The 245955-nt window shown below is 34.9% G+C and overlaps 31 protein-coding genes, 2 long non-coding RNA genes and 1 other non-coding gene across 41 annotated transcripts; 17 read left to right on the top strand and 17 right to left on the bottom strand.

The window, feature by feature from the left end:
* Window positions 1-18627: 18627 nt before the first annotated feature.
* Window positions 18628-22815, top strand: LOC106409261 (cytochrome P450 71B23). Its single transcript, XM_013849917.3, has 2 exons — window positions 18628-19999; window positions 22025-22815. Exons 1-2 carry the CDS (start codon window positions 19106-19108, stop codon window positions 22634-22636), a joined length of 1506 nt encoding a protein of 501 aa, XP_013705371.1. The 5' UTR covers window positions 18628-19105; the 3' UTR covers window positions 22637-22815.
* An 8167-nt stretch (window positions 22816-30982) lies between these two features.
* Window positions 30983-33159, bottom strand: LOC106410731 (cytochrome P450 71B22). Its single transcript, XM_013851315.3, has 2 exons — window positions 32196-33159; window positions 30983-31809 (listed from the first exon to the last, which is right to left on the bottom strand). Exons 1-2 carry the CDS (start codon window positions 33081-33083, stop codon window positions 31195-31197), a joined length of 1503 nt encoding a protein of 500 aa, XP_013706769.1. The 5' UTR covers window positions 33084-33159; the 3' UTR covers window positions 30983-31194.
* A 4502-nt stretch (window positions 33160-37661) lies between these two features.
* LOC125589725 (cytochrome P450 71B21) lies at window positions 37662-43729 on the top strand. The gene is made up of 2 exons (XM_048762057.1): window positions 37662-39927; window positions 40026-43729. Exons 1-2 carry the CDS (start codon window positions 39040-39042, stop codon window positions 40635-40637), a joined length of 1500 nt encoding a protein of 499 aa, XP_048618014.1. The 5' UTR covers window positions 37662-39039; the 3' UTR covers window positions 40638-43729.
* A 4071-nt stretch (window positions 43730-47800) lies between these two features.
* Window positions 47801-48562, bottom strand: LOC106408148. The gene is made up of 2 exons (XR_007325889.1): window positions 48324-48562; window positions 47801-48235 (listed from the first exon to the last, which is right to left on the bottom strand). It is a non-coding gene; the product is annotated as an uncharacterized LOC106408148 (long non-coding RNA).
* Window positions 48563-55739: 7177 nt separating this feature from the next.
* LOC106407674 (cytochrome P450 71B20-like) lies at window positions 55740-59844 on the top strand. The gene is made up of 2 exons (XM_013848543.3): window positions 55740-56728; window positions 56817-59844. Exons 1-2 carry the CDS (start codon window positions 55769-55771, stop codon window positions 57426-57428), a joined length of 1572 nt encoding a protein of 523 aa, XP_013703997.3. The 5' UTR covers window positions 55740-55768; the 3' UTR covers window positions 57429-59844.
* A 1705-nt stretch (window positions 59845-61549) lies between these two features.
* On the top strand, window positions 61550-63127 carry LOC106408149 (cytochrome P450 71B19-like). The gene is made up of 2 exons (XM_048764238.1): window positions 61550-61558; window positions 62229-63127. The coding sequence occupies exons 1-2, from the start codon at window positions 61550-61552 to the stop codon at window positions 62697-62699; spliced, it is 480 nt and encodes a 159-aa protein (XP_048620195.1). The 3' UTR covers window positions 62700-63127.
* A 1362-nt stretch (window positions 63128-64489) lies between these two features.
* LOC125589724 lies at window positions 64490-139489 on the bottom strand. Its single transcript, XM_048762056.1, has 2 exons — window positions 138871-139489; window positions 64490-65096 (listed from the first exon to the last, which is right to left on the bottom strand). The coding sequence occupies exon 2, from the start codon at window positions 65051-65053 to the stop codon at window positions 64643-64645; it is 411 nt and encodes a 136-aa protein (XP_048618013.1). The 5' UTR covers window positions 65054-65096; window positions 138871-139489; the 3' UTR covers window positions 64490-64642.
* LOC106408521 (cytochrome P450 71B20-like) lies at window positions 68770-71186 on the top strand. The gene has a single exon (XM_048762055.1). It carries the CDS (start codon window positions 68841-68843, stop codon window positions 69327-69329), a length of 489 nt encoding a protein of 162 aa, XP_048618012.1. The 5' UTR covers window positions 68770-68840; the 3' UTR covers window positions 69330-71186.
* On the top strand, window positions 72645-74629 carry LOC106410055 (cytochrome P450 71B17-like). Of its 2 annotated transcripts, none has more exons than XM_048762053.1 (2): window positions 72645-73707; window positions 73812-74629. In XM_048762053.1, the coding sequence occupies exons 1-2, from the start codon at window positions 73021-73023 to the stop codon at window positions 73833-73835; spliced, it is 711 nt and encodes a 236-aa protein (XP_048618010.1). In that variant the 5' UTR covers window positions 72645-73020; the 3' UTR covers window positions 73836-74629. The 2 variants fall into 2 exon arrangements, with proteins under 2 accessions (XP_048618010.1, XP_048618011.1); XM_048762054.1 differs by having other exon boundaries at window positions 72665-73707; window positions 73782-74629.
* On the top strand, window positions 88610-89557 carry LOC106370733. Its single transcript, XR_001274360.3, has 2 exons — window positions 88610-88875; window positions 88939-89557. It is a non-coding gene; the product is annotated as an uncharacterized LOC106370733 (long non-coding RNA).
* LOC106410123 (glycosyl hydrolase 5 family protein-like) lies at window positions 97589-102250 on the top strand. The gene is made up of 4 exons (XM_013850614.3): window positions 97589-98058; window positions 98417-98664; window positions 99513-100030; window positions 101663-102250. Exons 1-4 carry the CDS (start codon window positions 97648-97650, stop codon window positions 102100-102102), a joined length of 1617 nt encoding a protein of 538 aa, XP_013706068.3. The 5' UTR covers window positions 97589-97647; the 3' UTR covers window positions 102103-102250.
* Window positions 102543-105361, top strand: LOC106408150 (glycosyl hydrolase 5 family protein). Its single transcript, XM_048762052.1, has 3 exons — window positions 102543-103010; window positions 103353-104115; window positions 104554-105361. The coding sequence occupies exons 1-3, from the start codon at window positions 102561-102563 to the stop codon at window positions 105054-105056; spliced, it is 1716 nt and encodes a 571-aa protein (XP_048618009.1). The 5' UTR covers window positions 102543-102560; the 3' UTR covers window positions 105057-105361.
* LOC125591024 lies at window positions 105557-105700 on the bottom strand. Its single transcript, XR_007327011.1, has one exon. It is a non-coding gene; the product is annotated as a small nucleolar RNA snoR137 (small nucleolar RNA).
* LOC106407065 (protein terminal ear1 homolog) lies at window positions 107283-112228 on the bottom strand. Its single transcript, XM_013847849.3, has 5 exons — window positions 109258-112228; window positions 108524-109031; window positions 108025-108168; window positions 107798-107939; window positions 107283-107675 (listed from the first exon to the last, which is right to left on the bottom strand). Exons 1-5 carry the CDS (start codon window positions 109976-109978, stop codon window positions 107370-107372), a joined length of 1821 nt encoding a protein of 606 aa, XP_013703303.2. The 5' UTR covers window positions 109979-112228; the 3' UTR covers window positions 107283-107369.
* On the bottom strand, window positions 113518-115553 carry LOC106409048 (D-cysteine desulfhydrase 2, mitochondrial-like). Of its 2 annotated transcripts, none has more exons than XM_013849736.3 (7): window positions 115370-115553; window positions 114989-115279; window positions 114859-114910; window positions 114480-114785; window positions 114277-114406; window positions 114031-114192; window positions 113518-113956 (listed from the first exon to the last, which is right to left on the bottom strand). In XM_013849736.3, exons 1-7 carry the CDS (start codon window positions 115439-115441, stop codon window positions 113731-113733), a joined length of 1239 nt encoding a protein of 412 aa, XP_013705190.2. In that variant the 5' UTR covers window positions 115442-115553; the 3' UTR covers window positions 113518-113730. The 2 variants fall into 2 exon arrangements, with proteins under 2 accessions (XP_013705190.2, XP_013705191.2); XM_013849737.3 differs by having other exon boundaries at window positions 114868-114910.
* Window positions 117705-118101, bottom strand: LOC106408151. The gene is made up of 2 exons (XM_048764237.1): window positions 117778-118101; window positions 117705-117710 (listed from the first exon to the last, which is right to left on the bottom strand). The coding sequence occupies exons 1-2, from the start codon at window positions 118099-118101 to the stop codon at window positions 117705-117707; spliced, it is 330 nt and encodes a 109-aa protein (XP_048620194.1).
* Window positions 118576-122050, bottom strand: LOC111207891 (ultraviolet-B receptor UVR8-like). 3 transcript variants are annotated; one of them, XM_022706411.2, is made up of 6 exons: window positions 121724-122050; window positions 120932-121190; window positions 120496-120845; window positions 119638-120042; window positions 119173-119557; window positions 118576-119095 (listed from the first exon to the last, which is right to left on the bottom strand). In XM_022706411.2, exons 2-6 carry the CDS (start codon window positions 121136-121138, stop codon window positions 118853-118855), a joined length of 1590 nt encoding a protein of 529 aa, XP_022562132.2. In that variant the 5' UTR covers window positions 121139-121190; window positions 121724-122050; the 3' UTR covers window positions 118576-118852. The 3 variants fall into 3 exon arrangements, with proteins under 3 accessions (XP_022562132.2, XP_022562133.2, XP_022562134.2); XM_022706412.2 differs by having other exon boundaries at window positions 121677-121912; XM_022706413.2 differs by having other exon boundaries at window positions 121692-121912.
* LOC106365728 lies at window positions 122164-125885 on the top strand. Its single transcript, XM_022695410.2, has 9 exons — window positions 122164-122803; window positions 123631-123904; window positions 124072-124186; window positions 124268-124392; window positions 124518-124599; window positions 124692-124803; window positions 124881-125044; window positions 125127-125247; window positions 125312-125885. The coding sequence occupies exons 1-9, from the start codon at window positions 122615-122617 to the stop codon at window positions 125651-125653; spliced, it is 1524 nt and encodes a 507-aa protein (XP_022551131.2). The 5' UTR covers window positions 122164-122614; the 3' UTR covers window positions 125654-125885.
* On the bottom strand, window positions 135143-138872 carry LOC106381988 (regulator of G-protein signaling 1). Of its 2 annotated transcripts, none has more exons than XM_013821933.3 (10): window positions 137752-138872; window positions 137293-137413; window positions 137143-137206; window positions 136976-137060; window positions 136831-136904; window positions 136458-136738; window positions 136143-136381; window positions 135924-136048; window positions 135732-135853; window positions 135143-135655 (listed from the first exon to the last, which is right to left on the bottom strand). In XM_013821933.3, exons 1-10 carry the CDS (start codon window positions 137829-137831, stop codon window positions 135470-135472), a joined length of 1377 nt encoding a protein of 458 aa, XP_013677387.2. In that variant the 5' UTR covers window positions 137832-138872; the 3' UTR covers window positions 135143-135469. The 2 variants fall into 2 exon arrangements, with proteins under 2 accessions (XP_013677387.2, XP_022551699.2); XM_022695978.2 differs by having other exon boundaries at window positions 137296-137413.
* Window positions 138983-139437, top strand: LOC125590611 (epoxide hydrolase B-like). Its single transcript, XM_048764236.1, has 2 exons — window positions 138983-139085; window positions 139127-139437. The coding sequence occupies exons 1-2, from the start codon at window positions 138983-138985 to the stop codon at window positions 139435-139437; spliced, it is 414 nt and encodes a 137-aa protein (XP_048620193.1).
* Window positions 139490-139691: 202 nt separating the features above from the next.
* LOC106381989 lies at window positions 139692-141301 on the bottom strand. The gene is made up of 7 exons (XM_013821935.3): window positions 141105-141301; window positions 140729-141021; window positions 140601-140661; window positions 140404-140528; window positions 140281-140343; window positions 140087-140211; window positions 139692-139977 (listed from the first exon to the last, which is right to left on the bottom strand). The coding sequence occupies exons 1-7, from the start codon at window positions 141172-141174 to the stop codon at window positions 139830-139832; spliced, it is 885 nt and encodes a 294-aa protein (XP_013677389.2). The 5' UTR covers window positions 141175-141301; the 3' UTR covers window positions 139692-139829.
* Window positions 141302-141447: 146 nt separating this feature from the next.
* Window positions 141448-143316, bottom strand: LOC106381991 (probable plastid-lipid-associated protein 4, chloroplastic). The gene is made up of 7 exons (XM_013821938.3): window positions 143093-143316; window positions 142639-143011; window positions 142437-142550; window positions 142252-142347; window positions 141936-142010; window positions 141749-141816; window positions 141448-141671 (listed from the first exon to the last, which is right to left on the bottom strand). Exons 2-7 carry the CDS (start codon window positions 142942-142944, stop codon window positions 141599-141601), a joined length of 732 nt encoding a protein of 243 aa, XP_013677392.2. The 5' UTR covers window positions 142945-143011; window positions 143093-143316; the 3' UTR covers window positions 141448-141598.
* A 1436-nt stretch (window positions 143317-144752) lies between these two features.
* Window positions 144753-146891, bottom strand: LOC106381993 (serine/threonine protein phosphatase 2A 55 kDa regulatory subunit B' delta isoform-like). Its single transcript, XM_013821943.3, has 2 exons — window positions 145357-146891; window positions 144753-145273 (listed from the first exon to the last, which is right to left on the bottom strand). Exons 1-2 carry the CDS (start codon window positions 146476-146478, stop codon window positions 144968-144970), a joined length of 1428 nt encoding a protein of 475 aa, XP_013677397.2. The 5' UTR covers window positions 146479-146891; the 3' UTR covers window positions 144753-144967.
* Window positions 146892-147045: 154 nt separating this feature from the next.
* On the bottom strand, window positions 147046-150125 carry LOC106381992 (serine/threonine protein phosphatase 2A 59 kDa regulatory subunit B' eta isoform). 2 transcript variants are annotated; one of them, XM_013821942.3, is made up of 5 exons: window positions 149811-150125; window positions 149626-149727; window positions 149267-149550; window positions 148260-149233; window positions 147046-147750 (listed from the first exon to the last, which is right to left on the bottom strand). In XM_013821942.3, exons 3-5 carry the CDS (start codon window positions 149487-149489, stop codon window positions 147445-147447), a joined length of 1503 nt encoding a protein of 500 aa, XP_013677396.2. In that variant the 5' UTR covers window positions 149490-149550; window positions 149626-149727; window positions 149811-150125; the 3' UTR covers window positions 147046-147444. The 2 variants fall into 2 exon arrangements, with proteins under 2 accessions (XP_013677396.2, XP_013677393.2); XM_013821939.3 differs by having other exon boundaries at window positions 148260-149550; window positions 149811-150123.
* Window positions 150126-162815: 12690 nt separating this feature from the next.
* On the top strand, window positions 162816-165842 carry LOC106381994 (F-box protein SKIP14-like). Its single transcript, XM_013821944.3, has 3 exons — window positions 162816-164421; window positions 164522-165545; window positions 165666-165842. Exons 1-2 carry the CDS (start codon window positions 163600-163602, stop codon window positions 164987-164989), a joined length of 1290 nt encoding a protein of 429 aa, XP_013677398.2. The 5' UTR covers window positions 162816-163599; the 3' UTR covers window positions 164990-165545; window positions 165666-165842.
* Window positions 165843-168012: 2170 nt separating this feature from the next.
* Window positions 168013-171736, top strand: LOC106378588 (zinc finger BED domain-containing protein RICESLEEPER 2-like). Its single transcript, XM_048764235.1, has 6 exons — window positions 168013-168060; window positions 168837-169033; window positions 169117-169213; window positions 169598-171169; window positions 171259-171577; window positions 171648-171736. Exons 1-6 carry the CDS (start codon window positions 168013-168015, stop codon window positions 171734-171736), a joined length of 2322 nt encoding a protein of 773 aa, XP_048620192.1.
* A 5363-nt stretch (window positions 171737-177099) lies between these two features.
* BNAC07G23150D (TLC domain-containing protein At5g14285) lies at window positions 177100-178029 on the bottom strand. Its single transcript, XM_013819646.3, has one exon. The coding sequence runs from the start codon at window positions 177984-177986 to the stop codon at window positions 177249-177251; it is 738 nt and encodes a 245-aa protein (XP_013675100.1). The 5' UTR covers window positions 177987-178029; the 3' UTR covers window positions 177100-177248.
* Window positions 178030-183730: 5701 nt separating this feature from the next.
* Window positions 183731-184725, top strand: BNAC07G23140D. Its single transcript, XM_013819647.3, has 4 exons — window positions 183731-183978; window positions 184068-184159; window positions 184278-184396; window positions 184516-184725. The coding sequence occupies exons 1-4, from the start codon at window positions 183783-183785 to the stop codon at window positions 184574-184576; spliced, it is 468 nt and encodes a 155-aa protein (XP_013675101.1). The 5' UTR covers window positions 183731-183782; the 3' UTR covers window positions 184577-184725.
* Window positions 184726-186837: 2112 nt separating this feature from the next.
* On the top strand, window positions 186838-188137 carry LOC106381999 (50S ribosomal protein L15, chloroplastic-like). The gene is made up of 3 exons (XM_013821948.3): window positions 186838-187380; window positions 187579-187730; window positions 187817-188137. The coding sequence occupies exons 1-3, from the start codon at window positions 186930-186932 to the stop codon at window positions 188048-188050; spliced, it is 837 nt and encodes a 278-aa protein (XP_013677402.2). The 5' UTR covers window positions 186838-186929; the 3' UTR covers window positions 188051-188137.
* Window positions 188072-189689, bottom strand: LOC106381997. Of its 2 annotated transcripts, none has more exons than XM_013821946.3 (2): window positions 189446-189689; window positions 188072-189250 (listed from the first exon to the last, which is right to left on the bottom strand). In XM_013821946.3, the coding sequence occupies exon 2, from the start codon at window positions 189206-189208 to the stop codon at window positions 188210-188212; it is 999 nt and encodes a 332-aa protein (XP_013677400.2). In that variant the 5' UTR covers window positions 189209-189250; window positions 189446-189689; the 3' UTR covers window positions 188072-188209. The 2 variants fall into 2 exon arrangements, with proteins under 2 accessions (XP_013677400.2, XP_013677401.2); XM_013821947.3 differs by having other exon boundaries at window positions 188072-189214; window positions 189446-189680.
* A 7381-nt stretch (window positions 189690-197070) lies between these two features.
* LOC111202555 (CLAVATA3/ESR (CLE)-related protein 27-like) lies at window positions 197071-199277 on the top strand. Its single transcript, XM_048761854.1, has one exon. It carries the CDS (start codon window positions 198568-198570, stop codon window positions 198847-198849), a length of 282 nt encoding a protein of 93 aa, XP_048617811.1. The 5' UTR covers window positions 197071-198567; the 3' UTR covers window positions 198850-199277.
* Window positions 199278-203729: 4452 nt separating this feature from the next.
* On the bottom strand, window positions 203730-206017 carry LOC106382000 (homocysteine S-methyltransferase 1). Its single transcript, XM_013821949.3, has 6 exons — window positions 205693-206017; window positions 205445-205501; window positions 204744-204949; window positions 204327-204660; window positions 204171-204242; window positions 203730-204069 (listed from the first exon to the last, which is right to left on the bottom strand). Exons 1-6 carry the CDS (start codon window positions 205861-205863, stop codon window positions 203929-203931), a joined length of 981 nt encoding a protein of 326 aa, XP_013677403.2. The 5' UTR covers window positions 205864-206017; the 3' UTR covers window positions 203730-203928.
* Window positions 206018-216898: 10881 nt separating this feature from the next.
* Window positions 216899-218691, bottom strand: LOC106382001 (ethylene-responsive transcription factor ERF119). The gene is made up of 2 exons (XM_013821950.3): window positions 218388-218691; window positions 216899-218295 (listed from the first exon to the last, which is right to left on the bottom strand). Exon 2 carries the CDS (start codon window positions 218169-218171, stop codon window positions 217230-217232), a length of 942 nt encoding a protein of 313 aa, XP_013677404.2. The 5' UTR covers window positions 218172-218295; window positions 218388-218691; the 3' UTR covers window positions 216899-217229.
* Window positions 218692-238267: 19576 nt separating this feature from the next.
* On the top strand, window positions 238268-238766 carry LOC106379771 (protein NIM1-INTERACTING 2-like). The gene has a single exon (XM_013819648.3). It carries the CDS (start codon window positions 238342-238344, stop codon window positions 238693-238695), a length of 354 nt encoding a protein of 117 aa, XP_013675102.2. The 5' UTR covers window positions 238268-238341; the 3' UTR covers window positions 238696-238766.
* The last annotated feature ends 7189 nt before the right edge of the window (window positions 238767-245955 follow it).

The raw sequence follows: 245955 nt of genomic DNA, 5'->3' as shown, positions 1-245955 counted from the left end.
CTTTCATGCACTAGATCGACCGATCCTGTCTATGTGGATCGACCGATCTCAGGCTCTACGGGCTCCACACGCACAAACGAGCTTTTCACTCCTTTTTACCCACTCCCCTCAAGAATTCAGAAAGGAACTCGACCTTTGAGACTCAGAAAAGACCAGGGGCGACCAAGGAGGAGATTTACAAGTTCTAGAGAGAAGATTTGAGTGTTTTGTACTTGTTTGGTGTGATTTGTGAAGATTTGTAAAGGAGTTCATCTCAAAACCATTTGGAGAAGATCTTCTGAACCTTTACTCTGTTTTAATACAATCTTATCATGTTTTCTTCATCAAAATCGTTTTGTTCTTGCTTAGTTATGTGTGAGTAGTCATCTAGTTGGGTTTAGGGGTTCTCATAGGGGATTTCTTGATGTTTTGATCCATAAAACGTGTGTAGACTAAGGGATTACGTTTTGGTTCTTCATCTAATGGATTTCTTACTGCTTGAACTGAATTGATCACTTAGTTCATGATTTCAGATTGTTTGATGCACCGAAAGTGATTGTTTGAACTTCCGAAAATACTTTAGATGAGCAAAGTGTCCTTAACCCTCGGAAGTTGATGTTATTGCGCTTTGTGAACATATTGAACCTGTTCTTAATGCTTGTTTAGAAATTGAAACTCAGCGGAAGTTAGTGTGGAGATTTCTATAACATAGAGAATTAGCGCTACGGAAGTAGGTTAATTCTAATATCGTGTTTGAGTTCTAGACGGTTCTTAATATATCCCTGTGTCTGCCATTAATTGTATCTTAATAAAAAGAAATCCCTGAGAATTCCCAATGCCCAACGTTTGTTTTAAAATAGTTTTCAAATCGTTTAAATCATCTTTTTACAGCTTGTTTATGTTTTGTGACACCTAAGAAAATTAAATAAAAACCATCAAAAATATATCTTGATTCGCTGTAGCTATTAACTTGTCTGCAACTCTACGTGTGATCATCGGTCCCTGTGGATTCGATCCCGCATTACTACTGCGTACTTTACTGTGCACTTGCAGTTAGATAATCGGGTTAAAACTCGAGACATCACGTCGTTCTGTCCTCTCGAGTCGACAGTGGCTCCGAATGGTGACTCTGCTGATTCTTGTGTTTGATGGTTTGTTGGGTTGGATGAGATCTCGGTTTTTGTTGATTGATACTCTCCGATGTACTGAAATTAGGAGATGAAGGTGTAGATGATGGAATTCTAGTCTTCGTGTGTGGTTGCTTTGTGTTTTGGATGAGATCTCGAGTATGCTCGATGGATGCTCTCCAGTGAAAAAAACTAAGATGATGAAGTTGTTTGCGTCATAGTTCCTGTTCCCGGTGTGGTCCGGTGAAACGTCGATCAGTTCCCCGGCGTTGCTTCTCTCAGCGGTGGAGATGGAGTTTTCGTGACGCGTGTTTTTCCCTCGTTGTCTGAGGTTTTGACACGTGCCCCATCTTCGGTCGTCTCTTTGACGCGTGTTGTCGTTGAACGTCATTTCTTTTGTTTTGGTTTATCCCTTTGGTTTGGGCTTCGGCCTTTTAATAAAAAATAGATGGCCAAAAAAAAAGTTTCCCGCACCAAAACGTTTCAAGGTCTTCTGACACAAAACTCTTTTCAAAATCATCCGTACACGTGTTTGGGTCGTAATTAGTTTACTTATATGGATGTTTTTAAAATAAACACTATTTATACTGAATTTTTTTATGCATTGGAGAAGTGAGAGGTTTTTAGTGAGAGGTTTTTCTCTCTAGCGACCCCTAGTGGGCTTCAGGTTTTTATCCAAGAGTTTAAGTAACGTTTCACATCGGGGTTAACAGAAAAGTGGTTAAAACACGTTTCTTATTAAAAAAATTAAGGATAACATTGGGTTTGGAGTCATTAGTTGCTTGCTTTACTGAAAATCTTATTTGTTTGTTCTTACTGTTCTTCACGCATTTAAGAAAAAGAAAGTGGTTGGGAGTTAGAAGTTGGTGGTTTTTGAAGAATTTTGTGAAGCTTTACACTAAAAAGGCTTTAACGGCCTTGGGAGATATCATCGGAGAAGTCATTGTAGTAGCTTTTGACCCATCAAAGCCTATTACCTAGGATTTTGTTAGGGTGAAGGTGAAGTTTAATGTAGCTAAACCGCCGAGGACGTCTAAGGTCATCGACCTAGGAGGGGGAAAATCTATCGTGGTTCTTTTCCGCTACGAAAACGTTCAAAAAAGATGTTTCACTTGTCAAAGGTTGAATCACGAGAAAATAATTTGTCCGTTGGAAGTCCGGAAGAGACAGGAGGAAGCGAGGGTGAGAAGGGCTAAAATCCAGGAACAGCTGACTCTGAAAAAACCGGTGCTCCAGGAACAAGACCCTCTCTTTGGTGTACTGCATGAGAACCAAGTTGATATCAATCCAATGACAGGTCGACCGCGAATCACTGAAGAAGTCTTAGAAGAAATGAGGAGGTACCTTATGGCAAACACATGGAAGGACCTAGTTATTAAGGTGGATAAATTGATCAAGTCTGTCACAGAAGCTGAAGAGGATCCGGAAGTGCAAAGATCTTGTCTTCATTTGGAGGCACCTTTCGTTAACAAAGATAAAGGGATAGTATTCGACTACGGGAAGAAGATTGCAGAACAAGAGCATCAAATTATCAACTTCAAACCTGAAAAGCTGATGGCGTCTGCATTTCAAGCCTACCAAGGTCTAAGCTTGCCAGTGAAGGCTGTTGCGGAGGTCTCTGAGGGCAGTGGAACTAACTCTTGTTTTGTTTTTTTCTGACTATCCAACGGTGTTTCGGCCAGGTTCTTTGGAATCAGGTTCATCCGGGATGGTCAGAAAAAAAGAACAGACCTCGCAGAAGACCTTCCAAATCAGCGAGGAAGCCGAGAAAAGAAAGTGTTGCGAAGGAGATACTGCATGAGTTAATGGAACAAAGGGAAGGAGAACAGATTGCAGAATCCAAGAAAAGAAAATTTGAGGGACATGAGGATAGCCAGAGATCAACAACCAAGGCGTGCTGCCTTAAGGCGATACCACGTGAGGGATCGCCCAACGTCCAATGAGCATTATGAGCTGGAATCGTCAAGGCTTGGGGCGGCCTCAAGACTTGACAATTCAACGATTACGGAAATGCGTCAATACCATTTTTCGGATCTTTTATTTTTAGTGGAAACAAAAAATTGTTGGAATGTTTTAGTTGATCTTCAAGAATGGTTGGATTATGAGAAAGTGTTTACTGTAAACTCAATTGGTGTTAGTGGTGGGTTAGCTCTTTTTTGGAAGAAAAGTGTAAGGGTGAATGTTATAATGTCGGATAAAAACATGATTGATTGTCTTGTGAATTTTGGAGAGTTTTCTTTTTTCTTGTCGTGTATTTATGGAGAACATGCAACTGATGGTGGAAGTGTGGTATGGGAAAAACTAAGCCGTCTAGGCTGCGGTAGGAAAGAGCCTTGGTGTATGGTGGGGGATTTCAACGAACTCCGTAATAACGGGGAAAAATATGGAGGTCCGACTAGGCCGCTTTCTTTGTTCCAACCCTTTGCTGATATGTTAAAAACTTATAGCATGGAAGAGTTGGGCAGCAGAGGAAAGAAATTCACTTGGGGAGGCATGAGATGGAAGAAATGGATTCAATGCTGTCTAGACAGAGGTTTTGCGAATGAATCTTGGTCCAAGATATTCCCGGGCTCAAATCAAAGATTCCTTGAGAAAAGGGGCTCCGATCACGGACCGGTTTTCGTGAGTCTACGAGCCTCGAGTGAATCTTTCAAAGGTCGCTTCTGCTTTGACAAGAGGTATCTACTCCACACTGAGGTGAAACCCGAAGTTAAGCTTGCGTGGAGAAGAAGACAACACAACAGTGGGATCTCAGACAAAATCAAAGATTGTAGAAGAGTTTTGAGTCAATGGAAGAAGAAAAGGATCTTTAATGCAAAAGATAAAATTCACATCCTTCAGGACAGACTTGAATGGTTTCAATCAAAACCATATCCTTGTCTCTTCGCGATCAATAACACCAAGAAATAGTTGTTGCAAGCTTATAGAGAAGAAGAAATCTTATGGCGTCAAAAAAGCAAGGATAAATGGCTTACTCTGGGGGATAGAAATTCTAAATTCTTTCACTTCTCGGTCCAACAGATCACGGAAAAACATCACAAAGCTGCGAGGTGATGATGGAAATGTGCAATGGTCGGATGCATCAAAGGCTGAGGTAGCGACAGCCTACTTCTCGAAACTTTTCTCATGATCAAACCCTAGATCATACGAGCCTGTTTTTATAAGCATGGCTCCTAAGGTTACGTCAAGAATGAATGAGGTTCTGACGAGAAACATTTCGAAAGAAGAAGTGAAAGAAGCCATTTTCGATCAAAGCAGAGAGTGCGCCTGGTCCGGATGGTATGTCGGGTCTTTACTTCCAGAAATATTGGGATGTGGTTGGAGATGATATAACAAAAGAGATTCAAGGTGTCTTTGAAACAGGGTCACTCCCTGCGGATTGGAATTATACCTATCTCTGTTTCTTACCAAAAATTCCAGACCCAGAGCTCATGACTGACCTCAGACCGATCAGTCTATGCTCTGTCCTCTATAAAACAGTGTCCAAGATTCTGGTTCATAGACTGGAACCCTTCCTCCAGGAGATTGTTGCGGTCAATCAATCAGCGTTTGTGAGCGACAGACTGATCTCCGATAACATTATAATTGCTCATGAAGCGGTCCATGCTCTTAAAGTTCATCCAGCAGTGTCAGATGAGTACATGGCAGTGAAAACTGACATGTCCAAAGTATACGATAGAGTGGAATGGAGCTACTTGGAATCTCTGTTGAGGGCTCTCGGGTTCCATGAGAAGTTGGTTAGATGGATCATGATGTGTGTATCGACAGTGACCTTCTCTGTGCTTATAAACGATCAACCCTTCGGTTTAATCTTCCCGCAAAAAGGTATTAGACATGGCAATCCTCTGTCCCCCTTTCTCTTTGTGTTCTGTACGGAAGGTCTTTCCCACCTCTTGGATGTGGCAGAACGGAATGGTTTACTTCATGGCATGCAGTTCTCCGTCTCAGGGCCCTCAATACATCATTTATTCTTCGCAGATGATAGCTTGTTCCTTGTCAAAGCACATGCTGAGCAATGTCAAAACCTAAACCGTATTTTGCAATTCTATGGAGAAGCCACATGCCAAACGATCAATTACCAAAAATCTGCTATCTCCTTTGGTGCTCTAGTGGAGGAAGGGGAGAAAGCTGCCATAAAGGACATTCTCAAGATTTACAACGAAGAGGGCACCAACAAATATCTTGGCTTGCCTGAGTGTTTCTCGGGTTCCAAAGTGGAAATGTTGTCATATTTGAAAGAGAGGACTCAAGGCAGGCTTGATGGATGGTACATGCGGAAACTGTCACAAGGAGGTAAAGAGATCCTCTTAAAAGTCAACAGCCTCAGCGCTTCCGGTATTTGCGATGTCTTGTTTCAGACTTCCTAAGACGATGCTCTCTCAACTCGCGAGTCTTATGGCAAATTTTTGGTGGGGTTCGGACATGGGACAAAGAAAGATTCATTTGGTTGCTTGGGAGATCACGTGTCTACCAAAACACCTTGGTGGAATGGGGTTCAAGGATCTGAAAAGTTTCAACCAAGCTCTCCTTGCCAAACAAGGATGAAGACTGGTAAATCAACCTGATTGTCTGATGGCAAGGTTCTTAACAAGAGATATTACCCACAAGGGGACTTCCTGTCTGCAGCTTTGAAAACTAGACCGTCTTATGCGTGGAGGAGTCTTTTGTTTGGAAGGGAATTGTTGACAAAAGGTCTGAGACAGGAGATAGGGAATGGGCTCAACACAAGTGTATGGTTACACAAGTGGGTGGAGGATCCAGTTGAAGGAATGAGAGATCCCTGGATTAAAAACTACAGTTTTGATGTGCAACTAAGGGTATCGTCTCTGATTAACCCAGTCACTAGAAGATGGAACGTACATGCGCTGCAGGAGATTTTCGTCCCATAAGACGTTGAGCTGATAAACCGAAGACAGCCAGTGATGAGTCGAAAAGATTTTTATTCATGGAGATTCAACAAGAGTGGTAAACTCTCTGTTAAATCGGCGTACTGGCTGGCTTGTGATTTGAAAACTAAACTTCACCACCCTGAAGTCTTAGCGCTCCCTTCCCTCAACCCTCTGAAGGAGAGAATATGGAAGGTAATGACGCTGCCAAAGATCAAAATCTTTCTCTGGAAGACCCTAAATGAAGCGCTGCCTGTAGCATCTCTAATCATAAGGAGAGGAATGAAGGCTGACGAAAGATGTCAAATGTATGGATATGAAGGTGAAAATATCAACCATGTTCTCTTCACTTGTCATGTTGCACGACAAGCTTCGGCGCTCTGACATCCCTTCACCAATCTTCGGGTTTCATCCCACTTCTGTTTTTAAAACCCATAACTACCTATTGGGTGTGATGAAGATTAGAGAGGGATCAAAGGAAAACAAAAGAGCTTGGCCGTGGGTCTTGTAGTGTCTTTGGAAAAGTAGAAATAAATTCATGTTCAAGGGACAAGGAGAAACGCCGGTGACATTGTGATGAAGGCAAAATCAGACTCAGAGGAGTGGTTTTTGGCGCAGATTGTCGACACATAGATGGAAGTGAAGCAGAGAAATGAGATAGAATGTGTGAAACCCAAATGGGTTCCTCCTCCGTCTGATTGGTTGATGTGTAATATTGCCTTTGATTGGAATAAAAGAGATAGTTCTCTAGGAACAACATGGGTAGTGAGGAATCACAGAGGAGTTGTTCTGTATCATAGCAGATGAGCCTTTGCAGAGATAAAGACAAAGGAAGAGGCGAAACTGAGTACGCTTCTGTGGACAGCTGAGAGCATGACTAGTCTCAGGCTTAACAAAGTAATCAGGGCGGGTGAGTTTGCTGAGATTTTTGGTGCAGTGCTAAAACCGCAAGCTTGGCCTTCGTTCATCTTCCAACGAGATGAGGTTCTTAGAGGTCTGGAAGGGATTTTGGAATGGAAAGTTCTGGTGATTAAAAAGGAGGCAAACAGAGGAGCGTCTTTCATTGCGGATAGTGTTAATGAACGGAGGTTAGTGCAGTCGTATGTTGCCAGTGGACATTCTGCATGGCTCGAAGAATTATTCCATAGTGAAAGTCAATCCCTCTAATCTGCCTTCTTTGATCTTGTGGGTCTTGTTTTGGGGGTTTATATTTTGGGCGAGGGTTGAGGCTCTAATTCATTTTCAACTTGGTCTCGAATTCATCTTTTGTAACTGTCTTCCCTATGCATTTAAATGAAATTCAGAAGGGAAAAAATTACTGCATTTTTTTTATTTTACACAATACAAATAGTTTCTTTAAATAACAGAGCTAGAATTTCCATACCATAACCCTATTTTGATCCGATGCAGATCCCTACCATTTCTTAGGTAGTAGATATTTATTACTTTATAGAATTGAGTGACATCCAGACGTAATTTTGCCCTAGATACATCCCCTCATATATGGGTTATTTTGCCAATAACTGAGTTTTTTTTCTTCTAGTAAACCTACGGAATCAACACAATAATAGAGGAAGGTTCTCTCCAGCAGTTGACACAAGCTTTTAAAATCATTGTGGGATTGCCATGTCAATTAATGAAAAAAGTTGTATTACCAATCTAAACATTTCTTATTTACGCATCATCTAAATTTACACGTCAACTTGTTAGCTATTCTCAAAAATTTATTTCTTAATTTGATTACAAATCTTACGTCTCGGTCAGATTCCTCCATCTTCAAAAAAAATTGTTCCATATTCATGTAACACTGTGGCTCAATGAAGACTAATACATTCCGAGTCTTTAGGATCAAGTTAAAAATAAGTTTGTTGAGATAAGTATGGAGTCTTTAGGATTAAGTTAAATAAGGTTTTAGATAAGTATGAATCTGCTGATTAGTAGGGAGAAGACATTTTTTTTATTTCGATCATAAGGTCTATATAAGACCATCGTTGTATTACTCTGTTTCTCAACACAGAGCGTTTGGTTCAAGTCAATAAAGGCAGTATTCAGAAACGTTGTTCTCTCTTGATCCATCTTTAACAAGTGGTATCAGAGCCAACAATCTAAACCTGTGGTGAGAAGAAGAGATGAGTGAAAAAGAGTTAAGAATACTAAAGTTCGACGGAGACTACGAGCATTGGGCTATGCTCATGGAGAATCTGTTGAGGTCCAAAGAGTGGTGGGAGCTTGTAGAAACAGGCATGGTGCAGTTCGACAGAGATACCGTCCTGACCGAAGCACAGCAGACGGAGCTTTCTGAACAGAAGCTTAAAGATCTGAAGGTGAAGAATTATCTCTTTGCGTCTATCGACAAGACGATACTGAAAACAATTGTGAAGAAGGAGACGTCTAAAGACATATGGGACTCTATGAAGAACAAGTACCAGGGGAACAAGAGAGTTCAAAGTTCGCAACTTCAGAGGTTGAGGAGAAACTTTGAAGTATTGGAGATGAAGGATGGAGACTCTATTACTGAATACTTCTCAAGAGTTATGATGGTATCAAACGACATGAGAAACCTAGGAGAGGACATACCTGATGCCAAGGTGGTTGAGAAGATACTTCGGACTCTGGTGGAGAAGTACACGTATGTGGTATGTGCTATTGAAGAGTCGAAAGACATCACTGAGATGACTGTGGATGAGCTGCAGAGCTCGCTGCTCGTACACGAGCAAAACCTGAGCAAACATTCGAGTGAAGAACAAGTGCTCAAGATGGAAGGAGGAAGAGGTCGTGGTGGATACTCTCAAGGAAGGAACTCCTACCGTGGTGGTAGAGGAGGAAGAGGCAGAGGCAGCACCAGCTTCAACAAAGACAACATCGAATGCTATAAATGCCACAAGATGGGTCACTTCAAAAATGAATGTCCCACATGGGAAAGGAATGCAAACTACGCAGAGTTGGAAGAGGACCTGCTTCTAATGGCACAAAGTGATGTAATGAAACCAGAAGAAAGACACATTTGGTATCTTGACTCTGGATGCAGCAACCATATGTGCGGCATGAAGGAGTGGTTCATGGACTTTGATGGGAGCTATCAACATCAAGTCAAGCTTGGAGATGACAGGAAGATGCTAGTCGAGGGAAGAGGGAACGTGAGACTAGAGATTGATGGTATCTTCCAAGTCATAACCTCGGTATACTATGTACCAGGGCTCAAAAACAACCTGATGAGTGTCGGCCAGCTGCAGCAAAAGGGACTGAGAATTGTGATCGATGATGATGTGTGTGAAGTATGGCACAAGCAACAAAGGAGAATGATCATGAAGTCGACGATGTCCAGGAACAGAATGTTCATCATACGCGCGAAAGAAGCAAGAGATGGCGTTGGAGAAGCACAAAATCTGATGACTGTCATCGGAGATGCAGAGGAGATTTGGCACTGCAGATTTGGACATCTCAGCCACGACAACCTGACAACAATGGCGGACAAAGACATGGTGCTGGGCTTACCAAAGCTTACGAGCAAAGGAAAAGTCTGTGAGGTGTGTATGAAAGGGAAGCAAATTCGATCAAACATTCCCAAGCAGAGCAAGTGGAGAGCGAGTAGATGTCTGGAGCTGGTTCACACTGACATTTGCGGCCCTATAGCACCTACTTCAGCAAGCGGAAAGAGGTACATAATCAACTTTATAGATGATTATAGTCGCAAGTGTTGGACGTCTTTCTTAACAGAAAAATCAGAGGCTTTTAAGTCATTCAAGGAGTTCAGAACAGCTGCTGAGAGAGAAAGTGGTGAGCTGCTGGTGTGTCTCAGGTCTGACAGAGGTGGTGAGTACAACTCAAGGGCGTTTCAGCAATATTGTGTAGACAATGGGATCAAGCGACAGCTTACAACTGCGTACACACCCCACCAGAACGGGGTGGCCGAAAGGAAAAATAGGAGCCTGATGAACATGGTGCGATGCATGTTATTTGGTATGAAAGTACCTATCAGATTCTGGACTGAAGCAACGCAGTACGCAGTACACATACTGAACCGGAGCCCCACGGTCATACTCGGAAACATCACACCATCTGAGAAGTGGAGCAGTATGAAGCCATCAGTGGATCATTTACGCGTCTTTGGGTGCATTGCATATGCACATGTTCCATATGAAAGACGCGTGAAGTTAGATGAGAAGAGCATCAAGTGTGTCATGTTTGGGGTTAGCAAAGAATCAAAGGGCTACCGCTTATATGATCCTAAGGAGAAGAAGATTCTGATCAGTAAAGACGTAAGATTTGATGAGGGAGAACGATGGGACTGGGAAGAGAACGAAGAAGATGAACAATTCATCGATGAAGGGGAGGAAACAACTCCAACAGAGATAGTAGGAAACAATGGAGGAGAAAATGAGAATGGAGCTGAGGAAGGAGAAGGTAATCCACCAACACCACCAGCACCACCTCAAGATGAGAACGAAGATAACAATCCAGTGCAAGAAGAAGCAGAAGGGTCTGAGAGAACAAGAACTGGTAGAAGCAAGACAAGACCTGTGTGGATGAGAGACTATGAGATGGGTCTGTTCATGGAAGAAGAAGAAGACTTGATGGCGCTAGTAACTGAGATGGGAGATCCGGAGAAATTTGAAGAAGCCGTGCATCACGAGAAGTGGAAGCAAGCGATGGAAGCTGAGATGAACTCGATAGAAGAAAATAATACTTGGGAGCTAGTGGAGTTACCAGAAGGTTCCAAGGTCATTGGTGTTAAATGGATATTTAAGACCAAGTTGAATGAAAAAGGAGAAGTTGACAAACACAAAGCGAGATTGGTGGCCAAGGGATTTCATCAAACTCAAGGTGTTGATTTCTATGAAGTGTTCGCCCCTGTTGCTAGATGGGATACAATCCGACTACTACTCAGTATTGCAGCTCAGAGAGGTTGGTGTGTGCATCAACTAGACGTGAAGAGTGCATTCCTACACGGTGAGCTCAAGGAAGATGTGTACGTTGAGCAACCTAAAGGTTTCGAGGTCAAGAATGAAGAAAGAAAGGTGTATAAGCTGAACAAGGCTCTGTATGGGCTAAGACAAGCTCCAAGGGCGTGGTACAGTAAGATCGAGGGATATTTTGAGAAGGAGGGGTTCAAGAAGTGTTACTGTGAACACACTCTCTTTGTGAAGGCTGAAGGAGACAACGTATTGATTGTAAGTGTGTATGTTGACGACGTGATTTACACAAGCAGTTCTATGATCATGCGAGAAGCGTTCAAGGCATCAATGAAGAAGGAGTTTGCAATGTCTGATCTAGGTAAGATGAAGTACTTTCTTGGCGTTGAAGTAACACAAGACAAGAAAGGGATCTTCATAAACCAAAGGAAGTATGCGAGCGAAGTGATGAAGAGGTTCGGCATGAAACAGTGTAACTCTGTCAGGAATCCAACAGTACAAGGCTGCAAGCTTACCAAAGAAGGAGCAGGTTCACAAGTTGATGCAACGCTGTACAAGCAGATAGTTGGGAGCCTGAGATATCTCACTGCTACACGACCTGACCTCATATATTCAGTCAATCTTGTGAGCAGGTACATGGAGAAACCAACCGAGCAACATCTTCTTGCTGTGAAGAGGATTCTGAGGTATGTTCAAGGAACAATGGAGTATGGAATACAGTATCAGTCCGACAACAAGGAGGAACTGATGGGCTTTGTTGATAGTGATTACGTTGGAGATGAAGATGATAGAAAAAGCACTTCAGGGTATGTTTTCATGAACGGAGGAGGAGCAATCTCGTGGGCATCAAGGAAGCAACCTATAGTTACTCTATCAACAACTGAAGCCGAGTACGTTTCAGCTGCTGCAGGTGCGTGTCAAGCCGTATGGTTGAGAAATGTGTTGGAAGAGATTGGGTGTAAACAAGGGGAGAGGACAGTTCTATTTTGCGACAACAGTTCTACTATCAAGTTGTCTAAAAACCCTGTTTTTCATGGGAGAAGCAAACATATTCAAGTAAGGTTTCACTTCCTGCGTGAGCTGGTAAGTGATGAGATAATTGAGTTGGAGTATTGCTCTACGCAAGATCAGTTGGCAGACGTAATGACCAAAGCTGTGAAGTTGGATGTGTTCGAGAAGTTGAGAGGATACATGGGAGTTGAAGTGAAGAGCAGTTAAACTGGAAGACAAGAGTGTTTTCAGTTTAGGGGAGGAATTGAAGACTAATACATTCCGAGTCTTTAGGATCAAGTTAAAAATAAGTTTGTTGAGATAAGTATGGAGTCTTTAGGATTAAGTTAAATAAGGTTTTAGATAAGTATGAATCTGCTGATTAGTAGGGAGAAGTCATTTTTTTTATTTCGATCATAAGGTCTATATAAGACCATCGTTGTATTACTCTGTTTCTCAACACAGAGCGTTTGGTTCAAGTCAATAAAGGCAGTATTCAGAAACGTTGTTCTCTCTTGATCCATCTTTAACACTCAAGACAAGTGGTAGTGATAAGAGATCCAATAAAAATGGGAAGGAAAATGCTTGGGGCGCAAGTCTCTTGCTAGGATCTCGACGTTGGTGGCTTCGTACGGGTTGGATGGTAACTGTGTAAATCTCTGGTGGGTTGTGAAGATTCCAGCATCGAGGGATGTTGAAGAGAGTCAGCTCCAACATCGCTCGTCTATCCTCCATGTCTCGGTTCTGTTACACAACACCAACAAGAGCAAAGATGATTCTATGGACAGCAGATACGATGGATCATGTGGTGATCGGTTCGCAAGAGGCAGTGGTGGTGACGATCTAAGACGAACGCAAAGTCTTTTCCAATAACGGAGAGGAAGATATAAAGGAAGAACCAAGAACAATACGAGAACTGGAGGAGGAGGAGAAGAAGAGAAGATAAGACAAGGAAGGTGGTGAGAAGCAAGGAAGATGACGGCTTGGCTTAGTTTAGGTAGAAGGAGATAGATATGCTTATACATGTTATACACGGGTTAAGTTAAAGTGAACAAGAAAAATTGAGTTTTGGTTAGTAAAAAAAATAATTAGACAAATCAAAGCGATTAGATTATCTCAAATCTGATATGAATGATAATTGTAATAATACCAGACGAGAACCTCTTTTTCTAATTGGAAGGAACCTGTTTATATATATGATTTGTTTTTGGATACAAAAAGAAAAATTAATTTGGAAACAGATAGTGTTAGATTTCATCATTGGGCATCCTAAATATGCTTGATAGTGTCAGGACCGGCCCATTTCTCTAATAGGCCCTACTCAGATTTTAAATAATGGATCATTTTCTTACTATATTTTTTTTTTCTTTAAAAAATTTTCAGCCGAAAAAACCCAAAAAAATATTATGGGCCTAAGCCATGGCTTACTTTGCCTGTGTTCCGGGCCGGACTTGGATAGTGTTGTTAAATGAACTTTTCTCTTCTCTTGTACATTGAAATAGACTTTTCAAGGGTCCTAATTCAAATCATGTAGTATTTAAGATGTTAATCCATTTCTAAATATTTTGATGCAAAAAGAATGCGGGTTCAAACTTAATCTAATTGTATTCAGTTTAATGAAGTGGTTTGATTAAGCTAACAGGGTTCTAACACAACTAACTAGCAACTTTCAATCAAATGGATAAAGACGGAATCATGGGCACATGATTTTGATTTCAGATGACTAAGATTTAATCTAAAATGGCAAGGTTTCAATCAACACATTCTCCTAAGTCTAGATAGCAATTCTAAGCAAGTTCTTTTCCAAGACAAAAGCTCATTTACTCTCATTGATCAAACATCAAATTCCTTTGGTTTGTGTCAATCAAGCAATCATTAAGAACAGATCATTCAACTTTCTAAACTCCCCTAACATCAAATCCCTTTGGTAGGGTAAGTTAAGAGCATGTTGAGTTGGCTCAGACATTTCATCGAACACCTTCCGGGCAATGAAATGTCTAGAGTTCTAATCTAAAATGGCCAACTCTAGATTAGCGTTAAGATCACTCAATCAAGCAAGGAAACATATTAATCTACTCTAAAACATTCTAGATCTTCACTTTATCATCCTAATCATCATAGCCCATGAATCCAAAGATGACTACTCACTCATTATCATGGTAGACACTAAATCATTAGTTGATGTAAGTCTAAACATGATTAATGATCAAAGCAATCAAGCAATCACAAAAGATAATGATCAAGACTAGATCTTTCACTCCAAAGTTGTCTTTTATTTGATAGATAACAAGATAAGTCCTAATTTTAGGTTTAAAGAGTATTTATAGGACTCCTAAAAACCTAGTGGGCCTCAAAAACAAGTCTGAGAAGGTCCAGCAAAACATGAAAAATCGACCAAATATAAATCTTGCGCGCGGGTTCGTGACCCCGCTTTGGTGGGTCGCTCCAGCTTCACAGCGGGTTCGCCACCTCGCTCCGGGACGTCGCTATGGCTTCCTTTGCACTTCATGGATTTGACGCGCGATGTACCCACCTCGCTCCGTCTTGGTCGCTCCGGTTCTCGAAAGTTGTCGACGGGATGTTGGGCCCAGAGCAGGTATGCTACCTCGCTGCGAGAGGTCGCTCTGGTACAGAGCGGGTGTCATACCTCGCTCCAGTGGGTCGCTCTACACTCCAATCGTCTAGAGCGGATGCATCAGGTCGCTTCAGAACCTCGCTCCAATTCCCATTTCGCTAAGATAAACATTTTCTACTCCTTAAGAGCCCAAATGTCTCCAAATACCTCCAAAAACTCCAAAGGATGCTCCAACACCTAATAAAGACTTATGTATGCAATATGGAACCTAATGATGCTTAAATATTAATCTAAATGATTCAACATGTGCAAGAATGAATGACTAAAACAATGGAAATATGTAAGATATCATACATCTGAATATCAAGTTTGGTGGAAAATAACAATGACACCAGTGAGTTGTTAGATTTTATCATTTCAACAAGTGTAGGAATAATGATCACGATATTGAGAAAAAGCTGGAAAGTTTTTGATACCAAAATTTGTTAACTGAGATCCATCCAATTAGATTACACTCAGAGATTTTTGAAGAAAATATTTTGCACTTTTACTGAGAAACTGTTTTTTTTTTTGTTTCTTTGGGGTATCATAGGCTAAGTTTGAGAAAATGCCTATGTCTTTGAGAACATGTGTTTTTTTTTTGTCACGATGAGAAGCTGTGTCTAGGAGAAGGAAAATCTGTGTTATTCTCTAGAATCTACAAAGAAAAGACGCAGTGACACATCAAGGAGGTCTCTATTCTCAAGGGAAAGTAGAGGAGAAAAGATGTAGAGAGAGAATTCTCTCTGCAAATCTTAGATCTAGATTCAAAATTTGAATCTTTCCGGTTTGAATCTTTCCGGTGGTGCGCCTTCCCCAGCCTCTTCCTCCGCTCCGCTTCTCCATGAGGTCCCACTTTGTAGCTGTGCCAATGTCTATTCTCCAGCCCGTTTACTCCGCAGTGACAAGTCGGAGCAGTCGGCTCAAGACTCACACCAACCTCCATCTCCGTCGGTTGACTTCTCTGGTGCTCCCTCCACCAGATCCACCAGACCCACCGGATCCACCAAACTTACCGTCCTCGTTGAACGGTTCTCCACGACGCTCCCTTACGTCAATCTCTAATCCGCCGTCTCCAAACTCTTCACAAATTCCAAGCTTTCCTCGAAGCTCCTCCATCATCTCAATCCCGACAGGTTCTTGTCGTGCCGTTCATTGTTGTTCCTCCGGCGAGTGCTCTGTTTCTGCATTAACCTGTCTCGCCAGTCATTCCTGCTGCTTTGGCCATGTCATGGTTGAAGCCCAAGTGGTTCCTTTGGAGCCGCCTGACCCTTCTCCACCTGATGTGTCTCTGCTTCTTCAGATGCAACCTTTGGCACGAGCTTTAACTTTCAGTGCGGTCTGTACTTTCTCTGACACAAGCATATCTTCTCTGCCTTGGCCACTACTCCATTTTGAAGCCAATTCGATTGCAGTTTCTTTTCCGGATTCCTTCCGGTCCTTTCAAGTGCTATCATATCTGCTACATGTGTTTTGAAAGACTTACGACAAGTCCATATGATTTGGGAATATTTGTTAGCTGATTTGGTTAAGCGAGTTGGGTGGGATAAAAAATATATTTTAACATTGATAGTTGCCCATGTTATTGTGTTCCGTGGTGATGTGCTAATGGACTTAGCTTCCTTTGGTTCCACCTTTGTGTCCTCTAGTGACATTTATGTCGCCCTGGTGCGATCTCTTACTGCAGTTTGCAGTCCTCTTATAATATCCATTCCGGCTGTTGGTGTTGTGTTTTGTTTTTTCTCTCCTTGGTGGCAGGTGGATGAGAAACCCATTGTTATCTTCAGCCCGATGAATATGATTGTAGCGAGTTCTGATGTCCCATTTGTCTCATATTTGGAGCAGTCTCATTTCCCAATATTTCCTCTTATATGGAGTGAATTGGATGAACAAGCGTCGTTGGTATTGCAAGGATCTTCCTCCCATCAAATGCTTTTTTCTGCGTCTGATGCAGTGTGTGTAGTCCTATGGGTTACACTAGATGCGATCTTTCGAGAAGCTTATGAAGCCGTTTTTGATACGATTTCTTATGGTTCTTCTTGTGATCTGTATCGCCATTCTATCTATCGTTTTGATACGATTTCTTATGGTCTCTTCTTTTGTTTGGCTCGCAGTAGCTTTTATGTATCCTCCTTTGATAGAGTTTAAACTTTTCTAAGATAAATGCAAGTATGGTTTGACCAAAAAAAAAAAGGAGGTCTCTATTCTCCAATGGGTAATTATATTTTGAGCTCACTTTTTCTTTACCGTGTAACATGTGAAATCAATCTTGGCCTTTCAAGCACTGTGACATCTCTGAATAAAGTAATTAATCTTTCAAGCACCTGTAGAATCATACAGTTAGACGTAAGTTCCATTTCTGTATAACAAAGAAATATATCTATATATATATTCTCATACATGTTCTATGCTTGATGCACGAATATGTCTTCTCTGACATTCTGAGCAAGCTAAGGCAACTACAATATGAACGATTTATTTGGTCACATGAACAATTGCATAGAACCAAGAGGTGTGCGATTATCCAGGTAGAAAAACAACTCTGTATATTTATTTATGGTTTTTGGAGTCATATATCCTTGGTGTCCCGTAACCAACAAAAACATCACTTATTTGAAATTTGTTGCCAGACCTGTCCTCAAGGACGAATGACAGAGCGGAGAAAAGTAACTATAGAAAATCGTAAGAAGAAAACATTAGTTAGTAATTAAGTTTGATAAGCCAAACCATGTGGAGAGGAATCAACTTTCCGAATCGCTAGATGATATAACTCGGGGAAAAAATGATATAGCTAAGCTCTCATTGTTTGGGCGATTTTCAAATAAAGGCCATTACGTGGTTATTGAGACCGATCACCGATGAATGAAGTTGACGTACTCATTTGAAAATATATTAGTAGATTAATAGAAGGTTCATCAAAGTTACAAAGCTCAAGAACCTAAGACAAAGCCAAAATATTCAAATGACTAAAAATATCACCAAATAAATTACTAAAATACAGTATGGATTCATCATAATCTTCTTAAATTTATATAGAAGCAGTCAAGTTTTAAGAACCTAAAATATAAAAACAAAATATAAACATTAACTTGGAAAGAGTGGACATGTTTTCTAAAACCCGTTCTTATGTGCTTACATAAGGTTTGATAAATTTTATCGACCTTTTATTTATCAAAGATAATTATAGTTTCATTAGTATTATATTATATATTGAAAAATGTGAAATTCAGTAATATATTGTATTAATATGACAAATATAGTACTAACAAAAATTACATTTACTTCTAACCACATTTGTAAAGTTGAGGACAAGCCAATTTTTTTTTATAATTTTCCAATAAACTGTCTCACGGTAAATAGCAAAAAAAAGTACAATACATAAAATTTATTTCGTGTTATGATAGTCCGAGCGCGGGTTTTGACTAGTATAGCAATAAACCTAAGGAATACAGCATTTCTATTCTCGAAATTCAGTGTATGACATTTGTGTTATAAACCTGTAAGTTTTACCTCCCCATGAAGCTGGTTAACGGTATGATAAATTAAGTGATATATGCGCCATTTTAAAGGTCGACACTACTTAAAATTTTAAAATAGACTAACACATATAAAGTTAGTATAGATAAATAATTTAAAACAAAATAATAAAATACATATTTGATATAAGTAGTATATATATATTAGTGTTTATCATTTTTCAGCGTTTTGTAGTGATTATGCAAAAGAAAAATAGTATGACAAATGAAATTAAAACAACATCAACAATACTTAACTATATTGTATAGATGTGTATAATAGTATAGACATATGAATTAGAAACAAAATACAGTGAAACCTCTATAAATTAATAATGTTGGGACTACACCAAAACTATATTTTTTTATTAATTTATAGAGATTATTAATTTATCGATATAATAATTGAACCAAAAACTCAATTTAGGACTATAAAATTATATTATTTTTATAGAGATTTTTAGTGCATATTAATTTATAGAGTATCAATTTAAAGAAGTTATACTGTATACATAAATTGTGTTATATTTTATTTTTATTTTTTAAACAAATATATAATATAAATTATTGTTATTCTAGTCAAAACAACTAATCTACCTTAAAAATATATTTGTCTTTTCTAAAAGTACTAGTGATGAAAGGTATTATATTTTAGTATATTTGAGAGATTAAATATATGATTTTTATAAGGTTGAAATACAAAAAAATATAAGATACAAAAATACTTTGAATATTTTGGTCAACTTTTTATAGTTTTTTTTTGTCAATTATTAATGTTTTCTTATTCATTCAGCCTTATTTCAGGTGTATGTCCACCACTTAGATATAAAAAAAAAGTCCTCGGAGTTGAATTATGTTTTCAACATCATCATTTACGGTTCGACTATTATCGAAAACGACCCGTGAATTCAGAGTAGCCGCGCAGAGGTCATCCTCCTAGTTCCTAAGTCTGAACTCTTAAGTGTTTTCTTTATTCCAATGTTGAAAATTCTAATTTCATTTCTCTTTAAATTCAAATTCACATTCACTCGGAAAAATAGTAAAAAAAAAAAAAAAAAGAGTGAACACATAAATCAAAAACATGTCAACTTTCCTCTGCTTCCTCTGGCTTACGCTACTTCTCTTAGTAACACTAATCTTCAGGAAAAAGTTCAAAACCTCAAAACTAAACCATCCTCCAGGCCCAAGAAAACTTCCTATCATCGGAAACTTACACAACCTCGAAGGATTACCACACAAATGTCTCCAAAAACTCTCGAAAATCCACGGACCAGTGATGAAACTCCACTTCGGTTTTGTCCCTATCGTCATAATCTCTTCTAAACAAGCAGCGGAAGAAGTTCTCAAAACCCATGACCTAGATTGTTGCAGCCGACCAGAAACCGTAGCAACCAAGAAAATCTCTTACAACTTCAAAGACATTGGATTCGCTCCGTACGGGGAAGAATGGAGATCTTTGAGGAAGCTTGCTGTGATGGAGCTACTCAATTTGAAAAAACTTAACTCTTTTAGGTATATAAGAGAAGAAGAGAATGACTTGTTCGTCAAGAAACTCTCTGAAGCTTCTAAGAAACATTCTCCTGTGAATCTGACAAAAGCCCTTTTCACTTTAATCGCTAGTATCGTGTGTAGACTCGCGTTCGGTCAAAATCTTCACGAGTCGGAGTTTATCGATGAAGATGGTATGGAGGAATTAGCGTCTAGGTCAGAGAAACTTCAGGGGGAGTTCGCTTTCTCTAATTACTTTCCAGGAGGTTGGATTGTTGATATAATTACGGGTCAAAGCAAGAGCTTAGAAGGACTATTCTCAGAGCTCGACGGTTTCTTCAACCAAGTGCTTGATGAGCATCTAAAGCCAGGGAGAAGAGTGTTAGAGAGTCCAGATGTGGTGGATGTGATGATAGATATGATGAATAAACAAGGCGAAGATGGTCATTTTCAGCTCACTACTGATCATATCAAAGGAGTCATCTCTGTAAGCCATTTAAATAATCTCTCTTTCAGTGTTTTCTTAACTTTCTTGCTTAATTTAAAGGATTTTAGTTGTGGTATACGATTATATGATTCGGTTAATAGTTTGTACTTTCCATTAGTATTCCATGGTGTCAGTTCAGATTCTGGATTTGGGTGCTATGTAGTTTACTAGTGTGTGTGTGCATGTTGGTATGTGCTCAAATTTAGATGAGCTTTATTTAGATAAATGTCTGGAAAATGAAGATTTTAACTTCAAATAGATCCAAAACAAACATCGTATATTAGAATAAATTATTTTATGATATTCTAAAAAAATTGTTTCCATAACATCATATATATATAGGGGTTATTATATGTGATACTGATAGTAATACGAGGTTAAGTTGAATGCATAGTGACAATTAGTGTGGTGGTGACTTGAGAATATTGAAGTAAGAATTTATTTTTCGTAAAGGAAAAATGATTGCTGACGGTATATATTTTGCATGATAACATCCCTCAACTTTATGATGTTATGTAGTTAACATCACGAGTATAATTTCATTAATAAAAAATGATGTGTAAGTTAGAGACGGTTTAAATCTCTCGTTTCATCAATTAAAATGTTACGAATCTGACGGTGATTTACCTAAATTAAAATTTTACCTGTGTTTTAAAAACGTAAGAATATTTTTTAACAAAATATAATTTACAAAATCAATATGTTCTATAAATTTTGATAAGTAGTGTTTTAACATTTTTATTTTAGTGTATTTGAAAACAATATAATTATATTATTTTTATTTATATTAAATATAAAAATTATATAAAATATTATTTAATATAGTTTTTTAATTCCTTTAATCTGTTTTGGTATGAACTTTTAATAAAATTTCTGAAATCTATTTGATTAACTGTGTGATATATACTTATTGGATAAAAAAATATTATAAAACTTCTTTAATGTCAATTTATTGATTCTAACATTTTATTTGCTTAATATGAAATTATTAAGTTAATGAATTATTTTATATATTTTCGTAAAAAAAATTCCATTCATTTAAACTTAGTAAAACTTTCACATTAGATTTTTATTCTTTGATTATTTTTATGCTTAAAAGTATATAATTTATAATTATACACGCAAGATTATGTTTGGTTTAAGTTGACATCACATAAGTTTTACGCAAATAAAATGTTATAGTTAATAAATTGACAGAAAATAAGTTCTATAACTAAAAAATATATATCACACAATTGATCAAACGAATTACAATTTTTTTATCAAAAAACAAATTATATAGTTTAAAATACACAAAAATAAAAATGTTAAAACACTACTTATTAAAAGTTCATAACAAAACAGATTAATATAAATAAAAATAATACAATTATATAGTTTTAAAATACACTAAAATAAAAATGTTAAAACACTACTTATTAAAAGTTCATAACAAAACAGATTAATATAAATAAAATAATACAATTATATAGTTTTAAAATACACTAAAATAAAAATGTTAAAACACTACTTATAAAAAAATGTTAAAAATATTGATTTTGTAAATTAGATTTTGTTAAAAATATTCTTACGCTTTTAAAAATGTGGGTCAAAATCTAATTTTAGTTAAATTATAGTCAGGTCAGTCATATTTTAATGTCGGGTCGGTCATACTTTAATTGTTGAAACAAGATATTTGAACGATCTCTAACATCCACGTGGATGAATGAAATTAAACTCGGAATGTTAACTACATAACATCATAAAGTTTAGGAATGTTGTCATGCATAACATATACTTTGTGTGGTTAGGTATACATTAGTTTAGTTTGCATGGTTAGTCATGTGATGGCCAATTCTTCGTGTAGTCATCAATCATTTTAATAGTTTATTTCTTCCATGTCCAATTATCAGGAAGAATAAAAAATTTTTGTAAATTTCCTAAAGTTATCTGTAAACAGTTCTCTTAAATATATTCCGTGTTTTTCCCTAATGATATATTATGGTCTTAAACTAGTAAACATTTTTTTCACGATTGGATATATAGGATATATTTCTTGCCGGAGTAAACACAAGTGCTACGACCATACTTTGGGCAATGACTGAGCTAATAAAAAATCCAACTGTGATGAAGAAAGTGCAAGAGGAGGTTAGGACAGTAATTGGAGAAAAGAAAGAGAAAATCACAGAACAAGATCTTAATCAACTTAGCTACTTCAAGCTAGTGATCAAAGAGACATTCAGATTACACCCAACAGCTCCACTATTAGTACTAAGAGAGACAATGTCACCATTCAAGATTCAAGGCTACGACATTCTCAAAAAGAACCAGATCATGATCAACGTGTATGCGATAGCACGCGACCCGAAAATTTGGGAGAATCCGGATGAGTTTAAACCGGAAAGATTTGTTGATAGTTGTATTGATTACAGAGGACTTAACTTCGAGCTTCTGCCCTTCGGTTCTGGTCGGAGGATTTGTCCCGGTATGACGATGGGGATCGCGATGGTCGAATTAGGATTGTTGAACTTGATTTACTTCTTTGATTGGGTACTGCCTGAGGGAACAACAGTGAAAGATATCGATATGGATGAAGAAGGTGCCCTTATTATTGGCAAGAAAGTTCCTCTTGAACTTGTGCCAATGCGCCAACATTAACAAACTGAAAAGAAAACTTATCTTAAAATAAGAGAAAACACTTTCTTTCTCTCTATACTAGTTATGTTGTATTTCTAGGATCCGTAAGTGCATACATCTTAATTTTTATTGCCGGGGTATTATATATATATTTCATACCATATATAATTAATAAATGTATGAAGGTTTGATGTTGAAAACGGAGGGAATCAACTAGCTATTTCTCCATAAAAAGTATCGTATAACATCAAATGTCTCCCAAACTATGACTCCATTCTATATATCTCTGAACTAAAAGTTCGAAACCAATTTTCCCATAAAGCAAAAGTTAAATATGTATTTCTTCATAAACTTTAAATTCAAAACCTCCAAACCCATACAAATTGATTGTCCTGGTATACTGTATACTGTACCTAAACTAAACCGGAAATTTTATAAACCCCACTTTAAACCAATAGAAAACCTGATTAAAATCCAGTTACATCTATTAAACCATGAATTAATAACACATAAACAAGAAAATAATTCTCCTCTATTTGAATCCAACAATTCCATCATTCTCATCGGACTAGCTGGATTTCATATGATATCCAATCAGGTGCTTCAGCCAATGACAAGCTCTAGCTCCTCTCTTTTTTTCGTCGAATGCGTTAGAGCCATTTTCATCTGTCTCCATCAACAACGTTGTAGATTTTATAACGTTCTGTTGTATTTCAATTTTAGATTTGTGTTATAAAAATGTCCTTTTCGGAAAGATGAAATGAAAAAAGAAGTATTCAGAAAAAATGAGTGGGTTATGGTTTCGTTAATTATGTATTGTTGATTTATTTTTGGTCTGTTTAAAAAATAAACCAAACTTACATCATAAAACCGTTTAAATCAAAATTTGTGGGGAAATGCGTTTTGAACTTTTAATTCGAAGATATATAAAATGAGATCATAGTTTGAGAGACATTCGATGCTATATGATACTTCTCGTGGGGAAATAGCTAGTCAACCCAAAACGGAGACTATCTGGAAGTTTAGTTTATTCTTTAAGTATTTTTTTGAACACCGTTTATTCTTTAATACTTATATGCTTTCGATTTATTTCTATAAGTTTAGATTGACTGGCTCATTTGAAAGCATTAACGAGAATACATGTGTGCTACTATAATTGTTTGTTTTGGCGCGTTCAGTTTATAGTATTCACTAGGAAATAGGAAAATCCTAAAGGCAAGTGGATATGCGGAAGTGCACATTCCTATAATTACCTCAAATCAAATCTAAATGTCACTTTAAATAAAAGCGCCAAAAATGATTATACCCTAAGCCTCATATTTACGTCTATGTTGGGATAACAATGCTCTTCACTCTTACCATTAGTCTCTTAGCTTTCTATACCGGTCTGACTGAAAATGTTTTGATGCCAAACTGTTTATAAATTACAAATCTAAGCGATTATCTAAAAGCAACTCTCTACGTTTAAGGGTGCGATCATACCATCACTAATGTACCAGATCTTATCAAAACTCCTCAGTTAAACATGGTTGCCGAAAGTAGTAATAGAATAGGTGACCTTCTGAAAAATGCTCGTCTTGCACCCTTTTACATTTAAAAAAAAAATATTCAAAAATAAAAGAAAAACCTCGAAATATTTCTAAAAGAACATGTTGTAAATCCCAAAACTTTTTTGTGATAGAATATTTAGTGGTCGTAGTGAAGCTTAAGGTCAATTCCAATGGGACACCAAAACACCAAATTTCGTGTGATTTCATCCTCAATGAGACATCAAAAATAACATCATCCTACCAAATTTGGTGTAGGGTGAATAGTATTACACCAAATTTGGTGTAACACTATTCATCACACCAAATATTAAATATTCATATTTTATTATGTTTCATTTAATGATATTGTTCATTATTATTATTAATCAGTTCAAGTTTGTAACTAAACATAAATATATTGCATTATTTGTATTTTAAATTATTTTTACACTAATATATTTTTATTTTATTTTCAAATAAGAAATCACAAAGTGATTATTATTTTTTTCTCTATATTGTAAAAAATAAAATATCATAGAATTTTTATATTTTATTTTATTTTCAAATAAAAAATAATTAAATGATTAGTATCATTTACTTTATCTTATAATGTATTTTAATTTAAAATATCGATTATAATCTTTATTCAAGTTATATTTAATCAGTAATGAAAAATTAATAATATTACATTATTTTAATGTTAGATTTAATAGTAAATTAAAACTTTATGTAATCCTATTAAATTCACAAAACAATAAAATAACATTCTTATTTTTTTATTTTATAACATAGTTATACTTGTATTACTAACTAATACAATTTTTATTAAAATAAATATATAATTTTGTCATGTGCTTTTCATAATTAATAGTTTGTAATTTTTAATAGAATATTATATATAAAATAAATACACAAAATGTATAATATTGTTAAACCAAAAATATAGATGTAAATAAATTTGATAAACATATAATTAAAAAAATTAACAAACATAATATCTAAGTGTGATAAATCAACTATTTATCAATTTCAAATAATAAAAATATAAAAATTTTTAAAACTGAAAACATCAAATAATATATAATATTATTTTTGGTGTAATATTTGGTATCATGGTTAGAGATGATAAAAAGAATTTGACACCAAAATACAAAATTTGATGTAATTTTAATACTAAATTTGGTGTCATAGTCGAAGATGCCCTGAAAACCAAAATGTCTTTTTTCTTGACCAAAACCAACTGAAAGGTCTTTTACTTTGTCAAGTACGAGATATAGGTTCTCTTAGCAAAAAAAAAAACTACATTTTGCTAAGAGAGTTTGATTATTGTAAAATAATATTTTATATTTGGATTTACAACTTCAGCGGAAAGTCCACCAACCTGATTGTTACACTACCTTAGACTTTTTTTTTTGACTGATTATACTCTAGACTCTGTGAGAATAATACTAATTAGTTTAAAATATAAATAACTTTTTTGATGTTACTAAAAAATTGTATCAAACATATTTTGAATATTTTAAATAAATACTCTACTAAATCATTACTATTAAAACATAACCATAACTTGGACAGTATATTGTATGATACTACCAAATCTGTATCTTTATACTAACTATACACCTTAATATGTCATCTAATAACTTAATTATTTAATTAATTTCAACTACCTAATTGATAATTCATTCTAATAAAATATTATTATATTTTAAATATATATATAATTTTATAATTTTAAAAATCTTTAAAGAAAATAATAAATAAAATTTATACATTAATATCAATTTAAATTCGACTTATATACAAAACATGAATTTATAAATTTAGTTAAATAACTTAATATATTAAGGGAGAATTTGATGTGCGCCACTTTCTTGATACCATTATTCATCTTTACCACCAATAAAAGGAAATTCAAAAATACATTTTTCATTAAGTGGAAAAGACTTTTATACATTTGTTCTCTATATATATAATAAATAAATATTTAAATAAATAAACAAATAAACAAATAAAAATAAATAAATATTTTTTTTTTGTTTTCGAAATATACTTTTTCTAATCAAACATATTTATAATTTTTTTGTTGAACTTTTTTTTCAAAATTTCTTTCTGAAAATCAAAAATTATGTTGAAACTATTTTTTAATATTTTTATATATTTTTTAAGTATTTATTTATATATTTATTAGATCCCTAAATTTCACATTCCAAAAACCCTACCTCATCCCTCAACTCTAAATCCTAAGTCTAGATTAGTAAATCCTAGAGGTATAAATATCTTTTATCCTTCATTAAAAGTGAAGGTAAAATTAATTAGGGGGAGTTATTGGGAGATGAATTTGTGTAGAGTTTGTGAATTTTAAGAGTTGATAGATTTTAAAAGTTATATGGATTGTGAAAACTTATATACATTGACTTATGAAATTTGATCATAACTTTTTTGGATTAGTATAGATTTTAATGAATTTGTATTACCTATTTTCTATCATTCTTTTTGTAAAGTAAATATATAATTTATTTATTTTCTAAATCATATAGCATTATTATTAATTTTTTCTTTCAAATTAAAAAGAAATTAATAGTGATACATACAAAATTGAAAGATCTTTCTTAAATAGTCATTTTAAATTTTTTTTGTCACAAAAAGAGCATTCAAAAAATAAAAATGACCAAAAAAAATTTCATCAAAAAAATAAAAGACGATTTTACCCCTTGCTTTATATATATAAAAGTAATAAAATAATACAAATTAAGAATAAATAAGTTTATTTTATAATTTCGAATTATATGTTTTCAAATTTGAACTTTTAATAAATTTTATAATTTTAGATTTTTAAAAAAATATTTTCTAAATTCCGGTTTGTTCGCGTAACCCAGGATTTGGTTCTCAAATTTTTTTTTGAAACTATTTAAAAAATATTTAAAATTATAAATATTTATAAATGTAACTATTAATATTTATATTCAAAATGATACTTATTCAAAAAATAGTTATATATTCTAAAATGTAAAAGTATATAAATGTAATGAATTCTAGTTTTGGACATATAATTTGGATTTAAATTGCAATAGATATTTGGTAAGAATAATTATTTTGTTTTCTAGTTTTTTATCACATGGATTTTGAAATCTCAAAGTTACATATGATATTTTGAAAGTTGAATCTTATGAGTAAAAATGAATATAATTCATCTCATAATAACACTAGATTTTGTTAGAATTAGAGAATCAATAATAACTAAACTTTTTGAATAACAAGGGATTTGAGTGGATTTTGAAAATTCTTAAACCAATAACAATAGATTCTATTAAGATTTTTGAAATCCAAGAACCAATAATAATGGAATCTCAAAATTTTCAAAATGCATGAGAATTCACTTACCAATAATCTCTTTTAGTGTAAATATGAAAAGTAGTACTATGAATATGGTAATTTTGGAAATTTCCCTTGATTTAATATTTAATTTTATAATTTTTATAAATTAATGTATATTATAAAATCTAAGAATTTTGTTATTTATGTGTATTTATATACTTTAATATTCTTTTATAGTTTACAAATCAGTTAATATATGGGAAATTACCAAAACTTAAAAAATAGTTTCAAACAATTTCGAAAAAAAAATTCAAAAAAAAAATTATAAAAATGTTCGAATTTGAAAAAATATAATTCGAAAACATAAAAAAAATATTTATTTTTTTGTTTTTTATATTTATTATTTATTTAAATAATTATTTATTATATATATAGAGAACAAGAGTATAAGAGTCTTTTTCCGCTTAAAGAAAAAATTATTTTTGAAAATGTCTCTTTAGTGGTGGTAAAATGAATAATGGTACCATGAAAGTGGTAAACAAGAAATTCTCCCTTTATGACTGAAATTTAAAACTTAAATTTTAAAAGATAATTAATATAAATAATGTATACAAATTTAAAATACATAAATTATAGATGCAATCATAATTTTGTTAAATAAAAATTTGTAAGAAAAATAAATATTGTTGCTTTTAATGCGCGAATTAAAATATATCAAATGTGAAAACATTTACATAACATTTTTATTTTCTAAATATTGTTTAAAGTCCTTTTTAATCAAAATTGACTGGTTCAACTAGTTACAATCTAAGTTTATTGTTTTGAACAGTAAATGGCGGTCTCAAATGTTTGAATAGTCACTACCCTTTAGGAAAATGTCATCCTCGCATTTGTGGCTATGATCGATTTTAACGCAAGCAGAGTCGTACCAACAAACTACCAGCATGTCCTCAATTATTTGACTATTAAGAATGGTCCGATATTTGAAACCTCGAATATTTCAAATAAAGATGATAAAATTATTGGTGTGACTGGCACCCAATAGAGTAATTTGAAGTAATAAAAATGGAGAAATTCAGAGTAAAACTTATAGAGTAAAAAAAATACTAAAATACAAAAAAGAAAAACAGAAGTTAGCGTAACTTATTTATTCTCTAAAAACCATGAGTGAAAAATTAAGTATTTATACCTTGTGTTAAACAGTTGGCAGAGTAAAACAATAAAACTTTTTTCACTTGACTGGTGCAAAAAGAGAGTAATCCAGCGTTAATATTTATTACTCCACTTTCCTTACGCCATAAATGCAATACAGTCATACCCTATGTCTTCTGCCATTAAATGTCTTCTTTTTTTCTTGTTAAAACCTTCTACCATTATGTCTGCGAGTGTGATTTGATATAGTTGAAAAACGCTTTTAGGATATTCAACTAAAATTCTGAAATGTTCAATGGTTTGATTTTTTATGTTTGAAAAAGTCCATTTGTAATTATTATTCTACACAATTGGTTCAGTTATAAATGCGAAGAACAAGAGAAAAAGTTTATGATTATTACCGTTATCAACATGTATACGTGTGAACTCTTTTAGCATTCAACTGTTGTTCCCAAATTTCGAAGGGAAATTTCGATGCTCATCAATTCTGGTAGCACTTTTCATCTTTGTCATCACTAAAAAATATTTTTTTATTAAATGGTAAAAAACTATTATAACATTGTTATCTATATATATAATAAATCAATATTTAAACAAAAAAATTATGTTTTCGAATTATATTTTTTCAAATTCGAACTTTTTTATAAAAAAATTTTCTTTTGAATTTTTTTTCGAATTTTTTTTTTATTTTTCTCAAAATTTCTTTTTGAAAATCGAAAATTATGTTTGAAACTATTTTTGAAATTTTTTTAATATTTTTTAAGTATTTATTTATGTATTTATTAGAATCTTCAATTTCACATTTCAACAATTCTACCCCACCCTTCGACAATTCTAAGTAACCCTAAGAGTATAAATGTCTTTTATCTTTATTCATTAAAAATGAAGGTAAAAATGATTAGTGTAAACAGGAAAAGTGATTCTCGCGAAAAGACGCCTGATTTTGGCGAGCGCTGCGCGAGGAGAACGTCCATTTATTGGCTTATTACCTATCTTCTGATTTCTGACAAATGAAGTGTCGTGAGATGCCCAGCTCTAGTTATTGGGTAGTGGGTGGCCATACCAATAGTTATATGTTTAAAATAAATAAAAGTCGTATATCCCGGATAGGCGCCTGATTTTGGCGAGCGTTGCGCGAGGAGAACGTCCATTTATTGGCTTATTACCTATCTTCTGAGTTCTGACAAATGAAGTGTCGTGAGTCCCTGGCACGCTTTTAAATTTGTGGTGGGTGTCTCTCAGCACGTCTGTCGCCCAATATTTGAAAATTTTGTGTTTAGCTGAATTTACAGTTTAACTTAAGTTTTCTTTCCTTGTCATTTGTACATGATGACTACTGAAAATAACCAGCTGAATTTTTTTTTTAACATAACCAGCTGAAAAGTTTGAACGACAATTTTATTAACATTGCATATGCTACAATAAACGAGCGAGATATTCAGTTTTTTTTTTGTTTTGTTTTCTTGGAACTGAGTTAGCATAGCAATAGCACCATGTGTTTTTTTGAAAGAGTGGTTCTCTCACTGTTATCAAGTCGATTGAGATTATGTACTTCCTCGTTGTAGTAGTTTTTTTGTTGATTAACATCGGAATATCTCACACCTATGAAAATGATTAGACTAATTTTTGAGGGCTCGGACTAATCGCTAAGAGTATCTTGTTCGTTGTAATAGTTATAGTTTAATAAGTTCTTACGTAATCTTGTTTTGTAATTTTTTTCGGTTTTGACCTTTTTGTTTCGGACATGTATTATTGAGATTTTTGTGCTGCAGATTATGTGATATTTTTATATTTCAATATATAAATATATTGAAAATATATATATCAGATGAAAATTATATATATATATATATATATATATATATTTCAAAAATTATATATATCAGATAAAAGATTATGTGCTCTAAGGTCTAAAATTATATACATATATATATATATAAAATACCACCTTGTTTATATTAATATATATAAAGATGTTAAAGAAAATGTTTTAAAATCTTTTTAATTTTTAGTTTTAATAAATTACGAAAGTTCTGTATTATCTCAATTATTATATATTAATCTTACAAAACTATATTTTATAGTACTTTTTACTCTTGTACAGATTAACTAACCCATCAAATAATTTAAGTTATTGCTATATTTTGAATTTACTATACAGATAATATTATAATTAATATACTTGATTTTCCTTTTTTACTTCTATGTCAAAATTAAACTCGCCAATATATACAGTGTTTTATGTTTACTTCTTTGATGTAAAACCGAAGCAGTTCCGTAAGTCTCATGTCAGATTCAAACTTGTTGTCATATATTCAGATAGTCGCTTAAATCAGCTTTGAACGATACTAACCAAAAAGATGATAACTAATGTCACAATCGGAAGTTTTTATTTATTGAAAACATGATTTATACACATTGAAACATAATTTAAAAAAAAAAACTAGCAATTACAACTCATGATGACCGTAATATTTATTTTCTGTAATTTCAAAATCAAACCAACTGCAAGAGAACCACGCTGAGAAATCTCGATGCTATGATATAATCTCAATAGACCATTTTACTTTTTTCATGACTTCACCATTGATGTGGAGTCGGTATAAGCTCAAGGGGAACTTTCTTGGCGACGACAAAAGCTCCAGCTTCTTCCATGTCTATGTCGCCAATGGTCATACCATCAGGCAAACTCCAATCAAAGAAGTAAAGAACGTTGAGTAAACCAAGCTCCACGATAGTTATCCCCGTAGCCATCCCAGGACAGATCCTACGACCAGCACCGAAGGGTAACAACTCGTAGTGTTGACCCTTATACTCAACAGGGCTATCGACGAATCTCTCGGGGATGAAATCGTTAGGGTTTTCCCAGCAATTAGGATCACGTCCTATTGAGTAAGTGTTGATCTCGATCATTGTGTTTTTTGGTATATTGTAGCCTTGAATCTTGATGTCAGACATTGTCTCTCTTGGAAGTAAGAGGGGAGCTGGTGGGTGTAATCTGAATGTTTCTTGGATCACAAACTTCAAGTACTGAACTCTCTCTAGATCTTGTTCAGTGATTTTTTCTTTGTTGTCACCAAGAGTTTCTCGAATCTCTTGTTGTAGTTTCTTCATCACTCTTGGATGTCTGGTTAACTCTGTCATCGCCCATATCATGGTGATCGCTCCTGCGTTTACTCCCGCCAGAAACACATCCTGATCATAAAACAAATTAACACATTAGTTTTGTCTTTTGAATCTTAAAATCTAATAGCACAAAAATTATTATGACAAAATAATACAAAAGGGAAAAAAAATCCCAATACAGCACTTACTGAATGAAAAAATTATTAAATTATTTCACATCCGAAATCTTATCCTAACCTATACTAAACCTTAAACTCTAATAAATAAACCCATACACCCAAATATAATTTTTTTTTTTAAGAAATATTATTTTAAGAATTTTCTCTTTGTATACTATGTTTGAATAAAATATTTCTAATGCTCTTTTAGGGTATTTTTCTATATATATTACTTAAAAGATTGTTAGATAGTAACCTAATTAAGAAATAAAAAAAAATGAAAGATTGTTAACTCACCGACATAACTCCTTTTAGATGATCATAGGTGACTTTGAAGGATCCGACTTTTCTCTCTTTATTGATCATATCCAACATGACACCAATTATGTCTGAATGATCTTGAGGTTGTCCAGGCTTCAAATGATCATCGATCACATGTTGAAAGAAATTGCTAAGTCTTGCAAAGGCTTTGTGCAGCTCCGAATGTTGGCCAGAGATCCGGTCTATAATCCACCCAAGGCCCGTGGGGAAGAAGTCGGTGAACGCGAATGAGCCAAGATTGGTCTCAGACTCGAGCACCAGCTCCTCAACTTTGTCCATATCGACAAAATCGCACTCGTGGAAGTTCTGTCCAAAAGCGAGTCTACATATGATACTCGCTGTAAGAGAGAAAAGAGCTTTTCTCAAATCCACCAAAGTTTGTGTCTCGGCGGACTTCGAGAGTTTCTTGACGAGCAATTCACTCTCTTCCTCTCGGATATACCTGAACGCTTTTAGTTTTTTGGAGCTGAAGAGCTCGAGCATCGCAAGCTTCCTCATCTCTCTCCAGTCATCACCGTACTGAGCAAAACCAATGTCTTTGTAGTTGTAAGAAAACAACCTGGTCGCAGATAGCTTTGGTCGAGTACAAGTCTCGAGATCATGAGTCTTGAGAACTTCTTCAGCTGCTTCTCTTGTGGAGAAGACAACAACAGGGACCACGCCGAAACGAAGAAACATCACAGATCCATAATCTTGAGAGAGTTTATGGAAAGATCTGTGGAGAGATTTTCCAAGTTGATGCAAGTTTCCGATGAGAGGAAGGCCTATAGGTCCTGGAGGAAGCTTCCCTTTAGAGGGTGAGAAGCGTTTCAAGAAGATTAAAAGGAGAGGCAAGAGTAAGATGAAATAGAGAAAGATGGACATTTCTTGATTTGCTCTCTCTCTTTTTTTTCCGTAGGTTTCTTGTTTATGTTTTGGAGTGAAGAGCAATGAGTTGTGGAGGATGCGTAATAAATAGACAATGAAGTCTGTATAGCTAGTGGTAAAGATTTGACTAAATTAAGATTTTGTATTTATTAGATTGGAAAAGTTGGATAATGGCAACTCACACTGAGGCACGTGGTTGCTGGGATTAACTTCAAATTCTCCCGACGGCCTAAAGTAGTGTTGTACGGATGAAGAAGAATCACCGGCATTTTTGAAGTTGAATAAATTGGCTGGCCAGTTAACTTGAATGGACCCGGAAACAATAATACGATTTCCTAGAAACAGTTTATATATATCGTCTGGTTGGAATTATTATGAATATAGATAAAGAGAAGTTTGAAATTATATTAACTAAGACTATTACTCCCTCCGTTATTTTTATATTTGCACATAGATTAAAAAATATTTAATTTTCTAAACAAAAACATCATTAATTGTTTACTTAACCACAATTTAACCAATAATAAAATAGAAACTATAATATCATGGTCATTTAGCATTAATTAGTAATAAATACATAGAAAATTGAAAACGTCAAATAATTTGGAACAGAAAAATTCTTCTAAAACGTCAAATATAAAAAAACGGAGGGAGTATAAAATAGTAGTTGGAGAAATGAAATTTAAGAATATGATTTTTAAAGTTTACAAAACATTTTTTCTTTATTATTCTCATGTATTTCAAAAAAGTGAAAAACTAACATCTGTAGTGGCTTTTTAATTTTTACATCAATGAATATTTTGGTGTTTAATATTTTAGTTTTAGAACATCGTCCTTTCATTTTTTTTTCGCTTCAGTTTCCTTTAAGTATTATTTTTACTTGTAGCTAGATATTGTAAGATTTTATGAAATTTAAAATCATCGAAAGCATACAAGTCAGAATAACCAGATTCATCGAACACTTTCATAAATATCTTCAAAATGTTCAATAAATGTGTAGGGTTTGTCTGGAGATGACAACTTGATCATCGACCATATCGTTATCTATATTAATATTTCGTTTTAGTAGTCATGATAATTACATCACATTAATGTTTTATTATGAATATAATTTAAGTGATAAAACATGATTATCAATCAAGGAAAAAAAAGAACTAAAATAATTTTAACATACTAGTATATAGTAAGTGTGCAAGACATAAATAAAATAAGTTAAATAAAGGGCCAGACCAAAAAAAATGTTAAATAAAGGGTGCATTTAAGAAAATTATATATATACGAACAAAAATTCGGGATGCTGTCCATATCAATGATTTCATCTAGTTCTATTTATGGTAATAATTCTACTTTATTTCAATTTTTATATTATCAGAAATAAGAAAATTATATTTTCATTTTCGTGGGAGGAAACGTTTATCTTGGGATTTTTACACTTTCATTATTTTCGTTCGATCACGTGACTAGGCCTGGGCAAAAAATCCGGAACCCGAAATCCGAACCGAACCCGAACCGAAAAATCCGATCCGTTATCCGACCCGAAACATAAAAATACCCGAACGGGTCTTGTAGGGTGGTACAAAAAATATCCGAATCCGAAGTGTTATTAACCGAACCCGAATGGGTAACCCGAAAAATCCGAAATTAATAGTCAATATAAATATTTGAAATATATATAAGTATTCCAATTATTAAATTCAATATTTGTGGTAATATTATATATAATAATAAATATTAAAATTCTAATAAGTGCTTTAAGTACACAATTAGTTATAAATAAGTATTTTATAATTTACTCATTGAAATAAAAAGTCTACTCTCTATAAGGCAATACATATTGTTTACAAATGATGTTTGTTTTCATGCTTGATTTAACATTTTATTGTTATTTTATCATTATATGTGATAGATTAATTTTTATTTAATTTAGATGTTTTTCTTTATGTTTTACTTCAAAAATTTTGTTTTTTACTTTGGTTATATCCGAACCGAACCGATATAACCCGAATCCGTACGATATATGATTACTTTATGGGTTTTATGATGCAATACAATTTTGAACCGAACCCGAAGTGTTATTATCCGAACCCGATCCGTACTAATAAAATTTTAGTATGGGACCTAGAAGCGTAAACCCGAAAATCCGAAAACCCGAAAAACCCGACCCGAATGCCAACGGATACCCGAACGCCCATGCCTACACGTGACCTTGGCACCTCCGATAATAGCAGGCTAGCAGCAATAGTAGATTTTGTGGCGTACGCGAGTCGTTGGTCAAACAAACTTCAAAAAAGAAAAGCAAAATTTTACGTGACGTATTTGTCGAAACACACAAAAAGTTTATACGTGATCGATGTATGACTATGTCATTGTGTTATTTTACAATATCTATTCACGTATTCCATTTTACTGAGATTTGAATTTTAGGTATCTTTACTTCAATCAAACAGTTTTCGTGGATGCTGACATTAAACGTGAACAATGATTTATTTTTGAAAAAAGTAAGAAAAAAGTCACGGATTGTCTCGCGTCGGTTCCTAAACTGCGTGAGCTAGGTTACTTCTAGCAGTTTATTTTTCAAAATTTGAAGGATAATTGATCAGACGCAAGAGAAGTATAACATTTTTAGTTTAATTCACTAGTTTGTCATATCTTTCCCTGATTTATAATACTATCGAAAATCGGTGATGTTAACACTAGGGTTTTCTTTATAACTAGGAGTTTTTTTGCGCCGTGCGTAGAAATAGTAATTTTTAACATAACATTTTTTATTTCAAAAAAAAAAATTTGTTTTATATTTCAACATTATTAATTTATAGTTTAACTTCAATAGTTATAAAAAATCATAAACATATTTTTATAATCTTATTTCTTTTGATTTGGTATAACTATTTAAATTTGATTTTATTTAAATTTTAATAAAGATAAATTAGATTTTATAAAAATATTTTTAATTATATTATTGTGTTTAATGATTATTTATTTTATATATATATATATCTAATTTTAAATATATATATATATATATATATATATATATTTACATATTAATATAAATTCTAATAAATTTGAGACTTTGTTTGTTTTAGTTAAACTGAAAAATCTTTTTGTTAATTTAAATGATGAATATGAACAGATAAATTTAAATAATGTTTAAATATTTAACTATCAAATTTTTTTTGGATTAGTGTTACTTTATTTAGTTTATTTTTATTAATGTGAGATACATATATACATATATATTATTATTTTAATTGTGATATATGAATTATTAATATATTTAATAGTTTACCATATATAAATATTTATATGAAAAATTGACATTAATATATGAGTTATTTTTATTACCATATTTAAAATTTCTGCAAAAGAATTTAAATTTTTATAAGGAAATTTTACATCTTACAATTAATACGATGCTATGTCAATATTTTCTAAAACCATGTCATCTATTTTAAGTGTCATATCATCTTTTTTTCAGCGAGAATGACTATAGTGACTACATGTATATAAATCACTTCGCAGATATAATATAGGGGATTAGTCTCTGGTATTCATGCTGGTTCTATTAGGGTAACGTGCACTATCATAAATACTTAATTATGATATTTAACTATATGAATACGGGTGTGTACATGTATCATGTATGTGCACCATGGTGTTAAAATTTGTTTGATTTCTTTTTAATAAGATAGTATATTATTCAAACATTTGACCGTCAATGTAATCTCTCGAGGTTGGAAACCAAATGTAATCTCTCGAGAAGTGTACGTTAGTGCAAAACTTGGAATTTTTTTATCTTCGTCGTCCATCTTATCGTGTGTAACATTGGTGTGATTTCTAGATTTTCAATATATACAGCAGCCTACAAAGTTTCTGAAAATTAAAATTTGACAATTATGGCATTAGATGATTTATTTTCTATAAGTAAGAGTAACATATGCGTTCACCCAAGAAAAACATGAGAGTAGAAAAACTCGTGGTGATACAAAAAGCTAACCAAACAATTTCTTCATCTTTTGGGACTTAAACCAAGTTGATGGGGTCAGATTACATTTGGTACATATTAATTGATTGCATAGCATAAATAAGCCCGGTGCAATCCGCTTCTAGACTGATCCCGTTACTGTATCATTTAGTGTCCACGACCACGACCTCTGAATTTTCCGCGTCTTCGACTTCATAAATTCCAGCCAAGTCCACATACATTGATACGAGTTGTATAGAGGGCATGCCGCATGCATCCAAGTTACAGTCCGTTAAGGTGGTCACCAATTCTAATATCTATTTCCGACACTTCGGTTATCAATTTTTTTGGTTAGCAGGCAGATGTAAGCCATTACACATGTGAAACCTTTCTGTTGCTTTCTGGATCGTTTTCAACTCTAGTGCTTCCTTTTAATTCTAATACATTTTCCAAGTTTTTAAAATTATGCGAGGACAATTTGATATTTGTAAGTAAACATAAACAGATATTGAAAGGCATTTCAAGAAAAAAAAAAAAAAAAAACATAAACAGATATATATATATATATATATATTTGTTATCAAATTCTAAATTACTTTTTCCACTTTTAATACTTTTCATGTAACCTATAATATTATACGTTTATTAATCTTAATTATTAAAAAGTAATTTGATTAAATTAAGACTAATCATTAATTCCTTTTTTGTTGTTCAATACTAATTCATAAATTTTTACGTACCTTTCTGTTCTGTATTATTTATTCAACTAATATTAATCTATATCTACCGTGAGCATATGAAAATTGACCACAGATATCTAATTATCTATGGTCGGGATAACATTTGAGGATTTATGAAACACGTGGCCACAATAAAAAGAAAGGACGTCTGGTTATTATATATTTAACTAGAAGTATTTTTATCAGCAATTTACAAAAATCTACTTAGTAGTTAAAGGTCTTCCAGTTGAATCTGCCTTAGAAAAACTAAAATATACTCTAGTTTGTAATTTTTATTCTGAGTGACGGATTATTGATATTCTTTATGGAATTTTGTTAAATAGATTTAACATTTCCTTCGTTATTTTTTTTCTTAATACATTTCTTTCAGTTTTTTTGGAATTCTATTGAGTCTACAATTTTGGATTCTACACAGCATTATTTGAATGATGGATTGCTAAATTTGGACCTAATCACTAAAGTCTATATGTGTCTATAAAGTGATATATGGCTACAATAAAGTAACAAATATTGGACGTAATCCGCCTATTGCTTTCAACCAAGTTTAACTTTGTAGTTGCCCACGTTATTTTTCTTCTTTGTCAAAAAAAAAAGGTTTAACTTTGTAAGTAAAAAGTTAATTCAACTTGTTTTTTAATGAATTATCCCATGATAAAAATATATATAAACTTAGTTTCCTGTAGCTAACAGAGTTATTTAAACAGCACCTTCTGTAAATTGGAAAAGAAAAAAAATCAAAATTCATACGATTTAATTAGTGGAATTCGTATTATTAGAAACTATTAATATTGTCTAAGAAAATGCTAATATTCAATGGTAAGATGAAACTGAAACTGAAAGTATAGTAACTAATCTTAAGCCATTTCAGAAAAAGGTTTATCAATTTCAGTTAAACGATTTAACCGGCTATATACAGTATATATTAACCAAACCGGTTCTGTGAGCCGTTTTAAGGTAATTTTGGGAATGCAACCGATTCTAGAATATTTTGGCCGCCGGACATCGGAGATTTAAATTAGTTGTCGTAGACGACATGCGTATTAATGGACCACGTAAAGTTGTCAGCTTCCTTTTATTAAACTAAAGTTTTTAATCTGATGATTTTTTTTGACTTAGTCAACGTTAACACCATGCACGTACAAAAATACCTATATATAGTTCTTCTAATCACGCAATATTCACTCAAAACACAAATCAACTTAACAACAACAACAACAACGAGATCAACAACAGAAATATCAAATCAAGAATGTCGATGTTTCTCTATTTCATTTTGTCAATGCCTCTCCTTTTTATTTTCTTCAAAAGGCTCTCATATTCTAGGGGGAAGCTTCCTCCGGGACCTATAGGTCTTCCGATCATCGGAAACTTGCACCAACTTGGAAAATCACTTCACAGATCATTTCACAAACTCTCTCAAGAGTATGGACCGGTGATGTTTCTTCGTTTCGGCGTGGTCCCTGTGGTTGTGTTCTCCACAAAAGAAGCAGCTGAAGAAGTTCTCAAGACTCATGATCTCGAGACTTGTACCCGACCAAAGCTAGCCGCGACGAAGTTGTTCTCTTACAACTACAAAGACATTGGCTTTGCTCAATACGGTGATGACTGGAGAGAGATGAGGAAGCTTGCGATGCTTGAGCTCTTTAGCTCCAAAAAGCTAAAAGCATTCAGGTATATTAGAGAAGAAGAGAGTGAATTGCTCGTCAAGAAACTCTCGAAGTCCGCCGAGACACAAACTTTGGTGGATTTGAGAAAAGCTCTTTTCTCTCTTACAGCGAGTATCATATGTAGACTTGCTTTCGGACAGAATTTCCACGAGTGTGATTTTGTCGATATGGACAAAGTTGAAGAACTTGTGCTCGAGTCTGAGACCAATCTTGGCTCATTCGCGTTCACTGACTTCTTCCCCGCGGGTCTTGGGTGGGTTATAGACCGGATCTCTGGCCAACATTCCGAGTTGCACAAAGCCTTTGCAAGACTTAGTAATTTCTTCCAACATGTGATCGATGATCATTTGAAGCCTGAACAACCTCAAGATCATTCAGACATCATTGGTGTCATGCTGGATATGATCAATAAAGAGAGCAGAGTAGGCACTTTTAAAGTCACATATGACCATCTTAAAGGAGTCATGTCGGTGAGTATAGCAAACTTTTCAAATAATTTTATGTGTACACATTATATTGAGATTTAAATATTGTTATACTAACATTAACTTGTTTGTTATATGATCAGGATGTATTTTTGGCGGGAGTAAACGCAGGAGCGATAACGATGATATGGGCCATGACAGAGCTGACAAGACATCCAAGAGTGATGAAGAAACTCCAACAAGAGATTCGAGCAACTCTTGGAGACAACAAAGAAAAAATCACGGAGCAAGATTTGGAGAAAGTTCACTATTTGAAACTTGTGATACAAGAAACTTTCAGACTACACCCACCAGCTCCCCTCTTGCTCCCAAGAGAGACTATGTCTGACATCAAGATTCAAGGTTACAACATTCCTAAAAACACAATGATTGAGATCAACACTTACGCAATAGGACGTGATCCCAATTGCTGGACGAACCCTAACGAGTTTATCCCCGAGAGGTTTATAGATAACCCTATAGACTACAAGGGTCAGCATTTTGAACTGTTGCCATTCGGTGGAGGCCGTAGGATCTGTCCCGGGATGGCCACTGGGATGACCATCGTGGAGCTCGGTCTACTTAATGTTCTTTACTTCTTTGATTGGAGTTTGCCCGATGGAATGACCATTGAAGACATTAACATGGAAGAAGCTGGAGCTTTCGTCATAGCCAAGAAAGTCCCGCTTGAGCTGGTTCCAGTTATTCATTACTAGTGGCTGATGCCTTGATACCGTTTGAGTTTCGTTTGTTTCGCTCTTCGCAGTCTCACGATTAATTCCTTTGTCTGTTTTTTTTATAGGTTCCCTAATGTCACTTGTTTGTTTAATAAATTCTTAAAAGCAATAAATAAATGTCTGTTTATTAAGCGGTATTTTTGGTCTGTTAGCCCTTATCAATTTTTCACATTTTCGACTATTGTGGTTCTGTTTCTTAGCTTTTTTTTAGTTAAAAGTTAAAAAACAGTTTATTAACTTCCGCTAAGAATCCCATTCTAAAAACTCCGGGTTAATCATGCTCTTACAATAATTATATTTTTGAAGGCAGTTTCGTTATATGAGTCCTTAGATTTGGGTGTACTACGCAGCATTGTATGAATAGAAGATTGGTAACACTCACGTATTTTTTAAAGCTAATCACTGTATTTGTTAATAAGATAACCATGATTAACCTGGAGTTTTTAGAGTGAAATTTTTATCAGAAATTAAGAAACTGTTTCTTAACTTTTAACTAAAAAAACTAAGAATCGGTTCTTAAAATCCTTATTTAAGAACCGGTTCTTAGCTTTTTTAGTTAAAAGTTAAGAAATAGTTTCTTAACTTCCGCTAAGAACCCCATCTTAATAACCTCGGGTTAATCATGCTCTTAACGTGATATATAACCTTGATGGTTTTCAGTCAACTTCAACTTTCTAAGTAACATGATGCTACTATTTAATTCAACCTTAAATTTCAGTTTTATGAAGTCAACAGTTTTGGGTTTACGCGACACAGTACTTGAATGGAAGAATCCTAAGACCATCTTCAACAATGATCCTTAGCACAAATCCTTAAGAAAAAAATTATTATAAAATTATGTGGACTCCATTTCATCTATGTTTTTGTGCCAGCAAAATCTCATAGACTCTCTGGTTAAGGATTCGATTTAGTAAGCCTCTTAACTATTCGTGGGTCCCACTGACACGTGCTAGTCCGCGATTGGCTAATTTTTTTTTTTTAATCCGAAAAAATAATAAAATAATCATTATTTTTAAGAATTTGTGCCTTAAGTATCACCATTGCTATGTCCTAATGTTGGAACGTCGGACCTAATCACGTGTATTATATCTACATTTATTTATAAGATAAGATGCTACCTGTATGGCTTTCAGTCAACTTTAACTTTCTATATAGTATACTAATATGTAATCCGACATGTCCTTTAGTTATCTTTTTAATAAAATTAAACAAGGATACAATCAATTCAGACTTAGTTCCTTGAATTATGATGTAATGTACAGTATAACTTTTTTAAATTAATACTCTATAAATTAATATACACTAAAAATTTCTACAAAATAATATAATTTTATAATCCCAAATCGAGTTTTTGGTTCAATTAATATATCCATAAATTAATATATCTATAAATTAATAAAAAAATATATTTTTGGTGTAGTCCCAGCATTATTAATTTATACAGGTTTCACTGTATATAATGACTCTAAACAACCCTTCTCGAAATCGATAAAAATAAACTTCAAAAGAGTTTTAGCCAGTGCATTGTTGGAAGCCAATATTAATGTGTAAATAAAAGAGATTAGTTTTGAAATGGTAGGTGAATTGATATTAATTATAGTTGAATTGCATATGTCTAATTTTAAGCCGATTTTAAGTAAACTTGCAAATACAACTGATTAATGTAAAATAATGGTATGCCTTCAGTCAAAAAAAAAAAGTTAAATAATGGTGGCTAGCAAATACTAGAAGATTTGGCCGCCGGGTATAGCCGTATAGGAGATTTTAAATTAATTGTCGTAGATGCGTATTCATAAACCACACGTATATTTGTCAGTTTCCTTTCACTACTAAACATTTTAGTCAGAGAAGTCCAATTATAGAGATCTTCTTAGACAAGAGTCTACGTCGCCCCAGTTCTAATAGCAAATTTGGACAACTCTTTTTTTTTTTAAACTAAATTTGGACAACTCTTTTAGATAAGAGTCTACTTTACCCAGTTCCAAGAGCAAAGTTATTTGTATTTGATTAAATATATAAGCATATGTCTTTACATATATGTACATGCTCTCATCTGTATTTATGTAATCATGTTCTAGTAGTTACGATTTGTAAATTTCCAGGTACTAATCATGAAAATATTATCTTAAACTATACTAAACCTTTATCCTGATCTTTTTCATTTTATAATGGATAACATTTATTATAATTTGATAATTTTTAATTGTTTGAATATATGTTGGTTGTTCATATTGTGTTTGGCTATATTGGTCCTCTGATCATGTTTACTATATGGACAATTTATATTGTATTTGTTTATAAATCTAACTATTTAGTATACTTGAGTATATTAATACACATATTTATCCAAGATATAGTTTCATAGACAAATAAGATGTCAGGTTTCAAGTTTTATGAATCGATATGTTTTATATGCCAAATAATTCTTAACATTTAGAACATTTACGAATAAAATAAAGAGTTAACGTGTAGAAATATTAAAGTTGATAAGAAAATTTTCACAGAGTTTAGAATATAGTGCTATTCTAAATTATTAAAATAATATTTATTTTTGAATTGTTACAATTAAATATATATATATATATATATCAATTAATATATATATATATCAATTAAATATATTATTAAATCAGGCATTAGTTGTATTTAAATACATTATATATACATATATTGTATTTGTATTGAAATTTTAGGAAATCGGATTTCATGTCTAAAAAGCTACAGAGATACATATTATACTTAAATACATACATACATTTTAGTATTATATTTTAAGAATCTGATTTTTGAAATAGAATATTAGTATCTAACTTAAATTGAAAAAAATTGCTGATTTAACATAGATATTAATGTTATATATATACATATATTAGCATGTTTATGAAATTCAGAAAATCGAAGATATTTAAGTAAAACTTGAATAGTGGTTAAAAACTATAACTATTGTTTTATTGATATATTTGAATTCACCTAAAACTAGTAATAATCAACACTAAATAAATAATGAAAATTGGTTTACTTAAATTATAATGATATGGTTCAAAAATATATAGCATACTAGTATACACTGTAAGTTACAATATAACAGAAATGTACCTAATATACTATTGTATGCTATAATTTAAATTATAATATTATATATATATATATATATATAAGGTAGTATATACGATGGTAAACTATGATATACCATATGGTATGACCTAAATGTATTTAGCATATTATCTTATGATATGTCAACTATAATATAGTATTGTATAGGTGCATTAGTGAATATTAAAAAAATGTAAATCGTTCATATATAGACATATGTACGAAATCTCTTTTCCAAATTATAGTTTTTGTAACTACACTAGCTTATAGGTATATGTATGGTAAAACTAATAGATAATACTACACAAGCGATTTTACAGTTTTTTCTTTTTAATAACCGTGGGGGTCTCAAAAATTTTCTAGTTCCAAATACTAATCTCATGAAACCTTGAATTCGAGTACGCATAGACGATTAAATCTATTTAAAGCATGACAAGATGGCTAGTGTTACTGGAACCCAGAACGGAAGTTCCAACTAGAGCTCTTTACCGTCTTGGTTTTACAGTTTTTTTAAAAAAAATCAAATCTTATAACTCACAGTCTTGTTATAATATTTTAGGTGATAATTTTTTTTTGAATAATTTTTTTTGTGAAATAAGAATTTGTGGTTGGAATATTATTAGGTAAATAAAATATACATTTAATATTTTTTTAAGGAATAGTCCAAAATAAAAATTCATACATGAAAAAGTCATGATTTATGTTCTTACAGATAAAATTTGAAGAAAATTTAAATTTCTTGTTTGAATATAAAATTACTTAATGTACAGTGATAATCATTGGCAAGTCCTTAAGTAATGCTGCAACTTGCAAACTGCAATCAATATCTCCGTATTTGCAATTAATAAATTTGTTAAACCACTCTAAAACCATGAACTTTTAATTTTAATTTTCTAACTAGAAAATTCTACCAATACACTCAAAAATTTTAAAGGGCATCAACAAATAATAAGAAATTTTTAAACTTTTAAGAGCATGAACAAACTTTTAAGTATCAACAAGAGTTTCTCACCCAGTCCAATAAAAAAGTATATTACAGAAACAGAAAAGCTAAAATACTTTTTCTCAGAAGAAACTATAAATAAATTTGACAGACTTTAGGTTTAAGTGTCTACATTTTTTTTTTTTGACATCAACTTAAAACTGACTCATACTGACTCTGAATACTAAATTAGAAGTTCTGCATCCATGTGGACGACGAAAGACGGTTGTTTCCCGACACTGCGTGCTAGGGTATCCGTCTTTGTATTTTGCGTCTTTGATACATGAATGATTTCTGAGCTAAGAAAACTTTCTTTCAGGTTCTTGATATCTTCCAAATAACTTACAAAAACTGGTCATTCTTCTGGTTCCGACACCATCTTCACCAATTGAGAATAATCTGTTGCAAAAGTGACCCGATATTGATGTAAGTTCTGCATACATTCCATTGCCCATACTAGCGCTTCCACCTCTGCATGCAGTGGAGATAGGGTAGGCCTAACATTATGTGCTCCCATCAAAAATAAATCAAAACCTTGTAGAGTACTATACCAACCTTGTTCCAAAAAATAATCATTTTTTTCCAAGAACCATCTGTAAAACACCATCGGCCTGGGATTGACGGTAAGGATGCGGCCACCATCTGAGTTACTGCCCTCTGTGTGTTCGGCATTTGTGTCTCTGCCTAGAGTGTTGATTATGTTTCTGCAAGTTTAAGGGTATCCATGTGGTCCATATCCATATTACTAAACAATTTGTTATTCCTTGTTTTCCAAATGTACCATAGTATCCATGCAAACTAATGATCATCCATTTGCGGTATTACTCTCCAAAACAGGTGGTTCATATTTTTGAAAAGAGAGCTAGTTGGAAAGATGGCCGGATTTGACGGTATTTTTGAAAGTGCCCAAACCTGAATCGCTGGAGGACATTCGAAGAAAACATGATTAATTGATTCCTCTGGAGCTCCACACCTGGCACAACATATGTCCCTTTGTATTCCTCTCGTCTGCAAATTTTTCTTAACTGCTATACACTCTGAAACCAATTTCCATAAGAAGTGTTTAATATTTGGTGGGCATCTTATTTTCCAATAGAATGCCTTCAAAATATCAACCGTAGGTCCAAACATTTCTGGTGATCTCTCCTTGTCTGGGTAAACCCATCCTGATTTTACCGTGTATCTCTCATTCTTTGTGAAATGCCAGCCATCCATGTCTGTCATCTGACTCTTTCTCAGTGGTATGCTTTCTATTATTTTCACATCATGGGGATCCCCTAAGGCTCGAATTGCCTGCGAATTCCAAATTCACGAAGCGGAACCTATGAAAGAATCCACTGTAAGGTCAAGGTAACTGAGTTGTTGATAGTATATTTTCTAAATTAAATTTGTTTAAATAGTTATAATTAAATAAAGTTGCATTATTCTAAGAGTATTTTCATTGGTGGAGATACCAACATCAGATTCTCAGTGACAAAAATACTAAGAGGGGGTTATTGGAACATGAATTTCTGTGGAATTTGATGATTTTAATAGTTGTGAGGATTTTACAAATTAACTAGATTTAACAAATTTTATCAAATACTTTTACATAGATTTTCATTACTTGTGTATAGAATTCTATTGATTGTTATTAACTTTTAAAGTAAGAAATTAATGGTGGTAGAGAAAAATGGAAAGAAAATCATTTCAATTAAGGTAATTTTTAAACAACTTTTAAAAAAGTTTTTCTCACAAAAAAAATCTCAAAAAATAAAATGACCAAAAAATTTAATTTCTACTTTTTACTTTATAGATATATAAATAATAAATAATACAAATATTTTTTTATATAATTTCGAAAAAAAATGTTTTAAATTTGAATTTTTGTAAAAAAATTGAATTATTATTTTTGAAATTTGTTTTTAAAAAAATTCGAAAGTGCTTTTTAAAACTATTTTTACAATTTTTATTTTAAATTTTTAATATTTTTTTCTATTTTTTTAAGTTGTGAATTGTACTATGTTAAAGTTTTGATTTGTATATTATTTCATTCTTCAATTTGAGTTTTTGTATGTGAGTGTATTTTATTACATTGATTTCAAAAATCTTATGGGTATAGATGATATTCTCAAAGTTGAGTACTATGAGTAAAAACAAAGAAAATTTACATTCCAATAACAATAGATTTTAATAGAATCTTAAAATCAATGAAAACTAAACTTTTCCAATAACAAAGGATTTTGAGTGAAATTTAAAAATCATCACCCCAATAACAATGGATTCTTTTTAGATTTTAAAAATTCACAAACCAATAACAACGGAATCTCAAAATTTAATAATTTCTTTAGAATTCTTTACCCAATAACTCCCCCTAATACTTGATAAATAGTTTAGTTTTTATTTAATTTTTGTATTTTGTATAAAAGGCTACTCAATTGAAAAACTGACATATGTACTCAAAGTTTCTAAACAAGATTTCCAAAGTTCTCATGCGGAAAATTCTTATGACTCTTTCTTGTTTTTGAATTTTTAAAGGGTTGGAGTAAGAAATATCTCCACTAATGATGAAAAACTATTTTTTCTCTCTTCTTAGAGCATGATTATCCCATGATCCTTAAGTGGGTTTCTTAATGATTATTTAATATTTTAAATGTACTTAAGTGGGGTTAAGAACTCTAGTTAAGAAACTCTCATTTTGAACGGTCCAATGGGAGTTTCTTAAATAGGGGTTCTTAAAAAAAAAAAAATTTAATAAAATTTTTATATATTAAATAAAACATATTAAAAGATAAAATTTAAAACATAGATTTAAAAAAACATAAAAGCAAAGATTAATACAATAATCGAGAATCATTCGAAAAATAAAATCCGAGCTTAAATGGAAAAATTCTCAAAGGTTTGATCAAAATGTTGATCAAAATTTTCATCAAGTGATCCCTCAAAAGTGTTTTGAGAAAAAGAAACCATGAGATGAAATTTTTTTATAAAACCTGTTTACAAGTCGAGGGAAACTTGTTTATAAACTTGTTTATGAAACTTGTTTTCAAAAAAGAATTTGAGAAGGAACTTGAGAAAAGATGTGTGATGAATGAAGAAGAGTGTTGTGTTGTAAATAAAATTTTATATAGACAAGACTACAAGAGTTCACATGTTTATATAGAAACAAAGCTTTACAAGTCCTTGACTGATGACTACAAGAGTTAGTACGTATGTTGAAACTGACTTGAGGACAAAGCATCACAAGACTAGAGACATCACACCTTGAAGGGGTAAAACATTCGAATCTGCTCGGATTTGGCATTGTAAAAGGACTCATGACACCTGGACCTTTCATCCCTGTCCGTGAACCTTCATCTGCAGCTGTCTGGGAGATAACTGATGGTACCACGTTTTCATCCTTGAACCTGCTTGAAGACAGCTGATGAAGCAAATGACTGATTTGTCCACCTCCTCCTCGTGGAGGCTGGTTTGCCATATGGTTCATATTCATGGAGAGGCTTCCAGGTCCGTTTCTTAGCATCTGCTTTTTGACAATGACAGATCACATAAAACTGAGTTCCTTGAAGCTGTGAACACGGTAAGGTAATGTAGGTTCCGGTTTATCTTACCTTGGACCAGTGCAGAGCCGTGAATTGTGAATCAGAGTTACTTCTCGCTCTTGTTTCCTGAAAATCGATTGCTCATGATTGAGCCTGAAACCTCACTTCTTGGTCCAAGCAGTTGTCTCCCATCAAGATGATTCTCCCCACCACTGCCTTTTCTTTCAACTAATAGAAAGATAAAATCTAGATTTTTTTTTGATCAAAAGATAAAATCTAGATAAGCAACATCACATTGCAGTAGTAGTAGTAGTAGTAGTAGTAGTAGCTAGAGAGAGGTAATAAAGAAGAACAAGTCATATAAAAAAGCATCACAAACTCATATGTCAAATTCACTTCCAATGTCCCAACTAATCCATCAGAGACATTATGGTTGGACAGAGAAGGACATAAAGAGTGTGTGTGTTTCACTTCACATACCAGAGCTCAATCAACCCACATGCTAACACAAAAGAAAAAAAAAACAATGTTCATGTTTTATAAAATAAACAAAACAATGTACACTCATGTCTTGTTTCACTTGTAGATGTTCTAATTTTCTATTTAGGAGATCTAATGGACGAAAAGTTTCCAGCTATAGAAACTAATTCACGTGATCTTCTTCTACACATTAAAATCATAGTGAATCGAAGCTCGATGAAATAATCGAACAAGAGCTTATCTTGTTCTTTTTGGAAGTGGTCAGCCATGGAAGGGGAAGTTAAAGTTTCAGTCTTGGAAGTGGAAGCTAAAGTTTCAGTCTTGGATCCTAGGAAGTCATGGAACAAGAGCTTATCTTGTTCTTTTTGGCGGAGGTGAGAATCAACATCAGTAATACGATCGTCATGGTACCGGTGGCGCAGCCAAACCCACCAAACTCGGACCGTTCGTCGCCGTACTGACGAGCTTCGCTCTCGGTGTCCTCGTCGGTGCTGGGTGTCGATCCTTCTTCTCACGGAGAATACGGAGGAGACGTCGACTCAATCGTCGTCCATCGTCTGTATCGATCCTTTGTGACGAGAAGACACAAACGGCGATAAAAGAAAAGAAAAAGAAAGAAAAGAAAAAGAAAGAAAAGAAAAAAAATTAAAAATTCTGTGGACCGACACGTGGTTCAAAACCCACTCTTAAAATCGGTAACCAAAGTGCCCCATTAAAAATTGATAACTGCCATTTAATTTTCCTTGGATTTAATTAAATCACCATTTTCCTTTAAGGACCCCTTTAAAAACCACCAATAATCATGATCTTAGCAGCTCCATAGCGGAGTCCTAAACAAAGTTCTAACCATTTATAATAAATAGAAATTAATAAGTGAAGAGAAATAAGAACCCAAAAATTCTTGTTTAACAAATTTTAGCTATCGGTTTTAGACTCTAAAGAACAGCTGTCATTCAGACAACCCTTCAACATGTTCAGAAAATTAAAATATTATTATTTTTTCTTTTAGAAACCCCTTCGGAGTTGTACCGTTAATGCTTTAACTCTCCTTGAAGACACCGTCAACCATTTCTCTACACCTCTTCGACAGCTGGTTTCACCGTGGTTTCACCGCCTACCTATGATCGTAAGAAAGTTCCTCTTTTGTGTTTTTCTTTCTCCTCAGACCATGATCCTCAATACAAAGTTTGTTTGTTTTGTCTGTCTGATCACTTAGAGCTTCTAGACCTGTAGCGTTATTTTGAGTCACGGCGGTTCTTAGCTTCAGTCTTCATGGCTCCCACATGTGAGGCCAGGTTAGAGTCGTGAAACTCCAAGTCTCACTAGGTGTCCTTTGCAGATCCACGGTGGCTTGTGTTCTACGATCTAGTGGTGTGACGGTGAAAAGTTCCCGGTGAAGAGGTGTGGTGTAGGGTTTTAGTTTTAGCCTCAAATCTGAACTATAGAGATCCTCTGCTGATGTTTTTTTGAGGACAACGAATAAAGATGTGGTTAAGTTTTTTGTTGTGGTGTAGAAGAGTTGATTGTGAAGTGAGATCTAGGTAAGTCATCTCACCGTTAACGTTTCTGAACCACTAAGATGTCGAAATATGTTGTTCGTGACAACATGCTCTGAGCATTTAACTTCTCATGTAATTCTTTGTTGACTGATAATGGTTGTGAAAACCATATAACCAACGATGAAGAAGTCTTCAAAGTGTTGGACACATCTATTATTTCTAAAGTAAGAATTGGAAATAGAGAATTACTTTCCGTAAAAGGCAAGTAAATGTGACCATTGAAAGCGTAACAAGTGTCTAAATATATTCAATATGTTCTTTATGTGCATCAGATCAATCAGAATCCACCAAGTGTTGGACAGTTGTTAGAGAAAGGCTTGGAAGTTATTTTTGAAGAAAAAATGATGTTTGAAACAAGATGCTGCATGATGTGACTTGTTCAGAATTAAGATGAGAGCGAAAATCTTTCATCTAAACCTTATGGAGGAAGAGCATATGGCATACACAAGCACACTTTTTTTTTTTGAAACTCCAAAGGCACAAGCACAAGCACAATTAGTAATGCATGTTTATGGCATAAACGGCAAGGTGAAATTCATTATATGTAGAAAACAACATGGTAAAACAAATTTCATTGTTGAAAAGTGAGTTAGGAGATTGTACAGCATGCCATTATGGAAAAATCACAAGAAAACCATTTCCTCGAACGACTTTGAGAGTAACAAGAAAACTACAACTAGTACACACTATTGTTGGCGGTCTTATGAGCACACCATCATTGCATGAAAAAGAGCTTTAAAAAATTTATGGATAGAAGCTGTAAACACTGCAGTATCCTTACTCAATAGATAACCAATAAAAGCTTTGGAGAAAAAGACGCCATATGAAGTCAGTATGGGTACAAGCCTATTATGTTAAATCTGAAGACGATGGTTGTCTAACTCTCTTACATTTATCAAAATTGCAATATTGATGTTTTTGAGCTTGTGAATATGAGAAATCTGAGAAGGATCACAAGTAGGTTGAAGCAATGAATAAATAGCTTAAGAGTGATTGGAAAAATTGATATTTGACAGCTAGTGGATTCATCATATAGAAAGATAATCGGTGTTAAATGGGTTTATAGGACCAAACTCAATCACTACAAGAAAACAACGGCATATTGAGAGAAAAAATCGTCGGTATGTCGTCGGAATAACGCTATTCCGACGACATACCGACGAAAAAAGTCCTCGGAAATAACTCCTCGGAATTTCCGAGGACCACAAGTTCGTCGGAAATTCCTCGGAATATTCCGAGGAAGATGTCGTCGGAATATTCCGAGGGATAAACTTCCTCGGAATATTTCCAAAATTAAAAAAAAAATTATAAATTTATTTTTTTAAATTGAAATTCGAAAATATGAAATTAAAATTGAAATAGAAAACATATTTAAAATACAAAAAATAATAAAATAGTTTTTATAAATAATAAAATGTTTTATAAATACAAAATTAGTTTTAATAAATATGAAATCATCTTTTTATAAATACAAAATAGTTTTTATAAATACAAAAAATAATAAAATAGTGTTTATAAATCAAAAAATGTTTTATAAATACAAAATTAGTTTTATAAATATAAATATTTTTATAGATATGAAATCATCTTTTTATAAATACAAAATAGTTTTTATAAATACAAAAAATAATAAAATAGTGTTTATAAATAAAAAAAAATATTTTATAAATACAAAATTAATTTCAAAATGAAATCATCTTTTATAAATCCAAAAAACGAATTTATATGCAAAGAACGGTATGTATATTTAAAAATAGTTTTTATAAATACAAAAATAAAAAAAATAGTGTTTATAAATCAAAAAAATGTTTTATAAATACAAAATTAGTTTTAATAAATATAAATATTTTTATAAATATGAAATCATCTTTTATAAATCCAAAAATCGGATTTATATACAAAATACGTTTTGTAAAATTGAATTTATATAGAAAAAACGTTTTGTCAATAAAAAAATAATGAACAATTTATAAAAAAAGTTCTAAATCAATTCAACACAACCAAATCACAATTCTAAACCTATTACACAACAAATCACAATCCTACCCAATCACCCTAACAAAAATCTATCAAAAACCTTCTAAAATCATCAAATCTACTTAAAAACCTAACAAATAGGACCTAAGAGAGTGGGATAAGGTCCTTACATGATTTGTAAGAGAATGGAAAGGATTCGCCGGAGAGATCGTCGCGAGAGAAGGTGGAGAACGCCGGAAGGAGAGAGAGATCGCCGGAGAGGAAGAAGAGAGAAATGGGGAAGAAGATGCGTTTCGAGTTTATAAAACCTTGGGCCCGACGGATATTTTCCGTCGGAATTCCCTCAGTATTTTCAATTTCAATTTTCGCGAAATATTTGGCGGCTTGTTTGCCCGGTTAAATGAAAATATTCCGAGGAAATTCCGACGGCCACTTAAATATCCGTCGGAATTTCCTCGGAATATTTTCATTAATTCGAGGAAAAAGAATATCCTGTGCATGTATTTCTATTAATTTATATTGTTCCTCGGAATTTCCTCGGAATATTCCGAGGAAATACCGAGGAAATACCGAGGAACTAGTGTTTGGAGTTTCAAAACATCAATTTTTTTTTGCCGTATTTCATTTCTTATACAATTGTAATGCATACCATTGAGGATTCTTTGTATAGATGAGCATAAACCATGAAATAACAAATTTCAAAACGAATTGTAAGTATTCTCTTTACCGTTCATTAAAGTGTATAAGTGTTTCTCTTATGTTGTGGGGATTTCGTTCATACAATCGGAAAAGTGTTTATTATAGGGTAAGGAACAAATTTTTGACTTCATAATGAACGTAAGACACTTAATAAGGGTTATATAGGTGTTATTCAAACCGCAAAACGTTGTTTTCGGTTTAAAAACCCTATTTCCTCGGAATTTTCCCGGAATATTCCGAGGGAATTCCGAGGAAACCCTTTTCTTCCTCGGAATTCCGTTGAAATATTCCGAGGAAATTCCGAGGAACTAGTGTTTGGGGTTTCAAAACGTCAATTTTTTTTTAAAACGGATCGATCGATGGATATATGTCCAAAAGCGCATTGATCGATCACTAAGATGGACCAAAGCGTAACAATGTGATCGATCGATGAGATTATCCCATCGATCAATCGAGGATATCAAGTGTTCCTCGGAATTTCCTCGGAATATTCCGAGGAAATTCCGAGGAAATTCCGAGGAACTAGTGTTTGGGGTTTCAAACTCTCGAATGCTTTTTTATAAACGGATCGATCGATAAATTTATGTCCAAAAACGCATCGATCGATCACTAAGATGGACCAAAGCGTAACAATGTGATCGATCGATGAGATTATCCCATCGATCGATCGAGGATATCAAGTGTTCCTCGGAATTTCCTCGGAATATTCCGAGGAAATTCCGAGGAACTAGTGTTTGGGGTTTCAAAATCTCGAATTTTTTTTTATAAACGGATCGATCGATGGATTTATGTCCAAAAACGCATCGATCGATCACTAAGATGGACCAAAGCGTAACAATGTGATCGATCGATGGGTATATGTCCAAAAACCCATCGATCGATCACTAGTTCGTCGGAATTTCTTCAGAATTTTGTAAAATCCCTATAATATTTCCTCGGAATTCATCGGTTTTTTCCGAGGAACACATTTTTCCTCGGAATTTCCCCGAAATATTCTGATGGATTGATATTTCCTCGGAATTCCGTCGGTATATTCCGAGGAAATTCCGAGGAAACCTTCCTCAAATTAATTCCGAGGATTTCATTTTCCGTCGGAATGTCCGTCAGAATACCGCTGTTTTCTTGTAGTGAATGCTGATGGATTTATAAACAAGCACAATGCCATATAAGTGGAAAGGGCTATAGCCAAGTACATGATGTGGATTTTTCAGAAACATTTTCTCCACTGGCATAGTTATACACGGTAAACATGATCCTTGCATTGTCTGCTCAAAATACTTGTAAAAAATTTCCTTTAGATGTCAAATCAGTCTTTTTAAATGGTTATCTTGAAGAAGAGATCTATGTAGAACAACTTTCGTATGGCCTTAGTCAGGCTCCAAGAGTATAGTACACAAGAATTGATGATCATCTTTAGAAGATGGGATTTGTCAAAAGTCAAAGTGAAACTATATTTTATGTCAAAGAAACAAGTGATCATTTACTTGTGGTTTCCATTTATGTTGATGATTTGCTTGTGACAAGGTATAACGAGATGTTACTGGGTGATTTCAAGTCTGAAATTCTCAAAGCGTTTGAGATGACAGATCTCGGTTTGATGTCTTGGTTTCTGGGAATGAAAGTGCAACGAAGAAGTGATGGGATTCTTACATCAAAGGAGTTATGCAAAAGAGATTCTTAAGAAGTTTCAAATAGAAAATTGCAAAAGTAAAGACACGTAAATAAATCAAAAGAGGAAATTTAGCAAAGAGGATGAAGCTGAAATATGAAAATAAACACAAGAGCTTGATTGGTTGCTTGATGTATCTCACATCCACCTGACATAATTTTTTTTGTAAGTTATCTCTCAAGATTTATGCATTGTGCCAGTGAATTAAGTTTTCAAGCTGCCAAGAGAATCTTAAGATACATTAGAGGAACAACAGTGAATGGCATCAATTATACATGTTCTCACAGTCCTAAGCTTGCTGGATTTTCTTATAGTGATTGGCTGGATCTATTAACGATATGAGAAGCGCAACAGGTTTCTGTTTCACTTTTAAATCAGGAATGTTTTCAGGGTGTTCAAAAATAGGATGTTGTAGCTCAAATACAGCAGAAGCAGAGTATGTTGCAGCAAATGTCTAGGTAAATCAGGTAGTTTGGATCAGAAGACTACTTATTGATCTACATATGGACCAAAAAGAATCAACAGAGATTTTTGTTGATAATCAAGCTGATATTGTTTTTTTGGTTAAATCAAGCTGATATTGACATCTCAAAAAATTGTCCTTCATGGCAAAACCAAGCATTTTAATATCAAACTGTATCATCTAAGAAAAGAACAGAAGAATGGAGAGATAAAGTTGGTGTACTACAAAACAAATGATCAAGTTGCTGATGTATTCACCAAGGCTTTACCAAAAATAAGGTTTGAATATCTGAGAAACAAACTAGGTGTACGCAGGAACAAGGAATAGATTATTTGTTAGAAAGTGCTTTACTCAGATTTCTTTTTTCGAAACTAAGCCTTAGTCAAAGATGTTGTGGGTTGGTCAAGTGATTACATAATTTCTTTTGGCATGACTTGCATGTGGAAAGCAAGTGATAATATTTTGGACATCTGTGATGTTATAGTCAAAGATGTTAAAGTTACACATGATATGTTAAAAATATCGGTAAATCAAGTTTATAATACTACAATATCAATGTGATACTTTTTAGACTTTTAGTGGATGACGCGAGACCATTGACTATTTTGCTTCATGTAATAGTTGTATAAATCTGGTATCGACGACAACTTGCCGAGTTGAACTATAGATGGAACAAACAGAGAGCAATTTCATTTTCTTTTCTCTATTCTATAGCATAAACAAAAAAATAATGGCGATCTCTTTGCTCTGTTTTTGCCTCGTTACTCTCGTTACACTAATCTTAATCGTAAAGAAGATTAAACACTCTAAATGGAATCTTCCTCCAAACCCACCTAAGTTTCCGGTCATCGGAAACTTACACCAAATCGGAGAACTGCCTCACAGGTCACTTGAACGTCTCGCCAGAAAATACGGACCTGTGATGCTTCTTCACTTTGGTTTTGTTCCTGTGGTTGTGGTCTCATCGAGAGAAGCAGCTGAAGAAGTGCTTAGAACCCATGACCTAGACTGTTGCAGCAGGCCTAAGCTTGTCGGGACAAGGCTGCTCTCACGGGACTTTAAAGATATCGCTTTCACGCCGTACGATGAAGAGTGGAAGGAGCGGCGCAAGTTAGCCGTGCGTGAGCTGTTCTGCCTCAAAAAGGTTCAGTCCTTTAGGTATATTAGAGAGGAAGAGTGTAGCTTTATGGTCAAGAAACTTTCGGAATCCGCCGTGTCTCGAACTCCGGTTGATTTGAGCAAAGCCCTTTTCTGGCTAACCGCGAGTATCTTGTTTAGAATTGCCTTAGGACAAAACTTCTACGAGAGCAAGTTTATCGATAAAGAGAAGATTGAAGAGCTAGTGTTCGAAGCTGAGACTGCCCTAGGTAGCTTCACTTGCTCCGATTTCTTCCCATTAGCTGGATTTGGATGGCTCGTTGACCGGCTTTCAGGACAGCACAAGAGGCTCAACGATGTTTTCTTGAAGCTCGATGATCTGTTTCAACGTGTGATCGATGATCATAAGAGTCCTGGAAGATCAAAAGAACACGAAGACATCATCGATGCTATGTTGGATGTGCTTCATAAACAAGACGAGAGTGATTCCTTGACTTTCACGGTAGATCATATCAGGGGGGTCGTCAGTGTAAGTCAAGATTTATCCAACTTCTCTATTTTTGGATATTGAATCTGTTTTAACTTTTAATCTAGTTTTATCTTTGTTTGTTTGGTAGAATATATTTCTGGCAGGAATAGACACAGGGGCCATCAACATGATATGGGCAATGACGGAGCTCGCTAGAAACCCTAAACTGATGAAGAAAGTTCAAGGCGAGATCCGAGAAAGCCTTGGCAACAACAAGATGACAATCACGGAAGAGGATATCGATAAAGTTCCTTATTTAAAGATGGTGATCAAAGAAACATTCAGACTACACCATGCAGTTCCTCTTCTACTCCCAAGGGAAACAGTTGTTCACATCAAAGTTCAAGGCTATGATATTCCCCCAGGGAGACAGATCCTGGTCAACGCTGGTGCCATAGGAAGAGACCCCAAACTCTGGACTAACCCGGACGAGTTTAACCCCGAGAGGTTCATCGATAAGCCTGTGGATTATAGAGGACAACATTTCGAGTTCTTACCATTTGGCTCTGGTAGAAGGATATGTCCTGGGATGCCCATGGGGATGGCTATTGTCGAGTTAGGACTCTTGAACTTGCTTTACTTCTTTGATTGGAGTTTGCCTGATGGGATGACCATTGACGACATAGACATGGAAGAAGCTGGTACTCTTACTATCGTCAAGAAAGTACCTCTTAAGCTTGTTCCCGTTCGAGTTATGTAATCTGAAATTTAAATATGTTTTGAATAATTAACATTATGCAGTTGGCGTAAGCATAAAAGTATGAATACTATGTTTGCGTGTGAAATTTGTGGCCTAGTCTGTCCGTCTTCCTGAATAGTCTGAACTGTAAACTGGATATGTGTTCAACACATTAAATGGTTGTGGTTTCAGACTACTTACAACGGCTTATTGAATTAGAAAATTTAATAGTTGAAAGCCTACAATGGCTTGTTGAAAAAGCAATTGAATCCTAGGTGTATTCAATTATGTCGAAAGAATTCAACAATGTTGAATCGTTGGAGATGCGCCAAAGTGGACCTCCAATAGACATTTGTCATTAAACCAGTGGCCAATAAAATTTCTGATTTGTTCTTTTTCCTCTCAATTATTCAAAATTAATTATCTTTTAAACTTTTATTTTTAAGAAAATTATTTTTATATCAAAATTCATCATCTTTCTTACTCTATAAATAGAAACTTGTTTCATTTGATTTGGATACAGAAAAAAAACTCATCTCTTTCTAATATAATATTTTTACAATAAAAATCAAAAATCAAATTTATTTATTTAAAAATAAAAATAGTTATCTTTCTACTACAATAAAAATAAAAAATCAATTATTTTTTTTACTTTTACGCATTGTAATTTAACTTTAGGGAAAATTTGGATAAATGCACTTCAGTAAGAATATAATTTGAAAAATACACCCTTGTTTAAGCTTTTTGAAAAATACACTTATTTATATATAAATTTACCAAATTGCTCAATCTTAATATTTCTCAATTCCTATTAAACCATTTAAAAATAATAATTTAAAAAAAATCGTTAGAGAATATTTTGTTTAATATACTACACAATATCTTTCACATATCTTCTTAATATATCTTAAATGTATTTTTTATTATTTTGAAAAAAAAAAAGAACGCAAGACGCATCTCGTCTTCTTGAACCCTGAGTTATTTGTCATCAGTACTACTCAAAGTCACACTTGTGTGTGGCATATCCAGAGAGCTTGCTCAAGATGTGAATGTTTTGGAGAACAATCAATAGCTCGAAAATAACACGGAAACAAGCTTGCTCAAGATGTCATCGTACATGACACAATCGTGCCCGTACGTTGCGACTTTGGAATTTGATGTTTTTATATTCTAAACTTTTTTCTGTTCTAAACGTTTTTTCTGCAAAATTTGGTTTTGGTTACTCTAGGTTTTGATAACTGTTTTAGTTTTTATTTTGCAATAAGGTTGATTATTTCGAACTGATCCCGTCTGTTTGCATTGAGAAGCCACTTGAACTGCACAATGTTTTGGGTAGACAATCTTGTTTCTTCGGAAGTCTCGTTTAATTTTTGGAAGAAAGAACAACACAGTTGTTTTGTTTCAAATGATAATGCCATTGTGTTTGTTTGTGAAACTAAGAATGTGAAACCAATGATAATTAGTGTTCTTCTTTTTTCATATTCAAAGTAAAACAAAATAAACACATATGTGAATATCATATTAGAAGAACTTACTTGGTCTTGGCTTCAAGAAAGAATGAAAATTTTGTATAGAACGAGACGTGACTTGTGTTTATATAAAGTTAACCAAATAAATTAAAATCTATATAAACTGTGTTTTCGTACTTTTCTTATTAATTTTAAATTTATATATAAATTATTGAAATGTCAAATTGAGGTACAAAAGTAAATTCACATTAAAGAAAGTGTAGTTTTCAAAAAAAAAATAAAGACAGTGTATTTTTTAAATTTCAAATCTTAAATAGGGTATTTTGCAAATTATCTCTTAATTTTATTCAATAATTATTAATATAATTAAAAAAACATATAAGAAAACAAAATTATTTAAAATAATAATTATAGGATAAGATGTTAGAATAAAATTCAACAAACCATTGTATGAGTTAAAAAATGAATGAGTGTTGAATTATTAGATAGAATACTGAAAAAATGATTTGGAAGAGAGAAGATACGGAGGTGTTGAATTGTTAAAACCATTACATTAAACCTAGACATCAGTTTGGAAATTTGTGTGGGAGTCTGATGCGTCGTATTTTATTGGTCCTTATTCTATTCTTTATTATTTTCTACTTTCCTGTTGGGTCTGATGTTTTTTTACATTTTTAGTGGGGTTAAACTTCAGGTGTTATTGTATTTTAGTTAATTTGAAAATTATCTTTATAAATTTGTATGTTTATAGATTCTTTTTAAATCCGGATGTTTAATAATCTTTAAAAATTCATATGTTATTTTCTCTAAGTTATTGTAACTTGTTAAAATCCACTGCAAAATTTATTTACGAACATTTAGTTTTAGTTAAGATTTGAAATTCATAACGCAAAAACATAGGATTTCTTAAAAGAAAATTTTAAAAGTATGATCAATCACTTCACATTTATTAAATGGGAAGAAATGTATATCTATCCACGGATTTGGAATTTTCTTTAATCATTTCAGTTTACCTAACACTTTTCCGCTGAATATTCAATTTGGTTTAAGAGCAAAACTTTCAAATTATCTAAATTACATATATATCTTGACTTATAGAAGACAAATCTCTGTAGACAAAAAAAATAGAAGACAAATCTCTATGAAAAATTAGATTATAAATTTAGGAAATTTTCAACCAAAACGACGTGGAACCTAATGCGAGAAACTAGTTAAAGAGAAGAATGGTTTCAAAGGAGTTTGGTTTTCTTATGTGATTCCGAATATTATTATTTTTTGGGTAAACATGTTAAAATTTATTTTTCATGCGGAACAGAGAAATTATTGATGTTTAATTGATTCTGTATCTATTGGTATTATTTGCAAAACATCCTGATTTTTTTTTTTTTTTGGTAAAAGAACATCCTGACTTTCTTAAACATTTGGATGTTTGAATCAGAAATAATCTGGCAAGTGGCCAATTTAGCCTAGTCCTTTCGAGGAACTTTAAAAGAAGGTTAATTTCAACGAGTTTAGCCTAGCATTAGTAACTGTCTGCTAACTGATGACTAAAAGAAATTTGGCTCGTATTTTATTTTCATCATGGTTTCACTACACCAATTTATTATTGGGAAAAATAAAATTGCCAAAACGGAACAAAAATTTAAGATGGTTATCCCCTTAATATAATATCATCACTAAGATGTCCCAATAGTATAATATTTTTCAGAATCCCAAAACTAACCTTTCATTAATCAAATTAAATATAAATTAAAATCATTTTAAAAAGTTTAATGAAAAAAAAAACAAATTAAAAAGGCAAAAGAAATGTAAAAATAATTAAAAAAAGGGAACAAAAGACATGAAACCAAATATCTCGTAACCCTAATCTTCTTCCATATCAAAATCCTCCACATCCATTCTTTTAAAATCTTCTAAGGTAAAATTTGATTCCAATAATAATAGCCTACCTCCTTTGTCATCAGCCGAAAAAACTCATCATGTGGTTGCACCAAATTCCCAAACACCACATGTTGTATAGATATGCATCATAGAACAAGAGTTTGTGAAAATCACAAGACAACCTATGGAGAAATCATAGATTCATGAAGAAGAAAAGAAAAAATCATTATTTTTTTATGTTTTGGCAAAGCAAATCGATCAAAACATGTTTTAGGAAGTTATAATATTTTTAGAATATTTTCTTAACAAAAACTTCCTTAATTTTCGAAAAATAGGTTTTCTTATCCGTAGAATGCACTTTATACAATGAGTAGAACCATGACAAAAATCTTGAATGCAATTTCTACCTCATGTAGACGTACTTGTTGTATTTAGATTTCGCATTCCCGAAATTCTAGAATACTTCATAAAAATAGAAACGGCATTCGAGAGAAAAGTAGATATCTTTACAATTAGTATAATTCACATTTCTCATATTTAGAATTTTAATTAAAAGTAGATTTTTCGTTCTAAAAAAGTAGATGTACTTGTTTATTCTGAAATTCGTTTTCTACTAACACATTTTCCGTAGAAAACGCATTCTACTTTTAGTAGAACGTAATTTAAAATTTTATTTATCAAGTTTTTCAACAAAAAAATATATGTGTTTGTGTATATCGGTGTTTTATTAATTGTTTATATTTTTAATAATTTTTTGATTCATAAAACTATTTATTTTATTAAGTTTCAGAAATGGAAAAGGTAAAAGGGAGACAAAATAGACAAATTTGATTTTATACCAAAGAGACAACCATCCTAAATTTTTGTTCCGTTTTGACAATTTTCCCTTTATTTTATGCATAAGGTTCATTGTTTTGTAATTCGTCCATTTGATTTTAACTATCATTTGTTTTTTTTCAGGAAAGTAAGAAGTGTAAATTTTCAATTCAACTTTTAATTGAATACTGAAGTCACTAGTAGTATTTATTATTTTTGTAAAGATAAAAGAGAAATTTTTATCAAAAATTATATTAAATTCATAAAATGACATTTATTTTATAATATTTTAAAATCATATTTAATTTGAAATGATTGAAAACTATATTTAATATGAAAACAAAAAGAACATACAATTAATAGTCAAAATACTTGTTTGTTAAATTTGTGGTTTGTTTACATGAATAACAGTAAAAATAATCCAAATTTTGAAACTTGGCAAATTTTAGTGGTTTTAGAACAAATCAATTCCAGTTTTACAAAAAAAATATAATTAGTTGAAAAGTAAAATGAAAAACAGTTAATGAGTTACCAATTGTTTATTGAGTTCCTCTCATAATGTTGTGAAAAGTTCTCATAAGAATTTTTTTCAAACTTTTTTTTTTGGTAAAAATGTAAAGATATTATTACCAACTTTATTTCTTGTCTTTTAAAGATATTATTACCAACTTTATTTCTTGCTTTCACGCTGTACGGTGAAGAGTGGAAGGAGCGGCGCGAGTTAGCCGTGCGTGAGCTGTTCTGCCTCAAAAAGGTTCACTCTTTTAGGCATATTCGAGAGGAAGAATGTAACTTTCTAGTCAAGAAACTGTCGGAATCCGCCGCGGATGGGTCTCCCGTTGACTTAAGCAAAGCCCTTTTCTGGCTAACCGCGAGTATCCTGTTTCGAGTTGCCTTCGGACAAAACTTCCACGAGAGCAAGTTTATCGATAAAGAGAAGATCAAAGAGCTAGTGTTCGAAGCAGAGACTGCCCTAGGTAGTTTCACTTGCTCTGATTTCTTCCCAGTTGCTGGACTTGGATGGCTCGTTGACTGGCTTTCAGGACAACACAAGCGGCGCAATGATGTTTTCTTCAAGCTTGATGATCTGTTTCAACGTGTGATCGATGATCATTTGACTCCTTGAAGATCATAAGATCACCAAGACATCATCGACTCTATGTTGGATATGATTCATAAACAAGGCCAAAATGGTTCCTTGAATCTCACGGTAGATCATATCAGAGGTGTCCTCCTGGTAAGTTAAGATTTCTCCATCTTCTTTAAACACATTGGCATGGAAACTGAATATATAATTCTAAATACTAACTTATTTATCTTACTTATTAGAAGAAAAAAAAGACTTAGTTTATCTTGTTTGTTTGGTAGAATATATTTCTTGAAGGGATAGACACAGGGGCCATAACCATGATATGGGCAATGACAGAGCTTGCTAGAAACCCTAAACTGATGAAGAAAGTTCAAAGCGAGATCCGAGACGCTCTTGGCAATAATAAGAAGACAATCACTGAAGAAGATATCGAGAAAATTCCTTATTTAAAGATGGTGATCAAAAGAAACATCCAGACACTACAAGAAAACAGCAAGGATACTAAGGGAAAAAATCGTCGGAATTTTGTCGGAATAACGTTATTCCGACGACATACCGACGAAACAAGTCCTCGGAAATAATTCCTCGGAATTTCTTCTTTCCTCGGAAATCCCTCGGAATTTTCCGACGGAATTCCGAGGAAACAAATTTCCGAAGAAATTCCGGGGATCACTAGTTTGTCGGAAATCTCCTCGGAATATACCGAGGGAGAACTTCGTCGGGATATTTCCTCGGAAGTTCATCGATCGATGCGTTTTTGGACATATATCCATCGATCGATCGGAATATACCGAGGGAAATCTTCCGAGGAAGATGTCCCTCGGTATATTCCGAACGTTTTTTTATAAACAGATCGATCGATGGATTTATGTCCAAAAACGCATCGATCGATCGAGTAAAAAATATAATTAATTTCCTCGGAATGTAAAAAATATTAATTTTTTTAAAAAAATAAAATTTTTGAAATTTAAATTCAAAAATAAAATTTTTGAAATTTAAATTCAAAAATATAAAATTAAAATTAAAATTGAAATCATATTAATTAATATTCAAAGTTTCACAAATAAAAATAAAACATTCCGAGTTTTTGGAAAAAAAGAAAACTACAGGTCTGGCACGTCCGGGAACACCTCGTTCGGGTACATCCTCTGCATCATCTCCATCATTTGCTGGTTCTGCCTCCTCTGTGCCTCATAGCCCGCCTGTTGAGCCGCCATCTGGGTTTCCAACAAAGATATGCGATCATCCTTGTCCTTCAACTGAGCCGTAAGTACTTTTGGATCAACAAAGGGCGGTGGTGCAGAAGAAGGAGGAACCGACCGGGTGCGACGACCCAAACCGACCAAACGTCCCTTCTTCTTTGGAACCGGCTGAATAGAAAATAGCCAAATTTACAAATTTAAACCAAGAAATAAATGAATTGAATTTTAAAACAAAAGAACTTACAGATTCAACGATTTCGTTGATTCGAAACCGGGACAAGTTGGTCGAAGCCGTCGAAGCATCATCCTCGGTTTGAAGCTGAGACACTTCGTGATACGCCCTAAAATAGGGAAGGATCACTCGACCGGACTAAAGGGATATGAACTCGCCAAAAGGGAGAACTGATGGATTGAACGGTGACACAATGGGTTGCGGATGGCCCAATGATACTACCAGACTTCAGTTGGTGCTTGATATGACTCACAAGTCCACCAAAAGAAGGATTTCTAAACGTTGCCTGATATGACGCACAGGTCCAACGAATTAGAGGCTGTTTACTCGGAGATAACCTCACCAAGAAACAAAGAAGTGTTCTACAAAGAACAAATAGATAAACTCAAATAAAAGGGGAAAAAACTTCTCTTATTTCGTGGCTCTTAGGCCCTATATATAGGATTACAAGTTGTAGAAATCCAAAGAAGAATGTGCTAAAAACAAGACATGGAAACTAGAAATGAAGACTTTGACTAAAGACCGAAATTAATGATTTTGTTGAATTATTTTTCCCATGCACGACCAAGACTTCCTTGCTGACTCCCTCTTGGCATTCTTGATGAGAATGGGCTTGAAATGGACTGAGGAAAGGTCTGGTCGAATTTGGTGTAAAACCGACCCAAATTGAATTTGTTATGAATTTTTCTTTGGACTGAAAAATGCTCATTTCGCCCAGCAACTAAACCAGCTCCATCTTCAGTGTCACTTAGCTCATTCAGCTCCAAGCTAGTATCACTTAGCTCACTCAGCTCATCTAGCTCATCTACTATCACTTCAGCTGGTTTCAGCTCAAGCATACTCTCTTCAGCTGGTTCCAGCTCGTCCTCAGTCTCATCAGCTGGTTTTAGATCAGTATCCTCACCATTAATCCATCCTGGTTTGTCTTTTGTTGAAGAATCATCTGGCTCAGCCATGGTCGCATCATCCTGGCCCGGGTCTATGATCCGAGGCGCATCACTTCGTCTACCACCTGAGTTTGGACCAGGTCGACCACGTCCCTCACAAGACCATCATCAATAGGGCGAGATCATCAACCGGCTCGCCATCATTTTCTTCCGCCTTGAAAAAAAACATAAATTAAAAAAACATTAGAAATTAGAAGAAATGCACAATAAATTGAAATTCTGAAACTCAAATAATTGAAGAAAAAGCGGTTGAACTTACCATGCGATCTCCCAGAGTGGCAATAGATTGAGCACCCAAGTTATGCTTGTAGATGCCCTTCCCTTTACGGTCGCTCCTGCGGTTGGTAGAGTTGGTGGAAGAAGTTTCTTTCGTCTCTTCCTTATCCCAATGCGCACACAACTCCTTCCAAACCGTGTCGTTCATCGACTTTGGGACCTTTTAATAAAAAAAAAAAAATAGTTTAATAAATTAAAAAAATAGTTTAATAAATTAAAAAATTGTTTAATAAATTAAATCGAACCTTATTGATTTCCCACTTCTTCTTCCACTCGTGGATCTGCTTCCCATAGTTGTCCATAACTTTATGGACGAAGTGGTGATAGATAAAGAGCGTCTCATCGGAATTCCAGTTGAACTCTTGCTGAAAAAAAAACACAATTAATAGAAAATTTATATTAAAGATTAAAAATATAAGTAAAAAATTAGAAGACTTACCGCAAACTGACGAAACCACAGAACCTGCTTGTCGGTAGGGAAGTGAGTGAAAGTCGGATGTCCCCTGTCGAGGGCCGAGTACATCATACAGTTGATCCATGCGCTGATCCCGTTCCCGGATCGGTTGAACCTAATAAAAAGAACAAACGGTTAATAATGAATCCAAATTTAAAGAAAAAAATTTGTTTAATTACCATGTTTGACCCCGTCCATGTGGATACGGAGTGAGATACGGAAGATGGTCACGACCGGGCTGTTGAACCAACTCCGCAACACTCATCACTCCCGGAGGACCCGGAGGAGCAGGAGCGGATGCAGCAGCGGGAGCGAGAGGAGCAGGAGCGGGTGCAGCAGAGGGAGATGTATGGTTGGAGCTGTGGGGCGAAGGGGAATCCTGAAAATGGCTGGAATCCCGAGACTGCCTCTCCGTACCACCACGACCACGACGCTGTCGATGCCGGGTCGGATCATCATGAGACCTGTAAATTAAAAAAATATATTTAATAAATACAGAAATATATAAATTAATTTTTTTTTTTAAATCCCAAATAATTTAATCACAAAAAAAGATTTATAGATATTAAAAATATTTAATAAATATATAAAAATAGTTCTAATAAACAAAAAATAGTTTTAATAAATAAAAAATAGTTTAATAATTACAAAAAATAGTTTTAATAATATATATATATATATATTAAAAATATTTTTAAATCCCAAATAATAGTTTTTAATCACAAAAAAAGTTTTATAGATATTAAAAATGTTTTGTAAAGTCCAAAAAATCGAATTTATATACAAAACAAATTTTGTAAAATCCAAAAAATTGAATTTATATAGAAAAATCATTTTGTAAAATACAAAAATTGATTTTATATACAAAAATCGATTTTATAAATACAAAAAAAAACAAAAAAATTATAAAAAAATTCTAAATCAATTCAACAAAACAAATTATTCAACCAAATCACAATTCTAAACCTATTATACAACCAAATCACAATCCTAACCAATCACCCTAACAAAAATCTATCAAAACTACACAAAAACCTAACAAATAGAACCTAAGAGAGTGGGATAGGGTCCTTACATGATTTGTGTAAGAGAAGGGGGAGATCGCCGGAGATATCGTCGGATTTCAGGGGGAAATCGCCGGAGAGAAGAGAGGAGTCGCGCAGAGGAAGAAGAGAGAAATGGGGAAGAAGAAGGGGCTCGTGGTTATAAAACCTAGGGTCCGACGGACATTATCCGTCGGAATTCCATCGGAATTCTAATTTCAATTTTCGCGAAATATTTGCCCGGTAAAATGAAAATATTCCGAGGAAATTCCGACGGATAGTAAAATATCCGTCGGAATTTTCTCGGAATATTCCGAGGAAATACCGAGGAACTAGTGTTTGGGGTTTCAAAACATCAATTTTTTTTGCCGTATTTCATTTCTTATACAATTGTAATGCATACCATTGAGGATTCTTTGTATAGATGAGCATAAACCATAAAATAACAAATTTCAAAACTAATTGAAAGTATTCCCTTTACCGTTCATTAAAAGGTATAAATGTTTCTCTTATGTTGTGGGATTTCGTTCATACAATCGGAAAAGTGTTAATTATACGGTAAGGAACAAATTTTTGACTTCATAATGAACGTAAGACACTTAATAAGGGTTATATAGGTGTTATTCAAACCGCAAAACGTTGTTTTCGGTTTAAAAACCCTATTTCCTCGGAATTTCCTCGGATTATTCCGAGGGAATTCCGAGGAAACCCTCTTCTTCCTCGGAATTCCGTCGGAATATTCCGAGGAAATTCCGAGGAACTAGTGTTTGGGGTTTCAATACGTCAATTTTTTTTTATAAACGGATCGATCGATGTATATATATCCAAAAACGCATCGATCGATCACTAAGATGGACCAAAGCGTAACAATGTGATCGATCGATTAGATTATCCCATCGATCGATCGAGAATCTCAAGCGTTCCTCGGAATGTCCTCGAAAAATCTCGTACGTTTTTTTATAAACGGATCGATCGATGTATATATATCCAAAAACGCATCGATCGATCACTAAGATGGACCAAAGCGTAATAATGTGATCGATCGATTTGACTATCCCATCGATCGATCGAGAATCTCAAACTTTCCTCGGAATATCGTCAGAAAATCTCGTACGTTTTTTTATAAACGGATCGATCGATGTATATATATCCAAAAACGCATCGATCGATCACTAAGATGGACCAAAGCGTAACAATGTGATCGATCGATTTGACTATCCCATCGATCGATCGAGAATCTCAAACGTTCCTCGAAATGTCCTCGAAAAATCGTGTAAGTTTTTTTTAAACGCATCGATCGATCCGTGTTTGTACAAAAACATATCGATCGATGCGTGTGCGGGAAACAGAATTATAAGGCAAAACCCGAACTTTTTGGATCAAAACCTCAGAACTCTTATCCCCTCCGATTTCCCTATAATTCGACCCCCCCCCCCCCTTTTCTCTCTCTATAATCATCTGATTTGAACAATTTTGGGCTCTATTCCCCTTGATTTTTCGAGCTCTACCTGATTCCTACACTCGTTTTCACCCTAACCCCATGAATTCGGTTATACCTCGTTGGTATTCTTCCGTAAGCAATCTCGTGTTCGGATCCAAATGAGGTCGATCGATCCAAGAACGAAAATAATTTGAAGAAGACATATTTTTTATGGAGTAAGAGGGAGGATGAAGATATGGAGTGAATGAAGAGGAAGAGGAGTGCTTGTATTTATAGTTTAAATCCTGCCGACAGACCGAGGAAATTCCGACGGAAAAGGCTAGTTCGTCGGAATTTCCTCGGAATTTTGTAAAATCCCCCAACGGCTCTCCAACGGCTATAATATTTCCTCGGAATTCATCGGTTTTTTCCGAGGAACACATTTTTCCTCGGAATTTCCTCGGAATATTCCGACGGATTGATATTTCTTCGGAATTCCGTCGGTATATTCCGATGAAATTCCGAGGAAACCCAATTTTGTTTTTCCTCGGAATTTCTTCGGAAATTCCTCGGTATATTCCGAGGATTTCATTTTCCGTCGGAATGTCCGTCAGAATACCGCTGTTTTCTTGTAGTGAGACTACACCATGCAGTTCCTCTTTTACTCCCAAGGGAAACAATGGTTCACATAAAAGCTCTCAAGGCTACAATATTCCCCCTAAGACACAGATCTTGGTCAACGCTGGTGCTATAGGAAGAGACCCCAAACTCTGGACTAACCCGGAAGAGTTTAACCCAGAGAGGTTTATCAATAGCCCTGTGGATTATAGAGGACAATACTTCGAGCTCTTACCATTTGGCTCTGGTAGAAGGATATGCCCTGGTATGCCCATGGGGATGGCTACTGTCGAGTTGGGACTCTTGAACTTGCTTTACTTCTTTGATTGGAGTTTGCCTGATGGGATTACACATGAAGATATTGATACAGAAGAAGCTGGTACTCTTACTTTTCTTTTTTTTGAGCAACCAGCTGGTACTCTTACTATCGTCAAGAAAGTACCTCTTAAGCTTGTTCCAATTCGAGTTATGTGAGAGTTTTTAAAATGTTTTAAATAATTAACATTATGCCGTTGCTGTAATGTTATGTTTGCGTATGCGATTTGTGGCCTTGTCCGTCTGTCTTTTTGAATCGTCGGAACTGTACATATCACTAGATCCTCTAAGAGATACAGTATCGCTTGTACCTGAGTGGACGTATTGGAAATCATTGGCTTTCAATTTTACTCTTTAAACATGTGGAACAAAATATTGTGCAAACGACATGAACGCATTTTGTCATCACGTACTTCTTACTAACCAAACTAAACCTTTCATCTTACAACCACAAAACATTAATACGATTTAAACTATAGGTGCATTAAAACATGTGGAAGCGATTCAAGCGACAAGAACGCATTTTGTCATCATACACTTCTGCCCAACCAAACTAAATCTGTAAAATCTTGACACGATTTTAATTAGGTCCACTAAACCTAGAAAGTTGTGTGAATTTTTTTTGTGTGATGTTTGATGTGTTATATTTTTTTATGTATTTATTCTCTTTACTTTTTATAATTCCTGTTGGGTTTAATGTTTTTACAGTTTTCTAGTGGAGTTATTAAAGGTGTTATGGTTCGTATGGGGTTGAGTCGATTAGATTGAAAAAATTAGAAGGTGGAATGAATAAAAACGTTTTATTACATCTGACCAAGAGCTTACAAGATTGACAAAGAGGTTATGGAGACAAACCGGTGCTCAGGAAGCTAACCGGAAAGTACAAAGCGGTGAGAGATAACGAGAGACTAAAACCCTAGATCTAGCCGTTCAGTCTGTGTGTGTAAAGTGTCGATCCTCCCTCTTGTTGTTGCTTCCTCTCCTTTTATAGGCTCTCCGTCTTCGTATGCCCTAATCCGAGTGCGCTTTTGGGCCTTAGTTCGAGAAGGCCGAGTATATGGGCCTTCAGAGAATTCCTCCGAGCCGAGTACTTTTGGTTGGCTTCGCCGTTGGCTAAAAGCACTCTGGGGCCGAGCCGACGACTCTACTCGCCGAGCCGAATACTTTTGGTCGGCTTCGCCGTTGGCTAAAAGCACTCTGGGGCCGAGCCGACGACTCTACTCGCCGAGCCGAATAGGTCTCTCGCTTAGCGGACTATATCTTGTTATTCGATGGGCCTTGTGGAAGGATGTAATCCATCTCCTACAGTTATGGTACTTTAGTTAATTTGAAAATTTATAAAGACTTAGATCTTTGTAAAATTCACTGATTTCAAAATTTAATATCTGAACTTTAATTACTATTTATAAATTTGTTGTTCTTTTTATCGAAGTTATATATTTTATGTATATTTTTATAAAAAATCTTCAGCAACCTATTAAATTCACGGCAAAATTCGTTTAATAACATGTACCTTTAGTTAAGATATAAAATTATGAAGCAAAAACATTGGATTTCTTAAAAGAATTTTAGAAATATGATCACTCATTTAACATTTACCAAGTGGAAATAGACGAGTGTATCCACGCATTTAGAGCATCTCCAAAAAAAATTTTATTTTCCACTTTAATATAGAATTTATAGTAAAAATGTTCTAATAATATTCTATTTATTTTTTGTTCATCATTTTATTTTTCATTTTTTCACTATAAAATAGAGTACCATTAGAATATAACTCAAATCTATAATAGAATTATTCTATTTCGAAGAAGAAAATAGAGTGATCATTGGAGATGATTTTAGTCATTTCAGTTTTGTTTTATCCGCACTTTCCCAGCTGGATATTCAGTTCCGTTAATGAGCAAAACATTCAATTTATCGAATTTACTTGTCTTGACATATTTTACAAGACAAATCTCTTTGAAAAACATAGAGGATAAATTTCAGAGCAACTTTCAACCAAAGGGACGTGGAATCTAATCAAAGAAAACTCGCGAAAGAAGAATGGTATAATAAAGCTTATTCATTTTTCACTTAGCTAGCAATTCACAATAGATTATCCACATGATACAGAAAAAGAAAGTTGGAACATAGGACAAAATTCAGATTGTGTGATATGCATGCACATTGACGAATTACAACCACACTTGCTCTTCTCTTATCCACTTTCTTATTAAATCAATTTTCTAAAAGTCAGTGAAGGTGGCTACGCATCCGCTTAGACGACAAATCGGCCATAACCAAAATAATATTATTAAAATTTGACTTATGCAACTCAAATCTATTTAAACTGTTTTATATTAGTTAAAACTGGTTTAAATCTATCTAAATTAATCTAAATTCTGCTTGATCAATCTAACTCCAAAGGTTCCATTAGTGGTGATTGAGTTCATGAAAGGATCAAACCGTGCTTGATAGTCAATCTCAGCACTCTGAGGAAGAGACGACAAGAAGCCTAGGAAGGACAAAGAATGAGCCTGGCCAATTAATTTATTAAACCCAAAAAAAATTATATTATTAAAAATTAAAGTATATTTTAGTATTGTTCGGAAACATAGATAGTAATATAAAAAAAAAATTAGAATAGCAGTATAAAAAAAGTATAATGTCTTTTTAGTAATTTCACTTATAGAACTAACATTATTTTCAACAAATTTATTACATTTTTTATTTTTTTTTATTTTCATTCATCTTAACTAATTTATTAATTATATTACACAGTACACCACATCATTAATTATATTACCGTAATAATAATTTTACAGATTTTTGTTTATTAGTTAATCAACATTAACTTTGTACCAATTATAAAATCAAAATGTAAAATAATCGGTTTTTGGAAATGGTTAAAAGTTCGGTTTAGTATATTTTAACATTTTTATTTTTGTTTCAATCGGCGAAAAATTACATAGTCAAACATATAACTCAAAGACATAGTTTATATGAACAAAATAATAGCTTAAATCAAAATAATAAAAATGTATTATATATATTGTCACTTAATTTTTCACGCCATATAACTATTTTACTTAAAAAAAAAATTATATTTCACTTAATTTAGCCAAACACATAAAAAGAAGTTTTTTTATTTGTTTATAGAATCAGTTAGGCATGGACACTCGAGTACCCATTCAGGTATGGATTGTTTCTTTCAGGTGTCAGATTTTTTGGGTTCAAAATTAAGTCTCGCTTTGATATTACAAATTTATGTGTGGATTTCGAATTGGGTCATCTCGGTTTAGATGGTTCGGTTTTAATGTATAAAAACCTGAAAATGTCAAATATATTTGAAACGGGTTCGGAATATTTGTACCAAAAATAACTATGCTATCCGATTCAATCTTGATTTTTTAAATACAATTAATTATATAGCAATACATCTAAAATATATAACATTCATAAAAATAAAATAATTAATATATGCGCGAGCGCGCAGATTCAAGCTAGCGTTTAATTTAAAATGGGCATATGTCAAAAGTCTAGTACGCATATATGCAAATAGTTTGAGCAGATAAAGCTAACTAAAATTAGGAAGTAGAATCCAATAAAATTTTGTTTTCTTCTTGCCGCTTGGAACTATCTAAATACTAAAAGAGAGCAATATCAATTTCATTTTTCTTCTCAAATCTCTTTGCTCTGTCTTTTTCTCGTAACCTTCACTTCGTTGATCTTTGTCGGCAAGAAGATCAAACGCTCTAAATGGAATCTTCCTCCAAGCCCTCCAGAGTTTCCGATCATCGGAAGCCTACACCAAGTTGGAGAGTTGCCTCACAGGTCACTTCAACGTCTAGCCGAAAGAGCGGGACATGTTATGCTTGTCCACTTAGGTTTCATCCCTGTAACTGTAATCTCATCGAAAGAAGCAGCTGAAGAAGTACTCAAAACTCATGACCTAGACTGTTGCAGCAGGCCTAAGCTTGTCGGAACGAAGCTAATCTCTCGGGGTTTTAAAGATATCGGTTTCACGCCGTACAGTGAAGAGTGGAAAGAGCGGCGTAAGTTCTTGGTACGTGAGTTGTTCTGTTTCAAAAAAGTTCAATCTTTTGGATATATCAGAGAGGAAGAGTGTAACTTGCTAGTCCAGAAACTATCTGAATCTGCGGTGGATCAATCTCCAGTAGATTTGAGCAAAACCCTTTTCTGGCTAACCGCGAGTATAGTGTTTAGAGTTGCATTCGGACAGAGCTTCCACGAGGGCCAGCTAATTGATAAAGAAAAGGTCGTCGAGCTTATATTCGAAGCCGAGACAGCTCAAGCTAGTTTAACTTGTTCTGATTTTTTTCCCATCGCGGGACTTGGATGGCTCGTTGACTGGCTTTCAGGACAACACAAGAGGCTCCACGATGTCTTCTTCAAGCTTGATGCTCTATTACAACGCGTGATGGATGATCATATGCATCCAGGAAGATCAAAAGGGGATATCACTGATTTGATGTTGGATGTAATGCATAAACAAGGCAAAGATGATGCCTTGAAGCTCACGTTAGATCATATCAAGGTATTTCTCACGGTAAACTAAGTTTAATAAAAAGAAACGTTTAATATTTATTTTTAAACTGAATCTTGACACAGGAGCTCTTACCATGATATGGGCAATGACAGAACTCGCAAGAAACCCTAAAGTGATGAAGAAACTTCAAGTCCATATCCGTGACCACTTTGGCAACAACAAAGAGAGAATCACTGAAGAAGATATATAGGTAAAGTTCCTTACTTAAACCTCGTGATCAAGGAGACATTCAGATTACACCCTGCAGTTCCTCTTCTGCTTCCAAGGGAAACAATGGCTCACATCAAAGTCCAAGGCTATGATATTCCTCCAAAGAGACGGATCTTGATCAATGCTTGGGCGATAGCACGAGATCCTAAACTCTGGACAAACCCAGAAGAGTTTATCCCCGAGAGGTTTATCGACAGCCATGTGGATTATAGAGGACAACATTTCGAGCTCTTACCGTTTGGCTCTGGTCGAAGAATGTGTCCGGGAATGGCAATGGGGATCGCTACTGTTGAATTGGGACTCTTGAACTTGCTTTACTTCTTTGACTGGAAGTTGCCCTGATGGGATGACGCAGAGAGACATCGATGTGGAAGAAGGAGCTTACTCTTACAATCGTCAAGAAAGTGCCTCTCAAGCTGGTCCCAGTTCGCGTTCACTGAAGAAGTTTTAAATAAAAATGTCTCTAGCTAGTAACTACGAAAATGTATGGTAAGTCTAGGTGTCTGTATGATTATATACTGTATATTGGAAAAATTTAAGATCCTTGCAGTTTTATCTTAAACTGTCAGTAAGATTATGTGATAACTCTGAATAATGGCTCCTTAGAGTCTCATGGTGGCGTCTGTGCGTTGTAGATAAGCTCTATTACTCTCAAACTTATTGTCGACTTCTTTGAACCTTATGAATCTTTGTTATGCCTTTTGATTAAAGTGCGGACAATGTTGATCACCAAGAGAACATTAAGCACATTATCAGAAAGGAATGTGCAAATCATGCCACTCTACTCACCGCTTGAATTTTCGTCTGCTAGTAAGACTGCTGAACTGGGCCATTTAGCTTATTTAAAATTTTCCAAAGCCTACTTGGTCATTAACTAACTAAGCAGCCCGCTAAGTAAAGCCGATGATTAAAACTCGCCATTAAAGTCCTTCCTCTACTCCTCCCACTACTGTGTCCGACTTTAATTTTCCATTCACCAAGCTCTTTCTAAACCCAAATTTTACGGCCTATTGATCTAGAAAATAATGAGCCATTCACGTCTCAGTGCTTCACCCAAATCCTTATTTTTTACTTCCTTACAGCCACAACCTGCAATAATGTTGACATCCCATATCCTGTTTGCTGATTTGAAATTCGGTGTTTCCCTCTGTTGATGGTGACACGTTGTAAAGAAAGGCGGTCTCATGGGGATTGATATGCTCCTGCTTGATGAAAAGGTTCTCTTCTTGTATTCTCTTGCCTATATCTTCAATTTTATTTTGCTGATTCTATTTTTATTCACTCTCTTCATGTCTATACCTCTTCACGGTCTACGCTCCTCCAAGGTTCCATCACTGTGCATCGGCTGAACACTTTCAAACATCTATTCTAGGAGGGAGCTCTTCACGAGATAATAATGCTACAGAAACAAATGTCTGGGTAATGAATGTTTTAGTTTAAGTTAATACAATTGTCTTTGTAACAGTCAATCAAACGTAGCATTTGCTCTTCACGAGGTGTTTTTATAGTGTTTAGTGTGACCATTATAGGGTAAGTAGTCATATGTAGTCAAGGATTAATCTTAATACTAGATGTTATAAACAGTAGAACGAAGGATTTAATGGTCTTGAAAGATTTGCGGGTTGTTTGTGTAGAAGTATTGTTTTTTTTTTTTAATTTAACAAGAGGAAAAGAAAAGTTTTTGGTCGTGGAAGTTCAGAGTTATACTTATACCATAGATTGTGCCGTTCATCATATCTGAGAGCATTAATCTTCAGGAAATAGCATAAAAAATCCTTAATATGACAGTTTCTTACGTTTTAAACCCTGAGAGTATTTCACAAATATTTTAAACCTCTAAAGTGACATTTGTATCAAAACAAACCTTCAATCTGGCTTACTTGTACATCAAGTCAAAATGGTTACCAGTATTGTTCAGAACCGATGACGTGTCGTTTTTTTAAATTATTTTATTAGTAAAATTAATATAAAAATACATAAAATATGAAAATTCATAAAAAAATCAAAATCATAAAAATCACTATAAAATCACAAAAAAATAAAATCACCAAAAAAAATTAAAATTATTTTATTAATAAAATAAATATAAAATACAGAAAATATGAAAATTCATATAAAAAAAATTCAAAACAAATCATAAAAGTCACTAGATTTTTTTTTTTAAATCAAAAAATTCACCAAAAAATAAATAAATATTTTATTAATAAAATAAATATAAAACAAAGAAAATATAACAATATAAAAAAATTATAAAATTTCAAAACAAATCATAAAATTCATAAAAATTTACAAAAATAAAATATTCACAACAAATATTTATATTATTTTATTAATAAAACCAGTATAATATACAGAAAATATAAGCTATCATTAGTATCCATTCTTCCCTTAACAATTTTGAACTTTCCCAAATCCAACCAACACACACATAGAACATAACAGATAAAAAAATCCAAAATAGCAGTCAGTCTCCATTGTGATTACTCTAATTCAGATTAGAAAAAATTATTATCTTCAAACGATTCTTGTGAACCAAATCAAGCAAATAATATAAATATTTTTTTGTGAATTTTTTGATTTTTGTGAATTTTAATGTCTTTTTACGATTTTTTTTTTTGAATTTTTATGATTTTTTTATATTTTCTGTACTTTTATATTTATTGTATAAATAAAATGATTTAAATATTTTGTGAATTTTTGATTTTTATGATTTTTTATGATTTTTTTTTAATTTTTTTATGAACTTCATATTTTCTGTATTTTTTTCTATTTATTTTATTAATAAAATAATTTAATATTTTGGTTAATTTTTATTTTTGTAAATTTTAGTGATTTTTATGATTTGTTATAAATTTTTATGATTTTTTATATTTTCTGTATTTTATATGTATTTTATCAATAAAATAATTTTAAAAATTTTGGAGAATTTTTAGTAATTTTTATGATTTGTTTTGAATTTTTTATGAATTTTTATATTTTTTGTATTTTTATATTTATTTTGCTAATAAAATACTTAAAAGAAAATTGAATAAAGAAAACCGACACATCATCAGTTTTGAACAGTACCGGTAACTTTTTTGATTTGATGTACAAGTAAGCCAAATTAAAGGTTTGTTTTGATACAAGTGTCACTTTGGAGGTTTAAAGTGTTTCTGAAATATCCTCGGGGTTTAAGGTGTAGGGGCTACCACCTTGAAAGATTTTTATGCGATTTTTCCATTAATCTTCTAAATGTCCACAGATATCAATACAACTATATAGATAAATTTCTTTCATTTGTATTGTATAAAATATGGTTTACAGAGCTCAAGTGTAACATTTTATTCTTCGGGTACGGGCAGTAGCGAATCCAAACTGATTTTTAACTAGGTGCACACAGTGCAAATTTACCAATGACAATAAAATTAGGTTGAGGAACACCCTATTTTTTGACTGGGTGCACATGGGTGCACACAGTGCATGTGCACCCTCTCTCTCTTTACTAGCTTCGCCCCTGGGTACGGGAACAACAACCTAGGTGACAATATACATGGTGGCACATGTATCTTCTAAACCACCTCTCATGGAGACGAGTCAAGTGCTGCTGACCAGACCACCGGAAGTGACGCCATCCCCTTGAACCCGACGGGTCCACTGGATGCAACAGCAGCTGTCCAACCAACTGGTGGTAGGAGCACTGCAGAGGAACACCTGCTGCCAGTAATGGAGAGCGCCAGTGGCGAATCTAGCTAGAACAAAATTCAACTGGGTGCATTGTTGTTATAAAACTAAAAAGATGACACAAGGAAGAATCGAACTAAGATTATTATGGGTGCACAGCCCAATTTTTACCATCTCATCCAGCTAAGTTTTAATAATTCTATACATAAAAAATTACATATTAATAAAACTATGGGTGCACTTGCCCCCATTCCTATTAACCTGGCTACGCGCACTCAAGAAGGTACGCAAAGAGTAGTTGTTCAAGTGAAAGGGAACTCAGGACCCTCCTATCTCTCGAAAGCTTCGTTTACTTCTTTTTTTTTAAACATTACATGCTTCTGTCTAATTTTCTGTTTTATATGTTTTCAAATTAGTTAATAAATAAAAGCATATTACTACTTATTCCACCCCACATGTTTATATAAATATTTTCAAGTTCTGGCTATAAAACTATTACAAAATCTTTAGTTGCTGTAGCAAATGAAATTAACTATGGTGAATGTGTTGACTAGATTCGACGATCAATTGAGTTCGAACCAAACTGACATATCGTGAGGCAGTTTCATGCTTAAGTTTAACATTCAGACAGAGAAATTGGTCAACTGGCTTTCATACATTTTCCATGAATCACAGAGTCTGACATAATGAAAGAGATGTTAAGCCTGAGCAGAGGTGCATGGTTGCTGTTAATGACGCCTTCAATGGGCACAACGGTTGCTGTTAATGACGCCTTCAATGGGAACAAACATGGAAGATGGGCAAATCCAAAAATAACAAGTCCATCGTCCTACTTTCAAAGAAAAGCATAAGCACGCAAACATCATCACACAACTCTACAAAAGAAACAACAAGCGACATAGTCATGAGGAAATCAACTCACAAAGAAACATGAACATAAGCCAATAAACTAAAACAAAACCTAATTAAAAACAATTTAACTTAAAAAGGAAAAGACAGAAGAATATCGTAACTGCGAGTTAACAAAACAGTTAATGCTTTGTAGCTGCATGCAAGCAAACTGATTTTGAGAAGTCACGACAACTGGAAAATGATCAGCAAGTAGTAAGACTATATCAGTTTCAGATTCTCTGTTCAATGATTTCCACATATATGTAGAGTTTGGGGTCTATCTTTTTTTTGTCTGGTTATTCTCTGCATCGCTTGGGATTCGAACCCCAGACACCACGGTGCTTCCACAAAAGGATGAACAAATAATTGTGGGGAAAACTTAGATAGGGGTTATCATCTAGGTTATGAACTAGGTCCTAAATTAAATAACCTAGGTCCTTAATCACGTGGGTTCGCAAGGATGAACAAATAACCTAGGTTCTAAGTAAATCTTAGAACCTAGGTTATAGGTGGGTAATCGAACTTGGGCTCTTTGAATATTGTGGGTGCAACATAGGCACATGAGCCACTTCTAACTCATATAAGTCTGCAGTCTATCTACGGATGAGATTATACCATTGTTAATTTTAGCAATGATTTATTGAATCTCAGTGCAAAATAAAATATCACATTCGTTTGATGAGACGTAATAAAAAAGCCATATGTCTTGTAGGTTTAGAAACCCATTTTTAATTAAAATAAAATTTTATTTAGTGAAAAGAAAAGATTGTTTTTAGGAATATATATACGGAGCTTATGTTTTCAACATCATTTGATAATGACATGTAACATGTATTTTTTTTTTTTTTTGAAAACATGTAACATATATATTGTGTGCTTCTAAACTATGTGTTAAGAATACATAGAGATACCAGCTGATTTGATTCTAAACCGTTCATCTTTTTTAATCTTCTTCCAGATCCCTTTTTAAAATGTAAGAGCAACCTTCTTGTAGGGTTCTAGAGAATTTACATGTTAGAAGAAATATTAAATAATTAAGAAAATGGGACAGAGAAAATATTAGAATCTATTAGAATATGTTATGTTTCCTAACCTGATATATACGGGTTATTGTATTTATCTCATTAGGTTTATGATCCTCCTACTTGTATATATACTCCGACGTTATGGTCAGTGAATATTAAATTGATATTATTCAGATCATATAACTTGTCATGGTATCAGATAAGCAATCTAAAATCCTAAATAATTTTCTTCTTCTTCAAGGCTCTCTGCTTTTTTACGTTCTCTGTTTTTTCTTCACAAAAACAGATTATTTCATATCATCTTCACATAAAGCATCTTGGCCTCTTCTATCTCTTCTAAAACTTTGATATGGCACCTGAAGTAGAAGAACCTAAGCGGTAGAGTATCTCTCCGTACAATCTAACCTCCAGAGACAATCCAGGAGATGTGATTTGTCACCCCCTTCTCAATGGGAACAACTACGAGGAATGGGCTATCAACCTGTGAATGGCTATCAGTTCAAGTAAAAAGTTTGGTTTTCTTGATGGTACCATACCAAAGTCGGCTGCTGATTCTGATTATCTTGAGGATTGGACCGCCAACAATCATCTCCTTGTTGGTTGGATTAAGCAAACCATAAATCCCAAGCTTCGTTTACCTATCTCGACTCGATAAGTGGCTAAAGACCTATGGGACATCATCAAAAAAGCGTTTATCCATCAAGAGTGGAGCTCGTCTTGAACAACTCTGTAACTCTATTGCAACATGTAAACATAATGGGTCAACAGTGGATGAGTATTTTGGCAAATTAACTAAGCTATGGATAGTATCGCAGAATGTCTAAACATAAAACGCTGCGAATGTGGAAGATGTACATGCGATCTCAACACATCACATGAAAAAGAGGCTGAGACATTGTGTGTTCATGACTTCTTACCAGGGCTTGATGACTCTGCTCATGGAGTTATTATGTCTCAAATCTGCGCGATCTCACCTTTACATGACCTCGACAGTGTCTATCAAACTGTCCTTCAGAACGAGACAATCCGAGTTGCAATCAATTAGGAAGCTGCTGTTATGAGCTCCGCTTCACATGTGCAACTGTCTCATTACCCTCCAAATACTCCTTCATACTCAAGAATGTATCAAGACAAAGTGGAATCAATGGTTTTAAGCTCGAACTGGGCCAGGAAACCGTAACTGGTCACGTCAGTGCACCATCTTTGGACGTAAGGGAAACGAGGAATCAGCATGCTTCAGGGTGGTAGGATATCCTGATTGGTATGATGATAAGACGCGTAACAAGAATGCTCCAATGGGCCGCGGTCGTGGCAATGCACCTCGCACGAACTCTACTCAAATTGTTAACGCCAATTCGGCGTCTGCTGGTTTCAACTTAGCAATTACTGACAATGAACGTCAAGGTATACGCGGGATTACTGATGAGCAATGGCAGCTCATAAAACGTGTTATCAACAGCACCCAGCCTACTGATCATTTAAGTGGTAAGGATGATGTTTCTTGGATTTTAGATATTGGAGCCACACACCATATAACAGGAAGATTCGATCTTCTTGAAGAGATTAAGGACATTGATCCAATCTCGGTTGTATTACCTGCTGGGTCGAGTGTTCTCTCTACAAAAACATGGCACTATTCGACTTACTTTACATTTATCTCTTATGAATGTTTATTTGACTTCTGGTTTTCATACAAACCTGATTCCTTTGGTCAGTTCGTCACCGATAACCCTCTGGTCGGTCAAGTAACGGATAAACTTTTGATTTTTCAGGACCGCACTTCGAGGATGCTGATTGGAGTGGGTTAACGAGAGAGAGAGACTCTGTACTGGTTTCGGGGAATTGAAGTTCCAATGGCTCTACATACAAAATTGTGGCGATGATCTTACTTTGTGGCATAGTCGCATGTACCATCCATCTCTGCGTGTTACCAGCCTGGTCCCGGGTTTACATAGCTTATCTAGTGATAGTGATATCTTATTTCAGAATTGTGATGTGTGTTTACGAGCGAAACAGACTCGACAGATTTTTTCAGAAAGTTCTAATAAAGTGAATGCAATTTTTGATTTGATTCATTGTGACTTATGAGGGCCTTATCGTACTACTGTATTCTGTGGATCTCATTATTTTTTTACTATTGTTGACGATTATTCACGTGCAGTTTGGTTATATCTCCTACCAGATAAAGCAAAAAATCTCAGCATTTGCATGAATTCTTCTCCATGATCGAACGTCAATTTTCCATAAACGTTAAGACAATACGAAGTGATAATGAGTTACTTTCAAGAACATGGGATCATACATGAAACGTCATGTGTCCATACGCCTCAGCAGAATGGTCATACTGAACGCAAGCACATACATATCCTTAACATAGCAAGAGCATTGCAATTTCAAGCTCATCTCCCTATTAAATACTAGGGTGAGTGTATTCTTGCAGATGGTCATCTCATAAATAAAACTCCTTCTTCTCTACTGGATAATAAAACTATGTTTGAAATATTGTACGGAACGACTCCTTCGTACAAACACTTGCGCATTTTTGGATGTCTAGCGTTTGCGCACAACCTTGATCACAAAGGTGATAAGTTCAGTTCTCGCAGTCATCGATGTGTGTTCTTAGACTACCCATACGGAAAGAAGGGTTGGAAATTATACGACTTAGAACGCAAGGTAGTATTTACGTCAAGAGATGTGGTCTTTCAGGAGAAAATATTCCCATTTCAGACGAGTACTACGTATCCTCTGATCTCGTCTCTTGTTCTGCCTCATGTAGACAATGATGCTGGTTCCGAGGTGGAGTTTGAGCATCCTGCGCCTGCTCCAGCCATACCTATTACTACTGGAAATACATAAAATGTACAAGTTTCAGAAAAATACTTGGCAGAGGTCATCGAGTTAAGAAACCTTCAACTCTCTAAAAGCTTATGTTGCTAATACAGTACACATCTCTTCTCCCTCTCTCGTTTCACCCTCGTCATCTCCACAGAATCTCTCAGGTCCAGTTTATCCTATCTTTGATTACTTATCATGAGCTAATATTTCGGGAAAACACCAAAATTTTCTGATGGCTTTAATAGCTCAAGCTGAACCGAGACATTCAATGATGCTAGAAAGATAAGGTCTGGCGCGATGCACCAGGAATTGAAATTTGAACTTTAGAAGATCAGCACACTTGGGATCTTGAGTTCTTACCACCGAGAAAGAAAGCTTTGGGTAGTAAATGGGTGTTTACGATAAAATTTTGAGCTGATGGAACACTTGAAAGATATAAAGCCAGACTGGTGGTCTTAGGGAATCATAAACAGAAGGATTGGATTATACTGAAACCTTCTCACCGGTAGCTAAAATGACTACGGTTCGATTGTTCTTGGATTTTGCAGCTAAAATGAATCATGAAGTGCATCAGATGGATGTACATAATGCTTTCCTCCATGGCGATTAGGATGAGGAAGTATATATGAAGTTACCTCAAGTTTTTGGCTCTCCTAATGAAGCAAGAGTATGTCATTTATGAAAATCACTTTATGGGCTCAAACAATCGCCTTGATGTTGGTTTTCTAAACTCGCTGACGCTCTACGTACATATGGATTTTCTCAGACGAAGTCAGACTATTCTCTGTTTGTTTACTCGAAGAAAGGAGCATCGTTATGGGTTCTGGTGTATGTGGATGACTTAATCATATCTGGAAACTCTCCATCGAAAATCCAAGAGTTCAAAGACTACTTGTCAACTTGTTTTCACATGAAGGATCTAGGGGTTCTAAAAACTTCTTGGACTAGAAGTCTCCAGGAGTCCCAAAGGTATATATCTGTGTCAACGGAAGTGTGCCATTGATATTGTTTCAGAGGTGGGTCTCCTCGGGTGTAATCCGGTTGGATCACCCATTAATCAGAACCATCGGTTGAGTCTTGCTTTTGGTCCTCTACTTGCGGATCCAGAGAGTTACCAACGTCTGGTAGAACGTCTCATCTATCTTGCTGCAACAAGACCTGATCTTACTTATGCAATACATATCTTGTCCCAGTTTATGCATTGTCCTCTTCAAGAACACTGGCTTGCAGCTTTAAAAGTTGTTCGATATCTAAAAGGAACCATGGCTCAAGGTATACTCTTGAAACTGAACCATCTCTTCATTTTACTGGGTGTGACTCGGATTGGGCTGCGTGTCCCCTGACAAGGCGATCACTTACTGGATGGATCATACAACTTGGCTCTTCTCCTATCTCATGGCAAACTAGGAAGCAAGACACTGTCTCATGTTCATCAGCGGAGGTTGAATATCGAGCTATGCATGAGGTTAGACGCGAACTGAAGTGGGTAAGAGCGTTACTACTCGAGATATGATTTGATCATAAATGGCTGATGACGATACAAAGTGATAGCAAGCCTGCAATTCATATCAGTTTGAATCATGTTTTTCATGAGCGTACGAAACATATTGAAGTTGATTGTCACTCAGTTCGTGATGAGAATCCTAAAGGAGTGATCAAGCCATACCATGTGTCTACAAAGGATCAAATGGCTGACATTTTAACGAAGGCATTAGGAAGAAAGGAATTTGAGAATTTCATATTCAAGTTGGGCATTTTAAATTTTCATGCTCCAACTTAAGGGGGGCATTGGAATATGTTATGTTTCCTAAACCGATATATACGGGTTATTGTATTTCCTTATCTCATTACATTTAGGATTCTCCTACTTGTATATATACTTGACCTTAGGGGTGTCAAAATGAGTTATAACTCATGAGATAGCTTATCTCAGCTCAATTTTTCAAGAGCACGAGTTCTATTTTTTAGGCTCATTTAATAAATGAGTTTAATGAGCGATTTAAATTAGATCACAAGTTATATGAACAATCTTTAGTGAACATGTTATTTTTATACTTAAAATTATATGTATATATTGGAAGCTTCTATTTTTCTTATGTAAAAAAAAGATAATTTATATATTAATCATATTTATCTTCTAAAATTAAAATTTAATAAAACAAAAAAAAATTAGATATATATAGAAAATGTAAAAGAAATTTTTATATGCTCATTATCTCATAATATCTTTAAATTTATATGTAAAACAAAATATTCTTAAGAGATAATTTAGGAATTTAATTTATTTTTAAAAAAATTTAAATTTTATAAAACATAGATAAATAATATAGAAATCATACTTTTAATATTATAAAACTTAATAAACCTCAGTTTAATATTTATTTTATGATAATTATTTTTTTTATTAGATTGTGAGTTAACTCGTTTAACTCATGATCTAGATGATCTAAGTTCGAGTTTACATGAGATGAGTTAGCTCATGAAAGATCTGAGCTCACTATGAACTGAGCTGAAGCTAGCTCATTTTGACATCCCTACTCGACCTTATGGTAGCTAGGTAGCTCATTTTGACATCCCTACTCGACCTTATGGTCCGTGAATATTAAGCTGATATTATTCAGATCATAACTTGTCAGAAAACGAAGTGCTGCTTGGAGGAGAACTCCAACAAAAAAGATGGAGATACTATCTTCGTATATGATTAGTTCCCTTTATTTTTTATTTAAAATTTAATCATTAATTAGATTATATTAAAATTATTAATAGTAAATCAGTTATATATCCAATTTTTAGTAGTAAGAAAACGATTATTGGGGGTTCTTAGGGTGGGGTTCTTAGCGGAATATAAGAATTCCGCCTAAGAACCGTCCAATAATCACGCTCTAGAGCATCATTATTCCAAGTTTTTATTGAGTCTCTTAGCATGGTTAAGATTAAAAAGAAAAAGAAAAATAGCTATTAAAACAAGAGACTGTTATTATTTTTCTTGAATAGGAGACGTTTTTTTTTTTTTTTTTAAATAATAAATATATATTATAATTTTCATCCCAGAAGATCATCGAACAACAGCATTTTCCGATTCACCGGAGAAACATGAACTACAAGTGACTTGACTAAGCAAAATACACAAATTACATAACAAAGAGAAATTTAGGTCGAGGAAAATAAGATTGAGAGAGCATGCTCCCTCCTCCTTTGACACCACAGCCACCAAATCCAGATTCCTACTTCTCATGACGGGGGTGTCAAGCCCGCCAGACGTTTCTTAATTTGGTGCAGCCACCAAAACCAAAACGTTGAAGTCGCCGATACGATTTTCATGGCTACTACACGACTCAGATGCCTCCACGCGTCGACGTCCTCCTCCGCCGTTTCCACCGGATTCCGTTCGCCGGCGATACACCAGCTCTCTTTCAGTCGCGCACATTTGCTTTCCTTCCGATCGGCGACTGTGAACATGTGCGTGAGACGGTCCCGCTTCCCAGTTACTCGGAGAACCGCTTCTCCGACGAGATGTTACGCTCTCACCATCCTAGACTACCTCGAACAGAGAGGGATCCCCGTAAACGCGACGACTTTCTCCGCGCTTTTAGCCGCCTGTGTTCGCCGGAAGTCGCTCGTTCACGGCAAGCAGGTCCACGTTCACATACGGATTAACGGGTTAGAGAAAAGCTAGTTCCTTGGGACGAAGCTTGTTCATATGTACACTGCTTGCGGTTCGATTGAGGATGCGCAGAAGGTGTTCGACGAAAGTTCTAGCTCGAATGTTTATTCATGGAACGCGTTGCTTAGAGGGACGGTGATATCCGGGAAGAGGAGGTATGGGAATGTTCTCTCTACGTTTACTGAGATAAGAGAGCAAGGGGTTGATTTGAATGTTTATAGTTTGTCTAACGTGTTTAAGAGCTTTGCTGGCGCGTCTGCTTTGAGGCAAGGGTTGAAGACGCATGCTCTTGCGGTTAAGAACGGTTTGTTTAGTAGTGAGTTTCTCAAGACTTCGGTTGTTGATATGTATTTTAAATGTGGTAAAGTAGGGCTTGCGCGTAGAGTGTTTGATGAGATTAAAGAGAAGGATATAGTTTCTTGGGGGGCGATGATTGCTGGATTGGCTCACAACAAAAGGCAGTGGGAAGCATTGGGGTTGTTTAGGATGATGATAAGTCAAGAAGGGATTTATCCAAACTCTGTTATAATTACAATGTTTATGGTTTCTGGTGCACTATTTTTCCTTGATTTTGTTAATTTCTGATAGTCTCTGCTGAAAAGCATCATGGCTATGGTCCTAGTGGCAGCCAGCTTGAACATATCTTTTTTAAAGATATTCCTCACAACGCTTCTCTGTGTGACTTGGTTGCTATTGTCTAGCAGGTTGGTCGGATGACACTTGGAGGATTGCTAGCTTTGGGCTACAATGTTGTAGTGAGTTATAAGCTAGCTTCAACTGCTGATATGAAGTTGTAGCTTCTTATGTTTGTTTCTGAGTTTTAGATAGATTAAAATGGAAGTTAGTGTAAATAAAACTGTGCCCTTTAGAAGTTTTTTTCATACTGAGAGGCTGTCTCATAGGAAAGCTACAATTATTGGTTATATCTCTCTGTGTTTGTGGTTTTAGGTTTGGTTCTGTCTCTTCATATTGAGAGGTTGTCCCATATATAGGAAACGTTACAATGATCCATTGTATGTGTCTCTGTATTTGTGGTTACTCTCTCCCATTTCTAAGTTTAGTATTGTTGTTGTGTTGTTCTATATATATATATGTGTTTATTTAGCTTGGTCATTTTATAGACAAAGTCATTCACTCATCAAACAAGTTTTTTCTTCTCTCATTCTCACAATCATGCACAAGTTCTATTTAATCACAAAACAATTTTCATTCTTCTCACAAAGTCATCAAACAAATTCTTTGTTTTTATTTTTTATATTTTTATTTTAAAATCAATGTTTAAAATGTTATCTCGTAATATGTTTTAAGAAAAAGTTTAAGTTTAATAATAAAATCAAAAAAATTTGGTGTTTAATTAAATTTCTTTTTTTAAGAACTCTTAAATAAGAGACTTGCAATGGAGCACGTAAATTTTCTGGTCTCTTAGTTTAGTCTTTTAATTCATTTTTACAATTAAAAAGTATTAAAAAAAAATAAGAGATCCTAAAAAGGGTCTCTAGGATAATGATGCTCTAAGGAACTACAGGTATTATAGTGGCTCTCTTACATAAAGGATGTGACTGAATGTCACTTCTGGAGTAAAAATGTAGATGAAAAATGTTTTACTCTTGGTTATTCTACAAAACTACCAATCAAGTGAAAATATTTTTTTTTTTTTCAAGTGAAAATATTTATTCATGCTTTTCTTCTAATTACTATTTAAATAGAGTAAAACATAGATACATATTTACTCTCTCCTATCTAAGAGTAAACATATTTACTCTATTTACTTTTCCTCCATTTTCCACCTATTTGTATTTCTCTCATCTAACCTATACTAAAAGGGCAATAATAAGCCCTTTTAAGCTGTCCAGCTCGGACTATAAAATCAGCCAATGGTGGAGCAGCATTCTTCCACGTCATTTAATAGTTTTTTGTTTGGGCTTCTGTTGTTTTTGACCTGTCTGATCTGTGGGCTATATAGTCCAATCTGCAATTGATGGCCGACGAAACCTAATTTCGTTCTTCACTTTTCGACTTCCATCTCTTACCTCTTCAATTTCTCTTCTCTCCAAATCCGTTTCGAGGAGTAATTTCACCGTTGACGTTCCCACTTTTTTCTCTGCCTTCTTCGTCGGTTGGCTCTCATTCTATATAAGCAGATGATTAGCGGGGGATTGAGTAAGGAGGATTAGGATGCTCTGGTCGCCGGAAGTTGCAGGGATATCCGTAAAATCCATTAGATTCGTCTTTCGGCCATCATAGAAGAAAGGTTCTTTTTTTTCTTACGATCGTTCTCGAATATGATATTAAGTAGTTAGGATTATAAATGTATCCATTCTTTGCTTATCCAGCGGAATCCCCACCTTCGGCAGCGTCGTATATTATTGAATAAACTTCAAAAACTGTTGTTTTTAGGATAAATATGCTATGTTCTCATCTGAAATCAACACCATGTTTCTTTTCTTAATGATTTGATGCATTCATGCACATGCTGTAGGTTATTGGTGCTGTGATTCTACGAAGATCTGAGAGAACGAGAATCAAGATTGTTCCAAAGACCAACCATAGGAATCAGGGGATTAAAAAAATTCCCCGCACGAAGTCTTTCTCTAACAAGGTTTTCTTTCTACATATTTTTCTTATTTAATCACAAATCAAGGTGTGGATTCCTATTAATTTTGTTTGTATAGTATTTTAAGAAAAATATATATCCTATGTCGTTAGTCTTCACTTTTGCTGTTTTTCCAGAGCTTAAAAGATATATGCACATATAGCTCGGTTCTGTTCCTGAGTAACCCAACTATCGTAGAATGTGTTTACACTACGGGAACTGAGATAGCGAACAGGGCTAAAGTAAATTGTATCCAGAACAATTGGGCAGTAAACGTTGTAAGTATGCTTTGGTTTTTACTCTTTTATTCAATTGATTGTTTTAAAGTTGGAATGTATCAGCAGGTGGATGATGATCAATGATCAAACATATCAGAGAGTACAAAAGGTATGCTATAATGATGCTGACAGTTTTTTTTTAATTCGAACTACTGAGATTTTGTTTGCCTCTTGGCCCTTGATCTTAAAATTTAACCAATATTTGAGAATAGGGATTAGGTACCAGGCCATTTCTACTGCTCAGCGAGAAGAAATTTATTGCCCTTCACCAGGTTACTTAGAACCAAAATGGTTTCTGGAATTGAAGGGGTTTTCTTCTCACCTTTTTCTTTAGGAAACATTCATCGTACTACTGTGATTATAGATTATAAGCTTTTTCAATGTCAGAGCTTCGCCTAAGTTTATGCTTCTTTCAATAGTGTTCTTTAAACAGCTTATGAGCCAACATCTGTATATGTGTGTATGTGCTTGTGATCAGCATGTTGCTATGATTGTACACTTTTTCTACCTCTTGAATCAACCAACGGAGAAACAAGTATAACCAAGTCCTGCTCTTAGTATATTAGAGTTTTGGCTTATTGTTTGGAGATTTGAGAGTCTCTTTTTTCTACGTGTATTAATCTATATTCTGCAGTATTTTACTGTCTTTGCTTTCACTAATGTATATATTAAATTAGTTATATATGCAGAAGAAACAACAGAGATTTTTTTTGACTAATGAAACAACAGAGTATTGTAGAGGCAAAAAAAACTACCATAAGACCACAACCAAAGGAATCATCTCAGCAGAGCGAGTGAAAAGCCACCAACAAAGAACACAATTCAGATTTCATGAAAAATATTTTATGAAGCCGAAGTGAACCAACCGTGGAAGAAGAACAAGAAAAAAGACTTGCTACTAACCGCACTAGACGGGAATTGCGTCTACATTGGATGAATCTTCACATCTCAACACAATGCCTTCAAGACTTGCAGGGAACGTGCACTATCATCAACACGCTTTCGTTTCTCTGTACCACTCCAATGACACTCACTGTGCTTCCTTCTTTGATATACCTGCAAAGTAAAACAAGTATCAGAGAGAGACCCAATAGATTTTGAGCAACTTTTTTAAGGTTCTTGAATCGTTTTCATACCCTTCTTTCAGCCGCATCACTCTTTCATCATTAGATAGATTCTTCCATTAATATCTTTTTAAGGTTCTTTGAATCGTTTTTTAAGAATTTTTAAGCAGTCAAGAAACAATAGCATGCTGTCTTGTGCATAGAATGATGACCAAATTTCCCATTTTTAAGTAGTCACTTCCCTCCAGTCAAAAAAACAAATCCCAAGTTTCTTAGAAAGCAGCACATTATTTTCTATTAGCAAAACACCACGAATTCCGTCAATAAATATTAGCATCTTGCTTTTTTCATAAGATATTAAGATGAATAATTCATAAGTCACAAGTTATACCTACTAATAAATAATTAAAATTTATAAAACTTAAAAATCTGCAAAATTTATTATAGATGACACGCTACTATTTTACACAAATGTATCATTTATTATAGATTTTAAATAACTATAAATTCATAGCAATTCAACAAATTCAATTAATTTTCTTAAAAATTATAATTCATAATTTTCAACTAATATTTCTTTATATTAATTAATGTAAAATGACACCGTAATGTTTTACATAAATGTATCATTTTATCATAGATTTTAAATAACTATAAATTAATATCTCTATTAATTTTCCTGAAAAAGAAAAATTAGAAAAATAATATTTAGTAGAGAATAACATATAATACTTAGTAGAGATATCTGCACAACATAAAAACCTCATGGAAACCATTCTATTTTCTCAACTTTTATGGATTTTCAGAAAATACACAATAAGCAATTAAATGTTTACCTTTTATCAATGTATTTGCAAAAATATTTATCAGATCCAACACTTTTGAAGTTGAAATATTTTTCATGCATACTTCTAGAAAGATTAGTTTTATTGATAAAACTAAAAAAAAAAACATTAGCCACTAATTAAGTAATACAAATCTGAAAGAAAGAGGGAATGAATAAGTTAAGAAATCAAAATTTAAAATGATTTGAGTTTAAACCTGATTTTTTATACTGTAATAATATTTTGAGTAATGTAACATGTGTGTGTTTTATTATTATTTTTCATTTTACATTATAATCATTTAAACTTCATTATAATAATTTATATTTTTTGCTGTTTCCAATATATATAAAGTAACTATTCTAATATGAATAAATTAATATTTTCAAACAGCTAACAATTTATAAAAATAAATCCGGGCGTAGCCCGGAAAAGTCTCTAGTTACTCTAAAAATAACCGATCACCTCGGTAATTTACTCCACTTGTTTAGTAGAGAAACAAAAGAAAAAGGAAGAGGCTACGGTCGAAAAATGGTATGTCCACATATTGGATTTCACTAACCGATTCCCTACCGTTTTCAGCTCCCAATTTTTCGGGTATGAACTTTCTCCAAAAGTAATCCAAATTTCATGAAAGAAATTATTATAATATAGTTATGGTGGACCGCATATTTAAACGTTCAGTTTATGAAGACAAATTTAACATCTATATATTATATATTAAAACAGAAGTCACAACCTTGATTCATGTGTGATATTTCTAAAAATAGACCTAATGAACATATTCGTAGAAAGTCATGTTACATTTAATCTCTAATTTTATAATTTAAATTTGGGTCTACCAGAAATTTTTATTGAGTTATCAATACTTGGATTTAAACAATAGATGATTCATTGGATTTATAGATAGTATAAATTAAATAGATATAATTTAGTGTTGTAATACGATACCTCCATGTGTTAATTATTTAAATATTTGTCGATGTTAACTTTTAAAATTATAAAGATTTTTTTTTAAATAACAAAAATCATATTATCTAACAATGATTAATCTTTACTACCTTAAACCAATGAAAACAAATTTTAAACTATATAGTTTATTTTAAAAATTAAACAAAAACTAAATGTTATTTTATTTACTCGATAATATGAAACGAAAAGTTTAATTTTTAAAAAACTTTCTAAATTTGTGAAATGTAACAGTATTTTTGAATATGACAATAAAACAATATTTTACTAATCTTTATATATATATATATATAGTTACGATTTTAATAATGAAATAATAATCCGAAAATATATATATAGAAGAAGATACAAATACATGTGAAAGTTTGAAACAATCTATTCAATGAAAAAATATACCTTAAAATTTATTATGTTTTAAAAATTGATAGACACATATATATTATAATATATACCAATTTAGAATTGAAAAAAATGTTTATATAAAAATAAATGAAAACAAAATCTGCGCGGTTGCGCGGATCGAGATCTAGTCTTATATATTAAAACAGAAGTCACAACTTTGATTCATGCGTGATTTTTTTAAAAAATGGACCTAATGGACATATTCCTTAAAGGTCATGTTACATTTAATCTCTATTCTTATCATTTAAATTTTGGACCTAATAGAAATTTTTATTGGGCTATCAATAATTGAATTTAATGAATAGAAGATCCATTTGATTTATAGATAGTATAAATTAAATAGATATAATTTAATGTTGTAATACTATACCTCCATATATTAAATATTTAAATATTTGTTGATGTTAACCTTTAAAATTATAAAGAATTTAAAAAAAAAAAAATCATATTATCTAATAATGATTAATTTGTATTACATTAAACCAATGAAAACAAATTTTAAACTATATAGTTTATTTTAAAAATTAAACAAAAATTAAATGTTTAATTATTTACTTGATAATATAAATCTATGAAGCGAAAAGTTAAATTTTTTAAAAACTTTCTAAATTTGTAAAATGTTACAATATCTTTGAGTATTACAATAAAACAATATTTTACTAATCTTTATATATATAGTTACGATTTTAATAATGAAATAATAATCCGCAAAAATATATATAGAAGAAGATTCAAATACATGTGAAAGTTTGAAACAATCTATTCAATGAAAAAAACCCGTAAACTTATTATGTTTTAAAAATTGATAGACACATATATTATAATATATATCAATTTAGAATTGAAAGCAAAATATTTATATAAAAATAAATGAAAACAAAAATATGCGCGGTTGTGCGGGTCAAGATCTAGTATTCTATTAAAATAGAAGTCATGAATTATTTCATGTGTGACTTTTTTATTTGCACTATCCTTTATAAATTTTATTAAATGTAGTTTATTAAAACTAATAACACATAGAATTTTTGAACTATATTAATTATAATATCTTTTGATATCTTTTCATTTTAAAGATAAAAATATATTTTAAAAAATCTAACAAATCTGTTTGAATTTTTTTAACAAGATCTTAATATTCAAAAATCATATGTAAATATTTTTACTAATTTCATGATTAATTTTGAAATATTATTATACATTAAAATATTCAGTTATCATTTATAAAATAAAAATAAAAATTCTATCCTATTTTTTATCTATTATATAATTATAGTCATTCGTATTAAAAAAATTATTATATTGAGCTAAATATGGTACAATTATTTTAAATTAATAAATTTATATATAATTAATTTTAATAATTATAAATATTTATGTTCAAAAATATAATATGTTGGTAAGATGGGTTAACATTAGCAAACTAAATAATACATGTATAAAAATTAACATATATTCTATTAAAATAGTTGGTAAGATGGGTTAACATTAGCAAACTAAATAATACATGTATAAAAATTAACAAATATTCTATTAAAATAGAAGTCATGACTTATTTTATGTGTGACTTTTTAATTTGGACCATCCTTTATAAATTTTATTAAATGTAGTTTATTAAAACTAATAACACATAGAATTTTTGAACTATATTAATTATAATATCTTTTGATATCTTTTCATTTTAAAGATAAAAATATATTTTAAAAAATCTAACAAATCTGTTTGAATTTTTTTAACAAGATCTTAATATTCAAAAATCATATGTAAATATTTTTACTAATTTCATGATTAATTTTGAAATATTATTATACATTAAAATATTCAGTTATCATTTATAAAATAAAAATAAAAATTCTATCCTATTTTTTATCTATTATATAATTATAGTCATTCGTATTAAAAAAATTATTATATTGAGCTAAATATGGTACAATTATTTTAAATTAATAAATTTATATATAATTAATTTTAATAATTATAAATATTTATGTTCAAAAATATAATATGTTGGTAAGATGGGTTAACATTAGCAAACTAAATAATACATGTATAAAAATTAACATATATTCTATTAAAATAGTTGGTAAGATGGGTTAACATTAGCAAACTAAATAATACATGTATAAAAATTAACAAATATTCTATTAAAATAGAAGTCATGACTTATTTTATGTGTGACTTTTTAATTTGGACCATCCTTTATAAATTTTATTAAATGTACTTTATTAAAAATAATAACACATAGAATGTTTGAACTATTTTAATTATAATATATTTTGATATCTTTTCATTTTAAATATAAAAATATATATTTTAAAAATCTAACAAATCTGTTTGAAATTTTTTAACAAGATCTTAATTTTCAAAAATTATATGTAAATACAGGGGACATATGGCCCAGCTTCGTCCCCCCCCCCCCCCCTTTCACTAATTTCATAATTAATTAAAAATATTATTATATATTAAAATATTCAGTTTCATTTATACAATAAATAAAATTATATCCTATTTTTTATCTATTATATATTTATAACCAATGGTATTAGAATAAATTATTATATGATAAAATTATTTTAAATTAATAAATTTATATATAATTTATTTTAATAATTATAAATATTTATGTTCAAAAATATAATACGTTGGTAAGACGGGTTAACATTAGAAAATTATATAATACATGTATAAAAATTAACATGTATTTCATTAAAGCTAATAATATAAAATATTTGTAACTACTTTAACGATGATAATTTTCATTTTAAATATGTATATATATATATATATATATATATATATTTAAAGTTTATTCAAACAAATCTGTTGATAAATATTTTAACACTATTTTAATTTTCAAAAGGTCTATGTAAATATTCTCACTACTTTGTAATTAGCAATGAACTATTATTATGCATTAATATATATTCAATTATCGTTTATAAAATGAAAATTTTATCCTATTTTTATCTATTTTATAATCATAATCAATCAGGTTAAAATAAAATTATAATATTGAGCTAAAAATATAAATTTATATCAAATTGATAAATTTATAAATTTTACTTTCATAAATATAAAATATTCATTTTAAAAATACAATATGATGACAGAACGACTTAACATTAGCAAACTATATAATACGTGTATATAATTAATATTTTTTTATTTAATAATATATTATCTAAAATGAATAAAAATAAAAAATATTGCTAAAAGGAAATCAAACTTTGAAAGGCAGGTCAGAATTTAGCATAAATTAAATATAAAATAATTTACAAATATGTTGTTTCATGCATATATTATTTTTTTTAATAATTAAATGTAAATACAATAAGATAAATATATAATAAGAAGCAACAAATACATATGAATATTTTAAACAATTCATTAACAACAACATATAAACTATAAAATTATTAAATTATTGTATCTGAAATAGTTATATAAACGTTTAAATATATGATTAAATTCTTAAAAATATATACTATTAATGATCTAAAATAAATTTCTACGAATATAAAACTGAAAACAAACATTTGCATGCAGTTGCGCAGGTCGAGATCAATTGTGGATTAAAATTAGGTACCAAGTTTCCATGAACAAATTTAGTTTGTGGATGGATCTAGTTATGTTTTTTTTTTTTATTATGTGGATAAATGCGTTAAAACTAAGACAACACATGTGTTCAGTTTAGCTGGACAACTACAGCTTATGCTGTCAACAAAATTAAAAATTAGTAAGCTTTTTGTAAATCGTGAGCTGTTATTTCGAGTTTGGATAAACAAGTTTAATGTATCACTAAATTTTTAATTCATGTTTTAAGGGCACGAGATTATTTTTTGGTTGACAAAACTATTAATTTATTTGTGACTATTCTGTTTGTCCAACCCGTTTTGTATTTGATAAATATTTTGCATTTAATCCGCAAAAGAATATTTATAAAAATATTTACTAACTGGTTTTTTAAAAAATTGACTATATTTAAATTTGAAATATTAAATTAAATTAAATAATTAGGATTTTCTGAAAATTATAGTCTTATAAACACATATATTTAGGAAATTTATGTCATATCGTCTAAAAATAATTATTTCTATGAATTGGTTCAATATTGCATATTTAGATATCTACTAAACTATAGACCCAGTGAATATTATAACATATGTTATGAGCTCATTAAAGTAAAGGTTTTATATAGTATATGACCAATTTTATTTAACAGAACCGTTGGTCAATGTGATAATGATTCGAAATACCTCACATAAATGATAAAACCATAAAAGCATAAATAAATTCTTCTAAATATTAAGATTTGTTTAATAGAACCGTAGTACTTTAATGGATGTGAATAATTTACAATAATTAATATTGCTAAGTGCTGATCATAAATATAGGAATAATAAGAACGGCGATCAAGCATATACCAAAAACATAATTAATATTGCTAAGTGCTAACCATAAATATAGGAATGATAAGAACGTGATCAAGCATATACCAAAAACACAAATCACAATGGTGGACATGCTTATAAGTGGTGCTATGAGTTCTCTTTCTGTTTTGTTATATGTTGATTTAGTACTCCTGATTGGGTTAACTGAATTGGTGGGTACATCTAATTAACTTGTTGTAGTTATTGTTGTCAAAAGGAAAAAAATAATAATTATCAAAGCAAATCAAAGAAAAAATCTTGGGATAGGTCATGCTTTAATAGTATAGATAAGAAAGGGATGTATGTAATTTAAAATCTTACAAAAGAGAATTTAAATCCTAATGAATGTTTATCTTTTAATAAAAGGGATGTTTTAATAAAAGGGATGTGTCATTTTCCACTTAACATAAGAAGTGTGTTGTGATATGTTTCCTTCTCTTATTTCATGTTTCCTTCTTTTCAAAAGCTTCCTTCTTTCATGTATATATATTTTTCATCTCAATTCATTTAATTGTTAATGTTCTTTTGTCGATATTTATTGTTAAATAGTTTCAGTTATAGATGATTTCTTTTAAAAAAGTTACTATGTCATTTCGGTAATTTGTGTAATCCAGATGGCATCACAGTATTTTAGTCAGTTGTCGATAGTTGGAAAGGAAGTTTCATCCAACAGATTTTGTATATGGTGTTTTGGGTAGTGATTTTATATTATATTATTAAGTTTTATTTTTAAAATAACTGTCTTCCATATTTTTTTTAAGATTACCATGTCTCATTTTAATTTTAGTTGCACTATATTCCTAAATACTCATACAAAATCTGTAAAATAGAAATTTCAAGCACGTATATTAGATTTGTATATCAATAATATTCAATAAAAATAATATATGTGTGCACATATCATCTTTAGTTTATGTTCTGATATACTGTTATTTATTATTTTTAAAAATAATAATAATTGTTAACAAATAATTTAATTGTAATTAATTTTTACCCCCACTATAAATTTGGTCCAGCTTTGTATGTCTCTTCCATATGATTCACCAACCCCAAAACTCAAAACGCAAAATTTAAAACACCTCTAACATGAAGACAACAAAGATGCTAAAACGCATGTTTAGCTTCTTCATCTTCTTACTGTTCTCCTTTGTCACAAAAAACATGGCATATCTACTCTCTACAAACTCTCGTTGGATCATCGACGAAAAAGGAGAAAGAACGAAGCTGGCGTGTGTGAACTGGCCAGCGCATTTACAGCCTGCAGTGGCGGAAGGGCTTAGTAAGCAGCCGGTTGATGCCGTGGCCCAAAAGATAGTGGCAATGGGTTTCAATTGTGTTAGGTTAACTTGGCCACTTGACTTGGCTACAAATGTGACATTGGCTACTAATGTTACTGTGAGGGATTCTTTTCAAAGTCTTGGTCTTAACACTGACATTTCTGGTTTCGAAACTAATAACCCTTCCATGATTGATCTTCCACTCATTGAAGCTTACCAGGTATAATATATAGCTTCTCAGATTTTTTGGATAAAAAATAACACATCTAGGGCTTCAATAGTATTGTTTTATATATTGTCTAAATTATAAAAGAACTCGCATATATAAATGAATGAAAGTTTTATGCCAAAAATTAGTAGTTTAATAACAGTTCAAAAAATTACTAGCTAGTAGTTAAATAATAGTTCCCAAATACCAGCCGCTACAAATTTTGTAGTTTTCACTTTTTAACTCATATTTTCTCATCAAATTACATAAATGGATGCATGATAGCTAATTGAATGTACGTGGACCTTAAAACGTTTTTTAAACTAACTGGCTTCCTTTCGAGAAAAACAAAACTCTTTTTTTTTGGCAGAGTGTGGTGACGACGTTGGGAAAGTACAACGTGATGGTGATATTAGACAACCACTTGACCAAACCAGGGTGGTGCTGCGGCAACGACGACGGCAACGGTTTCTTTGGAGACATATTCTTTGACCCTGCCACATGGATCTCCGGTCTGACCTACATGGCCACTTCCTTCAAAGATACATCCAATGTCGTTGGTATGAGCCTCAGAAACGAACTTAGAGGACCTAAACAAAACGTCGACGATTGGTTCAAGTACGTGTATACGGAGCCAAAATTCTTATTCACAAGGGGTCACTTTATAATAATAATATAACAATACTATAATAATACTAAATTATTTATCTTATAAACATTATTTATTTTTTGAGAATTAATCTTATAAACATTATTAATAAGAATATTATAACTAAAAATAATATCAGTTCAGTTTGTTATAAATCTCATGAATTATAATTTGTAACTAAATTTTTTATGTTGTGAGTAAATATATGAATATTTTATATTATATATCAACATATGTTGATATTTATTTTTAATATTAGTGAGTGATCAATAGGATTATATTAGTTTTGATTCTTCAAAAATTTTACTTATCTAAAAATATATTATAGTATATATACAGTAAAAAGTGAGAAATAATCAAAATGATTAAAAGAGATAATAAATGGTAGGAAAATGCAGTAAACAAACGTTAAAATATCATTTAAAAGACAGAAATAAAATAAAATAAAAAAGGGTCAGTGGGAAAGGTTTGACCTGAAAAAGAGGAATCTATATAGAAATTTGTCCAAATTATCCCACAATTACTTAACTTTCATGAACAGAAATTAATTTGCAAAAATTACAGGGGTCAAGAAAAAAACAAAAAAAAAGCTGACCATAAACATAGCTCCGCCACCGCCACTGAGTATATATATATATTTCGAGTATATATATTTGTATATTCCCACTTGGATTTCTTAATTTTTTTAATATTGCAATTGTAATAGAAAGTTACATAAAAACAAAATATATCTGCTATATTTTTCGAAAAAAAGGGAATGTCAAATGAGATATAATTAAAAATAGCTCTAATTTTGTCTCATTCCAAATGCATGTAGGTACATGCAACAAGGAGCCGAAGCAGTTCACGAAGCAAACCCTTACGCACTTGTAATCCTTTCTGGCTTTAGCTACGACACAGACCTCTCTTTTGTCCAATCGATACATGTAAACCTTACTTTCTCCGGTAAACTCGTCTTTGAGCTCCATCGATACTCTTTCACCAACGCTGATATATGGAGTTCTAAAAACCCTAACGACGCATGCGGCGAGATTCTAAAAATCATCGACGACGGAGGCGGTTTCATCCTCCGGGACTTCCCGGTGATTCTTAGTGAGTTTGGAATCGATTTGAGAGGCGGAAACGTTAACGATAATCGGTATATGGGATGTATATTAGGTTGGGCGGCGGAAAATGACATTGATTGGTCGATTTGGGGACTTCAAGGAAGCTATTATATAAGAGAAGGTGTGGTAGGAATGACCGAGTACTACGGTGTCTTGGATTCAGATTGGATAAGTGTTCGAAACAACAGTTTCATGCAAAGATTGTCTCTGATTCAATCCACGCTTCAAGGTATAAATAATTTTCATGATTTAGTTTGAAATTTTCGAGTTGTCTATTTCATGATAGTACAGAGAGTCAATCTTAGTTAGTTAGAACAAGTTAAAATTATATCGAAAAATGACATTTAGCCATTTTAATTAGGGCAAATCTCTAAAATAGCACATTTTTAAGTTTATATTACAAAAATAGCACTCAAAAACTAAAATGACCAGAATAGCATTTTATCATTTGAAAATTTTAATTTTTTATTTTTCAAAATTTGAAATCTTATCCCAAAACCTCATTTCTCAACTCTAAACCCTAAACCCTAAACTCTAAACCCTAAACCATAAACTCTAAACCCTAAACCCTAAACCCTAAACCCTAAACTCTAATCTCTAAATCCTAAATTCTAAACCCTAAACCCTAAACCCTAAACCCTAAACCCTAAACTCTAAACTCTAAACCCTAAATCCTAAACCCTAAATCCTAAACCCCACCCTTTAACTCTAAACCCTAAGTTTGTGACTTTTGATAAAACATTAAGTGCTATTTTTGTGACTTTTGACCTTGAGTGCTAGTTTGGGAACAAAAACTTGATTTAGTGCTATTTTGTCTTTTTCTCTTTTAATTATTAGTAATTTTTAAATTTATTAAAATAATATATTGTTGATATCTAAGGTTTCAAAAACATTTTTAAATTATGGTTTTAGTATCTTATATATTAAAACAGAAGTCACAATTTTGATTCATGTGCGATTTTTTTTTAAAATGGACTCAACAGACCTATTCCTATAAAGTCATATTACATTTAATTTATAATCTTATCATTTAAATTTTGGGCCTACAAGAAATTTTTATTGGGCTATCAATAATTAGATTTAAACAATAGATGATTCATTAGATTTATATATAGTATAAATTAAATAGATATAATTTAATGTTGTAATATTATACCTCCATATGTTAAATATTTAAATATTTGTCGATGTTAACGTTTAAAATTATAAAGATTTTTTTTTTAAATAACAAAAATCATATCATCTAACAATGATTAATCTTTACTACCTTAAACCAATGAAAACAAATTTTAAACTATATAATTTATTTCAAAAAATTAAACAAAAACTAAATGTTTAATTATTTACTCAATAATATAAATCTCTGAAGCGAAAAGTTTAATTTTTTAAAAACTTTCTAAATTTGTGAAATGTTAAAATATCTTTGAATATGACAATAAAACAATATTTTACTAATCTTTATATATATAGTTACGATTTTAATAATGAAATAATAATCCAAAATATATATATATAATAAGATACAAATACATGTGAAAGTTTGAAACAATATATTCAATGAAAAAATATACTGTAAAATTATTATGTTTTAAAAATTGATAGACACATTATATACTATGATATATACCAATTTAGAATTAAAAATAAAATATTTTTATAAAAATAATGAAAATAAAAATCTGCGCGGTTCCGCGGATCGAGATCTACTTCATAATTAAACTACATTTCATGACATACAAAGATTTGTTAAATTCAATATATGTATGTATTTTAAGTAGTAGCTTCAATAATTACCTTTTGTTATGTTGTCCCTACACAATTTAATATCTTTATAATTTGGTCAACTAACTTGGTTTACCAGGACCGGATCCTCAACCCGATGTTAGCAATCTTATTTTCCACCCGTTAACCGGACTTTGCATGCTACAATCTTCCTTAGATCCAACCAAGGTCAATCTCGGTCGATGCAATCAATCTCAACCATGGGACTACACTACTGAAAACACTTTGAAACTTAAGAACATACCTCTCTGCTTGGCGAACACCGGACCGAACGCACCGCTTAAGCTCAGTGAGACGAGTTGCTCGATCCCTAGTTTGTCGCAATGGCAACCCATCTCAGCCTCGAATATGCTCTTAGCTGCAAAGTCAACCAATAACTCGCTTTGTCTTGACGTAGATGGAGACAATAACGTCGTGGCTACCAACTGCAAGTGTGTGAACGGCGAAGACAGCTCGTGTGACCCGATGAGCCAGTGGTTTAAGATCGTTAAAGTCAATAAAGCAAATGAGGATGTATAACTGATCATTAACAATTGATCAAGTAACTCATGAAGTTTGTTTACATGTTATTTTCCGTTAAAGTTTCTAATAAAGACTATTATATTTCGTTATAATGTGTGATTGTTGTTTCTTTTACCAATTTGATCAACATGATAAAATTTGAATATTTTTGATTGTCATCTTAGCATCATAGCATGGTATTAGGTTCGAAAAAAAATCTTAAGGCATAATCCCCAAACAAACAACCAATTTATCCTACAAAATATGAAATTTCAAAGAATCATCACTCTCTTTATTAAAAGAAGAATAATCATAGGCATGGCTAGACTTTAGACAAAGCTTAATAAGAAAAACATTAAAACAAAAAGACACAATCAATTATAAACTAATCACATGACCATTCCACTTATTACAAAACTGATACTAATAAACTGGAAGTTGTCTGAACTACAGCATACGTATATATATATATACACATGTTAGGCTGTAAAAGGAGGTTAAATGAAAGAGAGGGACCAATGGAAAGATTCTTCTTCATCTCTGTTTTTCTTCTATTTCCTCTGTTCTTCATCATGAACATCACTTTCGCCTTCCCTCTCTCCACGGACTCACGCTGGATCGTCGACGACGGCAACAAAGGACGGCGAGTGAAGCTCACGTGCGTCAACTGGGCGTCGCATCTTGAAACTGCGGTGGCGGAAGGTTTAAGCAAGCAGCCTTTGGATTCGATCGGGGCCAAGATCGTCTCAATGGGGTTCAATTGCGTTAGATTGACTTGGCCTCTCTACTTAGCCACCGATGAATCGTTCTCTGGAATTATGACTGTGAGGCAATCTCTTCGCAAGCTTGGTCTTCTTGAAGCTATCTCTGGTTTTCAAGCTAATAATCCATACATTCTTGATCTCCCTCTCATCAAAGCTTTTCAGGTAATAACTAATAAATCAATTTTTCTCAGGAAAGTTTTTTGACCCTTTATACAGAATACATTTTCAGAAAGGGTTGACTTTTTATCCTTCTTGATCCAAGAATAGTATGGAGGTTAGAGATAAGAATAGTACTTTTTCTTTGAGTCTTCTTGTCTTGCAAGAAAGATCTTTGTTTGAAAACTATCTCTGAGTTTCAAGATTTTAATGTCTGCTTAGTCTTCTCTTCAACATTTTTCTGATTACTTGTTGGGTTTAATTAGCTTGTTTATGTCCTTCCCTGATTATATTAGAATAAATAAAATCATAATAATCAGTTAGAGTTTTGTTGTCGTTCTCAAACAGGAGGTGGTTTCTTCCCTTGGAAAGAACAGATTATTGGTGATCTTAGACAATCACATAAGCCAACCTGGTTGGTGTTGCAATGACAATGATGGAAACGGTTTTTTCGGCGATAGATATTTAAACCCTCAGCTTTGGATCAGAGGACTAAAGAACATGGCAACAATGTTTGCTAATGTTTCAAACGTGGTTGGTATGAGTTTAAGGAATGAGCTTAGAGGTCCAAAACAGAACATCAAAGACTGGTACAAGTACATGAGAGAAGGCGCTGAAGCAGTCCACTCTGTGAATCCGAACATTCTTGTCATTGTCTCCGGCTTAAACTACGAGACTGACTTATCTTTTCTCCGAGACAAACCGTTTGAAATAACCTTCAGGAGGAAACTAGTGTTTGAGATCCATTGGTATGGGTTTTGGAGTTCTTGGGAAGGAGATAACTTGAACAAGATTTGCGGGAGAGAAACCGAAAACATCATGAAAATGTCAGGGTTTCTACTGGAGAAAGGGTTTCCATTGTTTGTGAGCGAGTTTGGGATTGATCAAAGAGGAAACAACGTGAATGACAATAGGTTTCTGAGTTGTTTTATGGCTTTAGCAGCGGATCTTGATCTAGATTGGGCGCTATGGACTCTTGCAGGAAGCTATTACATAAGAGAGAAAACTATTGGTTATGATGAAACCTATGGAGTTTTGGATTGGAGTTGGTCAAGTATAAGAAACTCAACAATTCTGCAGATGATTTCTGCTATACAGTCTCCTTTTAGAGGTACACAACTAGAACTTGTAGCTCTTATACATTTACATTTTTGACATTTTCCCTGAGTTAAAAATACAATTAGATATTATATTACACCCATACAAAACTAAGTTGATCTTGAAAGTTTTGTTATAAATTATATATGTGAAACCCGATTATTTATATATATATATATATATATATTATTTTCATGTGTTAAGAGTTGTAGATTTGTTTATTTAAAAGTTGTAGAAAATAATGGCTAGTTGCTACATGTTTCTTGATTATATTTATTACACTAGACACTAGTTATAAAAGATATAAGTTAAATATTATGTTACATGTGTTTCAAAAAAAAAAGTGTTTCAAAAAAAGATATGTTACATATATAAAACTAAGTTTAGTTTAGAAACTTTGTTGCACTCATGTTTTTTGTTGTCATTAATAAAACAAGTTTGCAATATTCAGGACCAGGTCTAATGGAAACACACCCCAAGAAAATAATATTCCATCCTTCAACTGGACTTTGCATCGTGAGGAAGTCGCTGTTTCAACTTAAGCTAGGTTCTTGCGATCGATCAGAAAGCTTTAGACTTTCTTCTCAACGAGTTTTGTCACTAGCAGAAGAAAAAATCTTGTGCTTAAAAGCTTATGAGAAAGGAAAGTCCGTGAAGCTGCGTCTGTATTTCTCAGAATCTTATTGTTCACGATGGAAACTTTTGTCCGAGTCAAAGATGCAGCTCTCGTCCATAACAAAGAACGGAGAATCAGTTTGTCTGGATGTGGATTCGGATAGTAACAACATTGTGACGAAAAGCTGCAAATGTTTAGAAGAAGATGCGAGTTGCGATCCAAAAAGCCAGTGGTTTAAGGTTGTTACTAGCACGAGAAGTCGGTTTAGAGCAAACCCGTTTCTTCGAGTCAGTCCACAGTCGAAGACATTTCTTCAGGAACCTTTATCAGTCTTTTAAGGTATTCAAGGAAAAGTTCAAATAGCTTTTAACAAGATTGTACGCACGTACCTACCACAGGGCTGAAATGTGTACATTTTGAAGACATAATAACACACTGTACATTTTGAAGACAGGGATGAAACAGAGATGCGATCTATCAGCAATCACAATACCGAGTTTTAATAAGACAATTCTGCGTAATTGTTCCTCTCTGGTTATTGTTTCTTTTTTGAATTTTCAAAAAACATAAAATATTGGATTTGAAGGTATTTATTTTGTGTTTCTTAAAAGATACGTGAACACGATGCAAGTTTTTTCCCTAATTATGATATGTACATTTTGCTTGCAATTTTTGATTTGTATAACATTTGATCTGTATCACATTGTAACCGGCCTTATTTGACCAATTTGGGCCTTAAAATTAATAGCTTAGGCCTATAAATGGGCATTGAATAATCAGGCCTTTTTGAAAGTCTCATTGGTAACCTTGGGAGAATGAGATTAGGTAGTAAAAAAAGGAATATACCAGAAGACAGGTAACACTGTGAACATTGAAGATATAAACACAGAGCTGTTTAATTCTGGCCAAATTGATCTTTGCTCCGGAAACTTGAACATCTCTCACTTTTATAATCTAAGAGAGTTCACCATTATGAAGCAAATCCCATCCCTTATTTTCAAAATTTTAATTCAAGATTAGAAATTTCTCAACGCGATGAATCGATGGCTAATCGGTAAAAATAAGCCATCGGAATCGAGGTTTGTTAGTTCGAACGAATCCGAATATCACATCCCTATAGATCGAATTGAAGATTTTGAATGTACGCTTCCGGTGACGCGCCCTTCAGGGAAACTGAATCCCAACACGAAGAGCGCAACGCCTTTCGAAAGCAAGCGAGTGATTCTCAATGACCACAAAAAAAAAAACAAAAAAAATTATTGAAAACAGATTAAGATATGAAAGAGGAAGAAGATAGAATGCCGACGGCTTGCCTTGACGACTGGGACTTGAATGATTAGGGTTTATAGAGGATCTTGCTCTCTTATAGCGAGAGAGAGAGATTAGGGTAATGTCGTTAATGGGCCTCATCATTATAGGCCCATATTGTTACATGATTATAATCAATTTCGATCTTTCTTGTGGGCCGCCTTTATTATAATTTGTTCCATAAACAACAAGCAGAAAATTGGGTAGTGCTAGCTAGTGCATGCTATGATACATGAATTTGAATTTGTGTTGTTGGATTTGGCATACTAATACTATACATTTATACCAAACACACTGATAAGTTGAAATGATCTTCAATTCTAAGTGGATGGACTTTTAAAAAATTTACAGACCCAATAAAATCTAAAATAGCATGCACTAGAAGGCTTTAAAATAAATAAAAAATTGGATTGCATTGTTCTTTTTCGTCACTCTAAAAAGGCTTTAAAATAAATAAAAAAATTAGCAAATATACATCAGAAGGTTACACAACTTACAAGTTGTAGTCAACGATCCCTATCAACTCTGCCATGAACAATACGAACGGTGAAGATATCACCACGTGTCCAAACCCCACGAACCAGAGGGAAATACAGATTGTGATCATCACTAGCACAGAGTTATCTGCTGTCCCTTTCAGCAGGTCACTGAATAAGACAGCTATAAACGCTAGAACAAAGACTAGTATCTTTGCCTGAAAAGGGACTCTTACCTTAGGTCAACCATTTCTAGTTTACCACCCATTTTCCACCTTATCATTTAATAATAAGGAATTTTAATGACATAATATTATTAATTTTCTTAATCATTTGTCCTACAAGAAACAGTAGGGTTATGAAGTTTAACATCATTTGATATATAACCATGAATTCATTTATCAACAAATAGGTTGTGTGATGGACATATTCTCAATTGTAACCAAACAAAAAAATTAGAGAGTGTTTGAAAACATGTAATTGTTATTATTAGCTCGAATGACATCATTTGATCAAAGTTTTATTCTTAAATTTAACAAAATTTAGTCATATTATGCCATCCTACATCACACATTATCCAAGAGAGAAAATATGACTACAAAATATATAGATGATTCCGCGTGCAAAAAGTTTTAGAAAAATAACAAGTTGGAATTCATTGAAAAATAACAAGTTTTAGAAAAATAAAAAGTTTTAGAAAAATATATAGACATTCACCCAAACTATCACTTTTCAGAACTCTGCATGATAAGTAAATCGCGTCGAAAATATAATTTAGAATGAGACAACATAACACGCATAAAACATAAACAACATGATTTGTCTAATTACACTTCATATATTTATGGTTTACATTACAAACAACTTCTAGAAAGATGTCGCTCCTACCACCGTGAAACTGTGTCCACCATCTATGTTATTGCCGGATAATCCATCTTCCTGACTGTTATCATTGTCACTACCGCAACATGACCCACCCACAGAGTGATCTGGACCGTCAATAGGCTCGAGATGATGAATAGTATTGAGCCCGGTGCAGTCGTTGATGTTGATAGAAACAGGTTCCGTTAGCTGCTTCCCGTCTCGTGGAGGCGAAAAAACCACCGGAAGGTACAGTTCGGCCTCGCACGGAAACTTTGAGCTCTTGAAGTGTTCCTTTAGATCCTCCAAACCCTGTTTTTGGACGAAAAAAGTAACAAAACAATCATATTGTGACACCCAATTATCATAGACATTAAAAATTTAGCTTATACTTTGGTAAGCGATTTCAAAACACTAATAATGTCTACGTATACCTGAACTCTCGCATATGTGATTTGGCAAATCTTATGCGAATTAAAAATCTCCCAGCGCTGAAGATGAAACGCCTTGTAAAGCCTCCAAGCTGCCTCCGGAGATGTCATGTTCACAAACCCATAACCAACATTGCACTTGTTGCTAATATCAAAGCCAAAAAAAGGAGTTACGATTTTAGTTATATATAATAGTACTATATAGTCAATAAAGTCCGGTTGTTGATTACTTGAAATCCATCGGGAGATACACGAAATCATAAGAAGAAATTGGCTGATCAGGATGAGCTTTGTATTCGCCCCTCTCCTCCTCGGTGATAGCTTGGTTGATGTGAATGCAGTGATTATCCAGCATATTCAACAGCAGCTTTTGACTACACAAAACCAAAAAACACTAACTATAAAATTAAATTGGAATCTCATATAAACAAAACCTATAGGAATCTGTAAAATAAGAGCATCCAGGAAAATGTTAGCCGACTAATTGTAATATCAAACACGAAGATAATTAAAAGCTTGAATTGATGGAACATAGCGTAAGAGCATTTTATCTAGAATATAAATCTTTGAATATATATAAACAGCATCTTAACACACGAATCCATGTGAATATTTTAATAAAAAAGATTAGAAAGATCTAAAATCTTTAGCCGTCCTAGAATTTGAAAAATCGTCCAACTTTAAATCTATAAAATTTAAAATACTAATAATCAGATTATAAAGCCGAACCTGTACTTGTTTGGTATGTTCTTTATCATCAAAGTGGTACGTGGATCTCTGCAACTTGGATCATTCATTGCTTCTTCACTGATAAGAAACTGACTTAGTTCCATGCTCTTCATCTGCTTTTTCCTCCCCAACTTAGCCACGTTCTTGCTCCTTGTTTCAGATTCTGCTTCATCATCAATGTCACACAACGAACGCATAGAAGCTTCAACAACATCAACTCCATTATTAGGGCTCACATTCTTGCTTTTACCATTGGTCAGAATAACAGACTGCTTCAAAGGAGGAGTCAATAAAACTGGTCGCGGCTGAAACGGTAACTGCGGTTGCCTAAATGGCGTGAAGTTGTTCTTAAGCCCACCTGGTCGGCTAAATTCGATTACAACTTGCTTCCCATAAATTTCTTCACCATTCATTCGATCAAACGCATTCACTGCATCTCTTACATCGTAAAACTCGATGAATCTTTGATGTTTCTTGTATGGTGTCTCTCTCAACTCTTTGATCGAACCTGGAGACAAAAATTCACAATACTATAAAGTGCTTCCATATAACCGAACTGTCTTACATGGTCTATATTCAAAAAATCAAAAGCTAGTAAATGGCATGATTATAATATAATGTAAAGTGAAAATGTTTCAGTCTTTGTAAAATGTTTTAATTCCTGACATATCCACAAATCGAGGAAACGAAACTAAAAAATCTAAGACATAGAAACATAACTAAAAAACATATACCGTAAACTTGGAAAATCTGTCTGAGAGCAGTGGAAGAGACATCAGGGTCTAGGTTAAATATCACCAACGTTCCTTGGTTACAACCACCGGGTACGGCGTTTGTATCCGGGACTACAAAGTGGGCCCACACAGGTCTACCAGAAACAAACCCACGCGCCGATGAAGAGGGTGATCTCCAAACGCTTCCACCTCCACTGCTGCTACCGAGCCTTTCTTGGTGTTGCATGTGTCTACCGCAAAACTCTCGAACAGCTCTTTTCGCGTCACGGAGATCGTAGAAATGGACGGTCAAGACTCCTTCCGAGATTCTCTCCATCTGCACGCCACGCACGTCGCCGAACACCTCCAAGTCACGTCTCACCGTAGACTCGGTGACGTCACGCGGTACGTAGATCAGAGAAAGTGATCGCGTCGGCGAGTTCGACGGCGGAGATAGCCGTTGAACAGCTGAAAAACCGTTAAACCACGGACGAGGTGGTGGTGGTGGAGGATGAGGAGCAGGAGGAAACATCATCGGATGTGGTGGGATATTAAAGAACGTGAACATTCTTGGATCCGATGGAGATAGTCCGTACGACGGAGGAGGTGGCGGAAGCGGCGGCGGCAGAGAAGTGTACGGAAAGTGGAAACGTGAAGACATAGGGTTTAGTGGTGCCGGTACGAACTCTTGAGCTCGAGGGTCTAGATTCCCGGCGAAGGGAAAAGCTCTAAAATCTTCCATCTGAATAGGTCTTTAATTGCTTTCTTACAGGAGTAATAGTTTTCTCCGGTGAACGTGAAAGTTTTCTTGCTCGTGTGAGAGAGAAGCGAGAGATACTGTAACGTCGGCTCTATCTCTTTACTCTACAGACATTAGACAAGACAGTGGAAGAGAACAAATGTTTATTTTGTTTTATTTCTTTATGTCTTTCCAATTTATAAGCGCATTTATGTTTCTCGAAAATGACTGTTGCTTTAAAAAAATAGATTATATATCATTTCGTGAAGTTACCTTAGTACCCCTACTCACTTTTTGTAGGCTTGGGTTCTTGATTTACGAGGCAAATATATTTGTAGTAGATTAAAGTCTCTACGAGACCGGAATACTGAGTACGTGGAAAATGTGAATATTTAAAAAAAATATATTTACAACTGCGAAAAGAAAACGTTGCAGTGAAGAAAAAAAAAGAAGTAAAAAAATCATGGACCATTTTTTCATTTTGATATATAAGTTAACACGGGATGTCCGCGGAATATTGTTTTTATTATTGATAAGAACATAGTTTTTTAGATAATGTAATTATGTTGTTGTTTTTATTTGTTAAAATCGTTATTTGGTGTTTTTAGTGTGTTATGTAGTAATGATGATAGGTTAATATATTTTGTGTTTGTTTTTTCGAATAATGTATTGTTGTGTGTATAGTACTCGTTAGTAGTGAAATGAGCATTGTAAAAGAATATTGAATTTCAATAACTTTGTTGATTCTAAGATTAACGGTTTCAGCGTCAAAATTGTATTATATTTTTTCATATTTTTGAAAATTATAACTTTTAAGATGTTTTTTGCCATCTCCCTATATTTTGACCTTGAGCTATCACCGTCTATGTATTTCGTTACCTTTCTGGTGTACGGTGCTTCTCACCATCACCCGGAAAAAGACTTACATCTTTCTCTTGTTCTTCCTTGAGATTACATGGTATTTGTTGTAGATCGGGTTTATGAGTTTTCAGTTTTTCGCTTGATTCTCACGGTATTAGGTTATTCCAGTCAATATTGACTGCTCCTCTTCTTCCTTAGATTTCAGCTGATGTTAGGAACTGCATCTTCGTGGTTGGGTCATAGTTTAGTCGTTTTTGATGTTGTATTCCTCAACGTAGGCTTACCGTCAATAGTCTCTGCTCGTCTTGGTTTTCAAGATCTAGTTTTTGGTGTTCTAACTTCTATGCTCTCTTTCATAGCTCGAGGATGGCTTCATAGTTTGCTGATTTCGTTTCGTCTCATTTTTCCTCTCTATTCTCGCATCTCTTTGCAGCTTTCATCGCATCTCTGGTGGCTCTATCTTTCACCATGTTTGCCACTCGAGGTTTGGATAATGTTTTCGTTCGTGCATGTTATATGGACTTGGAAGGTTATTTATGGTATCAAATTTAGTTTCTGATTTCTTGGTAGTTGTCTTTGATTCTCCCTCCCTCAAGTTGTTTCTTTTCTTTCTATGTTTCCTTTGTATAGGTAGGTGTGTGGAGTTAGTCTCTTGGAGCTTTGGTCCCTTCTATCTAGATCTTTGTGGTTTTTCACTTGCATGGCCGTGTTGTATATTCTTGTTTAGTTTGTGAGGCGTTTCTTATCTTTTAGCTACTGATTGTGATTTCGGTGCTTTAGGCATATATGTTCCTGCTTCTTGGTGGCTTTGGCATTTCGATTATTATTCTCCTTCTGACCCGTTTTCTTGGTTATTTGCATTGGTGATCTAGTTTCTTATTCTTGGTTTGATTATCTTATGATATTAATAGTGAAATAAATATATAATTTGTAAATGAAATAATAAAAATTAGTAAAAATAATAAAATGGTGACAGTTTATGTTATTTTTAATTGTAAATAAATTAAATATTTAAAATGTATTTTTGTTATTTTATTTATTTCTTGAATTTTATAGACTAATAAGTATGAGAAGAATTAGATAGTACATAATAAGAAATTGATAGAACAAATTGCAATAACCTAAAAAAAAAAGATTTAAAATACAAAATAAAATATGAAGATACATGTCAACAAATCCTCGTTTCACATGTTATAAGAAGAAAAAAAAAACTTTATATAGATAGATAGATTTACAACTTCTGTGTGTAATATATAATCTCTAGAACATATGAGAACGGCAATAGTTATAATAAGAGTCGTAACCGTTGCTACATAATTTTAGCAAATTAAGTCCTAAATGACAACTCTACAAACACACACATTCATCAAACAAACTGATGGTAGCTAAGCTATTATCGATATATGTATGATAAGAGCATTATATATATTGAAGAGTTAACCAGCTTTAGCATATATAATAACTCTTTTAAGTCTTTGAGGGTACATTCGTTTAGCGACTGTGTTACATTACACATTTATTCACAAGACCCAAAACTCAAATGCATAATGCTTATTATAATAAAACAAAAAGGTTTAATGATGGATGAATCAAGGATTTAAAAGCAATCGTTTTGTGTGTTTTAACAAATATTTTTTGTTTTATGCGGATATTGGTATAGTGAAGAAAGTGTTGTTAAACACGAAGTAGTGACCAAACACACGTGCATGAAAATCTCGGTTCGAGAAGAAGACTCCTCAAAACCAACGACCAAAACCATAATCTTGTTCTTCGTTTATTTTACCAGGTAAGCAAATTACTAAAGTAATACAACTTCTTGCTTACCACGTTTGCTTCAGTTTATTTTACTTAGTTGTTGTACAAATATGATTCTTCTTGGGAACCGTACAATGTCAAACCAAGTTATGGTCAAGATATAAGAAAATTCATTTTGTGACATTGCTATGGAATCTCTTTTAGGCTTTACTATTCTCATATTCTTTGATTGTTTTCTTTCTTTTCGTAAATCTAAATCTTCTTACTTCATCATTATAAATTGACAATATTTATTTCGGAACTGAACCAACCTAATCGAAATGAACCAAAAACTCGGTTTTTAGTTTTAGTTTTACAATAAACGATTTATCCAAACTGAAATTCAAAACCAAACCCACAAAACCCTATAGAAAAAAAACAAAATATCAACCCTGTATTTATTTTAAATTTACAATATATGATCATTTTTAATTCTCATTTTAGTTAGTAAGTGGACTATTATGTTTCTAAGAAATAATACACTGGCATATACATGTTTTTATATACATAATTTGAATCTATTTGTAATAATCTTCGATTTACCTTTTTACTTAATTACGGCTCAAACTTAAAACATTATTTTATTTTATCAAATTTAATACATGTATTTAGTCAAAAAAATTAAATAAATGTAAGATATGAAGGAACAGAACTAGACTCTAACCTGAATAGAAATACCATAAAACCAAACGAGCCAAAGTGATTTCGATTCGATTCGATTCGGTTCGGTTAGAATTTTACTAAAACCAAACCAAATCTTTAGATTTATATCTCTTGAAGTCTTGAGAATTGTATGCCTACAAGGCTACAACACCTAGGCTGTAACTGGTAAATTGATCTGGAATTAATGGAACAAAAATAAATGAAATGATAGGAATGAAATGGAATACATCAAAAAAATGGAACGGAATACATTCCATTTATTCATGAACAATTTTGTTATGGAATACTTTTCTTTGTATTTTATCAAAATATTTTTGGAATTGGTGGAATGACCATTCCATTCCATTCATATCAAATGGTAAAAAAGGTTTTTGGAATCAATGGAATCCACCATTCCACGTCGTTCCATTCCAAAATATTGTAATCCAGTTGCACCCCTAATGTTTCAAGTTAGTGAAGAAAGATTTATATCTTTGAGCAAGACCAAACATCCCAAGAGTGCCTCCAGTGTGAAGCATCACTACAATGCTCGAATCCTCGTCCTCCACAAGCTCTGTTGCCGTCTCCCAAGCAGCTAAAGTATACATTGGATCCACTAAAACACCCGTCTGTTGCGCAATCTTCCGACACATCTCCACTTCTCCTTCCAAGACCTTACCAAACCTGCAAGAACAAAAGGAAATATATAACTGAAAATATCACTTTTAGTATATCTTCAATAGCGAAAAGAATCATACTTTCTCGGGCGTTGACGTTCTACCCATTTGATCGTATCCAAGCGGCTGCAAACGATGGAGGGAAGAAACTGCCTCGTAAACTCTTCTAACAAGCGATGTTCATGTCTTTTGTAGTTTTCGAGTGTATCAGCTAACATCACTGCATTGATCTCCCAGGGAAGCCTGAGAGGAGAAGTGTAACATGAGCAAGAAAAGAAACAGACACAAAAAGCGTTATCAATAAAGTCTTGTTCAACAAAGCCTAACCCTAAAGACATAGCTGCAACTCCTAAACCCACAGCAGTCGTTCCAGTACCAGCATCAACTACAAACTTGACACGACTCTTCTTCCCAAGTAAATGATCTTCTGACAAATACTTCACTAACCGAAACATACCTGCATAGTAAAACAAAGGCACACATAAACAACAAATCTTGATAAGTTCTTTCCACCAAATTAGATTGCTTACCGAGTAACGCAAGAGCATCGCCTGCGCCTTCATTGACGATCAAAACCTTTCTAGAAGAAGCAGCTTGGGAAGTCGAAAAACCATCAATAGCCTCAAGGTCTTTAGCCCATAAGACAGAACCGTCTTCCCCAGCGACAAGATCAGCGTGAGTTCTCAGCATCTCCTCCCTATTCGCATACTTCGATCTCGGAACATACTCAACGTTTCCATACATAGTTGAAACGAGGTTATAACCGGTCAAAACCTCGGGCTGCTCTCCACGCAGTAGCAGATGTGATCTCACACCTCTCTCAGCACACGAAACAGCTGCAACAACATACAAACAACAAATACTCAAAACTTCATTAAATTTAGTTCTCTCAAACAAAAAGGTTCTGACATTTTTTACCAACAGCAGCTGTGTGTGCACTCTGACAACCTCCACATGTAACCTAACATTCAAAGAAAAAGCTCTAAGCATTTTTTTTCCAAAGGACCCAACTGAGAAAGGATAACAAATTCTCTCTCACCAAGTCAGTGACTTTATGATCCTGAAGAAGCGGTAGCAAAGCATCAAGCTTTCTAGCTTTGTTACCGTTGACAAGAGGATGCAAAAGATCGTCTCTCAGGATGTAAAAAGACGATCCTTTTTTAGAGACTTCATCTCCGAGACGTGGACGAGTGTTGTTCAAGAAGGAGAGTTTGCCGATTCCTTTAGCGGAAGAAACACTGATTTGATGAATTGGAGTTGCGGGACTCTGTAACCCCCACTTCCTATCGAGTAACTTCGACACGGGATCGAGCTCTGATATAGCAATTCCCTGAAAGGAATACACTCAATCTCAGCATATGAATACACTCCAGGAGAATGAAGTGGATAAAAAACCCGAACTTTGACGAATAGTATTAACCTGAGAGGAGTGAAAGTGATGAAGGTTCGATTTCAAGTTGACTGTGAAAAAAGTTGACCGTTGGACCTTCATTGTCGCTCGCTTCTCTGCGAATTACGCTTTCGGCTCACAGAGTAATGGAGAAAGCACAAGCATCCACGCGCGTCTTGTTTCACAGGACGCTGAATGACACGCGCTTTTTGAGACAGGTATGGGCCCAAGCTTCTCTCACCCGGCCCGTATCTAACAACCAATGAGAAAGTTGGCTTTTTCTTTTTTTACTTTTTTTTTCAAACACTAATTTTTTTACTGTAATATTGAAAACACCGGTGACCATTTGAGAAACACTATGAACAAATAAAAAAAAAATGAAAAGGAATAAAACTAAAGGAATGAGTGGGAATGATTGTTCTTCCTTAAAAATAATGAGGAATAATTTTGCTTTGTTATTCTCTACAAAAAAAAAGAATGATAAGGAATATAAAGGTAAATAAATTCCTTATGAATGGTATATTTTTATGAAACCATAAGGAATTGAATGTTCATTCTCATTCCCTTGGTCACCAATCACACCTTATATGAATGATTTTAGGCTAACACATCTGTGTTTTGCCGATGATGTTTTGGTGTTTTCGTATGGGAAAAAGCGCTCGATAGAAGATATTATGTCTGTGTTCAAAGAATTTGCAGCTGTCTATAAGTCTGGAGAAGTCAAAATTGTTTATGGCAGGAGTGGAAGATGAAGACATGGTCCAAATCCTCAACCAGTTCCCTTTTGCAGCAGGAGCTCTTCCGGTTCGATACCTTGGTCTCCCTCTGTTGACAAAGAGAATGTCAGTGCATGATTATAATCCCCTTATTCAGAGAATTAAGCAACGAATCAGCTCATGGACAGCAAGGCAACTCTCGTTTGCAGGTCGTCTACAGCTCATCAGTTCGGTAATTCATAGTTTGACAAACTTTTGGATGTCCGCATTTCGACTCCCGAAACAATGCATTAAGGAGATTGATCAGTTATTTTGCGCCTTTCTCTTGTCAGGACCTGATCTCTCATCGCATAAAGCTAAGATCGCATGGAAAGATGTGTGCAAGCCACGAGAAGAAGGAGGCTTGGGTCTGAGGTCACTGAATGAAGTGAACTTGATCTGCTGTCTCAAATTGATATGGAGAATATTGTCAGCTAAGGAATCACTTTAGATTTTTTGGATTCATCGGTATCTGATAAGGAAGGGATCACTGTGGAGTGTCAATGCAAAAATCTCCTTGGGGTTTTGGATATGGAAGAAGTTACTTAAGCTTCGGCCCCTTGCATCGACGCTCACACGGATGGAGAATTGTAATGGCTCCTATACATCCTTTTGGTTTGACATGTGGTCTCCTTTGGGAAGATTGATAGACTTGACTGGGTCTCGAGGATGTATTGATTTGGGCATTCCAATCAATACAACTGTGGAAGTAGCAGTCCAAACATACAGACGGCGCAGGCACAGAGTGGAGGTTTTGGTTCAGATAGAGAGAGAGATTCTAAATCTTCATATCAGAGGCTTATCACTAGAAGATGACACTCGACTGTGGAAAACAGAGGCAGGGAGCTTCCAATCTTGTTTTAGTACGAAGCAAACTTGGGAGATCACAAGAAGTCACTCCCCGCGTGTTACTTGGAGCAAAGGGGTGTGGTTTACGGGCATGACTCCAAAGTATGCGTTCATGACATGGCTCTCTATACAGGATTGTCTATCCACATGGGATAGAATCCTAAAATGGAATCCACAAGCTGATATTTTGTGCTTGTTGTGTAAGAGATCCATGGAATCAAGGGATCACCTATTTTTCACCTGCCCGTATACTCAAACTATCTGGTCTGGCCTTGTGGGTAAGCTGCTAGCTTCTTGGTTCTCTAACAGTTGGCTTCAGATTCTGAGTATTGTGGCGGAGGGTACTCGGGATGCAACAACAACTTTCCTGGTTCGGTATGCATTTCAAACGGCAGTATACTCGGTGTGGCAGGAGAGAAATGGCCGTCGGGTAGGAGAACGAGAGTGATCTTCTGCTCTGTTACTCTCAAGGATTGATAAGCAAGTGTGAAACCGCATCTTTTCAATAAACATGGCAGGACGTTCAAGACTAAGACTACAAATTGCTATGCAGCTTTGGTTTGGTAGTCGATAGCTTTTAGTTAATCATGTACAGAAGTTGAGTTAGTATCATTCTTTGTCAAACAATGATGCATTTATTGTACAAAGGTTTTGAGATGAATAAATTTAACATTCATTCAAGAAAAAAAAAAGTTTCATTTTTGTCATGATCTCTGTATCGTCTCACTTTTAAAGATGAAAGGGACAAGCAAAATGCTATATTACATCTACAAGATAAAAACATTACAAACTATATTCAATAAAAATGTCAACAGTTTCTTAAAATTCACGCACCAAAATCACATCGCATAAAAAGAAGAACGATCCAACCATGGCAACAGCTACAAAATAACAAAATCCAACCATGGCGGTAGCGTCGTTTCCGGAAGGTGGTTGAGGTGGCGGATAGTTTGCGTTCGAAGAATCGCTTCCCATAGATCCAGCAACTGCTCCGGGAGTAGCAGCTGCATCCTTGTTGTCATTACCTCCTGGAGCTTTAGCTACATTGGTCGGAGCTGTTGTGGGGGCTCCAGAGGTGATCGTCGAGGGTTTATCAACAGCTGAGACAACCACGGCGACAAAGAGGAGAAGGAGGAGAGCTAAGTGAACGTGCGCCATTTTGTTAGTTAAATTAGTTAATTATCCCAAAAGATTTTTTTTTCCAAATGTTTTATGGGTATTTTTTATTCACTTGTGAATTATTTTTAAAAATTGTGTAGTGAAGGCTCTTTGTTTATACATTGTTGTTAATCAAAATGCGAAATTTGAGGTTTGCCAAAAAAATATTTAACGGCGTATCTTCTACTCCTAATTTAAGTTTCGTCCCTCTCCTGTCCCAGTCAATGAATACAAACTTGAGTTTAGCCTAAAAATTATCTTAGAATCTTAAGTTTTAATTTATCTAGAAAAGTATAAAAAGCATCGGTTGTGAAATGAAATGAGTCGTAAGGTGATGATGTAAAATAATAAAAGTATCAAGTCCCTCTTTTCAAGCCTAGATTATCTGACTATTTTTGTATATGCTTCCTTCCTTATTTCACTCTACCCTAAACAAGTAAACACAGTGATATGGCGTGAACTGCACGGAAACTGTACCACGAATTTAGCAAGCCTTGAGGCTTTTTATACAAATGAAATAGAATCTGAACCTTACAATAAATGGACTGGACTAATTGAAATTATTCGACAATTATCAACCTAAAACATGACCCATGAACAATTAGAATAATGTGAAACCCCCTATACAATGAAATGTTAAGACAAGTTCCTTAACTTATGTTTCCCCCCTTTTGTACAAACCCTTCCAAAGTGACCATAATGTAGTAAACCGCAATTTCCATGTGTTTTTGTCTGATCTGCCAACAAACCTCTAACTGAGATCGATATTTACTTTCTCGGGTACACACCTTTCTGTCTGGTCACGACCAAGGTCTGCTCCAAGCTGACCCTTATCACCCGCACCAAACGCGAATAGCTTCCCTGACTCCGAGAGCGCAAACGTATGAGCGTTCCAATATATAGAGTTCGTTAGACTAATCTGAACCATCCTCTCCTTCACTTGCTTCAGCGATGTTACTACCGCTGGACTCAGCACATTCCCATTTCTATTACCCTAATATACAAAAACCAAACCAAAACATAAAGAGCCAGATAGCTTGCCACGCAAGTTAAAAAGAAATAAGTGCAAACCTGTTCATCAGCGGCTATATGGTGACCGAGACTAGCGGATTCGCCACAACCAAACGAGTAAACATCTCCATCTTCCGAGACAACAAAAGTAGTGTAGTCTCCCGTTGCTACATGAACCGCCTTGACATGGCTTAGCCCTTCAACGACTTTAGGCACTGACTCACACTCCTCGTTACCGTGTCCTAAGCAACCGTACCTTCCCCAACCCCAGGTACACACTCTTCCGTCCTGACCTACCACCGCCGCATGCCACGCACCCGCTGCAACTACCCTAGGTTGAATGTTCAACACCTGAAACTGCTCGATAAGCCGAGGATACTTCTCATCGGTTTTTGACCCGTGACCAAGCTTGCCTCCCAAACCACAACCAACCGAATAAACCGACCTAAAATAAACATCGTATTACGTCAGAACCGGTCTAAATTAAATACTTAAACCGACAACAGTGTATAAGAAGTAACTCACATGCTGCCATTTGGTAGACAAGCTAAGGCAAGAAGGTAGCAATAACCAGCAGCAATCTGCACAACGGGTACATTCTCGAGCGCCCCTAACAAAGGACGTGGCTCGACATCATTAGCCTCGGTTTGGTGTCCGAGTCTACCATCGTTTCCCCAGGAGAATGTATAAACCTTCCCTTCTCGTGAGAGAACAGCGGTAAAGAAGTTTCCAATAGCCGCTTGCACAACGAATATGTTTTTTAAAGATGTTACAAGCTGAGGAGTTGTGACCTCTTTAGAACCTTGCCCTCCGTATTCAGCTTCACCGAAGGAGTCTTTCCCACAGAAGTAGACGTTTCCACTATCGCTTATTAGCATTGTACGGCCAGCACCAGCTGCTGCTTGGATGATTCGGATGCCCTGTAATGATCTGCGCACAACACACGGTTATAACGACTCTCGGTGAAACCATCTTCAGGTTCTCTTTGGTTGTAACACTTAGGCCTCGGATATTGAACCGATCCGAACCCGCCAAACCGAAATTTGGGTTAGAAGTTTGGTTCAATTCGGTAGGCTTTTTTGAAGAAAATCGGTTTTTGGTTCGGTTTGGCAATCGGTTACTTCAGTTTTCTTCTAACAATAGTTATACCCAAACCACACCAAAAACACGAACCAACTAACCATATTTCGAACAGAATGTAACCAAAATTAACCGAATTTATCTGAAAATGTAACCAAAATATAATCGAAATCAAAAACTTCGGTAGGATTTTCAAAAACCGAACTAACCGGATACCAAACTGAACTTTATTTCGGGTTAATTCGGTAAGATTTATGTTAAACCGAACCCGCAAGCCTAGTTAACATAAAACATAATGTATACCTGACGGGCAAAATGCGAGCTTCTTCCTCGGTATGACCATGTCCTAGCTGTCCAGAGTTATTATAACCGAAAGTATAAACTTCTCCTTTTGAAGTGACGGCAATGCTGTGACCAGGACCAGCAATAGCTTGAGACTTCTCTCTTCTACAACACGCTTCACCAGCCAGCAAGAACCTAAGTACAAGTTTCCATGACCCTCCGCATCTACGTTTCATTTCTTCGCGTTCTTCTTCATTCATCGGTTTGAAAATCACCCTTTTATTACACATGTCTAGAGCAGCGAGCTCGGCTATAGATAAACTACAGTCCGGCGCAAAGTTCGCTGGCTGGCTAAAGAACGAACATGTTGCCTATACCAACACCAACAACAACAAGAAAATATCAAATTCTTGAAATTTTAGTGAAAGATTTAGACTTTTTATTCGAAAACGAGAACCTCAAGATTGGCGAGGTCACGAGGATCCAATCTACATTCAGTGAGAACGTGAAGGACAATGGAAGGGTTAGCTGCTAAAGGAAACTCTCCAGGAGTAGTTGACTCTCCAAAGCATTGGCGTTTTTGCCTCTTTACAGGAGGAGAAGCAGGTTGCTCCGGTATGTTATGGTACTGCAAGCCTGGAGTTCCACTCGATGTAGCATCCATTTTTGGACAACAAAGATTTATCTACAAATCAAGAGCTAAGACAAGACGACACCTGTAAAATAGTACAAAGGAAGCAACTTTATGCGTTATTACAAGGAGAGTTTACTTCTTTTATTGTTTCTTCTAATCAAGAATAGAAGAAAGAATCTGTGAACAATCAAATCAGACCAGGTCAAGAATGAAAGAAGGAAACTTGGAAGAGAAGTGTAGTAATCAATAATGATAAAAGAGGATTATTCTATAAGAATGAAAGATGGATCAGATACGGAAGAAGATTAAACGAAAACTATTTGTCACACGCAAAGGACTTCTCCTTCTCCTCTGCACACGCAAAGAAACTCTAATTTTGACCTTTAGCCCAACAAATCAACACACAAACCCAAACCGATCTTAATTAACAGAACAAAAACACATCATAGAAATAGAGATATTGATTTTAAAATGCTAACACCACAATTTTGATCTTTTACTCAGATTCAAAGAAGTTGTGATTAATTTACATGTCAAACAAAAAAAAAGGAGCGAACTTTATGAATACCCATCTGCAACAAACCATTTTCATCATCAATTCGACAAGAATCAAACCTCAGAACTATTCAGACAGCAGAAGTGGCTTTGTTTTGTTTGGTTTTGTTGTTTGTCTGATCAGGGTATAGAGAAACGAATGATCGGAGAATGATTTTTCTGGAGAATTGACGATCACAATAACGGAAAGTCTGCAACTTTTGCGTTGAGGAAAGCAAATTGAATGAAGAGGAAAGAAAGATGTGGCGTCTCTTTATGCGGTTTTATAAAGCAATTTAGATCTCTCTCTCTGTTACAACATTTTTTCTGATAAATTGTGATACTTCTTATGTGTAATGTGTGTGTATGTATGTGCAACATATACGTATAGTTGTGATGGATAATAACATCATGGTGAATTCGATATACGAAATGCATGTATACATAATATACGTGTGCATCCAAAATAGGGGTTGAGTGGTCGAACAAGTTATCCTCATCCAGCGGATCTTTATTATCTAACACTACTAAAAGCAAAATAAGAAGAGCATACAGGCTATCCACGTCGGATTTTTTATTTGGCCAATCAGGTTCTTTTTTTTTTACACGTCAGACTCGGGTTTGCCTTTTGCCCGAAGTCGAGTAAGAGATTTCGTGGGCTTCTGATTTCTCTTTGGGCTTTAAGTTTGATTCGGGCTTCTTTGTGTTTTTTGTGTATCGCGAGGAGAATCATTTAGGTGAGCCGACATCTAAACGAGAAGCTTCTCCTCACCATTACCGCTTCGTGTTCTTCGATCAAAAAGAGAACCGTAGATTCCATCGATTCAATCCTAAGCTATCAATAGTTCCGTTTCGATCAATCAATACCCCTTCATTATGATTTCTTTTCACCTCCCTCTTTTCCTCCTCTTATATAATTGATCTTCCTTCTCCGTAGAATGCAAAACCCTAGAAAAACTCAGATCTCAAGATATGGCGATGAAACGAAATGGAAAGTCTCCTGCGTCTTCCGAGTCTGACGAATCAGTGATGTTCTTCAGAGATGTCTCTCTCGGTCCCCATGAAACCCGGTTGCGATTCCGACTCATCCATTTCTGGGAGGCTCAGAACCCGGTGAAGAAGACCCTTATTGGTCTGGAAATGCTTCTCATCGACGAGCAGGTACGTCAATTCTATAAATAGTTCCTAGACCTTGAGATCGATGTGTGTTAGGGTGCATTAGTTATGTTTGATTAGTTAATTAAATTTTTAACAGTGATTTTGCCGGTTCTTTAAACTTGGAAGGTGAATCTAGGGTTAATTAGTTATGATAAAAAAACTTTAAAATTTGGTTTTGACGTTTTCCTGGTATTTTTTTTGTTTAAATCTTGAGGTTTGTTTCACGTTTTTAGTTTTGTTATTCTTTCCCGACTATATTAATTGTTACTGGACCGTGCGATCCGTGTCTGCGTTCATTAGTAATGTTAGAACGGAGTTAATTTAACTTTGAGCTATGCTTTCACGTTTCTTTAAACGTTAATAAGAATTTGTAGTTTGATTTTGTCATTTGTTTATATGGGTGTTTAGTTAGTTAATAAAAATTTTTAACAGTGATTTTGCCGGTTCTTTAAACTTGGAAGGTGAATCTAGGGTTAATTAGTTAGGATTAAAAAACTTTAAAATTTGGTTTTGGCGTTTTCCTGGTATTGTATTTGTTTAAATCTTGAGGTTTGTTTCACGTTTTTAGTTTTGTTATTCTTTCCCGACTATATTAATTGTTACTGGACCGTGCGATTCGTGTCTGCGTTCATTAGTAATGTTAGAATGAAGTTAATTTAACTTTGAGCTATGCTTTCACGTTTCTTTAAACGTTAATAAGAATTTGTAGTTTGATTTTGTCATTTGTTTATATGGTTGTTTAGTTAGTTATTAAGGTTTGGGATCGTATTTGTTTAAATCCGAGGTTTGATTCTGATTTTGTGTTTTTCTTATTATTTTTCCGACAATAGGGAACTGTCATTCAAGGATTCATCCCACCAGGTCGTATTAAGAAATACCTGCCTGAGATGAAGCGAGGTTCAGTTTACGAACTCATCAACTTCTACGGATCGAAGAACAAACCGATGTATCGGGTTGCTGATCATATCGCAACCGTGTCCTTCGCATGGAACTCTGAGTTGTCGGTTCTTCACGACATTCCAATCCCTTTTGATGAAGACCGTTTCAGGATGCATTCGTATGAGGATTTTGAGGCCAACTGTGATCTCAAAGGTGACCTCTACGGTAAGAATTCTAATTTTACTATATTTATATTTTGATGTTGTTTTGGCCTATCTTCCTGTTTGATAAAGAATTGTAGAATTTTGTTCAGTTATGTGATTAGTTCAAGTGTTTCTTTTTTTTTAAATGATTAGACATCTGAGTTATGTTCTTGATGATAAATGTTATAGATGTTCTTGGCCACATGAAGCTGGTTGATGGACAGGCTCTTACCGAGCGTCCCACCATTGATGAAGCGAAGCTCGCTACCACTCGGCACATTATGGTTCACGTGCAATCACATGAGTAAGTGTGTTCTTCTTTTTTTGATAAACCATATCTCTTTAGTTCATAAGGTTCTTAAGTCCCTAAGATATTATTTTCCAGAGGACCTGTTATGAAGCTTTACCTCTGGGACCAGGCAGCAACGGACTTCTGCAAGAAGTTTAAGTCCTATGAAAACACTCCCACAGTTCTTTTGGTCACAGCTGTTAACACTAAACGTCTCGGAGGTACTTATTTATCCCTTTGGTTTCGCGTTTGACTGATTAAACATTCTACAAACGTTTTGTTCTTTAAAATCGCCTTCTAACTTTACACTCTTATCATCTTTAATCCTTCTTCCGTCATTTTACAGGTAACCTGGCACTGAGTTCTATGTCTCCCACACGGGTTTTCATGGACTATGATGTGCAACCAACAATTGATTACTTCGCGTGGTATGTAACACTGTCTATATAAGTTTATGTTGAGCACACATTTATTCAAATTGAAGTTATTGACTGAATTTATGATTTCTATTAATTGTTAGGCTCTCCTCGAACCCAGAGATTGCTAAGCAGGTTAGTGCAGAGGTGGTCACTAAGCGGGAGACGATGACCATATCTGACATCTTCTCCTACATGACTCTGGAATCTGCAAAGGTAAATACAAAGCTAAATGTTACATGCAATTTTTAAACGCTTCTATGTTTATATCAAATGCTTTTGAACTGTTGCAGGATGCCTTTTTTGAGTGCACTGCCACGATTGATGATGTGGTTCATGGATCTGCTTGGTACTATATTGCATGCACTGGGTGTCATAGTAAGGCTACCAAAGGCGCAAATTCATTGATTTGCACGAACCCAAGATGTGTGAAGGATACCACAGCTGGAGTTGCACAGTAAGTTCATTGGCATCGATAATCAATTACACTCTCTCTTATATAGTTTTTGGATTATTGACTTCTAAAACTTACATAACAGGTACCGTGCAAAGATTTCGGTCTATGACAGCAGTGAACAAGGTTTCTTTGTCCTGCTTGGTGATGCTGGTTTTCAGTTGACTGGGAGGCATGCATCTGAGTTGGTCAGCAGCTACTTTGAGGTATATATCTATCAGTTTATACTCTCAAATGATTGAAACTCACATTACTGTTTTTGAATGCAAGGCCAATAAAGACAAAGGTCCTGACCATGAAGTGCCTGTCCCGGAAGCTCTGATCAGCATAGTCGGACAGACCCATAAGTTCTGTGTAAAAGTTACAGACCACAACTTCTCTGGCAACACCCGAGCAATCACTGTGACCAAGATCCTCCCTCCGGAGACATCATCACCCACAAAAGGCTCCGTTGATAACGCTATTGCTGCAACATCCATGGAAGCAGTGCAGACTGGAAGTGAAGTGTGTGGGCCTTCAAAAAGCCGTGGAGATTCTGCAGATGAAGAGAGTAAGAGAACGTTTGACAGTGTTGATCCAGAGAAAGTCAAACGGGCAAGGTGTGAGAAATAATGATTCAGTTCGATAATTCTTAAGTCTTTGCATTGAACTTCAAGTACTATGTTGGTTTTTGCAAGTTTGCTTCAGTTTGGTACTATTTTGGTTTTTAACAACACTTTGCTTTGTTTCTTTTCATTTCAAACTTTGGATTTTAATCGATTAAACTATCCTTCCTATATAGTTTACTCAGATCAATTGTTTTCATGTTTAAATTCCTTTATATACACCAACTGATTTGGCCTCATCAATATCTTGCTAGACTTATTTATTTCCATAATCCATACACAATTTGAACTCCACGTAGCCATCACACACGCATATCACACAGCATGAAGATTTTAGAATATTTTACATTTATGAAATTTCTTAAAATCCCATATTCCTTATGATCCTATATTTATGTTAAAACCAAGCTAAATAGGAAAGTAATAAATTCTCCTTAAGAAAGTTTGCTTCGGACATTATAATCCCATATTACTTATGATCCTTAGGAAGGAAAAAAGACAGAAAATCAAACTCTCCCAATTATTCACTTGCGTTAGAAAGAAGGAGACTCGAGAAAGACAAAGACCTCATCTGTTTCTTCTACACTTCCAAGCAATATTCGTCTGGAACAAGTTGGTGGTGCGGATCTCTGTTTTACCGGTATGGATAGCCTCCCCAATAATCAGCCCATTGAAGTGTCAGGTAAATACCAAATCCCTGCATGATTCTCTTAAACAAAAGAAAATTAGAAGCATCCCGTAGCGTTTATAATTATTTTTTACCAATGAGTATGAATATCCAAACTATATTTAACCACAAGTTGGTTTGGATGGCAGTTCTACTCATTCGGCATAGAAAGTTGCAAAGCAACATTATAATTCAAATTTTTTATATAAGAACTATCCAGAACGTTTTATAAGACTAAATAAATAATACAATGTCATCCTTATAATTTTTTACGTTTTTTACTACGTTGGAATTATTCCTTATGAATAGAAGGGATGATTCTATAGTCAATGATATATAGTGGCTATGTAAATCACGTTTTGTAAAAAACCAGTATATTGTATGCTAAGTTGCTTCGTCTATACAGACAAGCTTTAATTATATATATATACTTAAATATCACGAATGTTAATTTCAATTTTTCACGAAAATAGTATATATATTAGTTTCCCAGTCTTCACAGCGATATGTCTCGAGTTTTTTTTTAGTTTGAGTTTTAAGGACTTGAAAGTTATATATATATATATATATTTAACTTACATCAAAAGTAATATACAAATACTGTGTTTCAGTGCCGTGCGAAGGTTTTTGGAGGCCCGAGGCGAGTTAAATAAATTTTACATGATTTTTTTTTTTGAAAATATTTTTATTTAAATTCGAATTATATAAAGTTTTTTTTTTTGAAAAAACATATATATATATATATATAACACTAAAAAGTTTTGATATATTACCTTAACATTTTCTAAATTTTTATAAACTAAAAACCAAACTATAAATTTTTAGCGTTTTGGATTGAAATGTTGGTCGCTGTTAAAAATTTTAATATTAGCATTTAAATTAAATACAATAAACTATATATTCAAAATATTATAAATTTTTAATCAAATTCTATAAATATATAAAATAAATTTAACTCATAATATATACAAAGAAGACAAATATGGATCAAATATTTATAGTTAATTTGAAATAGAATCTTTATAGTTTTATATAAAATATTGTAAAATTGATCACAAATTAGTTATTTTAAACACAAGTCAAATTTAGAATCAAATAATAATAAAAATCTAACTAAAAAAATACATTAAATATCAAGTAATTTTTTTTTTTTGTAATTAGGGGCCCTAAATATTTTACAAAATTTGGGGGCCGTAGGCGAATGCCTTTTTAAATCCATGTGTGTAATAAATATAGTTAGAAATTCATGTACCTTATTACAATTTTTAAATCGAATGTTTTTTAGTGACATCTTCAATGCAACACATTCCCCAAAGAATCCACGAACTTCAAGAAGGGGTTTCAGTGCGTCCTATCATAGTATGTATAAGAAATGTTTGGGACATCAAAAAACACCAAATAGATAATACTCGAACTTCCATCGGCTTCCTGTGCTACGACCACCACGTAAGCCTTTTCTAAACTTCTATATATATATATATATATATATATGTTTTCCAATCCACCATATTTGATTTAAATAACTCACTGCTTACTTAATTGGATTGGCACACCAAAATTTGATCACACCCAGGGACAACTATTAGAAGGTCGGGTCACCGGAGACATTCAGCCAGATGATCCAAAAAACTTAACCGAAGGAGATACATATGAGTTCTCGAGATTTTCTGTCATACATAATTCCCGACAACGGAAACTCACCCAACTGCCTTACAATATTCAGATCAACCAAAAGACAATAGCATTGAATGTTACACTCGATTGTCCGATATTTCCAGTTCACAGTTTATCTCCTCAGAAATACAGAAATCTATTGCGGTTGGCCATTTTGCCCACACACTTACCAGGTAAATATGTCATCCCAGTATTAATTAAACAAATATGTATATTTATTCTAAAATAAATGTGCAGATGTCGTCGGACAGATAGTCATAATACAAAAAATAAAACCTCACCACCCGGAACTCAATATTGATGCCACGATTGGCCTACGGCTGAACAGGTTAGTTTAACACAATAGTTAACAACAGAATAATTATTATCTTCATACCACATCTCTATCTCAGGTCAACGATCGTCAAACTCATATTGTGCGACAAGCAAGCAGCAGATTTTAGCATCCTATAAAGTAAGAAAGATAGAAAATTTAAAGTTATGATCGTCACAAGCTTAATTCCTAAACTAATCCAAGGTAAATAATTCTATATAACACATCAAAAAATCATACATATATAATTTTTTTATTTAACAGCATAAGAATAATATCCAATATTTTGCAGGCAAACTTATACTCCGTTCAACACCAGCAACAATTTTCTACTTCAACAAATCAATTGATTACATAAAGCATTTCAAAAGGCGAATAAGGGATTACGCAAAAACATGCAGCACGGAGTGACCCTATTTCATGCATCATTCGGATTATTATTCTCTCTCTCACAAATTTGATACCTAGATTTATTTTCATATAAAATTGTTTTATGATTCCTTTCCTTTAAAACCCTACTTCTATATAATACTTAAAAAAGGCGATGTCTAGATGTGATTGAGCAAGAAGAAAGAATAATAGATGATGAAATTTCAAATAGATTTTAAAGACCTTTAATTTATGTAATATTACAAAACTCCAAATTCGTTTATTACAATAAAAATTTTACCAACATATATATTAAAATAATATTCTGAAACGATATTCAACTGTAAGTTTTCAACAATTACACGTTTAAAAAATATTATTAAGTATGCTTCGTTTTTTGAAAATTGGGTGTTTATATATTAAATAGGTTATTGGAATACTTTTTCTTTTGCTGAATTTATTCGAAATAAGACTCCGACCTTTTGAAATAAGAGAATTTATGTTATATACATAAATTCAGGACAAAACTCTAAAATTTATGTTAACGATTATCGAGGATCAGGTGCTAACAACCGTCACACTCCAAGATCATATTGCCCTGATTGCTAATTTATTATAATGTAGAGCACCTACAAAAATTGTACTAATAATCACTATTTTATATGCTATGTATCAAGATTTAACATGATGGAATCTTAATCTAAAAGGCTATGCGAAGATATCAAATATTATTTTAAGACTCCAACTTTATGAAACCCATGTCTAGAAAGGTCACTTTTTCGGGTTATGTAATTAAACGATTTCGCAATTAACTTTAGCTAACGTTATGTCATCCACTGAGCTACTGTTGTTTTAGTTTTATTTGGTGGAGATTGGAGTGGAGGACACAACAACCACCTCAACACTTATTGCGTCCATACAATCAACACCAAAATTTAATATGATATTTTGGTTCAACATTTTCACAAACAAATAACCCGGGCGTAGCCCGGGAACGGACCTAGTTGTTTTAATAGTTGAGAACAAAATGGTTACTTGTCACCTAGTTATTAATTAATTGTTAGTATCATAAGTCCTGACATGGTTATCCACTATGATGACATGACATCCTCAAAAAAAAAAATTTCCTTGTCCTTCTCTCTGATTCTCTTTGATGAAAAGAACGAAATTAATTTCTTGAATCAAGCTTATAGTTTGAGTTTCATGACTAGTTAATGAAAATTGACAATGAATATAACTGGTGTTTTAGTGGTGTTTGAAAATGTGTTAGCTTTTGTGTCTGTATCTTTATAAACTAAACAGAAGTTGATAAGAAGATGCATATATATGCTTGGAAGCAATGCCAACCTGGCAAATTACAATATAAAGTGCCAGTTATGGCTTCATCGACAAGAATATTCCCATCTGCATTTTATAGAGTGCATTACCATCCAAGACACTTTTTTCACTTTTTTTTACCGTATAAGACACATGTTGCTAAATGGATATTTTTCTTCTAGAGAGAGGCTTCGTTCGGACGGAATTGCCTTTCGGCGAGTAATCTGAGGTAGGGAGCAAGATTGTGTCGATTTGTGTCTAGTTGGTGGGGACCCCATTTAGTTACGTTTGTGTTTCATAGTAGGATTTATCAAGATTGGTTTATAGGTAAGTGGAACACATTACAACCGTTGGATGTGATTTAATCCAATGGTGATGGGCTTTTGACCGATTTGAGTTTCACAAGAATAGATTTTAAGCCATCAGATTGGAGAGGAGGGGGGCAGGGTGAAACTAGATCGTAGGATTTGATTTATTTGATTTTTTTGAAATTACTATTATCAATTTCCCTCTATTTCTTTATGTGATATATTTGACATATTAAAGTATATCAATAAATATATTAGACATAATAAATTATAACTTTTTGTTGTCAACATTTTAAGATCTATTTTGGTATATTTTAGAAATTTGAATATGAAAAAAATATCATGACAAATCTTTTTTTTTTGTAGATTAAGTGTTTATAGGCAAATAATAAAATGTGGACATATATATTGTGGATAGTGAAAAAAAAGACCACGAACATAATAAATGTATAAAAAATAATTCAGTTTAGAAAATGGTCTTTTTAAGCTATTAGATGTGGCAACTTAAACTAGATTGTAGGATTAGAATTTTTTAATATTACTATTATCAATTTTCCTATATTTCTTTATGTGATTATTTCAACATATTAAATATATATAAATAAATAGAGTAAATATTTTAGAAATTTGAATATAAAAAATCATATCCACAAAAAAAAATTATCGATTAAATGTTTGTGAACAAATAAAATGTGGACATATATATTGTGGATAAAGAAAAATCGTAGGGTTGGACATATATATTGTCCATTTTGTTGAAACTAGATCGTAGGGTTGGATTTATTTCAATTTTTTGAAATTACTATTATAAATTCCCATCTATTTCTTTATGTGATTTATTTTGATATATTAAAGTATATGAATAAATAAATTAGACATAATAAATTATAACTTTTTGTTGTCAACATTTTAAGATCCATTTTAGTATATTTTAGAAATTTGAATATGAAAAACATATCATGACAATTTTTTTTTGTTGATTAAGTGTTCATGCACAAATAAAATGTGGATATATATATTGTGGATAGTGAAAAAAATGACCACATACATAATAAATGTATAAAAAATAATTCAGAATAAAAAATGGTCGATTAAAATGTGGACATATATATATTGTGGATAAAAAAAAAATGTAGAAGTCAAAACGATAAATGTATACAAAAAATATGGACATGGATTAATGTTGATTTGAGAAAGGTGGTTCCACATTAATTTAATTATTAGAAAATCTGACCACATTAGTTGTTTGTAGATTTTGAATAAAAATTTGTGGAGCAGGGAGATGTGGATGGAAATGGTTGACGTCTTATGACTTTAAAATTTTTAACCATCTTACTTAGACAAATAATTGTGGGAAAAAAAATAAAAAACATATTGTATTTAGGCTTCATTAAGAGTTGAATTTGTAGCATTTGCATATATAATGGGGTTTGGAGTGTAATCAAAAGATATTGGGCAAAATAGAAGAGAAATAAGCACTATACAGAAGTTGTGGGGTTAAAGTCATAAATTTCTAAAGTTCAGTGACCCAACATACAAAAAGCTCAAAATTGTGCAACAATGGCTCTGTCGACAACGAGGAGGTCCAACCGATCGAGTTGTGAAGACCTAACCGCTTGATTCGATTCTCTTGACCCAAGCTTGGATCCGTGGTCGTAAATCGATCACTTGAAGAATAGTAGAAGACGACGGTGCTTCTATTCCGCACCATTGAAGCTATAGCGTCAATGACAGAGTTCCTCGCCAACTCGCTTCTCTTCTGCGCCACTGAAGCGGCGACGTCTATGACAGAGGTTCGTCTGGCGCAAAGCTTCATCAGCATCCATCTCCATTGCAAGATCCATCAGCGTCATTTCCATCGCAAAGTTGATTTCTTTATCTTGAAACCAAGCAATAACTAATCTTTAGAGGAAAGAAACAGAGAGAGAGAGGGGAAGAGAGTAAACCAGAGAGAGAGGAAGAAAAGAGAGAGAGAAAGGAAGAGAGTGACTTCTGCAAAAGACATAAACTTTTTTTGTTGTTTGTCCTCCAACAAAGGATAAAATCTACAAATAACAATCAATAGACTACATCTTAAGTCCTTACCAATAAAACCCAGGAAGTAGGGCCAAAATAAAATGATAAAGATGAAATTTTTGTGTGAGGAAATATAAACAATGAGATCCAAACAATATTTTGGAATTAGGTTTCGAGTTCTTGAGAACTAAAAATTAGGATTTTTAAAACATTATGCGTTCGGTGGAATATAAGGTTGAGTTGGGAAAGTTGATTTGAGATGAAATAAAAAGATAAAGTTTAAAATTTTTAGAGTTGGAAAAGTGACAGTTTAGTTAGAGGACTTATAGTTAGAAGAAGATGTAAGTGCATCTTATTTGAAGGCATGTAAGACATTGCACAAGGAAAAAATGTGTTTCTAGCAATAAGTGTCTCTATATACAATTTATAGTATAAAAATTCATTTTATATCGTCTTTTCCAAGTAAAGATAATAATCAAAACAGGACATTGCAGGAAAAGTAGTGATTTGTTCCTGTTGGTTTTATTTGACGTTCATGATTCATGATGATTTTATATGTAGAACTTTGAATAAATGTTTGGTAATAATAATAATAATATGAAGTTCTACAAAGATGTTTTGAAATACAATTACTGAATTTTTTTTAATATCATCATTTGAAAGCAACACTTCAGTTCCCATAACTTCTTAAATATAACAAATACTATATGTATTGGAAATTTTATTAAAGCATTAGGATGCGTTCATATATTATTAAGCTAGCAATGTTTTTGTATTCTCGAAATATTAAGTTTTTGGGTGTTTGTTTTAGAATGCAAAAAAAAAAACAGTAAGTAAATAATTATATATTATTTAACAACTATTCAATTAACTAGTTTTTTTTTTTCAATTAACTAGTTAGGTGAAACGTAAACTGATAAAGATTCCCTTCGATATTTCTCCTATAAACAATCTTGACAAGAACATCATCAAGGGTTGCAATCGACGAGACTCAATAATTGCCACATATATTTGAGTATTCGACCAAAACCTTGTTGTAGCCACTAGCCGGCACACACACAGAAAGAACTTCTTTGGGAAATAATTTTCATATTCTATCAGATGAGAATCATTAAAATTTAGAAAGAGCCACCATAACAATTAACTATTACCTATAGGAACTTATCATCTCAAACCATAGTTAAAAACTTTTTTTTTGCGTTGACAAGACTCTTCACCTATAAATAATTGTCGTGTGTTTTATTTACCGTAACCAGTTTTGATACAGTCAAATGAGATAATCTCATATACATGCCTAACTGGGAAGATAATTGATCCGCTTCCCACCTTATCGTTTTTAACTTATGAAAAAACTTATTTTTCTGCGTTGGGTTCTGAATGTGCAAGTGAACGTGTTAAGATGTTAGTGCCACGTGAAACAAATGTGGTATGGGATGTCCGAAGGTGTGATAACACATCACGAAACATGTGATGCAAACATCATCATCAATATCATACATCCTGTTTTTTATTCTTTTATCATCTGTTCGATTAAATTGAAAACGTAAGAATTTTTACAAAAACCGACAAAGAACACATTTCTTTCGGAGCAGTAAGGATCACAATCCTTCCGGAGCCAGATGAAACTACTACGATCTTTCCGGAAAGCCAGAAGAACACATATATCATACATCCTGCTAGGACATGGAAATGACTAGGGGTCAAGATCTACGAAATCCAATTATTTTATTTGTTGTAAGTTGTAACCAATAATTAGCTTAACCTTTTGCTACCGGGAAAAAACGAAACATTTGATACCAATTATCCTAATTATTACTGTAAGATGATTTTTATTGATATTAACACTTCTTTGCTACAAATTTTTACAATTATTTTCAGAACTCCTTCAGTTTTCGAAATCTTTTTATTAATAACTTTGCTACATAAAATCTGGTTTTTAGGTCAAAAACAGATTTTAATTTCAAAATTCTACATGGTAAGAGCTAAGAAACAAACATTTGCGGTAAATATGTTTTAGAAATTTAAACAAGAACAGAAAAATATGATTATAGCATATTCTTGCGGGTTCACATTAAAATATTTCCATTTGACAAAGTGAGTCATTTGTACCTTTTTCCTAGGGGTGGGTGTTCGGGTACCCATTCTAGTTCGGTTCGGATCTATTCGGGTTTCGGGTTTTCGGGTTTAAAGATTTCAGTCCCATTCGGGTATTTCTAAATTTCGGTTCGGGTTCGGTTCGGATCTTTACGGACGGATCTTTGCGGGTTCGGTTCGGGTTCGGATAACCCATTCAAGTTATTTTTAAAATTTTAATATAAATTATATGCTTAAAATTTCTCAAAATCTATAAAACAAAATAATATATTACATATAAATTTGTATAATATATGTCAACATACCTAAAATAAACATATAAATTAGTTTGATTTGGATAGAAAATCAATAGATATTTCAAGTATTTTGGTGTTTTGAATATATTTTAGCTATTTTAGACATTTACTTTTGACTATTTATGTATATTTTCAAGTATTTTAGACAACTTAAAAGTTCTTATATATTTTGGATGTTTTTAATATATATTAAATCTAAAAATAAGTAATATATTTAGGTATATAAATCTATTTTGGTTACATTCGAGTGCCCGTGATGTTTCGGTTCAGATCGGGTTTGGTTTCGGTTCTCTAAATACCAAAATTTTGAACCCATTCGGATATTTAATCAATTTCAGTTCGGGTTCGGTACTATTTTTTTGGATTAAGTTTGGTTCGGTTTTTCGGATCCGGTTTTTTTTGCCCAGCACTACTTTTTCCTACTGATGTTTAGAGAGACAAATGCAGTAAATTTGGTAGTTTTTCCAGACTAATTAGTAAGTTTCGATAATTTTATCCCGGTACACACATTCAAACCAAATCAAAACATGAACCAGACATTCTCTTTCAGTATAACAAGAGTGAGAGAAATAGACATGTACAATAAATGTGAAAGGAGAGTATATATTTGACTAGATTGCTATAAACCATCAAAATACCGTATGTTGAAGACGTGGTTCAAGTACCGGTTGCTATAATATGTTGAAGACGTGGTCGATGGACTGAATTGCTATAAACATCAAAAATACCGAATGTTTAAAAAGGCAGTTTAGGTTCTGGTTAAGATTCCTTAACCGGGACTAGTGCATCTGGAAGTGGGGGGACTCTTTGACAAATGTTCTTGATAGAAAGGATCATCAGAGCCTTGAACTGAACTTATCCTTGGAGGAGAGAAACTCCATCCTTCCTTATCGCAGCTTTCTTCTTCCTTGAACTTGATGAAGTAGATGGATGACCAGTAATCTCTCAACAGGTTCTTCAATATCATTAAAGAGAATAAGCTTTCATTAAGGGGGGAAGAGAGTGAAAGAGAGAGAGAGATGTTATCTTACCATCTTGATCAATTGCATCACTTCATTTAATGCGTTCTTGAAGAGATCAGGGTGAGTTAGGTCTTGAGTGGTCAAGATCTCTTGCCTGGTTTTATGTGATAAGTTCACTTCCATTTCCGCTCCTGCGTTTTAAAGAGACAACACTTAAAAAACCGGTTCATGAAGAAAGAAGATGGATGTTAGATACTAAACCTGCGACGATGAACTTCTCCATGATATGTCGAGCCATGTAGATTCTTCTTATCGAATCACCTTCAGGTATTTTACCATGTTCATACACTTCTTCATAGAAATGCAACGTTTCTCCAGCGTAGCAACTAAACAAACATATAAAGATATACAACTTAACATCAAAACGTCTAAAGCAGGGGATGAACAATGAAAGGTAAAGACAATCAAACACAGTAGTACCTATCCGCAAACTCCATAAGAGATTGGCGAAACCTTTTATTGAGAAGAAGCTTATCAAGCGGCTCATTAGGATCAACAGGTCGAAACTCCTCCTTTCGAAATAACAAACCACTATCAGGTATGCCTAGAGCTAGACTCATTCTCTGAAACTCAAAGTTGTCTTTCTTCTTAAGGCTGATTTGTGAGAGGAGAGGTTGATTGCTCGAGATGGAAAAGAAGACAACCACAAGAACCCCACCCTGTAAAACAAAACACACATAGTTTTTCAACTGTTTATGATAAGCAGAGAATCTTGCTTAAAGCCTTCATTCATACCGTGACTAAGAGCACAAATCTTGAAGCGACTTGAAGCCAAGAGATTTCTGTGAGAATCTCATTCAACACAAACGCTGTCACCCATATAACGACTGAAGCAGCTGAGACGAGAATCCCTTTCCAGAGATCTTTAAGCTCATCAAAACGAAACTCTACGTGACGGACGGCTCTTGTGAATGCAACTAAAGCGAGGACGTAAAGAGCATGGAGGCCTGCAACTGGGAAAGTCCATTGAAGACCCAAGTGGCATTCGTTGCTGAGAGGCTTTCTTGCATGGATTACTAAAACCCAAAACCAAAACCAAAACCAAAACATTATAACCAAGAACTTTTGCAAAGTAGAGAACAAGAAAGTTGCAAAGAAAGGCTTTTACTTGCAGCTCCGAAGATCCATGGCAACAAAACAAGGGGGAGAAAGACGTATGACTTTACAGGTGGTAGACGTTTCCTACATCACAAACAAACATGAAACACCAATAGAGATGAAAACAGATTATGTTTTAAGTATTATATCCTTACTTGACGAATATGAAGTAGAGTTGAAAGGCCTGAGTAATACGGCAGCTCATGAGCAAACCGAATCCAAGTGGTCCTTCCACCCACACTGAAACCAAACATTACATTAATCACAATTGTACAAAAGACACGATGATGTAACTGGTTGAGATCTGGTTTCAGAACAGAACCTGCCCAAAGATAGCAATATCGCCGCCAATGATGCGACTTGAACTGAAGCAGATTGACTGACATCTTTAAAAAGAAATAAACCAGAAGTCAGTTTTGTAGAAACTTAACAAAAGAAGAATCGATTATAATGAAGTAAGTAGTGGTCAAACCACAATGGAGAAGAGGAGGTTGAAACTGGAGAAGACTTGAATGACAGGGATCCAGAAGCTGCTACTGTTAGTACGAGGAGCCTTGTGTATCAAACATGGAAAGACCGATCGAGACAAAAGCCTGATTATTATAAAAAAACAAACGAATCCATCAGAGATATCGAAGCACTTTAGAAGTTAATAACAATACAAAGATAAAAGATTTCAATAAAATCGCCCCATTAAATGATCCTTTCGAACCTCAAAATCAAGTTGAATCCAGAGAGACATAACAACCCCAAACAGTTACAAGAGAAAGAAGAAATAAACATCATATGAAGATAATAATTCTATATCGAAAAATCTGAAATTTCTTGAGGAAGTAGAGAGAGTCAACAAGTAAACGCAGCAAACGAAGACGACTCCAGATCTTCAGAACTAAGAGCTGAAAAACCGAAAGAAGAAGAAAGAGAGGCATACACGAAGAAGCAGATAACAGCTATGACAACGGCGAAGTAATCGCTAAGACAACCTCCATGTTTAGCGCATCCACCCCCCATCGTTCTCTGCTTGCATCTCTCTTTCTTTCTACTAAAAACTCGATTTTTTTTGTTTAGTTTCAAGGCTTTGTTGCTTTAATGTCAAGGTAAAGTGTGAAGCCAAATCCAATAAAGAAGTTCCATTTATCGACAATTTAGAAAAGAAAAAAAGGATTTAACTTTTAAAAAGAATTATTCAGCAAGAAGGACGTCTCTGTCTCTCCATTGTTCATCGCGTACGGACTTTTTTGACCACCAAACACTTCCTCTTCCTGTTTTACAGTTTTTTTTTTCCATCATGTTTATATTATTAAAAGCAAAAGGACCACGCCCAGATACAACAGAAACACCAAAGGCCCATACATAAACGGGCTACAACATACGGCCGAAGCCCCAAACAACTTAGACGGCCCCTCGGCACAACCTTACAAAACCGGACGATCAAGGCCCATGAGAGAAACAAGGAAGTAGAGGAAGAGACACGTGAGATGATCTACACCATTCAGACCGGCATGCGTTTCTCCGCCTCAACTTGCCCTTCATCGACTCCGGAAGAAACCGGAAGAGATCTCCGGACCGCTCGTTTCGCCGGAGCTCAGATACCCGCAGAGCCTCCGCCGAAACCACCTATTTTCCTTGCTTTTACATCATGTCGGAGGTCTTTCTCAAACCATCGAGATCTCCCCTGACACAAACCAAACTTCCAACCAGTAGAGAAATCCTCGATCTACCCGCACTGTCAACACGCGGAAGAGATCAATCGAAACACGAGATCACCTTCGCCTTTGAACCGCTTAAAACCCTAGACGCGCGCATCGAGAACCACCTAATTGTTGACTTGACCGACTTCACCTCGGCGGAGAGCTTCATCATCAAAACGAGAACTCCTCCGCCCAGACCCAAAACCACCTAGACAGTAACCACTTCTAGCTTCGCACTAAACGAACAATAGTAACCTTGACCCAAAAGCTTCGGGTTTCTCATCGGCAGCGCGGATCTATGAAAGCATCTGCACTCCGTCACCAAACCGGCGAAGGTAAATCTATGGAAGACTCCCTTCCCGGGAACTTGAACCGGCGTCGGCGGAGCTGAAGGAGCCTCCACCCCCCCGGGGAAAAGCCGGCGACGACGGATCTGTGGTAGCCTCCATCTCCCGGAACCACAACTCGAACATGCAATCCGATCTTCTCACGCCACGGCCTCCATGCGAGCGCGTCGTCCCTCCAAGCGAGGAAACCACCTTGGATGATGGCTCCAATCCAGAGCTCCGACAAGGCACTCACCTAATCATCTCCACTTGTCTTCAATCGGCTCAGGTCCAGCGATCCTCTTCCTCCACGGCTTCCCCGATCTCTGGTACTCTTGGCGCCGCCAGCTCCTCTCTTTCGCCGGCTTAGGCTACCGCGCGATCGCCCCCGATCTCCGAGGTTACGGAGATTCCGACTCTCCCCCGTCACATGAATCGTACACCGTGCTCCACGTCGTCAGAGACCTCGTCGGGCTGCTGGACTCGCTCGGCGTTGACCGGGTGTTCCTCTTGGGCCACGACTGGGGAGCGATCGTGGCGTGGTGGATGTGTATGATCAGGCCGGATCTGTTCGATCTCCAATTCTCTCTTCTTCTCTAGGGCCAGCTTTCAACCACCCGTTTTCCAATCGTCGTGTTTTCCTGTTTTACAGTTTTCTTTCATTTAAATTAGAAAATATATAGTTTCTGCAAACTAATTAAGCATCATTAATAATCATTAACAATAATTAAGATAATCAAGATGGAATATATTTCTTAGCAACAGCGGAAAATACAATATTTTATTAATAAGATTTTCATTTTTTTTTTTTTTAACTAGAGATTTTATGATTGGTTTCCCAACTTTACACGTCATTAATTTATAAAAATATTTTCCTCGTATTGTCTTCTTCTGATGTGACACATTGGTGCACTAAAATTGCAGTAAAGCACCCTATACTATAAATATTTCACAAAACTACCCATAAAAGTGTAAGCTTTTTTTTTAAGCTCTCACTCTAATGACTTGAAATTGGAACTACTACTATAACGCCACAGCAAACCTCCGACCAAATTGTTGAGTGCATGAGAAGCCATCGGAACGACAAGACTCGACGACAGAACCGCTGCGTAACCGTAGACTATACCCACAACCGACGCCCTGAGAAAATTCACAAGACCATATAATTAAATAGCTAAACCGGAAATGTAATAAAGAGATGCAAGAAAATGTGAAGACAATCAAAGAAGGATGATAAAAGATGGTTTACCAAGCCGCAAAGGAGTACTTTCTTCCGCTTCCAAGATGAAGTAAACCGAAGATGAGTCCAACTCCAACAATGCTGACCCAACCGGTTCCAAACAAAGGCATCAACCCACCTCTAAACAGCATCTCCTGTCAACGAAATCAAATATGAACTTTGCCTATTAAAAGGAAAAAAATCTTTTTGTGTGTTGATTGTACCTCGCTGATTCCAGGTAAAGAAGCAACAACAAGGTAGTCTAATGGTTCAAGCGAAGTGAGGATCTGCAAGTAGTGAAGTCCCAATGAGTCAAGTTAAAGAACCTTAGGAATGTGTTTTTTTACCTGTTGGTTTGCAGCTTCACTTGAATCAGCAAAATCTGGCCAAGACTTTAGTAGCAAGAACCTGCTTGATGATATCAACACAACCGTTCCAGCAATTAACCCGAGATGCCAAGTTTCGAACCCAACTGCAAGAAACGAGATCAGACAAATCTTCTAAGATTTTATTACACCACATAAGCCGGTTTTTAAGATGTTACATGGTATATCTGCAGAGCAGTCAGGGATTGGTAACCCTTCAGTCGAAGCAACATGAGAAGCCTGAGAATGTAAACAGAATCACTTAGTTAAATCACGAAAGAAAAACTTTTCAAAGGGATTCACTCACCTTCCTGATGACAAGGCCCAGTGCAGCCATTAAACCGGAAGTTACAGTACAAGCTTGAAGCACTTTGTCTCGAGGAGCAGCAACAACATTGATAGAGGCCTTTGAAGTTGAAGTGTCAGCATCAACTTGAGCAATTACTTCTTCTTCTTGATCTACTTCTGTAATACTTCGTGTGGTTATGTCTTTACCTTGTTGAGACTCTCTTCTTTGTTTCTTAAGCGATTTACGACTCGAAGAGGCTCTCACATCAAACTTGACTGCTCCAGCATCATATAGCTTAGGGTACGGACCAACTGATCAAACCAAAGACTCAGAATATCCGTCGTAAAAATTGAATTTGATCATATCGAGTAAGTAAGGAATCTGACTCACCTACCTGGAGGAAGTAGATGAAGAGAAGTTGAAGCTCCTCTGCTCCAAGATTGCAGAGAGATGTAACCCATCATAGATTTTCTTCAAGTATGTTGCTTCCGATTCATAGAGACTCTGTTTCCAAAGCTGACAAACGAAGACCTTTTGACGACAAATCCCTGAAACTGAGAGGTTCGTGTCTTGCCAGCTTTATACGACGTCGTACGTATCAGAGAATACACACGCAAAGATAAGGTTCATTTTTTTTTCTTTCGTTACATTTCGATCCATTTTCAAGAGGAGACATAACGGATATTGAAGTTTTGAGCTTTAAATCTGATTACAATGCAATGTCTATCAGAACCAAGTTAAAATTTGAGACTCTTGTTTTGATCTTATTTAGATTTTATGTTTGTAGAAGAAGAAACATTCTTCTATACATATGATGATGAAGAGAGACAGAACAAGCGATGGGGGTATGTATGTATGTATGTATGATGGGCTTGGAACCATTTGGCTTCAGAGAGGGATTCGGTAAGTGGGATCAAACATCTTCAATATAAACAAGTTGCCCTTGTCACCCCTTGACAACCTACAGAAACAGAACATAACGTTTTGGGATGTTTGTTCACAAAAAAATAAAAATAAAAAATTGCATTCACAACTAACCGTAGTTCCTCGTCCACATAAGTAATCTCTAGTTCACCACGTGCGGTTTCAGGTGCATTTACAGGAATCTGCACATCAAAACACCAAATCAGACCATCATTAACACGGCTTGAATCAGTACATTGGTTCTCCTCTTACAGACAAACACGAATATATATATAGCAGAAGGAGTTTGAGTGTAACTTACAAGGCCGAGAATTTTAAACACTTTGAGCTGCACAGCGACCTTCCTTGAATTGAGGGGTCTTATGTCTCCAGTTACCTACAAAACAAAAAAAAGATTTCGTTTTGCTAAATAGATGAAACTCATTTTACGGATTCTGCAGAGAGAGTGTCACTCATACAGAGCCAATCCTCTCGAAAGACCAAAGAATATATGAGTTGGAGTTTTCAGTTACAAAACTTTGTGCTACATGTGCAATATTCATGCCACTAGTATATGGTCTAGCACAAGGCGCAAAAGCTATAAAGTGCAAATGGTACAAACAGGTTGAAAGATTTACCGAGTTGAAGAAAGGCCAAGTCTCCATGTTTTGAACCTTGAGGGTATCCACATTGATAGACTGGTAGTTTGTTATTGATCTCAAGAACTTTGGTTTCTGTTTACATTGTAGATAAGAGAGAATGACACACCAAGCCCCCAAAAAATAAACCAGCATAGACACAACAACAACAACAACAACAGAACCTTAGCCTGGAGAATAGAAGCAGAGGTTGTGTAAATGAGCTCCCATTTCCCATTGAGCAAATCGGATTTCAGAGGCTCCTTGGTTGGATTCACTGCTTCCACTTTACGCGCCAACTGTCTCCCCCACACAAACAAAACTCAGTGCCTCAGATTCTAGATTCCTAATGGCTCCAACTATATGCAACAAGAAAGTGAAAGGAACCTGATCAATACGAAGCTGGTCATCAGGAGAAGCGGTGGCGCCACGTTCGAGAGGCTCAATGGCTTCCAGAAGGTCTTGCTTCAGCTGCTTCTGCTTCTCTGCTCGACCGTTTCTTGTTAGGAACGCCGGAGGAAAGCTGAACACGGCTTGGATTTTCAACCTCTCTCTATCACTTTTTCGAACGCTCTGTAACTTCGTCGGGACGGCGAAGCCACTGTCCGACTTCAAGAGGCTGCCGGAAAGATACAACCCGGTGGTTGGAGACATCGGAACTACTCCAGTCTTTAGGCACGAAGTCAAAGCCATGGAATCAAAAACACGAGTCGCTACTTCGATTCAGAGAAACTCTGTTTCACCTTGACGAGCTTCACTTCTACAAGATGAAGATGACAGGGATAATGAAATACTTTTCTTTGATTAATTTATATAATATGAGGAGGATCAAAGGATTTACGAATATTATTATTATAACTTCAAAGAGGTAAGTTCCTGACACAGAGAGAAAAAGAAAGATCTTTGTTCTGTCATTGCCGTGTAAACATCATCACAGAGATAAGATTTTTTTTCTCTCTCTAGAACGAGAGGCCCTCGGTGTTTCCGAACCAAATACGGTGTCGTTTCAAAACACTAGTAAAAAGGATAGCTTTGCCTGTTTCTTCAAATTGTCTAAAGCCGGTTATATACTTACATTTATGCTTGTTTATACTGAATCAAGTAACAATGAAAAAGAACCATTTAGCCAGTTGAAATTACAAATGATACATGATTCAGACTACCATAAAAAAAAAACTATCAAAGTACATAGTTATACTGAGTTCTATCTATTAAGTTTACATATTTGTTAGAGTAAATGAAGAAAGAGCTCAGCCCAAGACGGTAATAAAGGAGGCCCAAGTTCAAATGAAGCCTCATCCTCACCAACGGTCTTCAACTCTGTCTGCATACGATGAATGTTGGGGACTGGTTCTTGAGGATCGACAGGTACAGCTTCTTGTTCTTCTTCTTGTATCACAACATTGTCATTGTTATGATTGTCTTGAGGATTCTCTAGTACCACTTGATCTTCTTGAGCTTGTGGTGTTGAGAGAAGACGAGTGATCTGTGGTTCCTCTCTTACTACTGGCTCAGGTCTAGTAGCTTGTTGCCCCGTGTTCAACAATGGAGTGTCATATTGAGGAAGAAGGTGTTTGTATTGATCTTTAAAGGGAAATATCTCTTCATCAAACAGAGCATGCCTAGTAATATATACCTTTCCTGTAGGAGGATACAAGCACATGTATCCTTTGTGTAGACTGCTGTATCCAACAAACACGCACTGAAGAGATTTCGGATCAAACTTGTGATCTTGAAGAGGTCTCAGACAAGGATAACACGCAGAGCCAAAGACCCTTAAAGATCTATAGCTTGGCTTCTCTTTGAACAACATCTCGAATGGACTTTTATTGTCCAGAGCTGATGATGGAAGAAGGTTACTGATGTAGCTTGCCGTTGCGAATGCTTCCACCCACAGATTCAGAGGAAGATGGCTTTGAAACATCATGGAAAGGCCTAACTATATTATCATAAGCTTGATGACATTGATTACTACCTGAAATTACAAAACTTTCGAAATCTTCAACATGAAAAGCTTAATCTTTATGATGATCGTCCAGTCACCAGTGTGTTGAAGAAGAGGATCCCTTGCTAATTATAAACGCACAGAATGACATGATATTTATTTTTTATACATTTCACATCCTAGACTATTTATTTATTATTTATATAAAATTTTAACCTTTCTGTGGCCTCAACAGCTAATTTATTTAACTGAGTTGAAAATCCAAAGCCTCTCAATACAGAACCAAATCAACAAACGGACGAATTGTCGCGTCAGCGAGTTTATGAGAGATGCAAACTCATGTAGCCATGCCTCCACATTCAAAGAAGCTCGCTTCAGCAAGAAGCAGTTTTGGTTCTCGTCTCTTATGGTATCAGCTGGTGCAAGCTCTCTTTTAGAAGGCTTTTGTATGAAATGAGTTTAAAGTCTCACTTCTTAAGCTTCTGCAATTGCCTGAATAGAAGAAAACCATAGGACCAAAAGATCGTTGGACCGAGCTACGCGACTTTCAGACAAATAGAAAACTCATGTTTTCATAAAAAGACGTTTACATGAACAGCAGAAGTATACAGACAGACAAATCAAGAACTGAAAGAAGACGAACAATAGACCTGAACCAAGCAAGCAAAAGTAAACTGTATATACCTTTCAGGCTTTAAAAAACAAATTACAAAACATAAACCAATTTTCCTTTTTTTTGTATAGCGTAAAAAGTGCAGAACATAAAACTCTTTACTTCGCCATTGAAGCAACAATCTCCTCTAGCTGTCTCCAGTTTTCTCCATTCTTCTTCTTGTTATCCTCTGCATTTTGCTGGTCTTCTTGAAACTTGCGCAAACACTCTTCAAACAGTTCCGGATTTGTATCAGACAAAACCTTAAGTACATTCTCCGTCAAGTTCTTCACAGCCTGATTCCAGTGGCTACTACCGTTCTTCTCCAGAGCAGGAAACACTATCGGTAGAATGATTCTATTGTTATGTCTCACCAAGTTACTAACATGATCATTGTTCCATAAGTATAGTGCCCGTTCCGCTACCTAAACAAGTACACAAGCAGTGAAACTCATGAACCATTCAAGAATAAACAAACGGAAGATGAAAGTAATAATGATTCTTTGACCTGAAAGTGAGAGCTGCTCAAGCACTGAGCAATCTGGCGAGAGAGAGGAACCATACAACGTTCAAACTCTGCTAACTGAGTCGCTTCCAAAATCTCCTCCAACTCATTCAAGAACATAATCTCTTTGGAGCTATTAGTAACAGGCCAGTACTTCAACAGCCCTTTAATGACGGTATCAGCGAGCTTAGAGTCTTTCTCAACGAACTGTATAACGCAGTAAGAAAGCTGCTGGTGGTAATTAGGCAAGCATTTGAGTTTATGCAGAGGAACCAAGACTCTAGTGAGGAAGAGCTTGTGTTCTTCCTTGAGAGGCAAAGCGAATCCGTTGATGATTGATCCCAACACTTCGAGAAACTCGGCGATTCCAGAGTGTTTCCCTGTCTCCAGTATGAAATCATACAAGATGTTGTTCATGGTCTTCCTGATGAAGGGACGGTGGACCATGAACCTCCCATAGATACGGTGGAGTATTGTTTTGAGATACTCTCTTTCTCTAGGATCTTCGGAGTCGAACAGGTCCAGGAGCTTGAGGACGAATGTGTGGTCGATGTACTTCTTGGATATCTTGGCGTCTGTGTTGGGAGATGCAACGATTCTTAGGAGGAACTCGTAAACGATCTGCAAGTGAGGCCAAGAAGGGTTCAAGGATCCTTCTTCTTGTTCTTCTAAGTCTCCTGCTTCTGGAGGAGTTTTGTTCTTCCATTGTTGCTGGTGTGGATTACTAAAGAGATTAGCAGAGACCATCCTCGTAGCTTCTTGGATAACTGGTTCAGGGAACTTGCCGTTCCCTGAAGAGATGACATAGTCCACAACTTCGAGAAGTGTTTGCCTTTTGATCTCTTTCTCCTTCAGGTTTAGCTGAGGCTCGGCGGCGAAGTCAAACACTACGCAGCATAACCTAAGCTTCTTGAGAAACAGCTCCTGCTTCTCGGAAATGGAAACATCTTTCAACCTTGGCAAGACATCAACGGAAAGAGAAGCAAGGTTGTCTCCATTTGATGATGATGATCTCTGGCTTAAGACTTCATGGTTGTTGTTGTCTGGAGCTTGGGACTCACCATTATCCCAAAACTTAGCAGAAGAAGGTTTCTTAGGAAGCTTCCCAAGTATTTGCTTAAACATCTTCTCAAGTCAAAACTTCAAGTTTCCAGCTGTGTAGAGTCAGATCAGATATTCTCAAGTTTCCATTAACTTTAAAGCAAAGTCAGATCTCAGAAACTAGAAGAGTATACTTTACTACTCCTAAGACCATCTCTCACCACGCATAAAAACGATTTGATTTAGTCATCCAGAGACCAAGCAAAAGCAGAGCAAAAACAAGATCTGAATCATATAACGAAGCAGAAGAACCAAGAAGAAGAAGGGTTTAGCTTTTCATGGCTATTGCTTCGTTGGCATGAGGAGAGAGAGAAAAGGAAATGGATAAAGATTAGGGCCCAAAGATTAGAGAAAGACTAGAGATAAAAAGAAAGGATGGTGACTGAGAGAAGACAGAATGACCAGAGAAAAAAATTTCGCTGTCTGAAACAGGGAACAAACAGCATGTCGACAACGTTTTTAAGTCATATAAGTACCAATGAAGTAAATAGAGATTTAAAATCCAGTGACTGAAACCAAATCTAGATCATGCAATTAGAGTTCCAAGACTTGTTGGAGTCAGTAAAACAGATCCACAAACCCCCAAAAAACTGAAACCAAAGACTGCTTTTTAAATAAAAAATATACAAGTGAAAGGGAGAAGAAGTATTTAATACAAACAACAAACTGATTCTTGTGTCAAACTCCTAAAGCTGCAATTTTGCAGATATCATCATCAGGAGAAGATGAAAATGAATCAGAGACAGTCTCAGGAAAGAGTAACAGAGATGGGACAAATATAGCAAAAGAAGAAGAAAAAAACATTAACAAGCTTCAAAGAAGAAATCAAAACGGGGACAATCTTACATATTGACTTTCAAGAAGAGGCCACTTTTCTTCAATGCTTCTCCTGAATTTGATATCAGAAGTATCTGAAGAACATACTCACACTCCAGTGGATAAGACACGAAAGGCTCTCTCTTTTTCTTCTTCTTTACAATTCTTCTAACCTCATGAAGCCTTTCTCATCCCAACTTCTTCCAAACGTTTCCAAGTGGCTTCGCGTTTTGCCTTGGTTTCACCTTCCTTTGATTCATCTTCTTTGAACTTAGCAAGGCAATCCTTGAACAACTCAGGGTCAAGGTCGTTAAATATCTTCCGGACGTTTAGTGTCAAGCTATGAACAGCTTGGTTCCAATGCTTCTCCGCGTTTCTCTCCAGCGCAGGGAATATAATTGGAAGAATGACTTTGCGGCTCTGCATTATCAGATTCTCTATGTGGTTGTTGTTCCATAAGAATAAGGCTCTCTCTGCAACCTGCACACAAAAAAAAATAAATAGATGAAGAAATATTAATTATATATATAACATAACTAAATATATATTTATAGTTGAAAAATCTGTTAAAATATCCGAAAATATTTAAAGAAAATTAAATTATTATAAAGTTTCCTAATCCGGATATTTTTATGTCCAAAGTAATCCGAAATATCCAAAGTTTTTATTCAAATCATCATAATTATTCAATATTTTACCCAAAATATCGGATAGCCCAAACTAAACCGAACCTGAACAGAATCAAATGAAAACCAAATTTTTCCGGGTATTTTCGGGTTACTAGTTTTACTATCCGAACTGAACCAAACCCGAGACTACCCGAACCAAAAATAGGTCATGTAATAAATGGATTCTCTAGCCTTCTTCTTACCGAAATACACAAACACCCAAAATAACCAGGCCTAGGCGCAACCAACAGCAGGAGAGAGTGTGTTTTTCAGAAAATGTCAAAAGCGAATGTGAGAAAGCATAGAGAGTTGAATAGATACCTGAAAATGCAGACTGTTCAAGCATCGAGCTATCTGGCGAAACAGCGGCACCATACACCGTTGGAACTCTGGTGGCTGCGTTGCTTCGAGGACTTCCTCCAACTCATTGAGAAACATGACTTCTTTGGAACTGTTCGTCACTGGCCAGTACTTCAGCAACCCTCTTATAACCGTATCAGCGAGTTTGCAATCCTTTTCCACAAACTGCGTGATACAATAAGACAGCTGCTGGTGATACATCTGCAAGCACTTCGGTTTGTGGAGAGGTATCAGAACACGGACTAGAAACACTTTGTGCTCGTCTTTCAAAGGAAGAGCAAACCCGTTGATGATGCTCCCCAAGATCTCGAGAAACTCAGCGATCCCGTTGTGTTTCTCCGTCTCGAATACAAACCGGTAGAAGATGTTGTTAATGGACTTTCTGATGAAAGGACGGTGAACCATGAATTTACCGTAGATCCGGTGGAGGATGGTTTTGAGACAGTCCCTCTCTCTAGGATCCTCGGAGTCGAATAAGTCTAGTAACCGCAGGACGAAGGATTGGTCTATGTATCTTTTAGCCAGCTTGGTGTCGGTGTCAGGGGAAGCGACAAACCTCAGGAAAAGCTCGTAGACAAGCTGCAAGTGAGGCCAGGCGAGATCCATGGAAGGCTCTTCCTCCTCCAGGTCTAAGGCGTCGATGACTTTGTTCTCGCGTGGCTGAGGGTTTAGCGTTCTGAATATGTTGGCAGAGACCATGCGTACGACTTCTTGAATACTCACTTCGCTGAACTTGCCGTTAGCGGAGTTCACGTAGTCCACAAGCTCAAGCAATGTCTGCCTCTTGATATCTTTCTCCTTGATGTTCTTTGTAGGGTCTGTGAAGTCAAACACTACACGGCACAGGTTCAGCTTCTTTATGAAGAGGTTTTGCTTTTCGGTGTTGGGCACGTCTTTGAAACTTGGTAGTGCTTCATAAGGAGTGAAGACTCCTCCATTGTTGTTGTTGTTGTTTCCACCTTTGAAACCAGAGTCAGAAGAAGCAGCGGATCTCCCGCCTGAAGGAGCGTTCTTGGTGTGAGAGTTGGCTGACTTTCCATGGCCATTGTCACTGCTTTTGGAAGTGGAAGCATGGGAGGATGAAGAGGAATGACCACCACCGTGTTCACGTTCACGTTCACGTCCACGATGATGATGATGTTCGTTCTTTGAAGACTTTTTGGGAAGCTTACTCAGAATCTGTTTCCACATAGCTTTTTATAACTCAACAACAGAACTCAGATTCTCTATTCATCCCACATAACAACAAGACCTATAAGAACAAATCCAGAAAAACTCAAATCCTAGATCAAGCCTACAACTTTATAAACAGAATCAAACCACGAACCTGTAAATTCAAGAGAAATCTCCAAAAGTCACGACCTTTTGTACGAATTCCAAATAAAAATTCAAACTTTCGGCGATTCCAATTCTGCAAACAAGAGGGAAGCTACACATTCCCCACAAACAAACAGAGACAATGAATTTAGAAAGAAGCAAATAATCGGCGATGAAGGTCAACAGAGGACATACCCAGATGAGAGAAAAAGCGATTACAACGATGATGATGATGATGATGATAACATTCAAACTTCTTCGGACCTGTTTTGTTTTCGTTGTTCTTTGTTGACTTGATGAATTTTTTTTTTTTTTTCTGGGTTATTCTTTCGTTCCCCTTTCCTTTGGCAAGTATGAATTTCTTTTTCTTTCTTTCTCAAAGCTATGAATTTTCTTGCTTTATTTTAAAAATTTTGCTCTTTTTCTTTTAATAAAAACTGTATATTCTCCTCGTGATCCAGTTATAATTCTTCTTTGATGATCCAACGGTTTTCATTTGATCGTCCCAACCTTTTTTTTCCTTCTTTTTAATTTGTTTTATTGATTTATTTGCTGCCTTTCTTTTAATAGTATTCTGGGATGCCAAGTCTTACTTTGTGATTTCATGATTACGATTTATTTGAAGATTCGAGTCACTCACTACACACGACGTCGTTTGTGTTGTTTAGCATGATGAGTTGTAACTTGTAGCGACAATCTCTTGGTACATAATAGCTTTGCAGGTTGTTGCACACACGCGCACCCGGTGAGGTTCCTCGAATCGCACTCAAAAGTGGACTGTTTTGAAACCCAGCTTTTGATCAGAAGAACCAGTCCTTGTGGAAATGGAGTTTCCAAACAAAATGTAAATATGCGTGATCATGTCTTCAACATTTTACTTTCTAATAAAAGTGGCTCAAGACTGTCACCACCACTAAAACCAATTGGAGTTTTTACTATTAAAAGCTTTAACAATTCAGACGCCCATATATACATGTCCAAGGCTTAAAATACCAATTCTGAACCCAAACGACATGCTTTAATTTACTAAATTATGAGAACACATACAATTATACAATATCCAGTAACGCATTTATACGTCTTTAATTTACTCACTTAATGATGTTTTAAGTGTTTAACAGCAAGTCTTTGTCTACTGAAATTACTTTATACCAAATCATAACTTAGAGCATCAGCAATGTCAATACTCTCGGCTCGATAACCAAGGTAAGTTTTTTAGATTATTTTATTTTTTTTATTTTTTTCAGCTTATAAAAAAATAAAAAAAAGGAGCCAATCGGAGGTTCCCACGTGGCGATGGGACACGCGCACAACAACGAATCTGTCGGAAAATTGGTCCTTAACTAGGGACTGCAAGAGACTAATTTGACATATATTCTTAAATTTAAGGGCCCACAGATTATTATAATAACTTAATGCTAAGGATTCTTTGTTAAGAGCATCTCCAAAAGAAATTCTATAACTCCAAATATAGAGTTTTTTTGCTCTCCAAAAAGAAACTTCAAAACTTCAAATTTGAAGTTTTGAAGAGTGAAACTCCAAATATAGAGTTTCACTTTTCAAAACTTCAAATTTGCATTTTGCATTTTGGTCCTTACAATTATACATCATATTTATAATTCTTAAATATTTTTTTGTTTATTGTTTTAATCCTTAAAACTTTTATATCTCATAAATATTCAAATTTGTTTTATAAATTTAAGTTTTACACATGAAATTAAATAAAAATTTTAAAACAAGATTTATAATATTTTAAAACTAGAATTAAACAACAAGAATATTACAAAAAACCATAATAAAAACTTATTAAAAAGACACATGAAGACATAATTATTACTCAAGTTTAAATATTATAACAACACTAATAGTCTGATAAATTTGCTCCAGAACTTCTCAAATCTCCAAAATATTGCCCAAACAAATTTTGTGTAACCGAAGATGATTGTTGTTGTTGCTCTTGACGCCTTTTTCGTACGATTCTTTCTTGTTCAGATCGAATGTATTCACGAATATTAACATCATCGATAGAAGCTAAGTTTTTTAGCAATATTTTATTTTCCTCTTTTACTTCTTTAAAAGCTAACTTTTTGCTTCATTTTGCAGTCGTAATTCAATCATCCCATGATCTTTTTCCCTCCTTGTTGTACTTTCATTTAAAAGATCAAGGATTTTTTCGTTTGATGATATCAAACTATCAGCGGGTATATTATGAGGATATCCGATTTCAACAATTTTTGGCTCGTAATCTACAAATAAAAAATAAAGAGAATCATTTTTTACTTCGAAATGCACTAGTTGATCATATATGGGAGCATTACGAAAATAATTTTATGGAACAATGTACTATTTGTTTGCAGTTTAATATTTAATTATGTACTTTTATTTATAATTTTATATTTTAGTGTAAGATTTTTTTAATTAATATTTCTGTAATATTTATATATATGTACTAGTTATTTATAGAAGTTTTATGAATTTACATCAACTATGACAAATATAAAAACCATAGTGTAAAATATAAATAATTTTGAAGTTAGGTTTGAAGTTTTACTTTTGGAGAAGAACACATTGAAACTTCAAATATAGAGTTTTGGAAACTTCAAAATAGAGTTCCTTTTTGGAGATGCTCTAAGAATCATTGTTACAGATGCTCTTAATTCGACACTAACTAATATTTATTACTTAACAAGACACCCATCTTTAGTAGATTCTAAAATATTACTTTTGATTTTTTACTTAAGTCCCACACTTCAGGAACCAAAATGTTCCAAAACGTAAAAAAAATTATCACATACAATAGATTTCAAGCCTTAATATTAACATTAGATACTGAAAGAAAAGATATGCACTATGTTTTTACCTTATCAGATTTTTTCACTCATTGATTCTGCAATGTTAGTTATATATATATGCATTAATTTTTATTTTTTTATTTTTTCCATAAAGTTTTTTTGGTAACAATGTCAAAATTAATTACCGGTTTTTCAAATTTGTTACAGAAGGACAGAGGAAACTAGAAGCAAATTAATTGAAAGCAACTAAACAAACACTCATACTAAGACTCACAAGAACAGACACTAGAGACAACAGCTAAACGAGACACAACAGAATCGGACTTTGACGATTGCCACAAAAGAAAGAACTACAGTTAATACGAGATCCTGAACCCTGTAATTTTGGTCTCCCGATGAACAGGTCTATTAAGATTTGGCTCACCTAGAACAGCTTGCGACACATCTCAATCTGCAACCAGTCCAGTCAGACCGCAAAACCCATGGTCTAGAACACTGGTGAAGACGAAGGCTGAGCTTTATTCGGGAAAAAGAACGACCATGAGACGCCACACGCCTACGAACCTACACCAAGAAGACAGAGCTAGCAAGTACCATCTTGAGTCGAAGGCAGTCATAGGACAGACCTAGATCATTCCCCTGAAGCTTGCTGGCTCAGCACGCGCCGTCGCCAAGGAAGAAAGCTGCGGTTGACAACTCCACCGACTCTCCTCCTCGCACGCGGCCTGTAACGGAGAACCCGTTCCAGATCTTCTCAGCTTCTGACCAAAAGAAACTCCGGAGGATCCTCAGCGAGACAGATTGACAGATCTAAAGTGATGTGCCCTTGGGTAGCGCACCGGGCAAAACAGACATGCATGGCTTGATCATGGGAAGCAGCAAAGATATATGTTCATTGTTTGACTCATATCTTCCAAATCACGAGGCTTCTACGCATGAAATTGCTTGGAGAATGTTCTCAACTCAATTATGGAGCTCCTCGAAGAAGAATCAGATCAAACGGAGTTCATATGTGACAATTATGCCATTTACAAATCAGGTGATCTTCAGTTCTCGCGAATTCAGACCACCTGAGAAGCTGAAAATGACTAACTTTCTTTCTGATGAACCAACGATCAATTCAATCATGCCAAAGGTGATTATTCATGTTCTAGATGTCCAAGAAAATCTTGGGCTTGATGGTTTTCAAAAATATTCAAAAACAGACTTGTTTATGCCAAATGGAGAAACCGATAAAATATTGGCTAAGGGAAAAGATGGATTTCGATCAGGCCTCAAAGGGACATTTCTTGGCCCATATCAGGAGCATATTCTTCACTTTTCAAAGTCTTGGTCGTGGCTATATCAAGAGGCAGTCCAAGTTTCAGTCAAAGACTTTATTTAGTCAAGTCTTTGTTTCTATTTTCAATGTCTTGTTTTTAGCACATTCTTCTTTGAATTTCTACAACTTGTAATCCTATATATAGGGCCTATGAGCCACGAAATAAAGCATTATTTTTCCCTTTTTATTTGAGTTTATCTCTTTGTTCTTTGTAGAACACTTTTCGTTTCTTGGTGAGGTTATCTCCGAGTAAACAAATCTCTATATCGTTGGACATGTGCGTCATATCAGGCAACGTTTAGAAATACTTCTTTTGGTGGACTTGTGAGTCATATCAAGCACCAACTGAAATCTGGTAGTATCATTGGGCCATCCGCAACCCATTATGTCACCGTTCAATCCATCAGTTTTCCCTTTTGGCGAGTTCATATCCTTTTAGTCCGATTGAGTGATCCTTCCCTAATTTAGGGCGTATCATAAAGGAACACGCCATCGAAGACCAATAGCGACGCAGAAGAACACCGCTCCTCCACTGCCCAGAGGAAACCGACTCACCCACGCCGAGAAGGAGAAGCAATGGAGACAGAGGAAGGAGAAGAGTGTTAGAATATTCCCACAATCCACTTGTTGATATATTATTAACTCCTCTGTATATACTATTTCCTTGTATTCTCTCGCTACTCTTGTATATAAGTCTATGACTTCTCTATCAATAAACCTATCTTCCATATTCAACATGGTATCAGAGCATTGACTCCTAAGACCTAATTTTTTTCTTTTTTCCTCCGCCACCATTCTCTCTTCTTCTTCCTCTTCTTCTTCTTAGTCCTTTTCTACGCTCTTCTATGTTTCTCTGCATCCTCTGTTTCCGTTTTCTGTTCATCTTTGCGAAACACCATGAACACTACAAGCTCAGCATCCGTTGAACAAACTTCTGTGTTCAATGTTCAAAACCCTCAAAGCACGTTGCTTTCGGTGAATATGTTGAGTGTCACCAAACTCACCAACGTGAACTCTTTAATGTGGAGTAAACAGGTTACTGCTTTACTTGAAGGTCATGAGTTACATACCTTCCTTGCTGACACAGATCAGGCTCCTCCTGCAACGATCACTGTCGACGGTCAATCCACCGTGAATCTGGCGTTTGCAGCTTGGCGCCGTCAAGATCGTCTCCTCTTCAGTGCCATGATATGATCTATCTCTTTACCACTGCAGTCCATCGTCTCCAGCGCCACCACATCAGCCGAGATCTGGAGCCTCTTGGCTACTGCCTTTGGAAATCCGACGCGGGGTCACATCCGACAACTCAAACACCAGATCAAGAGCTGCACTAAAGGCACCAAAACAATATTGGAGTACTTACGCACCATCAAAGCTAAGGCTGGTGACTTAGCTCTACTAGGGAAACCAATGGATCCCGAGGATCTCACGGAGCAAATACTTGCAGGACTTGGTGAAGAGTATAAACCTGAGATTGATGTTGTTAATGGCAGAGATCAACCAATCTCTTTCTCTGAACTACATGAACGCCTACTCAATCGAGAGGCTATGATCCTCTGCGCAGAAACTCCGCCGCCAGCACCCATCGTGGCAAATGCAACTGACACTCGATCATGGAGGCCGAACAACAACCATCAAGCACGCGGAAATCAACAGTATCGCTCCAACAACAACAACAACAATCGAAACCACTATCACAACAACAATCAACAACGTGGAGGTCGTGGCCAGTATCATGGGAGATGCCAAGCTTGTGGCGTTCATGGTCACAGTGCCAAGTTTTGTCCTGAATTTCGTATGGTCTGTGGCTCCCAAGCTTCTCATTCATGGCAGTCCTCTCCTTACCCACCGCAGTGGCATTCCTCTCCACAACCATGGCAGCCTAGAGCAAACGCAGCCATGCTTTCCGACTCCTATACTTGGCTGCTTGATTCCGGTGCCTCGCACCATATGACTTCTGATCTCGGAAATCTCTCTCTCCACTCACCATACAGTGGCAACGATGACGTGATGCTTGGAGACGGTTCAGGTCTCCAGATATCACACACGGGTTCATTCTATACTCTAACTTATTCCCGTCCATTTTTTATTAACAATGTTCTATGCATTCCATCTCTTGAAAAAAATCTTATCTCTGTTTTTCAACTATGTACAACTAACGGGGTTTCTGTGACATTTACACCGACTTACTATCAGGTGAGAGACCTTCAAACGGGGACTCTTCGACTGGAAGGCAAGCCTAAGGACGGCACATACGAGTGGCCAACTCCGAGTTCATCACCACGCCCATCTCTTGCTTTTGCTTCCACCGCCAAAACCAACCTCTCGGATTGGCATTCTTGTTTAGGCCATCCTGCTTTTTCGATTTTAAAATACATTGTTTCAACTTTTAATTTACCGGTTTCATCAAATGTTTTACTAAACAAGCCCTGCAATGCTTGTTCTATCAATAAGATGCATAAGTTACATTTTTCTACTTCAACTTTGCAATCCAATCATCCTCTTGATATTGTTTTTTCTGATGTTTGGACCTCACCAACGGTTTCAGTAGACGGTTTTAAATATTATGTCATCTTCGTGGATCATTTCACAAGATACATTTGGCTTTATCCATTGAAGCAAAAATCTCAAGTCTTTTATGTTTTTACAAAATTTCGGTCTATGGTTGAAAACCAGTTTCAGTTCAAACTTAAGACCTTATATTCTGATAATGGTGGTGAATATATTGGTCTTTCGCATTTTCTAGCTACTAATGGGATTTCTCATTTTACAACTCCACCGCACACACCTGAGCACAACGAACTAGCTGAGAGACGCCACCGACATATAGTTGAAACTGGCTTCTCTCTTCTGTCCCATGCTTCAATGCCTCGGTCATATTGGACCTATGCATTTGCAGCAGCGGTTTACTTGATCAACCGCATGCCCACACAAGTTCTTCAGCTCACATCTCTTTTTCAAAAACTGTTTTCTCGCAATCCAAATTTTGAAAAACTAAAAGTTTTTGGCTGTCTGTGCTTCCCTTGGCTCAGGCCTTATACCTCTAACAAGCTTGATGATCGCTCCACTCTGTGTGTGTTCTTAGGCTACTCCATTACGCAGAGCGCGTACTTCTGTCTTGATCGCAACACGTCTAGAATTTACATATCTCGTCATGTTTTATTCCACGAAACTGTTTTTCCTTTCAGTGTTGCAGGCAGACTTACTACTACTCCAGGTTCTTCTCAAGTTGAGGATGTCTCGGTCACCACCTCCTCAGTAACTCCTACTCAGATATATCGACAACCAGAAGCACCACCAGCTCCACCACCACCAGCCGCACATACTGAAACTACTGCAGCCACAACGCCCTCTGGAGCACAACAAACAGCTGCACCTGGACCACCACCATCTCCAGCGCCTACTGCAGAAACCACAGACACATCATCACCTACCGCACCACAACAACAACCAACACGGATGAGCACCAGAAACCGCAAACCTGTCCAAAAGCTTAATCTTCATGCTACTGTACAGCATCCAAATGAAACAATTTCAACATCAGTAGTAGAGGCTCTCAAAGATCCTCGCTGGAGGGCAGCAATGCAGGCTAAGATTGACTCTTTATTTCGAAATAAAACTTATACTTTGGTCACACCTGAAATTGCTTCTAATATTGTTGGATGCAGGTGGATTTTCACCATAAAAAGATTGCCAAATGGAGCTGTTGACAGATTCAAAGCGCGGTTGGTTGCTAAGGGGTTTCATCAACGACCAGGCATCGATTTTCATGACACCTTTAGTCATGTTGTCAAACCTGCTACCATCAGACAAGTCTCTCCCTTACACGGCCGGACATTGCCTACTCAGTCAACAAACTCTCCCAGTTCATGCATCTCCCACGTACTGAACATTGGACAGCAGCAAAACGGATAATGCGCTACTTAGCCGGCACTATCCACAAAGGCATCTTCTTCTCGTCCAACAACACACCATCACTTCACGCATTCACTGATGTTGATTAGGCTGGAAACCGAGACGACTACACCTCCACTAGCGCATACATTGTTTACTTTGGAAACACCCCATCGCATGGTCATCTAAGAAACAAACTGGTGTGGCACACTCATCTACTGAAGCTGAGTACAGATCCATTGCTTCGACTACTGCAGAAGTATGCTGGATCTTGTCACTGCTACGGGAACTGGGGATCAAGGTGGTTACAACTCCTACCATTTACTCAGACAATAAAGGTGCAACATAATTAAGTGCCAATCCAGTTTTTCACTCTAGGATGAAGCACTTAGCCTTAGACTATCACTTTGTCCGCCAACAAGTTCAGTCCCGCACGGTTCGAGTTACACATGTCTCATCACATGATCAGCTGGCTGATATTATGACAAAACCTCTCTCCCGCGCTCGCTTCAACGATCTGGCTATCAAGATTGGAATCACCTCCGGTGCTCCATCTTGAGGGGGCATGTTAGAATATTCCCACAATCCCCTTGATTGATATATTATTAACTCCTCTGTATATACTCTTTCCTTGTATTCTCTCGTTACTCTTGTATATAAGTCTATGACTTCTCTATCAATAAACCTATCTTCCATATTCAACAAAGAGCCCTTCCGGAATCAAGATCTGACCCAAATCGAGATCACCGCCACCACGCTTGACCAGAGCAACCACGTATTGGTATACACTATATATGCATTATGTATTGTATATTTCCCTTGATTTTTATGTTAATGTACCATATGAAGCAGTAACTCAAATATATTATCTGTGATACTTGTTATATGTTGTGCAACTATATCAGTTCTCGAGGTAACATTCATTGCTGTCCATATGAATTAGTTGTATAAGTAGCTAAAACATACGTATGATAGAATGTATGTTTTCAGTGGTTTTCAGTGTAATTTTTGTTTTAATCAATTTGTCTGAAGCAGTAGATAATAATAAACCATTGTAAACAAAACAAAAAGCTAATGGTATATAGTTCTATGGACTTGTTTTTATAGATGGGTCTGACTTAGGCCTGAGATGATCCAAGTCCAAGACCTTTTGAGAAGCATGCATTGCATGAGTGTCTTCGAAAAGCATTTTTAGTTTCAAACTTTTTAATGTAATTCGGTTACATAATTATTTTTAATGAACCATTTAAAAATAATTTTCATTAAAATATCTTACGAAGCTGTTGTGGTTCTGAGTTCTCGGGGTTTCTTAATTTTTTTCTTTTACAACTGAAACATTAAATGAAAATACAGCAACGGAGTTGCTCTAATCAACCAATATATATAGATAAACTCTTGGGAAAATTAGATAAAACGGACACTTTCAACCTAGGTTTGTCTTTCTAGTATTTTTTCTTGGCTAGTTGGAGAAATAAGATTTATATTAATGTTAATACCATAATACCCTCAGATTAACCAAACTAAATTTTCAATTAAATACATAATTTAGTTTAATTATAAATTATTTTACTTTTAAAAGTAAAAAAACAAGAAAAGGTAACACGTTTATCCTAATTACTTTTCTAATTCTCCGATCTTCTCCGCCTAAGCTTTTAAAACCTTTCAATGGCGATTTTGGCTTGAGGAGAATCCTACCTTCTTCCTGATTAAGCTTACCTTTCCTATTGTTTTGATTGAATATTCTCTGGTTCGGTTCCTGAAAATCTTGTGGCTCCAGGAGAGTTTTTAAGTTTTCTTAACAGAGTTTTTAATAATCATATATTTGGTATTTGCAGACCTTCGAGATGACAAGCAATTCTTCATAGATCATCCTGGTGCAGTGCCAATTACTACACACCAGTTATTGTCTTCAAACGCTTAGTCTCACCGTGAGTACCAGGTTCTTCATGAAAAGAAAAGGATATAATGTTGTTAAGAATTATGCAGGGAGAAGAACTGAAGTAACTGAATGTAGTTCTAGGCATTATAAAAATCTCACGTCATGGTTCGTATGTTTGCATAGCCTCTTGTAAAAGAGTTGAGTTTTGCTATATTTTGGGGATTCTGCAGTATGTGAAGGCAGTGTTTGATTGAGCCATAAACTGATAAAAGTGGTGTTTCAGGCACCAAAACCGAAGAAGAAAAAGAACAAGAACAGTTGCGTGATCTTCTGATAAGAAATCTCTAAAGACTAGGAGATAAATAAAAGGAAGAAGAAGAAGAAAATCTCAACAATTTGATTGGTCCCCACTAATATGAAAATTGGACGTTAAGGGTGAGATTATGAGTAGCTTTTTGTATAGTTTCTAAAACAATCTGTGTTGTTGTGTATGTTACTCTTTGCTGGGGAATCCTTTGAGTTCACAGTGTGTTTTACTCTTGCCATGTAGACTAATCTCACTCTTCCACTTTGTTCTCAATGGGATCACTATTTTGTATTTACATATTAATCTAATTGGATTTACATTTTTTGCATCTGTTTTTAAGCTGTTTATCTTCTGCAATGATGTCAGAGACATCATAGCACCAGTTTAAACGATTGTTGGAATCGTTTCTTTAAAGGAGCCAGACTTTGAAAAAGTAATAGTTTAATTTTAATGTCAAAAGTAGGGAGATAACTCAAGTTTCATTGTCAACCACGAAACTCCACTCATCACTGCAACTACACATCCATTCACCAGATTTAACATAGATTAGAACCATGTTATATTGATAGAGAAAAAAACGATTATGTTCATGAAGAAGAGAGAAACACAAACAACGAAGAGAAAAGATCGTGGGAGAAGGAGAAAAACGTGGGAGAAAATATTCTATGAGATATTGAGAGAAGATTTAGTTTAGATTTATGAAACATCTTTAACCGAATATGGAAGTTTCCATATTTTTTCGGATTTCACGTAGAATATATATCCTAGCTAACTCAGAACACAGTAGAGTAGATGTGAAACATATTCTTCCTTAAGCGCCACATAAGGTAAAAGGTAGAACATGTTATGACACATAATATAGATAAGGTATATCACTGTGTTGTGGCTATATGTCGTTATCAAGCTGTAGGTATACTGAAGACATCTTTCTTGATTATAACGTTTTGAAATATAGCTTAGTTAGAATATATATAAGAAATGCTAGTTTACGTTGTATACTCGAGATATATCTATGTATAAAACTTAGTATCCGATTTCTAGACTAAGTAGATGACCAGAATGAGTATTTTAACTGTAGCTAGAAGATAAAATAAAATATGATTCTACTTTTAAAAAAAACTTTTAAACATATATATTTTCATACTTATGTTTCCAATAGTTTTCATATTTTTTTAACATTTTTAAAATTCAGTTTACTATTTTTCCATAAAAGAAGGGTAAAAATTGTCCAGAATTGCTCAAAATGACAAATAAAAGTTCAGAGTGTCCAATTTTTCTAATTTTCCCTAAACTTTTCTTAGTGTGAACAGAAACATCCTTTAACGAAAAGAAATCAGTAGTATTTTTTTTTTTTTATAACCGTAGTGTGATCCCAAAGGTTTTCTAGGTCCAAAGACTAATCATTACGTGGTCCGCAGGATCCACGTTTTCTTACCACTTAAAGTGTCCCAGGTGGTCAAGAAGAATCGAATCCAAAACTGTACTCACAACTGTGAACCCTTTACCATTAGGCTAAAACCTTTTGGTTATATCGAATTGGCTGTTCCACTGTATATTGATTCGAAGTATGACTCTTTTATTGTTTAAACATTTGTCTAACTTAAAATTTATTGTTAGAGACTAATTGATAACTTTCCAGGAAATTAACTATATATTGGCCGAACTAATATCTTCCAAAAACTAACGGTTCTGCTTAGCCTGTGTGCATCGATTATTATTATTCTCAATTCCAGAATATGTCACAAAGAGGGGAAGAATCTGGGACGTTCATCATTTTGTATTATTGTATATTAAGGTTCCAAGTTTTTCTTCGCCTAAGAAGCATTCTAAAACGCAGTCTACATCGAACTTTACTTTACGTGTTGTTAAAACAAACGCGTATATTTGGCAAACATTCCTTGTTGAACTTTCCTTTATTTCTTCTTGATAAGCATGATTTATAAATAGTTTTTTTATATTTATAAATAGTTAGTAACCATTAATCAAGAACACATCCCGTTTTATCTGATATTTGTTTGCTTAGATGCAACATTTTAAATTAGCCATAAATCGCTGATTAATTTGTGCAAATTGATGATACTTATCTACATAATTAATAATATAAGCTTGATTAGCAATTGTTAAGAGTTTTCTCACTGCTATAATTTCTCTACAACATCAATTCTCTTCTAATTATGATGTATGTAGTTTTTTTTTTTTTAATTAGAGATTGTTATTTTTCTTTATTTTCCTTTTTAACTGTAAAGACGAAAAACATATTATAGTTACGAAAAAGTTATAAATAACTTATTGATTTTTAAATCTATAGCCAAAATATTACAACACTAAAATTGTTAACCACATCCTAAGGATTTATAGCATAAAAATTCACAATAAACCTTTAACTAATCATGCTCATAGTTTTTTTTTTGGCATATTATGTTCATATAGTAATTCGTATTGCTCAAAGCAAAAACATTTTTTATTTCGCTTTCCATGAACAAATTTACCCAACAACACGTCTCAAAAGTGAATATGTCTACACAATGAATATAGCAAGTGGCACACCATTTATTTAATAAACATAAATAGCAAGTGGCAACCATTTATTTACGCAGTATTACGATACTTTTTTTTTTTTTTTTTTTTTGAAAAAGAGTATTACGACACCTCTTGTATCAAAAATGAAGTTTTATGAAATATAGATATCAAAACTCAGAGTCTGGCATCAAAGACTTTATCACTATTAATAGGAAAAGAATCTTCAGTTTTGGTTATTTTTTAACTGAATATCATTAATTAATTAAAAATAAAGAACCAGGCTCTGCAATAATCAAAAGTGGTTTTCGTTGTCTAATTAATTTCGTATTAAACAGGTTTTGTAGTTATAATCCGTGGACAGATCAGCACTCAGCAAGAATGACAGAAAACTCTACGAACGACACGTGTCCATCTTCCTAAAGACATTGGCGATTTCACCGTTACCCTAATCTTATACCTCTTTGCATCCTCAAAAGAAAGATAAATATTAGTATTTAATTGTTTTTGCTCCCTCGTGAAATCTCGACCCCTAAAATAAAAACAAAAAACAAAGACGGAGAAATTCTCGCACAAGTTTCTCGGTCCTTTCCATCGTTTTCTCTCTTGACTCGGTCGACCACACCAACCAACCCCAAACTCTCTCTCTTCCAATCCAATTCAATTCGCTTTACCAACAAGAGGAAGGAACCTCCTGCTGCTGCTGCCTTGTTTCAAATCCAATCGGAAACTGCTTCAGAGACCTCCTTCATTTCGCGGCTGAGGGTTCGGCTTCGTGGGTGTGAGAGAAACGGTTTCGTTGATTTGATTCGATCTCACAGGATCAACAAGTCTTCATCTTTTTTCTTCTTTTTTTTAAAAAAAAAATTAGGTTTCTAATTATCTGGAAAACCCTAAGTCTCTACACAGAAAAGAAAAAAAAAAACAATTTATTGATTCGTTAATTCATTCATGTGTGACCACCGCCAATTCGTTGTTAATACGTCTCATCTTAGCGTTTTCAGTTTCGTATCGTTGTAGGTTTCTTAGGTTTTCGTTTTACTTTCTAATCTAGAAAGGAAGCTCACAACATTTTGGGTGACTAGTATTTTTTTTGTTGTCATCTCAAATCAAATCAAAGAGTCCAGCTTCTTCCCTTTTCTTCTTATTCTCTCTTTTTCATTTACAGATCACCAAAAAATATAGCTTTTTTTTCCGGATCTGATCTTGGGTTCTGTACAAAACGGATTCTTTTTTAGGTTAAGTGTGTGTATATATATAGATTAGTAGGAGATATGGCGTTGAATTTTTCACAGAGAAACTTTTCTCCCCATTTATCCGAGGAACCGATGAAGATAGCCAATGGGTATCTCGTTGAGGGAGTTTCCGACAGGAAAGATGATGTTTTTTCCCATCCTTGGTGTTCAAGTCTTGCTAAAGGTGATTCAGCAGCTTCTTCTGTTGATATACTTGACGTTCTGCCTTCTGATCCCTTTGGCATGGATATCAACAATACTTTCACTGCGATCACTGGATGGCTTCAGGATTTGGAGGTTGATTATGGGAGAGATGAGAGTGGGATTGGCGATGGGAACCACCACCACCAGCTCTTTGCTGGGTTGAGTTTCATTTGGAACAATGCAATGCGGTTTCACGAGTTCCCGGAGAGTAGTAATGTGTGGGGGTCGTTGAACGGGTTTGGTGATGGATCTTGTCATGGTTCTTTCGTGTCTCCTGGTAGTGTGGATCAAGTATTGGATGTGAGGAATGGTGGCGAAGTTGCAGAGAGCAGTGGTTGCTGCACCAATGATGGAGGAGAGAACGCAAACGTTGTTCATCCGGGGTTTGGTTTTTCTCTTTATCACTTGGGGGTGAAGGATCTTCTTTCAGTTAGTATGGTTTGCAAGTCGCTGCACACGACTGTCTGTGATGACTCGCTGCTGTGGAAACATATCCACATTTCTCAACCGTTGAATGAGAAGATCACAGATGAGGCTCTTCTGCAGTTAACAGACCGTGCTCAGGGCACTATGCAGTGTCTGAGGCTCGTAGATTGCTCGAGAATTACAGAAGATTGTCTTAAGCAGGTGTTGGAGCGCAACCGACAAGTAGTTAAGGTGAGCTTTTCTTTATTTACCTTCCAAGTTGAATATTAGTTAAGAAAATAATGTTTCTTTGGGATCTCATTTAAACGTAATATTGTTTTGTGGTTGGCAGCTTGGCGTGCCTGGATGCATAAGGATCACAATCGATGGTGTTTTGAGCATCTTGAGAGATCTGAAGTCTGCGGGAAAGCTTCAGGTGAAGCACTTGGAGATCGGTGGCCTCTTTGGAGTGACTAAAGATCACTATGAGGAATTGTTTGGTTTGTTAAACATAGAAACTAATGTGGAGCGGTCCATACAGAAGCCACGTTTTTACCATAGAGGATACTCATGTTTATCCTGCGATGATAACAAGGGGATAGATATTGAGATGTGCCCAAAATGTGAGAACTCGAGGCTTGTGTATGACTGTCCAGCAGAATATTGCAAAGGGAAGGAGGAATGCCGTGCTTGTTCTCTTTGCATACAGAGGTGTTTTCAGTGTGGTCGGTGCATCAATGATAGTGAGTATGAGGAAACCTTTTGTCTGGAGTTCTTGTGCGCTGATTGTTCGAGGCCGTCCCCAGAGTTACCTCTCTAGGTAGAAAAATTCAGTCTGAGCCGTTCTTTTCGTTCTGAAATTGAATGGCGCAGTTCTTCGTGGGTAAGGTGTAGGTGCCATAGTATCGTGTAAATATATTAGTATGGCTTTATTTGGGGTTTGGAGAAGTCTGAAAAAAAAAGGAAAAAAAGAAAGAATCATCGAATAGTTTTTGTGGGTGAAGACTACACAAGGAGTCTGTAATGGGTGGTAATCCGCTTTTAGTTTGAGAAACAGATTATGAAGCTTAGGTGGTGGTATCCTGCTGTCTTGACTGAGAGTTGCATGATGGGTTATTTGTTTTGAGAAAGTCAACGAGAAAAAGGAAAGGAAAGACTGTGTAAAAGAAAAATTCCGAGTGGTAGAGTAGTGTGTTTTGTAGCATCTGTCAGCTGCTTTGGTTGTTGAGTTTGGAGGGTAAAGAATATGAGTTTTTAGCGCATCTGAAGCCATCAAAGGAGACCATAATATTGGTAAAAGAATAGATGGAGATGTTTGGTGTGAGTTAAGCATGGAGACTAGAGACTACATTAAACTCCACTCCATGTTGATCAAGGTAAAGTTGCATCTTGTGGCTCTTGCTTATGTTTCATATCTATTCATCACTGAATCCACTGACTGTTTTGCATATGTTTCTTAACTAGTAAGACTGAATCCACGACTGTTTATTTTTCAGGTGTGCCACTTTGGTGAAATCGTTACTCGGATGGATATGGACTTTAACTATCTAGGAACTTCTTTATTAAAATAATTATATGTTATATCTTTTGTTGAATAATTGTCATAAAATAAAGATTTCCCTGGGCTTTAGACTTCCATTAAAAATAATAAAAATAAAAGTTGTAACTTTGAATTGTTTGCTGTGTATGCAACCCAATAAGCAAATTTAAGATTAAGATACCAAGCACCAATGGTTTGCCAAAAAAAGAAGAAGACTATTTAAAAGAAGAGAGTACATATCTTCGTATCTTTTATGAGTCTGGATTGTCTTATCATGTTTTCTTCTAGCTAACGCTAAATCTCGAACATGTTGTGAATAGTCTCTTTGTTTTCATTGATCTTTTGATGAGAAATGGGATGAGGAAAAGAGAAGCTTCTTTTTTCTCGATCAGAGTCCCTGTATGTATGTTTCCTTTGTACATTCCAACTTTTGATTGTTAGTTGTCAGAAATTGAACTTTTAAAGAACTGAATCTAATATAAACTTGGTTGGTAAGCAAAACAAAACAGAGTGAGAAAGCTGATAATTATTGAAACAAACACAAGGAACAAAGGTACATGATGCCGACACATTTCAGAAAGAGCAAAACAGAAAACAACACAGATGTGAATAAAGGATTCACGCGAGTGTTACCACTCTTATTCATCCCATTCGTCGTTCTTGTGTGAGACGAGCGTGTCCACTTTGTGAATCTGCAAAGGAAAATGTGGTCAAGAAACATTTTGTAAGTGAAGTTAGAGGTTTCAGGTTTCTTTCATAACCTTGGTATCAAAAGCGTGTAGCTTAACCATCTGAGGATTAGCAATTAACTTGGGGTCGCTTTCAACCCAGGTGAATGGAACAGCCACATCCGTGTCCGTATATGCGAGTACATCAAACACACCTAAACCAAAAAAAAAAAAAAACAATGATATGCAAATTACAATGAGAGAAACCAACACACGAACAAATGATCACATTGGGTTTTCTCTACTTACAAGGTTCATCAAGACAAGGCAAGTAAGTAATGCTGGAAGCAACCTGCCGCATGGTAGCTTGGATCTCCCTCATGATCTCCTTATCACTCTTCTCCCTCGACACCCTGAAAAAATCAAGATTGACGTTGTGAAAACGAAATTCAAGAAGAGTGATCATGATTTCAAATTCAAGAACTGACCCTTTCTCAACAACTTCACTATCAGTCTCGATACGGAAGTTCCACCTCTCCAAGACTTCACCAGTGGATTTGCTCTTTTAGAGAATTGTCTCTCCGGTCATTTATGAAATTATGGAAAACTTTTGAATCTTTTAGAGAAATCTAAAATTAGTGGGAATGTGTTTCATTGCCCACATTTTACATTGTAGTAGTTAATTTATCTCATTTGGTTTTGTGTTTAAACATCAGTTATCAGTTTAATGAAAGGGAATAGAAAAATTTGGAGTAAGCTTGTTATGTTCTTGAGAATCATCAAATAATGTGACTGGTTGGTATATGTTTTGAGTTACAGTAGTAATAAGGAATCCTATGGTTTGTCCCCATCTCTCAACAGCTTTGATGATGTTTCTAAAATACTTTTTTCGAGTCGGGCTCGTTCTATGGAGTTGCAGCTGAAATGATCATGCTTTTGACGGGGGTGAGTTCTTTAGCTACTTGAGATCTTCAAGTTTTATACTTTCTTTTGTTATCAATGTGTGTTATCAATTGATTTTCTTCTGACAAGTTAGTTCATTCTGTAAACAAATGGGAGTCCTTTTCATGAAAATAAGGCATGTAAACAGGAAGAGACTTGGTATGTATTAACAAATATATTTCCTTGTCAACGGAACAAAAAAAACACATTTTTAAAAGAAATTTTTACATAAACACATTTTGTCTTATCAATTACACTGCAAGACACATTGTGCTTGTAAGACACTTTCTAGTGTTAAAAAGACCAAAAACTCTCTAACTGAAAAATTATATACATTAACATTTTTTTTACTTTTTCTTTTGTCTCTCTCGTTCTTTCAACGTGATTTTATTCAAATTTCATCTTCCAATGATTCTATCACTTTTTTTTTTCTCCCTAACACAAAAATAAAAAAGGCAAACCGAGAGACTACAACTTGTAAGAAAATGAAAAGATGTAGAAAAAGAAGAATGTAGTTTGAACTTCTCATCTTCTAAATCCTAGATTCTCCGAATTTGTCTGATCTTTTAAATCTTTTTAATCGATTCTCATTTTGTTGGTTTCTTAGTGTTGTTGTGGATTTCAAAATCCAGATCTGCAAAATTACGATTTCAGAATCCAGATATGCAAAAGATGTGGACGGATAGCGTGTAGATGGGGGTTGCGTGGATAGCTGGAGCGTGGATGGGTTATGCGTGGATGGTTGAACAAATCTCTCGGAACTAGTGGGATTCTTTCCACAAAGAAGATTATCTTTCTTACCTTTCCTACATCGAACACAAACTATAAATTCATGTATTTGATGAAATCTAATCCTCACTTTTTTTAAAATTATGTCCACATTTTTTTTGTCCACAATTCATTCATTTATATTATTTTTTCGTGGATGGCTTATCCATCCAATACTATCTACAATATTTTAATTATAAAAACATTTTCTATGTTTTTATTTTTAAATTTCTAAAGTATTTATAAATAGATGTCGAAATGTAGAGGATGAAAAGTTAAAATTTATTACATTAAATTTATTTATTTATATTTGTTAATATTTGAGATAAAAACAAATAAGTAAATGAGATTGAAATTAATAACAAAACTCTTATCAGAGGCATTATTGTCCGATCAAATAGCAAGTGCCAAGTAAAAGTGTCTCAAATGTTGAATGTGTCTCTGAATGTAAGACAAATTCAGAATGTGACCCATGGTTAGAGATGTCAAATGGGCCTAGTGTCCATAAGTAAACCATGTCCATATCCAATTGGACTGACCATTTTTGACCAAAAAATAAAGTTGTCCAATTGGATAAAAACCAATTAAACCCAAAATTATTGGGCTTTCCCATTTGGACTTGGGCTTCCAATATTCAAAATCCTAGGGTTTTCAACATTTGGGGGAAATCTCATCTCTCTCTCAAGTCGACTCTCTGCGGATCTCTCTCTATCACTATGAGCATTTGGGTTTTCAAAATCTCTCTCTAGACTTTCTCCGGGAGTCGACGTCTCTCCGTCTCTCCGTCTCTCCGTCTCTCCATCTCTCCGTCTCTCCGTCTCTCCGATTCCCCGACTCTCCGTCTCGACTTCTCTCCGACTCTCCGTCTCGACTTCTCTCCGACTCTCCGTCTCGACTTCTCTCTGACTCTCTGTCCGTCTCGAGTCTCAGTCTCGCACTCTCTCAGGTTTGGTCGCTTCAGATTTGCTTGTTTGCATGTTTATTTTGATGGGTTTGCTGATTAATGTTTATGTTTGCATGTTAAATCAGGTCTTCTCTGAGAGAAATCTCTCTCTCTCTCTCGGCGACTCTCGATCCGTCTCTCTCTCTCTCTCTCTCGGCGACTCTAGATCAACTTCTGAAAAGGGTTTGCACGTCTTTGATTCTCTTATTTCGTTCATGTTCTGTTTGATTCATGGCTTGTTACTTTCAGTATTTTTGCTTGATGTTAAGCTTGATATAATCTTATGGGTTTGTTATAGATGATTTTTTCTAGTTTGGTATGGTGTCTTGTCGCTTTGTAAGCTTGTAACTTGCTTACATTGCTTTAGAATGTTTGATGGTTCACGCTTAATGGGTTTGTGGTTCTATTGCTTTCATTGTAACCGTCTTTGGTTCACGCTTGGATTTGTGAGATGGATTTGTTTGCTTGATATAATCTGATGGGTTTGTTTGCTTGTTTTGCGAGATGGGTTTGTTTGCTTGTTTTGCGAGATGGGTTTCTCTGATGTTTTTATTTGATTGCTTTCAGATGAATACATTGAGTTTGAACAATGATGATGACTACGCGAGTGACAATGGGGACTCAGAACAGGAAATGGATGAGAACAATCCTGTGGTGGACGAGTCTCTGATGAGTACAGCCGAGGTGAAAGGTAAACACAAGCGTAGACACTCTAAGTGCTGGAACTTTTTTACTATAGAAGGAGATAGGATGCCTGATGGAAAATTTAAATGTGTCTGCAACTGCTGTAACCACTTCTACATCCTAGACTTACATAAAAGTGGAACCAATACCCTTCTTCGCCACTCAAAAACCTGCCCTAAAACCCCTAATAACACATGTCCTAAGATCGATCAGTTGGTGTTTCGAGAAATGATTGTTGTGGCTATTGTCGAGCATGATCTACCTTACGCCTTTGTTGAGTACAGAAGAGTTCGAGAAGCTTTGCATTATGCCAACCCGACCATAGAGTTCTGGTGTCGAAACACGGCGGTTTCAGATGTTTTTAAGATCTTTGAGAGGGAGAAAATGAAGCTCAGGCAGGTGTTGAGTGAAGTTCCGGGTAGGATCTGTCTAACGACGGATCTATGGAGAGCAATAACAATCGAATGTTATCTCTGTCTTACTGCCCACTATGTCGACGCTGAGTGGAACCTTAGAGCTAAGATCCTCTCCTTTTGCGCTTTCCCTCCACCCCATTCTGGTCCGGCCATTGCCATGAAGCTAATGGAGCTGATTAAAGAATGGGGTTTGCAGAAGAAGGTCTTCACAGTAACCGTAGACAATGCGTCCTCTAATGACAACATGCAAGGAGTTCTCAAGAGGCAACTTAGAAAGGATTTAGTCTGCAGTGGAGACTTCTTTCACATCAGGTGTGCTGCTCACATTCTGAATCTCATTGTCCAAGACGGATTATCGGTGATAAGTGACGCCTTGGAGAAGATCAGAGACAGCGTTAAGTATGTCAAGGTCAGTGAGTCTAGAGAGTTGCTGTTTCTAGGCTGTGTGGAGACTCTTGGGATTGTTAAGAAAGGCGGTTTGGTTTTGGATGTCACTACGCGGTGGAACTCAACCTATCTGATGTTGTCTAGGGCTCTTCACTACAAAGAGGCGTTTAAGAATCTTGCAGAAATCGAAGCAAGTTACAAGAGCTTACCTACAGAGTCTGAGTGGTTAAGAGCTAGGCTGATTTGTGATTTGTTACAGCCGTTTGATGAGATGACAAGGCTCATTTCCGGCTCTTCTTACCCTACCGCGAATCTGTACTTCATGGAAGTATGGAAAATTCAAAGTTGGTTGGGTTCAAATGAGTTCAGTGAAGATACGGTGATTGCTGATATGGTGGCTTCCATGAGGTTGAAGTTTGTTAAGTACTGGGAAGAGTACAGCGACATTTTAGCCATTGCAGCAGTGTTAGATCCTAGGCTAAAGTTCAAGGTTTTGGAGTACTGCTACCACAGTTCAGATCCAACAACTTGTAAATCCCGAATGGATTACATACGCAAAAGGATGTTGAAGCTGTATGGAGATTACAAGAAGAATACTAGTGCGCATAGTTCACAAGAAGTAGAAGCAGATGCTTTACCAGCTGGTTATGGGGTAAGTTATTTAAAACCAATACTTTAGATGTGTATTTAAGTTATCACAAGAAGTAGAAACAGATGGTTTAATAATCTCTTTCTCTGCAGGGCTTCTATGAGTTCTTCTCTCAACAAGCAGGAACAAGGAAATCTGCTTTGGATTTGTATCTGAGTGAACCTGTGCTTGATATGGTTGCAAATCAAAAGTTAGATGTCATCAAGTATTGGAAGAACAATTCAAAACGGTTTAGGGAGCTATCTCGAATGGCATGTGATGTTCTATGCATCCCAATAACAACAGTGTCGTCTGAGTCATCCTTCAGTGTGGGAAGTCGGGTTCTTAGCAAGTACAAGAGCCGCCTTCTTCCCTCAAATGTCCAAGCTTTGATTTGCGCTAGAAACTGGCTTCGTGGTTTTGAAGTGATTGGTGAGTTTGTTGAATTGATAATTGAGCTTTGATATGTGAAACTATTGATTGAACTTCTTGTTTTTGATAGCTGGATGCGATTTAGATGAGGAAGGTAAGGAAGATGCCAATGAGGAAGCCGAAGGAAGTGGAAAGAAGAAGAAGACCCGACTCAACTAAACCCTAAAGGTATAATTAATGTTGTTACTTCATGTCTGTGATTACTTGAACTGATGTTATGTGTATCTGCTTGTGGTATCTGCTTGTGTGATGATAACTTGATTAACTTCTGTGTTTCATTATGATAGGAGACCGAGAGGCTGAGAAGATAAAGAAGAAGAGGACCATCAGAACTTCACAAGCTATTCTCATATCTTATGTATTTACTTATGCTTTGGATTATGCTTTGGATTGTGTATTGGTGTATGAACCTTAATGTATGAACTTATCAATGCTTTGGATGTGTAAAACATATGAACCTTAATGTGTAAAAACGTCTGAACCTTATGTTTTTATGGACTTAGAATGTTAAAGCAGAAAATCTATTTGGGCTCTGCAGAAGGCCCATTTGGAATGGTCCAATTTGGTGTGGACAATTTGGATTTGGTACAATTTGGGCTTCAAAAAAATAATGTCTAATAAACTGCTTTGTCCATTTAGACATGTCCATTGAACATGGACAGCCCATTTGACATCTATACCCATGGTGTAAACAATTCTTTTTAAAATCTCCTAAAGCTGAAGTACAAACTTTTAAATTTATAATTTGGTCAATTTCCATTTAAATATAATGATTAGGTATTAACGAAGGTTGGAGTCAACCATACAAAATCAAGCACCAAAGGTTGCCGTGACACGCATGCATTTTTTTGGAGTTGACTTGTACGGTTGTTGTGTTGGGATAAGCTTGGAATAGCTTGAAGATAAAGCTACATATATAAAATAGGAAAGTCTATGATGATTAGGAGTTATCTTGTTATCCTATATTGAATGTGTTTAGGACTTTATATTTTATATATATGGAGATGTCAGCTTGTGACATAACATATGAGCTTTGGTGATTTGTGATCTTGTGAGTTTGAATTGATTGAATAAGAGAAGGACTTCTTATTAACTTGTGATTCTACACTTGGTATCAGAGCTTTCTTTAAGAAAACAGATCAAACGTTTTGAGTGATTACGAGCATCAATCATGAGCGACACAAAGGATGAAGTCGAGACACCTTCCAAAGAGGCTGGACCTTCCTCCATAAAACTTCCAATGTTGAATGCTTCAAATTACACAGTATGGGCTATGAGAATAAAGATTGCACTCAAGGTTCACAAAGTATGGGAAACCATTGACCCCGGGAACAAACATGAAGAGAAAAATAATATGGCAATAGCTCTGTTATTTCAATCAATCCCCGAGGCCTTGATACTACAGGTTGGTGAACTTGATACGGCGAAGTGTGTTTGGGACGCCATTAAAGCTAGGCATGTGGGAGCTGAGCGTGTGAAAGAGGCGAGATTGCAAACTTTGATGGCAGAGTTTGATAGACTTAAGATGAAGGATTCGGATACAATAGATAACTTCTCCGGGAAGCTATCCGAAATCTCCTCGAAGTCTGCATCACTAGGAGAAATCATCGAGGAACCAAAACTCGTGAAGAAGTTTCTGAAAAGTTTACCAAGAAAAAAATATATTCATATTGTGGCCTCTCTTGAACAGGTACTTGATTTAAACACCACAAGTTTTGAAGACATTGTTGGTAGACTAAAAGCGTATGAGGAGAGGATTTGTGAGGAAGAAGATGAGCACCACGATGACGATCAAGATAAGCTAATGTATACTAGCTCAAACTCGGAATCTCAGCAAGAGAACTATGGCAGTAACAGAGGCAGAGGGCGCGGAGGACGATCCAGCTGGAGAGGAAGAGGTCGAGGAAGATATGGAAACTTCCATGCTCAGCGAGAAGCGTACAAACAAGGACAGAACCGTGATATTTCACACATAACTTGCTTCAAGTGTGATAAACTCGGACATTATGCACAAGACTGTCCCGATAAAGTACTCAAACTTCAAGAAGCAGTGGAGAAGAAAGATGAAGATACTCAAGATGCAGATGAACTAATGATGCATGAAGTGGTTTACCTTAATGAGAAAAAGGTAAAACCTAGTGTCTTTGAAACCGAGCAAGACACGAACAGCATATGGTACCTCGACAACGGAGCAAGCAATCATATGAGCGGAAACCGTATGTTCTTTGCGACGCTTGATGAAGGAATCACTGGAAAAGTTCGTTTTGGTGATGACTCTCGAATTGACATCAAAGGAAGAGGTTCTATTCGGTTCATATTTGGTGGTGGTGAAAAGAAGATACTAAAAGATGTCTATTATATACCGGGACTACGAAGCAATATAATCAGCTTAGGGCAAGCTACAGAGGCTGGATGCGAAGTGAGAATGAAGAACAAGGAGCTGTATCTTCTTGACCGGATGGGACACTTGATGGTTAAAACCACACGCTCGTCGAACCGGCTATACAAAGTCGTTCTTGACGCCGATACAGTCCAAATTCTTCAAATTTCTGAAACTACAGAGTCATACAAGTGGCATGCTCGTCTCGGTCACGTCAATATAAATACAATGAAGTTAATGATCAGCAAAGAACTCGTGACTGGTATACCTCATCTCGACATCAAAACAGAAACATGTGTATCTTGCCTGCGCGGGAAGCAAACTCGAGCACCTTTTCCTAAAACAACTCTGCACCGAGCCACCCATCCTCTAGAACTAGTTCATGGGGACTTATGCGGGCCAATCACACCTATTACACCAGCACAAAAGCGGTATGTGTTTGTACTCATTGATGACTTCTCGCGATATATGTGGATAATACTACTGGAGGAGAAGAGAGAAGCTTTCGACAAATTCAAAAACTTTAAGAACATTGCGGAGCTAGAAACTGGAGCCAAAATTAAAACATTCAGAACTGACAGAGGTGGAGAATTCCATTCACACGAGTTCAATCTCTATTGCAAAGAGAATGGAATCAGTCGACACCTAACGGCTCCATACTCTCCACAACAGAATGGAGTCGTTGAGCGTCGAAACCGAACGTTATTTGAAATGACACGGAGCATATTAAAACACATGGATGTACCAAGTTGGCTCTGGGGCGAAGCCACAAGGCACGCAACTTATTTGATCAATCGGATTGCTACAAGGTCTCTAGCTGGAGGAACACCGTATGAAGTCTTGCGCAACAAGAAACCGAACCTGAGACACTTAAGAGTGTTTGGTTGTATATGCCATGCGAGAACAGAAGCTGCGGGTAGAAAGAAGCTTGATGATCGATCACGAACTCTTGTCCACCTAGGAACAGAGCCTGGGTCAAAGGCTTATCGATTACTTGATCCAACGAGGAAGAAAATTGTAGTAAGTCGAGACGTTGTGTTCGAAGAAGATAAAAGATGGATATGGAGCTCTAACGTAACGAACAGAGGATCGGATGATATTTTCTCCGTCGATATACAGAGCTTCTCTAGCAACAATGAAGAAGCACAAGCCATATGTGAGAATGAAGAAACCGTCGTGGTTGATGATGAAGAACAAGAGACAGAAGATGAAACAGTAGTCGACGATGATGAACAAACTCAACTGAGAAGATCATCGAGAGTTAGTTCAAAACCAGCGTATCTTGATGACTATGTCCTTTTTGCGGAGGCAGAAGGGGAAAGACTATTAATGGTCTTAAACGACGAGCCGTGGGATTACAATGAAGCAAAAGATCATAAGGTTTGGGTAGATGCGTGCAAGGATGAGATCTTTTCCATTGAAAAGAATAATACTTGGATACTTGTTGATCTTCCCTTGGGTGTAAAACCAATCGGATTGAAGTGGGTTTTTAAGATAAAAAAGAATGCAGATGGAAGTATCTCTAAGTTTAAATCACGACTGGTCGCAAAGGGCTATGTTCAAAGGCACGGAGTTGATTATGATGAAGTTTTTGCTCCGGTCGCTCGTATTGAGACCATTCGGCTTGTTATAGCTATAGCAGCTTCAAATGGATGGGAGATACACCATCTTGACGTCAAGACCGCATTTCTACATGGTGAGTTGAAAGAAGATGTATACGTTACGCAACCTGAAGGATTTATAGTCGCGGGAAAGGAAGAAAAGGTATATAAGCTTAAGAAGGCGTTATATGGCTTGAGACAAGCACCTCGAGCTTGGAATGTGAAGCTTAATGGAATACTTCAAGAACTTGGCTTTAGGAGGTGTTCTAAAGAACCATCTCTATACCGTAAAGACAAGAAGATGGACGCTCTTATCATTGTTGTGTACGTGGATGATTTGCTCGTGACAGGATCTTCGTATCAAGACATTCTAAACTTCAAAAAAGACATGTCAAAGAGATTTGAGATGAGCGATCTAGGGAAATTAACCTACTACTTGGGTATTGAAGTTCATCAGCATGAGACAGGGATCTCATTACGACAAGATCGATATGCTACTAAGATCCTTGAAGAAGCCGGGATGGGCTCTTGCAATCCAACGTCTATACCTATGGATATCAATGTGAGACTGTCCAAATCGACGCAAGAGAAAAAGGTCAATGAGCGAGAATATCGGAGAAGCATAGGGTGTCTTCGATACTTGCTGCACACTCGTCCGGATCTCTCATATAGTGTTGGCATACTTAGCCGATACATGCAGGAACCAAAGGAGTCTCATGGTGCGGCTTTGAAGCAGGTGCTCAGGTACCTACAAGGAACGGCTTCTCTTGGTCTTCAGTATTCGAGATCATTAAAACGTGAGATAACAGGCTATAGTGACAGCTCGCATAATGTTGACGAGGACGATGGCAGGAGCACACATGGTCATGTATTCTATCTCGACGACAGTCCTATAACTTGGTGTTCACAGAAGCAGGAGATCGTTGCGCTTTCTTCGTGTGAAGCGGAGTTCATGGCGGCGACAGAAGCAGCCAAACAGGCCGTGTGGCTTCAAGAGCTGCTAAGTGAAGTTGTTGGTCGAAACATTGTTCAAGTAACCATTCGAGTGGATAATAAATCGGCGATTGCTTTGACTAAAAATCCAGTCTTTCACGGACGTAGCAAACATATACATAGAAGATTCCACTTCATACGAGAGTGTGTCGAGAAGGATCAAATTGAAGTTGAGCATGTTCCGGGCAATGAACAACGAGCTGATATATTGACTAAGTCACTTGGAAGACTTAAGTTGTGATTCTACATGTTGTACCTTGAGTCGGCCAATCACCAACAGGATTAAAGTCAATGTGAGGCTTACATTTTCCTTATAGAAATATGATGGTGAAAAATAATTCAAGAGTTTTTTTTTTTGAGAACTGGCATAAAATAATTCAAGAGTTGAAAAATCATTATGATATGTTCATAAAACATTATGATATAAAGTATGTATGTATCAGCATCTACTAACACATAAATTTATACTTTTCGGAAAAGAAAAAAATAATCATTTATTTTCGTAAGATTCACATATGCAGTTTAATTCAGACAATAATCAAATCAAATAACCGCAATTTACAACAGAAATAACACTAAGCTTTTAACAATGTTATCATCATTGATATACATTACACAAATACAATCAAATAAATTTATAATGAACACTGTTCTATCTAGAGTTCTATCAACCAAACGTTGATAAAATAAATAGAAGTCATTTAAATTTCTTGCCAGAGTTTTTCTCCCTAAACCAATCAACCCAGTTTCGTAAAACCCACAAAACACTAAGCACAATAGCGGAGCCAATCACAACAAGCCACGATATCCACGCCCACCGTGGGATCGCTCCCTCCGCCGCTCCGCTTCCGTAAAACGACGCCATATCGTACAGAGCCACCGGACCCGCCAATCCACGAACCACAGTGTAGAACAAGTAGAAAGGAGGAGACAAAAGCTCCCTCACCCTCCTCGCCAGCACGACGTCGTTCTTTCTGTACCCAGCGATCGTCCACACGTTCTGGCACGCACTCGTCGCCTCCGCCAAGACCAAGAGTAGGAGGAGCGCGTGAGCCCCGTGACCTACGGCGAATCGGCACGTGGCGAAGACGTAGAGCGTCGCGATGTGGTGGAGGATGAAGAGGAAATCGCTCGGGAGGAAGATGAGGTAGTGCAGGAAATCGATCGTGAAGTACGCCATGCTGAAGTCGAGGACGGAGGATTCCACGGCGGTGTTGGGAGATGCGAAGGCGCGTGGGGTTGTTAGCAGAGCGTGAGATGCTAGTACGACGGCGGGGGTGCCGTGGAACAGCGACATTAAGCAGCTGGCGCCTAAATGCGATGATTTCCACGAGCGGAAGATGAGGAAGTAGCCGACGAGGTATACCGTGACGAAGAGGAGGAGAAACGACGGGAGATTGGCCGGAGAAGAAGGATTAAACGACGCCGTTTCCATGTCTCTGTTTCTGATATTTTTCTGAAACTGTTTGGAAGAGCTTCGCTCAATTTGAGTGGGGGGGTTTTAATTGAGATGATAAAATGATCTGATGTGATGAGGAGTATGGAATGTACAGTGGATCTAGAAGTCAAACAATTGATCGCAGCCGTTGGATTAATTTTTAGTTTGGCGTGTATATGTACGTATTTATTTAGTTTTGCGTGCGTACAAGTTATATATATGCTCTAGTGCTTATCTGGATATTCTTTTCGTATTAAAGGGATGATTAATATTTTATTTTATCTAATTTGTGATTGAGTAAAAGTTAGGGTTAAACATCATATGATGATATATTATATTTGTTTTATGAAAGTAAAATTACGGGTCATATGTTTTCAACCTTTTTTTTTTTTCAACCTGGTTTTGTGACGGAAAATGGGGTAAGAAAATGCAGGCTAATTGTGATTTAGCGAGGTCCTAGTAGACTTTACTAGGCCCATTATATTGCCAGTTTTTAAGTGATCTTCTTAATTATAGGGCCTTAAGTTTAATTATAACCAAAGGCCCCTTTAACAGCTAACGCGTAGTTCCTCGATTGGGTTCTTTCGTAAGTGTAGGACCTACCTGAACCTTTTCTTTCTTTTTTTTGTTTCTGTCATTATTCAATTTACCAATTATTAACTTGCGTTGACGGTGAACAAAAAAAACTTGCGTTGACAACAACCAAATAAAAATTATTTTGCTATTTGAATTATTATTATATATATATATATATATATATATATATATATATATATATATATATTATTCTGTGTATTTGCACATTTTCCATATATTAATCTCGATATGAGGTTTAATAAAAAATATGGAGATTGCTGCCAAACAAAAAAACTTGATATGAGGATTTTAACAAATGAGTAAATTTTTTCTGGACAAGAATAGTATAGTATTTTTGAAGGTTTTGATGGTTTGATAGAGGCGGAAAACACGAGGGCTAACATTTCACCATTACATGTCGAATTGGAGGATTTCATTTGGGCACTAGAGGATATAGGGAATCTACGACAATTTTACATGACGTTTGCAACAAATTATTTCCAATTGGTTAAAATGATTTTTGAACCTACATAGTGGCCAACATACGCAAGCTATTTGGAAGATATACGAATTCTGAGAGAAAGCTTTAATCATACTCCAAGAACGTAGTATACAAGGGTGGACACACAGTGCTCGGAAGAAATCGTCATTCGTCGTTCACATGGATGTAAAATTATCGAGTTGGTTTGTAGAGTCTTCGTTGAGTTTATGTGTTGATGACAAAAAAAATTAAGAATTTGTTAGTGGCTTATTAATGATTATTTGAGAAAAATATTATTTATATAAATTACAAATCTCTATAATATTATTTGAGAAATCAATTTCCTATGTGTCGCTCTCACGTTAACTCTCACGATGGTTGATTACATTGATACCCTTAATGAATTAAAATATTATATTTCAAATACAGTTATTTATTTTTATTTAGTTTCCAATTTACCCAAATGAAGTCAGAGATGCAATCCAATTTACCCAAATGACAACTTAATCGACTATAAAAAAACAACAAAATTGATTAGATATAACATATATAAAATCATATGTATAATTAAAGTAATATAATATTATTAATATAAATGATGCATATAAATTATAAATTAAAAAAATAAATAGCAATCAATTATTATAGTATATTTACTTTAGAAATATTTATACCCGTGCATAAGCACGGGAAAATCACCTAGTATGTTTTTAATATCAAAGTAATATTGAACAAAATACTTCAAAAAATTATTGTGTTGATTATAATATTAAAGATCATATATAATTTTCAATGAATGTGTATATAGATATATTATTTTATTTTTTTTGCTAAAAACAATCTTAGCATATATTTTTGAAAATGTTATTTTATTTAATTTTTAAGATTATATACATAAACAAACAAGTAATAAGGCAAACCAAGTAATAATCAAGTATATATAAGTATTCAAATATTAAGCAAGTATTTGGTTAACAGGTACGCGATATAATCAAGTATTTATGATACTTGCTCGGGACAAGCCAAGTACCGGGTATAGCAAAATTATCAAGCCGACCAGCGCCCAGGCCTACGTGTATACTAATTGTATCGATAGCGGCTTATTTTGTTTTTCTCCAATTCTAATAATATTTTATTTTGATTTTCTTTATAATTTAGACAAAAATAATTAGTGTTATTATGTCATTAATGGCATGTATCCGGCAGCTACCAACCCCGGTCGACTCAAAACATTTAACTATGAATAAATCAGTGGTGATAGTATTTCATAAATTAATAGTTATAATATATTAATGTCTTTGAATGAAATCATATAAACGCGCTGGAAGAAGTACAAACAGATAATAATAGGTCACAAGAGGAAATTATTGAGATTTCCAGGAAATTACAAGAGGCATATAAGGATGAAGAGGAATATTGGCACCAGAAGAGTAGAAATATGTGGTATTCATCTGGGGACCTAAATACTAAGTTTTATCATGCTTTGACAAAGCAACGTCGGATCCGAAACAAAATAGTGGGTCTCCATGATGAAGCGGGTAATTGGATTACAGAAGAGAACGGTATTGAGAAAGTGGCAGTGGATTACTTTGCTGGTTTGTTTAGTTCAACTAACCCAAGGGAGTTTGATAGTTTTTTGGAGGAAATAGGTCCATCAATTTCCCCCCAGATGAATCAATTGTTACTGCGAAGAGCTACGGAGGAAGAAGTTCGACAAGCACTATTTATGATGCATCCGGAGAAAGCGCCTGGCCCAGATGGAATGACGGCCCTCTTTTTCCAACACTCCTGGAATGTCGTTAAGAAGGATGTGGTTGAGTTGGTCAATAATTTTTTGGTCACAGGAGATATGGATTCACGGTTAAACATAACAAACATTTGCATGATCCCAAAAATAGAGAGACCTACAAGGATGACGGAACTAAGACCGATAAGCCTATGTAACGTTGGTTACAAGATCATTTCGAAAGTTTTATGTCAAAGATTGAAAATTTGTCTTCCCCATCTAATTTCGGAGACGCAATCGGCTTTTGTGGCAGGAAGGTTAATATCGGATAATATTCTCATTGCGCAGGAAATGTTCCATGGTTTGCGAACCAACAAATCTTGTCAAAATAAGTTTATGGCAATTAAAACGGATATGAGTAAGGCATATGATCGGATAGAGTGGAATTTTATAGAGGCCTTACTTAATAAAATGGGATTTGATCCGCATTGGGTTAAATTAATGCGAGAGTGTATATCTTCAGTTCAATATAGAGTTTTACTCAATGGGCAGCCACGAGGTCTCATTATACCTCAGCGGGGACTACGGCAGGGGGATCCATTATCTCCTTATTTATTTATTATGTGTACAGAGGCTCTAATTATGAATATAAAAAAAGCAGAGCGGATGAAACAATTGACCGGTATGAAGGTAGCCAGAGCGTGTCCAGCTATCTCTCACTTGCTATTTGCAGATGATAGTTTGTTCTTTTGCAAGGCAAACAAAGAAGAGTGCCACACTATTCTTAGGATACTAAAGGATTATGAGGCTGTATCAGGACAACAAATTAATTTTCAAAAATCCTCAATTCAATTTGGACATAAGATTGAGGAATCAAGCCGTCAGGAATTGCGAGATATATTGGGAATTCAGAATTTAGGAGGAATGGGTTCTTATTTAGGTCTGCCGGAAAGTTTAGGAGGATCCAAGGTTCAAGTGTTTGGTTTTGTACAAGATCGTCTGAATAATAGGGTGAATGGTTGGACCTTTAGATTTTTCACTAAAGGGGGAAAAGAGGTGATTATTAAGTCTGTGATAACTGCGCTACCAAACCATGTGATGTCCGTGTATCGGTTACCGAAAGCTACAGTGAAGAAACTAACGAGTGCGGTAGCCCAGTTTTGGTGGAGTCCAGGAGGAAGCACACGAGGTATGCATTGGAAATCATGGGATAAATTGTGTGAACATAAGGATAATGGTGGGTTAGGGTTCAAGGATCTGAATGATTTTAATACGGCAATGCTTGGAAAGCAATTGTGGAGGCTGATCGAGAAGCCAAATTCTATTTTCTCTCGAGTTTTCAAAGGACGGTATTACAGGAATGCTTCACCCCTGGATCCGATTCGCTCATATTCCCCGTCGTATGGCTGGAGGAGTATCACCTCTGCTAGATCTCTGGTTTGTAAAGGACTAATTAAAAGGGTGGGTACAGGATCATCTATCTCAGTATGGAATGATCCTTGGATCCCATCCACTCGCCCGAGACCAGCTAACAAAAATTCTCATCACAGTTATTCGGACCTTACAGTGGATTCCCTTATTCATCAGGATTCCCGCACTTGGAATTTACAGGCACTTAGGACTTTGGTGGAGCCTAACGATGCAAAGTTGATTGAAAGTATTCCTCTGAGTAGAAATCAGATGGAAGATAGGAATGGTTGGCATTTCACTAATAATGGGAAATATTCGGTACAATCAGGGTATCAAGTAGAAAGGATCTATCCTGACAAGGAAAAACCACCAGATTGTTATGGTCCCAATGTGGATATACTCAAGGCATTTTGTTGGAAAGTGAAGTGTCCTCCAAAACTACGGCATTTTCTATGGCAGTTGGTGACAGGTTGTATAGCAGTGACAAAGAATCTAAAATCTAGAGGAATACAAGGAGATACAGTTTGTGCACGGTGTGGAGACGCAGAGGAATCAATAAATCATGTCTTCTTTGAGTGTCCTCCGGCACGGCAAGTGTGGGCACTATCTAAGATTCCATCAAATCCAAATTTTTTTCCAACTGGTTCTCTTTTTACTAATATGGATCATTTATTTTGGAGAGTTAACCCAAAAATGGAGGATCATCAGTTTGCATGGATACTATGGTATATTTGGAAGGGCCGGAATAATAAAGTTTTCAGTAATATTGATATTGAACCGAGAGAGACGCTAAACTTAGCAGAATTGGAGTCAAGACTTTGGGCTGAGGCACAAAATATCAATAATCCAAGGGTCGTACCTGAAGTACAGCTTAGATTGCCCTTAGTGACCACAGGAAGATGGTGTTTCACGGATGGGTCTTGGAAAGATAAAGATGTTTTTTCAGGACAAGGTTGGCTCAGTACCCTTCCAGGGTTTGAGGGTTTGTTAGGGGCAAGGAATGTAAGGGCAAGTTTATCACCTCTTCATGCGGAGATAGAGGCATTGACTTGGGCAATGGAATGTATGAAAAACTTAAGACAATATCAGGTCACATTTGCAACGGATTGTTCTCAACTGGTGAAGATGGTTTCAGAACCAGAGGAATGGCCAGCATTTGGAAGTTACCTGGAGGATATCAAGCTTTTGAGAAGAAGCTTCATCAACTCAGAAATTGTTCATGTTTCGAGGACGGACAATAAAATGGCGGATCGTTTGGCACGCAGTGCTCGGATACAACCGTCGTTCGTCATACACATGGATGCAGAGTTGCCACTATGGTTTACGGAGTCTATATGAGTCTGTAAATGTTCTTGCTGTCAAAAAAAAAAAAAAAAAAAGAATGAAATCATATTTATTCGGTCGCTCTATAATTCATTGTTACTGAAGTGTATTTTTCTTATAAATGAAAAGGAAAAAAGATTCTAGTTGGTGAACGAGGCCTTTCAGTTACCAGATCGTCTAATTACTTTTTAAGACTTGTTGTCTTGTTCCACGTCCAAACACATTATAAATAAACACATTGGGAAGGGATTTTAATTGTAACACAAACTTGAAGAAGATGAAGAATGTTATGGTGGTTATTGACGAAAGCAACTCAAGTTATGATGTACTCGTTTGGGTTCTTCAAAATCTTAAAGCTATTAGTGATAGCAATAAACTTCTGATCTTTGCAAAACAGCCACAAAGTTCTGTTACTCCTATCTCACTATCTTCATCAGTGGCCTTTGCTCAACTTTTCTATCCGTTTTCACCCAGTTAAGTCGTTCATCAACGATTATTCTTCCTTTAAAAAAACATATACGTTTTTTCCTTTGTCTTATATGTGTTCTTGTATGTTTTGGAGGTGGAGAATTCATAAGACTAGCTCAACAAAAGAATATGAAGATTGCTCTGGGTATACTAGAGAAAGCCAAGAAGATATGTGGAAATCATGGGGTATAATCTCTTTACCAGATCATTTAATGAAATCACTTGTGCAAAAATATTTATATTTAAGTTCAGGTCATCACAACCATTTGTTGAAAAGGTTAGTCTCATCACAATTAATCAACAGATTAAAGCAGACACATTCACTGATGTCGGAGACCCAAATGAGCCAATCCACAAGATAATTCAAGAGCGAAAGGTCAATTTACTAGTTATGAGCGATCAACAAAACCAAAGTCTCAAAAAGTAAGTAAAGATTATTAGGGATTCAATTATTTTTATTTCAAATGATTGTCTATTTAATCAAACAACTTAGTAATGTAAGAAAAAATTAAAGTAACGACCATTATTTCAAATAAATGCAGGTGTTTACACAATACATATTGCTCTCTTCTTGTCGTGGAGAAAGGAATTCGTATAAATTAGTGATTCGCTAAACTTAATGGTGGTACGAACTACTAAATCTTTATATAATTTGTATGCATGCGATTATGTAAAATATATGATTGTTATAGTTTGGGGTTATTGAACTTTTGACTGTATGTATATTATTAATAAAATATGATATTGTAATACATTTCATATGTTGTTGATGCATGGGTGCCTTGGACCTAACCTGTAAAATACAAAATCAATAATTAAATTGGTTAAAATATCTCTATATTCTGAACTGAACACAGCAAAATTAAAATTTAAAACAAATGAAATGTGTATAAGTTAAAAAAAAATACTAACTGGGAAATTAACATGGTATGAATTAATCGGTTGGGCATTGGTGATAAATAGTTATAAATTAATTATTATCCTAAATAGATGTTGTAGAATGTGTCAAATAAATACATATGTTGACATTATTATGTTTTACAAGAGGTATTAAATTGTTTAATACAGAATTCTGAGCCAAACCTCGAGCGCTAAGCTGTAAAGCTAAAAGAATTTGAGGAATTAACCAATGATAGCATTCTGTCCCAATAAACGCACGCTTAAGATGGTTAATTGGATAACCTTAGATAAGTATGCCACTAGCACCATAGATCAAAGGGATGGTGGAATGAATGATCATACAAAATGGCTAAAATGCCTAATTTATCTAAACAACTGCTTTTTGATATGGCACACTTAAGTAGGTTGAGTTTTGATTGATGTATATTATGCACCAGCAATCGTTTTTTAAAGAACAAGCAAAAACCACTTTCATAAACAAACAAATTTTAATCAAAATAGTTTGTTTTATTTTGTAGCTTATATGTTTTTTAATAGAATTTACGTATTATAGAAAACAAAGAAATTTGCTGAGATTAAAAAATCTAAGAAAAAAGAACAAATATCCAAATGAAGAATACAACTTAATTAAATCAAATGGTGAACTATAACTTGACCTTCTGGTCGACCAACCGGGATCAATGACATTCTAGGCAGTGCCGGAGCTAGGAAATTTTTTTAGGAGGGTCAATTTCGAAATTAACAATATATTATAGGGGTCATTTAGCTAAATAAGCTAAAATTATCTAGATTTTAAAGAATTATACAAGTACCTTTAAAATAAATAAATAAAATCCACCTCGGTCAATTGACCCACTTGCCAATACATTGGCTCCGCCACTGATTCTGGGTAGACTCAAATGCTCCTTACACAGTCTTTGTTGAATGGAGCATCTCCATTTGCTCATTTGATGTCGCAATCCTCCTTGGCCATATTGACCTTTCATAGCTGGCATGTTGGTTCCATGAAGAATGCCAGTCATGATCGTGTACGGTTCGTACCAGATAAGAGCGTGGTCAAATGCTTTTGTGAAGCTTCATTTTAGCGACTTCCCATAATTTTTTAAGCGGAGATATTCAGTGGTAAATCTTCTAGCCTAGAGAATGGTTTTTGTTATGGAAGATTGATGCTTGCAAGTAAAACATTATATGAAAATTGACTTTGGACGAACCGATATCTATGTGCTCATTGGTTTATTGAAGGTCTTTTATCCTTTTCTTTTTGGTCATGTTCGTTTATACTTGTCCTTAGTTGTTGATTTTTAGGTATTTGGCCATTGTATTTTCCTTTTTTTTCTTCTGTTATTGTCTTTTTTTTCTTGGGCAAATCTCCAAAATAACACATTTTTAAGTTTATATCACAAAGATAACACTCAAAAACTAAAATGACCAAAATAGCACATTTCTAAATTTATCATTTGAAAATTTTAATTTTTTTATTTTTCAAAATTTGAAATCTTATCCCCAAAACCTCACTTCTAAACTCTAAACCCTAAACTCTAAACCCTAAACTCTAAACCCTAAACTCTAAACCCTAAACCATTAACCCTAAACCCTAAAATCTAAACCCTAAACCCTAAACCCTAAACCCTAAACTCTAAACCCTAAATCCTAAACCCCACCCTTTAACTCTAAACCCTAAGTTTGTGACTTTTGATAAAACATTAAGTGCTATTTTTGTGACTTTTGACCTTGAGTGCTAGTTTGAGAACATAAACTTGATTTAGTGCTATTTTTGTCTTTTTCTCTTTTTTCAATCTATTATTAGTTTGCTTGTAACTTCAGTTGAAAATTGAAAATAGTAACAAAAGTCTTGACATTATTAAAAAAAAAAAAAGAATATAACCAATCTTGAATAGCAGCAGAATGACGAAAATGAAATTAAACTCAAAAACTCAAAATGGCCCACAAAGGCCCAATATACAATTTAGCATTGAATATCTCACGATACCATATCTATTTCATCGTCTGTCAACCTTATCTTCCCAAGCTTTTCATCTGGTGTGTGCTCTCCTCCATGGCTGTTCCACTCTCAGTCTCAACAAATCCTCTCATCTCCCGCCAATGTCACCGTCCCTACTTCCCTTTCACTTCATTTAAGGGAAATCTAAGCGTCTTAGGATCAAACCCATGTCAGATTCTTTCTCTGAAACTCCACCTCAAGCGTCAAACGGGAAAGCAACAAGCGAGACCCCTTGTTGTGTTCAACCAAACGTCGTCGTCTTCTTCTTCTCCGGAGGCAGTAGTAGGTTCAGAGAGGTTCCGCCTGGATAATCTGGGACCACAACCTGGTTCGAGGAAGAGGGCGAAGAGGAAAGGTAGAGGTATCTCTGCAGGACAGGGAGCTAGTTGTGGTTTCGGTATGAGAGGGCAGAAGTCACGGTCTGGTCCTGGAATCATGAGAGGTTTTGAAGGTGGACAAACTGCTCTTTATCGCCGTCTTCCCAAACTTAGAGGAATCGCTGGAGGTACAATTACTTGTTTTTACTTTGTTTGCAATCTTAAAAGTATCAAACTTTGTGTAGTCTAAGTGTTCGGTGAAATGTCTCACACAGAGTCTTGGTGGTGTTTTAGTTACATGTGTTGTGGCTTCGTTGTTAAGAGTATAGAGAGGTTTTGTGGTTTTATTTTAGTTTTCTGATGCAGCAATCGTGTTATTTGAATAGGTATGCGTTCAGGATTACCCAAGTACGTACCGGTGAATCTCAAAGACATCGAAACAGCTGGGTTTGAAGATGGAGATGAAGTGTCACTAGAGACACTGAAGCAGAAGGGTTTGATCAATCCTTCTGGGAGGGAAAGGAAACTCCCTCTAAAGGTTAGTGTAACTTAAGAGAAACAAAATTCAAAGATACTGCTTTTTGCTCCTTGTTAAATCTTACTTGCATTCTTCTTGAAATTTAGATTCTGGGTACTGGAGAACTAAGCGTGAAACTCACTTTCAAAGCTCGTGCCTTCTCAACATCAGCAAAAGAGAAGCTTAAAGCTTCAGGTTGTACACTCACTGTGTTGCCCGGCAGAAAGAAATGGGTGAAGCCTTCAGTTGCTAAGAACCTTGCACGTGCTGATGAGTACTTTGCCAAGAAGAGAGCTGCCGCAGCTGAAACAGCAGCTTCAGAACCAGCTACTTCTGCTTAAACATGTTCATTTGCAATGTTGTAACTAAAAATGGTAAAAATTATTATTGAACATTTTGTTTCTCAATTAAAAAAAGCTTTTTCAAAATTTTACAGAATAGGTTTTCATTATTACAACAAAGTTTCCACCATTTTCTTTGCATAAACACCAAAGAGCCAGTCAAGGTTCTTCTTCTTCATCATCATCAGCGATGAAAGCTCTTCTTCGGACACGACGTCTTGACTCTTGTTCATCAGAAGACTGATTATTCTCTTCGTCTCTAGATGATGCTCCCGTATCACCTTCGTAGCTCTCACCCCAGAGCCTTGAAGATCTTCTTCTGCTCACACCTATATGCGACCTAGCTCTAGACGTCCCTGACCAGCTACTACTCCTTGATCCACCACTCGATTCTGGTCTAAACACACGGATGAGGAAGAACACTGTAAGCCAACCACCATCATCAAAAGACAGAATCCCATCATCGTTGCTGCTGCTGCTGCTGCTTCTCTCTTCACCTCCGAAAGAAGATTGGAGTGTGCTAAGCAAATCACCCAAGTCTCTCTGCCTCTCTAGCCTCCTCCAGCTTCTCTGTCTCTCTGGATCAGCTTCCGATGGCCTTACTCCTGGATGCTGGAGCCTCGCGTGCTTTCTCAGATCAGAGTAAGTTCCACTGAACTCACAACTCTCGGAAGAACAGCTTCTATGTTTCGCGTTCATGAAGCCTCGAGCATCTTCCACAGCCACCCATTCCTTTATATGTCCACGGCATAGCGGACAAGTCAGCTTCGGTTTGACCTTTTCTTGGTCTCCCTCTGCTTCTTCTGCTCCTACTGTTACCCCAGACGCAGCCTCTCCTCTCAAATTTACATCGGTGGAAGCCGAAGCTACACCATCAGTCTCAGTCGGTGTCTGTTTAGGAGCTTTGCGGTACTGATCGAAGCAGTTTGAGTGACGGTGGCTAGTGTCACACATGTAAGGACGGCAACCTTTATCAAAGGAAGAGCAAATGAGAAGGATGCCATTGTGAGGATGTTCCATACAGACAGGACATCGAGCTTCTTCCCATTCCTTAACTTGCTTCTCACTTGGCTTCAGAGCACGACTTGACTCACAATACAAAGGCGATGATCTTAACCTTTCATGAGATACAGATCGGTCTTTCCTCTCTTTAGGCATAATACTCTAAACAAAGCACAAGTAAAAGAACTGTCTTTAAACCTGCAAACAGATCCAACTTGGAATAAAGGTTTGTTCTTTCATCGACACGTGTGAGCAGAAGCACGAAAGAAGTCTATGAAGATCCTAAAAGCTTGTTACTTCACAGAAAAGCTTCCAACTTTTTTTCTAGATCAGACATGATGAATCAACGACAATGGAACGAGAAAACGCAGAGACGGAGAGGATGGGACTTACCAGAAGAGTCTAGAGGTTGGCGGCGATGGTCAAATCGATATATAAATCGAACGAAACCCTAAATCGGGCTTCTTCCCATAGAGAGAGAGCCAACGAGGTGAGACGTTGAAGATGAGGCGAGGCGGCTTACTTTACTTTACTTTTTTCTTTCTTTCTCGATATATAATTTATATTTAATTATTAATTTATAATGTTGGAGAAAATTAAAAATTTAAAGTGATTGAGAAGACAACAAGATTGGCAATTTGTTCATTGATTCTTGAACAGCCACAGACATTACAACGTTACAAAGTTTCCTGTCCACGTTCATGCTTTCTTTCTAACTATTTAATACCTTTTCCAAAAATTTGAAAATTATATGTTTCTTGGATTTTTTTTCTTCTACATGTAAACCGAAAATTGACTATTTTATTTGACTTTCAAATTTTAACAAGCATGCTATAATTATTTCAAATTTTATATAACGATTTCTATTTGTAACTATTTATTTCCAAGAATGTATCTATTACCTTATACTACCTTGTCAACTCTTTTTACTGTTAATATATTAACTTTGTCGAAAAGAAAAAATATTTATTTCCAAGACATGAAATGCTTTACCGGGCCTAACCCAAAACATGAAGCATAAAAGCCCAAATAACATTAATTCTGAATTGCTCTTCATTTAATTAGTTACCAAACTTTAATTCCTAGTAATTCTGTTGGTAATGATATCCCCTATATATTAATTCTGTAGTATTACGACATATTTTCGTAGCCACGTGTCATCACGAGGATGATTCTTAGAATTCTTAGAAAAATAAATTGGTTCATATAAACATATGCTATTATTTATATTAAACTAACTATCAAATTAATTAATAGTGTACAAAATAATATTTTTCTTTCCTTAAATAAAAGTTACGGAATTACCTAATATGATTAACATATATATGACAATTAATGATTATGAATAATACATATTTGATATCAATTTTTGTATAGTCTCTCTTTTTTGTTTGATTTTATATTATTAAAAGAAATTAAACAATCACATTAAAAATATAATTAAAAATTATATTTTTTTCTTATATGTTATATTTTGAATTTTTAAAAATGACTATAAATGACTAAAACTGGTAAAAGTCTCATACTGAAATTTTTGTGATCAATATTTTAACTTTTTTTTGTTCAAGCAAAATACAAATGATAATATAACGTAGGGTGGGCGTTTGGATATCCGTTACCCGTTCGGATTCGTATCGGGTATTTCAGTATAAAGGTATAGAACCCGTTCGGATATTTCTACACTTCGGGTCGGGTTCGAGTATTTTATGTTCGGGTTCAAATATTTTGGATCGGATTCAGATATTTAAATTTTGAAGAAAAAATAAATAAATTATTCATTTTTTATTTTTTATATTTAAAATATACTTTTAACTTAAATGGATTTCAAATTTTTAAAAGATTAAACTATTAATAGGTTTGGAGATAAAACTTTTAAAAAGAAATACACTAATTTAGTTGTGGTTTTGAAATTTTAGATGAACTTTTGTTAATGCAAGAAACAAGAGGTTGATATATATTTTAAGTGAGTAGCAAATGATTTTGTCCATAATTATATGTATATTATCTAATTTTGAGCAATGTGCATCATTAATATAATTATTTTGAATAAAATGAGAGAAGTAAGCTAGAAATATAGGGTTAATTATTTTTATGTTTGCATCGGTTCAGATTTTTATATCGGATTCAGATACGGGTTCGGGTATCGAATAAAATGTCAGCCCTAATAAATTGTATGAATATGAAGTCTTATTAATAGATATTCATATTATATTAATATCATTTGAAATAAATTACATAATATATAAAAATATAAAAATATGTTAATTTCAAAATTTGCAGTGAAAAAGATATTGAGATCTTAATATATTAATTTTGAAATTTGTGTTGAAAAATCTTACATTAAAAGTTTTTTAATTAACGGTTTAAATTTTTGCTACAGTAAATATACAAATGTTAAAAAATTATATTAGTAGGAAGTATGGATAATAAATATTTATGTTAAAATATACTATATATCTATGTTAATGTCACTAAAGTCTAACTTATACCACTAAATAAAATGATTGTTTGGATTTATTTATCAAAAACACAAAAGGTATTGGTTTTGATTTATTTGTTTACTCTTATGTATATACTTTTATGTATACAAATTATTTTTTAAATATGTAGTTTTTAATATCTTATATGATTCTGACAATCCCAGAAACACACTTCTTCAAATCGAAGTGATTTTTAATATGGGAAACATTATATATATTATTTCATTCAAATTAAATAATTTAGTCTTGATTTTGATTCCTAAATAACTTTTAATGAAATATCATGACAAAATTTTAATCACCTTCTTTTGAGTTTATTCGAAAAATGAGAGATTTGATCATTCGTCTAATATTTTTTTTCTATCTAATACTCTATCTAACTATTATAATTTTAAAAATGAGAGATTTGTACTATTTATTATAAGTTTTCGGATTTTTCGTTTAATAAATCAAACAATTATTAGTTTATACATAGTTTACATTTACTAGATTTATAAAGTATTCTATATGTTTTTATCTGTATACTCTTAAATAACTAAACCTTAAAAGAGTAGGCTAATAAAATATGTAATTTGTTTTTTTGTTGTAGAATTAGATGATCTTAGGACCGAACTGATGAATATATACTAGAAAGACATTTATATTCCGAGTCTGCACTTATATTTTATAACAACTTGATATATTAGATTTGAACACTAAACTGTTAAAAGAGTTTGTCGATGATTTTCTTCAAATTTTTTATTCTTATATATGTATCTGGAGTGGAACTAATTTTTACAAATATCCATTTTTTTTAATTGACATTTATGTAATTCTCCGAATTCATAGAATAAGTAAAAAAATAAATTAATCTCATATCAATGAAACATAAACGAGAACGAAAACACTATTTTATAGAGGTAGAAAATGAAATCACTCATGGAGAGTCAACAGTAAACAAATCAAGAGCAGAAAACATAATTCTCTTTCGTCGTCATTATACAATCGATGTTGCCTATTTGGTAAAGATACTTGAAATCGAAAAAATCTGGTAAAGTTCTCACGGCTCGAATCGTTTCTCGAAAATACATCGAACCACTTTCATATTCCTAGTTAAGGCTAAAACTTTGTTAGTCTTATTTCTTTTTTTTTTGTTTGCCAAAAATCCTAATCATATTACTTCGCGCGGAATATTTACTGCTAAAATCATATCTAAAACTTTGTTAGTCTTATTTCTAAATAATGATTATTAACTGCTAAATTTTGTAAGTATATACCATGAGTGAGTGTGGTTGAGATTTCTAGCTTTTTATCTTCATTTTTTTCGTGGCTGGAAAGAACTATCAACAATCCAGTATTCAGCATAACATATTGAGCTTACAACCCCGATGTTTTTTACAACTCCGATGTTGCCACTGGTTATGGAGTTGGATCAATCCTCTCAAGTGAATCGTTGCTTTTGAGTGTCACCATGTGTTTTGGAAAATCTCTTATCTCCTGGAAGCGACTGATATTGGTCTACAATCTCTTTAATCTCCTCTTGGTGAGAGTCACACTCTTGAAGTTTTCTTGAAGATTATACACTTTGAAACTTTTTTTTCCATAAACGAAAGGGCCAAAACGAAACAGTTTTAGATTGATTTGAAAATGTTCATATATAGGCTCTCCTCCTTGGAGTTACGAATCGAAGTTACTGGCAATTTGGCAGGATTACACTCCTTATAGAAGAGGCTTGTCTCACTGCCGGCGAGAGAAAGAAACCGTACCATACAAAATACCTGAAATTAAGTTAATTGTACATTTTCGTCTTAAGCATGAGAGATTATTTGAAATATACTAAGTTGGATATCACTTTTCAAAGATATACTTAATCAAAAATACCTAACATTTAGATATAGGGTTTAGTGATTATTGAATAAGAGCTTTTTGTATGTTTTCCCTAAGGAAATCATTTTTTTTGTTGAAGTACAAAATAAAACATGATCATTTATTTTCAATCAAGTTAATTAAGCATGTTATTAATGTGTTAGACAAAAAATATATTTCTCTTAGTTCAAGCTGTCCAGAAGGGAATACATAGTCTTAGCTCTTGCTCATTTTTACAATTTGAACGTTTTTTTACATACCTTTCCACTTCAACTTAGTTGGAGCTAAAATCAGTTTCTTTAACTTGAGGGGGCCTCCACATTCAAAATCAAATTGGTCTTCTGTTCTTTTTTATTCTTAGCTGGCATATACTTACCATCTCTAATTTTTTTAATCAATGTCGTTTTATTTAAGTTTTGTCAAGAATTTTCATTTTGTGACCTTTTCTTATTAAAAATGGGAATTTAATGAAACAAACCCTCAACTATAAGTCCATCCATATTTAAACCCTCAACTGTGTTTATAGTTAAATAATGAATTTTTAATGTTAAAATCCTCCAACTAAGTTTATCTTGGGTAAAACCCCCCAAACTAAGTATTTAATAAAAAAACTCTCAAACTAACGTTATTTAATGAATTAAACCCTAGAAGGTCATAATTACCATTACTGCCAGTAAATCTTTAATTTAGGAGTTTCTACATTAAGTAAATATAGTTGAGGGGTTTTACCATTAAAATTTAAAAAACAAAAAAAATCAAAATTTTATAATATTATTTAAAAATTAGTAACTTTTTTTTTACAACATAAGCGAGAACTAAGTAACTGGACCGCGCGATTCGGAAAACCAAACCGAAAGTATTGAATCTACCTATAACATAGCTGAAGGAGAACTTCTCGCACCACTTCCAAGCTTGTCCGCCATAGTATTTTGTGCTCTTGGAATATGTCTGATCCGGAAGTTAGGGAAGAAAGTCTTATTGCGTACAAATTCTTTATATAATTTTTGTTATATTTTCTCGGTTTTTACATTTTTAATTTATACATATATAATGTAGATGTTAAAAACACATCAAACTCATATATTTACAAAAAAAATTAAAAATGCTAATTTTAAAAATTTAAGTTACTAATTTTTAGATAATATTATAAAATTTTGATTTTTTTTATTTTTAAAGGTAAAACCCCTCAACTATGTTTACTTAATGTAGAACCCCTAAACTAAAGATTTAACGGTAGTATTGGTAATTATGACCTGTTAGGGTTTTCTTCATTAAATAAATTTAGATTGGGAGCTTTTACGTTAAATACTTAGTTTGGGAGTTTTTACCCAAAACAAACATAGTTGAGGGGTTTTAACGTTAAAAGTCCTTAAATAATTCCTCAACTAAAATCTGTTACTAAACTTGACCCTCCATCGCTAAAAACGTTAAAACCCTAACAGTTTCCTTCTTTACACCATTTAAATGAAAGAAAAATAACTGGACGTATCTATTTAGTATAGAAACAGCAAGATTTTCATCAAAAACTACACACAGTTAGATTGCCATTAAGCACAATAACAAACATGGTTTTTGATTTAAAAAAATGATATCACAAACCCTAAAATCTTTAAAAGTTGAACGATAAGTGAGATAGAGGTTTCAAAATAAGTGGGGGTGGGGTGATATAGACAGAGACTGTTAGCGCAATTCAAAATCTAAGGTTGTGCATTTTTATATGTTTGATATGTTTGGGTAAAACAATGTTACTGTTTTTGCCAATACGATATGATGCTCTGTTTTTTCTGTTATATATGATGCTCTGTTTTGCTGGTCTTGGTCCAGTGATAGGTGTTTGTGAAATCAAAACAACAAAATATTAAAAAAATATTGTAACGTGTTGGCGATCTATTTTTCTTGGATGTAAGTTAGATTTTCTGGGTTTAAAATGAATTCACTCAAAAAGCCTTGATAGCAATCACGCAGGTCAAACTGTTTTTGAAAAAATCTTGTTATTATTTCGAAGAATCTTGAAAAAAGTTGTTTTGTCACACAGAAAATAATCATTTCTTATATTTTGACGGAATCCATTGAGGGATCAAACGTTTTCAACGATGGAAGGTCAAATTTAGTAACATATTTTAGTTGAAGAATTATTTAAATATAAACATAGTTGAGGGTTTAAGAGCATGATTAACCATGGAACCCCATTAGGAGTTCTTAATGAGTATTTTAATAATAAATGCAGATTAAAAACTTTTTTTAAGAAACATTTAGTTTAATTGCTCCAATGGTAGGTTCTTAAATTAAGGGTTCTTAAGAATTTTTTTTTTTTATTAAACATAAATATTTTATGATCACCAAGACAATAGTTTGCTAGTATGCTCACATTCACTTGTCCCATGCAAATAGCCTATTCTTGTCCTACGCATTCCCGTTTTACAAGTCGATTACTTTAACTTCTACAGTTTCAAAGAGATGAAACTTGTTGAGTTACAGAAGAAGCAGAGGCTTTACCTCGGGTTTGGAAGCAAGAATCTCCTCAAATTGTTTCAAGAGTGCTGGTGGGGACAACCGATCAATCTCAGCTCCTAGTATAGCAATTGACACCTTCCCACCTGCACCAAACTATTAGGCGAGGCATGAGACTCATGTAACCATGTTTATGCGAGGAATACAAGATGAAAATATCTATGTTATCAAAGTACCAATAATCGCTTACCCTTGATATCATCGACCGTAACAAAAGAAGGATGAAGCAGAACAACTGCTTGAACAAGCTCTTGCTTAGACAATTCCACCACCACTTTTGCTGGAGATCCATTAAGAGAGATAAGGAACATGCATTAGTCACTTCCAAATGTTAGTAGTGAAAGATAAGAGAGTGTCACATATTTCGAATACCCTTTTTCACAAATCAAGCTAAATGAGTAAACTTTACCAAATCAGGATCATTGATTTGGAAAGCAGTGTTGATCTCGGAGTCAATCACGCGGAGAAGCGATTGCTCGGAGCTCATCCGATCAATAGCCGTCGAGTAAAGGGCAAAAGGACTAAACGGAGATGGGTTGCGAGCTAGAGACGGACGACAACGGAGGAGATGGATCGGACTCGAACCATCCGATTACCATACACGGAAGCTAACCTAGAAGCTGACCTGCGCACGCACCAAATGAAAGCCATGGCACCGGAACAGTTACGCCGACGTTCCCATTCCTCTTGTTGGAGTGGTGAATCGAGGAGAGATCGACTAAGGAAGAGATGGAATGAGACTCAATCGTCGAACTCATCCTTCGGGAGAAAGAAAGAGAAAACCAAACTCTTCTTCTTCTAACACGTGTGCCCAAGATCCGCTTCTTCCTCCCCTTAATTAAGAATCAACTCTTAAGGTATTTTCTATTTTTCATTTATTTTAATTATAATTAAATGCTAAGAACCTCCTTAAGAACTACGGTTAATCTTGGTCTAAATATGGATGAGAATATAGTTGAGGGTTTGTTTCGTTAAATTCCCATTAAAAAGATATGTTTACATTGTCATACATCTCGTCTAGATAAAAAATAAAATAAAAGGATGAATGTTCTCTCTAATTTATTGTCTCCTCGTCGTCTGCTCAGCGCTCACAAACCTAACTGATCTGGTTTAACTCTTGGTATGACGGTTTATGCTTAACCGCAATTAAAACCAGGTTATATTATATGTTATGTGATTTTTTTCATTCTTCATGCGTATATATTAACAACAAATTTCTCACTCACGTGTTGCATATCAAGAATCGTATTCTTTATCCATTTTGTATTAGTTTGCATTAAATATGTTTACTTACATAATTAAAATACTTGGAGTCACATAATGATGATGTGATCTTCTGTTTCTGACAGAAATGGAAGAAGGAGAAGAAGGCAAGAAGAAGAGACCAAAGTAAAGGAAGAGTAAAGAGGAAAACGAACAAACACAAAGCGGCAAAGTTCAGTTAATAAGACGACACCATTTTCTCAAACTCATCTCAAATATCCAAACGAACATTTTGCGTCGTATTGTATGGACATACCAAACGTATTCACTATTTCCTTATGTGACACTATCTTACATTATATAATATATAGTTTTCTTCTGTATTATTTTAATTTTTTGATTATACGTAATACACTGCATAACCAGCAAAAATATTATGTGGCAATTCCTTTCACGGAAGGTATTTAGAATATATTTTTTAAACATTATTCTCTCTGTCCGTTACCTGTATAATGTTATAGTCTTGCTGCAAGTCAAAAATTGTGACACAGCTTTTTACTTTTTAGTTTTTACATATCCACATTTATTACAGTTCAGCTCGTGACTATATGTATGCACCGGATTGTTATATCAGTCGTTCGAAAATGAACCTCTAAGAACTCCAAAACGACAACATTTTGAAATTTATACCAAAAATGGACATGTGTTAGATGAACTATTTTTCATACCCGGATCTCGCAGTCTAGTGGTACTATCTCTTTGGGGAGGGGAGGTCGGCTGTTCGACTCGCGGAGAGGGGGAGGCGTGTCCAGGATCCGTAAAAAGGTACAGACAAAGGCTGGCGCCGGACCTAGGTAGTGGGCCGCAAGGTCAACACCTGGTTAAACAAAAAAAAAAAAAATTCATGGGATTTCTCAAATCAATTCTCATTATTTTTCTTCAAAATTAAATTCTACTAATTGTTTTGACTAAGAAAAAGTTACTTTTCATTTGTTGTTTCTCTGGTTTCTAATAAGAGGCTCTTTGAGATACTCCAATAAATGCTCTTATTTTTCGACAATATAAATGCTCTTATATCATATGTTAAGAATCTAATCTAATAATATATGAAAACTATTTTATATAATTCAAGCATATGCTCGTACGTGAGATATATACACATTACACACCAAATCATAGTACTATACAACTATTTATATATAAATAGATATATGACATACGTACTGGTAATAAATCTATGAATTTTTTTAAAGAAATTTACAGATCTTGTCTTGTATTTATATATACCCATTCACGTGGGCCATTCGAAATTTGCATGAAAGCCACTCCTCTTCTCACAAAAACAAAAACTTTAATCTCGTTCTTTCTTTCTCCTCTCTCTCTCTCTCACAGTTTCAGAAACAGTTACAGTAGATAGATCAATGATTAGGATTTAATCAAGAAGACAAGCTTTATATTAGAGTTTAGGTTTGGGATATGACTCATGCTCGAGAATGGAGAAGATCCACTCTATTAATGTTTATCTTCCTTTCTTCACTACTCTATCTCATTTCCGTAAATTCCCGGACAGCGGCAATTCGGGTATGTCCAGAAACGCTGGCGACGACTACCACTCCTGCTCCGGCTAATGACCAAGAAGTTCCAGTGAAGAAATACTTCAGCTCCGGGAAATTTGCTCCGGTGGATTCTTCATTCGGAAAAGTATTTAGTGACAGTAAAAGAACGGTACCAAGTGGTCCAGATCCTCTCCATAACTAGTAGAAGCAGTTTCTTGATGTTTTCATTTATATTTTATTTTATTTTCTTGTTCTTCTTATGTAATCGATCAATCCACAGGTGTATTTTACCCAAAATACTCACGTTTTCCTCTTTTATGAAAGGGAAAAACGAAGGTATTTTGGTGGTTTAAATCGCTGATCTATATATAAACATTTCAAATAAATATTTACCATGTCAATGTTGTAGTTTCATTAGAAATGTGTATTAATTATGTGTTTTCAAGTTTGATTATGCATATCAGAAGTGAAAGAAGATATAACCCCTAATATTTTTTGTTTATACTGACAGGTCCTGATTTTAAAATGAAAGCTCTTATCGTCTTCTTCTTGGTAATCGTCATCTCTGATGACACATACATTTGCAGCGAATCAAATTAGTATAAAGAATCATTGACTGACTAAAAGTGTTAATCTATTTTCCAATAATTATACACCCATAGCTATGTAGGATATATAGAGAAAGAGATATGATACTTTTGGTATATAACAGAATGTTTTTATAATTTATTACGTTTTTTTATATATTCTTACATTTTTTCAATTTTACCGAACCGGGAGATTATATATAGTAATATAGTGATCACACTCTAAGCTGAATGTTTTTCAATTGCATGGCATAGGAAAAAAAAAACGTCAAGAGATAGTATTTTCCACTTGTTTGTAACAAAAAAACACGTGAAATTTATGAACGTTTATCGAAAAGGGAAATTTGGAAAGCAGAATGCAGTTTTGTGCATCCCATCCTCAGATGTTTAATAGCCGTTAGATTAGTTGACTTGTTAGCTGATAGTGTGCTGTTGACTGTTTGTATTTAAATTATATAACTGGTAAAGGCTGTTTGCTTTTACGACTGGCCAAGCCAAAAAGCTCTCCCCTTTTCCCCAACCTAGCTAGCCACTACCCACTAGTCAAATTTGTTTAAAATTATTAACAATTCAAGTCATAGACAGTAGAGATGGCTGTATTTTTGTGTGCAAAAGACAGTATGTTTGTATTAGGTCAAGTTTTATCAAGACAATCACGCTCGAACCTTTCAGACAAACTTGTTTGAAATATATGTTAAGTAATCTGTATATGTTGTATACTTCATAACATAACGCATAGATGTTTCACTGAAGAAAATCGACAGCATTAATGTAGAAACCTATCCTAATTACTAGAGTTAGTATATCATAAACTATTTAAAATATAGTAGTTTTGTAATTTAGAAATATAATGTCGTTTCTCAATCTCCGTATTAAGTACCAGTAAACTTTTAAGTAATGGGAACTAAAAGATGTTCAACAAACCATATAAAATTTCTTACGGTTAACTTGTAATTTCTAATTAGTGAACGGAAACCCAAACTTTAACTTGTGAAATAATCATGCCACACTAAGTGTTCGATTCATAAAATATCAAATCACTTTCATCGCATCCATATTCTTAGCCATTAGTTACGGACATGTTAAATTGTGACTAACTGAGGTACTATTATTATTAAGTTAAAAAGGTTTATTTACCATTGGGATTCGCGGACGAGATGCAAAGTTAAGTGACATGAGAGGTCTGAGATTGTTTTTACAGTCACGATATGATAAAAATAAAAGAAATGGTATGGACGGTAGTGTTTGGAATTATTCCTTTGCAATATATCTATTCCATTGTACCAATTCTTAATAGAATCAAATGGAGACAACTTGTAATCGATTGCAATGACCAAATTAAAACCTGCATGGAAAATGTAAAAACTGAAATCCACGTGACCTGTTGAACACTTACGCAAGGAGAACTCTTACATACCAGTATAATAGTACTCCCAGTTAAGTCGAAATCCACGAGTAACCATGTTTATGCAATAAAATTTTAATGCATGTTTTTATATTCATGTAGACCCTAGGCATCGTGTGAATAAAGTGATAAACAGCCGTGCTTAAATTATCCACAATTAAAGTTCAGAAAATATAATATTGTGACGACGACATACTATATATGAATCTACAAAACACAATAGTCCAATAGAGTGTATATTTAAATTTTTATTTCATGAAAAGGATAGTTAATTTTGTTTTATTGGTTAAACATTTTTATTTCTGGAAACTCTTCGTACAAAAAAATTATATAAAGGGTTTTGAAAAGGATCACTGTCGGATCTGCTTCATCTTATATGTAAAACTCTTTATTATCAATGCATTAGTCGTTAAAAAAGGGTTTTGAAAAGGGTTAGAAATCTATGACTAATTAATTCTAGAAATTTTCTACACGTTACCAAACAAGTTATGCTGTCTTTCTTTGAAAATTGTAATAATGATTTAGAAAACTATGAAGACATGAGTTTACAAAAAAAAACTATGATGACATAAGGTTCTGCCGAGTTCTATATATGTATTCATTTTCTTGTGCAAGACTTGAAGTTTTCGAAATTCTTCCATCTTATTGCTACTTGATTGTATTCTAGTCAATATGAAGTCAAGCATTTACATATTTTTAAAACAAAAATCCCATTGAAAAGAGTTAGGAAAAAGAGGTCTCGAATTTGGGTGTTTTATGAGAGACAGAGAAACCAATGTGTGGAGAAGCGCCACGTAACATGCGCGCGAAGGAGCTTTTAATGACTCTCTTTGTCCCTTTCTGTTTGGCGTTTAGAATCTTTTTGACTATTTATCTTTTCACCAAATATAGAAGAGGCAGTAATCCTAAAATTATCAAAATCCAAATGCTTATTTCTGAGTTATTTTACTAATTTATGAGTACTTATTCATTTTCATATTGGCTATTGTACGACTAAATTATTGGGAGAAATTATAAGTACTATAATGTCGGTCGATATCTCAAAAATTCAGGTAAATACACATTGTATTTGTCTTACCTAAAACGTTTGAAAAGTCTGTACTTGATATTTTGATTTTATGTATGTAGGCTGTAATATTAGCAGTAATTTCTTTCTTTACATATAAAATTCATTTTTTACGGAATTATTTATTCAGGATCTTTTCGCAATTTTTATTATGTGAGCCTATATTCAATTTTAGTAATTACTCTTGTACTGTTAAAGGATTATAATAGGTACCTTTTATGTTGAGTTTAAAGAGGACATCAGGTGGCTTCCCTTAGGGCATCTTCATCCCTGGCCAACTTCATATTTCACTCCATAATAGAATTTATTCTATAAATGGAGTAATCTACTTTTTGTTGGTTCATCACTCCATTATGGAGTAGGAATGGAGTAGGATAGGAACATTTTTACTTCATATTTACTTTTATTCCATTTTTTTAAAAAGTGGAGTTTTACATTGGAGTTGCTCTTACACACAAAAATAGAAAACTTTTGGGTTCTGCAGAAAGACATTATACAAACTAGAACAAAAATAAGATTCAAAAAGAGATAAGGTGTTTGATACGTGATGTTGCTGAAGTAAATGCGTTCGCTGATCCTTGGTTGCCTACACACACATCCACCACGAAATGCATAATTAATTACAAAACATGGAGTCAAGAGTTGTTATAGCAACTGAAACAGATCTGATGATGTCTTAGAAATCATAAAGATTAGCGTAAGTCCAATCTCTGCAAAAGATATAATAGGCTCGCAATATACCAAAGCCAGGGAAGTACACGCTTAAATCAAGATACTTGTTGACCACTAATCTACCGGATCATGAGCATTCATCTCCAGTTTTTAACGAGACCATCTGGAAGCTCCAAACCGCACAAAAGATGCGACATTTCTTGTTAGGCGTTGTATACTATTAAATGCATTGGCATCGGGGATGATTGTGAGATCTCTAGGTATTAATAATGATTCACAATATCAGAGATGTTGCATAGAAGAAAAAAAACACTAGATCACTTATTTTTTACGTGTGACCCCTGTTCGGGAACGCGCTAGGCGCTAGTCGGGCGGTCGGATTGGACCTAGCGCCTAAAGAAAAAATCGGGGATTAATCGAAAATTATGCGGGGCAGAATTTTTAGATGGTTTACTGTGTTATAAAACATGTTAATCTTTAATTGTGTATAACATTAATACATTTTCATGTTTAAGATTGTATAAAACACACAAATAGAATATATAAACTTAATATAGTGTAATTTTCATCAAAATTATGAATATAAATGATATTTATAAAATTTTAGATCAAATAAAAAAATAAAAATATTATTAAAAATAAAATAAAAATAAAAATAAAAAATAAAAATAAATAAATAAATAAATAGATTAGGCGGCTAGACGGTCATTTAAGCGGCTAGGCGGTCATTTAGACGGTCTAGGTGGAAAAAATCGGATATCCGATTTTTTAAACCGATTTGGCATAAATCGGAGCGGAAGCCTAGGCGGCTAGGCGGCCGATTTTTAGAACAGGGCATGTGACTATGCAAAATACATTTGGTAGTTAGCATCTTTTTGAACACTGTTCCCTTTTTCAAGCAATGGTAGATTGTAATAACAACAACATGAAGTTATCTCCTTTGATGAGACATTTGCCAATATGGACCCATATGGATGATTTAGAAGAGTCAAAATCTCTTAGCCTACCAAAGTAGGATTGAGACTGAAGTAGACATCAACGAATTAACTGAAACTCACTAAACGAAACAAATCGAATTAAAAAGTATCATACCGCACTTAATAACAGTTAATATATTTTTATATACAAAGTATTTAAATTAATTAAAATCAAAACAAGAACCAAATAGATATCTAAACATCCAAAACAATTTGTGTACCTAAAATATTAATCACTGAGGATATAATTGACGATTTGACCAGATCCTTTTTTTTTACTTGCACGGACCTTATGCAGGTGAGAGTCTAGTTGTTAACTAAAATTATTCTCCGAGTATGGAAAACCAATTAGTGTTAAGAATTCAAACCGGGGTATTGTGGAAAGAAAATAATATTATAAATGGGCCGTTATACGAAAAGTACAAGGCCTTGTTTACGGATACATATATTTAAATAACATAGGAAACGTCAAAGGCAAGCAAACAACACAGTCCATAAATAGAATAACCTAACAATGATGACTCATCAAACGAATTAAAGAAGTGAAATCTTCAAATCTTCTTCCCTGAGGAACTCATCTTCGTTTCAAATCTCTGGAGATAGCTTTGATGGTGGAAGGTGTAGTCCTGCAACATCCTCCTATAAGTTTAGCTCCAAGGTCACGCCATTTGGTTGCAAACATCTCAAACTCAGCATCACCAAAGCATTGCGACGGCTGCCAAAATCAACCAAACACCATAAGAGACTCATTCCTTCACTGACTCATAAGATTGATGTGATCTTGAATACTACAAACAAGTGAGAAAGTGAACGTACCAGCCATTTTTTAGCTTTTCCGTCCCAAACCTCTCCACTATTTGGGTAAACAACGATAGCCTTCTGGGTCAACTGAAGATAGGACATGACATAGATTGTAAGAACCAAGAAGTAAACGGCAATACTTAAAGTTATGGAGTTTAAACTTTCACTTGCCTTGGAGAATTTGCGGATCAGATTGTCCATGAACTGAGGAGGTGCGCAGTTAATGCCAACAGCGCAAATGTTGTTGCTTTTGTTAAGGGTTTCAAGGCATTCCTGAAAGCTTTCCCCTGAAGGAGCATTCTCACCATCTACAGATGTGAAACAGATCCATGCTGGGATCTGCACATTCTCTTCCTCCAGCAGCTCAACGCACGCCTGAGCCTCGAGTTTGTTCGGTATGGTTTCAAAAGCGAGAAGGTCAGGACTAGCTTCAACTAGGACTTGGATTCTCCTCCTGTGGAAGTCTTTAAGTTTATCCAAGCTTACATCCTCTCCATAGCTTCCACTGCAATAAAAAAACATAGAAACAACTATTAACTTCCCAACCTACAGAACCAATGTAATGTTGTGAACGGAGATGAATTTTACCTGTACTCAGAGCCATCTGCAAGATAAGCTCCATAGCTTCCAATAGAAGCAGCTACAAGAGCTCGGTTATAGCTATGTCCTGAGGTTTTGCTGACTTTGTCCCAGAATCTATCACGGGCTTCCACAGCTAGTTTCACGCTCTTTTGTAGCAGATACTCGCTCTCTTCCATCGACAATCCTCTTGAGAGGAAGCCAGGGATTGTAGCCTGAAAGCAGACCGGTAAAATGAGATATGAAACATTTTCAAACCGAAACTCAAATATTTTCAAATATTTACAAAACCAACAAAAAGGAAAAAAAGACAAAACTGAATCTGACAAATCATATAAACAAAGACAAGTATCTTTCTGACCCTACAAACTAAAACCCTTTTGTGTTCCAGAAAGCATATAAGGTTTTTTACATTAAACCTTGTAATAATCACCAGAAATTACACAATGGAGATTAAGGACATAAAAGAAAGAAATCAAAGGAAAAAAGACAAAACTGAATCTGAGAGACCAAATAAACAAAGACAAGTATTTTTTTTTCCTGTCCCTACTACAATCTTAAACCCTTTTCAATTCCAAAAAGACAAGGTTTTTATTTTAAATAATCACTATAAATTACAATATGTGGGTTTCAAAAAGATTAGATCTTTAAAAAGAAAGGAAAAGAAAGAAATCACATAGATTGGTACACAAGAAAGGTTTTTTTTTTACCTGATAAGATGAAGTAACCACAACGTCTGCACCAGCCTCCAAATATTCCATATGAACCTACAAACAACAACTATTATCCATTATCATCCAAATCTTACAAAACTGAGTAAAAAAAGACAAAAGAGATCTGGTTTTTTTTTTTTACCAACACCCATTGTCAGAATCTAACCCTAAATACTAAAACCATGATTTTCGTATTTAGGGGAAAATCTACAAGCAGAAATGGATAGAAAAAGAATTCTACAAACCCGCTTGATGAGTTCAGGATCTTTGATGAGAGAAACCGCACTCCACAAGGGATCGTTAATGGCGGCGCCGTGAATCTCGAGCTGGGTCGCGAAACCGCCGTCGACCACCGCACAGCCGCCGCATTTCTCTATCAAATCTTCCAACAATGCAGACTTCTTCTCCAAACCCATGACTCGAAACCCCACAATGTATCTCGTTTCTTCTAAGAATGAAGAACCCTAAAAACGAGAAACTTTGAGATGTTCTTGTCTCGTGAAATCGGAGAATCAACGCCGCTTTTGTTGGTTAAAGATTGTGTGTTTTCCCCTAACAATGGATGTTTCTTTCTTGTCTCCCTTTCGACACTTGTATTTATGTTATAGATGATGGGCTTGGGCTGGGCCCACTTTATGTAATAAAATAAATTATACGCGTTTCTCTAACCTGTAAATGTAATATATATTTTTTATTTTTTTTGTTTTTCAACTTTCGCCGACGGGAAAAGAATAAATTCTCCGTTTTCCATTCCACCGTCAAACAAAATAAAATGGAATTTTCTTTCGATTACGAACTAACATTAAACTAAACATGCTTGCATTATCTTAATTTTTGATTAACAGACCTACTCTATTGAATAATCTCTTATCTAATTCATTGACGAACGGAGATGATTATTCGCTAGTGTCACACTTTGATTCTAGTTTTTTGTGAGGCGGTGTCGTATTAGTCATTGGACTTTACTCTTTTGTGGAAAAATCTCGAGTTTGTGGGCTTTAACCCGATAGAGGAAGCAGAGTGAAACAGAGCGTTTTACTAATGGGATAAGGTTGTTATAAGTGGGTCCCGTGGAGTTTTTTACAAGTTATCGTCTTCGTTTCGTAAACAGAGACGAGAAGAAGAGATACAGAGTGAAGAGGAGAAAGAGAGATAACGAGTAGCTGGAGGAGAAAGACAGATCAAGATCAGAGAGATCCTGCAGTGATCAAAGCTCTTGAGGTCGTGATACTTTCTCCGGTTCATTCTACGATCCGTCGTCGTCATCAGAGGAACTGGAGATTGAAAGGCTGTCATCTCCATCGTAGTCGCTAACGTAATCTTCTCCGGTCAATTCCTTGTGTATGTGCTTGTAATAGCTACAAGAAGAAGAACAAACGATATCAAGGTTGTGATATCGAACACTTGTAATCATATCGATTATAGTGATTTGCTAGCTGAGCTAGCTCCGGTGAGTATAGCGGCCTCTCCTCTCCGGGGAAGTGCGGTGAACACCGGGTGACCATTTCGCTTGTGTTTTTTGCTTTTGATTGTGTTTTAGAAACCAAGATCGAAGTCGATTCGTAAACTGTTAATCAAGTCGTATAACGAAGAAGCTGAATCTATAACTGAGAACTTGGATCGATACCTTAACAAGTGGTATCCGAGCCAGGTTCTCGGTTAAGAGAGCCTGGAGGTACGATCGCTGGTGGTTATTGGTTGCTTGCTTGAGTGTGAGGTTGCGGTTTGAGTTTACTGATTGATTGGTCAAGATAAAGTCAGTTCATGGCAAGTTTGAGATGGATAAGTTTGATGGATCTGGTGACTTTGGAATGTGGAAGATTAAGATGTTAATGCAGCTTGAACTGCAAGGCCTGAGACACATCTTAAACGAAGAAGCTGATTCATCAAAGAAGGAGTCTGATGGTGATTCAGATCAAAACGTGAAGAAGGATCCTTTGGCTAAAGAAAAGGATACAAGAGCTCGAAATCTCATTTGTTACAGCTTGAAAAATATGGTTCTAAGGAAAGTAATGAAGGAAACCACCGCCATAGGAGTATGGAAAGCTTTAGAAGGTGACTATCAAACCAAGACTCTTCCTAATCGTGTCTATCTGAAGCAAAGTTTTGCGAGTTATAAGATGGATGAAAGCAAAAGCATTGAAGAGAATCTTGATAAGTTTCTAAAAGTGGTGGATGATCTGGCTAGTCTAAACATCAACGTGTCAGATGAGGATCAAGCTATACAGATTCTCACAAGTCTTCCCCCGCAGTATGATTCATTAGTTCATACTCTAAAGTATGGAAATGGGAAAGATACACTAACTGTCAAAGAAGTGACAACCTCAGCATATGCTAATGAAGCAGAACTTAAGGAGAAAGGCTTGAATAAGCGTGCAAAGTCAAGTGCTGAGGGTCTAGTTGTTTCAAGGGGGAGGTCAAACAAACGTTCTGAAAATCAGGGGAAGAATATATCAAAGAGCAAAGGCTTCAGATCGAAGTCAAGAGGGAAGTCTCAGACTAAAGCTAGAGAGTGTTGGGTGTGTGGAAAAGGTCACTTTAAACGTGATTGTCCTGAGAGAAAAGATCAGAGAGCTACAAGTTCCACAAATGTTGCTCAAGAGAAGGAATATCCTATGATTTTAACGGCAAGTGTGCAAGATACTAACTAAGAATGGGTTCTTGACTCAGGCTGCACATTCCACATCACTCCAAACAAAGAAGTTCTATTTGATCTAGAGGAGTTTGATGGAGGAAAAGTACTAATGGGAAACAACACTGTCAGTGAAGTAAAAGGAATTGGAAAGCTGAAGATTGTGAATCCTGATCAGTCTACGGTGGTTCTGACTGGTGTGAGGTATATGCCACCAATGGTGAGAAATTTGATATCTTATGGTCAAATGAAAAAGAACGGTTGTAAGTACACGGGAGAAGACTACAAAGTTACTTTCTTTAAAGAAGGCAAGACAGTGTTCTCATGAAACTATAAGGATGGGTAATACTACTTGCAAGGAACCGTGGTGAAAGCTGAAGCTAATGTTGCTAGAGCTGATGTGAATCTCACAAATCGATGGCATTCAAGACTTGGTCACATGAGTTTAAAGAACATGAATGTTCTGGTGAAGAATGGGTATCTTGAGAAGAAGGAGGTTCATACGTTGGATTTCTGTGAAGTATGTGTTCTTGGTAAAGCTCACAAGTTATCATTTACGAGGGCTAAGCATGTGACTACTGAGATTCTTGGGTATGTTCATAGTGATCTATGCGGATCAGTGTCGACTGAATAGAGCTTGTCAGGTTGTAAGTATTTTCTCACACTGATTGATGATTTCTCTAAGAAGGTTTGGATCAGGTTCTTACGATCTAAGGATGAGGTCTACGAGAATATATCAGAATGGAAAAGACTGGTTGAAACTCAAACCGGAAAGAAAATTAAATGTCTAAGAACATACAATGGCCTGGAGTTTTGTAACAACTTGATGGACAAGATGTGTAAGGAAGCTGGATTTAAACGACACAGAACCTGCACTTATACTCCGCAACAAAATGGAGTGGCATAAAGAATGAACAGAACCATTGCTGGCAAGATACAGTGTATGTTAGCTGAATTTGGTTTGGAAAAGAAGTTTTGGGCTGAAGCTGCTGCTACAGTTGTCTATCTGATTAAGAGAACTCCAAATGCGTCAATTGAGTTCAAGATTCCAGAGGAAGCGTGGTCTGGTGTGAAGGTGGAGTTCAGTCATCTTAGGAGATTCGGATGTGTTGCTTACGTGCACACAGTTCAAGATAAGATGAGTTCGAGAGCTTTGAAAGGTATCTTCATGAGTTATCCACAGGGAACAAAAGGATATCGAGTCTGGTTACCAGAAGAAGAGAAGTCTACGTTAAGCAGAAATGTGGTGTTTGATAAAGAGAGTTTGTATATGAAATCAAAGGAAAAGGAAGCTGAAGTTTCTCCTAAGTCTAAGCGAGTAACTTTTAAAGTTGGTCTGATTCAAGGTCCTACAAGAGGAGGCTCTACTGTTGAATTTGGCTCTACTTCAGGGTCAGGAAACACTAATGAAGGTGGAGCTATTCTGAATAAAGAAGGGAGCTCAGATTCAGAAGAAGAGGAAGTGGAAACAATACAAGAAGTAGGAGACACCGAGACTTCGTTGGATGACTATCTTCTGGCAAGAGATCGTGTAAGGAGACAGAAAAAACCTCCGGCTATCTTTGAGAGTGGAGACTTTGTTGCATACGCCTTAACAAGTGCAGGAGATCTAGAGGTAAATGAACCTCAGAGCTATGCAGAAGCAAAAAGAAGCAAGAACTGGAAAAAGTGGAATGCTTCAATGGGTGAAGAGAAAGATTTGCTTGACAAGAATGGAACGTGGGATGTTGTTGAGAGACCTCAGACACAAAGAATCATTCGTTGCAAATGAGTTTATAAGTATAAAGAAGGTATACCAGGAGTTGAAGATCCTAGATACAAGTCGCATCTAGTGGCTAAAGGTTATACTCAGGTTGAAGGAGTTGATTTCAACGAGATATTTGCGCCAGTGGTTAAACATGTCTTAATTCGAATCATTCTCTCCTATGTTGTAAATTTTGATGCTGAGGTGTAACAGATGGATGTGAAAACAGCTTTTCTTCATGGAAATCTAGATGAAACAATTTACATGGAACATCCAGAGGGTTTTATCAAGAACGGTGGTGAAGGGAAAGTGTGTTTGTTGAAGAAATCTTTATACGGATTAAAACAATCTCCAAGACATTGGAACTTGAGGTTTGACTCGTTTATAAAGACAGCAGACTTCGAAAGATGTATTAAAAATCTGTGTGTCTACTTGAAAGAAGACAAGGCTGGTGATAATATCTATCTACTTCTGTATGTTGATGATATGTTGATCGCAGCTAAGAGCAAGAAGGAAATCTCAAGGCTAAAAGAGGTTTTGAAGTCTGAATTTGAAATGAAGGATCTTGGTCCTGCAGCCAGGATACTTGGAATGGACATTATACGTGATCGAAAGAAAGGAGTGCTGAAATTGTCTCAAGGAAAGTATGTGAAACAGATTTTGAGAACGTTTGGAATGGAGTTCTGCAAGCCAGTGGTTACTCCTTCTAACTCTCAGTTTAAACTGAGGAGTTTAACAGATAAAGAATGGGCTGTGAAAGCTAAAGAGATGGATTCAGTTCCTTATGCAAGCGCAGTTGGGAGTTTGATGTATGCAATGGTTGGTTCAAGACCAGATTTAGCTTTCGCAGTTGGTTTGGTTAGCAGGTTCATGTCTAAGCTAAGTCAAGAACATTGGGGGGCAGTAAAGTGGATTTTACGTTATCTACAAGGAGCTTCAGAAGTGTGTCTAACGTTTACTAAGTTTGGACATTTTGAGATTGAAGGTTTTAGTGATTCAGATTACTCTACGGATCTTGATAAGCGACGATCTGTAACTGGTTATGTGTTTCAAGTTGGTGGAAATACAGTGAGTTGTAGGTCAACATTGCAACATGTTGTAGCTCTATCTACAACAAAGGCTGAGTACATGGCATTATCTGAAGCTACAAAGGAAGGTTTATGGTTGAGAGAATTCTGCGGTGAATTGGGTTTTAATTCTAAGTGTTTTAAGCTCAACTATGATTCACATAGCGCTATTTGTCTAGCAAAGAATTCAGTTCATCATGACAGGACCAAACATGTGGCAAATAAGATTCATTTTATCAGAGCCATTGTGGATTTTGGTATGGTTAAGATTCTAAAAATTCATACTAGTCTAAATCCAGCTGATCTAATGACTAAGAGTTTACCTGGTGGTGCGTTCGAGAAGCATCTCGTAACGGTGGGGGTCATTTCCTGATCGCGTATTGAAGTACCCCGAGATGACTCTGTTGTTGGTCGTCTCGTCAGAAGGAGTAAATAGAAAGACAGAGAGCAAATGGGCTAGAGATTTGTTCTTGGTCAAACAACCTGTTTACTAACGAGGAAGGAAGCTGTAGAGCTTTGGAATCTTACGTTGGGGTTACTGGAATCTCTTCGAATATGTTCAGATGTTCGTTGACTGAAAAAGAAGAATGAAGTGAGTTCATCGGGTCTATTTTGTCAAAGAGATTTGAGCGGATAAAGAGATGACTACTTATAGTACTCAAGATTGGTTTGTCTTCGAGGTGGAGTTTCAGGCTGATTCAGAGTCATTTGTTCTTCGATTTCAACTCGTGGGAGAGGTGGAGGTGTTTCTGGTAGTTTGAAATTGTCTGGAAGAGTGAGAAGTGGAGATCTCACGAACTCAGGATTGAAGAACAAAGGGTCAGGACTTCTGATTAGTTCTTGAGGGATCTGGAAGGAAATGTCGTTTGATTCATAATGATCGTTTGAGCCGGTACGGCTGTTCTGAGTAGATTCCGACATGGTTTTGACTTCTCAGGGATGAACAGTGTTCGGCGCAAAGGGTTACGTTTGAATGACCTAATCGACAAGGTGGAGATTTGTGAAGCGGTGTCGTATTAGTCATTGGGCTTTACTCTTTTGTGGAAAAGTCTCGAGTTTGTGGGCTTTAACCCGATAGAGGAAGCAGAGTGAAACAAAGCGTTTTACTAATGGGATAAGGTTGTTATAAGTGGGTCCCGTGGAGTTTGTTACAAGTTATCGTCTTCGTTTCATAAACAGAGACGAGAAGAAGAGATACAAAGTGAAGAGGAGAAAGAGAGATTACGAGTAGCTGGAGGAGAAAGTCAGATCAAGATCAGAGAGATCCTGCAGTGATCAAAGCTCTTGAGGTCGTGGTACTTTCTCCGGTTCATTCTGCGATCCGCCGTCGTCATCGGAGGAACTGGATGTTGAAAGGCTGTCATCTCCATCGTAGTCGCTAACGTAATCTTCTCTGGTCAATTCCTTGTGTATGTGCTTGTAATAGCTGCAAGAAGAAGAACAAACGATATCAAGGTTGTGATATCGAACACTTGTAATCATATCGATTATAGTGGTTTGCTAGCTCCGGTGAGTATAGCGGCTTCTCCTCTCCGGGGAAGTGCGGTGAACACCGGGTGACCATTTCGCTTGTGTTGTTTGCTTTTGATTGCGTTTTAGAAACCAAGATCGAAGTCGATTTGTAAACTGTTAATCAAGCCGTATAACGAAGAAGCTGAATCTATAACTGAGAACTTGGATCGATACCTTAACATTTTTCAAGATTTCTTTCTCGTTAGCTTATAAATTTAAACAATTTTATAGCTATGGTTTTAACAATCAGTGAAACGAAAAATTTGAAGAAAAAAAAATATATGTAGTGCGAAGAGGAGGAGGAGGAGGTGAGATTTAAATCTTAATATATAAAACACGATACAAATATAATAAGAGTATCAAATTAAATTAGTTTTAAATATTTTTACAAATCTATTTTTCCCTCTTAAAAATAATTGTTTTGAGCGATTAATTATTCACTATATTTTTACAAAAATAAAAGTAATGGTAATTCAAAACCGTGCCCGTATCATATATTTTGCCGTGAACGTGCCGCAGACGGCACAATGTTTTGGTAGGTTAATGTATGCGACTTACGTTTGTGTTGAATACCTACCATTTAAGACTTTATAAAGAGCGACTCGAAGGAGTGAGATTTTTTCTAAAACAACTTGATAAATTAATGGTTTGACCCAAAACATCTAGCAAATGTTGCAATATCTAACCGTGATGAATGCAGGCATGAAAAAACACAATTATGTATTTAATATAAAACCATAAGTCCATCCATCAAACATGTACATGTGCCGAAAAGGTTGGTGTTAGTTGTTTTCGAAGCTATATACGAATATGTCATGTGAAACGTATATCTTAAAGTCATAGCCAAGCAAGTAAAGTTTATTCATATGTATAAGATAATGATATTAGTTTGGTTTTCAAATTTAGAAAACATTGATCAAAATATAGTTTCACCTTATAAAGGTTTGTGGCTTGTTTTACATTTCTATATACTACTTTTATTTGGGAAACTGGTTCTAAATGAATATTTTGCAGTAAATTTATATTAATTTTTAATATATGTTGGACTTTGATCTGATCTTTGAATGTTGAAACTACAAGTCTCCGACGTGGTATTGTTTGGTGGGGTCAACGATGCACATTCTTGTATCTTGACTGTGAAGAAAGCATATGTGGAACGTGGCATGGCTTCACCTCCATTGTAACATTCTAAAAGAACTTTTATATATTAACCATATTCTAAATTCATTTAATATCCTTTTCACAAATACATATTAACGAGCGGGCCCTGACACATCTGTGTAATTTGCTGTAAAAGGTTGATACACTGAAGTCAATTAGCTTTTACGTTTGTTCAACCATTCTAAAACTTGCAGCATTTTTAAATGACCTTGGAGTGTATTATAAAATAACCTTACCGTTTGAAAAACGGCGAGAAAAGGCTTGGTTGTTCGTTGTGGTATAGTTGAGACTATAACAAATGCAATTAATTACGAAATGAATGAATCTACCGGTAAAACTAGTGATAGAAAAACTATAAAATTTATTGATAATTGCGACATTATGTGTTTTAGACCATTGTTGACGGAGAAAAAAAGAGTGTTTTAGACCATATAAAAAGAAAACCACTTTGTAAAGCTCTAATTTCATATGGTTATAATATTATACTCCATACCAAAACTCATGTTTCTAGGCATTTTCAGTAACTGAATTGCGTGAAAATACATAATTTTCTTACAGTCTAGTCTTAGGTAGTACTAAAGTAAATATTCATATATATTGGCAACCGGACAGTATGTCCTTGTAAATATGTTATTTTCTTTTGTAGCTATAACAAATTGTTGACTTTTCAACATTAAGAACTGCAAAATTTCGTTTCCACGAACTTTAACAACCGGCGGTCAGCCATATACTATGATAATATGTATGTTGTAAGTCCATACTATATTCGCGTAATTGTCTTTTGTTAGAGTTCGCCAATTTCATGACGAACTAGCCCAAGAAGAAGAATGATTTGTAATTGGGCTTTCGGTATTATGCGTTGAGCTTTAGGTATCACATGAAACGCTTATGCCCGGCTTCCTATCGGGTATTGTTATCATTAATGTGGAATAAAGTATCAATTTTTTTCTTTTGTTACAGAGAGTGGTATAGTTAACATTATCATTTTTATGCGGAAAAAAGGTTTTTCAAAAATGAATTTTGTTAAAAAAGTATGGTGAGGCCATTTTATCAGCTATATCTACACCAAACATGTGAGAGGATCCTACCAGTTCATTCTGGCATAGGTGAACGCACCGTCGATGTTCTTGGAGTTCCTATTGAATCAGGACTAAAGAACCCACAAACCACTTAACTGTAACCACCATAAATTTTTGACAGATATGTCATATAAGTAGAGATGGGCAAAACATTCAGATCCGAAAAAACGCACCAATCCAAAACATTAATACGGAACCCGAACCGAAACTGATAAAATATCCAAACGGATCCATGATTTTAATATCCAAAACGAATCCGAACCAAAATATTTTGAAAACCCGAAAATATCCAAATCATTATTATATACTTCAATATAATATTTAGTTTTCGATTTAATATTAACAGAATATCTAAAAATACTTGGAATTATCTAAAATAAATAAAAATATCCAGAACAGACAAAAATAAATATTCCAAAATAGTAAAATTACTTAAAACACCATATATATCTGAAATTTCTATCAGTTTTCATTCAAATATTCAAACCAAACCAATTTTCATGTTAATTTTAAATATTTAGTCATATTTTATTCAAATTTATATGTTATATATATGTTATGTATTTTTAATTTTGAGAACTTTAAAATATATTTGGATTTTTGAATTATTTTACATAATTAATACTCAAACTGAGAACTTTAAAACATAAATACTCAAGTGGGAATTATAAACATGTAATCTCAAAAATCTGAAATTTGAATAAATCCGAACTGAATCCGAACAAGTACATGAAAATCCACCCACAAACATAACATAGGTACAGAAGAAAGCTATTCTACCATGCCCTCTACTATAAGAGGAAAAGAAAAGTAAAACTCACAGTTGCATAAGAAATAGCTCAAAGAGAGTTTCAACCCAATTTACTGGCTTTCTCTAGTTCTCTAAATACTCAAAACAAATACGAGTCTTGATTCACATACAAACCCCTCTGCAAAACTATACATTTTCCCAAATTATTGGTCTCAGTAAACTAATAACTAACTTATGCATCAAAGAGTCTTGGGGAAAGAAAACCTTTTTTTCCTTTTGAACAACTTGAAGCCAGTTTTTTAGCAAAAAAAAAAAACTCGAAGCCATTTCTCTTGTGCAAAAACTACGGCATGCCCCAAAGAGCATATGAAGCCAATTCAACGGCTCCAGCACTAAGTAATTCCTCGTCTCTCAGTAGATGAACATCTATCATATGTTCGTTAGCTAGTTTCCTTGGAACAAAGATCCCCAGCTGATACACTAGTATTAAGAACAAGATATTCACACTATATAGTTTGAAATATAATTTAACGTAACGTGTTGCAACATGCTAAAAGGTACCAAATGATCTTATCTAGAATTTAATTATATAGCGGATTGCTTGAAGAAAGCAAATACTACTAAATTGTTATTTAGTTTCAAGTCACTTTTTTTTTTTTTTTTTTTTTGGTCGAATTTTAGTTTCAAGTCACTAACTTCCACACTTTGCAAAAAGTTTCTTTCAAATGATAATGACAACTAAAAAAGAGCCACTTAAATGAAACCAAGTATACGTTGAGCATGTCAAATCTCAAATCTCCGATGGACAAGTTGATGTCTTTTTTCTCTCGATCCAATTAATCTTAGAAGATTGTTTTTCTATCAGCATCTTAAGAATTCGCTTCAAATTTTCGAAAGCAAAATAATAATAATAATTCTGTCCAGTAAAACGAAACTAATAAGCTCATTCTGAAGTTATGAAATCTCTTGACACAGAATAACTGAAAACGGTTCTTGTTATAATCTTTATTTTTAATCTTTTTACTAAACTTGGAATTAATTGAAATATATAGTTTAAGGAAACCTTTTGAAGACTTGTAATGTAAGCAAAGGTTTTCTTCCACGAAACAAGATATAATTACTAAAACAAAAAAAACTTTTGAAAATGATTTAAGAACAAACGCAACTAGAGCGGTGAGTATTGGTGTGCTAATGTGATAAATGATCATCAACCAACCACACTCATTAACTTTCCTTCATGTTTATATTGGACCACACTTGTTCTTGTCTCGACCTTCCAAAAAAATTCTACTCAAACCTAATTCAAAAGGCCTAAACCCTAACACAAGGTTTATACATTTTAAATCCCAAGAAGAGATACCTCACTGTTTCGAGTTGTATGTCAAAACTAACTCAGTCAACATACACTCTAAGCTGAGTTTTTGATAATAAATAATCTGTTCTTGAGCTAGGAACCACTCCCATAGAACTCTGGTGATGATGAATCAAAAGAGGAGAAGAAGATATACACAAAACAATAACTTTGGTTTTCACATACATTATCAACAACTCAATAGGCAAAACTTACAAAGATTGAGAGAGTTTACAAAACAGAACCCCTCTGAGATTACAATTTTGATCTCACCTCGCTCTATCTTTCTTCACAACATCAAAACTATTACACGTTAAACAAAACTTTGTAGTAACACCAACACACAAAACTTATGTCTCTTTTTAGGGGTTCTTGCTTGCCCCTGCGATTAACTGCCTCTGCTATACTGTAATAACTTAAACAAAAACAGAGCTTTTTTTTACCTTGCTCCTATGGCTAATAATAACACCACCTATCTGCAAAACTTATGGGCACGCGATATTAAGAGGAGTGGTTGTACTCGTTGCAAGATGATCGACGAAAGTAAACTTGTCAATGGTGGTTCCAATGAGACCAAGATCGATCTCCACGTCTGAGAAATCATAGTCTGGAAGTTCGCTTGGACCGTCGCATTCTAGACCAATGATGTTCATGTCATCTATACCGCAGTAATCATCCAAGAGCTGGTCGTCCTTCTCTTCAGTGAAGAGAAAATCAAGCTCACAAGCATTTGGGATCAATGACTCATCGATGAAGCAACCCATATCAGGAATCTGTAGATCTGCGAAGTTGAAACCAAAACTCGCCTTCTTCGAATCAGTTACCTTCATATCAAGACCAATGCTTGACACAGCTTCAACATTAGAGACCATCGAAACAGAGTCATTTGAAGCAGTTGAATCACAGGGAGCAGCAGCCAAAGCATCAAACTCGAGCTTCTTGGTAGCGTAAGCATCAGCTGCTTGTTCAAGTGTCTCGTAAGTACCCAACCAAGTTCTTGTCTTGGTGATTGGATGTCTGATCTCAGCAGCCCATTTGCCCCATTTCCGCTGCCTTACACCAACGGGCTTGGTGACACTAGAGCGCCCAACAACCTGAGAGGCTTTCCCACTTAAAGCCTTTTTGCTTCCACCATTGTTATTACTCTCCTGAACGTAAGAGCTTTCAGACTCTGCTTGAGCAGTGGCTTGAGAGAAAGGACGGTCGATCTCACAGACATAACGTTTCCTTCTCCGACTAGTTTCAACATCTTCCTCGCCGGAAGAATAGTCAGTAGCGTAAGGATCATTCACAAGGAAACGGATCTTTCTCATAGTCTTCAGATCTTCAGATAAACCAGGGAGGCGGTTTAGCTGGAAAGTTTTCTTCTTGGGCTTTTTGCTGGGCTTGGTGGCGTGAAGGGAAGAACGTTTCTTTGGTTCAGCCATTTTATCGAACACTTGGTGTGCAGAATCTAAAACCAAACCCCTCTAAAAACCCTCTCAAAATCAATAAGCCTAAGAAGAACAAAAAGAGTTGATTTATACGAAAGCCTCCAAAAGATTCAACTTCCTGTTTCAAATTCAATAACCACTTCAGATTCGAACAGAGAAGCTATGAAACTTAGAAGAATAAAGTTGAAGACTTTAAGAAAACCCAGTTACCTTTTAGGTCTTAATCGCATGGAATCCGATGTCAACGCGAGAAATCAACTAAGGGACTCAGCTTTGATGAAATCGAGAAACACACAAGAACAGAGCTTAGGAAGGAAGAAGAAGAGTGAAAGAGTGAAAGAGTGAAAGAGAGTAGCCGGAGCTCCGGCGAGTTCAGAGGAACCTAGTCTCTCTCTCTCTCTCGACTCTTTCGCTCTCTTTGCCTTGCGCAAAAGTGAAAAAGAGAAGGGAGATACTCGTAGATATAACAAGATTCAAAAGAAGAAAGAAGATAAAGTAAGAATCGTATCGAATCGTAGACAGATGATATTTCTATGGCCAAGATTTTTTCCTCGCTCTCTTTCTCTACCACTGTGACAAAAAAAATTAAATATTTATGTCGGAAAATAAAAAGCTAAAAGGAAATTGGTAAATGATAAATTTAAAAAATCGAGGAATTTAATAAAGAGCATTAATAAGATGTGAAATTAATAAGAGCACAATTGAACATACACAGATCTCAAAAACTTTAAATAAAGAGCATTAAAGTAAAAAAAAAAAAAAAGAGTTAGATGAAATTTTAATTCTTTTTGTTTTCTCTTTTCTTCTGGAGAGATGCTATAATTTAACCACAGACAATGACCGTTTTAGTTGTATTCTTACGGGTGTAAGTGTAACTTTTACAAGAATGGTAACAAAACTAGGGACCTAAATTCCATTTGTGGAATTATCTTCTGGACAAACGGTAAAATTATAGTTTGCGAAAATAGCAAAAGATCATTTTATAATTTTATTCATGACCACTACTTGTCACTGCTACTCCAATGTGAAGTAGACAAATATTATAATATTCAGTAAAAATATACAATATGGTTGTAGTGACTAGTTACGAATACTCGATCGATTACATTAATAAACATGAAAACTTGCGGGGTTGAATAAGAGGTTAGTTTACTTTTATATGTTTTGATGGAGGCAAAGAAGGCCAATATCGAACGTGGGATTGTCACATCCCCACAATTGCTAGTTGCTACCAACCCAAGGATTTTTCATCACAATTCAAAAGTCTTCTTTCCAATTTTAGTGGACATGAATACAATGAGAATATTTCACAACTCAAAAACGATTTGAATTCGTCCGAGTCTTCATAAAGTCAATGATCGACGGAACCTAACTGTGTTAGTGTTCACAAATGAACAAGTGTTAGTTAATACTTTTATACTGTTTGCATCAAACAGATCATTAAACAATTACTGATATAAATAAACTAACAGCTTGATAATATTTGTGCGGTATATAAATTCCATATATGAGCTGAGCAATTTGTACGTAAGACATTTTAGTCAAAAAATAATTGCACGAAGAATATACAAATTATCTATTGAGATACAAGTCCGTTAAGTCTTTTCGGGACGTTCGATAATAAAAACTGAGATAGATTTTCTGTTGCGTAAGGACCGGTTTGGTCAAGATGGTCTCGAGTCTGGTCCATTTAAGCTTTCATTTTAAAGCTTGAGCATGTCATCTATTTTAGATTGCAGCCACACTCGGATTAACCTAAAATATATATCGACTACAGATTTTCTGATTATTTAAATTAAATCAAAGAAAAATGAAAGAAATGTCGCATTCTTTCGTTTTCATCAAGAAAAGGCTAAGCACTCGTGATTCCAGATTTGTTTGTTTACGTGTTCACAGCTTTTTTATTATCGCTGGCAACTGCCACATTCGTCCAGACTTGCTTACACCCTTCTTATTTACAAAACTACCAATGTCAGAGCGTTTGGAGAATAGGTTTAATATAAACCAAAGTTTTGGTCTGCAATAACTTTTTTTTTGTTTGCAGTATCACCAAAGTTTTTGCAATAACTAAAACCAAATTTAAGCAAAAAATGTGAAGTAAAACAGAAAAAGCAAACAGTGAACGCACGCCGGAATGCATGTGACTTGCCTACCCTACGTGACGAGTGAAGACAAGACAATATGAAAGAGAGAAAGAAAAAGCATTTTTCTCCGCCAAATCTAATATACAAATGGCCCATACTAATTACTCCTTATCATGACAAAAAAAAAAAAAAAAATTACTCCTTATCGACCAAACGTATTTTTTTTGTAAAAGCAGTAAATTAATTTGACCAAACTTTCCGACGATTGTTGGTTGATATAAAAACATAACAAAACATATAGTATATACTCTATACACTTAAAAAAATTATAGGAACATAAGAAATCCAAAGATTTATAATTATTTACAATTTTGTTTTGTTAATTATTTACAATTTCAATTGTATTTTCAACTGTGTTTTGTTAAATGTTCATATATACAATTTAGTGACACTTCTTCATCAACGAAATGTTAAAGGTTTTAATTATCTCAGATAAATATTCTATAAGAAAACAACAGTATATCAATCTATCTATACTATTATTTATGAAGTGATTTAACTTATTTGTCATAATTTTCATGATTTTAGGTAATTTTATTTATTTGTCATGTTTTAATTAGGTTTACGTTGAGTCATTAATTTATTAATAGTATAAATTTGACTAAAGTTTGACTAAAATTTAACATAATTGGTATAAATTTTGAAGAATAAAAAATTCACTATAATTTTTTTACTTCAATAATGTTTACCAATTAGAGTTTTATAATGTCGATTTTTAAATTAATAAGACATAAAATAGTAAGTACACGTTAATATGATTATGCACGTATATGTGGACAACTAGTTCCATAGCTTACATCAATCGACTTAGATATGTGTGTCCTTCGAGATCCGAAGTTGGGAAATAACGTATGTATATACTTCTTAGAGCTTATGGATTTTATCGGATTCTTCCATGTATCCACTGGTTATGCCTTATTGGAAAGTAATAAAAAATTAAGTTAAAAAAAAACGAGATTGTCAATAATTAGTACCGGGGAAAATATGCATTTCGTTTAGTATACATTCCAAAGAACATTCGTACAAAAACTTTCTAGTAGAAAATAAGAAGATAAAACATTCACTCATACAGGTGTCGGATTATCATTGTCACGTGGTGTCTGAATGTAGTCATTCGAGCACGTGGACTATTAGTAATAAATACGTAGCTATCGACGACCATAAATTGTTCCATGGACGACTCATAGCAATATAGCATAAAGCTATTAATATCACTAAAATGTGGAAAATACAGAACTAATTATGTAATAAGTGGATACGTCAGAGAAAGTGGAGAGTTGAAAAACAGAGAGTGTCGAGGGAGAGGAAGTCAAGTAGTGGACGGAAACTTGGAATATGGGAAACAGCTTAGCCGCCTACGTGGACCCCATATTTTTGTCTTTATTTTATTTTTGCTTTTCATTTCATTATCGAGTTCGCTACAATCGATTTTTATTTCCACACAATTCGTGTATATATTCGTGTATATTCAGCCCACCAAAGACCCCGAAATTAGGCCCATTGTTACATATGTCCACAAAATTCGAAGGAAGCGAGGAATGTACTACTTAGGGGGTTACATTGGTTCAAACAGCCAGATTTGAAAGCACTAGACTAGAGATTAATAACAGTTTGAATCAAAGATATATAGCGTCATGGATACCCGGATGCATCGGAATAACATTCACGATAAAACTGTTAGACAATCTAGTTACCTTGTTTTGTGACTTAAGAACATTCTATACCATCACGACTTCACTTAAACCAGGTCTCTTCTCTTGTTTAACTAATTTTCTCTGAAGTCTTCGTGTATTTTCCATCATGGACTGATAAGACCTGACAAAGTTTCCAACGTTCAGTTTTTTTTTTGCTAGAATCACGGGCTAATAATTAAGGTTTCCGCAATTTTCTTTTCCTTTTTCTGACAAGTAAACCAGTAACCTGATTTTAAGAATGAGAACACACCAATATCGAATAGTGCTTATATTATTGGGAGAACCATGGCAATTAACGTGGTTGTTAATATAATACTCATTCCGTTTCAAAATACATGATGTTTTATGAAGTTTTTTATGTTTCAAAATAAATGATGTTTTCATATTTCAATGTATTTTTTTATTTTATCAAAAATTGTGTAACCAATCATATTTTATAGTCTGTTTTGTGATTAGTTGAATAATTTTTAATTTATATTTTTAATGATACTTTTTAGATAAAAAATAAGTTTCTTAATAGTTGTGTCATATCCTAAAACTTCACGTATTTTGAAACGAGGGAGTAGTAGATAGATTTTAGAGTTAATTGGCTCTCACACACATAATTGGACTCTTAGTTAGTTTTCTATACACGATTTGATGTTACTATTTTCGTTCTGAGTTTAACCATGCTGCCAGCCCAACTTGAATAGAATTGTGTTAGTGTTGGTATCATAGGTTCTAGGTTCTAGATCTCTCTTCTTATCATAGATTCTATCTCTCTCCTTTTTATCTTCTTCTCTTTTCTCTTATTCATTTTCTAGCTTTTTATTTTTTCCTCTTCTCTCTTTTCTATTATCTTATTCATTTTTAAACTGGTTTGTGAGATAAAGATTCGAAGAAGATAAGTGATTTTCAGCCATAAGAAAAAATCTCACGATTATCGGGTGAAAACTAATTAACTTTTTTTTAAAATTTCTTTGTTTGGTTGCTTTGAATGAGTCTATACAAGATTCAATTTTTTCCTTTAGGTTTCTAGTTTCTTTTGGCTTTGACATGAATGTTAATGTCTCTAAAATTCCATATATGTTTGTGATTTAGTAGTCTCGATTTTAGGTATTAAGCCAAAGAAAAAAAAAAGTATTTTGCTGTTATGGTTTTCATGAAGGATAAAATAGGATTTCACCATTTTAGACAATTAAGAGTTACCTCTTACACAAATTTATCCTGACGGCAAAAAGATGAGGTAGATGATATCACTCAAATTACCCTAAGGAGTGATTTTACTCTCTCAAATAAGAGGTTCAATTGTAGTACTTAGGGATCGAATCCACAGAGAGCTAGGGCACACAATAGACTATAGAAATCAATTTTAAGCTAGACAAACAGTGTATAAAACAGTAAATGAATAAAAGCAAAGTGAACAAAGTAGTTAATCGATTGGTTGATTGGGGTTGTAAACAGTTAGGAGAAATAGCTAGACCCAGGGATTTATCAATCAAGAGATTCAAAACTACAATTCAAGGATGCTAATGGTTTATAGATTCATTTCTAGAACTCGATTTTAATAAGTAAGCAATTCAACTTTCGCTTGCAATTGCTAATTAGATGTCCAAGTCCAGTCTCAGCTGTCGCTTATTGACTTGGAGCGAGTGTCGATCGATGCTATGGATTGAGCGTCGATCGATACTTCCTCAGACAAGCAGTAACGACCTAATCGATTAAGTTCAACTAGATTCCTAGACCAACTCGCGTATGAGCCTAGGTATCTAATTCAACAGAGTTCGGGTTCCGTTAATTGATTGCACTTTTGTGCTTCTCAACTATCCTATGATTCTAGGTTCAAACAATTAGTCACACTGTCGTGCTATTCTAAATATACTAGATCATAGTATTACAAATCACCCTGGTGTAGAGATTTATAGATAACCTAGCAATCCTAATTGATTATCAGTTTGACATTAAGCTCATGAAATCCCTAAACCTAACAAGATGAATTACTCAGACATGCAAGCAATAACACAAATCATAGTCTGAATAATATAATAGATAATAAATCAATGATAAAACCAATGGAGTTCCAATCAATCTCTGAAGGAGAATTGATCTTCTCTCCAAACTTAAGAGAAAAAAAATAGAATAGAATAATAGAAAGTGTGTAGCCGTCAACAATGACTTAGAAATACATAAATAGGTTTCTGGTCGTCCAAGGGTATTTTGGTAACTTGGTGTGGCTTCTGGGTTTCAAACGGTCTTGAAATACGCTTGGCCCACGTTCTTGAATCACTGTCGATTGACACCAAAGCTGTGCCATCGATCGACAGTCCTTCATCTCCTAGACAACTTCCTCTCGCGAGGCAGACTAATCACTCTTCAGTAAAGCGGGAATAACTTCTGCTACATGATGTTGATTGACCTCAAACTGGTGGCATTGGAAAGCTAACTCAAATCTATATCTTGTGAAAGAAGATGAGATAAATGTAACGGTGGGAAGGTCTCCATACATATCTAGACATCTGACGCGTCTGTGCAGCTCTACACTGAAAAGGCTCCAAAAGACACCAAAATCACCACTTACCTCCAAATCGTCCCCGAACCTGTAAATTCTCTAAATAGAATCTATATAGTAGTAAATATATATTAAAACACTTATAGACCATGGCTTACCCTTTAGCTTGTCCTCAAGCAAAACAGACGGGCAGTCTCTCTGAAGGAGGTTTGAAAACAGCAGAGACTCACATGATTTAAAACTTAAAATCATCACCTCTGCAATATTGCAATCCACATCTAAGAAGTCCTAATTGTTGGACCCAATTTTGGTCGATACCATAATGGGCCGCGATCAAAGGCATGGGCCTTAAAGGGCCCGAGCCCGTAGCGAAGTTACAAGCTCGAGAAGGAGTCGTCGAGGTCGCGGAGATCGCGCAACAAGAAGCTGAGATTGTAGAGCTACCACAAAGTTCTCGAAGTCAGCTTACTATAAAGGAAGGGAAATGGAAACAGAAGAGGACACGTTGAAAACCCTAGAGAGAGCTACACATACACATCGATCTTGTTGTCTTCCTACTTTTAGATTCTTTCTTTACCGATCTCATTTGTATCAATCGATCTAGTTCAATTCATTGTATTTGATCTTAGTCATCAATAAAGTCCATTTTTACCTAATGGAAACTGTTTAACATCATTGTGTTCTAAAGATATCGTTGCCTACATCATTTATCTTCCCTAGATCAAACTCCGATCACTATCAAATACTTTGTGTAGATTTTAGGTTCTACACTAATCACAAAAGCACATTATACCATATCATACCTTAGCAACCAAATTCACCTAGCCCACAACTTAGCAAATCATGTCTGACGTTCCCCTCTACCAACCTCATTTCTTAACATAAATAAAAGTGTAGGCTTTACCATGGGAGTATCGATCACATGATGCAAGGATTTTCAAACAAGTATATGGATCTGCAGGTAAAAGTTAGTTCCATCTTTTCTCTCTACTAATTCCTCTCTTTAGTCAAAATCTGCTTTTATTGCAAGATCATTGACCAAGATTGGACAGGCTTCCATGAATCAAGCCTTAATGGTGGTTGCCACCAAGTCATGTTCAGTTCTTTTTGACCTATACCTAAGAATTCATATGAATCGAACCTTGATGACTGCCACCACCAAGTCTCATTCGAATTCTTTTTGTTGGAATCCTTATGAAGCAAACCTTAATGGTTGTAACCACCAAGTCCTGTTCGGATTCCACCTAACTAACATATATATATATATATATTTTTTTTTTCTTTTTTTTTCTTTTTTTTTGAAAATAAATATCTCTACCTATAAATCTAGGGTCGAAATAGAGAGAGAAAATGTGATAAATCTACACAAGGCTTTACCTTCCAGACTTGTTTGAAGAATCTGATCTCATGTATACCAATCTCCAAGACAAGCAGTTGTGTCAGGTTTAGTGTTGGAGGTCAGCTTTGGTTCCTTCAAACAATCTCAGCAAGTGTGAATAGTAGACATGTTGATATACTTTAGTATCTTTAGTACTATCTGCAATCAGTAAGTCTAGAATGGTGCTAAAGAGTGGTTAGATAACAAACAAAAATCTAAAAGTTCGTTATCCCTTACTTGACTCAATAAAAACTTTTTGAAAAACGTTTTAATAAGACTCATAAATAAATTACTATCAGTAAACCTCCCTCCAGACTTAAACTGCACTGTCCCCAGTGTAAATTCAGTCGGAGTTATGGTGATAATTAAATCATAAGGACTCAATGTAACAAGTTAAAACGATATACCAGACCGGAATGGATGTCGACCGATGTAAGGATGTTGATATCGGTCGTGGTAGATTAGGCAATGTCGATCGATGTCGACAGCTTCTCGTCGGTCGATACTCACGACAATCGTCTACTTGGATTTTTTTTTGACTCAGCGCTTATTTTCGGTCATTAGCTTGACTTTTGGAGATCTGATTTAGTTTGGATGAGCATGTTAACTTGCTTCAGAACAAGTCTCAGTGTCTCTCTTTCTCTTCTTGTTGATGCAGTTGAGAAAAGCTCTTGCAGAAGCTTCCCATTTGTCTCTCAGTTCTGGATCACATAGCACTCTAACCTTGGTAAAAGGTTCAGAACCTCCTCTGCAGTGCACTCTATACGCAAGACTTCCCTTTTGAAATTGCAAAGGGACTAGTGACAGGGTATCTGCATCTACATTCCTTTTCTTTTTCTTCTTTCTATTCCTGGTCCTTCCCCCAGACTTAGACTTTTCAGTCTCGAGCTGTTCTGAAAGTCGGAGGGTATCGACCGATGCGGAAGTCTACGTGTCGATCGATTCTGAAGAATGAAAGTCGTCCGATTCTGAAGGCTTATTGTCGATCGATTCTAAGGATTGGAAGTCGACTGATGCCGAAGTTATAATGTCGACTGACGCTGATTCTGGTATTGCAGGCTCGCGATTCGAATTAGCTGTAGATCCTGGATCTTCAAACATCTCTATGCATGAAATAAGCTCCACACTTTTCTTCCTTTCCATGGGATCATAGAAAATGGTTTCATCAACATTAGTCAGACACATCTTATTTCTCTTAAAATCACAAACTGCCCCTACTGTAGCCATGAAGGCTCTTCCAAAAAGGAGTGGAGATGTCTTGCCTGCTTTGATATCCATAGCATGAAAGTCCACAGGGGTAATGCATTCCCCTATCTCCACCTTAACATTCTTGATCATGCCTGCTGAGTTTACTCGGGAGCTATCCACAAAAGTGAAACTATCTTTAGAAGGTTCCATCTTTAGTCCTAATAGCTCAGCAGTGTCTATGGCCATGATGCTGACTGCAGATCCAGTATCACATAGGGCGTTTGGTAAATAGTGAATATGTATAGAGCATGAAATCAGGAACTTTCCAGGATCTTTTCCCTTCTTCAGTGTCCTCTTGGGTTTACGGCTGACCTTGTTGAATAGGAGCTCAATATCCTTATCAGTCTCTCTGCTCTCTCTGAAGAAATTGCCAAGTCTATACTTATGATATGCATCCTCAAAAGACATATCCTTAGGAACCCTATTCACCTTTTTTTGAAATCCTTCAAGTTTCTCTTTGTTAACTTCTCTTTAGAGGTGTTTGGGAATATAGGGTTTCCTAGATTTCACTTTCTTCTCAACAGGAATTTCTCGTTTTGTTGCCTGCATTTCCATAGCAGGTTCATATCTGTCTGTTTGGTGTCGATCGATATCGGGTAGATGTCGTCGATCGATACCTGGTAGATGCTATCGATCGACACTCTCAACGAAAGAGGTTTCAGCTAGGGTTTTCTTTTGCTCTGGTGCTTCTGCAGATTGCTGGCTTATCTTCTCTGTTGTCTTCAAGTAAACTGATGTCTGAGATGGATTTCGAGAGGCCTCCAAGCTGTGTGCATCAAGATCTGGTAAACGTACTCGGTATGGTATTGGTGGTTGTCAATCACTGCTCTTCTGTTGTTGTCGATCGATGTTCTCATGTTGCTGTCGATCGATTACATTGTGTTGTTGTCGATCAATGTTGTCCTTTTTAACGCGAGCTAGGGTGGGAGGATGCAGGTGTCGAGCGGCAAAGTCTGAGTGGCTCTGAATTCGAACAGTTTTGTCTGATGCCAAAAGTGGTGTTGATCGATGCTCAGCTGTTGGTGTCGGTTGACACTCGTACGAGCTGCCTATGGACATGCAGCTTTCGACTAGGAAAGCATCTTCTTCCGGCTTTTCCTGCTCGAACACTTCCCCAAAGTCATCATCTGAGATGACATTAACCTGGTGCCTCTCACTTTCCACAGCTTTCCCTTTGACAAGAATTTCTTGCTTCTTCACAGCTTATGTAGTCTGAGAAACCTGGGGTTCTAGCATTATGACATGGGCATCTAAGGTTTCAAGTTTTCCATTCAGCTCTTTGTAGAGAACATCAAACCTCAGATTTAAGTATGCACTCGTCTTCTGCTGAATTTTCAGGACCTTCTCTATCATAGATTCCATCTTTTCTATATAGCCCTGATCCTCATCCTTCTCTACAGCATGTTCTACCAACGAGACTTCATGTACAGAACCAATCTCAGCCTTAACGATCTTGTCACTATCCATTGCAGCTGATTTTATCCAGTGCATATCCTGGTTTTTGGAACTCTTGCTAGACAACAAGTTCTCAATCAGTCTCTTAGCTTCCTCTGGGGTCCTTGTCTTCGAAGTTTCCTTCACTTGCAGTATCCAGCATCACATGATATAGCACATCAATACCCTTGCAGAACCCTTTCAACAACCGAATCTCCGTAAAACCATGATGTGGACAGTCCCTTTGGTATCTCCTAAACCTTTCCCAAGAGCTTTTGAAAGCTTCCGTAGGTCCCTGAGAGAATGTCAAAATTTTATCTCTCATCTCTTCAGCCCTCGCATCATCTAAGAATTCAGTCATAAACACGGTCCTAACATCATTCCATGTAGTGAGAGATCCTGGTGGTAGGCTTCTCAGCCAATTTTTAGCATTCCCATAGAGAGAATATTTGAACAGCTTGCAGATGATGTAGTCTTTGGTTGCTTCATCCTTCTGGATGCCAGACACAAAGTCCTCGAGTGTCTCAATATGATCCGAGGGATTTTCATCAGGAAGACCACGATAAGGGTACTGACCCACATGAGAGAAGTGTGTGTGGTGTATCTGAAATCCCTGGATTTATAGAGGTCAAATCGCAAGACCTGTTGGTGTAGAACTGACTAGGCCTGGTCAAATCTGCTAACGATCTCTGAAGAGGATCTTTATCCTCAGCGGCAGCAGATGGCTCAAGGAATGCAGTCACTTGTCTATCTATCTTCTGACCTGCTGCATTACACATATAACCTCCAGAGTTATGCAGGTCTCCATTCTCATTCCTCTATAGCACAAGTGTCGCGGCCATGTCTGCTCGCGGATTGGTATCGATCTTTGTTCTAAAACGCGCACGCCTAGCCGACTATGCGCCCGGCTAGGCGCTTGACGGATGTTCACTGCCACGATTTGGTCAAATCGGAAACCCGATTGATAATTTGAAAACCGATTTTAAACCAGCAAATATTGGACTTTTAAGACATAATGTGGCCCATAAAATAGGCCCAATTGTATGTAAAGAATAAGAAACCTTCTCTATGTATATATAGGAGACTCCAAGACTCCTCACAGACATTAGTAGCCGATGTAAGACAAATATAAGTGAGTTTTAATTTTTTTTTTCCTAACTCGCGCTTATTTAATTAAAAGGAAATGATGCGTCACTTGAGCGTCGAACACTCTACCTGTTACAACAGCAAATGCTTCCTGAACCGCTGGACTATCTGGTTTCTACGTTAAGATTTCACACGTTTTAATACATATATGTTTATTTATAATTAAAATATATAAAAACTAGGCTCCGCGTATACCCCGATTAATCCCCGATTTTTTTATAACTCGCTAAGCCCGGAATCGCCGCCCGACTAGCGCCTAGCGTAGCTTCGAACAGGGGTATCGATCGACGTTCGAGTTGAACTGTCGATCGTCACTCTTTCACAAATGTCGATCGACGTAGTAGAGGTGGTGTCGATCGACGTAGTAGAGGTGGTGCCGATCAACGTAGTAGAGGTAGTGTCGATCGATGATGCGCGGTTCTCTTTGCGGATCGAGCGTTCCAAACGTGTTGGGTCTGAGAAGAAAAGTAATTCATCCTTTCTGCTTCTGGTACTGATAGGCATGTATCTGAAAGACAAGAAAATTTTTTATGTAAGTAACTATGACAGTAAATAAAACCTAGACTAAACCTATTAATCAAGTCTAATGGCGATCAAAGCTCCCCGGCAACGACGCCAAATTTGATATCACTCAAATTACCCTAAGGAGTGATTTTACTCTCTCAAATAAGAGGTTCAATTGTAGTACTTAAGGATCGAATCCACAGAGAGCTAGGGCACACAATAGACTATAGAAATCAAGATTAAGCTAGGCAAACAGTTTATAAAGCGGTAAATGAATGAAAGCAAGATGAACAAAGTAGTTGTTCGATTGGTTGATTGGAGTTGTAAACAATTAGGAAAAATAGTTAGACCTAGAGATTTATTAATCAAGAGATTCAAAACTACAATTCAAGGATGCTAATGGTTTATAGATTCAATTCTAAAACTCAATTTTAATAAGTAAGTAATCCAGCTTTCGCATGTAATTTCTAATCAGATGTCTAAGTCCAGTCTCAGTTGTCGCTTATTGACTTGGAGCGAGTGTCGATCGATGCTATGGCCTGAGCGTCAATCGATACTTCCTCAGACAAGCATTAACGACCTAATCGATTAAGTTCAACTAGATTCCTAGATCAACTCTCGTATGAGCTTAGGTATCTAATTCAACAGAGTTCGGGTTCCGTTAATTGATTGCATTTTTGTGCCTCTCAACTATCCTATTCTAACTATTTCAGATCCTAGTATTACAAATCACCATGGTGTAGAGATCTATAGATAACCTAGCCATCATAATTGATTATCAGTTTGACATTAAGCTCATGAAATCTCTAAAACCTAACAAGATGAATTACTCAGACATGCAAGCAATAACACAAATCATAGTCTGAATAATATAATAGATAAGAAATCAATGATAAAACCAATGGAGTTCTAATCAATCTCCGAAGAAGAATTGATCTTTTCTCCAAACCTAAGAGAAAACAATAGAATAGGATAATAGAAAGTGTGTAGCCGTCAACATTGGCTTAGAAATACATAAATAGGGGTTTTGGTTGTCCAAGGGTATTTTGGTAACTTGTTGTGGCTTTTGGGCTTCAAACGGTCTTGAAATACGCTTGGCCCGCGTTCTGGCATCACTGTCGATCGACACCAGTGATGTGTTATCGATCGACAGTCCTTCATCTCCTCGACAGCTTCCTCTCGCGAGGCAGACTGGCCACTCTTCAGTAAAACAAACATAATTTCTGGTACAGGATGTTGATTGACCTCAAACCTGGGGAATTGGAATTCTAACTCAAAGCTCTATCTTGTCTCGGAGTATGAGATCAATCTAACGGTGGGAAGGTCTTCATCCATAGCTAGACATCTGACGCGTCTGTGCAGCTCTACACTCAAAAGGCTTCAAAAGACACCAAAATCACCACTTTCCTCAAAATCGTCTCTGAACCTATAAATTCTATAAATAGACTCTATATAGTAGTAAATATATATTAAAACACTTATAGACCATGGCTAAAAGTGGGTTAAATTCATGGCCTATCAGTATGTAAAATGAGCACTACAAGAAAACATAATCTTAACGAGGGCGGTTTTTCTCGTTATTTCGTCGTAAAAGAGGTTTTACGACGAAATAGCGAGGAAGCGCGTTTGCTCGTTACTCGTCCGTCGTAACACATATTTCCTCGCTAATTCGTCGTAACTTAGCGAGGAATATATTTCGTCGTAAAGACGAAGTAGGGCGATTCGTCTTAAAGACCACGTCAATATTCCACGCAAGGACGTCGCTACAATTCCTCGTAAATACCTCGAAATGAGTTCCTCGCAACCTACATGTAAATACCTTGAAAGAGTTTCCTCGCAAAATACACGTAACAACCACGAAACGATTTCCTCGTAAAATACTCGTAAACTTTTCCTCGTTATTTCCCGCAAATGTTTCCTCGTAAAATAGTCGTTAACTGTTTCTCGTCATTTCCTCGTAAGGTTTCCACGTAAAGAGGTCGTACATTAGCTACGAATTTACTTCGTTTTTATTATTTTTACAGAATTTAAAAATATAATTAAAAAATAATTAAAATTATTTAATTTAATAATAAATTAAAATTTAAAATAAAAATAAATCAATATGAAAATATTTTATATATAAATAAGTTTTGAATTTATATAATACAATAACCAAAAAAAAAACTAAGGGTCGTTCATCGCCCGGTAGAATTCATCACTCCTCCTCGTAACATCCGCCTCGTTATGTACGTCGGATGACTCGCCTTGAATAGGATGTTGTTGTCGCACGTTCCTCAACATGGACTCCCATTCCGGATTTGTGGCCGCAATAACGTCCAAGAAGCCCTCGACTCCACCCATACGAGATTTTGTCGCGGTCAACTCGTTACGCAGCTGAGCGGACTCTCTACGCAGCTCAGTGACTTCATCATCCCGTCGCTGACCATAAGACGATGTCGCTCTTGGAACATCGTTGACGGAACCAATACCCAACGTCCGTCCCTTTTTTTTAGGGACAACCTTAAAAACAAAAAATAAATATTGTAAGTAAAAATTTAATGTTAAATTAAATGAATAATAAAAAAATTAATTTTTTTGAAAATTTACCTCCTCGTAAATCTTATCCACGTCAAGTGTGGATAAGGTGACGGGTAATCTGTCGGTAGACTGCTGGGTCAGCTGAGTCTGGCGGTCTTCAACCCGAGCAACTACGTCGTTGTAGATTTGCTCGGACTTGCCATCTACAAATACGCCCGCCTTGTTCTTGTGGGTCCTCTCGTAAAGTTCCATAAGAGACGGGAGATGTCCCATCTCTTTGGCCTAAAAAACAGTTAATAAAGTTAGAATAAATTAATATATATATTAAAAAAATTATTTAATAAAATATTTAATTACCATTTCCAAACGGACACCGGCGTGGGGTTTTTGGCCCGTAGTGTGAAGCATCGGCCCGTTCCCGTGCTCATCGACCGTGTTACGGGAGTTAGAGCAAGCCTGGGCGATTCTAATGGAATCAGGAAGGCGCCAATAACGGATGAGGCCATCCCACACATCCGTGGTGAGCTCAGCGGGTTTGCCACGCTCATACCCCTTCACGATCCAGTCACCCTTCCAGTTGGAGACCGTGTCCAACAAGCGAACTTTCGCCTTCGCGTTAAACTTCTTCCTCACCCTCTCAGTGATCCCCAAAGCCCAAGTATATTTTTGCTGTAGGAAAAATAAATTAACAATTAGTTTTTTAGAAAGTATATATATAAATCATGAAAAAATTAAAGTATATATAATTAATTAATAGAAACTTACAGCGTAAATTTTGAACCACGTCTTTCTGACGTAGTGAGGCGTCTTACTCCAGTTTGGATGTGGCATGGAGAAGTAACCCTTGATCGTGTCGGTTACGTCCGATGCAAGACATCCGTTAACCCCCCACCTGGAAAATACAAATTTAAAATATAAATTATTTTTTAATGTTATAAAAGAAATTTAAACGAATTAAAAAAAAATTAATGCAACATACCACAAAGTTCCGTCCGGTCGGTCTGGGTCGATGACTGGTAAACCTTCTCTGCCTGGCAGACTGAGAATGTCCTCTACAGTGTACTGCGAGTAAGGAGCACTTGGACGCACCATCAAATCAGGATGAATATCGGCGGCCATCGGAGGTGCCATCAGAGGAGGCACAGGAGGAGGCATCGGAGGAGGCACAGGAGGAGGCATCGGAGGAGGCACATGAGGAGCCGATGGTGCAGTAGAAGAAGTAGACCCAGAGACTCTCTGAGTGTACTGAGTCTCGGGGACAGTCTCCTGGCCCGAAGAACTGGGAGCGGAAGAAGAGGCCGGGTCTAAACGACTACCCGGCTCACCGAGGATCTCTCTGTAATGGGTAGTAAGTCTTCCTTTTCGAACCTGGGAAAAAAATGAAAATTTTAAAATTAACATCAACAATATATTTCCCAACATTATCCACATAATCAACACTAAACAACATAAAATCCGCAAACCTATCTAAATTCCCTATACTAACCACCTAATCTATCCTAAACTAACCAAATTAGAGAGGAATCAGAGAGGCTTACCATTGCTACGAAATGGAGAGGAAGTAGAGAGGAAGTAGAGAGGAAAGAAAGAGTGAGCGCTCGGGTGTATATATAAGATTACATATCGTCGTAAATTCCTCGTAAGTTTACGACGAAATAGCGGGCAGTTACAAAGGCCCGTCTTTTTTTTTACGAGGAAATTGCGAGGAATCACAAAGGCCCGTGTTTTTTTATACGAGGTATTAACGACGATTTACTTTACGAGGAATTAACGAGGCTTGCTTTCCTATAAATATACCCACAACTCTCACTCTCAAACCACACACAAACTCCCAAATCACATCTTATCTCAAATCAAAATCCTCAAAAAAATCCTATTCAAATTATAAATATTTGAAAAAAATAGGAAAAGGAGAAGATATTAGAATTCATGTGGGCGAGACTTACGTATTAAAATTGCTGGACGTCTTGCCACATGTTAATCTGGTATTTCTCTCCTTTTCCTTTTTTTTCAAGTTTGTACACTACGAGATATTTACGACGATTTGTAGTTACGTGGAATTAACGAGTTTATGTATAAATCCGTTTACGTGGTCTTTACGACGATTTGTGCTTACGTGGAATTAACGAGTGTTTTGTTTAAATCATTTTACGTGGTAGTTACGACGATTTCATCCTACGAGGACTTTACGACGATTTGTGCTTACGTGGAATTAACGAGTGTTATGTTTAAATCCCTAGAATCCGAAACCCGAAACCCCATACCCGAAACCCCAAACCCCCACCCCAAACCCGAAACCCGAAACTCGAAACCCGAAACCCAAACCCCCATCTTTAACTTTCTACTTCATATATTCCAAACCCCATATTTAATTTTCAGTTTCGTCGTTATTTTTAACGAGTGTTATGGTTAAATCCCTAGAACCCGAAACCCGAAACCCGAAATCCAAAACCCCAAACCCCGAACCCCTAAACCCGAAACCCCAAACCCGAAACCAAAAACCCGAAACCCGAAATCCAAAACCCGAAACCCCAAAACCCGAAACCCCAAACCCCAAACCCGAAACCCAAAACCCGAAACCCGAAACCCCAAACCTCAAATCCCATATTTCTTATTTTCTACTTCATATATTCCAAACCCCATATTTATTTTTAGGTTTCGTCGTTATTTTTAACGAGTGTTATGGTTAAATCCCTAGAACCCGAAACCCGAAACCCGAAACCCAAAACCCGAAACCCGAAACCCGAAATCCAAAACCCGAAACCCCAAACCCCGAACCCCTAAACCCGAAACCCCAAACCCGAAACCAAAAACCCGAAACCCAAAATCCAAAACCCCAAACCCCAAAACCCCAAACCCCAAACCCCAAACCCGAAACCCGAAACCCGAAACCCCAAACCCCAAATCCAATATTCCTTATTTTCTACTTCATATATTCCAAACCCCATATTTATTTTTAGGTTTCGTCGTTATTTCCTCGTTGTATTACGTTATATTTACGACGATTTCATCCTACGTGGTTTTTACGACGAATTCATCCTACGTGGTATTTACGACGATTTAGTCCTACGTGGAATTAACGAGTCCTTCGTCGTTATTTACTCGTTGGAATACGAGGACTTTACGACGATTTAAGCTTACGTGGAATTAACGAGTGTTATGTTTAAATCCCTAGAATCCAAAACCCGAAACCCGAAACCCGAAACCCCATATTCCTTATTTTCTACTTCATATATTCCAAACCCCATCTTTATTTCCATTCCAAACCACAATTCCCACATTTGCTTATTCATAAAACAAACTCCCACATTACCTTATTCATAAAACAAACCCCACATTATATTATTCATAAAACAAACTCCCTCATCTTATTCATAAAACAAATACATCAATCGGATACATCGACATTCTCGTCATCACTAGAAACATCATTATTTTCATTAAACTCGTCTTCAACAGCTTCGTCTGTGGCATCATCGGTAAGATCTTCGTACTCGTGATTATGCGGATCAATGAGAAGGATGTCATCAATTTCTTGTTCTGGTTCCTCAACTTCATTTATCTGTTCTTCTTGCAATGGTGGTTCTTCTCCACTGATGATTCGTCCTCGAGGTGTAACTTTGATTACTGCTAACCAATTTATACCTGAATCTCTCATCCGAGGGTATGGAAGGAAGCTAACTTGGTCTGCTTCTTTCACGTTTTTTGTTGTTGGTGTGTTTAAAATGATGTTCAAACATCCATATTTATAGGAAAAATCGAATCTGGTAGTTGTAATTTTCCTATGAATTTACGACGAAAATTAATTAGGTGGGCAAAAAAAACGTTTAACACCTATAAAGTTGGTGGATTCAAAAATTTCCTCGCTAAATACACGTAAACTATTTCCTCGTAAATACCACGCAAAGTTTACGTCGTATTTACGAGGAAATAGTTTTTCCTCGTAAAATACTCGTAAAGTTACATCCACTTAACGACGAAACAGTTTTGTCGTTACGTTACGAGGAAATAACGATGACTTTAGTTTTTCACGTAAATTCCTCGTAAACTCGACGCAAATTTACGAGGATTGTTTTTCCTCTCTAAATTTCGTCGTTAAGCATGTGTTTTCTTGTAGTGGAGTAAAAATATTTATTATTAATTGATACATAATTCATTACCTGATAAATATTTTGATAAATGTTTTTTTCAATTTATACATTTGTTTCACATATGGCTTGTTTGGTGATAAATTAGGTGATACATGGTTTTGACTTGATACATTTTTCTCGATGAATGATTTTTTACATGATAAATGATTTGATACATAGTTTGTGAGTTAATATGTTAATTGATAAATATTTGATTATCCGCTAAATGATTTGTTATTTAATAAATGATTTGTTACATATTTTGCGAATTAATATGTTAATTGATAAATAGCTTATTGTCTGCTAAATGATTTATTACATGGTACATGTTTTGTTAGTTGATAGGAAGTTTGGTATTAAAGAATAGATAAATTGTTGTGCAATATTATAAAAGACATGTTGTTAATTGATACATTTTTTTATAAAACTCATTAATGATTTCATAAATTGTTTGTCAGCTTACATAATGATAAAATGGTTTGGCTTGATACATTTTTCTCAAGAAATGATTTGTTATATGATAAATGATTTGATACATGGTTCGTGAGTTAATATGTTTTTTGATAAATAGTTTGTTATCTGCTAAATGATTTGTTACCTGACACATGGATTGTTAGCTGATAGAGACTTTCATATCAAAGTGTTGATAAATTGTTGTATGATGTAACAAAATATTTGTTGTTAAGTGTTTATAAAACTCATTAATGAATTAATACAAAATAACTTTTGTAAAATAAAAGTTTCCGAAAATTATTTACTCAAAAATATTTGTTTATTGTCCATCTTTTCGTCTCAAAAACCGGAGTAAACGAGTGGAGTATAATGATATACCTGGCAACTTACATCCTGACACGTTTTTTTGCTCTCTGTTGCGACAGAGTACCGAGAAAGTAAGTACATGGAGAATTCATCATAACGCCAAGATAAAATCGTTAATTCATGCCTAATAGGTATGGCTCAGCCTCTTGTGTAGGTTACTAGTATGGATCTGATTTCTACGTATATTTAGCTAATTTTCTCTCGATTTTAAAAACTAGAAATAAATAATCGCAGGAGTACCTTTTCACGTTAACTATGATCACAATTCGCAATGTCTTTTGGTCTTTTTCTTTAATTTTTTCTTATATCTCAAAGCTGGTCTTACTTACTTTTTTTTTGGGTCAGCAACTCTTGGTCTTACTTATATAATAAAATTATAGGTCTTCTATAATTAAAGTAAAGCAGATACCAAATTTTCCACATGACATCCCTTTATTCGAAAGTCCATTTGAAGGCCCACGTCATGGAGCTAATGCTTCAACGTCTCAATGATGATGTCATCATCAATCTCCACCATCCATTTTATTTGGCGGTTGACGACATCGACCGCTCAAAGTCCACACCGACGTCCTATAAGAAGAGTATCCTCATAATAAACCAAAATAAATATCAGCAACAGTTTTATTGTCCAGCCCAAGTTGTAGTTTCTTGTAGCTAACATGAGCTCGGAAAAGAAAGTGGAACGCCGTGAAGAAGATAACGGTGACGGTCACATAGGGAATTCGTCGATGGAAGTTGTACGTACGGTGACGGAAGAAGAGGTGGATGAGTTCTTCAAGATATTACGGAGAGTACACGTGGCGACCAGGACGGTTACGAGAGCTAACGGCGGTATTGAAACCCGAGAGTTAACGTCTAAGAAGAGGAAACGGAGTCAGAGGCTTGGATTGAGGAGCTCATTGGATAGTAACGGCGTTCGAGACGGAGAATTAGAAGGAATAGATCGGGTCGGGTTACGGAACTCGGGTTTGGATCTTAACTGTAAACCGGAACCCGACGCAGTTAGCTTGTAATCTTTCTTCATATTTTTTCCTACTTCTTTCAATTATCAATTTTTAATATACCTATATAATTTTTTTTGAAATGGTTTTAAAAGGTAGTATTAAAATGCTATCCAAATTGAAATTCTGCAGTTTGAACGTTCATAAAAGTTCTACAATGAGTTATGTAGCTCATATAATGATGAATCATAGACTCAATTATGTGAACAGTGAACACGCAGATAGTATACAATGATTGTATAATAATGCTTCCTTCCTTAATCGAATCAATATAACAATACTAATTAATATCCTTCCGATACAGAAAAGATAAATTTTTTAGTATTTTCACACATATTATAAGAAAATATATTAAACTACTATAATAAATGTGTCATTTTATGTTATTTTTAATAATTTTTAACTAATAGTAATTCAATAAAATTAATTAATTTTTTTTAAGTTTACAATTTTTTCATAGAAAACACAAAAACTATATCTTTGTGATCTAAATGAAACGGTGGGAATAATATCTCTTAGAACTTTGGGATTGGCTTTTGGTAATGAATCATAAAGTGCTGCCAACCAAGAAGTCTTTGTTTGTAATAAAATTGCGACATTGTGGCCCATTTATGCGCTATTAATTAATTATGAGTATTGACTATTGAGTAGTCTATTATACACCGATTATATTATTTAGGATATGGATTAGTGATTGATATTTTTACAAGGCATTTGATTTCCTCTTTTTTTTCTTATGCAAAATGGCATTTGATTTAGTGTTTGTTTGACTTCATCATATATAAATGTTCTGCTGTCTCACAGATACTGGGCCTTATGAGAAAATAGCCTAATGAGATAATGAGCCTAGTTGATATGCTCTAATAATAAGTCCACTATCAGATCCAAAAACAAAATAACTAAAAAGGGGAAAACTCAACGCGTAAAATGATTTTATCGGTTTAATGTCTGGGATAATTGACATGAATACGTTAGCTAACGTGTTACTACAGGCGAGTTAAAAAAAAAAAAATTTGACAAACCACGTAACGTTAAATGTTTGTTTTCTTAACTTGTATGTTGGTAGTTTTAAGTGTTGAAATCGATCATACAAAATCCAACCAGTTTGGTGGGTGAAGACTGAAGTCTGAAGTCTGAAGTCATGCAGAAAAGACAGAACGTTGGATAGCATGACTGATGGATGGTCAGGTGGCCTAAGCAAGTCAAACACTTGATTCAGATAATGTACCTCATCATTCTCAGTAAAGATCCATGAGTAAACTCTATGGGAACAATGCACTCACGAGTTATTACTTTCACTGATCACACTCGACCAAAACATATTTATTGAATGGTTAGTTTACATTTTGAAATAGAATCATAAGTTTGAATATATTTCTATTGTCGAATTAAAAAAATTATGCATTAAAAAGTTTTATCCCGAATATATGTCATGAATCCTTTGATGCCAAGGATTGGGCTATCGGGACTGTTTGGCTATCAGCTGCTCTGCTGCTATGCTTCTAATCATTCATATATCTCATAGTGTGGTCACACACTTCTACATATCAAAGAGTCTAAAGCTATATAACATATTTTGGGGACAAAGGCCTAATGTTTACTGATATTCTTGCCCTCAAGCCATTAAGATTTAAAAGGAAGAATATATAAGCAAGAAGTATTAACGCATAAACTATACAGATAAATGTGAAATTTATCCCAAACACACACTCAATCAGTTTATAAGAAATCTCACATACACAATCAATATTTGCCGATATGTTATTCAAGTTTAATTTTATTGTAATATATTTTCTAATAACGTTTTGATAGCTTTATATAGATATTAATAAAAGATAATTCTTATGCATAATTGTATGGGACCTTGTAGTTAGTTGTAAGCAAACGGATGAAATTGGACTGACATTTGGCAGAAGAGGAAAATGAGCTCTTGATGCAAGATGTTAATCACAATCATCCATTTGACGTGCTATTTCGTTTTTCCTTCCCATCTCCTGTAATGACATTAAAGTTAATTGAAAAGTCAAAAGTTGATATAGATTTACTATATGATAAAATCAAATTAATGAATACATTGATTTTATATGTTCCATTGGTTGATCCGGTCAATCTTGGTTAGGAAACATTTAATACTGCAAAATAAAGTTAGTCCACTATGTGTAGCCAAGTTTAGAATGTCTTCCAACTAATGTCAAAAATTAAGTAATTATCTATTACGATCTAACATATAAACCATTTGGACCGAATTTTAAGTTCAGTAACCAAGTAGTATCAATAACTCAGCTCCCAGCTAAAATCGAACTCAAAACTAACTAAATACACACTGAACTCCAAAAAATTATCAATGAACTACCACTGTTCGATTAAAATATTACTTTCAATTTTAACGTGTTTTCCATTTTTTTATACACATATTCTCAAATCTTCTATATTTTTATACACAAACAATAAAATAGTTGAAAGGCTAATCATTAGTAATAGTTTGGAGTCGAAGATCGATACTAATAATCATATCTTATCTTTGCAAATACTTTATCTGTATATAAACTATAATATATATTAATCAGCATTTCAGTCCAAAAATTATCCGAAAATGAAAAACAACTACAAACATGCCAGTAAGATCAAACGTAAATTGTATTCTAGCGAGCGAAAACTAAAAAAAAAAACTTATACTGTAAAATATTTACAAATAAATGTGAAACAATTTAATGATGAACGTGATAGAGTCTGGATTGTAGTGGTAAGCAGATCGGAAAACTAAACAACTCAAACTCAAAACGACCTTAAGTTATGGTTTAGATTTCATTTGAATATATAGAAAGAAAGTTTATTTGTAGACTATATTTCCGTTAAAAATTAGTATGTACATTTTTATAAGTCCGTGCTACCTCTAAATTATTATTTTCAAATGTAATAGTCGTATCTAAGAGTATTTTTAACTATATCACTCAAATTACACTATGCAGTGAATTACTCTTTCGGATAAGAAATTCAGTTGTAGTATTTAATGATTGAATTCACATGGAGATAGGGAACCTAATAAATTATAAATCTGATCAGAATTGTTATGCTAGTTTAATGATTTAAATGTAAAATTGCAGTTGTTGAGCTCGATTGATTGGTTGAGGTTTTGGTGCTTAAAAGGAAATAGTTAGACTTAGGATTTTTATTCAGGAAATTTAGAATTATAATCCTATAAATGATTAACAAGTTGCATGCATGATATTGTAGAGCTCAACACTTATAAACGAACCACTAGGCTCTCGCTTTCTAGGTTCGTCAATTGACCAGTGTCGATCGATGATTCTATATGGATATCGATCGATGCACTATTCGAAACGTCGACCGATTATTTTATTTGAATATTGATCGACGCTATTGGTCAAGAGTTAATGCGCGGGTTGAATATGCTCACTAAGCTCACTAGATCAACTCTCGCCTTACTCTAGCAAGTCTTAGCTCAATTAGAATAGTTTCAGGATGAGATGAAAGCTATCGCTTATATCTAACAATCCTATGGCAAGTTCTAGGTAGCTAATCTAGAATCATGCATTAATGACAATCCTAAAGATTAATATCACAACTTAGCAATCTATAGTTGAGGCTATTCCTCATAACCTATTTAAATTCTAAAATCTATCAAAAGAATTACTCAGACATGACTAAGCAATTCATGACAGCAATAAGGTATGAAAACTGCATTAGAATAATAGATAGATATTAATGGAGTTCCAATCACAGATAACTTTGGATTTTCTCTCCAATCTACAAGAAAGCACAATGTGCCTCTAACATGTTGGCAAAACTTATATAATTAGGTTAAAACTCGTCAGGGGTAATCTTGTAAATTGGTGAAGACTTGGGCTCTAAGTCGGTTGAGACCAAACATGCTTTCTGCTCGCTTCGCTGTCGATCGATGTCAAGATGTGAACATCGATCGATTATTCTTCCACAATATCGACCGATGGTCGAGCTCGATGGTCATCTCGGGTCCTTACTCCAAATATCTCCAAAATGCTCCAAAATCATCACTTTCATCCAAATCACTCCTGATCCTATAAATATGCTAAATAGACTATAAAATATAATCAATAGTTATTAAAAACACTTATAAACCATGAGTAAAAGTGAGTTAAATCCATGGTATATCACCAACTCACCTATATATTTACCTCTATAATACTCTTTTTCGTTTTACTAAAAATGATGTTTTAGATAATTTTTTTGTTTCACAATTAATATATGTTATTTGTACAAATCTAGATAATTTTGGTTTTATCAAAAATTGTGTAACCAATTGTATCTTTATTATTTCTATTTATAGTTAAATAAATAAATTTTAAATTATATTTAATGGTAGTTTTGATAAAAAGTAGTTTTCTTAATATGTCATTTAGAAGTAAAATCATTCTAATCCATCTCTATTTTGTCTAAAATTAAAATTGCTATTTTCTATTTATAGAAAATAACAATGTCCCTTCATATTTATTATATATTTAGAGATTATTATTTTATAAAAACACATTGAATTAAAATTTATACATATCATATAATTATTCTATTTAAAAAGAAAAAGAAAAATATATTAGTAATGTTCGCGGCCTTGGTCGGATTAGGGAATTTTCCTTTGAGTAAACTACCAACTGCTTTTTGTTTTTAACAAAACCGATCCTCGTATAATTATTTTTATTTATTTTCACTGATATTCATTAATTTTATTTAATTTTAGCAAAAAACATTGAATAAAAATTACCTAAAACATTAGATAAAGTCGTTTACCAAAAAAAATATTAGATAAAGTTGAGTAAGTGGTCAAAGTGTTCAATTTGATTCGAAAATAATTGAAAAAGTTTATCTCAAGAGAATATCTTAAACTATATACTACATCAGAAAATACGACATAAAGAAATATATGGACACAAAAATCAAATGAGTACAGTTGCAAAAAAAAAAAATCAAATGAGTATATGCTCGTCAACCGGAATTAGATGCAGTTGAGCGCATTTTGTCGTGGCATATGATGAATAAACAAAAAAAAAGGTTAGGAAATGCATTTTTCACACAGTCGCACAAAGCATTACAGTATTACACTAATCACCCCAACGCGGGTAATATAAAAAGCGTTTGGAATGCAACAAACATGATATGATATGTAATGGAAACCTAATCTAAATTTTAATCGAGAGATATGCTGAAAAAGAGAGAAACAGATGAATAAATATGTTATCTTTTGGAATTTCTGATGGAGAAAGATAGAAATGGGCCACCATTTCTACACATTTGATCTTCACTTTTCCATATTTGACACTTCTTTTTTCAAAGAAAAGCATCCCCTGAAAAATACTTAATTATCTCACATGAAATCGTCACGCAAGATACTTTATTTTCCTTATTACTTAACGTTTGTTTATTTAGGTTTTGAATTAACCTTTTCAGTGTAAATCGAAGAACGAATTTTACATCCCAATAAACTCATACATACACATACAAATAATAACTAACAATAGCTTACTACAAGACGTAAATTATTTATCTGGACGTATTTTAATGTAAAGACATATTCAGTATATAAAGTATAACCTCCAGTTAATTTTTACAAACAACAGAAGTAATCCCTGAAATATTTTATCTTTATCTAATCTTCTCCGTTTTTGAAAGTCTTTCATTAAATTGCAAATTGTTCTTGCGTTGAAAACAAATGTTTTGGTTGCCTTCTACCAAAACGCTATACCAAACAAACAAAGAGTTGCAACTTGAACAAACTTTTATTTATTTATTTAAACACATTTTTTATTAAGAAACAAAGAGTTACAACTTGAACAAACTTGTTTGGATTGACGTAGACCGCCTCCATCTTGGCCACCTAAATGACGTGTTTTACGCGATCATGCAAGTCGGAGAGAATTGTAATGAATGATACATCTTCACTTCTTGGTGTCAGTAAAACTTGCCAATCAATCATCAACAATTGGCACCTTTGAAAACTAATAAACAATTAGGAAACGACATGAGTAATTTCCTTAGCCATCTGATTTAAGATTAGGATATCGAGTATCCTGTCCATTTAAATGGTATATTAAGCGATATTCCTGAAGCTGTCGTTTTTTAAGTTTTGTTTTCTTTGTTAATATATCGTTACCAAAATTCGAAAATAGTACAAATGTTTTAAGAATATTTTAAAATCTCTTACAAAGGTGCTAAAATTAGCTGAAGGAATAGCTGTAATAAATATGAAAACTTGTAATGTAGTTTTAGTTTTTTTGAAGTGCTCCTACTAATGAAAGACAGATTTTTAAAATTGTTGAAAAATGACAAATCTCTAAAGAAAAACATTCTAAAAAAAGTATCCATAAATTTAATGACAAAATTTCAAAATAGCAATCCTTTGACGAAAAAACACTGGTTACTCTAACTTCTAAACTGTATTTTTACTTTTACTCACATAATATTAAACTATAAAATAGTTCTTAAAAATAAATTCAAATATAAAATAAAAAATATTTTTAATTTTGAACTAATGTTGTTTTGCAATTTTTGTGTTTGCTAATACTGTTATAAAACATTATTTAGTGATATTTATATGTATTTTTTTAAAAAGTTTAATTTTAATTAAAAAATGAAGTAACTGATTAATTTTTATTTGGTACTCCTTCTATTTCAATTTATAACTAGTTTTATAAAAACACAAGTATTTAAGAAGATATATTTATAGTTTTAGCATTTAATTAAAAGGAAAAAAGAACCAGTGACAAATCATATTTTTAACATTGCTTTTAACTTTAGGCAATTCGCTCAAATAATTTTTTTTATCACCAAAATAGTTTTTTTTTAAAACTAAAAAAACTCTTTTTTATTTTGAAAGTTCTAATTTTTATTTTTTAGATTTAAAACTCCATCCTAAAAACCCACTCCTTAATTCTAAACCATAAATCTATATTAGTTAACTCTAGGTATAAATATATATTTACTTTTTAATAAAACTTCTTTAGGTCATTTTCCTCTTTGAGAGCTATATTTGTAAAAATAAAATAAAAATAGCTATTATATAAAATTTTCTCTTTAACTTTTTTTTAAAAAAAATATTATTTTATCATACTAGTTTTTGCATTGGATTTTTTATTAATCTGGGAGTATTTCGGATTAATGGAAAAGTCCATACTATTACTCAAATGGAAGTGCAGTCTACAGATAAACCTTCTCTCCGGATATTCAAATAGTCTTTAGTCAAGGAAAATTATCAAAAATTACTCAAAACTTGATTTTGAAAAC

The sequence above is a fragment of the Brassica napus genome, chromosome C7 (genome assembly GCF_020379485.1).
Source record: "Brassica napus cultivar Da-Ae chromosome C7, Da-Ae, whole genome shotgun sequence".
NCBI lineage: Eukaryota > Viridiplantae > Streptophyta > Magnoliopsida > Brassicales > Brassicaceae > Brassica > Brassica napus.
The sequence above is the reverse complement of the archived record's forward strand: the minus strand, read 5'-3'. Positions and strand labels throughout refer to the sequence as shown.

Bases quoted from the DNA above. Each gene is read 5' to 3' on its own strand.
- LOC106409261 (XM_013849917.3), top strand. From the start codon at position 19,106: ATGTCAACTTTCCTCTGCTTCCTCTGGCTTACGCTACTTCTCTTAGTA. The intron at 20,000-22,024 runs GTAAGCCATTTA...TTGGATATATAG, and splicing joins ATATCAAAGGAGTCATCTCT to GATATATTTCTTGCCGGAGT.
- LOC106410731 (XM_013851315.3), bottom strand. From the start codon at position 33,083: ATGTCCATCTTTCTCTATTTCATCTTACTCTTGCCTCTCCTTTTAATC. The intron at 31,810-32,195 runs GTGAGTTAACAA...TTTTATGATCAG, and splicing joins ATCTAAAAGGAGTTATGTCG to GATGTGTTTCTGGCGGGAGT.
- LOC125589725 (XM_048762057.1), top strand. From the start codon at position 39,040: ATGTCGATGTTTCTCTATTTCATTTTGTCAATGCCTCTCCTTTTTATT. The intron at 39,928-40,025 runs GTGAGTATAGCA...TTATATGATCAG, and splicing joins ATCTTAAAGGAGTCATGTCG to GATGTATTTTTGGCGGGAGT.
- LOC106407674 (XM_013848543.3), top strand. From the start codon at position 55,769: ATGGAACAAACAGAGAGCAATTTCATTTTCTTTTCTCTATTCTATAGC. The intron at 56,729-56,816 runs GTAAGTCAAGAT...TTTGTTTGGTAG, and splicing joins ATATCAGGGGGGTCGTCAGT to AATATATTTCTGGCAGGAAT.
- LOC125589724 (XM_048762056.1), bottom strand. From the start codon at position 65,053: ATGGCTGAGCCAGATGATTCTTCAACAAAAGACAAACCAGGATGGATT.
- LOC106408521 (XM_048762055.1), top strand. From the start codon at position 68,841: ATGTCCGTCAGAATACCGCTGTTTTCTTGTAGTGAGACTACACCATGC.
- LOC106410055 (XM_048762053.1), top strand. From the start codon at position 73,021: ATGCTTGTCCACTTAGGTTTCATCCCTGTAACTGTAATCTCATCGAAA. The intron at 73,708-73,811 runs GTATTTCTCACG...GGGCAATGACAG, and splicing joins TCACGTTAGATCATATCAAG to AACTCGCAAGAAACCCTAAA.
- LOC106410123 (XM_013850614.3), top strand. From the start codon at position 97,648: ATGAAGACAACAAAGATGCTAAAACGCATGTTTAGCTTCTTCATCTTC. The intron at 98,059-98,416 runs GTATAATATATA...TTTTTTTGGCAG, and splicing joins CACTCATTGAAGCTTACCAG to AGTGTGGTGACGACGTTGGG. The intron at 100,031-101,662 runs GTATAAATAATT...TTGGTTTACCAG, and splicing joins GATTCAATCCACGCTTCAAG to GACCGGATCCTCAACCCGAT.
- LOC106408150 (XM_048762052.1), top strand. From the start codon at position 102,561: ATGTTAGGCTGTAAAAGGAGGTTAAATGAAAGAGAGGGACCAATGGAA. The intron at 103,011-103,352 runs GTAATAACTAAT...GTTCTCAAACAG, and splicing joins CTCTCATCAAAGCTTTTCAG to GAGGTGGTTTCTTCCCTTGG. The intron at 104,116-104,553 runs GTACACAACTAG...TGCAATATTCAG, and splicing joins TATACAGTCTCCTTTTAGAG to GACCAGGTCTAATGGAAACA.
- LOC106407065 (XM_013847849.3), bottom strand. From the start codon at position 109,978: ATGGAAGATTTTAGAGCTTTTCCCTTCGCCGGGAATCTAGACCCTCGA. The intron at 109,032-109,257 runs GTATATGTTTTT...TTTTGTCTCCAG, and splicing joins ACAGATTTTCCAAGTTTACG to GTTCGATCAAAGAGTTGAGA. The intron at 107,940-108,024 runs GTAATCAACAAC...CTTTGATATTAG, and splicing joins TATCTCCCGATGGATTTCAA to CAACAAGTGCAATGTTGGTT.
- LOC106409048 (XM_013849736.3), bottom strand. From the start codon at position 115,441: ATGAAGGTCCAACGGTCAACTTTTTTCACAGTCAACTTGAAATCGAAC. The intron at 114,786-114,858 runs GTCAGAACCTTT...ATGTTGTTGCAG, and splicing joins AGCTGCTGTTGGTAAAAAAT to CTGTTTCGTGTGCTGAGAGA. The intron at 114,407-114,479 runs GTAAGCAATCTA...TTTACTATGCAG, and splicing joins CGATGCTCTTGCGTTACTCG to GTATGTTTCGGTTAGTGAAG.
- LOC106408151 (XM_048764237.1), bottom strand. From the start codon at position 118,101: ATGGCGCACGTTCACTTAGCTCTCCTCCTTCTCCTCTTTGTCGCCGTG.
- LOC111207891 (XM_022706411.2), bottom strand. From the start codon at position 121,138: ATGGATGCTACATCGAGTGGAACTCCAGGCTTGCAGTACCATAACATA. The intron at 120,846-120,931 runs GTTCTCGTTTTC...GTGTTGGTATAG, and splicing joins GTGACCTCGCCAATCTTGAG to GCAACATGTTCGTTCTTTAG. The intron at 120,043-120,495 runs GTATACATTATG...TGTTGTGCGCAG, and splicing joins GCTCGCATTTTGCCCGTCAG to ATCATTACAGGGCATCCGAA.
- LOC106365728 (XM_022695410.2), top strand. From the start codon at position 122,615: ATGGCGATGAAACGAAATGGAAAGTCTCCTGCGTCTTCCGAGTCTGAC. The intron at 122,804-123,630 runs GTACGTCAATTC...TTCCGACAATAG, and splicing joins TGCTTCTCATCGACGAGCAG to GGAACTGTCATTCAAGGATT. The intron at 124,393-124,517 runs GTACTTATTTAT...GTCATTTTACAG, and splicing joins TAACACTAAACGTCTCGGAG to GTAACCTGGCACTGAGTTCT.
- LOC106381988 (XM_013821933.3), bottom strand. From the start codon at position 137,831: ATGGGGGGTGGATGCGCTAAACATGGAGGTTGTCTTAGCGATTACTTC. The intron at 137,061-137,142 runs GTTCTGTTCTGA...GTTTGGTTTCAG, and splicing joins ATATTGCTATCTTTGGGCAG to TGTGGGTGGAAGGACCACTT. The intron at 136,905-136,975 runs GTAAGGATATAA...TTTGTGATGTAG, and splicing joins CTCTACTTCATATTCGTCAA to GAAACGTCTACCACCTGTAA.
- LOC125590611 (XM_048764236.1), top strand. From the start codon at position 138,983: ATGCAATCCGATCTTCTCACGCCACGGCCTCCATGCGAGCGCGTCGTC. The intron at 139,086-139,126 runs GCACTCACCTAA...CAATCGGCTCAG, and splicing joins CAATCCAGAGCTCCGACAAG to GTCCAGCGATCCTCTTCCTC.
- LOC106381989 (XM_013821935.3), bottom strand. From the start codon at position 141,174: ATGATGGGTTACATCTCTCTGCAATCTTGGAGCAGAGGAGCTTCAACT. The intron at 140,529-140,600 runs GTAACATCTTAA...CGTTTCTTGCAG, and splicing joins CTGCTCTGCAGATATACCAT to TTGGGTTCGAAACTTGGCAT. The intron at 139,978-140,086 runs GTAAACCATCTT...GAATTTTCTCAG, and splicing joins AAGTACTCCTTTGCGGCTTG to GGCGTCGGTTGTGGGTATAG.
- LOC106381991 (XM_013821938.3), bottom strand. From the start codon at position 142,944: ATGGCTTTGACTTCGTGCCTAAAGACTGGAGTAGTTCCGATGTCTCCA. The intron at 142,348-142,436 runs GTTCTGTTGTTG...CAATGTAAACAG, and splicing joins CTTCTATTCTCCAGGCTAAG to AAACCAAAGTTCTTGAGATC. The intron at 141,672-141,748 runs GTTAGTTGTGAA...CTGTTTCTGTAG, and splicing joins TATGTGGACGAGGAACTACG to GTTGTCAAGGGGTGACAAGG.
- LOC106381993 (XM_013821943.3), bottom strand. From the start codon at position 146,478: ATGTTTAAGCAAATACTTGGGAAGCTTCCTAAGAAACCTTCTTCTGCT. The intron at 145,274-145,356 runs GTCAAAGAATCA...GTACTTGTTTAG, and splicing joins TGAGCAGCTCTCACTTTCAG to GTAGCGGAACGGGCACTATA.
- LOC106381992 (XM_013821939.3), bottom strand. From the start codon at position 149,489: ATGTGGAAACAGATTCTGAGTAAGCTTCCCAAAAAGTCTTCAAAGAAC. The intron at 147,751-148,259 runs GTATCTATTCAA...TTTTGTGTGCAG, and splicing joins TGAACAGTCTGCATTTTCAG to GTTGCAGAGAGAGCCTTATT.
- LOC106381994 (XM_013821944.3), top strand. From the start codon at position 163,600: ATGGCGTTGAATTTTTCACAGAGAAACTTTTCTCCCCATTTATCCGAG. The intron at 164,422-164,521 runs GTGAGCTTTTCT...TGTGGTTGGCAG, and splicing joins GCAACCGACAAGTAGTTAAG to CTTGGCGTGCCTGGATGCAT.
- LOC106378588 (XM_048764235.1), top strand. From the start codon at position 168,013: ATGGGGGTTGCGTGGATAGCTGGAGCGTGGATGGGTTATGCGTGGATG. The intron at 169,034-169,116 runs GTTTGGTCGCTT...ATGTTAAATCAG, and splicing joins TCAGTCTCGCACTCTCTCAG to GTCTTCTCTGAGAGAAATCT. The intron at 169,214-169,597 runs GTTTGCACGTCT...GATTGCTTTCAG, and splicing joins TAGATCAACTTCTGAAAAGG to ATGAATACATTGAGTTTGAA.
- BNAC07G23150D (XM_013819646.3), bottom strand. From the start codon at position 177,986: ATGGAAACGGCGTCGTTTAATCCTTCTTCTCCGGCCAATCTCCCGTCG.
- BNAC07G23140D (XM_013819647.3), top strand. From the start codon at position 183,783: ATGAAGAATGTTATGGTGGTTATTGACGAAAGCAACTCAAGTTATGAT. The intron at 184,160-184,277 runs GTATAATCTCTT...ATTAATCAACAG, and splicing joins AGATATGTGGAAATCATGGG to ATTAAAGCAGACACATTCAC. The intron at 184,397-184,515 runs GTAAGTAAAGAT...AAATAAATGCAG, and splicing joins CAAAACCAAAGTCTCAAAAA to GTGTTTACACAATACATATT.
- LOC106381999 (XM_013821948.3), top strand. From the start codon at position 186,930: ATGGCTGTTCCACTCTCAGTCTCAACAAATCCTCTCATCTCCCGCCAA. The intron at 187,381-187,578 runs GTACAATTACTT...TTATTTGAATAG, and splicing joins ACTTAGAGGAATCGCTGGAG to GTATGCGTTCAGGATTACCC. The intron at 187,731-187,816 runs GTTAGTGTAACT...CTTGAAATTTAG, and splicing joins AAAGGAAACTCCCTCTAAAG to ATTCTGGGTACTGGAGAACT.
- LOC106381997 (XM_013821946.3), bottom strand. From the start codon at position 189,208: ATGCCTAAAGAGAGGAAAGACCGATCTGTATCTCATGAAAGGTTAAGA.
- LOC111202555 (XM_048761854.1), top strand. From the start codon at position 198,568: ATGACTCATGCTCGAGAATGGAGAAGATCCACTCTATTAATGTTTATC.
- LOC106382000 (XM_013821949.3), bottom strand. From the start codon at position 205,863: ATGGGTTTGGAGAAGAAGTCTGCATTGTTGGAAGATTTGATAGAGAAA. The intron at 205,502-205,692 runs GTTTGTAGAATT...TGTTGTTTGTAG, and splicing joins ATCCTGAACTCATCAAGCGG to GTTCATATGGAATATTTGGA. The intron at 204,070-204,170 runs GTACGTTCACTT...TGATTTTGGCAG, and splicing joins GAAAAGCTAAAAAATGGCTG to CCGTCGCAATGCTTTGGTGA.
- LOC106382001 (XM_013821950.3), bottom strand. From the start codon at position 218,171: ATGGCTGAACCAAAGAAACGTTCTTCCCTTCACGCCACCAAGCCCAGC.
- LOC106379771 (XM_013819648.3), top strand. From the start codon at position 238,342: ATGAGCTCGGAAAAGAAAGTGGAACGCCGTGAAGAAGATAACGGTGAC.